Source organism: Pelobates fuscus, chromosome 4 (assembly GCF_036172605.1).
Source record: "Pelobates fuscus isolate aPelFus1 chromosome 4, aPelFus1.pri, whole genome shotgun sequence".
In the NCBI taxonomy this organism is placed as follows: Eukaryota; Metazoa; Chordata; class Amphibia; order Anura; family Pelobatidae; genus Pelobates; species Pelobates fuscus.
The window spans coordinates 90,125,520-90,413,877 of record NC_086320.1 but is presented as its reverse complement, the minus strand read 5'-3'; the positions used below and the strand labels follow the sequence as shown (position 1 = coordinate 90,413,877).

The 288,358-nt window shown below is 40.7% G+C and overlaps 1 protein-coding gene and 1 long non-coding RNA gene across 3 annotated transcripts; both read left to right on the top strand.

Annotated features, from left to right (window-relative positions):
• The first annotated feature begins 113,860 nt into the window (after nucleotides 1-113,860).
• LOC134607846 (uncharacterized) lies at nucleotides 113,861-239,759 on the top strand. 2 transcript variants are annotated; one of them, XR_010090698.1, is made up of 3 exons: nucleotides 113,861-114,063; nucleotides 176,482-176,606; nucleotides 239,679-239,759. It is a non-coding gene; the product is annotated as an uncharacterized LOC134607846 (long non-coding RNA). The 2 variants fall into 2 exon arrangements; XR_010090697.1 differs by having other exon boundaries at nucleotides 113,861-114,077; nucleotides 176,495-176,606.
• Nucleotides 239,760-286,316: 46,557 nt separating this feature from the next.
• On the top strand, nucleotides 286,317-288,225 carry FAM110B (family with sequence similarity 110 member B). The gene has a single exon (XM_063450417.1). The coding sequence runs from the start codon at nucleotides 286,521-286,523 to the stop codon at nucleotides 287,631-287,633; it is 1,113 nt and encodes a 370-aa protein (XP_063306487.1). The 5' UTR covers nucleotides 286,317-286,520; the 3' UTR covers nucleotides 287,634-288,225.
• The last annotated feature ends 133 nt before the right edge of the window (nucleotides 288,226-288,358 follow it).

Sequence of the window (288,358 nt, the reverse complement as noted above, 5' to 3'; positions counted from 1 at the left end):
TTGCGCATGAGCGTCCAATAACGTGGCAAAAAAATTCCCAGCTCCCCAGAGGCTGTCCTAGCACCCCGGACTCAGCCGAGGAGGTTATGGAAGAGGATGGAGTAGGAGGAGTAGAGGAGGTGGCAGCAGGCTTGCCTGTAAGTCATGGCGGTGTCACCAACTCCTCTGCAGTGCCACGCATTCCATGCTTGGCAGCCGTCAGCAGGTTTACCCAATGCGCAGTGTAGGTGATATACCTGCCCTGACCATGCTTTGCAGACCAGGTATCAGTGGTCAGATGGACCCTTGCCCCAACACCGTGTGCCAGACATGCCATTACTTCCTTTTGCACAATCGAGTACAGGTTGGGGATTGCCTTTTGTGCAAATAAATTTCGTCCAGGTACCTTCCACTGCGGTGTCCCAATACCTACAAATTTTTTGAACGCCTCAGACTCCACCAGCTTGTATGGTAAAAGCTAGCGGGCTAATAGTTCAGACAAGCCAGCTGTCAGACGCTGGGCAAGGGGGTGACTTTCTGACATTGGCTTCTTACGCTCAAACATGTCCTTGACAGACACCTGACTGTGGCCAGATGAGCGGGAACTGCTCAAGGTGAGAGACGGAGTGACGGATGGTTGAGAGGGGGCAAGGAGGACAGAAGTGGTTGATGTGGCTGAAGATGCTGGACCAGGAGGAGGATGGCGGCTTTGAGTTTGTGTGCTGCTTGTACTCATGTGTTGATCCCATAGGCGTTTGTGATGTGCGATCATGTGCCTACGCAAAGCAGTTGTACCTAGGTGGGTGTTGGACTTCCCACGACTCAGTTTCTTTTGGCACAGGTTGCAAATGGCATCGCTGTTGTCAGAGGCAGACACACAAAAAAAATTCCACACTGCTGAGCTCTGCAATGACGGCATTCTGGTGGGGGACACAGCATGCGTTGATTGGCGTGCTGTCGGGCTGACCCCGGGTGCCGATGCATGCTGTCTGACTGTGCCACTAGCTCCTTGCGACGACCTCCCCCTGTATCCAACTCGTCTCCTCCTCCTCTCTGTCTCCCCATCTGAACTTTCACCCTGTTCTTCTTCTTGCCGAGCGGACACCCACGTGACATCCATGGACGCATCGTCATCATCAACCGCTTCACTTGTATCTGACAACTCAGCAAAGGAAGCAGCAGTGGGTACATCATCATCATCATCACACGGTACGTCCATGTGTGTAATGCTGCCTGACTGAGACATATCCCTGTTATCTACATCCTCTGGCAATAATGGTTGCACATCACTCATTTCTTTAAACGGATGTGTAAATAACTCCTCTGACAGATAAAGTGAAGGGGCTGTGGTGCTAGTGTTGGTGGTGGCGGCAGGCAGGTGAGTGGTATCTTGAGAGGTGCCCGAAGCTAAGCTGGAGGAGGATGATGCGTCAAGGTTCCGAGCGGAAGCTGTAGAAGATTGGGTGTCCTGTGTTAGCCAGTCAACTATGTCCTCAGAACTTTTCAAGTTCAGGGTAGGTGGCCTCTGAAAACTGGGCATTATTCTAGGACAAAAGGGAATCACAGCACCACGACCACGATGGCCCCTGCGGGGTAGCCTGCCTCTGCCTGTCATTATTTTTTGGATTAGTGGTACTATGCATGCAAGCTACTGTGAGACCAGATATGAGTGACACTGTGCAGTGGCAGAGGTTGGCAGAGTACACGCTGTAGGCCTGACACACCCGCTTGAAGACAACTAACTGCTATTCAATCTATAACAGTGAAAAAAGTTTTGGGGTTTTTAAATGCACGCTATTGTGACACCAGATATGAGTGGTGGCACTGGGCAAGTGGACACAGTATCCACTGTGAGCCTGACAGAGAAGCTGGCAGGCAGGCAACTGCAATTAGATTACACAGGGAAAAAAAGCAGACTGATGTTCTAGCCCTAAAAAGGGCTTTTTGGGGTGCTGTCCTTACAGCAGAGATCAGATGAGTCCTTCAGGACTGTAGTGGACACTGAATACACTTGCCTAGCTATCCATTTCCCTATCAAATGAGCAGCAGCTACACTTTCCCTCCTCTATCTAAGAATGCAGCTTCAGAATGAATCTAAAATGGATGCTGTACAGGAGGTGGGAGGGTCTGGAAGGGAGGGTCTGCTGCTGATTGGCTGGAATGTGTCTGCTGACTGTGAGGCACAGGGTCAAAGTTTACTCAATGATGATGAATAGGAGGCGGATCGAACCGCGCATATGTTCGCCCAGTGTGGCGAACGCGAACACGCTATGTTCACCAGGAACTATTCCCCGGCGAACAGTTCGGTACATCACTACTCAATAGTATAGCTCTGATGATGGCAGAATTTTGTTAGACGAAAAAGAAAAAACAGTGTACTGGAAAATATATACATAATATAAATATTCTGGTACATTCCCGCCATTTGGCTCAAGTGAGAAACATCAACCAGCAGAGGGACAAAGAGGAGCACTAATAAATCTATATTTATATGTTGTATTTTTTTTCCTGCTGCACCTTTTTTCCCTCTGTTGGTCATTTCTTAATTAATTTTTTAAATCCCCTAGCAATCAATCATCTTTTTACACATCAATCATTGATTTATGAGCCTGGAGCTCCTGCTCTGTGACAGGGGACCTGGGGCAGCAAGGGACCCAGCCAGTTGTGAGATCAGCAGATCTCCTAAACCGACCCACAATAATTTTTCAGAGCTAATTATCTGTATAATGCAGCTGGACGAGGTGCATCAGCAATAATTCCCCAGTGTAGCATGACTTCAAATAGTTCCTATGTGAAAGATCTGTGTGGGTGTGGTGGGCATAGGGACATGCCCCATAGCTCCACTCCCACACAAAGAAACCACACCACATGGGAACTAATGAAGAGTCTACTATCAGGACGGGAAGAGGAGGAGAGGCAGCAGGACCATCCTATATGGCAATACTCAGCACAAATTAAAGGCAAGACTAACAAGTGGGAGAGGAGAACAAGAGAGAACTGGGTGAGCGTAGGGGAGAGTCTGTGGGGCTGATAGAGAGGAAGATCAGCCCAGACTTTCTCTGACTGTCCAATCACAGACTTCCCAATGCAGCTAAATTATAAGACTTTCAAGGTAGGTTCTCTGGGCAATTGCTGCCTTGTGAATTTAGCTCCACTGATCTAAATAAATCAGAAAGTAACAGAACCAGTTGCTTGATTGACAGCCAGTTGGGGAGTAACAAGGTTAATTTATAAAAGCGATAATTTCATTTAAAATCTGCACTTTAACACTCTTCACACATAGAGTAATTTACCAAGCTAAAGTGATTTAGGGCTCTAGGGTGTCCCTTTAAGTGTTGTACTAGAAATAATCCATTGAAATGTGGCCACACCAAACTCTTTGAATGTCGGGGGAGTGAGTAATGATTTGTTTTGCAATGTGAGGCAAATTCCTATGGCATTGAAAGGATTAATGAGCAGACGTATTATCCCTATAGCTTATGAATAATATGTTTGAGGTTAGACTACTTACAATGCTACTCCTGATCCAGTAGCAGCTGATAGAGGTAGGTTAGGACATACCAATTAATGGGGAATTTTTACTTTCTGGTGTCCATTTACATCTGTTTCAATGATTCACTAAGCTCATTATATGCAACTGCTCTTCTAAATATGCCAGATGAAATTCTACTAGCATGTTTATACATACTCTAGTATATTGATGGACTAGTAGAACATGGAATTAGTAAAAGCATTACTTCATTATCCATATGAATGCCTATTGGTTCTTATAGAATAAAATGTTTGTGTTGTCCATGGTCCAACTATGTCTATGGAATTCTATGTGTTGTTTACCATATCTTCTTCTACACACAGAGAGAGAGAGAGAGAGACACACAGAAAATAGATCAAGTAAATTATGTATGTATGTATTATTATGTATGTTATTAGTGCAAATATGTGTATATGTATGAACTTTACTAAATGAATTAAACTTTCACGGCCGCTCAGGGGTGGGGGCCAGGGGGAGGACATTAGGTCCCCCCCCAATTTTTATTTAGGGCCCCCACCGCCGCTCAGGGGTGGGGGCCGGTGGGGAGGACAATAGGTCCTCCCCCCTTTTTTTACTTTAGGGCCCCGACCCGTTCAGTGAGGGAAGGACTTTTTTTTTTTTTTTTTTAACAGTGAGCAACCACAGGCTGCTCACTGTTTAATAGACATACCCCTACTCGCAGTATAGCGAGTAGGGGCACAATTTATTAATACTAAGTCATTTTTACTTAATATTAGTAAATTTGGGTGAAAGACCAATTTAGGTCTTTCAGCCTTTTGGTAGATAACTCCCTAATACTGTGGGAATTAGGGAGTTATCTACCAAGTGGCTGCAACAAAAGTCCTGAAATGCCGGAGTTCCGAAGTGCCAAAGTGTCTAAGTTGCCGAAGTTGCCGAAGTTGCCGAAGTTGCCGAAGTTCCGAAGTGTTCAAGTGCCAAAGTTGCCGAAGTTCCGAAGTGTCGAAGTGCCAAATTGCAGAAGTCCCGAATTGATTAAGTCCCGAATTTCGGAATGCCGAACCGAGCCGAATATTTTCACATTTGCACATGCCTAGTGCTCATGCCATTGCACAGAGCACTTCTGAGACCTCACTTGGAGTATTGTATGCAGTACTAAAGAACATATGTCCAGTACTTGATACAGTACGCAATACTGGAGGCTTTATATTGATACTTTGGACAAAGTTTCCGAGAAGAGTTACAAAACTGGTGGTTAATGGATTGCAGGGTAAAATTTACCACAAAAGCTTAAAGGATCTTAACATGTATAGCTTGGAGGAAAGATGAGACAGGGGGGATATGATAGAAACACTAAAATACATAAAGGGAATCAACACAGTAAAGGAGGAGAGTATATTTAAAAAAAGAAAAACTACCATAATAAGTGTACATAAGCTTAAATCATAGGGGCAAAGGTTTAAAAATAATATCAGGAAGTATTACTTTACCAGTAGGGTAGTGGATGCATAGGATAGCCTTCCAGTTGAAATGGTAGAGGTTAACACAGTGAGGGAGTTTAAGCATGCATGGGATAGCTATAAGGCTATCCTAGATAAAAGATAGGGTCAGGGACTAATGAAAGTATTTTAAAATTTGGGCAGTCTAGATGGGCCGAATGGTTCTTATCTGTCGTCACATTCTATGTTTCTAGGTTTTTTTTATCTTCAGAAAATATCGAAAATAGATCATACATTTTTTAATAAATTATTGGATTCTATGATCTCTAAGTGCTCATTAGGGATGTGCATGGGGAAAATATTCGGTTCGGTTCTTCATTCCAAAATTCAGGACTTTGGCACTTCAGAACTTCGGCACTTCAGTTCGGTTCAGCACTTTGGAACTTCTGCACTTGGACACTTCGGAACTTCGGTACTTCGGCACTTCGGTATTTCGGGACTTTGGATGTTCTCTTGCAACCACTTAGTAGATAACTCCCTAATTCCCAAATTACTTAGTATTAGTACCTTCTGCTATACCGCAAGTAGGGGCATGTCTATTAAATGGTAAGCAGCCTGTGGCCTGTGGCTGCTCACTGTAAAAAAAAAAATAGGTCCCCCTTTATTTTACTTCAGAGCCCCCATGTGCCGCTCAGGGGTGGGGGCTGGGGGGGGAACAATACCGCGAGTAGGGGCATGTCTATTAAATAGTGAGCAGCCTGTGGCTGCTCACTGTAAAAAAAAATAATAGGTCCCCCCCTTTTGTTTTACTTTAGGGCCCCCACCCGCTGCTCAGGGGTGAGGACAATAGGTCCAATTTAGGTCTTTCAGCCTTTTGGTAGATAGCTCCCCAATACCGTGGGAATAGGGAGTTATCTACTTACTCATCCCCATCCATTGACTGTAATGGAAGAAACTTACATTTTATATGAATGTGTGTTACTCGATTGTTGTAAGTGTTGCAAATGCTTACAGCTGAATCCTGGCTATGTTTGTATACTTTTTATTTAAATTGGTATACAGTGTAACATTCTTCATTCTTCCACTTCGGCACGTCTCCACTTCGGAACTTCGGCACTTCAGAACTTCAACAATTCGGAACTTCGCCAACTTCGGCACTTCGGAAACCCAGCAATTCAGCTATTCGGACATTCGGAAGTGTACAAATGTCCGAATTGCCCAAAATTCATCCGAATTGACATTCGGAACGAAACAAATTGCACATGTCTAGTGTTCATGCCATTGTACAGAACTGTACTTGTACTTGGAGTATTGTACGCAGTACTGGAGACCCTATCTTCAGAAAGATATTGATACTTTAGAAAGAGTTCAGAGAAGGGCTACTAAACTGGTTCATGGATTAAAGGATAAAACTTACAAGGAAAGGTTAAAGAAAACTTAACATGTATAGCTTGGAGGAAAGACAAGCCAGGAGTGATATGACAGAAACATTTAAATACATAAAGGGAATCAACACAGTGAAGGAAGAGACTATATTTAAAAGAAGAAAAACTACAACAACAAGAGGACATAGTCTTAAATTAGGGGGGAAAATGTTTAAAAATAATTTTAGGAAGTATTACTTTACAGAGAGGGTAGTGGATGCATGGAATAGCCTTCCAGCTGAAATTGTAGAGGTTAACACAGTGAGGGAGTTCAAGCATGCATGGGACTTAACTTAAGATGAGGCCAGGGACTAATGAAATTAATGAAAGTATTTAGAAATTTGGGCAGACTAGATGGGCCGAATGGTTCTTATCTGCCATCACATTTTATGTTTCTATGAAACATGGAAAGTGCCAGTTTCATGAAGGATTCGTGGAGACAAATATTTTTAGTAGATAATCAGACTTTATCATCCAGCTGGTGCTTAACAATGTTTCTCTGCTTATGATTTTTAGGAAGTGGCTTATATGAACAGAATGCAACAACCCAACATTTTTATGGGCAAAACTAAAATTGGTTGCATATAGTTAATGTCTTTATATAATCGTTTACATCTTTCTTCCTGGAAGGCCACCAAAACTGCCTGGTGATGGCTTAACCCGTTAAGGACAAAACTTCTGGAATAAAAGGGAATCATGACATGTCACACATGTCATGTGTCCTTAAGGGGTTATACAAGTGTAAAAAAAAACAAAAAATAGCACTTTTTAGAGTATTCCAGTACATCACAGGTTAAAGGTTACAGACCATGTGAATTGATGCTAACATATGTTTCCAGAAACTATTCATATTCCATATGCATTGCAACTTGTGTGTTTCTTTAAGGCACCTCCTCATGTATTGTATACTTGTATTGCAATGTATTACTAATTAGTTTTTTATCTATGCCCATTTAAATATTCTTTTGCAAAAAATAATATATATATATATATATATATATATATACAGGTGATACTCGTAAAATTAGAATATCGTGCAAAAGTTAATTTATTTCAGTAATGCAACGTAAAAGGGGAAACTAATATCTGAGATAGACGCATTACATGCAAAGCAAGATAATTCAAGCCATGATTTGTCATAAGTGCAATGATTATGGCTTACAGCTCATGAAAACCCCAAATCCACAATCTCAGTAAATTAGAATATTACATGCAATCAATAAAACAAGGAGTGTACATAGAACAATATCGGACCTCTGAAAAGTATAAGCATGCATATGGACTCAGTACTTGGTTTGGGCCCCTTTTGCAGCAATTACTGCCTCAATGCGGTGTGACATGGAAGCTATCAGCCTGTGGCACTGCTGAGGTGCTATGGAAGACCAGGATGCTTCAATAGCGGCCTTCAGCTCTTCTGCATTGTTCGGTCTCATGTCTCTCATCTTTCTCTTGGCAATGCCCTATAGATTCTCTATGAGGTTCATGTCAGGCAAGTTTGTTGGCCATTCAAGCACAGTAATCCCACGGTCATTGAACCAGGCTTTGGTGCTTTTGGCAGTGTGGGCAGGTGCCAAGTCCTGCTGGAAAATGAAGCTCATATGCGGAAGGAAGCATGAAGTGCTCCAAAATCTCCTGGTAGACAGCTGCGTTAACCCTGGACTTAATGAAGTACAGTGGATCAACACCAGCAGATGACATGGCTCCTCAAATCAACACAGACTGTGGAAACTTCACACTGCACTTTAAGCATCTTGCAGTGTGTGCCTCTCCATTCTTCCTCCAGACTCTGGGTCCTTGGTTTCCAAATGAGATGAAAAAGTTGCTCTCATCAGAAAAGAGGACTTTAGACCACTGAGCAACAGGCCAGGTCTGTTTTTCTTTAGCTCTTGATGCACCGACTCCAGCCTCAGTCCACTCCTTGTGAAAGTCCCCAACACTTTTGAATGACCTTTTCCTGACAATCCTCATCCCTGCTGCTTGTGCACCTTTTTCTTCCACACTTTCTCCTTCCACATAACTTTCTATTAATGTGCTTTGATACAGCACTTTGGGAACATCCAACCTCCTTCGCAATTACCTTTTGAAGCTTTCCCTCCTTATGGAGGGTGTCAATGATTGTTTTCTGCACAACTGTCAGGTCAGCAGTCTTCCCCATGATTGTGATTCCTACTGAACCAGACTGAGAGACCATTTAAAGGTTTAGAAACCCTTTGCAGGTGTTATGGCTTACTTAGCTGATTAGAGTGGGACACTGTGACCCTAGAATATTGCACCTTTTCACAATTTTCTAATTTACTGAGATTGTGGATTTGGGATTTACATGAGCTGTAAGCCATAATCATCGCACTTATCGCACTTGCTTTGCATGTAATGCGTCTATCTCATATAATAGTTTCCCCTTTTACGTTGCATTACTGAAATAAATGAACTTTCAAATTTTTCGAGTATCACCTGTAAATAATTTAGCATTCTACTTAAAGTCACACCCATCCCCTCACTTGGTGGAATACTTAATTCATGTTTTTTCTCAAGGTTTCAACACTGGGTTGGTGTCACTTCACGTAGGTACCTTGGAATGTCCCAATCTTCACTCCGCTAGGCAAGAACCACATACAGTAGATGATCTCATTAGGAAGGAAGTGCAAAAGGGTTTCATGATAGACCCCTTTTCTTCCCCCCCACCCCCCCCACTTCCCCCCCCCCACTTCCCCCCCCCACCTTCACCTCCTGGCGCACAAACCCGATCGGGATTGCCACCAGCAAATACTCCAATAAAAAACGTCTGATCATTGATCTGTCTGGTCCTCATTCTTTCAACTAGGAACATGTACTCGGAAAGACCTACAATCATTGCTAGATTCTTTAAACTTTGCCATGCGCATTATTCCTCAGGGGTGATAATTTATTTGTAGACTGTTACGCTTGTTACCAGGTCTGCCCGACAGGGATATTGGTCTCTTAGATCCTCCAGGCAAAGGCAGACCTGGTCATGTGGCAGGAGTTCTTAGAGCACTGCAATGTGATTTGAGTGTTCATCCACCAGTATCTGACCAATCCCCAGTCTTTTGGACAGATGCAGCTGCTAATACAGGGTTTGCAGCAATCTACAAAAACCTCTGGTTAAGAGATTGCTGGCTGGAAGAGACATTCGATCTACCTTCCTTTCGCGAGACATCGGCATTATTCTAAATATACCCGATAGTAGCAGCTGCACTCACATGGGGCAAATCCTGGTCAGGCATGGCAGTCGATGTTATACCGACAATATGGTAGCCTGCGACATAATTAATAAGGGTCGATCATCTTCATTGACCATTATGAGGTTAGTTCGCAGGCTGACCTGGTTGGCTGCCACATTTCAGTTCTTCCTCTACTGCGAATACATCCCAGGCTACTCCAACTCTGCCGCTGATGCGTTGTCCCATTGTAAATTGAAGGAATTCTTCTTTGTTCACCCAACAGCCAACAAATACCCGACCCAGACTCTGGATTTCAACAGTTTAATCCTGGACTAGCCCAGCTTTTGGCGCACGGCAAGGAATTAGCACAAGTAGCCTTATCCGCAAACACTAAGAGAACATACGATAGAGCCATGGCCATTTTTAAGAGGTTCTCCATAGAATTCAACATTCACGATCATTCGATTCAAACCATGGTCGCATTTGCCGCATTTTGCCACCTTCATCTAAAACTTTCATACAACACTATCAAACTCTACCTATCAGGCATACAGCACCACGTTCTGACAGCCATTCCAAACCATGCTCCTTTACTTTCTGCTTACCCGGTAAAGAATATTTTAAAAGGTATAAATAAATTAGATCATCACACTACAAATAAACGTTTACCCATAGATGGGGAAAAATTCCAGGTGTTATCAGACTTACTGGACACATCGCCATTTGAACCCCATACAAACCTGGTCAGAAAAACCTCTATGTACTTAGCCTTCTATGGATTCCTGAGACCTAGAGAGTTCACGGTTACAGCCCAATCACACAGTCAATTATGTCTCATCATAAAAGACTTAAAAAAAGGTGAACAATCACTACCTCCTGTCACTCCGACATTCAAAAACCAAACAATTAGGGCACCCAGTAGAAATACCCTTCTACCCTACCGAGAATCACTGGTGCCCTGTTAAAGTCCTAGACACTTACCTAGTTCAGGTTAAGGATAATCCCAGCCACTCTCCACTTTTTTCACTACTAGGCAGTCCCCTAACTACTTCTAAATTCATGTTCTACATTAGAACTCTGTGCATTAAATTAGGTTGGGATCCTGCCTATTATTCGGGAAATTCAGAATAGGGGCTGTCTCAGCCGCATCCAGTATCAATACTCCAGTGCACATCATTAAAAAATGAGGACGTTGGAAATCCACAATATACAACAGATACATACCGCAACCAGAGAAAGAGTTAAGGCAAGCATTTAAAAATCTTGGAATATAATCCTGTTGACAATAAAGTGTTTTTTTTTTGCATTTCCTTTTGCCCTCTTTTTTTACAGGCCTACCCCTACGTCGGTTTCGGCACACCACACCGACTTAATCCAATCACAAGGTATTTCACGTTCCATATATTAACCGACCACAAGTTTTAAGGCCGCAGGCCTGTATTTGTGGTAGGAGTTAGCGTTCCTATAAAAACTCTACTCCTTCTTACCTTCGCCGTGAATTCCGCTGCTCATCCCACCCACCTCACAATCTCCATACCTATACAATCCCTTCGGGGCCCTCTTTTTTTACAGGCCTACCCCTACGTCGGTTTCGGCACATTACACCGACTTAAAACAATCACAAGGTATTTCACGGTCCATATATTAACCAACCACAAATATATATATATATATATATATATATATACGAAATATACATATGTCCATATTAATAATTTCATAAATAAACAAGTAGACTTCAAATATATAAACATATGTTTATATATTTAAATTCTACATCCATATTTATGTAATATTTTTACATAATTAAGTAATTTTATTGATTGTAATTTGGGGGACCTGCCTGTTAACCCAGGCAGAAAGTCCAGAGAATTTAATTTGCTAGCACTATATTTAACCCTGTAACTTTCCAAACACCCTAAAACCTGTACATGGGGGGTACTGTTTTACTTGGTAGACTTCGTTGAACACAAATATTAGTGTTTCAAAACAGTAAAACATATCACAGCGATTGCATTTTTCACACACAAAGGGCACTTTCACTGATGATATAATTGTTGTGATACATTTTACTGTTTTGAAACACTAATATTTATGTTCAGCAATGTCTCCCAAGTATAACAGTACCTCCTATGTACAGGTTTTATAGAGTTTTTGAAAGTTACAGGGTCAAATATAAGGCTTGATTTTCTGTTTTTTCACATTGAAGTTTGCCAGATTGGTTATGTTGCTTTTGAGATTGTATGGTAGCCCAGGAATGATAATTACCCCCATGATGGCATACCATTTGCAAAAGAAGACAACCCAATATATTGCAAATTGGGTATGTTCAGTCTTTTTTAGTAGCTACTTAGTCACAAACACTGGCCAAAGTTAGCATTCATGATTGTTTTTTGCATTTTTAACACACAAACAAATATAAATGCTAAATTTGGCTAGTGTTTGTGACTAAGTGGCTACCAAAAAAGACTGGACATACCCAGTATTGAATACCCTGGGTTGTCTACTTTAAAAAAAAAATATGTACATGTGAGGTGTGATTCAGAGATTTATGACAATGCCACTATTGATACATTTTAAAAATATATATTTGGAAATTGCAATGTCCTACTTGTACTTATAGCCCTATAACTTGCAAATAAAATAAGTAATAAGTAATAAAAAAATAGAACATGTGAACATTTTTTTATAGTTAATTATATGATAAAATGAAAATAATGGTATCTTTAGAAAGACCATGTAATGGCAAGAAAATTGTATATAATATGTGTGGGTACAGTAAATGAGTAAGAGGAAAATTGCAGCTAAACACAAACACCGCTGAAATGCAAAAACAGCCCTGGTCCTTAACGGTAAGAAAATTGAAAAACACTCTGGTCACTAAGGGGTTAAAGAGACACTATAGTCACCAAAACAACTTAAGTGAAGTAAAACAGCTTTTATGTATGGATCGTGCCTCTGAAGTCTTACTGCTCAATTCTCTCCCATTTAGGAGTTAAATCACTTTTATTTTGTTCGCACAGCACTAGCCACACCTCCCCTGACTGTGACTTACACAGCCTGCATGAAAAGAAAAGTTTAGTTAACTTATTTTAAAGGTTTTTATCTCCTTAACTGTAAATATAACTTTAACCACACCCAGAAGGCTCCTGCAAGGAATAGCAAGCTATTATTAGTGCATAAAAGTAATCATTCTAAAATTAAACAGATTGTGCAATATATGAAGTATAAACATTAGATTTCTCTTTACAGGAAGCGTTTAGGAAGGCTGTGTAAGTCACATGCAGGGAGGTGTGACTGCATAAACAGTTACCTCCTAAATGGCAAAGAATTGAATAGCGAGACTGCAGGAACAGGGTTTGTACACCTAAACTGCTTCATTATGTGAGTGTTGATTTGGTGACTATAGTGTTCCTTTAATTATCAGTGCATCTGTGGTAATAAAAAAATAATAGGCTAAAAAGCCAAGGAAAAGTAATTTGTATCAACTCCACTATTTTTGGCACATTGACAAAGAATCCTCTGGTCAAATAAATGTTGACGTCAAATCAAATTATAGCCCATATAAAATTAGACCTAAAATACAATCTGGATAATTCAGGCAAAATATACTTACAAAGAAAAACACAGACATACTTCACCTCAATAAAAAATAGTGAATGGTGTAATTTGTAGGAGGAAGGAGGGAATTACATTCAAAGTCAAAACTTTATGGGCAACATTTAGTAAGTATACCCCTTTATATAATGTCTATTTCTTTCTAGCAGGCAGGTCTTAGAGAAGCAATAAGATCCTACAAAGGAGGAATTGATACTTTTAGTTCCAGAAATATGGGTGACTGCCTAATTTAATCCAATTTTTTAAGTGAGTTGTAGCCAACTGAAATTACTTTGCTGCTAAAAGCTTTGCAACATATTCAAGACTTATTGTATGGTCCAAATGGATACATATGTGTGTAACTCATAGAAAAGGAGCATATTTAAATGGCACTGTAATAGCCACATCTTTTTTTTTAAAAACATTCTCCCAACTCCTCTACACTTTTTGTCCCCCCCAATCACCCCTAAATGCCACCTAGAAATCATGTTTACCGCATTGCCTTCATCTGCCCACTTGAGTTCACGTGGTCAAATTCCCATGCATGCCGACTTTACAGGATGTTCGGACAGGCCAAAAGAAGGCCACGCAAGAATTGGGCAAAGACAAAACGTGAGGACGTCTAGCGTAGTTAAATCTCAGTCTGGATCAAAGAAGCTCCTCTAGTGGCTGTCTGGGAGACCGCCACTAGAGGCAGTCTTAACCCTGCCATGTAAACATTGCAGTTTCTCTGATGGGCGCTATAGTGTCCCTTTAATGTTTCTGTGTCACTAATGTTTTTGCATTAGGTTACTGCATCAGAGGAGGCTACTGAGTCAGAGGAAGCGGAAACAGAGCCAGGGAAAAGAGTAAAGTGAATAAAGGGTTTTTTACCCTTTCAAAACAGGGGTGGGGGGGTAAGTTTAAAGCAATGGGACACTATGTCATTAGGAATACAGTTTTGTATTTCGAAAATGATAGTGTTCCTTTAATGTCTGTTATTGTTATAGCAAAATTATTATGGCCTTGGTGCTGAAGGTGTTAACCATGTTTATTCCCCATAGAAAATGTTTAGATCAAAGTATTTACAGAATATACATTGCATAGTCCCTAAAAGACTGAAACATAGTTACTGTGATCAAATCTTAATTTTATGTATTAAATATTTAAAATACAATACATTGTTTTAGAAAAAATGGGTGTAAGAATGACACTGTTTACAAACATTCTTCGAATTAGTCAAAGATTCCATTGCATCCAATTTTACGAGGATGCATAATAAGGCTTGATACCCAGCCATACCATTAAAAGTTACAGGAAAGCGTGTTTTATTTCCAACTGGACCAAAAAGCTGTTTCTAAGAATGTAAGCCTTTTGATTTTATCTGTGTCTGTGTGATTTAATTTGTATGTAGCAACATAAAATATCAGTCGTTTGCGAGCTCTCTGTAAGAGTTTTAAAGACCCTTGATGAAAACCATATGCTACTTTTTATTGTATTCCCAAGTGTCTTGGTTCCAGAACAGAGACGGAATACGTGTACGGAAGATTAATATTCCCTAAATAAGGTGACTTCATTTTGCTAACATCAAACAGGATGTGACAGTTTTGTTGTATTTTTTTTTTTTTTCTAACTTTGGATTTTTCTTTTTAGCAAGCTGCATTGAAGCTGGCACAATTTACTGAAATAAAACACAAAAGGAAAAGGAAAACTCATTTAAAACATACAGGAAGCTCATAAAACATACAAAGGAGAAATTGAAACAAAACTGTGTTCTTAAATTTAATTTACAAAAAATAAAATAAAGAGTGTATTGCTGCCACATATTATACCTAAACATATTGTAAAAAATGATTACACTTAAAAGTAAAGAGCTAACATTTAACTATGTTTATTGCTTGGAACGCTTTTTCATCAAAACACATACTGTTACTAAACATACACCATATACATTAAGGTATTGCATGCAAAGACGTACACACAAACATGCACACAGACAAAAATATATATTATTTACATTTCTGTTACTCATCCATCTGCTCATCATTCTCGGCAATAGTAAACACATTCTTAAAATGACCCTGTTTTGCTAACATGGAACAAAAGTTCTCCTGATTTAAGCATCTCTTAGCTGAACCAGCGCAATTCACAGTTAAAATTATTTGAAAATTCAAATTTCACTCAGGATATGCATAGCAGAGTCCCTTTAAGTGTTAATATCCGAATTCTGAATTTTCAGGAGAAACTTCCAAACGACTTTCCAGTTTCCCAGAAGACCATACGATAGTCTATTCATGCCGGAATGATTCAGGGAATTTGCTTGTGGAATATCTTTTACACTAACAGGACATTCAAACCAAGAAGTAGGGATGTGTGCAATATTTATTTATTTTGGTTAGTGCATAGCATAACATACAGGCTTGAGTTGACATTTTTCAAGAATCTGGGCTATTGTAAGGCTTGAGAAACAGAGAGTAAACTGTTAGCAGGGCAATAGCCAGGAGAGAGATGAGCAGGAGCTGTTCCCATGGCACTTGAGATTATTAAAAGAAGGCCCTGAGCGCCTGACCTGCAGTGCCACTGAAGTTGCACACGAGAGTCCATGTGGGCTGAGACCAGGTGACAGCTCAGCAAGGCGGGTATAGCAATTTCACTCTGTGGGCATCCTGGCTCCACCAAAACGCTGCCGCCATCGAGATAGAGGGCAGTTGAGTAGTTGGGCAATGCACAGCCCCCAGCCTGGAGATCCACCACAGCAGTCCTCTGCCTAGAGAATGGAATGTCAGGCCCGTCCGCTGGATGCACATCATCCTGAAACGGGGGACACTGCATCAGCTCCCAGCTGCTCTGTGTGGCAGTCATCGTCGGCTTAGGAGGAACTCCCTCACATTCATCAGCAGGTGAGGAATATTGTGAAGGCAGTGGGTTGCCCTGTTTTCTCTCTGTCATGCATTTTAGGAAGGCTGTACAGATTTTGTTTAGCCATTGGAGTGTAGTTTGAGGCTCAGCCGCTTCAAAAAGCCCGACTTCAGTCACCGCCATGTTAGGGACCGACAGCCTCTGGTGGTGAAGCTGCCACAGAATGGACCGGGATAACCTCCAACGGACCATAGGGGGGAGGACGAAGGCCCCTAAGTGTGTTTCCAGCTTGTTTTGGCGGCGGGAGAGCGACTGCCTCCCCCAAATCAACCATGCTTGAGGGCCACGAGCGCCGGTCAGGTTGGTCCTGCAAAAGTGTCAGTTTATTTGGTATCATCGTGCACCCTGCATTGTCACCTCATCCCAATTTGGCTTAATATGCTGAAATGTATGCAGATTTGGGCGATCAACTGCAGTATTTGCGAAGAAAAGCAGGAGCTGCAGTGACTAGCGTCCACTCTGCTCAGCGGTCAGGCCCCGCCCCCTAAACATGTAAGATTTTGATTTGAAACCAAGAAAGAATTCATACATGACTTCATTTTATTTCAGAGAAATTATCACAATCTCCAAATGGTTTGTTAAAAAATGGATAGAGGGCATCCTTCGACTGCTGGCATTATAACCACTACAATAAGCTGTAGTGGTATGGTACTTGTCAATTAAAATATTAAAATGTCAATTTAAATGTGATATAAATCACAAATGTAATTAATTACATCACAAATTCAGGTAATTCGTATTACATGTACAATAGAACACTTGACATGTGTATTTTAGCTACATGTCCTTTACACTGTTTGTCATATTGATGTAGCTATGCATTTATTATTTTTTTAGCTAAATTTAGGTAATATTGCACTGTTACAGTTATATGTTTGTACCTACTATTTACTATAAAATGTAAAGTGCCACTTCAGTGATTTGAAGTGGTTATTGTGCTAAGTAAGTGCAGCATTTGACTATGCAACGCTGCACATAGAGAGTTTAACTCCTTTACTGCCAGAAGCATTGTCATTGGAGTGCCTTTCACTAGCCCAGAACAAGAGTTCCAGGCTGGCTCTGTTTTCCAATGGCAGCACTGTCCCCCCTCTACCGCAGATATCCTCCCCTCAATCCGTCCTCTCACTGCAGCCCTTCACCTGCAAAGAGGAAAAGTGCCGTCAGCAAACGAGGACTGAGCTGCTCTATGAACTTGGCCTCGACACTGAAACAGAAGTAAGAGGTCTGCCTTGACGTGGCAGGTGGGCATACCCTCTCATGGCCATTGGAGGTAATTAAAAACCTCCATTTGTTTAAAAATACATTGGGATGTGGAAAGAGTGCAGGTAACTTTTTTCTTAAGTATTAACTTTAGTTGTTTAGTTGTTTTTATTAAAGTTTGGGGGGGGGGGGGGCAGAATAGGAATGGTTATTCTAACCATAAACAGTGTTTTATTAAATTGATTGAATAATGATTGTTTTATCAACATTTAATTTTGTAATCTACAAATACTGCCTAAAACCTGTTATCCTCCAACTTTCTTCAAGCAGTGTGTCACGATATGTAGACAGTAATTAGTATAGAGATATAGTGTCTCAAGTGTATATTTACGAAAAAAAATGGCATCCACTGATATGTATATTAAAAACATGTTTTCATTCATTTTGCAATACCTAACAGAAAATATTTAGGGCAGGAAAGTGCTAAAGACGATTGCTAAGTCCCCACCCTCAACTTGGCCTTAATGGGACACTATAGACACCAGAACAACTACAACTTAATGTATTCTTCTGGTTAGTAGTAGTACATTGCCCCCAAGGGACACCTCCAGTGGCCACTTCTCAGATGGCCACTAGAGGTGCTTCCTGGGTCAGTGGTGCACAGTGTGTTGGCATCCCGCCTCCTTCCTCTATGGGAAAGCATTGGATTGGCTGAAATCATTCATTCTAATGATGTCAGCCAAGAAAGCGGGTTGGGTGCAAACAAATTCAAGCTGATCTGTCACCTTTTTTTTCATGAAGGCTGAACTTGATAGACACATGTCTCTTTTTAGCCTATGTAACCAAGTACCAGCAGGTCCACACAGTGCTGGAAATAAGGTAAGTTGTATTACCTTTTAAGGGAATTAAGGGGGGGCAAGCCACCTAAATGGTGGTTTTAACACTATAGGTCAGGAAAACATGTTTGTGTTTCTGACTCTATAGTGTTTCTTTAATATCCTTCCAAAGTGTGCAACATTGTATCCCACATAAATCCAGCCCACACTACATTGGCATCAGTCTTGTCCCCTTACCTAGGTGTCCAGGGGGAACTTGTTTGGCTGTTTTGGCTTTACATTTGAAATTCACTTTAAATTGATAATTCACACTTTAGTAAATAACCCTATATGTCATACTACGTTATAAAATATTAGATCATGCATTGGTTCTCACTTATTATGAGCCCCAAAGATTTTTGATTAATCTTGCTGGTGGTTTCATTTTCCTTTAATTTTGTATTAGAAATCTAAATGTGTTTTGAGTGAGAATGATACCACTTTATGGAATGTGTAGAGTGAGAAGCTCTAGCTGGTTTTCAACTACATGTGTATTTTATGTTCACTTTTGGACAATACTACATTGCTAATTGTTTGTTTTACTAAAACTAACCTTTTTAATATTTGTAATGAATTTCTAGACTTTACTACTACTATATAAATATATCTATAGTACATAGTTACATAGCTGATAAGAGACTTGCGTCCATCAAGTTCAGCCTTCCTCACATGTTTTGCTGTTGATCAAAAAGAAGGCAAAAAACCCAGTCTGAAGCGCTTCCAATTTTGCAACAAACTAGGAAAAAATTCCTTCTTGACCCCAAAATAGCAGTCAGATATCTCCTTGGTTCAAGCAGCTATTACCCCACTAATTAGAAATGATATCACCGTATGTTATGTTTTTGAAAGTATGTATCCAATTGCAGTTTAAACATCTGTATGGACTCTGATAAAACCACCTCTTCAGGCAGAGAATGCCATATCCTTATTGCTCTTACTGTAAAAAAACAACAACTTTTCTTTGCCTTAGATGAAATCTCCTTTCTTCCAGCCTAAATGTGTGACCTTGTGTCCTATGTATAGCCCTGTTTATGAATAGATTTCCAGATAATGGTTTGTACTGGCCTCGAATATATTTGTATAATGTTATCATATCCCCTCTCAGGCGCCGTTTTTACAAACTAAAGAGATTTAAATGTTTTAACCTTTCTTCGTAGCTAAAATGCTTCATTACTTTTATCAATTTTGTAGCTCGTTTCTGCACTTTTTCTAGTGCCAAGATATCTTTCTTTAGAACAGGTGCCTAAAATTGCACAGCATGTTCAAGGTGTGGTCTTACCAGCGATTTATAAGTGGAAAAATCATATTTTCATCCCGAAAATGTATGCCCCTATTTATACATGCCAAAACCTTACTGGCCTTGGCAACTGCAGACTGACATTGCATATTGCTGCCTAATTTGTTGTCTATAACAAATCCCAAATCCTTCTAGTGTGTGGTTATAACTAATTCACTACCATTTAGGGTGTAAGTTGCTAAATTTCATCTGCCATTTTAGTGCCCAGTCCCCCAATCTATCCAAATCCCTCTGCAGCAAAGCAATATCCTGCTCACATTTTATTACTTTACAAAGTTTTGTGTCATCTGAAATCACTGATACATGGCTTTCAATGCCTATTTCAAGATCATTTAAAAATTCTTGATACCCATTAGATACCAAATAAAAAAATTCCTCCCCGTCATCTGACGGGAGGCGTGCACTGACCGCGAGAAGCGGCCACGTAACTCGCCTGGCACTGGGAGCGCGCCTCACATAGCGGGCGCGCTTTTAAAGGGACAGTGGGAGTGGGAGCAAAAAATAAAAATGTCATTCCACATTCCCCATACACTCACATTTTTGGGGCGTGGATAGGACAAGGGCCAATCAAATTAAACTAATAGGTATTTATACTCACCTTTCCCTTAGCTCCTTGCCCTATCGTGGTTTCTGATTCAGTTCCCTTAGGTGCCTGCTTCGTGTAGTAGTGTTTTTTTCGTGCTTGACCTTGGCTTTGTATCTGACTCTGTTTTTCTCTTTATCCCTGATTTGTCTTGTTCACCGGTTTCCTGACTCCTGTGTACCAGTCCTTGGCTAGTTCTTGTTTACGCTGTCTCTCTGTTCCCTTGACCTCGGCTCGTTCTTGACTCTGTCTTTTCCTGCCCACGTCGAGTCCAGCCATTCTAAGGCCCAGTAAGACGTATCTTGTTATCTTGTCTCTCGTTGGACTATTCTTGCGTGTTGGGGTATACAACCGTGACAAACATCTCCTGAGTACAGTGATACCACCCATGTATAGGTGTGTTGGGTTCTGTTGGGGATAAAATAACTTATTTGGAGGGTGCACATTCCAGTTTTCGAACCTGAAATTTTCACAGCTGGTCATCATGCACCTGCCAATGTAATTTATCCCCATGAAACCATATATATTTGAAAAGTAGACACCCTAGGGTATTTCAAATTGTGGTACTTTAACACTTTCCATGCACTAATTCTACCCCCAGTCTTTGTTAAACTTTTAGGTAGTCTTTTTTTGTGTTATATTTTTCTCTCACATTGTACTTTGGGCGTGGATTCTCAGTTCCTGTTATGTGTTACTGACAAAGAATACCCAAATATGTGTTCAGCAATATCTTCTGAGTACAACAGTATCCCCAATGTACAGGTTTTATGTGTTTTTGCAAACTTACTGGGGTCAAATGTAGGGCTTTCCCCTTTTCCTTGTTTGCACATTGAAATTTGCTAGATTGGTTTGCTGGGTCTATGTTGCCTTTTGAAACCATATGGTAGCCCAGGAATGTGAATTAACCGCATCATGGTATACCATTTTCAAATGTAGACAACCCAGGGTATTCAAAATGGGGTATTACCAGTCTTTTGCAGTAGCCACTTAGTCCAAAAGGCTGGCCAAAGTTAACAATCCCCCCCATCTAAAGGTTTTATAGTGTTTTGGTGAGTTACGGGGTTAAATATAAACCTTGCCAATTAAATTCTCTGGACTGTCTGCCTGGGTTGTCAGGCAGGTCTCTCAAATTATAATTAAAAAAATCAAATCATTATGTAGTTAATAGTTAAATATATATGTAGAATGTGTCTGTGTGTGTGTGTATATATATATATATATATATATATATTCCCGGTCTTTTTGTGCTTCGGTGCACAATATCCAACCAAAGTATATAGTCCTAGTAGAGAGCACTCAGGAGTCTTCGTAAAGTATATTCAAACTGCTGCTTTATTGAGTAAAAATTTATCATTATGTACCCCTATATTAAACCTTATTGTCCTTTTATTTCTGTTTTTAGTTTGTCTCTATTCTATTTTTATTACGTATAATATTTGTAAATCCCCCTTTCCCTTAACATAACCAGTATATTGCTTTTGTTTGTCTTGGAGGGATTTGAACTTGCAGCCCTCAGGAGTTGGGCATATTTTGCTGGTGGTACATAAACCCACTGAGCTGTTTTTCCTTACGACATGGGAAACATGTCATGTGACCTCATTTAGGGTCAAAGGTAAATAAGACACCATTTTCAATGTGATGATTGTTTGGACCTTATATAAACCCACATGTGCCAGGCTAACATTATGTACACTTGAAGAAGCTCCTTGTGGCGAAACATGTTGTGTTTTAATCTAAACAAAAGTATATTTGTTCTCACTATCTAGTATTTTGGTTAGTCTCTTTAATTTTAAATACTTTTATATTTATCCTAATTTTTAAATCTATCATATCCTAACATCTGAAGCTTTTATACCATCCAAAGAATCCATGGTGGGGATTGTTCCACCCAGGCGCTTTACACATAGCGGTTTGTCTGCTCTGTAAATTGTAATTACATCTCCTATTTTATCCAGCACTTTTTTTTAATATAGAGAGCACTATGGGCCTTCTCTTGTGTTTTTATTTCATCTGACCTGCACTGCAAATATCGTCAGAGGAATATCCTACATGGGGAGTTTGAAGACCACTGTATGCTGTTTTAACTCAAGCTGGTTATAGCTCCCATAAATGTGAGTTGGCATTTCTTCACCTCAGTGTTGTCTGTTGCCATACTCCTTTAAGTTACTGCACCATTGGTCCCCTCTGTGTGTTTTTTTTTCTTTCATATTTGCTGATGAGCATTTGACCCAAAACGTCTTGAGAATTTCTGATGAGTCTACCTGTGAATTAGAGATTTTAATTTGCCTGTTTCCCTGGTAATTTTTTCTATTATTTATTTTATTTATTCACTTTGTTCTTGACGCACCCTGTACTTGTTGTCTTCTGTTTTTCCAGTCCTTCGAAGGGTTTTGAGGGTTACCCGTCTTTTCAGGTGTGCAGCCTCCCCATCCCCATTGTGATCAGTTTGGATAGCGCTGTTCCATCCCTCTTTTATATATATATATATATATATATATATATATATATACATAGCAGAAATGACCGCACTCCAAGGACTTTAGAGAGATTTTCAAATAAAATGTAACTTTTATTCAATCCATTTAACCCCTTAAGACCGGAGGGCGTACTATTACGCCCTATTTTAAGGGGCTCTAAACGCCGCCGGGTGTAATAGTACGCCCTACGTTTTTTTTTTTTACTTACCCGTCCTCCTGGGGGCCCCCAGGCCATGTGAGAGTGAGGTCATTGCGAGGACCTCACAATCACATGGCCGGGTTAGCTGGCTGAGGCATTGCCAGCAGGGGGACTAACTGTAATGACAGTTAGTCCCACTGCTGGCTGGAAATAAAATAAAAAAATGTTAAAACAGTGTAAAAATAAAAAAATAAAAAAAAAATATATATATATATATACTTAGATCATATATATATATATATATATATATATATATATGATCTAAGTATATATATATACACATATGCATACACACACATACACTGTCTAGGTGTATTTTACTATTAATATATATATATATATATATATATTAATATCAAATTACATGTAGACTGATACTGATTAAATATATATATATATATATATATATATATATATAATTATTGTTATATATATATTTATATATAATATAAAAAAAATATGGATATACGTTAAAAAATAAAATTAAAAAAATAATTAAAAATAAATAATTAAAAAATATATAGATGTGTTTTATTTAATTCTAACTGTATTGTGATATTAATGTATATATATATTTATATCAAAATACACGTAGAACGAAATAATATATATATCTATATACATAAATATATACGTATATATCACTATATAATTTCAAAAAATTATATATATACACATACGTATATATATAATACATATATTAATTCTACATATATATTTATGTAATATTTTTACATAATTAGGTATCTTAATTAATTACAATTAGCGGGATCTGCCTGACAACCCATGCCGAAAGTAAAGGGAATTTAATTTGCTAGCACTATATTTAACCCTATAACTTTCCAAGACACCATAAAACCTGTACATGGGGGGTACTGTTCTACTCGGGAGACTTCGCTGAATACAAATATTAGTGTTTCAAAACAGTAAAACGTATTACAACGATGATATCCCCAGTAAAAGTGAAGTTTTTTGCATTTTTCACGCACAAACAGCACTTACACGGACGATATTATTGCTGCAATACTTTTTACTGTTTTGAAACACAAATATTTGTGTTCAGCGAAGTCTCCACAGTACAACAGTTAAAGCGTCAAATATAAGGCTTGTGTTTCATTTTTTTTCACATTAAAATTTGCCAGATTGGTTACGTTGCCTTTGAGACCCTATGGTAGCCCAAGAATGAAAATTACCCCTATGATGGCATACCATTTGCAATAGTAGACAACCCAAGGTATTGAAAACGGGGTATGTCCAGTCTTTTTTAGTAGCCACTTAGTCACAAACACTGGCCAAAATTGGCGTTTTTTGCATTTTTCACACACAAACAAATACTAACGCTAACTTTGGCCAGTGTTTGTGACCAGCTGGAAATCTGGAAGAGGGGGCCTTCCGAGGGGACATTGCCAGTGACAGAACCTGTGTCACTGATGATGTGTCTAAATTGGTGGGCCAGCCCAGAAAGAAGGTGGGTCTTCCCACTGAAGGGGCGTATGAACTTGGCGTAAAGCATGACAGTTGGGAAGCATGTGACAAGAGCATTGCTCAGCTGTATACGGCTGCATTGCATTTCCATGCAGCTTCTGTTTCTTCTAATTTGTGACTTTAATGTTATTATCACTTATTTTGCACCAACATATTCTGCAATGTTTTACAACTACACAGTGGAAATCTAAAATAAACAATAAATTACCTTTTCTTTTTCAAAATGCTGCATTTTTAAAAGGACTACTTTTCATTATGTATCAACTGAAGGTTGACAAATGATAAAACGTGGAGCTTTAGTCAAGCTTCACGGCTTTTCTCAACTATGTCATTGGCTCTATTCACCTCCTTCCATTATTGCGTCACTTTCGGGAGTGGTGCATCACTGGCAATCTGTGTTGAACCTTGCGTGACCGGGCCAGCCCTAGGAATGGCGGAGCATGGCATTAATGGCACTGCCATCTTAAAAATACAAAGTTGGCAGCAATGCAAGAGAAGACCCGGCGGAACCTGGCACAACGTAGAAAAAGGTAAGTTGCACTTGTCCCTGGGCCTGAATTGGTCAGGGTGGGGGCAGGGTTGGCTATAGGGAGGCCAGGGGCCAGAGCATGAAATATGACACGTCTGCATTAAAGTGAACAGAAAAATGGAATGAATACAGCCTTCCTCAAACAAGTTTACGTTGGAATCATCCAGAAACTGTCATTACTCTAGTTCATGCTCTGGTAGATATTACTGATTTAATTTGAGCATGCTATTTCTTCTCAAAACATAAAGCCATGCTTGTTTTCATTATCTTACATATAAACGGTTTCTTGTAAATGATGATATCTAAAGCGTATTCCAAAATGCACCATATCATAGAACTGCCTTTATAGTCAATTATTTTATTTTAGCTTCACACTCCTACACCTGCCATGCAGCCCCCTCTCCTGTAGGTTGTGTGGCTCTCATTTTATATGAGACTAAACAGCTGTAGAGTTATTTGTACAAAAATAAGTCAAACAGTCCCCATCTCCTCCCGGAGAGACAGACGTACTTAATGATTATTTTATTGCATCACATTCCATTCTCTGCAAGTTTTATTTGGCATCAAATTAAGAAAACTGATTGTAGAATTTAACTCCCAGCCCTTTCCTGTCATCATCGGGTTAGTGAATTTTTAGTGAGTCGGCCACCAAGGGGGAGTTAATTTGGGAAAAGCTATAAGACTGGAATGCATGTTTAAATCCACAAAATGTGTCACCCACATAGTCCTAACACGTTGTCCAGACATACAGAACATCACATGATGCTGAATATAGAACCATCATGCTCCTAAAACATTTCCCATTTCACAGAATGTAAACAAGTACAAATGTTTAGGTCTTTACATTATTATGGTTCCCGACCACTTGACTATCGTGCAGTGCAGGGCATTAATGCCTGTTGACGGCATAGATCGCCATGCAGTTTAAGTACCAGACGGCATAGATCGTCATGCAGTGAAAGTACCAGCATGGTTAAATACCAGAGGGTAAATACCAGAGGGTAAATACCAGAGGGTAAATACCAGAGGGTCCCCTCTGTCAGCTGGAGCCACAGTTAGTGACCTAATGCTGAGATATGAGCTTTGTGAAGCGCTGCTCTTTCTGCGGCTGGTGACTCTTATATGTTCTTTTAAATGTATTTTTTGGTTCTGGGATGTAATTCTGTTATATTATTTATGTGTTATTCCTTTTTCTCTTTTAGTTTCTTGTTTGGTGGTGGTTTGTGTTTTTTTCCTTGTTATACTTCAACATCATATCAGGTGGTATTTTATATGAGGTTCTACCAGCTTGACTTGTAACATTGCTGGCCTATTGTTCTGACTTAGATATATGGCAACTTTGTATTATTGACTCAGCTTTTGCTTATGCAGGAATTGCGTGTTTATAGCTTGTTTCTTTTTGTCCTTTAGCCTCATTTCATAGGTTTAATGCCTCGTTTAGGGTTTGATTTGACCTATTTATAAAAAATGTTTATCTGGATAAAGGTTCCTGATGTGGACTGAAACATTGATTTGCTGATAGTATAAACAAATTAAGAAGACATTTTGTATATTTATAATCCTAATAGTACTCTTCGTCTTTGGATTGTATGCGTGACTGGAGATTGCACTGGGGTAGATTTGTATCCAATTGAAGCTTGGAGTGTGTGGCACTGTGGATATACATATATATCTGGACCTGTACTTGTGGGAGGGACTTAGTTTCCCTATTTAAGGTACGCCACACCACTCCACATTACCGTTGGTAACCACATTACTGGTCTGGCGATTTGCATACCTGGACTTCCGATCGCAGCAAAATTCCCATTACTTACCTCACCACGTGGGAACTCTTACCTGCTTCCACAGAGTCTGCCTGGTCCTATTTCATAAGTTTTCAGCCATCCTAGGCCTCCAGGATACTCGTACCTGTTTCTCCAGGCTCCCCCCAGACTGTCTGAGTAACTTCTGAACCCGAGTCGGCTCTATACCTTATACATCCCTCTCACCTGAAGTCTGTGGATAGTTAATACAATGTTAAACAAAAATCTGCACACCAGTCAAGCCATAAGACTTGCTTTTCCCACAGAAATTGCAAATCTGCAGTGATGTTACAACCACAAAGGATTCTGGGTGGGGATATGCAAATAAGTTTAACAAAGAATCACATTTTTGCCTCATTCCATTTTAAGCATGGATTCCTTTTAATCTGTGTTTGCAGTATACAACTGCTTGGAACACAATTTAGGGAAATATGCAAAACCAGTGAACCACTCATGGACAGCTGTTTCGTTGTTAATGCGAAACAGCTTCAGGTGGAAGGGGTTTTCAATCACATTTTTTTCCCCACCATAACCTATTTGGATTTTGCTTCCCAAGCACTACCAAGTCTCAATAAGCAAACCAGTAACCAACCTCATTCTGATGAGTTGCATTTACAACGAAACAGCTGTCCATGAGTGGTTCACTGGTTTTGCATCTTTTCCTAAATTGTGTTCCAAGCAGTTGTATACTGCAAAAATAGTTTAAAAGTAATCCATGTTTAAAATGGAATGAGGCAAAAATTTAATTCTTTGTTAAACTAATTTGCATATGCCCACTCAGAATTCTTTGCGGTTGTAACATCACTGCAGATTTGGGATTTCTGTGGGAAAAGCAAGTCTTATGGCTTGACTGGTGTGCAGATTTTTGTTTAACATTGTATTAAGTATATATATATACAAGCATGTAGCAATACCCAGTAACTAAAACATCAGGAAGAGGGAGCATGATAAGGTGGAAAAATAGCTAAAAATATATGTAACCAGATGCTACTGTCACCTATGTGGGTCACTCCACCACACATATAAAAGGGAAATACAAACAAATACAAAGTGGTGAGAGCACACAAAAATAAATAATATATTACCACTTAAAACAAATGAAATCCTGCAATGAAAGACAGGAAATAAACACAGGATAATATAGTAATGGTAAAATTTAAAACAGTGGATGATTAGTCTCACTCACATATTACTGAGCCACTTAATGTAAGCTGGCTCAGACTAAAAGCATTGAATAGACTGGTGATGATTGTAACTGGATACAAATACTGCAGACTTCCTCGTTCTCTCCTTTATAACAGAATCCAGGATGCAAGATCTTGCAAAATGATTTATTAAACAAAAATGAAATATAGCAATAAAAATCCAAGTGAATTAAAAACGCAACACCACAGGTACACTGATGCGTTTCGGCTGTAGCCTTTTTCAAAGTGTATGTCTATTCAGGGCTTTTCCTCCTTCAAATATGTCTGATAGTCGTTCCTTTTCTGTGCCGATATTAAACTCCTGTCAGGGTATTTATATCGGCAGACATTTTGTGCTATGATAGAAATTAAAATGTATATGGTCAGAGACACTCTGAACAGAGCAGACTCCATTTTGTTATTTTCAAGCTAACAAAAGACACAAGATTTCTATCCTTTCTGTAACGCTAACTACTGAGCTGGGAGCTTAGGAATGTTTGTATATACAAATCAAGTGATAAGAAATGAGAACGGGGGATGGACAGACTGTCTAAATGCTAATGGAATAGAATAAATTATAAACCCAGACATTTGTGACAGAGAAGATTAAATAATTTAATTTTACTTTCGATATTGTATAAGGTCCCATTATAATTTAGAGGTCATATTTAGTTATAACTGTCATATTAGAAATTATAGCAGAATTTACAAGACACATAGTCTGAAGAAAGCCCAAAGAAACTCTTTGAACTGACAGAAAACTTAAGTTATAGATAACCATAAAGATAAGTTAAATGACGTCAAAATAGCCACTAGGAAAAGTTAACTCTTTCCTGGATAGGAATGTTTAGTGGGACGAGACTGCCCTCTATAGACCAAATACTTAAATTGCTATCTGGAAGGTAACCACACCTCCAGTTTTCTATTGGTCTATCACCTAGTGACGAACAGAGAATTTTTCCCTTTAAAAAAAGTTAAGACAAAGGGGAAGAGGGAAGTGAAGGGAAGCAAAGGAGTGAGCAGTCGGGGGAAAAAATGCAAAAGAAGAAAGACAAGGAGTCAGAAAGAAGCAAGTGAGTCAGAGCGAGAAAGAGACCCATGACAAACATTCCTTGACACTTAGCTACCTGAACATCTGATGAGAACATCTCTTCAACTGGTAATTATACTGGTTTCATTTAATTCATCTAAATTAATTAATTTTTTTCTAAATTTTTTCTAATAGCATGATATATGACTGGATAAATCACGATCAGATTTCGATATTTAGAAATCTTAGTTAACTAAGAAGTATATAGTTAAAACCATTTCATTCTGCAGATGGAATTAGAAAAATTATGTAGTTATGTGATTTATCACATGTTAGCATATCGTGATATTTATCCAGGTGTATTGATTTGCTGTAAAATAAGATAAAATATCTGTTTAGGCAAGTTAAAATTCTGCTTATAGAACATGGTAGATTACTCTTATTGGATGGTTCCAGGAAATGACTAATGAGCTGGTTTAAATGTTATTTTATTTAAAATTACATGAGAATAGGTCTTAATTACCTAGGAGGTCTAACCAGCATTGAAAGGGTTATTCTAACTGTTAGTTAAAGTTTTATGGCCTTATGCTGCAAGCTCTGTGAAACACCGTCATAAATCTTGTCTTGACAATTGAAGCTGTGTTAACCATTGGAATGTGTATTGCCACTGTATTGCATACTCATGTTATACTGAATATTCATTGATTAATATCACGCATGTTACATATTATTATTTAAATTGTCACAATAAATTGTATCTATTTTTATAACAAATTGTGATTTTATTTATATGGAATACATTTCACTTACACGATAACGATCTTTGGGATCTGAGAATTGAAATAGTGGGCAATTCTCAACTGGTTACTATTATTATCCCATAAATATCCCTACACTCCTCCCACTTCCGGTGTCTGGACGTATCCTTCAAAGGGCATCCTTGCATCCTGATGTTCTATCTTAATCTTCTCCTTCCGTATTCGTCATCAATGACGTGGGGTGTTTCATATATTACACGGAACCGTCTATTACAATTTTAAAGTGCTGAATGCCCAAAGACAACATGGCGTCCCAACGTTTCTCATGAGGCAACAGGACATACCATAACAAAAAATATCTTTAATAATAGAACCACTTAAAAAGAGATAAAAAATAAATATGGAAGTAAATAGTTTAAAATAGATGGGACAAGAAAGGAAGGGAGAAAATACATGAGGATATATTGAGCATAAAATATGTAAAAATAATATTTATTAAAAAACATTAAAAATATAGCATTTTAAACCTATCTCCACCTCATCTCTGTTTTACTAAGAAGGTTATTTTTATCCCCTCCTCTCCAGTGGGTCTTAACATGTTCAATTCCTAAAAATTCTAGACCACTGGGATCTCCATTGCGAGAGTCTATAAAATGTTTAGATACACAATGATTTAAAAAGTTTCTTTGTATATTATATATGTGTTCTCTAATTCTTATTTTCAATGGACGTGATGTTTTGTCTATAAAATGCAAGCCACAAGGGCGAGTCAGCATATAGATCACATCAGAGGTGTTACATGTAATAAAAGCATTGATGTCATGTTCTTTCTTTGTGATAAAAGAGGTGAATTTAAAACTTTTTTGTGTGCTTATTTGTCCTTATTTTACAACCCCTACAATCCCAGCAATAATAAAAACCTTTTTGTTATCTTAAATAATGTAATTTGGTTTCTTTCTTTTCCTTATCCAGAAAACTGTTCATTAAAATTTGTCTAAAATGTTTTGCTCCTCTAAATACAAACCTGGGTTTCTCTACTAAATGTATTAAGATATGCCATTTTTGTTAAAAATTTTATGCAAGTTGTAGTTGTTGGAATTGACTCATTTTCCTTATTAATTTGTTTTTAGTTTTATATTCCATCAAGCGCACTCTTTCTTCCTTTGCTACTTGTTCATATACTTTTTCCAAATAAATCTTGTTATAGCCTTTTTCTAAAAAAAATTTCTTTAAAATTTCAGCTTGATTCTTAAATTCTTGTTTATCAGTGCAATTTTGTCTAAGCATTAAAAACTGACCTTTCAGTATATTTAATACTGCTAAAATCAATAAAACTATTAACATCTACAGATTAAAAAAAAACGTTCTGCTTTTGATAAAATGATCCTCCACATATATCTCCAGATCTAAAAAAAGAATACTGAAAGAAATAATATCATATGTTAATTTAATGTTCCACAGATTGTCATTAAGAGAATTAATGAAAGTCTGTAAAGATTCTCTACAACCTCTCCAAACAATAAAAATATCATAGATATAGAACTTATAGAGGACCAGATTTGTCCCAATGTCTTTCCTAGAGAATATAAATTATTCTTCCAAATAGGACATGAATAAATTAACGCAACATGGGACAAACCTGGTCCCCATGGCTATACCTTTGGTTTGAAGATAAAAATGGTCTTCGAACCAAATTCATTTTATTATTTAACCCCTTAAGGACACATGACATGTGCGACATGTCATGATTCCCTTTTATTCCAGAAGTTTGGTCCCTAAGGGGTTAAAATCATTTTAATACCATCTATAATAAACTCAATCTGTGGACCAATAAAATCACCAAACTAGGATAAAAAATGTCTAGTGGCCTCACAACCCACATTGTGTTGAATATTAGTGTAGATGCTACTGATATCACGTGGCCATTGAAAATGAGTCTTCCCATTGAAAGTTGTCTAAAATCATTAAAAGACTGATTGTATCTTTAAGATACATGGGACATTGTTTGACTGGATCTTGTAAAAAAATAGGGAATGTACTGGGAAAGGGGTGATAAGTCTTCCAGGTGGGTTATTTGGATTTTTATGGATTTCAGGTAAAATATAACCAGCTTTCTAGGAAATGTAATATCTAAAAAATCATAGGTGAACAGACACCAAGGACTGAAAGAAGAGCTAGACAGGATGTAGACAGTGAAGGCAGTAGTAGTCCTAGTTGTGATAGCAGCACTTGGGGCTGTTACTCCCAAGTTGGGGGAGTGGCTTCAACAGATTCCAGGTGGGACATCTGAGATCGCTGTCCAGAAGAGTGCAGCTCTAGTAACAGCTAAGATACTGCACAGAACACTCAGACTCCCAGGTCTTCAGTAGGACCCAAGAATTATATATATATATATATATATATATATATATATATATATATATATATATACATATATTCCACCCAGGAGGGGTGATAATTTAAAAAAAAAATCATATATATTGATAGTTTTAACCCTCCATCTGGCATTGTTAATTTTTTTAAAAGAATACTCCAAACACCATAAATACTAAAGCATCATAAAGTGTCAAACTGTTTTTGAATGGTTTGACTTCTTAACTGGGGGGGGGGGGGGGGGGGGGCATGGCATGCTCCCAGCCTGTACTACCATCTCCTGCCAGCATGTTGCAAATCCCACTGTGTTGTTTATGGTGTACTACTCTGGGCACAGTCCCAGAGTAATCTGCCAAACTATTTTAGAACAGTTTGGTCCCCAGGACACTCATACCATATCTCCTGCAGGAGACATCAGATGTCTTTCCTGAAATAAGGTCATATACAAGACTGCACGCACTGGCTGAGAGTCCTAAAAAAAAATATATATTTTTGTATTCACGTTGAAAATATATATAGATTTTTTTAGATTTGTATTTTTTAAGCCTGGGTTCAATTATATCAGACAGACATAAGTGTGTGTGTCTGCCTTGCAGAACTTTGAAATATACCTACAATAAGCAATACAGTTTAACTTTTTTTAAAATAAACACATAATATATAAAGCACAGTAATGACTGATCAAATAAATAACAAATGTGATCAATTATGAATTTCAGGGATTGTATTATCTTAAACATTGTTTTATGCTTCATCTATTGTACTGATCCCAAGAGTCTTTGAATTAAATGCATCATTTATTTGCACAATACATTATTGAAACAAGAGTCATAATTACACAATAACAATCCAACTATACTGTCTTGCAACACTTGCGTCTACATGGAACTCAACATATTTGAATAAAAAAATAATAATATAACAATAATATCAAATAACTTAAATTTTAGGTCTAATTAGAGGAAATGTTATGTAGATTTCAAATCTGACCTTAAGATTTATGACTTAAAAAATATTCTGAGATAAAAATGAAGCGCATGTGTGGAAAACCTTTTTATTGTTTCATATGAGAAATATGTAACATCAGTTTTTACAGACACATTTACACACTGATATAAATACACTTACTGAAACACAATACATGTTAATACCTGATTGTATAGCCCTTATTTTTCAGCATTAGTGTACACCTTTTGGGCATCGGATGAACTAGTTTCTTCACTAAGGTCAACAGAATTCACCCAATGCCATCCTTGAGTTAGATTTTCAGTTAATGCTTGTTTATTTCTTGGCTGCTTCTTTGATATCTCCACATTTAGTTTCCTCCACAAGTGTTCAATAGGGTCCAAGTGATTGATTGGACTGGGAGGCCAGTCCAGATGACGATTACCTGTGGTTCTATACCAGTTCTTTGCATTCACATTGCTCGATGGCATTGGGCATTGTCGTCCTGGAACACAATCACTATGTTGGAATAACTCAGCAGCGCTAGGAATAATTTTATTAGTTAGGACACCAATATATTTACTTGCATTCATTATTCTGTAAACAATGTCATTTCCAGTTACACAAGAATTTTTCAGCAGAATACCTCCTTACATATGAGGTACCATTATTTGCAGAAACGGAATAGGTCTTCTCATCTGACAATAAAACTTTTTCCAAGTAAGCCATTATCCAATGGCGATGTTGCTTAGCCCACATTAGGCTAGCTTTTCACTGGTGTTCTTACAGTAGAGGTTTCCTCCTTCCTTTATGGCTTCTGAGTCCAAAGGAAAGTAGCCGTTATCAGACTTTTGACGTAGAACAGGTCACTGAAGTAGTCTCCGACCATACCATTGCAAGCTCAGTCAATCAACGAATCCTGTTTGAATGTCAAAGTCTCTTAACTTTGTTATCGCATTCCGATGAACATGAGAGGTGTCCACCGTGTTTACGATGAGCATCGGATCCAGTTTCTTTATAAAGTTGGATTATCTTGGACATAGTAGAATGCTGACAATTCACTTTTAAAGCAATTTGTTGCTGAAAAAAAATCATTCCCTATTTAACGTTATGACAAATTATTTATCAATATCTTAACCCCTTAAGACCGCGGAACGTTCTATGCCGCCCTTAAGGAAGCGACTCTAAATGCCGCAAGGTGGCATAGAACGTCCCCGCGATCTTATGTACTTACCTGGTCGCCGGCGATCCCACGCCGGCGATCCCACGCCGGCGATCGCGGTATGAGGACTCACCTGGGAGCCCAGGGAGTCCCCCTCCTTCTTCTTTGGCCCCTCTGGGCCATGTGATTGCGAGGCCCTGTTTCCCCTGAATAAAATTATATATAAAAGGAGTGGGTGCACATAATATGAAAGAGGCGAATTATGCCTGAACAGACATATAGCGCAAATTCCAGTTTTTGTTTACGTTTTGTTTTGATCACAACGTGTACATTTGGCTGCATCCTTAAGGGGTTAAGTGCCAAATTATTGCATTGTGTACAAAGTAAACTTGTTCAGTACCTTAGATAGGTTTAGAGAGGATTTTAGCAAATCACAGTTTAGGAGTCAGAAACATTCTCACAATTCTCAAACTGGTCTTCCTTTTTCAAACTATTGGCGGGGTTTTTTTTGTACAATGAAAAGTTTTTGGAGAATATAAAGTAAACATAATAATGCTGATCTGTTTTCAGATTTGACAAATCTGTAATTTGGTATTTAACATGTTATTTTCAATTATTGTTTATATTTTTTATTTCTATTCAAAGAGAGACTATTCAAAGACGTTTGCATATCTCTGTCAGTGCACTGTTTACAGTACTGAAAGGTGAAAAGAGCATTCCATTTTATTTCAGAACCTTCAGTTAGAACACTCGAGAACGTTTCTTATTTTAGGAAGACTCAGACATTGATAAAATAATTGTTTATCTAATTGCTTTTTTGTAAAGGAGGCAAGGTTCTTTCAAATGTCAAATCTCTAGTGAAAAATGAAACAGTAGGTCATGCAATTTTTGCTGTAGGAAATAAACCACAGTTTGCTGAACATTCACTTTAATTTCTTTTTTTTTTCTCCTGTAGAACGATGGTTATTATTGCAAAATGAGGTTAAGGAGCAGCAATGAAAGAAATGACTTTGTTATTTTTCACAGCTGAGTGCACCATGTCTATATCAAAGTGAGACCAGCTGCAAGAATTTTATCCTAAGCTAAGGAAACCCGACTGTGAGCACTCTGCAAGTTAGCAACATCCACTCTTATTCTTATTTTATCTGTGAAAACATAGTTGAACACGATGTTAGCTTCTTAAGTTAGGAAGCTGTGAGAACAATCTGCAATCAAAAAGAGGCTCTTTGTGTAATTTTATTGAGTATAATCATTAAGCTGATCATATAGATAATAAGGCTTGGTTTCGTAAAACATGATCTGATGGCAGTATAAAGCCAGACTCTAGTGATTGATCCTTTTATTAATAAATTTATTTACAAGAAAGAATCTGTTGTTCCTGTTGTCTTCAGAACGACCCAAGAAAGGACAGGGACGTCCTACTAAGTGTCCCACTGCTACACTCATGGGAGCCTTATGATTTGATTTGGCTCCTGGCTTGTGAGTACATGAGCTTTATCTTCTTCCTTTTTTTATACATAACCAACTGTATTACACTATATATGCTTATGTTTTATTTTAGGAAGCTATAAGAAGTGTGATCCACCACTTGTATGTATTTCTTTTGCTATTATTAGTGGTTTGAGGGGTCCCACTCAGGTGGTTACAACAATCTCGTTGTCACACGATATCACTTTTGCCACTGTATTTGTTTTACTTGTTACTTCTAGTGATTGACTGATCATTAATAAGTGCAGCAATTTCAATTACGGCAGACAATATCATGGTCGAAATATTTATTTTTAATGCAAAATAAATGCTACCGTTGATTCAAGATTGGATATGTAAGTTGTCATAGAAAGACAGTACCAACAGAATATTTTGATTAAAGCATAGACATGTTTTCATGTGCCTACATCACTGTAGGCACAATAACCACTACAGCTCTCTGTAGTGGTTAGGGTGCCAGGAGTGCCGTGGCGCCCTCCCAGAGTAAATAGTCAAACCGTTTAAGAAGAGTTTGATAATTTACCTGGGGCTTGCCAGGGTAGCGGCTGTAGGCCTCTAGTAATGTATGTATTTGTGGTGTAGTATATGTGTATGGGAGGCAGTGAGTGTGTGAGGGATGCAGGGTGGGTATGGGAGGCAGTGTTTGTGATGGGTGCAGTGTGTGTGTGTGTGTGTGTATACAGGAGTCAGTGTGTAGGGCGGTGCAGTGTGTGTATGGGGGGCTGTGGGGGCAGTGTCTGTGTAGTTTGGGGAAGGAGCTGATTAAAACAAATAAGTGTTGTTGTTTTTTTAAATTAAAAAAATAAACTTTATATCCCCCCTCCCATTTTGCCTTTGCCTAGGGAGGGGGGATATCGATTGTGAAGTCCTGGTGGTCTGGTGGAGAATCCCTGGCAGTTCTAGTGGGGAGTGAACTCTAGCCTGCAGCTCCTGGGATAGAGTTCACCCTGTGAGAATGGAACGTTGCTATGGTAACAGCAACAAAGCTCCGTGCTCACTAGAGGAGACCCGGCCGAGCAATGTGCCTGCGGACCTGATCTCCCCTCCATGAAGATGCGGTCCATGAAGGCACCCAGCAGGGCTGGTGCTTGGATAGCACCGGTAGATGATAATGTGTGTCGATGAGTAAACTGGCCATAGAGAATCAGCAGTGCAATAAAGGTACCACGCAAGCCTGAATAACAGACTGGTCTAGAGCAAACGTTTAGGACAGGAAAGACTGGTCAAGAGCAAAAGTTCCAGCACAATGCCCTTTTATGATAAGGTACCTAAGAACACCCGCATTTTAACTTGCAGCATTCTCCATGTCAGATATTTTATGGTCTCTAGTTAGGCTTAGACTCAGTCTAGAGCTAAAAGTGGCTTGTTAACTCTTCTTGTTTGATCACTTTGACAGATGATCGACCTTGAGGGACCAAGTAGACATCATCTACCAGCGTATTTATTGCTGGCCACTCTTTAGAAGTAAATGCTGATATAATCATCCCTACTTAGTGCTGTAAGAGGAATTTGTTTTCCAACAATGTTGATTTAATTTCTATGTAACTCCCATTAGAAAAGACACTGTACTCTAAGGAGAATTAAGGGGGTGGGGAGGAGGGACTGTTACGTCACAGGATTTTTAATAGTATGTTTGGTCATCCTTTTTTTTTTAACAAATATGCATTTGTGAGGTGTGAAGAATAAAATTAAATGTAGAATTTCACACCTGTTTCAACTCTATTTTTGCTCCCTTTCAGTCATTGTTTTCACTACTGCCCTTTGCATCCAGCAGTAAACGTCTACAGGCAGATCATTCTACATCTCTGTCATCTTTATCCTCTGCCGTAGGCAAAATCTTATTTCTTTAATGGATGTCTTTTTTGCAGTCCTTTAAATAAACAGGTTCACATAAGCTGTTTGCTGAGTCTTGTATTTATTTGTATATATCTGAAATGCCTTTTTTCTACGTTAACAAGTTCTAGTTTTCTAGCCTTTCTTCAAATCTGAAATCTTCTCCATTTAATCCCTTTATTTATTTTGTAGCCCACTTCTGCATTTTTCTAGGTCCATATTATGCCTTTAAACTGCACTGCATATTCAAGATGGGGTCTTTTTATTGATTTACAAACAGGCATTTTCATAATATAATTAATGTCAATGTTTAACCCCTTAAGGACCAAACTTCTAGAATAAAAGGGAATCATGACATGTCACACATGTCATGTGTCCTTAAGGGGTTAAACCTTACATTTAAATAGTTTTTCTTTGGAAATTATCAATCAAATATATAATTTACAAAATGCTGTCTATGCAATGTAAGGACAACATTTTACAGAAAAAAATGTCTGTATTTTTTTTTCCTTATAACTAGTATGTTCATTTTTCTATGTAAAAGTGCAAATATTTTTTCTATCACACAGGTGTGTGTATTAGCATCTCAGTGAGTTTAATGGTGCTAGCAATTTATTTATGAGTATACTAGACATGTGCAATTCGTTTCGGTCCGAATATGAATTCGGACGAATTTCTGGCAATTCGGACATTCGGGTACTTCTGAATGTCCGAATTGCTGAAGTTCCGAAGTTACGAAGTTCCGAAGTGCTGAAGTGCCGAAGATGCCGAATTTCCGAAGTGCCGAAGTTCCGAAGTTTTGAAGTGCCGAATTGCCGAAGTCCCGAATTGCGAAAGTTCAGAATTTCGGAATGCCGAACCGAAAATTTTCCCCATGCACATGCCTAGAGTATACCCAGTTCTGACAGATTACAACATCTAATGTTTCTCCTATTATTTTTTATTTTTTTTATTAGTTTTATTTGTTTTTATATCTGAGATTCACAAACTAGGCTTGGCATAGGCAGCTCTAACCAGGTCAGGAGTGGCATCATCACATAGCAAATCTATGTTTTATTTTATATATATATATATATATATATATATATATATATATATTTTTTTTTTATTATTATTATTGCCATTTATATAGCGCCAACAGATTCCGTATCGCTTTACAATATTATGAGAGGGGGGATGTAACAATAAATAGGACAATTACAAGAAAACTTACAGGAACTATAGGTTGAAGAGGACCCTGCTCAAACGAGCTTACAGTCTATTAGAGGTGGGGTATAAGACACGTTAGGACAGGAAATATCAATCAAATAGGGTGGGAGTGAAGCAGAGCTGGAGGAGAGAGTAAAGCACTGTCCTATAGGAGAGAGCAAGAGACAGGTATGTAAGGTAGAGGTTACTATGGGAGGCCATAAGCTTTCCCGAAGAGATGGGTTTTAAGGCCCTTCTTAAATGATTGAAGACTAGGGGAGAGTCTGATGGCGGTAGGCAGGCTTTTCCATAGGAAAGGAGCCGCCCGCGAGAGGTCCTGCAAGCACGAGTTTGCCGTACGGGTGCGAGCAGCGTTCAGGAGGTGGTCATGGGCAGAGCGGAGGGAGCGAGGAGGGGCATACCTATGGATCAGTGAAGAGATATAAGAGGGGCTAGAATTGTTCTGTTTCTTTAAATGTATGGGTTAGCACTTTGAATTGACTCCTATAGGATACAGGGAGCCAATGTAAGGACTGGCAGGGGGTGAGGTGTGAGAGGACCGACTAGAGAGGAAAATCAGCTGCAGCATTCATTACAGACTGTAGCGGGGGAAAACGGCTTTTAGGGAGACCAATCAGGAGAGGGTTATGGTAATCCATGCGGGAAATTACTAGAGCATGGACAAGCTCCTTGGTAGCATCTTGTGTAAGAAACGGGAGGATGCGGGCTATGTTTTTGAGTTGGAACCTACAGGATTTGGCAACAAACTATATATATATATATATATATATATATATATATATATATATGTGTATATATATATATATATGTGTATATATATATATATATATGTGTGTGTATATATATATATATATGTGTGTATATATATTACGTGATGATGGTACTATATGCACTATGATGGCAAGTATATATATATATGTATATATATATATATATATATATATATATATATATATACATATACATTTCTGTGAATGTGAGAGAGAAAGAATGATCAAGGCAGTGATGCCTTTTATGGCATATTTGGTTGTGTACTATAAAAATGTGCAAAGTCCCTTTATATATGTGTTAATGAATAAAAACATTTTTCTCACAGATTGCAGATGGGCCTCCTTGAATGATGCAACAGCTCATTAAGCATCAGTAATGATAAGCAGCCAGTTTTGTTGAGGAATGCAAAACTATCCCTTCTATTCAATTCTAATACTGTGTGAATATAAATGATATTAAAATACAACAGCAATGCATAATCAGTGAGAACAATTTGCACAACCCTGTTTTGTTTTGAAGATTGATTGATCCAGAAAAATAAAGTTGTTGTAGTGGCTTAAAGGACCACTATAGGCACCCAGACCACTTCAGCTCAATGAAGTGGTCTGGGTGCCAGGTCCATCTAGGGTTAACTCTGCAACTTTCAGAAACTGCTATGTTTACATTAGGGTTAATCCAGCCTCTACTGGCTGTCTCATTGACAGCCGCTAGAGGCGCTTCCGCGCTTCTCACTGTGATTTTCACAGTGAGAAGAAGCTGCTGTCCATAGCAAAGCATTGAGAAATGCTTTCCTATGGACTGATTGAATGCGCGCGCGGCTCTTGCCGTGCATGCGCATTCAGCGGATGACATCGAAAGAGGGAGGAGAGTCCCCAGCGCCGAGGGAGCCCGGTGTGTGTGTGCTGCTGCGTCTGTCTGAATTATTGGAGATTGGTCAGATAGCGGGGGAATGAACAAGGAGACTCCATTCCAAACGAAAATGCAATTCCTCCACATGAGCACGTCTGCCCTGGTAGGTGGGTTGATGGTTATAGTACATGTGTCAGGTACCCCGTGTAAGAGACATAGTAGCCTGGAGATTAATGATTCAGCATGATCCGCATGGCAAAGTTAAGGGACCCCAATAAAGATTGGAGTCCTTTCCGTGTGCAGGTATCACTTTGAAGGAACAGATCAATTTCCTCTCTGATGCAGACCAATTTCTCTTCGGGGAGGCTAGCTTGGAAGGAAACTGTGTCCAGTGATACACCCAGAAAAACTAGTTTGGTGGTGGGGCCCAGTGTTTTATCTGGGGATAGGGGAACCCCCAGAGATGTGAAGAGGGTTGTGGTGTTGTGGATGCTTATAGGTGCGTGGGAACCTGTTTCGACCAACAAGAAATCGTCCAAGTAGTGAATAACTGATGGACACCTGACGATGTTCAGGAGCAGCCAGCAGAGTGTTTATGCAAATATGTCAAACAGATTAGGACTGCTCCTACAACCGAACGTGAGTCATGTTGCAAAATAGTATTTACCCCTCCATTTAACCCCATGTATGTGCCATAGTGATGGATGTATAGGCAGGAGTTTAAAAGAGATGTCCGTTTTACTCAGCCATGCTCGACTGCCTACTAGTAAGATGGCTATCGTGGCGTATTGGAGTGAAAACTCTTCAGCGGGTATGAGTGAGTTTATGCTGTGGGTGTGTGATGAATGAGGAGCTGAAACCTCTATTTTAACCTCGGTTAGTCATTTCTTTCTTGCCCAAGAACACTATGGGTCTGCCCAGCTTATCCCTTTGACTGCTTTCTTGCCTCGTGTTGGAGCTCAAGGTATGGTGGGAAGAGGAGGGATCTGCCTCTTTCCACCACACCTTCAGTTATAGTTATAGGAAGGGCCGGATTAACATAGGGGCTGATGGAGCTGCATCTCCAGGCCCAGGCCCAGGCCCAGGCCCATGGAATAGGCCCATTGATTTAAACAAAAAAAATATTTTTTTTTTACACACTACTCTTAGGGTTGTTCCCCTGGCCGGTATTTATTTGAGGCTGCCTGGCCGGTGCCGTTATTGCAGTAATAACGGCAATACAAATGCCGGTATTTTTCTCCGTATAAAGAGAGATTAGTCTGCAATACCATTATCAGCCAGTAGGGGTCGCTGTGTGTGTGGAGAGAGGCAGAGATAGGATGTTACAGCTTATGCCCATGTCTCCTAGTATCTCAGGGTCAATAGTCTCCCAGTGTCCATGTCCCCATGTCTCCCAGTCTCCCAGTGTCCCCATGTCTCCCAGTGTCCCCATGTCTTTCAGTGTCCCCGGGAGACATGAGGTGATCTCACTGTGATCTCAGTGTCCCTAGTCTCCCAGTATCCCTAGTGTCTCAGTGTCCCCATGTCTCCCAGTGTCTGTGTCCCCCAGTGTGTCCCCATGTCTCTCAGTGTCTGTGTCCCCCAGTGTGTCCCCATGTCTCACAGTGTCCCCTAGTGACATGGGGACGCTGGGAAACATGGGGAAACAGACACTAGGGGACACTGGGTGACAGGGAGGCACTGGGAGCAATCCATTTATACAGCAGAATCAAACTAAGTAGTTTTTTGGCGATTTCACAGAATTTTCTATTACTCCTTGTGAGTTACATCATGCAATGTCAAATTAACAGGGCCTGTATTTTTTATCCAAGAAAGGTGGCAACCCTAACTATTCTTCACATACTCTTGCTTAAGTATGGAAACAAAACTTGTGTGGACTAGCTGGACACTGCTGTTAGAGGGCATGGATTTACTTGAAAGATGAAAGCATGAATTAAAAAGAGATTAGCATATTTTAAGAGAATCTGAGTTTTTTTATAGCTGCATCCTATGAGTTTTCCTCCGGCAACATCTCCACCAGATACTAGATAATGCTTGAGAGGTATGACTGTTTTAGTGTTTTTGGTCGATATGATTCTGTACTTAGGCCCCTCATAATTTTTAGCACCAGGCCCACTGGGCTCTTAATCTGGCCCTGCTCCCCTCTACTTACTCTGTTACCTCTTACTTCAAGTTACTTGCTCTGCTCTCTGCTCCCCTCTACTTGCTCTGCTCCCCTCTACTTGCTCTGCTCCCCCATACTTGCTCTGCTCTCTGATTCCCTCTACTTGCTCTGCTCCCCCTTACTTTCTCTGTTATCTGCTCCCTTCTACTTGCTCAGCCCCCCCTTACTTGCCCCCCCCCCCCTCCCCCTATCCCTTCCTCCTTAGCGACACCACTACCTAAAATATTGTGGGTTCATAATTAGAACTACTATAAACTCAGCTAAATAAAACATCTTACATGGTAATAAAAATAAATAAAAATAGGAGCCGTCCGTTAAAATGAGTGAGAGACAAGAGAACCGGTGCACACAATTGACACAAATTACTAATAACACACATGGTTGCAGAAAAGGCAAAAAGTGTCATAATGTCAAAAATTGACATGAAAACATAATGTTTGGAGAGCTAGAAATACATATTCCCCACATTCAGAGATTCTGTATAATCATAGAGAAACATAAGCTCGTAGTAAAATACAGAGACTTTAATTTAGTTTTCAACATTGTTTTGCTTTTTCATATTACAGAACATATTTAATTTATTTAATTTATATTGTGAATTCAATCAAATTTAGCTAAGATTAGCCGATATATTTTTCATTATTGGCCGAGTTTTGCACATCAGTGATCAACTGCAAGTGGCTCATTTGAGATCAATATCCACTGGAAACATTAAATGTAAGGAGTCAACACATTTAATCTTAACCCCTTAAGGACACATGACATGTCTGACACGTCATGATTCCATTTTATTCCAGAAGTTTGGTCCTTAAGGGGTTAAATTGATTCTCTAGTGTTAGGAATACAAAGTTGTTTCCTAACATTATAATGCCCCACCCCTTTTCCCCGTAGCCATAAAGGATTAAAAAAACTTTAGTCACCAACGCCAATGTCCCTCATCCAACGGGGGGACCAAATGCACATTGCCAGCGAGCACTGCAAGCGTATTAGGCCCTCCCTTTAACAAAGCATTAAATCAATGCTTTCCTATGGTTTTTGACGCTGGATGTCCTAGAGCGCAGTAAACTTCCAGAAGCGCATCTACTGGCTGTCTGGAGCCACTAGAGGCTGTCTTAGCACTGCATTGTAAACATTGCAGGAGTAAGGGAAACAGAGACATTGCATTCAGACCACTTCAATGAGCTGAAGTGGTCTGGATTCCTATAGTGTCCCTCTAAAAGGTTGATTTTAATCAGATCAAAGCATCCGTGCATTAGTTGGGATGACCAAAGGTTAGATCCTAAAATTATGTAGAGCTACAGCTCTGATGATGCTTTGCCTACCTTTAGAATAGGAAAGCATCATGTAAGTTGTAGTTTCAGAACATATATACAAATACAGTGGAACTTTGGAACTGGAACGCTCCCTTACCCGAACAATTCGGTATTCAAACATAAAATTCAAGAAAAAAATGTCTTGGAACCTGAACAAAACTATGGAACAAAATCACACGGCATTACCCTCGTTGGTACCTCGTTGGTATGACACATCAACCTCCTAGCACTAGACAAAGCGAACAGAGCTCCATTCTGTCAGCAAACAGAGCTGACAGGTAGAGAGAAGTTACATTTTTCATTTCATTAATAGTGTGTTTATTGTTTTTCTGTATGATTTTATGCATGTAAGGTTTTATTAAACTGTAACATTTGTGTTAAAATGCTGTAATTTTGGGGGTCTGGAATGGATTAATTTAATTTAAATTAATAATTAGGGCAAAAATTTATTCGGTTTTCAAACAAATCGGTTCTCAAACAGCTTAAGTTTGAGTTCTGAGATTCCACTGTATACCTTTTGGGCATCCCTTTACTAGGGTGTAAAAACAGTGGGAAACCAAAGAATAGATGTGTTGTTGTGTGGACATTCTATTTGCCCTGGGCAACATTTTTCAAATTATTTCCCCAACCCTTTCATGGCTTTATCCTGCAATGAATTTCATGCTACTTCCTATTTAAAACTCATTGCAATACTAATTTTTGCTACCCATCATCATTTGGGCCATACTGATTTTTTTTCTTCTTTAAATACTTTGCTATATGACTTCCACATTTCCCCTCCATTGTGAACACATAATCACTACTCATTATGACACCCAGGCCATTTCATCTCGCCAATGTTTTGCAGAAACAGTAATGCTTACCTTGAATGGTTAAACACACCTTCAGTGGCTGTTACATGGATAACTACTAGAGGTTCTTCCTAGCATTGACCGAGTAAAACACGTGATGCGGAAGCCCGATAGGAAAGCATTCATTCAATTATTTCCTTTGGGAAAGCATGAATGCGCACTGTGCATGCACTTAAGGGCCAAAGTGATGAGGAGCATTGGATTGGACCATGCTGCAAGAGGACATGCCTCCTCTTGCAGCATGGTCCAGGAGAGGTAAACCACATACACACAAAGCACAGCTCACACACACAAAAACACAATGCTCACACATACAGCACCCCTCTCACATACACAGCACCCCTCACACATACAGCACCCCTCTCACACACATTGCCCCTCTCACACACAGCACCCCTACACACACAACCAGCACCCCTCTCACACTGCACTCCTCACACGCACACTGCATATCCCACACACACACACCACCCCCCACACACACACTGCACCCTCTCACACTGTGTCTGTTCAAATGTATGTGGGTAAGTGTTTGTATCTGTGTGCCTGCATCTGTTTGAGTGTCATTGTTTGTATCTATGTGTGTGGGGAGCCTGGGGCAGAGGGAAGAGCCAGGAGAGCCTGTGGCAGAGGGAAGAGCAGGGAGAGCCTGTGGCAAAAGGGATAGTATGGAGAGTGGGGAGAGCCTGGGGCAGAGGGGATAGCAGCGAGAGCCTGGAACAGAGGGAAGAGCATGGAGAGCCCGGGGCAGAAGGAAATGCAGCGAGAGCCCGGAACAGAGGAAACAGCAGGGAGAGCCTGGGACAGAAGGAAATGCAGGGTGAGCCTGGGACAGAAGGAAATGCAGGGAGAGCCTGGGGCAGAGGGAAGAGCAGGGAGAGCCTAGAACAGAGGGAAGAGCAAGGAGAGCCTGAGGCAGAGGGAAGTGCAGGGAGAGCATGGGGCAGAGGGAAATGCAGAGAGAGCCTGGAGCCAGGGCCAGTGCAAAGAAGTTTGGGTACATAGGCGAAGATGCATTTTTCCACCCCCCAAAAAACATCTTCACCTGTGTGCCTCTTTACCTTCCTTTTGTGTTTCTTACCCCACCTTTTAAATATCTTACTCCCTTTAGTGTATTTTATCTCCTATTTTTGCCTTTGTGTGTCTCCTATCTCTCCTCTTTTATGACTCTTACATTTTGTGTGTCTTACTCCTCCGAGCCCCTTTGTGTGACTCCTTTTCTCCCAGCTCCTTTGTGTGTTTCTCTTTCCCCCCAGTCCCTCTGTGTGTCTCTTTTTCCCTTTCTCAAGCCCTGCTGTGTGTTTCTTTCACATCCAGCCCCTCTCCCCATCCATTAGTGGTCCCCTCCCTTCCCTGACCCTTACTGTTCCTCTCTCCTCCCTCCTCCTTTCCCCATCCCTCAGTAATCTTTTCCCTTCCCCCCTCCTTTCCCTGTCCCTTAGTGTTCCTCTCCCCTCCCCCCTCTGTTCCCTGTCCCTTAGTATTCCTCTCCCCTCCTTCCTCCTTTTCCTGTCACTTAGGGTATCTCTCCCCTCCTCTCCCTGTCCCTTGGTGCACCACTCACCCTCAAAGTGGTCCCCTCCCCTTCCTGGTGTGCCTCCTACCTTTCTTGTAGCGTGGCTGAGTGGAGTGAATCCCGGTACAGTGAGCTTCTCCTGTCAGTCCGGCCAGGTACAGGAAACATTAGTTCCTGTACCATGGTACGCTCATCTTGGCCACGCTACACTCAGTGACAGTCACACACACACTCAATGACAAACACACAGACATCTCTGACAGCCAGACTCACTTATCTGACACACTCATTCATTGACAGACACACACACGCACAATGACAGACATACACACTGACTGACACACAAACACTGACAGACTCATTGACAAACACACACTGACAGACACACACACTCACATGCACACACACACACTCACTCAGACACACACACAGACACACACACAAACTCACACATGCTAATTATTAATATAAATGTAATTTAAATTTGCTCCCGGCATCAGTAAAAGGCGCGCGAGGGAGCAGAGCAGAGCAGAGAAATCAGAGCTCCCTCGCCGCCTCGGACTCCAATTCAACTGCACGCCACGCCGGGGATCCAGAAGGTGGCCTGGTAGGAGGGAGCACTTCCCTCCTGCCGGTCACTGGAATTCTGCACCCCCAGAGCCGGTGCGCCGTAACGCGCCGGCCCTGTCTGGAGCAGAGGAGAGAGCCTGGGGCAAAGAGAAGAGCAGGGAGAGCCTGGAAAGAAAAGAGCAGGAAGAGCCTGGGCTGGAGGGAAATGCAAAAGCTTGGGTCAGAGGGAAATGCAGGGAGTTCCGGGGGCAAAGGAGAGAGCAGGGAAAGCCTGGGACCCAGGTAAATGCAGGGAGAACCTGGGGCAGAGAGGAGAGCAGGGAGAGGCTGTGGCAGAGGTAAATGCAGGAAGAGCCTATAACAGAGGGGAGAGCCTGGGGCAGAAGAGAAGCAGGAGGAGCCTGGGGCATATGAGAAGCAGGAGGAGCCTGGGGCAGAGTGGAGAACATGTAGAGCCTGTGGCCAAGGGGAGAGCAGTCACACACAGTTACAGGCACACACTCACAAATAGTTACAGGAACACAGTCACACACAGTTACAGGAACACAGTCACACACAGTTACAGGCACACAGTCACACACACAGTCACAAGCAGACAGTCACACATACTCCATTACAAGCAGACAGTCATACACACTGCATTACAGGCATGTAGACACTCACACTCGCTGATAGGCACACACACTCAATTAAAGGCAGATAGTCACACATACAGGATCAGGCACACACAACGGCACAGCTACAGCAACACACAATTGGAGTCACACAAAGGCAGACTGTCACATACAGGCAGATAGTCACACACACAAACAGGCAGACAGACAGTCACACACACAGACAGTCACACACACAGACAGTCTCACACACACACACACACAAATGAAGGCAGTCACACAGATAGACAGTCACAAGCACACACAGCCAGGCAGACAGTCACACAGACAGACAGTCACACACACAGGCAGGCAGTCACAAAACAACACACACACAGGCAAACAGTCACACACAGGCAGTCAGACAGACAGACAGTCACACACATACACACAGGCAGGCATTCACACAGACAGTCACACACACAAGCAGGCAGGCAGACAGTCACACAGACAGACAGTCACACACACACACACACACACACACAAGCAGTCACACACAGGCAGGCAGTCAGACAGACAGTCACACTCAGGCAGGCAGTCACACAGACAGACAGTCTCTCTCACACACACACACACACACACAGGCAGTCACACAAACAGGCAAACAGTCACAGTCACACACACACAGACTTACCTCTTTCCATTATGGCTGGAAGGGGGAGTGGAAGCAGTTGGTTGTTGGGGAAGCATGGACTCCTTCCTACTTCCCTCTTCCTGTGCAGCAGTTTTACCAGGAGCTTCTGGTAGGTATTAGCTCTGCCTCTGTCACACTATAAGCCCCACCCCTGTCACTTGGTAAGACCCGCCCCCACAATTTTTCTTTTTTTTTTATAGACCCGGGTGGAGAATAATGAAATCCTCCACCCGGTGCCTGTTTTAGCTCCCCTGCACTCCTGTCACCCGGCCATGTTTGAGCTGTGGCGTCCCCTAGTCCATGGCGCCCTGTACGGCCGCACATCTTGCACACCCCTAAGGCCGGCCCTGGCAGGGAGAGCCTGTGTCAGAGGGGCATAGGGGAGAGCAGAGAGAGCCGGGGTCAGAGACAAATGTATATATTTGAAATTACAGCAACTATGTTCATTACAAACATATTGCTAATATGAAGGGTACAATTTATGGATATGTTCTGCCAAGGGGTACTCAAATGGAAAAATGTTGGGAACCACTGAACTAGAGGAAGCCTGGCAACCCTTGGCTTGAGGAGGTGATAATATGGTCTTAAATGACATCTAGTATATATGATAAATCTGGATGGGCTTACTTTAGGATTGAACTAATCTCTGGAATATGTTTTGTGTTAAGAAGTCTCTAAATTTCAATAAAAATTACCCATTTCTATGAGAGGCTTTAGTCTTGAGATTTGCCTGTTAGTGAAGGGGTTAATTGATTTTCCTTTAGTGGCAAATAAACAGAAAATGCAACCAATTTGTTTTGTTTTTTTAAGCTGGACATGTCTTAAAACTATGTTTATTTAGTATATTTCATTTTAATGCCAAAACATGAAGTTTATTCTGGCATTCAAATAATCAGCAAGAAGGTAGAATTTAACAGTTACATTGATTGCACTAAGCATATCTACTCTAAATACAGAAATGTGTTTTTTCTGGATTTCCAGGAGTAGGTACTGGTTTTGAAGGGGAACACTGTTTAAAATATTACATATGAGAAAACAAACTGGAAATACAAATCTTTCAAATTGAGTGTACGGTCTTATAATAACAGAAATCACAGTGTATCTATTGTATAAATGAATTGAGCCATGCAATATGCGATGCAATGTTCAGAAGAGTAGACCAGTGTTCTGTTGCTATGGCTACCTATAATATTATGGTTCCATCATTAAAACTACTATAAACTCAGCTAAATAAACTTACATGGTAAAAAAAAAAACAGGAGCCGTCAGTTAAAATGAGTGAGAGACAAGATAACTGGTGCACACAATTGACACAAATTACTTTTAACACACAGGGTTGCAGAAAATGCAAAAAGTGTCAAAATGTCAAAAATTGAGGTGAAAACATAACGTTTGGATAGCTAGAAATACATATTCCCCACATTGAGAGATTCTGTATTTTAGAGAAACATAAGCGCATAGTAAAAACCAGAGACTTTAATAAGTTATTTTTCAACATTATTTTGCTTTTTCATATTACAGAACATATTTAATTTATGGCAGGCAAAAAAAAAAAAAACTAAATATTCACAGCAGTACAATTATATTGTAAATTCAATCAAATTTAGCTAAGATTAGCTGATATATTTTTAATTACTGGCCAAGGTTTGCACGTCGGTGATCAACTGCAAGTGACTCATTTGAGATCAATATTCACTGGAAATATTAAATGTAACTAGTCAACACATTTCATCTTAAAGGGTTTCTCTAAAGTTAGGAATACAAAGTTGTATTCCTAACACTATAGTGCCCTATTTTCCAACACCTTCCTCCACCCCACCCCCCACTCCTACCTTTAGAACATAAAGCGTTAAAATCCCTTTAGTCACTTACTCGATCCCAAAGTCAATGCATCTCGCCTCCTACAATGTCCGAAGGGGGGACCAAATGTGTGTGCGTGGCGAGTACAGCGAGCACATTAGGCCCTCCTCATAGGAAAGCATTAAATCAATGCTTTCCAATGGGATTTACTGATGATGGATGTCCTAAAGTCCAATAAATGTCCGGAAGCACCTCTACTGGTTGTTTGGAGCTACTAGAAGGCTGTCTTAGCACTGCAATGTAAACATTGCAGTTTCTCAAAACTGGCAATATTTTACATGGCAGGAGTAAGGGGAACAAGAGACATTGCACTCAGCCCACTTCAATGAACTGAAGTGGTGTGGGTGCATTCAGTGTTCCTTTAAAAAGGTTGATTTTAATCAGATCAAAGCATCCATACATTAGTTATATTAATGGACCACTATAGTGCCAGGAAAACATTCTCGTTTTCCTGGCACTTTAGTGCCCTGAAGGTGCCCCCACCCTCAGGGACCCCTCCCGCCGGGCTCTGGGGAGAGGAAGGGGTTAAAATCTTACCTTTCTCCAGCGCCGGGCGGGGAGCTCTCCTCCTCCTCTCCGCCTCTTCTCCTCCTCTTCGGCTGAATGCGCATGCGCGTCAGGAGCTGCGTGCGCATTCAGCCAGTCTCATAGGAAAGCATTCATAATGCTTTCCTACGGACGCTGGCGTCTTCTCACTGTGATTTTCACAGTGAGAAGCACGCAAGCGCCTCTAGCGGCTGTCAAGAGACAGCCACTCCAGGCTGGATTAACCCTAAAATAAACATAGCAGTTTCTCTGTTGCGATGCGATGCATACTAAGCAGCACTGCCCCATGAAGCACCTCTAGCAGCCATCTGAGGAGTGGCCCGTGGATGTATTTCTAGGCTGTAATGTAAACACTGCATTTTCTATGACTTTTCTATGACTAACACTGCAAAAAGCCTGAAGGTAATGATTCTACTCACCAGAACAAATCCATTAAGCTGTAGTTGTTCTGGTGACTATAGTGTCCGTTTAATCTTCATCTTCACATCCCACTTGTTTTTATGTTTTGTTATATCATGCAGCCTTTACAACTCTACCTTTTCAACTACTCTGAAATAGGAAACTCTAACCAAAGGCCGGTTACAACCAATCAGATCCACAGGCGGGGTATTTAGGCCCAGTTCTCCTCTTGCTCTGTGCCCTGTCGTGGTTTCCCTTGTGGTTGTCCGAGAGTGCGTTATTGATTCTTATTTTATGGTTATTTGACTTTGGCATTGATATTGCCTTCCCTGTTTTCTAGCATCCCTGACCCCTGGCTTTTCCTTATTGGTGTGTCTCTTTCTGTATCCCTTGACCTTGGCTATTTCTGACTATTCTTTGGTACGTTAGTCCGGCCATTCTAAGGTCCTGTATACGTTACCTATCAGTCCTCTGTGTTACACAATTCTACGTGCTGGATCATACTGTAATCCTGACAATACCATCATTAAAATTCGATTGCTACCCTCAAATTTGGTCCACAACAGTAATAATTGAGGCAGCATCTCATAATCTGACTTTTTGCTTTGTAAATTCAAGGTACGCTGCACACACATTGCAGAATTTGGTTTTATTGCTAAAATCCTTCTCTTTATTATTAACAATAAGTGCCTGAAAATAGATCATAATTTATTTCCCTCTGCTACTTGCTTCTTCTCATTGTGGAGTGGTTACTCAGCAACAAAGAAGTAACAGCTTTGCAAGATACATCTCTCACAAGTGACTGCCAGACAGAGTAAGACATTTTTAGTATAATCAGCTATTTATTTAACATATTAAAGTGCCAGATCCACACACACAGCGGAGAATATCAGGATGTGTGTCTCTGATGGCTGCCGTAGCTGTGAGATCTCACACACATAGCATTAGAATTAATTAAACCACAGAGCTATCAGCATTCTGAAATATCTGTAGCTTTATCAGTGAGTTTGGTTTATAGGGGCAGGGGAGGAAGTACCTGTTTTTGTTGCAATAAAAAAAAAAAAAATCTGTTGGTACTGTAAAGGCTAATAATAAATATAAAAATATATGTGTCTGTCACAATTATTTCTTCAGTTTCCTACCCCGCACTGAGCAACTAATTTTGTCTAGATTTTGTGCCATTTTTGCATGCTTAGTCTGATCTAACAGGGCTTCAGACATAATTAGTTGGATTTGCAGTGCGCCACCCAGTGGTGTATTTAGGATTTGTGCTGCCCTAGGCAGGACAGTGCTCGGGCACCCCCCCCCCCCCCCTCCCCCTTAATTTAAATTTTTCCCACCCCCTCCAGTCAAGGCCGCGCTTTGACTAACAGAGGCACACACTCACTGGTAGATGCATACACTCATTGACAGACACACACTCTCATATACACTGACAAACAATTACAAACACACACACTCACTGATTTGACACACTGATAGACAGACACACACTGACAGATGCACACTCTCACTGACAGACCCACGCACTGACAGACGCACGCACTGACAGACGCACAAACTCACTGACGTACACATTCATTGACCGACAAACACACACATTCACTCCCAGACACACACACACACATTCACTAAGACACACACTTACAGACATACACACTCATAGACACACACATTCACTCACAGACATTCCCTCACAGACACACACACACATTCACTAAGACACACACTTACAGACATACACACATACATACACACTCATAGACACAGCATTCACTCACAGACATTCACTCACAGACACACACACGCATTCACTTACAGACACACATTTACTCACAGACATACACACATTTACTCACAGACATACACACAGACTTTTCCCCCAACCTTCACAAACTATTATTAATTTATTATTATTGTATTTATTTTTTTATTTTAAATCCACCCAGCCTCCCTAGGAGAGCTGGAGTGGATTACTTACCTGTCCGGTAGGGCTGCTGGGTGGGCAGGCAGGGGGCGGACAGTCAGAGTAGGCGGCGATCAAGCTCTAATTTTCCTGCTCAGCTCCTTCGCGCGCCGCTTAGTGATGCTGGGAGCCAGTCTGATGTCATATTCCGGCTCCCGGGTTCATTAAGCGGCGCGGAGGGAGCTGAGCAGGAAGAGCTCAGGTGAGTATGCTCCCTCGCTGCCCGCTGCCCGCTGCCCGCCACCCGCCGCCAGCCTCAGGGGTGCTCAAAAGTTGCCAGCCAGCCAGCTCTTGAGCCCCCCAGGACACGAGGCAAGCAAGGGATATGCCTGGGCATTTGGGGGCGGCTTTTTTTGCCGCCCCCTGCAAAGTGCCGCCCAAGGAAGATGCCTTGTTTGCCTCGTGAAAGATACGTCCCTGGCACCACCAGATCCTAAATGCTCTAGCAGACTGATCTCTGTATCGCCATGTCTTTTTTGGGCTGTCATTGGGTAGCGGCATCAAGAGTTCTAGAAGAGGAGTTGGACTTCTTCAGAGTGGTTGTTGTTTCCTAACACATGTAACTATAGGATTATGGTGAGCAAGGTATGATGTATCCTTTAGTCAGGGCTTGAGTACATGGAGTTAAATGGACAGTGCACAATGAATCAAGAAGCATGTCCACCATCTTTAACCTTCACCAGCCACCACTGGTGGGGATGACAGCAAAGCCCGTCAAATGATTCTTCTCATTAAGTTAACAGAACCCTCCAGGCAGTGGCATACTAAGGGGAGGACAGGGAAGGGCGGTCCCCACCGGGTGCCACAAGGTAGGGGGGTGCCACCAGGGCTGGCCAGGCTTGGCGAGGTGTGAGTTGTGTGGCTGCACAGGGCGCCGGGCTCACACACGCAGGGGTTGGGAGCAGGAGAACTGCACGGAGAGTTGGGGGCGGAGCTAAAGGCCGCCTCCACCCGCTGCTGCTTCTACTGCTGCACACAGAGGGGAAGCAGGAAGGAGTTCCTCCTTCCCCAACACCTACACACCAGGAACTTCACTGACTTCACTCCTCCACTAGTAAGTGAGAGAAAATGTGTTCTGTGTGTGTGTAACTGTGATTGTGACTGTGTGTGTGTGACTGTCTGCCTGTAACTGTGTGTGTGTGTGTGTGTGTGTGAATGTCTGTCTGCGACTGTGTGTATGACTGCCTCCCTCTGCAACTGTTTGCCTGTGCCAGTGTGTGACTATCTGCCTGTGACTGTCTGCCTGACTGTCTGCCTATGACTGTGTTTATGACTGTTTGCCTGTGCGACTGTTGTCTATGCCAGTGTGTGACTATCTGCATGTGACTGTATGTGTGACTGTCTGTCTGCTATTGTGTGTGACTGTATATGACTGTGTGTGTGACTGTCTAAGTGTGACTGTGTGTGTGACTGTCTGTCTGTAACTGTGTGTGACTGTGTATGACTGTCTGCATGCCACTGAGTGTGTGTGACTGTGTGGTGCAGCCTGAAACTGTGTTACAGTCTGCCTGTAATTGTTCATGCTACTGCCTCTAAGTGTGTGTGTGTGTGTGTGTGTAGCCTGAAACTGTGTTACAGTCTGCCTGTAATTGTTCATGCTACTGCCTCTAAGTGTGTGTGTGTGTGTGTGTGTAACTGGCTGCCTGTAACTGTGTGTTTGACTGTGTGCGACTGACTATGTGCCGGGTACTGTGTGCATGGGGCTGTATTTGACGGAATAGGCATCTGACTGTGTCTGACTGTCTTCGCCCTGCAGTGAGCCAGCAGCTGGGACATCATCCCGGCGTCAGCGTCAATACAGTGCACGTGAGGGACCTTTGCAGGACCAAATACCATTCACAGAGTGAGGCCACAGAGAGCGCTGTATTCACCAACAGCCATTTGTAGAGTGAGGTCAAAGAGACTGCTACATTCACCAACTGCCATTTACAGAGTGAGGTCACAGAGAGCGCTGTATTCACCAATTGCCTTCACAGAGTGAGTTCACAAAGAGTGCTGTATTCACCAACTGCCATTTATAGAGTGAGGTCACAGAGAGAGCTGTATTCACCAACAGCCATTTGTAGAGTGAGGTCACAGAGACTGCTGTATTCACCAACTGCCATTTACAGAGTGAGACCACAGAGAGCGCTCTAGTCACCAACTGACATTTATAGAGTGAGGTCAAAGAGACTGCTATATTCACCAACTGCCATTTACAGAGTGAGGTCACAGAGAGCGCTGTATTCACCAATTGCCTTCACAGAGTGAGTTCACAAAGAGTGCTGTATTCACCAACTGCCATTTATAGAGTGAGGTCACAGAGAGAGCTGTATTCACCAACTGTCATTTATAAAGTGAGACCACAGTGAGAGCTGTATTCCTCAACTGCCATTCACAGATTGGGGCTACAGAGAGCGCTGTATTCAACAACTGCCATTTACAGAGTGAGACCACAGAGAACGGTATATTCACCAACTGCCATTCAGAGTGAGACCACAGAGAGCGCACTATTCACCAACTGCCATTCACAGATTGGGGCTACAGAGAGCGCTGTATTCACCAACTGCCATTTACAGAGTGAGACCACAGAGAACGCTAAATTCACCAACTGCCATTCAGAGTGAGACCACAGAGAGCGCTCTATTCACCAACTGCCATTCAAAGAGTGAGACCACAGAGAGCGCTATGTTCACCAACTGCCATTTGTAGAGTGAGGTCACAGAGATTGCTATATTCACCAACTGCCATTTACAGAGTGAGGTCACAGAGAGTGCTGTATTTACCAACTGACATTCACAGAGTCAGACCACAGAGAGCACTGTAGTCACCAACTGCCATTTACAGATTGAGGTCACAGAGATCGCTATATTCACCAACTGCCATTTATAGAGTGAAATCAACTAGAGAGCTCTATTTACAAACTGCCATTCACAGGGTGGGGTCACAGAGACTGCTATATTCACCAACTGTCTTTCACAGAGTTCACAGAGAGCGCTGTATTCACCAACTACCATTTTTAGAGTGAGACTAATGCGAGCGCTGTATTCACCAACTGCCATTTGTAGAGTGAGGTCATAGAGACTGCTATATTCACCAACTGCCATTTATAGAGTGAGACCACAGTGAGAGCTGTATTCACCAACTGTCATTCACAGAGTGAGGTCACAGAGACTGCTATATTCACCAACTGCTATTCACAAAGTGAGGTCACATAGAGCACTGTATTCACCAACTGCCATTTATAGAGTGAGATGACAGAGAGAGCTGTATTCACCAACTGCCATTTATAGAGTGAGGTGAGAGAGAGAGCGCTGTATTCACCAACTGTCATTTACAGAGTGAGACCACAGAGAACGGTATATTCACCAACTGCCATTCAGAGTGAGACCACAGAGAGCGCTGTATTCACCAACTGCCATTCACTGAGTAGGACCACAAAGAGCACTGTATTCACCAACTGCCATTTATAGAGTGAGGTCAAAGACAGCACTGTATTCACCAACTGCCATTCACAAAGTGAGACCACAAAGAGCGCTGTTTTCACCAACTGCCATTCAAAGACTGAGGTCACAGAGAGCACTGCATTCACCAACTGCCATTCACAAAGTGAGACCACAGAGAGCGCTGTATTTACCAACTGCCATTCACAGATTGAAGTCACAGAGAGCGCTGTATTCACCAACTGCCATTCACAGATTGAAGTCACAGAGAGCGCTGTATTCACCAACTGCCATTCACAGATTGAGGTCACAGAAAGCGCTGTATTCACCAACTGCCATTCACAGATTGAAGTCACAGAGAGCGCTGTATTCACCAACTGCCATTTACAGAGTGAGGTCACAGAGAGCGCTGTATTCACCAACTGCCATTTACACAGCGAGGTCACAGAAAACGCTATATTCACCAACTGCCATTCAGAGTGAGACCACAGAGAGCGCTGTATTCACCAACTGTCATTCACAGAGTGAGACCACAGAGAGTGCTATATTTATCAACTGCCTTCACAGATTGAGTTTACAGAGACCGCTGTATTCACCAACTGCCTTCACAGATTGAGGTCACAGAGAGCACTGTATTCACTAACTGCCTGCACAGAGTGAGGTCACAGACACCGTTGTATTCACAGTACAACATCAACTGCCTGAGATTGAGAGTCCCTATATCAATCTAATACCTGGTTGTAAGCACTCATTTGTATATATGTATATGTGAATATATATGTGTGTGTATATACACTGCTCAAAAAAATAAAGGGAACACAAAAATAACATCCTAGATCTGAATGAATTAAATATTCTTCTGAAATACTTTGTTCTTTACATAGTTAAATGTGCTGACAACAAAATCACACAAAAATAAAAAAAAATGGAAATCACATTTTTCAACCCATGGAGGTCTGGATTTGGAGTCACACTCAAAATTAAAGTGGAAAAATACACTACAGGCTGATCCAACTTTGATGTAATGTCCTTAAAACAAGTCAAAATGAGGCTCAGTAGTATGTGTGGGCTCCACGTGCCTGTATGACCTCCCTACAACGCCTGTGCATGCTCCTGATGAGGTGGTGGGTGGTCTCCTGAGGGATCTCCTCCCAGACCTAGACTAAAGCATCTGCCAACTCCTGGACAGTCTGTGGTGCAACATGACGTTGGTGGATGGAGCAAGATATGATGTCCCAGATGTGTTCAATTGGATTCAGGTCTGGGGAACAGGCGGGCCGTCCATAGCATCAATGCCTTCGTCTTGCAGGAACTGCTGACACACTCCAGCTACATGAGTTCTAGCATTGTCTTGCATTAGGAGGAACCCAGGGCCAACCGCACAGGATATGGTCTCACAAGGGGTCTGAGGATCTCATCTTGGTACCTAATGGCAGTCAGGCTACCTTTGGCGAGCACATGGAGGGCTGTGCGGCCCCTCAAAGAAATGCCACCCACACCATTACTGACCTGATGCCAAACCGGTCATGCTGGAGGATGTTGCAGGCAGCAGAATGTCTTCCTCGGCGTCTCCAGACTCTGTCACGTCTGTCACATGTGCTCAGTGTGAACCTGCTTTCATCTGTGAAGAGCACAGGACGCCAGTGGCGAATGTGGACATCGGGCCCTCATACCACCCTCATGGAGTCTGTTTCTGACCGTTTGAGCAGACACATGCACATTTGTGGCCTGCTGGAGGTCCTTCTGCAGGGCTCTGGCAGTGCTCCTCCTGTTCCTCCTTGCACAAAGGCAGAGGTAGCGGTCCTGCTGCTGGGTTGTTGCCCTCCTTCGGCCTCCTCCACGTCTCCTGATGTACTGGCCTGTCTCCTGGTAGTGCCTCCATGCTCTGCACACAATGCTGACAGACACAGCAAACCTTCTTGCCACAGCTCGCATTGATGTGCCATCCTGGATGAGCTGCACTACCTGAGCCACTTGTGTGGGTTGTAGACTCCGTCTCATGCTACCACTAGAGTGAAAGCACCGCCAGCATTCAAAAGTGACCAAAACATCAGCCAGGAAGCATAGGAACTGAGAAGTGGTCTGTGGTCACCACCTGCAGAACCATTCCTTTATTGGGGGTGTCTTGCTAATTGCCTATAATTTCCACCTGTTGTCTATCCCAGTTGCACAACAGCATGTGAAATTGATTGTCACTCAGTGTTGCTTCCTATTGTTACGGTTACTCCCAGGCTAGCTGGAAGCGGCACCGCTTGGATAGTCTGGTTCCCCGGTGTAGAGAGAGAGAAGAGACACTTCAGCCAGTAGACCATAAGAACCCTGTAAATGTAGAATAATCCCACTAGCTATGGTACTGTCAGGATCGGGACAGGGATCCAACACGCAGAGTACAAAGAGTAGAGAGATACGTATACCGGACCTTAGAATGGCCGGACTTAACGTAAGAACTACGTATAGAATGGTCAGAGACAAGCCGAGGTCGAGGGAACGAGAAGACAGGTAAGCGAGAGACAAGCCGAGGTCAAAGGATAACAGAGAAGCAGGAGAGTAATAACAAAGCCGGGTCAGAACCCAAAGACAATCAGGATACAAGAGCACTGTGTGACTAGACTGGCTAGAACCACGACAGGGCAATGAGCAAATGCGGAAAGCTCCATTAAATACCCTGGCTCTAGAGAGTAATCACGCCTCCGACGAGTCCTGATTCGTGTTCCGGACTTGAGTGGCAGGTCGGACTGGATTAGCGTCATGACGTCGGCTATTGAGCGTCGCGTCATAAAAGGAAGTAGCTCCCTCGCGGCCGGCATGTAAACGACCGAGGGAACCGCGAGGAACGGGAGAAACAGACCTTCTGGAAGGAGAAACGTCTAAGTCTCTTCCCCTCTCAGAGGTAGAGACTACAGGTACCCTGACAGTACCCCCCCTCTCAGAAACGCCCACCGGGCGGAAGGAACCGGGACGAGACGGAAAGCGGGAGTGAAAAGCCCTGCGAAGACGAGGAGCATGGACATCCTCCTGAGGTACCCAAGTCCTCTCCTCAGGACCATATCCTTTCCAGTCCACCAGGTATTGAACCCTCCCGCGGGAGATACGAGAATCGATGATGGAGTTGATCTCGTACTCCTCCTGGCCCTCAACCTGAACAGAGTGAGGAGATGAGACCTTGGAGGAGAATCTGTTACAGATTAACGGTTTCAGCAATGAAACATGAAAAGAATTTGGGATACGCAAAGCAGGAGGAAGCGCTAAGCGATACGCAACTGGATTAATTCGAGTCAGAATCCTGTAGGGCCCAATGTAGCGAGGAGCGAATTTCATAGAAGGTACCTTCAAACGAATGTTTCTAGTGCTCAACCATACCCTATCCCCAGGCACAAAACTTGGAGCCGCCCTTCTGCGTTTATCAGCGTGTTTTTTGTACAGTAAGGAATTATGTAGGAGAATTTGTCGAGTCTGATCCCACAATTTCCTCAGATTGGCAACATGAACATCAACCGACGGTAACCCCTGGGAAGAGGGGACCGAAGGAAGAATGGAAGGATGAAAGCCATAATTCATGAAAAAAGGGCTAGAGTGAGTTGAATCGCAAACGAGATTATTATGTGCGAACTCTGCCCAAGGAATCAGACCAACCCAATCGTCCTGGTGTTCAGAAACAAAACAACGCAGATATTGCTCAATTTTTTGATTGGTACGTTCAGCAGCTCCGTTAGACTGAGGATGATAGGCAGAAGAAAAATTCAATTTGATGCCTAGTTGAGAACAGAATGATCTCCAGAAACGTGAAACAAATTGGGAGCCTCTATCAGAAGTAATTTCAGAAGGAATCCCATGTAAGCGAAAAATTTCTCTTGCAAATATTTCCGCCAATTCAGGAGAAGTCGGAAGTTTAGGTAAAGGTACGAAATGTGCCATCTTGGTAAACCTATCAACCACCGTGAGGATAACAGTCTGTCTTTTAGAAGCAGGCAAATCTACAATAAAGTCCATAGCCAAACAGGTCCAAGGTTTGTCTGGAATCTCCAAAGAATGTAAAAGACCATATGGAAGCGAATGAGGTAGTTTGGTCTTAGTACAGACCTCACAAGCTCCGATGAAATCCTTAACATCCCTGCGTAAAGAAGGCCACCAGAAATCCTTAGAGATCAAGGAATATGTTTTGCGAATGCCCGGATGACCAGCTACCTTACTCTCGTGAAGACACTGTAAGAGCTCCAGTTGGAGTTCAGGAGGAACGAAGTGTCTTGACGCAGGAGTCTGTCTAGGTGCCAGATGCTGCAACTTCATGATCTTGGCAAGCAGCGGGGAATGGATTTTGAGAGTTGTGTTAGCGATAATATTACATTTGGGTACTATAGAAGACAAAACCGGCTCCGATACAGCAGAAGGTTCATATTGACGAGACAAGGCATCGGCTTTAGAATTCTTAGAACCAGGTCTATATGTGAGTATGTAATTGAAGTGAGTGAGAAATATAGACCAACGAGCCTGCCTTGAGGATAATCGCTTAGCCTCCCCAATATAGGACAAGTTCTTATGATCCGTTAAGATAGTAACAGGATGCAAGGTCCCTTCCAATAAATGTCTCCACTCCTTTAAGGCCATTATACCCGCAAGAAGTTCCCTGTCACCAATGTCATATCTGCTCTCAGTACCGGACAATTTTTTGGAAAAATACCCACATGGATGTAATGGTTTATCCACACCCAACCTTTGGGACAGGATAGCACCTATCCCCGTCTCAGAAGCGTCAACTTCGAGTAGGAAGGGCAGAGTAGTATCAGGGTGAACTAAAATTGGTGCGGAAGCAAACAGTTCTTTGAGAGTCTTGAAAGCAAGGAGTGCTTCAGTAGACCAATTCTTAGTGTCAGCCCCCTGTCTGGTCATATTGGTGATAGGAGCAATAATTGAAGAGTATCCCTTAATGAAACGTCTATAGTAATTGGAGAAACCAATAAACCTCTGAATGGCCTTGAGACCCTTAGGTAAAGGCCAATCTAAAATGGACTGGAGTTTCTCCGGATCCATCTTAAACCCCTCCCCAGAAATTACGTAACCAAGAAAGTTTGTCTGGGATTGGTCAAAGCTACATTTCTCCAATTTACAGTACAAGCCGTGTTGAAGGAGTTTGCGCAAAACCCTTCTGACCTGTCCGTGGTGAGTCTCAATTTCTCTAGAATGTATAAGTATATAATCGAGGTATACAATAACACAGTCATGTTGAAATTCCCTGAGAACTTCATTAATTTGGTCCTGAAATACTGCCGGTGCATTACAGAGACCAAAGGGCATTACTGTATACTCATAGTGCCCATAACGAGTATTGAACGCAGTCATCCACTCGTGTCCCTGCTGAATTCTGACCAAGTTATATGCCCCTCTGAGATCTAACTTAGTGAAGATCTTGGAACCCTTTAATCGATCAAAGAGCTCAGTGATCAAGGGAATCGGATAGGCGTTTCTAATGGTAATTTTATTCAAACCTCGGTAGTCAATGCAAGGTCTCAAAGTACCATCCTTCTTTTTAACAAAAAAAAAAATCCAGCCCCAGCAGGGGAGGAGGACCTCCTAATGAATCCCTTGTCTAGGTTTTCACGAATATACTCCTCTAGAACTAAATTCTCTTTCGTAGACAAAGGGTATACGTGACCCCTAGGAGGCATAGTACCAGGAAGTAAATTAATCTTACAGTCAAAGGACCTATGTGGAGGTAAAGTATTGGCTTTTCTTTTGTCAAATACCGCCCTTAAGTCCAGGTACAAGGACAGTATTTGTACTTCTGTAGAGTCGGTAGAATTAGTAGGTGTGTTAACTGTGCAAAGCGGTGACACTCTCTTTAAACACTTCTCCTGACAATTCTGGCCCCATGAGACTATCTCTCCTAATTCCCAATCAATAATAGGATTATGTCTCTTAAGCCAGGAGTATCCCAGGACTATGGGAACCGAAGGAGATGAAATGAGTAATAGAGATGTCTCCTCCTCGTGTAGGATACCAGTAGTTATGGTTTCATGAAAAATCACAGGCTCAACTAAAGGTCTACCATCTATGGCCTCAACGGCCAAGGGTGTGTCCCTTAACTGGGATGGGATAGTGTGTTTGGTGACAAAAACTTGGTCGATAAAGCTTTCAGCAGCTCCAGAGTCTATCAATGCCATAGTCTCTAGAGTTCCCTTCTCCCAAGTTAAGGAAACGGGTAATAGAAGCCTGTGATCTTTGTAATTATGAGTAGAGGACAAAATAGAAACACCCAAGGCCTGTCCTCTAGAGAAACTTAGGTGCGAGCGTTTCCCGGGCGAATGGGACAATTCAAACGTAAGTGACCTCTGACTCCACAGTACATACACAATCCCTCCCTTCTCCTGTACTGTCTCTCCTCCTCTGAGAGACGAGTATGGCCTATCTGCATAGGTTCTGGAAAAAGTGGTGTTTTGGCCTCAGGACTTTGAAAAGATGGAGCTAGTCTAAAAGAAGATCTACAGGTTCTATCTCGAGTGTTCTGCCTTTCTCTTAGACGTTCATCAATGCGAGAGATAAACGAAATTAAATCCTCCAAATTCTCAGGAAGCTCTCTAGTAGCTACCTCGTCAAGTATTACATCAGATAGTCCGTTTAGAAACACGTCTATATAAGCCTGTTCATTCCACTTAACCTCTGCCGCCAAAGACCTGAACTCTAGTGCGTAATCCACAAGTGTTCGGTTATCCTGTCTAAGGCGCAACAGTAATCTAGCTGCATTGACCTTTCTGCCAGGAGGGTCAAAAGTTCCTTTAAAAGCAGCTACAAAGGCATTATAATTGTATACTAATGGATTATCATTCTCCCACAACGGATTAGCCCATCTCAGAGCTTTCTCAACGAGTAAGGTGATAATAAATCCCACTTTCGCTCTATCTGTAGGATAGGAGCGGGGTTGTAATTCGAAGTGGATACTTATTTGGTTTAAAAAACCACGACACCTCTCAGGAGATCCAGCATAACGTACAGGTGGGGTAATTCGGGAAGACGCCCCTACAGTAGCTACCTCTAGACCTGAACCCACAGGAGAAATAGAAGTATTACGCATCTCCTCTGGTGGATTATTAGGACGAGATAACAACGCCTGTAGCGCTAGTGCCATCTGATCCATTCTGTGTTCCATGGCGTCAAACCTAGGATCAGAAGAACCAAGCTGAGTACAAAGAGTAGAGAGATACGTATACCGGACCTTAGAATGGCCGGACTTAACGTAAGAACTACGTATAGAATGGTCAGAGACAAGCCGAGGTCGAGGGAAAGAGAAGACAGGTAAGCGAGAGACAAGCCGAGGTCAAAGGATAACAGAGAAGCAGGAGAGTAATAACAAAGCCGGGTCAGAACCCAAAGACAATCAGGATACAAGAGCACTGTGTGACTAGACTGGCTAGAACCACGACAGGGCAATGAGCAAATGCGGAAAGCTCCATTAAATACCCTGGCTCTAGAGAGTAATCACGCCTCCGACGAGTCCTGATTCGTGTTCCGGACTTGAGTGGCAGGTCGGACTGGATTAGCGTCATGACGTCGGCTATTGAGCGTCGCGTCATAAAAGGAAGTAGCTCCCTCGCGGCCGGCGTGTAAACGACCGAGGGAACCGCGAGGAACGGGAGAAACAGACCTTCTGGAAGGAGAAACGTCTAAGTCTCTACCCCTCTCAGAGGTAGAGACTACAGGTACCCTGACAGGTACAGCTAGGATATCCTTTTCCCCACAAAACGAGTCGAGGCTACGATTTGAAGGTCAAGCAAGAACTGGCTTTAATGGCGAACAGGCATCACTATTTATGCAAAATCTCAGGTCCAGGGACAGCCCCCTCTGGACCTGATGGGATACAGGGACAATACAAGTAGTAACCAATAGAAACACAATGTATCTTTTGAAATTGTTACCGCCCAGCTTGGAGATAATGAATCCAACGGTTATGACAATGTAATTATCTCCAAGTGCCCAAAATACCACAATTTCTTGCAACATACAAAACAGGATAAAAATACATAACTTTAACATTTTAATATACAATTTGTGCATTCTACCGTTCATTATGTAGCCCAGGTCTGAGCGCAGCAGATAGTTGAATAGCACGCAGAACTCATGAACGGTATGCTTAGTTTCCTCATTATAAAGTCTGTTCGTGTCTTTTGTCCTGGGCCCAAGATGGCAGGCATGTTTTTAGGTGAGTTAATGGGCAGCGGGACCTCAATCCCAAACTCGTGGAATGAGTAACGGCCAGGGGTTTTCACGAATCCCCGCTCTCCTGATGGTTGTCCCAGCCGTTCGGGAAACGAACAGAGACCGCCGGGAAGGGGCACTAAACCTGCGGTTAACCACAAAACCAACATTCTAATTGAGGCCACACGCCGGGCCGTAGGTGGTCCTTATTCATGAGTCTTTCAGTAGTTTGAGTTGGGGAAATAGGGCCCGAACGAGAATGCCCTGAGACCGTCAATTAGACTGTGGTTAACCGCAGACCGCAACTCCCTGGGCGATTAATTAGGGACACGTTCCGCTCGTAGAGGGGTCGGCCGTTCGGGTATTAGAAAGGTGACCAGGGTTAAGTGGCGGAACACGCCAGGGACCGGGAGGTCCGTTGTTCGTATACACGAATGGGTAACGGGCAATCGATTCGGGAATTGGGTTACACAATTAAAGTACCGAAGCAAGGTTCTGTGTGGAAAATAGAGAAGAGCAACATTGTAACTGTCTGTAGCATTTTTGTAACAATAATCTTCATATCTTCATATCTATAAAACATAACACATATTCACTTAATAATGTCCTGTCTTCTATTTTTCACTTTCATTCTAACTTCTCTCATCATCTCTCTATCCTTCTGCTCACCTGTCCCTGCGGACACCATCTTCATGGATTCCTCTTTACTTCCCTCTCCTCTTTATTCATCCCATGTACTCTACTTATACCTTTCTAGCTTATCTCCACCAGCTCTTTCTAAATCTTCTAAATAGAAACCCTCTCACAAAACCTTTAAATCCTACAAACACCTTCTCTTCCTTTCTATTCATCTGCTCCCAGCAGCTGGTGATGTCTCTCCAAACCTCGGTCCCACCTCAGCAAAACCACCATGTTCTAACTCAAGGAAACACACCAATCTCATATCGTTACTCTTCCTTTAAATCCGCATTCCATACTGCCCTCTGGGATGCACGCTCTGTCTGCAACATTACCAAATCCACTGCTATACACAAACTTTTCATCTCTCATTCCCTAGACTTACACGCCTTAACCGAAACATGGCTCTCCCCCTCTGACACAGCTACCACTGCATCTTTATCCTTTAAAAGGTATTCAATTTACCCACAACCCTAGACACTCTGAAAGTAAAGGTGGTGATGTAGGGTTTCTGCTCTTGCCTCACTACTCCTTCAAACCTCTACCTACCTCACCTTCCCTCTCTTTCTCCTCATTTGAAATTCATTTGATTTGCCTTTTCAAACCCATCTCTGCTAACATTGCTGTTATTTATTGGCCCACTGGTTCCCCTCACCTCTTCCTTGACCACTTTGCTGCCTTGCTTCCCTTCTTCCTCTCCTCTAATATTCCATCGGTAATTCTAGGGGACTTTAACATTCCAATTAACCCACCCTTGACCTCAGTAACCTCAAAACTACTTTCAATTACTTCTTCCCTTGGGTTATCGAAGTGGTCTAATTCTCCCACCCATGTAGCGGAAATACCCTCAATCTTATTTTCTCTTATACATACAGTCTTTAATCTCTGCGACACTCCATTTTCTCTCTCAGATCACCACCTCTTATTATTTGCTCTTGAGAACCCGCTCACCCAACAACCGCAGCCCAACCCCCCTCATCTCAGGAGGAACCTGAGTTCTGTTAACCTCCAGCAGCTGTCAGCTGATATTGATTCCCAACACTTATCGATCCCTACCTTCTCTTGTCAATCATTGGCTATTTCCTCATATCACACATCCCTCACCTCTGCCCTGGATGCTGCAGCCCCGCTCAAAACATGCACCTCATGGAGGACACGCCCCCAACTGTGTCACACTAAAACAACACGCTACTTGCAGAGATGCTCCCGTTCTGCTGCTGGAGAAGTCTTGCACTCAGTCAGACTTTCTCCATTATAAATTCATCTTGCAACTCATCTTTGATACCTTTAACTATCTTCATGGCCCTGCTGTGGCCACCCCCAAACTAACCTTACAGTCGATAGCTTTGAATGCTACTTTACCAACAAGATTGAACAGCTAGGGAAAGAATTCTCCCCACCTTGACCCTCTCTTTTTCTTCCCTTCAGACTTTCTCCCAGGCTACTGAACAAGAAGTGGCTGCACTTCTCCTTTCCTCTCGCCAGACCACTTGCACGTTTGATCCTGTCCGGTCGCACTTTATCAGATCTCTCTCCCCTTGTCTTGTGCCTTCCTTAGCACACATATTCAACTGCTATATCTCTTATGGAATTGCCCTGCTGCCCTTAAACATGCTACTTTAGTACCCATCCTAAAAAATAATCTCTTGACCAGTCCTCCTCTTCTAACAATCGTTTGATATTCCTGCTCTCTTTTTCCTCAAAGCTTTTGAAAAGACTTGTCTTTGCCCATCTGCTTACTTCCTCAATTCCAACTCTCTCTTTGACCCTCTTCCATCTGGCTTCTGCCCCCTCCACTCTACTGAGACTGCTCTTATTAAAGTTACTAATGACCTAATCGCAGCTAAATCCAAAGGCCACTACTCCATATTGGATTCCAATATTGTTGAATGGGTGAGGCAGTGGCTGAGTGACAGGCAACAGAGGATTGTAGTCAATGGAGTATATTTGAAGCTTGGGCTTGTCACCAGTGGGGTACCTCAGGGATCTGTCCTTGGACCCATTCGCTTTAATATTTTTATTAGTGATATTGCAGAAGGTCTTGATGGTAATGATTTAGGTAAACTAGAAAAATGGTCAGAGTTGTGGCAACTGACATTTAATGTGGATAAGTGCAAGATAATGCATCTTGGACATAAACACACAAGGGCAGAGTACAGAATATTTGATTGCGTCCTAACCTCAACATCTGAGGAAAGGGATTTAGGGGTGATTATTTCTGATGACTTAAAGGTGGGCAGACAATGTAATAGAGCAGCAGGAAATGCTAGCAGAATGCTTGGTTGTATAGGGAGAGGTATTAGCAGTAGAAAGAGGGAAGTGCTCATGCCATTGTACAGAACACTGGTGAGACCTCACTTGGAGTACTGTACACAGTACTGGAGACCATATCTTCAGAAGGATATTGATACCTTAGAGAGAGTTCAAAGAAGGGCTACTAAACTGGTTCATGGATTGCAGGATAAAACTTACCAGGAAAGGTTAAAGGATCTTAACATGTATAGCTTGGAGGAAAGACGAGACAGGGGGGATATGATAGAAACATTTAAATACATAAAGGGAATCAACACAGTAAAGGAAGAGACTATATTTAAAAGAAGAAAAACTACTACAACAAGAGGACATAGTCTTAAATTAGAGGGACAAAGGTTTAAAAATAATATCAGGAAGTATTGCTTTACTGAGAGGGTAGTGGATGCATGGAATAGCCTTCCAGCTGAAGTGGTTGAGGTTAACACAGTAAAGGAGTTTAAGTATGCGTGGGATATGCATAAGGCTATCCTAACTATAAGATAAGGCCAGAGACTAATGAAAGTATTTAGAAAATTGGGCAGACTAGATGGGCCGAATGGTTCTTATCTGCCGTCACATTCTATGTTTCTATGTTTCTATTAATTATTTTTTACCTCTTTGCTGTCTTTGACACTGTTGACCATGTTCTCCTTCTCCAAACTCTTCAATCACTCGGTCTCTGTGACACTGTCTTCTCTTGGATTTCTGCCTCTCTCCCAACGCTCATTCAGTGTCTCCTTCTCTAATGATACCTTCTCCCTTTATCCTGTCTAGGTTGGAGTCCCCCAAGGCTCTGTTCTTGGTCCCCTTCTATTTTCTCTTTATACTGCCTCTCTTGGCAAACTTATTACATCTTTTGGATTGCACTACCACCTGTATGCCGATGACATCCAGTGAGATGATATATCTCTCCTCCTTGGTCCTCTCCCCTTCCATCCTGCAACGTGTCACTGCTTGCCTTTCCTCCATCTCTGATTAGATGTCCTCCCACTTTCTGAAACTCGATCTCTCTAAAAATGTGCTTTTTGTCTTTCCTCCTCCTAATACTGATCCTGCTCTTTCGCTCTCCCTTCAAGTTTGTGGCACCCACAACAGCCTATCCTTGCAAGGGAGCTGTCTTGGCGTTAGATTCTGGCCTCACCTTTGAGCCTCACAGATTGTTCATGCTCTAGTAATCTCTTGCATGGATTATTGTAACCCTCTCCTAATTGGTCTTCCCAGAAGCTGTATTGCCACCGGACTGATTTTCCTCTCCCGCCGCTTCTCTCACACCTCCCCTCTGTCAGTCCTTACATTGGCTTCCTGTATCCTATAGGAGTAAAATCAATGTACTAATTCATACCTATAAAGCACTAAACAATTCTAGCCCCATTTATGTATCTTCACTGATCCATAGGTATTCCCCTTCTCTGTCTCTCCGCTCTGCCCATGACCTTCTCCTGTCCACTACTTGCACCCGTACGGTCAACTCACGTTTGCAGGACTTCTCACTGGCAGCTCCGTTCCTTTGGAATAGCCTGTTCATCACCATCAGACTCTCCCCTAGTCTTCAATCATTTAAGAAGTGCCTTAAAACCCATCTCTTTGGGAAAGCTTATGGACTCCCAGAGTAAGCTCTATCTCACATACCTGTCCTTTGCTCTCTCTTAAGGGGCAGGACTCTACTCTCTCCTCCAGCTCTGCTTTACTTTCACCTTGCTTGATTGCTATCTCCTGTGCTACTGTGTTTTATACTCCATCTCCTTTAGACTGTAAGCTCATTTGAACAGGGTCCTTTTCAACCTATTGTTCCTGTAAATGTTTGTAGTTGTCTAATTTATTGTTTAAATGTCTCATTTATTGTTTTATAATATTGTAAAGTGCTACGGAATATGTTGGCATTATGTAAATGCCAATAATAAATGAAAGTAAAATAGGTTTGCATGTTGCATTTCTGTTTACATAGGTAGGTGATTCTCATGTATTTATTAAGTGAATCAGCTAATGATTTTTAACGTCTGACCTCTCTGTGGCTCGGAGCAACAGAATAAGATAAATATTTCTTGTAACTTGCAACTTGATATCCTTTGACAAATCACCATATTAGCTATTCCTACATGTCTAAACAGGGCCGGTGCATGGATTTTTGGCTGCAGAGGTGTTAATACATGGAGGAATAGAAAAAATATTCTCATAGATAAAAAACAAACATGTACACAGGCAGCTGCATCCTCACATTACTAGGAAAACGACAAGTATTCTTGATATGTGGGAAACAGGGAAATTAAGAAACCTGTTAAGACAATGTTAGAAATGGTAAATAATCCAGAGAGATCTAAACTAACCTTGTGAAAAAGACCAATGGAAAGAACAAGAAAGATTATGAAAGGCAATTAAGCTCTTTGGTTGTAAGCAGATGTAGCCCCTTCACCTGTGAATCAAAACGATAACAAATCCATCATACAAATTAGAAAACACTTAGAGTTCCGAGAACGTTTTCGTCCCAGGCAATGCCATAAGGGCTAGGGAAATCATGTATAATCCATACAAAACTAAAGTCAGGAACCAGAGAATTAGGTGGGTGAGAGATATAAAAGCTGTCACAAACAGAAATTTAGAGCACCGATCTGAAAGTAGAGCAATCACTATAGAAAAAAAAAAAAATTGACCTTGATGATCCAAATGGTTTCCATGGTGACTGCTCCATATTTTAAACTTGGCCCCAGTTTTCTATTAATAACCCTAATCTGCACCAACATGGATGTTACATAGTTACATTATGTAATATAGGCTGAAACAGACTTATGTTGCATGTTCGGCTTTTCACACATCTGTGTTTGGTCTTAATTACATATAGCCTTTTATTGGTTTGGATTGACCTAATACACACAATTAAAAGCTCATTGGCAGTAGATACATATCTGATTGAGTATTAATTTCCAGAAGATTGGAAATCAGCGAATGCTGTACCCAGTCACAAGAAAGGTAATAGGGAGGAGTCGGGCAACTATAGGCCAGTAAGCCTTACTTCAGTAGAGAGAAAAGCAAAGAAAACCATGTTAAAGGATAGGATTGCTGAAAATTTAAAATCACATGGATTTCAAGATCAGAGACAACATGGGTTTACTTCAGGGCGATCATGCCAAACTAATCATATTGATTTTTTTGATTGGGTAACTAAAATAATAGATCAGGGTGGTGATCACAGTAGACATTGTTTACCTAGATTTCAGTAAGGCTTTTGAAACTGTTGCACATAGAAGGCTTATCAATAAACTGCAATCTTTAAGTTTGGATTCCAATATTGTAGAATGGGTAAGGCAGTGGCTAAGTGACAGTCAACAGATGATTGTAGTCAGTGGAGTATAATCAAAGCATGGTCTTGTTACCAGTGGAGTACCTCAGGGATCTGTACTTGGACCCATTCTCTTTAATATTTTTATTAGTGATATTGCAGAAGGTCTTGATGGTAAGGTAGGTCTTTTTGCTGATGATACAAAGATTTACAACAAGGTTGATGTTCCAGGAGGGATAAGCCAAATAGCAATTGATTTAGGTAAACTAGAAAACTAAAACAAAAAAAAAAAAACAGCTGTGGCAACTAACATTTAATGTGGATAAGTGCAAGATAATGCATCTTGGGTGTAAAAACCCAAGGGCAGAGTACAGAATATTTGATAGAGTCCTAACCTCAACATCTGAGGAAAGGGATTTAGGGGTGATTATTTCTGATGACCTAAAGGTAGGAAGACAATGTAATAGAGCAGCAGGAAATGGTAGCAGAATGCTTGGTTGTATAGGGAGAGGTATTAGCAGTAGAAAGAAGAAAGTGCTCATGCCATTGTACTGGTGAGACCTCACTTAGAGTAGTGCATGCAGTACTAAAGAACGTATCTCCAGTACTTGATACAGTAGGCAGTACTGGAGACCTGATATTGATACTTTGGAGAGAGTTCGGAGAAGAGCTACAAAATTGGTCAATGGATTGCAGGGTAAATTTTACCACAAAAGTTTAAAGGATCTTAACATGTATAGCTTGGAGGAAAGACGAGACAGGGGGGATATGATAGAAGCATTTAAATACATAAAGGGAATCAACACAGTAAAAGATGAGAGTATATTTAAAAGAAGAAAAACTACCACAATAAGAGGAGTCTTAAATTAGAGGGGCAAAGGTTTAAAAATAATATCAGGTAGTATTACTTGCCATGTTCTGTTACAGTCTGCGTATCATTTCTGGCCATGGCTTCTGGTATCCAGTACTCTTTTTACAATTCTTGCTTAGTTTTTCTTGTTTTCTATGCTATGTCTGGTTTTCTTTATTCTGGGTTTTCTTGGTTCATTCCTTTATTCAGTTCCTGGAATTCCCAGTCTCCTGGATTTCTTTAAATGTTTTTTTTTTTTTTGCCACACCCTTTCCTTTGCCATTTATCCTTTTTGTGTCAGTGTGTACCTGCTAGCAGTGGTTTTATTCCTCTGCTCCTTTCCTTGCAGGTAAGTGCTGTGTGTTTTATTATTGTACTTTTAGTTATGCATAACTAGGCAGTTAGGACCCTCTGTAATTGGAGTACTTTGGCGCAGTGATGAGCTGCATGCATCTTGGCCATTTATGTAGGTCTAAATCTCCAATGTTTATTACATATATAGTACTTAGTTATTTCTCCTCTTGTTTTGCCTTGTATCTCTTGTCTTGTTTTATTTGTCTTGTATTCCCAGTTCATGTATAGTCCTGTCCTGCCCTGTCCATGTCCTGTTCTTGTTTCCCTCATGTCTTGTGTACATGTTCTGGGTTCTGCTTTCTGTCCTGCTCCGGTTCTGGGTTCTTCTAGTCTTGTCTTGTTATCTTGTTTGGTGCCTATTCTAGTCTTGCCTTGTTTCTAGTACTGGATACATATCTGCATATTATCAAGCTCTTGGGATCCGCAGAAGCTGCATCAAGGCCCTGCTATGTGGCTGCACAAACCCTGGTGCTCACCACCAGGAGGCATGTGGTTACCCTGCACCAGACCCTGACAGGAAATTTCCACGCTGTAACTCCTACCATCATCAGACATACAGGTGTCCCGCTCTCCGGACCGCCACCCAGGACATTGCTTTACCGTTAGGGTAGTGGATGCATCGGATAGCCTTCCAGCTGAAGTGGTAGAGGTTAACAAAGCTATCTTAGATATAAGATAATGTCAGGGACTAATGAAAGCATTTAGAAAATTGGGCAGATTAGATGGGCCGAATGGTTCTTATCTCCTGTCAAATTCTATGTTTCTAGGTTTTTTTTTTATCTTAAATATCGAAAATAGATCATACATTTTCTATTAAAATTATCGGATTCTGTGATTCAATAAAGAAATGCATTTTACAACAGTTATTTGCTTTTGTTATTTTCAAGGCCATACATCGGGGAGCATAAACTCTTGTAAAATGCATATTTTTTCATTTTTTTTTTTTTATACTTGCCGCCAGTGGGCAAATAGTTAAAAAATAAAATAAATCTCGTAAGGGTCTATATGACCCTCTCAACAGTCCACCCCGTGCACCCACCAAACAGAAAAAGATGAGTGAACACCTACCTATTGTAAAGGCACTGTGAATAGAGAAGGGCACGTTTATAAAATGTATAAACTTGCCCTAGATTCTCAATTGTGTTAATTGCTGCTGGTGTTTTATTAATTGCACTAACAGACCGTGCTAATAACATCACAAGAAAATAAACTGACACCTGACTTTGCGAATGGATCAGGTGATAATTATACATTCTACTGAGAGAGCTGCTACTATGAAAAAAATAGAATGTTTATGTGCTGTGTGTAGGAGGCGGGTGCACCTAAAATTACAGCACACCTTCAGCACCATAAAAATATCAAGTTTTTTGTATCTGTTTCAAGGTGGTGGCTTAGAAATATGTTTCCAAACTTAGATTGAACTTGCAATTATGAAAATATGACTCATTTAAAATAGCCTGTGTCTGAAAATATGACCCATAATTTGGAATCTAGTAAAAAAAGCTGCTCCATGTTCAGGTCTAATCACCAGACAGACTAAATATGGAATCATCAGTCCAGCGCCAGTATTTTAAAGACAAGCTTTCCTGCCACATATAAAATGTCTCTTAATACTAGTATAATTACATACATGGCTAAGATGCATAAAAGAAAAATATATATATACATAGAAAATGAAAGGAGTTATGTTTAATCAATAGTTTTAAGTGATGTATTTATCCTATGATAAAAAAATTTATAAATGTAAATTTAAAAAAAATTCAGAAAGTCTCTGGAATATGGTTACACAATGCAGTGTGCTGTTTATAGCTGTTTTTACAAATGCAGAATGTTGTGATTTGAATATGTTGTAATTTGAATGAATATAGACAGTCGGATAGATTACTCTTCTAGCAGACTATGTGTGGTTTAAAGGACAACGGTCACCTCAAATCTATTTTTGAATATGTCAATCATTTAATCAAATGTTGAAAGGAAATGGGTTATTTAAAAAAGAGAGAGAGAGAGGGAGAGAGAGGAAAACTCCTCCCTTACTAAAGTATATGACAGGATCCTTCAGCCATCATGCCTGCATCTATCCTCTGTTTGTACCCTCTGATTCTCACCTTCAAGATTTCTCTAGGGCTGCATCATTCCTGCGGCACTCCCTTCCCCGATAGACTTTTTTAACCCAGTCTCCATGCCTTCGAAAAATCGTTGAAAGCTCACTTCTTCAGGAAGGAATATCGATTAAACTGTTAATAATTTTCCCTCTCCGCACCTTTCTTCCTCCCCTGCAACGGTCATCCAAAAAAAAGATAAACGTACTCTCTCATTGAAAATTATTCTAGCAACCTTCTTTTCTACCCTACTCTTACCTTTTGTGTCACTTCAAACCAAACCCCAAATGTAAGATCATTTGAGCAGGGCCCTCAACTCCCTGGTGCAAAACATTCTTGCATTAGGGCCCTCTCTACATTAGTTCCGCCAATGCTGGTGCATGAGCATGTTCTGATGCACGTTCAGATTCTTTGTCAGGTAGAGTTTTTCTTCTCCTCCCTTCCTGCAGCATTTTATTGTGTCTCATGGTCCTTCCTTGTCTTACATCTGGTTTCCCCAGCATTTAGCTTTCCACACTGGTTTTCCCTAGCTGTAGATTTCCCTTGTGGCTTAAGGCTCCACGTTGGATTTCTGGTGGTCATTTTGCTGGAACTGCATCATGGTTCTCCTTGGCTCTGGCAGACATTTTCTTGGAGGTGTGCAGTGTCATGTCCACAGATTCTCATAGAGAATTGTTTCTTAAACGATTACGAATGTAATTGGCGGAGCAGGGCGAGAGCCGCGCATAAGTCTAGGGTTCACAATGTTTCTAAATGAGAAGTATCGGATTGGACTATTTTGGCTAATTTATTTTAGACATTATTTATTAAAAATCAGTCAATCAATAGATATTTGTGACAAAGGATTTTTAAGATTACTTTTTAGTAAAATAACTGTACTTACACAGTATAGTGTTCCTTTAAGCATCCCTCTCCTCCTCCTTCATCTTACCTTACAGATGATTAATGTTTCCATTTACCAGAGTAATGTGTATAATATAGATCATTTATCTGCCTCATTCTTCTAACAACTAACTCAATGGCCCTTCCTATTCCTTTACACATGTGTGCCAGATGAGGAATGAAGCAGGAATTAAAAAATAATTAGTAAGGATCCAAAATAATCTAGTCTACTGTTATGGGGGACAACTAAATGGTTACACTCAACCCTGTCTACTAAGTATTGGGGTTAAATTACAATGATTGGAGGTTCTGTAGACCACTTCCAGCTGAGGAGGAGGTCTCAGACTGGTTGCTCTTTTCACATCCCATTTGTGTCAATTAAAAAAATGAATCAGGGGGCTTGCACGTCCCTTGACATTATGTATATGCAAAGTCCACCCTCTTAGCAATAAAACATGACTGCTTAGATATTACTGAGATAAGAATAAAACTTAAGAAAATGCAGATAATAAAATTATGAGTTTTGCTACCTTAAGTGGCTTTATGACAGTGTGCCACGTTCTACGATTGCACCTTTACTGTCAATTCTATATTTGTATGACACTCTTTAATGTAGCGCCATCGTAGCGCTGCTCTAATGGCGTTCAACATTTTAAATGTAATATTTTTAAAGCAAATCAAAAAAGAAAACACATGAAACACAGACATAAATTATTTACTTATTTGGAGGGTTAAAAACTGCAACATTTTCAGTAAATAGGAATATCACCATAATTTAATAAATGCGTAATTTGATCACTCATCTGCAAACATCTTCAATACTTAATTATAAACAACCACTAAAACTATTTTTTTCTCATACTAGACACTGGCAAGTTAAATTTCAGAGAGCTTTGATATTAACGGTCTTTCATCATCCCATACCCATGGACTATTGGGCATTCCTACTATCTAGGATGTTGTCACCAGAAAAGTGAAGATCTGCCAAGCTGACAGTGGAATATATTTATAGACGAGCTGACGTCCATGGTCAGTAACTTTCCTAAGTGATATAAGGAGCTAAGGAGACTGTGGTTTAAGTACTTGAATTAATGGGGTAATGTAGGTTTATTTATGCTCCTCACAGCCAGTATCACACTTTCTGTCTTTCTCTCTTCTTTTCCTCTCTGTCTGCACCATTTCTTTCTCCCTCAAACCTCTTTTATGTTAGGCTATTGTATAGTGTTTCCATATGTTAAAAATGGCATTGTGTAAATGTCAATTGTCATATTTTGATGTTGTGTGTTTTGTTTATACAATGCTTTTTATACATAGAGAAGTTAAAAACGCATATGTAACATAACAGTCCTCTTTTTTTTCAAAAGTAATATTTATACAAATTATTTAATTTATTTAACTACTTAAGGACCGCGACCGTACTAGGTATGTCTGAAAAAAACGGTCCCTAAGGTTCCTTAGTACTTACCCGATCGCCACTGTTCCGCCGCCGGTGATCAGTGTTGCTTCCGGTCTGAGGGGGACTGCCTGAGAGCCCAGACAGTCCCACCTCAGCAAAATAGGCCCCCGCGGACCATGTGAACGCTCTGAAAGAGCGGTCACGTGACCGCAATAGGCGTCCATAGTGCTGCCTGAACTGATAGGCAGTCTCCCTGTATCTGTAAAATAAATAAATATATATTAGTAAATATAAAAACATATGTGTGTGTGTGTGTGTGTATAGATAGATAGATATAGATACATAGATATGATATATATAATGTCATACTAAGTGTATTTTTCTATTAATATATACAGTATCTCACAAAAGCGAGTACACATTTTTGTAAATATTTTCTTATATCTTTTCATGTGACAACACTGAAGAAATTACACTCTGCTACAATGTAAAGTAGTAAGTGTACAGTGTAAATTTGCTGTCCCCTCAAAATAACGCAACACACAGCCATTAATGTCTAAACCGCTCCCCCGTAGAGACCCCCAGGTATGTGCAGTGGAGTATACTACATTGAGAGCTGAAGGTTACTAAAAAAGTAGGCTTCATGTCTCTGCCAGCCATGTGTCATGGAATCAGTTATCTTTGAGAATGGCTGCAAACCCAGTCTAAAATAACAGGGGAATTGTTGGTCAGTGGGGGAATGAACCTTTGTTGATAAATGACTGAGTCTTCCCTGATATGCTGGACACTGTCTGTCAAGATGTACGCCTAGTAATATTACAGGTATAGGCCTATGGTATCTTGGGGTAGCGGAATAACCAGGATGAAACGGGGCCATGGGCTTGTGGATGCTCTAGAGTATAGCAATAGGTTCCTCAACAGTCAGAAATGTGCCATGATAATGTATCGTTCTACGGCAGTCACAGACAGTCAATAACAGCCATGAGAGGGTTACCACAAATACATTGAATAGTTTAGAGCTGCTATAGCTGGTACTTGAACAGAGTACAATGGACTAGCTGGGGTGGAGGGTCTGGCGGGGTACTTGGGAATGAAATAACCTCTTGTAGTTCAGTGGTGAGAGACATACTATGATAAATAAACAATGAGTAAATGTAATGAGCATCTCGATGAGAGTGTAGCCTTGTAACAACTGTCAGCTTGCTAAGTACCGGATGGTGAAGAAATTAGATTTACAAGGGGAAAGTGAGGCACCCAAGTGTCTCATAGAGGCTCCAGCTGTGATTTTGGCCGAGGGACTGAGGCCACCAAAAGAAGTGGTGCGAATGTTGACCTCTCAGTGACAAGAGATTCAAATGAGTGGCCGTGACAGGTGAGGCCTTATCTAATAACCTGTAGCGGTTGGAGCAAGGCTGTAGCTATGAGTTGGGCCGATGGGTGAATACCTCCGTGTGTGGATGGATGTTGGCCTCACGGGACTGAATTATGAACATAACAGAAAATGGCTTGCACCAAACTCTTTGCAGCAAATTGATATATCCCTAAGGGGGGTCCCTGCAGGGGAATAGAAATGTAATAGATTGATAGAAATTATGTTGGAACATACGTACTTTGCCCAACTAGTGAGGTTGGGCTTGAGAAAGGAATATCATAGAAAGGAACCTAAAGCCACAATGGGAATATGTCCAGGATGATGCAATTGCTAATTGAGATAACGTACCTGTGTCGTGGTTAAGGATTAATACATAACAGGTTGATAAGTAAGGATGGTGGGAACCTAGAAAAATAAGGGAACTTATATACAAGTACATACCTAGGCCAAACAAAATGAGTAAGGGAAAGAGATACCTGATTGAACTGAATCTAGATATAAGTTCCCACTGTGCGTCCTTCTACTAGAAGGGCCTGAAGTATGTGTGTGAAGGAGTAGCCTAAGTAATTAAACACCAAAACATGTATATCACATCTCTAGCTTCCTAGCGTGTAGCGAATTATGAGATCTAGTAAGCTCCTTAGTTGAAGGTGTGGGTTATACTAATCTAAGTAAAATACACAGATCGAAGAGGTCTGAATACCTATAATTGCATAATGAGGGGTTCTTGTTTGGGCCTAGCGAGGCAGTGTGGAATAATGCAATGTGATATGAAAGGGTTGTAGTTTTCCCTCACAAGCAGGAAAATGTTGTATGTAAATGCTCAAATGGGGGGCCGAAATTGGATTGTACTTGTTTGCCCTAAGAGGTCTGTATGTAACTGTATGGAATGAAGACCTAGTGTGGGCCACGTGTAGAGGTATTGTAGCGACAGGCCGAAAGTGCCCAATGTAAGTCCTGAGCTGCAGGATGGAAAAAATAGGGCTGTATGAGGGGTACAGATGTATGGCATGAACAAATGTGGAATAAACATATCAAGGTTGTAAGAGTTATGTAGAGGCCAAGAATGATGCCTTTGTTGTTTGAACCGGTCCATATGTAGTGGTAGGGAGAATTGTCATGAATACCAGGGTGGCAACATTGTACGTAATGGAGGGCCGTCTGAGGCTGTGATCAAAGGATAATGATATAAATAACCAACATGATGAGGAGGGCCATATAGGTTCGGTTGGTGTAGGCCTAGCGAATAATTGAACGAAGTAAGATAAGACATATATAACCAGGGGCGGACTGAGCACTCGGGCAAATCGGTCATGGACCGAGGGCCCGAGGCTCTGGGGGGCCCGCCCCTGCTGCAGTAAGTAATGGCTGAGCTGGGGAGTTAAACAATCTCCCCAGCCAGCCTGCACTCAGCAAGGGGCCCGCACAGCCGTCCACGGGCCCCTGCTGCTAGAAATATTCTCCCTCCGTGCAGGGCACACTGAGGGGCAGCTAAGGGGCCTTCCAAAGACCCCACTAGGCTGCCCCTCAGTGTGCCTGTCTCCAAACACAGCCTCACTGAGCTGCCTGTAACACTGCTCAGGGCAGCTCCGTGGGGCTTGTTTTGCAGGAAGTGACATCACCAGTCACTATGCGGAGCTGACCTGAGCACTGTTACAGGCAGCATGTCAGCATTGTGTGCCCTCAGTGAGGTTCCTTCAGAAGAGGACGACCAGAGAGGTAAGGTTTGGGAGGGAAGGGGAGAGGGGCTTTATTTTTTTTAAATTAAAATGTTTTATTATATAATTATCCCCACTACTGTCCCATCAGAGCCCCTACCCCCCTTGCTCCCACTGCATCCCCTACCCCTTGCAGCCCCTACCCCCTGCTCCCACTGCATCCCCTACCCCTCTGCTGATATTGCATTCTCTACCCCCACTGCATCCCCTGCTCCCACTGCATCCCCTGCTCCCACTGCATCCCCTACCCCCCTGCTCCCACTGCATCCCCTACACCCCTGCTCCCACCGCATCCCCTACCCCCCTGCTCCCACTGCATCCCCTACCCCCCTGCTCCCACTGCATCCCCTACCCCCCTGCTCCCACTGCATCCCCTATCCCCTGCTGCCACTGCAGCCCCTACCCCCTGCTCCCACTGCATCCCCTACCCCCTGCTGATACTGCATTCCCTACCCCCACTGCATCCCCTGCTCCCACTGCATCCCCTACCACCCTGCTCTCACTGCATCCCCTACCCCCTGCTTCCACTGCATCCCCTACCCCCCCTGCTCCCACTGCATCCCCTACCCCCCCCTGCTCCCACTGCATCCCCTACCCCCCCTGCTCCCACTGCATCCCCTACCCCCTGCTCCCTCTGCAGCCCCTACCCCCTGCTCCCTCTGCAGCCCCGACCCCCTGCTCCCACTGCAGCCCCTATCCCCCTGCTCCCACTGCATCCCCTGCTCCCACTGCATCCCCTGCTCCCACTGCATCCCCTACACCCCCCTGCTCCCACTGCATCCCCTACCCCCCCTGCTCCCACTGCATCCCCTACCCCCTGCTCCCTCTGCAGCCCCTACCCCCTGCTCCCTCTGCAGCCCCTACCCCCCTGCTCCCACTGCAGCCCCTATCCCCCTGCTCCCACTGCATCCCCTGCTCCCACTGCATCCCCTGCTCCCACTGCATCCCCTACACCCCTGCTCCCACTGCATCCCCTACCCCCCTGCTCCCACTGCATCCCCTATCCCCTGCTCCCACTGCAGCCCCTACTCCCTGCTCCCACTGCATCCCCTACCCCCTGCTGATACTGCATTCCCTACCCCCACTGCATCCCCTGCTCCAACTACATCCCCTACCACCCTGCTCTCACTGCATCCCCTACCCCCTGCTTCCACTGCATCCCCTACCCCCTGCTTCCACTGCATCCCCTACCCCCCTGCTCCCACTGCATCCCCTACCCCCCTGCTCCCACTGCAGCCCCTACCCCCTGCTCCCTCTGCAGCCCCTACCCCCTGCTCCCTCTGCAGCCCCTACCCCCTGCTCCCACTGCATCCCCTACCCCCTGCTCCCTCTGCAGCCCCTACCCCCTTCTCCCACTGCAGCCCATACCCCCTACAGCGCCTACCTCCCTGCTCCCTCTGCAGCCCCTGCTCCCTCTGCAAACCCTACCCCCTGCTCCCTCTGCAAACCCTACCTCCTGCTCCCTCTGCAACCCCTACCTCCTGCTCCCTCTGCAACCCCTACCTCCTTCTCCCTCTGCAACCCCTACCTCCTGCTCCCTCTGCAACACCTACCTACTGCTCCCTCTGCAACCCCTACCTCCCTGCTCCCACTGCATCCCCTACATCCCTGCTCCCACTGCATCCCCTACCTCCCTGCTCCCACTGCATCCCCTACCTCCCTGCTCCCACTGCATCCCCTACCTCCCTGCTCCCACTGCATCCCCTACCTCCCTGCTCCCACTGCATCCCCTACCCCTCTGCTCCCACTGCAGCCCTTACCTGCTGTTCCCACTGCAGCTCCTACCCCCTGCACTGTCTGCAATGGTAGGGTTTCGCTTTTGGTAGTGGCTAGTGGGCTACCCAACTGCTCCCACTGCAGCTTCTATTACCCTTTGCACCCACTACAGCCTGTCCCTCCTCTGCACCCACTACAGCCTCTATTCCCCCCTGTACCCTCTACAGTCCCTCCCCCCTGTACCCTTTACAGCCCCTTCCACTCGCACCCTTTACAGCCCCTTCCTTTTGGCACCCTCTGCAGTCCCTATCCCTTTGCACGCACAAACATAAAGGGACACTATAGTTACCAGAACAACTACAGCTTAATTTATATTATACAGCTTAATGTATAGTAACAGCTTAATGTATATTATATAGCTTAATGTAGTTGTTCTGGTGAGTATAGTCTACCACTGCAGGGTTTTTGCTGTAAAGACTGCCTTTTCAGAGAAAATGCAGTGGAACACCTAGGTGCTTCCTGTGTCAGTGTTGCAAAATGTGCAGCACTGACATTCAGCATCTCCATGCTCTGCATGTCGACGCTGAACGCTTGTCATAGAGCAGCACTGATTCAATGCATCTCTATCAGGCGATGGTGATTGGCACAGCACAGCGTTTTGCTGTGCGTGCACAATAGCCTTCCAGTGCTTTTCCTGGTAGAGCATTGGGTTGGCTGAGATCATCTAAATTGATTAACTCTGCCAAGGAGTTTGGTCGGTGCTGGGAAACAGGTGAGTAAATCACATTTTTAAGGGGGGAATATACATTTGTATTCCTGACACTATAGTGTTCCTTTAAAGGGACACTCCAGGCACCCAGACCACTTCTGCCCATTTGAGTGGTCTGGGTGCCAACTCCCACTACCCTTAACCCTGCAAGTGTAGTTATTGCAGTTTTTATACCTTGCAGGGTTAACTCCTCCTCTAGGGGCTGTCTACTAGACAGCCACTAGAGGGCACTTCCTGGTCTATAGCACAGGTTTTCTGTGCTATAGCGTCGCTGGACGTCCTCACGCTATGTGAGGACCTCCATCGTCGCTAAAATCCCCATAGGAAAGCATTGAAAAGCATTTTCAATGCTTTCCTATGGAGAGGTCTAATGCGCCTGCGCGGCATTGCCGCGCATGAGCATTAGGTCTCCTCCGCCGGCTGATGTGATGAAGGGGAGGAGCATGAGCGGAGGAAGAAGCAGCGACGTGGGACATGTCGCTGCCTCTGGTAAGTCACTGAAGGGGTTTTCACCCCTTCAGCAACCGGGGATGGAAGATGGGAGGGAGAGGGGACCTGCAGAGTCCCTTTAAGGTGGCTTGTAACATTTAACACTTGGTTTCACAAATACCCCCTTATACATACTGCCATGCTACACAAAAAATACTACCCTATTCACAAAACCAAAAACATGTATTCAAATATACAAATAATCCACATATCCTGACACTACACACAAAGACATACATATATTCACTTACACTAGCGCTCACAGTGAATATACACACAGAAACATGCATTCACTTTACATGTACATACAATCAAATATATGGTACACCTATACCAGCATATATATCGGTCTGCTGGGGGCCCAGGTGCTAATTTTGCCCGGGGCCCAGGCCACTGTCAGTCCGTCCCTGTATATAACCCTTGTGAAGCAGGAAGGTATACTTATTTCAAGCCCAAATGAGGGGCCAAAATTGTGTTGTATTGGGTTGCCCATAGAGGGCCTTGTGAAGCGAATGTAGTGAAGGTCAAGTAAGGACAGTGTTTAAAGGTATTCCATGAATCAAGAGCTGGATAGTATTGATGACACTCAATCGTTTGCAACATGTGAGTATATTTAGGCTGTGTCTTATGTAGATGATGATGATCCCGCCTCATAGCTACTGCTGAACCAGTGTTAGCTACCAGGTAGCACTTAGGTAGTCAGTATGATGGTATAAGTTAGTTAGTCTTCCAGATTGTTTAGGATTTCTAGGTAGGCAGTTTTAGTCCTTTGTGTGGAGCTTTTGGACCTTATATAGGGCTATTTATCCAGGGTTTGTTTAACCCATTTGCCTATAGGACTTATAGCCTGCCTTACGAGAGTAGGGATTTTTCACATTTTTCCTTCAGGTTATCAGCTCCTATTTTAGTTTTTATTTAGGAAGCTGTGGGTGGTATAGGGTGGAGAAGGGATGTCTTTCTGTTTACTCCCTCCCACCCTTTCCATCCCTTTACCCTTTTATACTTCCCTCTCTCTTCCTTTCTTTTTTCCTTTTATTATCTGGTACTATATATGTGCCTTTTTCTGTGCCCAGAGCTACTTCCTTTGGAATCCCCTTGTTTCAAGGGTCTCCTTGCTGTATCTACTTTTGTTTGGGTTACCCCCTATTTTGTAGCTCTGAGGTAGGCTATTATAAGATAGATTCTACAACTTCACATGTTTCTGTGACGTTGTGGCTCTATCTTGTATCTCTTTTTTCACTTTTTGTTATTCAGGTGTTATTGCACCATTTAGCCTACCACTATTGCACCTAGTCTATTTTTGTATTATCTGGTCCCTGTGTATCAATATCTATAATGGCAGGCTTTCTGTCCAATAAAATGGATGCTCAACAGTGGTGTCTGGATGCTGACGTTGTTTTCTCTAACTGCACCTCCCTGCCATCTTTCTTTTCTCCCAATATACACACAAGTTTCAATAAGTTAACCAGGGCTTTTAAAAAACAAATTAAGACCAGTTGGGAAATTTCAACACTTAATACGTATATTACTAAACAAATTATTCCAAGGGGATTAAGAGTTATTGTACCTCCCTCTAGGAATATAGAAATTGAAGGTTTCAATAAGGAATTGGAGGAGGCAGCGTCCAAATGTTCAGTTACATTCATGTCTATTATTTGCAAATATGAGAATTTACTACTTACCAAGATACAGCAGGAACTAGACACTGAGATAGAGGTAGTCCAAAAATGTAATACAGACCCTCTATTCCAGAGTCTTGAAGTTAAGCTTTAAAATAATCTTGATAAATTCTCATACCAAATTAAGACCAAAAAGCATCAGAAATTTTTAAGAGACTCTACTGATTTTGAGACTGGTAGGATATATCATCATTTTAAAAAAAGAGTAAGGACGGACTCTGACCGATTCAGTATTTCAGAGTATGAGTCAACAGATAATGAGGAGCATGATTCCACTACCTCCTCCAGTCAAACTTCCCAACCTCTAGCCCCTAAAAGTATACTACGTAAAGGGGTTGATTTTTTAGGCCTAAGACAGGCCAAGGAACTCAAAGGTCCAAATTCCAGGCAGTCCCAAAAGAGCAGGGGCAAACGGAAGTACCGAAATTAGGTCCTGACGACTTGAAAATGGTAAATATCTCCTCTTTCACTCTATCAGATACAGAAATTTTAGTCCTGCAGAAAGGTCTTACTTTTGTACCTATTCCTCCATTTAACAAATTTATTTGGACTAAGGACTTACATCTTTTTGCCCGGAAATTGGCCCTATTCAAATATCACACTATTAGGAAAGAACAGAAAGCACAACACTTAGGGTTGACTGTTAACGATTTGGATTGCCTAGATATGCTGATCGAGTTATTACAATGTAATGAAAATGTGAGACCAGTTAATGTGCCCCTAACAGATTTAAAGCCTAAGAGCACATTTACTCCTCACTTTAAGGATTACAAATGTGTGGAAGTTTTTTTGGAAATGGTATGTAGGGACATTGAACAAATAAATTCTAATGATCTGGACTTTAAGTCCAATGGAAATCTAACTAACGCCGAAATAAAAGCGCTAAAATCTCTACGTACCAATACGAATATAATCATCAAACCCTCCGATAAGGGAGGAAATATAGTTGTAATGGACCATCCTCACTATATATCTATTGTCAATCGCCTTTTGAGCTATACCAAGACATACCAAACTTTACAGAACAATCCCACCAGTGAATACATTATCAAAGTGAAAAGTTTACTGTCTCAAGCACTTGATAATAAACTCATTACAAAAGACGAGTTCGAATTTATGTTTACAAGGCATCCTATGACATCCACTTTTTACAGTCTCCAGAAAATTCACAAGTCCATGACTGACCCTGCTGGGCGACCGATAGTCTCTGGAACAGGCAATTTAACTCAAAACATGAGCATATATCTTGACAAGATAATGGGCCCACTCGTGTCAGTACTCCCCTCTTTTGTAAGGGATACAAAACAAATGTTACAACTTATGGAGAGCTTCACTGCACCTAAAGAGGCACTATTATGTAGTCCCGATGTGGAAGTTCTCTATAGCTCTATCCCACACAATCTAGCTATTGAGAACCTTAGACTTATTTTACAGCTACAGTCTAAATTTTATCCAGAGTACATAGACTTTGTCTGTACAATTATGAACTTTGTACTTACTAAAAAAATTTTTCTTTTCAATGGCGTGATTTACCATCAGATTATGGGTACGACAATGGGCACCTCTTGTGCCCCCTCATATGCAAATCTATACCTGGGCACATGGGAAAGTAACCTCCAAATTGATGAGCGTATGGCCCAATATTTGACACAAATACACTGTTGGAAACGTTACATCGATGATGTGCTCATAGTATGGCTAGGTTCAGTAGACGACTTTAATGAGTTTGTACGACTGTTGAATCTGAATGAACTGAATCTACATTTTACAAGCAAGGTCGGGGGTAGACATCTAAACTTCCTGGACATTACCCTGTCATTACAGGATGGTCGAATATCTACAACTCTGTACCGTAAAAAAACAGCTACGAATAGCTTTCTTAATTGGCACAGTTACCACCCTTACCCCTCTAAAGCAGGTATCCTGATTGGGCAATATCTGCGGTTGCGCATAAATTGCTCAACCCTTGAAGATTTCAAAACAAAGGCTGTTAGCCTACGGAAGTCTTTCAAAGATAAAGGGTACCCCAATAGAGTGTTAAAAGGGCATATTCTAGGGCACTAAATTTAATTTCCAAGCCACCAGATCCGATGTGTCGAGACATATGATGCAGGTTGGCATACAATGTTGTCAATTCTTGGCAGATATTGGCCAATCCTGACATCAGATGTCCATATTAAGTCAGTGGTTTCATCATTCCCCTCCGTTACAGCATGAAGAGGGAAGAATTTTAAAGATTTACTGGTACCCAGACATTTTGGTCCCCCTAGTATTTCTCCCAAACTGTACCTACCCAAAGTCACATACATGTGTGGCCATTGTAGTGCCTGCCAATATGTAGCCAGGGAAACTAGGACATTCTCTGATAGTTTGAACCAGGATTTTCACTCAGTACAGTTCTTTTTCAACTGCCGCACAGGGAGTAATTTACCTTTTGATATGTTCCTGCGGAATTAAGTATGTCGGAAAGACCTTCCGTCCTTTTAAGTTCCGTATTAGGGAACATGTAAATTCAGTCAGAAGGAAATTGGAAACCCCCATCTCAAGGCATCTCAAAGCACACCATGCCAACTCATCCAGTAGGATACGCTTTATGGGCATAGAACTCATAACCCAAACCCAACGTAAAGGGGATTGGGACCGTAAGTTAAAGCAAAGAGAATCCTACTGGATTTATAAGTTGAAAACACTTTCACCACAGGGACTAAACAAAGGTTTTTCGTTTACATCATTTCTATAGACTTATAGGCTTTTCCATCAACAGAAAATAGGTTTATCCATCTGTCCAACCTTATTTTAATTGCTGTCTGTAAATATGTTTATATGTAAATAATTAAAGTTTTTTTGTTTTTTTACTTAATAACTGCATAAATCCCTATCGGCTCTGACCTGATTATATGGCTGATCTAATTGGCTGCCATTGTTTAAGATCATAATATTAATATTTTTACCTTAACTCTAACAGTGGTCTTTTCTATACTCTTCTATATTTTGTAGAAGCAAACTATTATATTGGAAATGTTCTTTCCCCTTTTTCTGTCTCACTCTGTATAGTGTGAGTCACATATAATCTAGAATTTGGTAATTAATTTAATTTAACACTATACAGGGTCCACTATATAGAAATCCTTTATCTGTATTGGTATAGGAATACTTGCACAGAACAACCTCTGAAAGGTGGAAACTTTAGATTATCTGGCTTCTTACCATCCTAGGCTTATCTTTGGGAAACAGTACTTATAGTGTTTTGACAGTAGAGGGTATTTCCTTTGTAGTATAGAAGACCTTTGATATGATGGGGTTAAAGTGTCTAACCCTTAACTGTCTCATTACCCTAGGTTTTATATTAATTTGATTTATTTTTTGCTTTGGCTACTAATATTTAGCGAGATGATTGTCTTTACAACTCATCTCTGCACTATCCGCGATGTTGAGAGGAGGGGCGTTCGATTGTGCACCCTCCCCCTGCAGTGATTGACTCTGCCGTATCCAAATAGCTAAACACCATAAGCTAGGATGCGGCAAGGGGGCGTGGTGACTTCACGTCACTCACTTACCCCCCTTCCCTCGGATCAACATTGATTGATCTCACTGTAATCCAATGGCCCATACTACAAGCCATGACGTCATTCACTCACGCCCCTCAACATGTCCGATTAGCTGTAGGGACTTTATCCCGTTATGCCGGTTAAATACCTGTTCAATTAGGGAAAGACATGCGAATTTGCTCCTGACGACGGCGACGACGAGCGCCTTTCTTTATATATATTTTTTATTTTCACTTTAGGTAGCACTTAGGTAGTCAGTATGATGGTATAAGTTAGTTAGTCTTCCAGATTGTGGCGAAACCAACCTCGCCACTGGGCCCTGGAGAAGCCTGTTTGCTAGCCTCCTACCTACTGACTATGGCCCCTGGGTTATTTGGGGCATATTGTACTGTATATTGCTGCTACTGGCCCTTTTAACAGCATCTATGGACATATTGGGACTTTTGGGACTACTGTCCCTTTAAGACTGTGCTACATATTCTAGTGTACTGCCTGTAATATTATATGTGTATTTGTGTGTTAAGTTTAACCTGGGATATGTATGCAGCATTCAACTGATTGTTCGGTAGAATCACTCCATTCATTATATTGAGGGAAACTACCGAACAACCAGACCACCCAGGACTAAGTGTGCCTCCAATTACCGTTTGCAACAATGTTGCAAACGGGTAATTGGCAATCAGTGTAATGTATTCTTTGTCCTCTGGGTGGCCGCCATTCGGGAAACAAACACGTGGCGGCGGCCATCTTAAACTACCGAACAGCGGTGTTTTGCCTTCGAGTGTCTGGAACTAAAATCGGACACTTGACTAGGCAAACACCGCTGAGACCTCCATACTTCCAGAAATTCGTATAGAAACTACCGAATAACCCGCCGTTCGGTAGAAAGAACCCCACAAACAAGGGAATTCATTCAAACCCTCTCCAGGCTCTATAACACAGGAAATTCGCCTGTTTTCATTCCCTTGTTTGTGACCAACCGCAGGGCCAAAATGCATGGAACTGTTTTCGGATACTTTACCCATGCGGTCGGTCAAATCTTTGGAACCCCATATCTCACGAACCATTCATCCGAATTACTTGAATTTTGAATATGTTGTCCCCCTGAATAAGGGCTATCCAGCGATGCTGGATTTAAAGGTGTACCCCCGGGTTTTGGGGTACATCCAGAACTTGGCTGAAAAAGTGTACCGGATAATTGAGTTTAATGTTATCTGAGGGGAGGGGATGTGTGGGCTGAACCATGTATGTGATTGGTTATTTTATGCCTTCCCCTGGGTGTGGCCTGTATGTGGATTAGTGTAATAAAAGCCAGGCTGGATGTGCCAGTCCAGAGTTCCTGTTTTACCCTCAAAGTGATGTGTCGTCTCATTATTGGGGGGAAAGGATTTATGGCATGCTGTTCCAGTTGACTGCTAGGAGTACAAGCCTATTCGTATGGTTCCTATTCAATGGTCTACGGCATTCATATGCTTGGGAGAATTTAAAAGGTTTCCCGGATTCGGTGATTGTGGTGTCTGCCAGAGTGCTTGGAGTCCTCAGGAAGCACTAGGAGCATCCATTAACGGAGGTACCCAGTCGGGGTGCCAGGTGATCCGTTACATTGGTGGCAGCGGTGGGATGGCGTCCTAGTGTGAGGTAAAGCAGCTCGGAGACACAGTTCGTTTGGATTTACAAATTGAGGGCAACGCTAGCAGTCGTGCAGCGCCCCTGGGAGCAGACAAGTATGGAAGGTTCTGGCTCTGGAGATGATTGGCTGGCCGAGGTGAGGCAGCGAGTGGCTGAGTATGGGGATGATATACCCATGGAGACACGCCGGGTGATCTGGAACCAGGTCATGGCCGAGCGAAACACAAGGCTGGACCGAGAATTCCGGTTGGCAAAAGAGAGGAAGTATGCTCAGCAGCAGGAGCGTTACAGCAGCCGGGTAGAGGCTGCATCCGAGGAGGTTAGCCGTCTTTCCCTGAGGCGGTGGGAGGAACCCGAAGTGGGGGTCCTCATAGACTGGTCCTGTGAGGAACCACAACAGGCAGGTAGAGATGGGACCAAGGTCACTCCACCGGGATGCTGGGCAGCCGGCCCAGATCCCCAGCAGCAGCCAGAGTTGCCAGGTGGGGAAGCAGGTGGCCCTTACTCACAAATGTTGAGGGGCCTCACGGATTGGTCCTGGGAAGACCCACCGATGGCAGGTGGAGATGGGACTGCGGTCTCTCTACCGGCCCTACAGGGATGCTGGGCAGTCGGCCCAGATCCCCAGCGGCAGTGTGCGTTACAGGGAGCTGAAGGTGCCGTTCTTGCTCCCCAGCGGCAGTCTACGGTGCAGGGAGAGGAGCCTGTTATCCCCTCTCCCCAGCGGTTAAAGGTGTGTAAGGGAGAGGAGTTTGTTATTCCCTCTCCCCAGCGGCAGCACAGCTCACCAAGGGGAGACAGTAAGCCCCTCACCAGCGCAGATGGGACCGTGGTCTCTGCGCCCTGCCTACAGGGAGTACAGAGGGTCAGCCCTGCTCCCCAGCGGCTGAAAGTGTGTAAGGGAGAGGAGTTTGTTACCCCCTCTCCCCAGCGGCAGCTTAGCACACCAAGGGGAGACAGTAAGCCCCACACCAGCGCAGATGGGACCGTGGTCTCTGCGCCCAAGCTACAGGGAGCTGAAGGGGCCGTCCTCCCTCCCCAGCGGCAGTGTGATTTGTTGGGAATTGGGAGCCCAGTCTCCATTCCCCAGCGGCAGGCTGAGTTACAGGGGGCAGAGGTAGTTGGTCCTACCCCCCAGCAGCAGAGTGATATGCCGGGAAGGCAGTGTGAAGTGCAGGGAGAGGAGAGCAGCGTCCTCCCTCCCCAGCGGAAGGCTGAGTTACAGGGGGCAGAGGTAGTTGGTCCTACCCCCCAGCAGCAGCGTGATTTTTTGGGAATAGAGAGCCCAGTCTCTATTCCCCAGCAGCAGGACACTGAATTGGGAGGAGAGACAGTCGGTCTCCCTCCACAAAGACTGAAAGTAGGCATGGGAGAGGAGATTGTTACCTCCTCTCCCCAGCGGCAGATCATCAATGGGCAGAGTGTTCTAATGGGAGAGGAGATTGTTACCACCTCTCCCCAGCGGCAGATCATCAATGGGCAGAGGGTTCTAATGGGAGAGGAGCTGGTTACCACCTCTCCCCAGCGGCAGCTTAATGTACCAGGGGGAGACTGTAAGCCCCACACCTGTGCAGATGGGACCGTGGTCTCTGCACTTCCAGCACAGGGGGTAGGGACGGTCGGTCCTGCCCCCCCACAACAGGGCTGTTTAGCCAAAGGGGAGACAGTCTGTCTCCAGCAGCAGAGCTGTGTAACTAAAGGGGAGACAGTCGGTCTCCAGCAGCAGAGCGGTGTAACTCAAGGGGAGACAGTCGGTCTCCAGCAGCAGAGCTGCGCAGCTAAAGGGGAGACAGTCGGTCTCCAGCAACCAGGCTCCAACCAGACTACTCCTGTAGTAGTGCTGGCACCAGGGCAGAGTACCGCTGGTCTCTGCCCACTCAGCAACCCACCAAAACAGCCTACCAGTCCCCCACACAGCCGGGGTGAGGCACCTGGACCTGGACAAGTTTTTCCATTACTCAGGTGTAGTAACCATTCATTGTGGGTGGACTGTACTGCTGTTTCTGTTTTGTGGGTGGGCTGCTGGACTAACAAGGGCACTGACCGGCAAGAGGTCAGGTACCCTGTTAGTATGTTTGGAAAAGGGGAGAAATGTGGCGAAACCAACCTCGCCACTGGGCCCTGGAGAAGCCTGTTTGCTAGCCTCCTACCTACTGACTATGGCCCCTGGGTTATTTGGGGCATATTGTACTGTATATTGCTGCTACTGGCCCTTTTAACAGCATCTATGGACATATTGGGACTTTTGGGACTACTGTCCCTTTAAGACTGTGCTACATATTCTAGTGTACTGCCTGTAATATTATATGTGTATTTGTGTGTTAAGTTTAACCTGGGATATGTATGCAGCATTCAACTGATTGTTCGGTAGAATCACTCCATTCATTATATTGAGGGAAACTACCGAACAACCAGACCACCCAGGACTAAGTGTGCCTCCAATTACCGTTTGCAACAATGTTGCAAACGGGTAATTGGCAATCAGTGTAATGTATTCTTTGTCCTCTGGGTGGCCGCCATTCGGGAAACAAACACGTGGCGGCGGCCATCTTAAACTACCGAACAGCGGTGTTTTGCCTTCGAGTGTCTGGAACTAAAATCGGACACTTGACTAGGCAAACACCGCTGAGACCTCCATACTTCCAGAAATTCGTATAGAAACTACCGAATGACCCGCCGTTCGGTAGAAAGAACCCCACAAACAAGGGAATTCATTCAAACCCTCTCCAGGCTCTATAACACAGGAAATTCGCCTGTTTTCATTCCCTTGTTTGTGACCGACCGCAGGGCCAAAATGCATGGAACTGTTTTCGGATACTTTACCCATGCGGTCGGTCAAATCTTTGGAACCCCATATCTCACGAACCATTCATCCGAATTACTTGAATTTTGAATATGTTGTCCCCCTGAATAAGGGCTATCCAGCGATGCTGGATTTAAAGGTGTACCCCCGGGTTTTGGGGTACATCCAGAACTTGGCTGAAAAAGTGTACCGGATAATTGAGTTTAATGTTATCTGAGGGGAGGGGATGTGTGGGCTGAACCATGTATGTGATTGGTTATTTTATGCCTTCCCCTGGGTGTGGCCTGTATGTGGATTAGTGTAATAAAAGCCAGGCTGGATGTGCCAGTCCAGAGTTCCTGTTTTACCCTCAAAGTGATGTGTCGTCTCATTATTGGGGGGAAAGGATTTATGGCATGCTGTTCCAGTTGACTGCTAGGAGTACAAGCCTATTCGTATGGTTCCTATTCAATGGTCTACGGCATTCATATGCTTGGGAGAATTTAAAAGGTTTCCCGGATTCGGTGATTGTGGTGTCTGCCAGAGTGCTTGGAGTCCTCAGGAAGCACTAGGAGCATCCATTAACGGAGGTACCCAGTCGGGGTGCCAGGTGATCCGTTACACAGATTGTTTAGGATTTCTAGGTAGGCAGTTTTAGTCCTTTGTGTGGAGCTTTTGGACCTTATATAGGGCTATTTATCCAGGGTTTGTTTAACCCATTTGCCTATAGGACTTATAGCCTGCCTTATGAGAGTAGGGATTTTTCACATTTTTCCTTCAGGTTATCAGCTCCTATTTTAGTTTTTATTTAGGAAGCTGTGGGTGGTATAGGGTGGAGAAGGGATGTCTTTCTGTTTACTCCCTCCCACCCTTTCCATCCCTTTACCCTTTTATATGTTACTTCCCTCTCTCTTCCTTTCTTTTTTCCTTTTATTATCTGGTACTATATCTGTGCCTTTTTCTGTGCCCAGAGCTACTTCCTTTGGGATCCCCTTGTTTCAAGGGTCTCCTTGCTGTATATACATACATACATACATACAAACAGGCACACATACATGCAGACACACACATACACACACACATACATACAAACAAACAAACAAACACACACATATACAAAATGGTCACCCTCCTGTTTCCTACCTTTTAAGTGCAGGAGGATGACTTTCCCTGGGGTCCAGTGGTGGCTCGGGTTGAGAGCTCCTACTCTGACTCACTCCTCTGCTTCCTCGCAGACACTGTGTGATTGCTGGGAGGAGTGACGGGCAGTCACTTCCTCCCAGCTCTGTCTGATGTAATCACTGGGGGCCCAGTCGCGCTGTTAAAAATCCGCAGTGCGGACCGGGCCCCCTGGAAATCCATACCCATTGGGTGGCCCTAACAGCATGGGCCAGCCGATGGACCCCTTAGATGGCGGCCCGGCGGTTTCCTGCACGGGCCGGGGCCGCAAAACATGGCGGTTGGTACCCGGTCGAAGGGGTCCAAAACACCATAACACAAGTACATAGGGGTACTGTTTTACACTTGAGACATCACTGAATGCAAATATGTGTATTTTATTGCAGTAAAAGCAAACAGTAATATGACATTCACAGTTAAAATGTCATGCAGAACTAAAAAAATATATATTTCTTAATTTCTCACTTTTTTACATTTTATTCATATTCAATTATGTTTCACAGCTAAATATTTGATGGTAAATTAAATCTCTATTTCTCCTGAATAAAATGAAATATAATAAGTGTGGGTGCACTTAATATGAAAGAGTTGAATTACAGTTGAACAGACATATAGTCAAATTACATGTTTTATAACAAAGAGAAATAGAATTTGGGGTGGAACAGCGCTACAGTACTGATCACAGAGGTGAAAGGAGCTGCACACCTGAGGGGAAGGGCAACCCTCAAACCCTTCAATAAATATGGGAGCAGGAAACAACAAAAATACAGGGTGCGCTAGGTGGAATGGGAGGTAATAAAAAAGACAAGTCTCTGAAAATACACCAGGGGGTCTTGGGTAGGTCTTCTTAGGTTCTTGATGAGGTCCTCAGTGGTTGATATGAAAAACAAAATTAGACAAAAAGGAAGACCAATAGTGCACAACCGTTAAGGATAGTGTCACGGACAACACAGAAGAGAAAAATGCCAACTCACAATCAGTAGAGCTATGCCCAGCTCTGAGTAAAACAGCATACAGTGGTATTTAAACTCCCCACATGTAGGATATCCTTCTGGTGATCTATGGAGTGAGGATTTATGAAAGACAAAAGCACAAAAGAGGGCCCATAGTGTTCTCAGTGAATAAAATAGTGCAAAAGGTAAAAATGAAACGTACTTACAATAAATAGAGCAGCCACACTGCTCTATGAACCAGGCGTGAGTGGAATAATTCCCACCTAAGGATTTCTTTGTAGTACTGGATCTTTAAAACAGTAAAAAAAAGCCAGGATAAAAGTAGCAAAAAATAAAAATAGAAGGACTGACCATAAGAATATAGGTAGTCTAAAAATACTTGAATAATAACAAATTTGTAAAAACACAACGCGTTTCGCCCAAAATAGGCTTTTTCAAGTGTAGACAGATACTCCTGGCTGGTTACATGTATTTTGGGCGAAACGCGTTGTGTTTTTACAAATTTGTTATTATTAAAGTATTTTTAGACTACCTATATTCTGGGGATTATTCCACTCACGCCTGGTTCATAGAGCAGTGTGGCTGCTCTATTTATTGTAAGTATGTTTCATTTTTACCTTTTGCACTATTTAATTCACTGAGAACACTATGGGCCCTCTTTTGTGCTTTTGTCTTTCGTAAATCCTGCACTCCATACATCACCAGAAGGATATCCTACATGTGGGGAGTTTAAATACCACTGTATGCTGTTTTACTCAGAGCTGGTTATAGCTCTTTTTATTGCTGACACGCATTTGAGTCGTTGTACAAAGTATTGAAGAATCACCTATTGTCCAGCTATATCCTACATGTGGGGAGTTTCAAATACCACTGTATGCTGTTTTACCTAGAGCTGGGCATAGCTCTACTGATTGTGAGTTGGCATTTTTCTCTTCTGTGTTGTCCGTGACACTATCCTTAACGATTGTGCACTATTGGTCTTCCTTTTTGTCTAATTTTGTTTTTCATATCAACCACTGAGGACCTCATCAAGAACCTAAGAAGACCTACCCAAGACCCCCTTATGTATTTTCAGAGACTTGTCTTTTTATTAACTCCCATTCCACCTAGCGCACCCTGTATTTTTGTTGTTTCCTGCTCCCAAATTCCATGTTTTGTTTACGTTTTATTTTTATCAAAACGTGTACATTTGGCTCAGTCCTTAAGGAGTCCTTAAGGGGTTAATATCTCATCGTCTCAAGAGTTGCAGTAGGATTTAGAACATGTACCTATTTAGAACATAGTGAGGAAGCCCACTTGTTCTTAAAAATATGAACTCTTCCATTGTCTATGTCACTATGTAGACATATGAAGCCACAAATCAAATGCTTTACAGCAATATCTACTCCACCTATTGAATTCTGTGAACATATTACCAGCCAGCCTTTCTCCAATGCTCTATATACTACCCTTCATTGCATTTCTTTGTCACGTCAACTCAGATTGCATTAAAATAAAATACAAGTGTTTGATGAGCTGGCAATGAAAATATACATTCAGGGTCGGAGAAATCATGAGGCGACATAGGCAGCTACCTTAGGGAGAACCAGCCCGGGGAGCATTTTTTGGGATGACCGTCAGGAAGGAAGTGCATAGCACAGCACTCCCCTCCTGCCAGCCAGACACTTTGTGTAGTGTGGCCGAGCTGAACAGCTTCCTGTCCGACCTGGTAGAGGATGCAGTAGATCCTCTACCACGTTCCTCTCGTCCATGTTACATGAAGGGTGGGTAGCAGGCACAGGAGGACAGCAGATCACAAAGGAAGGGGGGGCAGGACACACAAAAGAGGCTGTGGGGGAGATATACAAAAGGGACTGTGAGAGGAGAGAGACACACAGAGCATCTGGGGGAAAGAGACACACACAAGGGCAGGTAAAGGGTAGAAATAGACACAAAAGAGGCTGGAGAAGACAGAGACACACAGAGGGGCCAAGGACCAAGATTCAGAAACCAGGACTTGGGAAAGTGAGATACACACAAAGGTTAAAATCAGGGATAAGATACACTAATGAGGGTTGTACGGCACAAAGGAGGGACTAAGAAACACAAAAGGGGTGCGAAATTTAAGAGGGGGGTAAAGAGACGAAAGGTGTATATGAATTTCGGGCCAACAAAATCTATCTTTGCCTGTGTAGCCCAAAACCTTGCACCAGCCCTAGGTACACTTACTGATAAATTCCATTCCACTTTGTATGATTAATTTTATTTCTCTTGTGCCTCTCCTGTTGCTGTCATCTTTCGCTACCTCTTTGTTCTGTACTCTAGTCTGTTGAACAATGAAACAATTGCCATATATCAAGTATTTTCTTGTTATGAGCAATATATCTAAAGGTAAAACATGCTTCCTTCTTGTTGAAATCTGTTCTGTGTGACGTATTTTTTTTTATAATTAATTGATTATTATTATTTTCTTATCATTTTTATGAGTATTCTGCCCTGCTTCACAATTATACAATGGACCAATATTTGGGAACTAGACTTGTACACAAATGCTTTTTAGCTGGGGCGAACAAATCAGATTACTTTTAATCTGCACCCAAATTAATCGCTTCATCCAGGATTTACCTGTGGAGTCTTATTCAATTTGTCCAGGTACAGATTAAAAGGCATTTGATTTGTTCGTCCCAAAGCATTTGTGCACCTATCTACTGGGAACTGTGATCATGAAATACAATATGGAACTAATATATAGGGATTTAAACTGAGCCAGAATTATGTTCTTTTGCAGCAAACTTTAATTATGGATGTTCGTTATTTTGGGCAAACAATGATCTGCCAACCAATTTTCTGAGATTTATATTTAGAGTAGTAGGATGTGCAGGGCATTCTCAGGAGATAGTCATACTCATTCACTGAAAAGAATAAAAACACTTGCAAACAAAAGTTGAAGAGCTTTTAACAATTTGCAACCCAAAATTTATTCAGAATGCAGCAAGCACAGCCCTGACAGTACAATAAATAGTCAATAATTAGTTGCACAAAATGTACTGGACAAAAGACAAATTGGTGCATTTAAATGTGGTTGCTTTTGAAGAAAAAACACTGGCTGAATGCCTTAAAAATAAACTTGATTCAATATAACGTCAACTGAAACTTCGCTAGTCTGTCCTATTGTTGTGTCAATATTTCAAGTTGCATGTGAAATAAGTGAATCATTTGAATTTAAGTTTTCCTTCAGCTCTAAAATAAATGTACATATATATTGCATTATTATATAATATGTAATTTATTTATAAATAGAGATACACTGCATATATATAGGGCTCAACATTTTTACAGAATCTGTCCATTTGATGCTGTGCACTTATTAGTCTGCACTGGATACATAGTAGTGGGCTAGTTGCTAAGAATTATGCAGTGGCTTTGCATTGTTACTTCTGACTTGTTAGTTTGCGGAGATTATTAATTTTAACAGATTACCTTATACCGTCCACTTGGTTTTAATTTATTTTGGTTTGAAATGAAGCTTGTTGTTACCCAGATTCTGCCTATTCTGCCGTCCATATGGAGGATTGATACTTGCTTTCTTTGGATCCAACGATATCCATGGCTTGATCATCCTGGTGCTCAGCTGTTTGAAGGACACGCAGACACTCTTTTTTTGTGAGTGTGTATTTGAAATGATATCTGTTTATTTTTTAGCTTACCAGAAGATTTTGATGAGTGTATAAGTTTATGCTTTATAATATTATTTCCGCATCAGTTAGACATTTTTTGCAGTTTGAAATTTGATTGTTGATGCAAACCAGAATTGGTTGCTGCATGTTGTTGCGAAAACACTTTTTTCTGTAACATAAGAATGATACACTTAAATTGCACTATTTGTATAATTAGCACTTTACATATTTGAGCACATGGCACTTTATAAGATTAAGTGCACTATAAGTCAGTGCCTAATTTTTCACCTTATTTAATACTTATTTACTAAACATTTCAGCATTATTGAGCATTTCAGTACTGAAGATTTCCAAGTGCTCCATAATTCTTAAAGAGAAGAATTTTGGAGCAACCAGTACTCTTCTTAGTACTGGCCACCTAGCTGAACTGATCAATCGGTTCAAAGGGCCATGATTAGAGATGAGCTGAAGAACCAGCTGGTCACTCTGGGTGAGCTTAAAAGATTATGTGTGAGATGGGAAAAAATTTAGGAAGGACAGTATTACTGTAAAACTCCACCAAACTGGCTGTGGCGAAAGTGACCTCGTCACTGTTTTTTTGGAGGGGACTACTTGCCAGCCTTTTACCCTGTGACTATAGCCCCTGCAATAGAACTGGTTAGTACACTTCAAACAGGCTCTGTTCATGCAATTGGGACTATATGGTTAATTTACCAAACAATCGCATGAACAGAGACCACCCTGGAGCTTGTTAACACCTATTAACAACTTGGAACGTTTCTCACCGCAGTGTTCTAATTGTTCGTTTGGGTGGCCGCGATTCCTATGAACAACCACGAGGTGGAGACCATCTTGTTCGCATGAACGCAGGCAGTGGTGTTTGGGCATGAATCTCATGGAACTAAAATCGGATACAGAAACTACCGAACACCGCTGGACTTCCATCATCACCTGTGTTCGTTTCTATTCAGCTTAGAAGGGCACTGTTCGGTGAGATCATTCGTCTGGATGAAGGGAACAAACTCCAGGTAAGACTATTGACTCCATTCGGTAGTTTGTTTGTTTGCAAACTACTAAACTAGACCGGCCGCAAGCCCTGATTCTCTGGAACTGTTTTGGGCATGAAACCATGCGTGTGGTCGGTCAAAAGAGACTTCCAGGAATTTCCTGAACCCCTGCTCTGATCTGGGTGATTTTTGGATATGTTGTTCACCCAAATCAGGGCTATCAGGGGATATGTTATGTTTTGGGGTAGTTATTGGACTTTTTATAAATGTGGTTTTTTTCTGCCTGGGGATAATCAAGTTAGTACATTATATACCTTAATTATAACACAGGCAGAGGGGAGGGATTGTGTGCTGTATGTGGGTGTGTCGGACATTGTTATATTGCTCTTATTGGTCTGTACAGTTTGTAATGCGGTGCTCTATCAGGTCCAGGGGGTGTGCCTCTGGCCTGAGGAATTGTATATAAAGCCAGCCTGTACCATTAAACCTTCAGTTCTACTTCACCCTCAATCTAGAGTCTTGTCTCTTAGTGGGGGGAATTGCTATATCACTACAAGGGATTGCTATGATCATCATACTCCCTTGGATAATCACTAGCTCTTTTAAGAGCTGTTCCTGCTACGCTTTCTGAAGGAAGAGAGGTTCACCCACTGGAACCTGGAGCCTTGTCATAGGTCCAGGGTGGGTAGGAAACGGCGAGACCCCAACCAAGCTGCAGCGGTTCGTGGGGTCTGCAGTATTTATGGTGTCTGGAGAAGTGCCTGGAGCCCTCGGTAGGCACTAGGAGCATCCATCAGTAGAGATACCCAACAAGGGTACAGGAAGCTCCGTTACACTGGCTTTTATAGCAGACTGGTCAGATGGAAGACTCTTTTTACTGCAAGACACATGAAAGCCCACTTGCAGTTTGCAAACGAAAGCACCTAAAGGACTCCCGGACTGTGAAAAACAAGATTCTCTGGTCTGATGCAACAAAGATTGAGCTGTTTGGCCTTAATTCAAAGTATTATGTCTGATGGAAACCACGTACTGCTCATTACATGCACAATACTGTCCTAATGGTGAAGCATAGTGATGGAGCATCATGCTTGGGTGTGTTTTTTTTAGTGGTAGGAACCAGTAGACTAGTCAGGGCCGAGGGGAAGCTGAATGCAGCAAAATACAGATATTGTTAATGAAAATTTGGTCCAGAGCACTCAGGACCTCAGAGCCTTGAACCAAATGTTTACCTTCTAGAAGGACAATGACCTTAAGCACAAAGCCAAGACAATGCAAGTGGAGCTAAGCGATAACTCTGTGAATGTCCTTGAGTGACAGGGGGGTGACAGGGGCTGTAGAGGGGGGGACAGGGGCTGTAAAGGAGGACATGTGCTGCAGAGGAGGGGGCAAAGGCTGCAGGGGGGACAGGGGCTGCAGAGTGGGGCAGGGGTCTCCAGATGGGGGGAACAGAGGCTGTAGAGGGAAGGGACAAGGGCTGTAGAGGGGGGGGGGAAGGGGTCAAGGGCAGTGAGATAAGGAAAGGGCCTGTAGTCGGAGGTGGTAGAGGAGGGAACAGGGGCAATAGAGGGTGACAGGGGCTGTAGAGGGGGAGACAAGGGCAGTGGTCATAGGGCCAGAAGAGAGGGGCACAGGGGCAGGGAAGGCTGACAGGGGCTGCAGAGAGGGAGCAGGGGCTGCAGAGGGGGTCAGGTGCTGCAGAGTGGAGGAGCAAGTGCTTCAGAGGGGGGACAGGACCTGTAGAGGGAAGGGACAGGGGCTGTAGAGGGGTGGCAGGGGCAGTGTGATAAGGAAAGGGCCTGTAGAGGGGGGCATGGGTATGTCTGTATGTGTGTGTGTCACGGCTAGTAATGTGGTCCAGCACGCAGAAACTATGTAAACATATACATAAGTAAGAAAAGGAAAATAACAGGATAGAGCGTAAACCGGACCTTAGAATGGCCGGACTAATACGCTAGAGACAGAGAATGGTCAAAGGGAAAGCCGAGGTCTAGGAAGCCAGAAAATACTCAATACCGATAAAACAAGCCAAGTCAGGGAAACCAGAGATCAGAATAACCAGGGAAACGCCAAGGATCAGGATACCAGGAAATCAGAAACACGAAAATAGCACTCTCAGGAAACCAGGAAACTGAAACCACGACAGGGCAAAGTACTGGGGTGAATTAGAGGTTTAAATACCCCTCTCTAAGCTATGATTGGTCAGAGGGCGACCTCTGACCCCAGAACGTGCGTGTGCGTTGACGTCGTGACGTCACGCACACGTTAGTATAATTCTCGGGGGCGGGGCTATCCATAGACGCGACCACGTGGTCGGCGCCATATTGGATTCAGGCGTGATGCCCGGAAGAACTAAGTGCGCGGTTCCCGGCTCGCCGACGAGCAGGTAAGCTCGTGTAGTCGGTGCGGTTGTGCCGGTCGGGCACGGCCGTGAGGCTCGGCGGGCCGGTGACCGCAACAGTGTGTGTCTGTGTGGTGTGCGTGTATGTATGTATATTATGTATATGTGTGTCACTTTGTATGTATGCATGTATGTATGTATGTCTCAGTAGGTGTGTGTTAGTATGTATGCCTATATATGTGTATGTCAGTATGTGTGTATCTTTCTGTATCTGTGTCCTTTTGTATCAGTGCATGTGTTTGTGTGTGTGTGTATTCCTGTGGGAGTATTTGGAGGCGGTCCCTGTGGGCGTGCTTGGAGGCGGGCCCCTGGGGGCCCAGACCCTGAGCTCAGTTAGGGGCCCCAACATTTCTGATGGCCAGGGACTGTATTCGTGGACATACTAGACTCCTAGCATATTTTATTTAATTTTATCACTGCACATTGCTTGCCTCTTTAAGGTCTTATTTTGGCTCCTTTGTTTACTTTTTTGTCCTTCTGGGGAGATTTTTATTTTTATTCTAGTACTTTTGAGTCAGCAGGCTCATTTGTATAAAGGTGTACCGGTTTCTTAGCTACCTCCAAGCCAGTGGCGTACACACAACCCATGGGGCCCCGGTGCGAAAACTGATCCGTGGGCCCCCCCCCGCGCGCGTGCGCTTACTCTGTGCGGGCTGGGGCCGCAACACATGGCGGCGGGCACCTGGTCGCAGGGCTGCGACCCCTGCGACCACGTTATGTACGCCAGTGCATGCATAAACACATACACTTAAAGGACCACTACAGACACCCAGATCACATCAGCTCAATGAAGTGGTCTGGGTGCCAGGTCTCTCTAGTTTTAACCCTGCAGCTGAAAACATAGCAGTTTCAGAGAAACTGCTATGTTTCACTGAGGGTTAATCCAGCCTCTAGAGGCTGTCTCATTGACAGCCGCTAGAGGATTTTCTGCGTTTCTCACTGTGAAAATCACAGTGAGAAGACGCTGAACGTCCATAGGAAAGCATTGAGTAAGCTGAGCTGAGAGGCGGATCGGGGCGGACAGATCCCCAGCGCCAAGGGAGTCCGGCGCTGGAGAAAGGTAAGTGCTTAAGACACACACGCACACATTAACTGACAGACACACACTCAGTGACAAACATACATACACACTCACTAACAGACACACACTCTAACACTAACACGCACACTCCAACACACACTCTAATACTAACACACACACACACTCTAACACTAAGACAAACACTCTAACACTTACACACACACACTCTAACACACTCACACACACACACACTCACTAACATACACTCACACACTAACACACACTCACTAACATACACTCACTAACATACACTCTCACACACACACACACTAACATACACTCACACACTAACATACACTCACACACTAACATACACTAACACACACTCACACTCACACTAACATACACTCACACTAACACACACACACACTAACACACACACACACTAACGAACATACACTAACACACTCACACACTCACTAACACACACTCACTAACACACACTCACTAACACACACTCACATACACACTAACTAACATACACTAACTAACATACACTCACACAAACATACACTCACTAACATACACTCACTAACATACACTCACTAACATACACTCACTAACATACACTCACACTAACATACACTCACACTAACATACACTCACACTAACATACACTCACACTAACACACACTCACACTAACACACACTCACTAACATACACTCACTAACATACACTCTCACACACACACGTTTTTTTTTCTATTTAATCCCCCCAGCCTCCTTACCTGTGGGAGAGCTGAGGGGATTCCCTGGGGTCCAGTGGTGTCACCCGGCGGGCAGTCAGGCTGGCGGGCGCGCGAGGGAGCACTCTCCCCTGAGTGCTTCCTCTTCAGCTCCCTCGCGCGCCGCGTACTGATGCCGGAGCCGGAAGATGACGTCATCTTCCGGCTCCGGTTTCAGTGCGGTGCGCGAGGGAGCTGAAGAGGAAGCACTCAGGGGAGAGTGCTCCCTCGCGCGCCCGCCAGCCTGACTGCCCGCCGGGTGTAAGCAGGGCCAGCCTTGGGGGGCCCGGAGGTGGCCGGCTCCTGGGCCCCCCAGGAGAAGAGGCTGGCCCAGTGAGTACATACCTGGGTCGCAGGGCGGCCGGGCCCCCTGGTGGGCCGGTCCCGGTCGCAGACGCGACCCCTGCGACCCCGGTATGTACGCCACTGCTCCAAGCAACTTGCATGTTCACCCAGAGCCTTCCATAATAATGTGACTTTATCCATGCACTTATGGGTTTTGGCGCCTATGATCTCCTAGCACGCTGATCATTGGTAAGTTCACTATTTTCTTTTCTAATTAATATAGTACTTGTTCATGTTACATTTGGTCTTGAAAAGGACCTTAGAGGTAGAAACATTGATCAGGGGTTTGTAACACTGAGTTTTTCTTCCACCAATAAATATAAAATTCAGAAGAGCTGTAAACGCACCCCATATCCACATATACACTACACAATTGCCTTTTAACTTGCTAATGAACACAATATGTATTTTTTATGTATGCTTCTGTCCTTGTTGCTTTTACTTACTTGTCAGGCCTAAAGCCTCCCGATGTCTCCTCATGCTTCCGGGTTTGACGGAGCTTAGCCACACCCCCATTGACGCGGTCTGCTATTTAATGCGACCGCACCAGCTGATAGACGCTGGATTATTGAAACGCGTACCGCACCTAACTCACCGGCTCACATACCTCGCTGAGACGACCACATGCTACTGGACCGGGCTGGAGGATTATTCAAGTCCCCAACATCTCTCCTCATCACCGATAAGTGCCTGCACTCTCTGCAACCATACACTGAAGCAACCGCCTCAGTGGAGAGCTGGGGACACAATCCCTCTACTTCTGGAAGCTAAGTATCTTACAGTCTCTGAGATAAGAGCTAACAATGCTAAAGCTTTATTTCAACTTACTAAAGTCTGCTATCAAGTTGTCCAGCAAGCCTGCTACAGCTTTCCACAAATCAAGTATTATTCAAGTTCAGCTGTACCTGTCTTGCTACAGATAGTCTTTATTTTCAACTTACTAAAGTCTGCTATCAAGTTGTCCAGCAAGCCTGTTACAGCTTTCCTCAAATCAAGTATTATTCAAGTTCAGCTGTACCTGTCTTGCTACAGATAGTCTTTATTTTCAACTTACTAAAGTCTGCTATCAAGTTGTCCAGCAAGCCTGCTACAGCATCCCTCAAGACAAGTACTATTTAAGTTCTGCTGCACCTGTCTTGCTACTGATAATTTCAATGTATACAATCTCTTATAATTTGAACTGTTAACAAGAATAACGGACTCTAATGAATTCTGAACCTTGTCATTGCTAACTGAAGCAAACCGTTTATTATTTAAAGAAACAGTACCTGTAATTCTGGAACTGAAGTTTCAGTTCCATCTAAGTGTCTTAATAAAATATCAAAGTCCTAAGAAATCTGCAGTTGTGTTCCACATCATTTACTGTGAACGTGACAGAATAATCCAGCCATTGTAATGGAACCAGCAGATTTCGATTCTAAAGTATTGTTGCTGAATCAACGAGTCGATTCACTTAACCAAGGTGTGCAAGACCTGCAGGTTACAAATGAAAGAATTCTCACTTATGTCAGAGACTTACAAACACATACTCATCATACTGTTCTGCACTCAACTAGCGATCCTGCTGTATGTAACCCTGAAAAATTCTATGGTGATCGTTCCAAATATAGGGAGTTTTTTAATTCCTGCAAATTATTGATTGCTTTAAAACCTAGATCTTATCCCACAGAAAGATCTAAGGTTTTTCAGTTATCTCATTTCTGAGAGGTGAACCTATGTCCTGGGCCCATTCCTTTTTGGACAATGATGACCCCATCTTAGATTCACTGGAGGAATTCTTTAAAGCCATGTCTCTTCTCTATGAAGATCCATACAAACAAAATACTGCTGAATTAACAATTAGAACCTTGCTGCAAAAACATAGACCCGTTGAAGATTATATCGCTGAATTTAAAAGATGGGCAGTAGAAACGCAATGGAATGACATCGCATTGCGCAACCAGTTTCGAATCGGCTTATCTGAAGCTGTAAAGGATGAACTATCCAGAATAGAACTCCCTACTACTTTGAACGCTCTGATTCATCTATCGATCAGCATTGACAGAAGGCTTAGAGAAAGAAAGGCCGAAAAGGCTCTCTCAACTTCAATTGGGAAAACATAATTTCATCCTCCAAAGCCTTCTGACAACTCATCCTTACCAACCGAACCTATGGAAATAGGGGTAATAAGAAGCCCCCTCACTCCTGAAGAGAAAAATCGACGACGTATATTAAACCTCTGCATGTATTGTGCCTCTCAAGTTCATTTGGTCTCTGATTGCCCCTTATTGAAACGGATAAAGGGCAGTAGGCAGACTCATGCCTCTTCCATCCTAAGTGCACTCCCCTCTACAGCAAATACTCAAATGTCCCCTATCATTCTCATATAACAGTGGGACAATGAAAGAATTATGACCAAGGCTGTCATCGATTCCGGTGCAAATGGAGTGTTCATCGACTCAGCCTTTGTAACAAAGAATAAAATTCCTTGTATTCGTAAAAGAACTTCTGTTCCTGTTAGAGTGATTGACGGGTCCCTCATCTCATCGGGACCAATACTTCATGAAACCATCCCTCTAAAAGTAACCACCAATCATACTCATACTGAATTTCTTACATTTAATGTTCTTCCATCACCACTTTATCCAGTTATAATAGGGATCAATTGGTTAAGAAACCACAACCCTCAAATTTCTTGGTCCCCTTTTTCTCTCACCTTTAACTCTGACTATTGTAAGAAAACATGCTTACAACATATTTCAGACTACTAAAGAACCAGCTATACCCTCTTGTTATTCGGACACCGAACTGGACCTCCTCCTCATACAGTCGTTGGGACTTTATCTTCCCTTCTCGACGACATAAAAGGACTCAGTAAAGATACTCTTAATCTTCCTACATCAGTTAAACTATCAAAGAAAGACGGTCTCTACTATTTCAAGGACCGAATTTACGTACCTCCTGCTTTCAGAAATCAAGTGCTCAATTTTATCCATGATTCTACCCTGGCAGATCATCCAGGTATAAAAAAGACCCTTGAATTGTCCAAGAGATATTATTGGTGGCCTCATCAAGACAAAACCGTTGAATCATATGTTAAAACTTGTTCAATCTGCCAAAGATCCAAACATGGACATCAGCACCTAAGTAGTCAATTATTGAACCTACCGATTCTCGGAAAACCTTGGCAATCTATTTCTATGCACTTCTTGGTGGATCTTCCCCCTTCTCAACGGCATACCACCATTCTAGTGGTAGTGGACCGCTTCACGAAAATGTCCCATTTTATCCCTTTAAAGAAGTTACCCTCATCCTCTGAACTTTCAAAATTATTTCTTGACAATATTGTAAAACTTCATGGACTGCCTGACGAAATCATTTCAGACCGAGGGACTCAGTTTACCTCCAAATTCTGGAACGCCTTATGTGCTTCTCTCCATATCCAACGTAAACTGTCATCCGCATATCTTCCCCAAACTGATGGACAAACTGAAAGAGTCAACCAATGCTTAGAGCAATATCTACGATGTTATTGTTCTCACTTACAAGATGATTGGATAACCTGGTTGCCCATGGCAGAATTCGTATACAACAACTCCTATCATACTAATAGCAAAATGACTCAATTTTTCTCCAACTATGGATTTCATCCCTCCTTGTTTCCTGCTCAGACAAGTATTTCGTCTAACTCCTCCGTTTCGAATCAAATCTCTCACATGTCATCTTTATTCAAATTTTTACATGAACTTTTGGAATTTGCATCATCCTCTCAAAGAAAAAAATTTGATATTAAAGAAAGATCTTCCCCCGATTATGGGATTGGGGATCTTGTCTGGCTTTCCTCAAAGGACATTTTCATAAATTGGCCATCTAAGAAGTTAAGTTCCCTTTTTCATGGTCCATTTCCAATTAAGTCAATAATCAACTGTAATGTTGTTGAATTGAAGCTTCCATCTACTTTGAAAATTCATCCAGTTTTCCATGTATCCTTACTTAAAACTCATCATCCTCATCCTTTCCATGGAGCTGTAACTACTTCTCCTGATCCTGTTCTAGTCCAAGGTATAGAAGAATACGAGATTCACAAAATTCTGAATTCAAGGATTCATCGTGGCTCTTTACAATACTTCGTTAGATGGAAGGGATATGGAATTGATGAAGATACTTGGGAAAACTCCTCTGGGATCCATGCTGACAAATTGATTTCCGCTTTTCACAGACACTACCCTTCTAAACCATGTTGAGATAGCACCCTGAGGTTGCTCATTAAGGTGGGGGTACTGTCAGGCCTAAAGCCTCCCGATGTCTCCTCATGCTTCCGGGTTTGACGGAGCTTAGCCACACCCCCATTGACGCGGTCTGCTATTTAATGCGACCGCACCAGCTGATAGACGCTGGATTATTGAAACGCGTACCGCACCTAACTCACCGGCTCACATACCTCGCTGAGACGACCACATGCTACTGGACCGGACTGGAGGATTATTCAAGTCCCCAACATCTCTCCTCATCACCGATAAGTGCCTGCACTCTCTGCAACCACACACTGAAGCAACCGCCTCAGAGGAGAGCTGGGGACACAATCCCTCTACTTCTGGAAGCTAAGTATCTTACAGTCTCTGAGATAAGAGCTAACAATGCTAAAGCTTTATTTCAACTTACTAAAGTCTGCTATCAAGTTGTCCAGCAAGCCTGTTACAGCTTTCCTCAAATCAAGTATTATTCAAGTTCAGCTGTACCTGTCTTGCTACAGATAGTCTTTATTTTCAACTTACTAAAGTCTGCTATCAAGTTGTCCAGCAAGCCTGCTACAGCATCCCTCAAGACAAGTACTATTTAAGTTCTGCTGCACCTGTCTTGCTACTGATAATTTCAATGTATACAATCTCTTATAATTTGAACTGTTAACAAGAATAACGGACTCTAATGAATTCTGAACCTTGTCATTGCTAACTGAAGCAAACCGTTTATTATTTAAAGAAACAGTACCTGTAATTCTGGAACTGAAGTCTCAGTTCCATCTAAGTGTCTTAATAAAATATCAAAGTCCTAAGAAATCTGCAGTTGTGTTCCACATCATTTACTGTGAACGTGACATTACTGTACCCTTATATTTCACTGCCTACAACAATATCCCTGAAATCAGCGGCGTACATACCGTGGTCGCAGGGATCGCAGCTTCCGACCGGGTGCCCGCCGCCATGTGTTGTGGCCCCAGCCGCACACTATAATTGCCGGGGCCGCAGGTGAAGGGGTCCATTGGGTGGTCCATGCTGTTAGGGCCACAAATGAATATCAACATCAGAGTGGGCCCGGTAACAGCGTGATCAGTTTTGCACCAGGGCCCCATGGGTTGTGTGTACGCCACTGCCTGACATAGTTTTAAAACACATTCTTTGTCTTGGAATGTATGACTGTATCTTTGTGTTAAACCCCTTCCATCCTTAGTTTTCAAATTCTTTTTTTTTTTTTTTTTTTTTTTTAAACAGCTGCTGTGGCTGTCTCAGCTAGATTCACCCAAGGCTGTCAAATCATTCTCCTTCTTTGGATTTTCCTGTCTTGGTTTAGCAACAGTTGATACGTGACCCAATGCCAAGGCCATAAATGTTTATTACTGTGCTCTCACTTTCAAGCCAATAATTCAGGTGACAAAATACTGTTGTCTCTAAATAATTTCATATTATCTCAAAATTATTATCTCAAAATCATTTTATATGAACACACCTGAGTCATCATCTATTAAAGAAGAGGTGTGTCTACATATAAAAAGTGATAGGATGCTTTATATTAAGGCAGCGTTGACTGGCATAATTTCTATTTTTGTACACTGATAATTAAGAATAAAACTCCCTTGTAATTGTTATTCATAAGAAAGAAAGCATATTTTCTCCACCCAAATGATTAAAAATATTAAAGTGATGCTGCATGCTGAAGTTGACCCACTGTTTTTGTAAGCATTAAATGATTAACATGATAACAATATGCACACACATTAAATTAGAAATAATAAAGAATTAAAAAGATAAAGATGTTAAAGTTCCTGCATTTGATGTAAATCTCCGGGTCTTGTAGCTTCTACATGCAACTAGGATGCTAACTGTAATTCCCATTAAATAGATGAGCTTAACACATATATTCATGCCCAGCAGGAGTTTATGGGATTTGTAGTTCAGTTTCTAGGTTTCAGAGAATCCTGCTGTGCCTATAAACCTCGGCACTCCGGGGATTAATGGTATATAGTCAACACTTGCATAGAAAGTGATAATATTATGTACAGCCTTCCTGAAACAATAATGAAAACACATCGTGTTAGACAGAAGAGACACCAAGCGTGGTTTTATGAAGCAAAACTATATATTGAATAAATTAAAGTAAATGGAAAAAAATACACATAGCTAACAGTACTCTAACACACTGCTTCCCTACACATTTCCACTTTTGTTCCAAAGGTAACACCGACCAAACCTGGACAATGAATGTGCCTTGAGGAATGAGTTGAGAAGCACTGCTCTAAACTATAGTTTGCAGCTAACATGTATCAAGTGTGCCTATGTAATAGTTGATCAGAATTTCCCCATGTAAACATACAATCCAAACAGTACATGAGTTGGTAACTTATAAACCTTGTATAGGTGCACTGGTTTTATATATAAGCATACAGCCAGCAGAAACCTAATTTCTAACTGATCAAGTCAATTTCAAATCTAAATACTATAAGACAGAATATGATTATTCCCTAAACCTTACAAAAAAACTACATCCACACATAATACAGGATAGTTTATACCTGTGCATCAATATCCAGCCTCCTAAAGTACACAATGGCTGCAATTAGGATTACGATAATCAGACTTATGTACTATGAACCAGTGATCGATTTAAGTATTTTAGCAGTTTCGTATTTTTATTAATTTATTACATGCTATGTATGAAGTTGCATGGCCTGTAGCTGCACAGATTTATTTATAAAAAACAAAATTACTGGTATATGTATGAAAACTCACTATATGAATATACCGCTGTTACTATCAGCATTTATGAAATTCCATATGACGTTTTCTTTGGTCTCTTTTTGGTTTTCTTGATATCTCTTTGTGATATTACCTTGTATCCTCTCTCTTCCCCTTTATGTTTTTACCATGTACTTTCTGACGTTTAAGTCTCTTTGCTCTGTGTACCTGTTGTTTGCCTTCTCTGCCATGTTGTGTTTCCTCTTTCGTCATGTGTTTGCTCCCTCTACAGCCATAGTCACTATTAGGTGCCCAATATGACCCCGTGCCCACAGCCATATACTATAATTCCCATTGCTTAACATCTTAACTCTATTTCCATAAGTACACCATAAACATAAACTCTCCCCATACCTGCATACCCCTCATATACCCCAGTTACTCCCAATGCTCCATGTTCCCATATAGTCATATACACCCCATATAACATTATTCCTGGTGCCTGGCTCTGCGTAAATGTATTGCCTATTATTATATTCTCCGTCTCCAAATGCCATCTTGACTGTACCCCTGCCCAAATCCCCAGCTCAGTCAAATAGAAGTTACATTTACAAATTTTAGACCAAAATGGACAAACTGGGTAAACAACAAGGGTTATTTATACTAAAATAAGAATTAATTGTGAATTCAAAGTGAATTTCAAATGTAAAGATAAAGTGGCTGAACTTAAAGCATAACTATGCCCAGCTTGGCAACAATTACCATAAATTTTAAATTTACTTTAACCCCTTAAATCCGGAGGACGTACTATTACGCCCTGCAGGAACCGGCTCTAAACGCCGGCGGGCGTAATAGTACGTCCTCGCCATAATGGCCGCCCACGTGGCCGGCGCTAATCGCCCGCTGCAGATCGCGGTCGGAGGGGATGCCTGCCCCCCCAGGCAACCCCCCCTGTGGCCGGTGACCGCGATCTGCAGTCTCTGATCGCAGTGACAGGCTGTCACTGCGACCAGTATTAAGCATGTGTCAGCCGATTTCAAATCGGCTGACACATGCGGCCGGCGGCTTTCCCCTTCTGCAGATCGCGGTCGGGGGACTTACCTGGCCCCCCAGGCAGTCCCCCTGGGGTCAGTGACCGCGATCTGCTAAGTCTGAGATCGCAGTGACAGGCTGTCACTGCGATCTCAGAGCTCTCTGATCGCAGTGACAGGCTGTCACTGCGATCTCAGAGCGCTCTGATCGCAGTGACAGCCTGTCACTGCGATCAGTGTTACATGTGTCAGCCTATTGGCTGACACATGTAACTGGCACAGTGATCCCCCTGCAGATTGGAAGGGGGGAGTGCTTGTACCACCCAGGCACTCCCCCCTGTGGTCAATTACCCAATCTGCAGGAGGTGATCACAGTGACAGGCAGTCACTGTGATCACTGATCCTGTGTGTCAGCCAGTGATGTGAAATCACTGGCTGACACTGTCATTGCCCCCTGTCCTGTAATAAAAATAAAATATTAGTTAAAAAAAGAAATAAAAAAATGACAGTTACAAATAAAATATACTTAGATCATATATATTATATATATATGATCTAAGTATATATATATACACATACACACACATTTACACATACACGACGTGTATTTAAATATTAATATATATATATATATATTAATATCAAATTACACGTAGACTGATACTGATTAAATATATATATAATTATTGTTATATATATATTTATAAATAATATAAAAAAAAAAAATATGTAAATACGTAAAAAAATAAAATAAAATAAATAATTAAAAATAAAATATTAAAAAATATATAGATGTGTTTTATTTCGTTCTAACTGTATTGTGATATTAATATATATATATCTATATATATATAAGTAGAACGAAATAATATATATATCTATATACATAAATATATACGTATATATCACTATATATATACCTATATATAAATAAAAATATTAAAAAATATATATATATATATACGTATATATACACATATGTATATATATACATATATTAATTCTACACATATATTTATGTAATAATTTTACATAATTAGGTATCCTAATTAAGTACAATTAGCGGGACCTGCCTGACCACCCATGCCGAAAGTATAGGGAATTTAATTTGCTAGCACTATATTTAACCCTATAACTTTCCAAGACACCATAAAACCTGTACATGGGGGGTACTGTTTTACTCGGGAGACTTCGCTGAACACAAATATTAGTGTTTCAAAACAGTAAAATGTATTACAACCATGATATCGCCAGTAAAAGTGACGTTTTTTGCATTTTTCACGCACAAACAGCACTTACAGGGACGATATTATTGCTGCAATACTTTTTACTGTTTTGAAACACAAATATTTGTGTTCAGCGAAGTCTCCTGAGTACAACAGTACCCCTCATGTACAGGTTTTATGGTGTTTTCAAAAATTACAGCGTCAAATATAAGGCTTGTGTTTAATTTTTTTCACATTAAAATTCGCCAGATTGCTTACGTTGCCTTTATGACCCTATGGTAGCCCAAGAATGAAAATTACCCCTATGATGGCATACCATTTGCAATAGTAGACAACCAAAGGTATTGCAAATGGGGTATGTCCAGTCTTTTTTAGTAGCCACTTAGTCACAAACACTGGCCAAAATTGGCGTTTTTTGCATTTTTCACACACAAACAAATACGAACGCTAACTTTGGCCAGTGTTTGTGACCAAATGGCTACTAAAAAAGACTGGACATCGCTTATTTGCAATACCTTGGGTCGTCTACTATTGCAAATGGTATGCTATTATGGGTGTAAATTTATTTCCTGGGCTACTATACAGTCTCAAAGGCAACGTAACCAATCTGGCGAATTTCAATTTCAAATGTAACACGCTATATTTGACCCTGTAACTTCCCAAAACACCATAAAACCTGTACATAGGGGGTACTGTTTTACACGTGAGACATCGCTGAATACAAATATGTGTATTTTATTGCAGTAAAAGCAAACAGTATTATGACATTGACAGTTAAAATGTCATGTAGAACGAAAAAAATCAAAAAAAATCTTATTTTCTCCCATGTTTTTCATATTAAATTATGTTTCATAGCTAAATATTTGATATTAAATGAAAGCCCTGTTTCCCCTGAATAAAATGATATATAATAAGGGGGGGTGCATTTAATATGAAAGAGGTGAATTACGGTTGGACAGACATATAGCGCAAATGCCAGGTTTTGTTTACGTTTTGTTTCGTTCACAACTTGTACATTTGGCTGCGGTGTTAAGGGGTTAAATTCAGGTTGAATTCGCACTTTAGTAAATAACCACAAAAATGTCCAATTTACAGGGTTATTAACTACAGTTAGAAATCAAAGTGAATTTCAAAATTCAGGCCAGAATATCTGAATTTGAAAAATTCTCAGCTATTTTTCCAGTTTGACTAATTTTGCCTAAAATTTGAAATTCACTTCACTTGGAATTTTCCCTTTAGTGACAGATTGCTTCCAGCATTTCTATTTTGGCATAAAGTTTAAATTCCATTGTCCCTTTTTCTGCTGAGTTCTGTTGTTTTTAAACAATATTTTCTAATGTCCAGAATCAAAGCATTCACTAATATGCGGATCATTATTAACCCCTTAAGGACACATGACATGTGTGACATGTCATGATTCCCTTTTATTTCAGAAGTTTGGTCCTTAAGGGGTTAAACAAATGCATCTGACAGAACTTTTAACTCACTCAGAGTAACTTGGTCACACACTATACTGAAGTAAATTCCGAGTTATATACCTAACCAACAACTAGATGGCGCTAGATGTTTCTTTAGATTACTTAAAAATCCAAAAAAAAAAGCAACAAAAAAAAGAAGCAGTATTATGTGATCCCTCCCCCTCCTCAGGAAGTGGAAAGGGTTGAGTTGTTCCTGCAGGCAAAATAAGGCAGCTTTAATTCACTGTTATTCCTCTCTCTGTGTGAGCTCATCCCCCAGGTTTTTTTTTGTGCTGCATCTTATCACCCGGTTTTGTGTCTGCTGTCTCTCCTCTACCACAGAAACAACTCCTGCAGCTCCCAGCCTGTCCGAGATACATTGTTACTAACACACGGCAAAGCGAATACAGAAGGTAAGCTTCTAATCGTCTGCAATGCACATTTTCTTCTTTCTTTCAACAAAGACAAGGAAGGCTAAAGGCTGCATTTCGGTTTTCCCAGGTAGATGCTCAGTTGGACCAGATGATAAACCAAGGCTGATTAACCCCTTAAACAATGCATGGGAATTTTATACCTTCATTTCACGTTTTCATTGGATTGCTTGCTTTAACCCTTTGACTTCCAGAGGTGCACACATGGTTTGGGCACCCTTCCAGCACTGAAAGGGTTAAAAGTCAAGCAATGTCATTACTAATGCATGTGTTTACATAGATCCATGCCCTGGTACTGAATGGGTTAATATAAATATATATTATTTTTTTTTGTTTCACCTTTCTTGTCATCAGAGGGTTAATTGAAGCAGGGTAGGTTGCCAGCTAGGTTACCCACTGATGTGGGGTCTGGTGATTTGCAGAGGGCAGTATAATTCTCTCCATTGGTTTTGACTTTTTGCATACTGTACTGAATTAACAAGAAATTGCTGAGCAGCTTGGGCACGATCTGTGTTTCAGTGGGAGAGAAAGTCTTGTCTGGGTGATTTGTATGAAAGCAGCCAAGATTGTTCATTGATTGTTTTTCTTTTCAGTTTCCTCTTCCCTTTTTGTTATTCCTCTTGTTTCAATTAGAGCTCAGTATTCAGAGCTGCTCCTTTGTTGCCTCTTTAAAAACGATTGCAGCGGTTTTTGTTCGTGGGACAGTGGCTCATTTAGTCAATTTCCCATTTCTTGGCATAAGTTCTTTTAATGTACGAGCAATTGCGATGCCATCAATGAGCCTTTTGCAATTACAATAGACCAGCACCTGTCACATTATCCTTAACTGCTGTAGGGCCAGGGTTAGACAAGTTACTTGTTAAGGTGACAGTTCATGGACCAAAAGGGTTAAAAGAAATTTGTGTCATGCACAATATGGTAAGGAGTTTATCTGTACCTTGACTTAGCCAAACAGGTACTGGATGTATAGAGCGAAATCTATTGTGATACCTGTGTCACTAGCTCTGTGTTGGAAATTACATTAAAACATGATATTAAACAGTTAATAGCAAACCTTTTATTGTTACAGAAGTCATATAAAAGGCCTTTATCTCTACATTGTCAGACTCACATTCATTCCATGCAGGATACAACTGTCATTACATGCCCTTCATGCATTAGGGATCATGCATTAGGGAAATGCTGTGGACTGTAAATCTCATCATCCTCAGTGAAGCTCCAGTCAGTTAATACATTAAGGATTATACTTTGCTTTATCTTTTAATATGATGTCTGCAAACACCTTAAATGTGACATTTAAAACAATGTTAACCCCTTAAGGACCAAACTTCTGGAATAAAAGGGAAGCATGACATGTCACACATGTCATGTGTCCTTAAGGGGTTAAAGACGATGTGTTCTTTGGAGGACAGTGCCATAATAGTGTCACTCACGTGATGCCTGTTATTTTAAATGTGCAGGGCTGTTTTAAATTCATACCAGTTTTCGGACATTAATGTGTAGAGCTTCCTTACTGTCCTGTCCTTTGCCTCACCTGGCCTCCATTTAAAATGTCATGGAATGTTTTAATTGCAGGACTGTTTTGAAAGGTGGCTGGCTCAGTCGCACACAGTCACAGAATTCTGTGTGTTATGTTGTCAGTCAGTTTTCTGTTCACTAATATGCAGTGTTAGTTAAACTGTATTGTTTTACATGATACAGTCTGAATTAAGCTTTTAGAATGAATGGAGATGAATACATTTTACATATATATATCTGGGGTTTCTGTTTCTGTTGGAATGTGCCATAAGATTTGCTATGTATTAAAGTGTGTGCAACAATCCCTGGTTCACCTACTGTTCTGTATGAAATTAGTTGTAAAAGTAATTTTTTAGTTTTTGCTTTTACTAAGAAAACTATTGATACTCAGAGCAGCCAAACATGCATTGAGGCCGTGTGTTTGGAAGAGGGTTATTGATTTAAAAAAAAAGAAGGAAATATTTATGCTTCTAGTTTGAACTGCCTGCAAGCGCCGTTTTTACATATTTTTTTTAATACCTATTCTGAGGAAAAAGGAACTTGTGAAAACCCTCCAGGGTCCTTTGCGACTTAAAATATTTTAAAGTCCAGCACAAGGCATGCATATCCTTGTTATACCGGATTATTACATAATTTCTTGTTAGTGCCATTTTTTTGTTTGGTAGTAGGACGTTTTTATCTTGTGAATTGTAGTATTTCTGCATTAGTTTTAGCAGCTCTGTCAGGTTTTTGGTCCTTTTGTATATATAGCAAAGACTTCCAAAGTGGACATCTCCACATAGTGTGCCGTGTTAACCGATGCTGTCCCCATGTCCACTGCTATCTTTATCTCTGGGATCTTCTTCTTCTGCTAGGAGCTGCATGACTGCTATACTCACACGCATGCGCGAAAACACAATACTGAGATCCCACAAGAGTGAGGGGGGCCTCCATAAATCACATTTAAAGATGAGTGAGATGATGCCCGATTCCCACAGTCGTTGGTAGCGACGGCTGCTGGGATTTGATAAACGTTGGCAGCAAACTCTGCCTTTAGTCAACCACAAAGCACGCTGGAATAGAGGAAAAGTGAGTAAATCTCTATATTTTACATTGAATACACCACATATCTTGGTGATATATGATTTATTCAATGGATATAGGTGCGGTTTTAGTTAAAGGACCACTGTAGTGACAGGAAAACAAACTCGTTTTTTTTTTAGAAATCAGTCTGTGTAAATTAGATGCATTGCTTTTGATCAAAATAAATTTTTTAATTTTTTGCCCTAAATTGTTAATAGCAATTCACAAAATTATTCAGAACAGACCATCAACACAACTTTTGTCAATTGAAGTTTTGGTCCTCATTCATTTTTTCATGCTCAAATATTTCAGAATTCTTTACTAAAGTAAGAATTAAAAGTGAATTTCAAAATAGACAAACTAGTGATTTTTTTTTTTTGTATGTTAACTGAGCTTTAACTTAACCCCTTAAGGACGCGGGACGGTTCAGGACCGTCATCGGCATTTTCCCATTGCCGACCGACGACGGTCCTGAACCGTCCTTAATTTAAAATGTACTTACCCGATCGCCGTCGTTCCCCCGGCGGCGATCGGCGGTGCTCCCGTTGTGGGGAGACTGCCTGCAGCCCAGACAGTCTCCCCATGGCGAATTAGGACCCCTGTGGCCATGTGATCGCTCAACAGGGCGACCACATGGTCACAATAGGTGTCCTAGTGTCTGCCTGCAGGGGGACTGTCTGTGCTGACAGGCAGTCTCCCTGCTGCTGTAAAATCATTAAAAAAAATTAAAGTTAAAGTCAATGTTAATAAAAAAATTTTTTATTATTATATATGTGTATATATATATATATATATATATATATATGATATATAGACATATATTATACCTATATAATATATGTCTATATATCATATATATAATGTCATGCTAAGTGTATTTTTATATTAATATGTACATATATTAATATAAAAATACACTTATAATTAAATTACACACGTATATATATATATAATATATATAATAACTATATATATTGTATATATATATTATTATAAAATACAAATAATAAGTAAATTAAATTAAATTAAACAAATTAAAAATAATAATAAAAAATAAAAAAAAAATTATATATCTATACGAAATTTTATTCTAACTGTATTTTGATATTAATATATATATATTTATATCAAAATACACTTAGAATGAAATTGTATATATATATCTATGTATATATAAATAAATAAAAAGAATACGAACTATTCATATGTCCATATAAAAAATTACATAAATAATTATATAAATATACACGTAAACTTCAAATATATAAATATGCATATATATTTAAATTCTACGTGCGTATTTATGTAATATTTTTACATAATGAAGTTATTTTATTGATTGCAATTTAAGGGACCTGCCTGCCAACCCAGGCCGAAAGTCCAGAGAATTTAATTTGCTATCACTGTATTTTACCCTGTAACGTTCTACAACACCCTAAAACCTGTACATGGGGGGTACTGTTTTACTCGGGAGACTTCGCTGAACACAAATATTAGTGATTCAAAACAGTAAAACATATCACAGCGATGATATTGTCAGTGAAAGTGACTTTTTTTGCATTTTTCACACACAAACAGCACTTTTACTGATGATATAATTGTTGTGATACATTTTCCAGTTTTGAAACACTAATATTTGTGTTCAGCAAAGTCTCCTGAGTATAACAGTACCCCCCATGTACAGGTTTTATAGCGTTTTTGAAAGTTACAGGGTCAAATATATGGGTCAAATATTTTTACATTGAAAATGGCCAGGTTGGTTACGTGCCTTTGAGAGCGTATGGTAGCCCAGGAATGAGAATTACCCCCATGATGGCATACCATTTGCAAAAGAAGACAACCCAAGGTATTGCAAATGGGGTATGTCCAGTCTTTTTTAGTAACCACTTAGTCACAAACACTGGCCAAAATTAGCGTTCAATTTAGTTTTTTACTTTTTTCACACACAAACAAATATGAACGCTAACTTTGGCCAGTGTTTGCGACTAACTGGCTACTAAAAAAGTCTGGACATACCCCATATTGAATACCCTGGGTTGTCTACTTTAAAAAAAATATGTACATGTGGGGTGTTATTCAGCGATTTATGACAGATAATAGTGTTACAATGTCACTATTGATACATTTTAAAAATGTATGTTTTGAAACCGCAATATCCTACTTGTACTTATAGCCCTATAACATGCAAAAAAATAGCAAAAAGCATGTAAACACTGGGTATTTTTAAACTCAGGACAAAATTTTGAATCTATTTAGCAGTTTTTTTCATTCGCTTTTGTAGACGAATAAAAGATTTTTCACATAAAAGTCAAAAAACATGTATTTTTTTCAATTTTTCATCATATTTTTTAATTTTTTAAAAATTAAATTACATGAGATTATATAAATAATGGTATGTAAAGAAAGCCCCTTTTGTCCTGAAAAAAACAATATATAATTTGTATGGGAACAGTAAATGAGAGAGCGGAAAATTACAGCTAAACACAAACACCACAAAAGTGTAAAAAGATGCCTGGTCGCAAATGAACAACATCGCAAAAAAAGTCCGGTCCTTAAGGGGTTAAAGGAGCACTATAGTGGCAGGAAAACAAAGTTGTTTTCCTGGCACTATAGGGTTATTAGGTCCCCCCCCTCCCGATGGGATGAAGGGGTTAAAACCACTTACCTTAATCCAGCGCCGGGCTCCCTCGGCGCTGGTGACCTCTCCACCCCCTGCCGACGTCAGCTCGGGGGACCTCCTGACACCATAATAAATTTAGATGAAGTTGTAATGGTGCCCAGAGTGTTCCTTTAAGGTATAAATTCACTTTAAATTCTCACTTAAGTAAATAAACCTGTCGTCTGTAGTTTTTGTTTTTTTGCAAAATAAATAAATGTTTTGCAGAGTGCTGCTCCACGAGACTGCCTCCTTAGCCATGCCCCTTCTTTTCAGAAAAAGACTTATCAGACTACTCAGCATTGAATGAGCTTGTTTTCACAATGGAGACACATGGCTAAGGAGGCTGGCGTATGGAGCAGCATTGTGCAAATCATGCATTTTAAAATGTTTTTTATTTTATTTTTTACAGAAGATTTGACCTTTCAAAAAAAAAAAACATGGTATATCAATGAGGTGAATTTTCTTTTTAATGCATTAAAATTGTGTTGGTGCCAGAAGTGTCCCTTTAAATAAGATTCCTTCAAAGGCATGGTTACTTGGCATAAATATATAATATATTGGTGACTTACTCTAAAGAGGCAGCACAATGGAGATGTTTATATAGTAGCTGCTATCTTATGTGAACATGTTGGGTAAAGTACTGTATTTTTACAGAGAGATCGTACAAATACTGCATTCCTGGACAAATGTGATTTGCTATATAGATGGAGCTGCAAGTGATGGCAACGCTCTGTATCTGCTGTAAAGCATTCCATTATTAAATGTGGTGATTTATCGTGATGAATCCACAGCAATTCCAACTTTAATTTATATGTAAGCCCATATTCATTCTTCTTGAATGACCTTCTATGGTCTCATAGTTATGGGTTTATAACAAATAGTGCTGAATAGGGTTTTGCTGTAATACATATTTTGATCATCAGACTTTTTTATAGTCTTTGAAGGAGCACTCTAATATTAGACATTTATTTCTAATGTTCCTGTAGGTTTAGATTTTTGGGCTAACATATAAGCTTAAAGGGACACCCCATTGCTCTATTACAAAAAAAAAAAATGGTACTTTCTGTTTAGCAGCTATAACCTCAATGAAAGCATATCTTTAATTGTTTTGTTTGTTTTTTTGTGGGTATATCTAAAACCAGTTTGCAAATGCTTCAGTTCTCTTGTCTGTAGCTTTTGTCCTCCCCCTCTTCCCCAGCCCAGACTTTCTGTGGCTGTCCAATCACAGACTTCCCAATGCAGCTCAATGAGATGTTTTTGCAAGGCAAATGCTCTTAGCAATTGTATACCTTTTGAGTTGAGCTCCACTGAGCTAAACTACCATGAAGTAACAGGGCTCGTCTGATTGACAGCCTAGCTTAGGATGACTTGACAAGGTTAAGTTATCAAAGTGTCAATTTTTATTGCAATCTGCACTTCTTGTAAAATAAAATAAATAAAAAAGAGAATGTGTCTAAAGTACGTCAGCAAGTGCTTGTCCTTTTAGGGGTTTGATGACCCTTTAAAATGACTTAAGGTTTAGACCTTGCCTAGACGATTACTCCAACCCTGACTGAGATGTCAGTCAAATCAGTGCTTTCCTGTACGGAAGCATTTGGGGATACTAAATTGCGCTGCACCAATAAGCATCTCCTCATAGAAATGCATAAACTCAATTCATCTCTATAAAGAGTGTTCAGAGGCTTCATGCAGTGCGTGAATACCTTGAACGACTGTCCTGCAAAGATTGTCGGACTGCATTAGGAAGTGCCATAGTATCTATCTGAGTGACTACAGATGTCCTTAAAGCTCAATGTAAACCCTGCATTTTCTCTGAAAAATGTGTAAGATTATCTATGGAAAAAAATGAGATTTTAATCTTAAATATACCATTTGTCACTTCCACCATATGTTGCATTGTATTTGTTTTGGAGATTGTTCCCATTTAATCTATAAAATCTGCACTATTTCCTACTTACTTTGCATAATTGAATGCTCATTCTTTTCACTTTATTTTTCATTTTTGGCACCTTGTCCACCCTCCTGTCTGTAATGTGGCGTCCCTGATGGTTCAGTTTTGGGTTCCCTTCTGTCACTCCTTTGTATGACCAAGTGACAAACTAATCACTTCCTTTGGAACTATTTTCCCTCAAATCTCAAATCCCTCTTTAATTCCGCTTTCCTCTTGTGTATTATTTTGGTCTCATCTCAGTCACTAACACTGTGTCTGTGTGTTCCCACTTCCTGAAACTCAATCTCTCTAAAATAAAAAATCTCTTTTCTCTGACCACCAACTATATTCTTTCAGCAAAGCTGAACCCATGAAAAACTTTTCTTTGAGTAAAGAAACCTCCACACTCACAGTAGCATCTGCTACCATTCTCATGCAATAATAGTGACCATCCCTTGAGAAAGGTAGCAGATGGTGCTGAAACGTTGGCTGCTTTTGTGTTACAATGTATCTGCCTGACTGCTAAATGTTTGGAGGTTTTTGTTTGTTTTGTTTTTGCATTTTGATTGTTTTGTGTCATTATATGTTTGCATGTTCCACTATTGTGCATTGCTTGTGTAGCCATTTTTGATGCAATTCATAGACTTCTTGTATAGCAGCAAATGGTCCAATGTGCTATTTTTAATTTTATTAGTATATTATCATCTTATTGTTATTGGGGAGTTTATTCAATGCTGTTGAGGTTCCTACTTATCTAATGTTCAAAATCTGGTAAAAAAAAAATAAAAATAAAAATCTGTCACAACACTGAATAAATGTACTTTCATATACGTCTGGATGAAGGGAACAGCTGTGGTGTTAGAAGAGCACAATTTTGCTGCAATTATAAATGTTACTGCCTTCATTTTACAGTTTTTTTTTTTTATATTATCTAATTCAATATCACATAACCTATAATTTAAATACATACTTTGCAGGGCTGCACTGGGGAGATGAAAGTATTCATACAAAAACACATAATGGCTTTTATGAGCACTTAGCTTTCTGGGTTGGTTTTTTGTCTTAAAAGTAAAGCAAGTTACGGGGGGCGTGGCCTGACCGTTCATGAAGTCGGACGTGTGAGCGATCGGCTCCAGGAGAGAATACCCTAACACAGCGACTATACTAGCGAACAACGAGAAACTTACCTGTCTAATACTGCCTAGACAGACTGGAGCACCGTCTGAACAAAATGACACAACGCTCCACGAAAAAGAATAAGGTAAAAGACACACCTTCACTACAAGTCGCAGCTATGGCCTCACCGCCACGCCGCGCGCAAGATGGCGCCGACGGAACAGTCTCACCAGCTTCAAGTTCCGACAGAAGCGATTACACCTCCATATCCCATAAAGACATCCCAGCAACGGAATCAGCAATACAAAAAATGCTGAATGGCTTACAGACATCTTTGCAAGCAGACTTTGCCAAGCTAGCTCGGGAAATAAGAGCGGATGTTAAAGCATTGGGTGAAAGGACCGATTGCCTCGAAAACAAAACTGAGGAGCTCATTAAGGCGCATAACAACGTGGCTTCGGCCTACAGTGATCTGGAAACCAAGATAGCCTCTATCATCACCAAACTCGCTGATCACGAAGATCGTGACCGCCGGAACAATGTGCGCATACGCGGCATTCCGGAGGATATAGGCCCCGGCGAGCTGGGAAGATACGTTACCACACTTTTCCATCTGCTGGCACCTGACCTCCCGGAATCAGCATTACTGTTGGATAGAACCCACAGACTACCAAGACCCAGACACCTCCCGCCATCAACACCGAGGGACACGATAACGAGAATACATTACTATACCTCCAAGGAAACCATAATGTCAGCTTCCAGGAAACGTCCTAAACTGCCTGATTCATACAATAAAATTCAATTGTATACGGATCTCTCAGCAACGACGCTTAACGCACGTAGAAGCTTTCTACCTATAACTACAGCCTTGAGAGCGGCAGAGGTACCCTATAAATGGGGTTTCCCGACTCGCCTTATCATCAGGAGGAACGGCACCGAAAAACATCTTCTTAGCCCAGAGGAGGGACAAAGGGTTTTGGCGGAATGGAACATTCCTGTACTAGACGCAGCGAACCAAGCTACTTCACGAGAGGCGACGACAGCACCCATGAAAGTAACCCCAGATTGGGAAACGCAAACTACAGACAGGGCCGGCCTTAGGCATTTGGGCGCCCTGTGCAAAAAATCTTCACAGCGCCCCCCCCTCCCCCACTCCTTACCCCTTCCCACACACCCTGTCACACACACACACACAGGCAGACAGCCACACACACACACAGGCAGACAGCCACACACACACAGCCACACACAAACACACAGGCAGACAGCCAAACACACAGAGGCAAACAGCCACACACACACAGACAAACAGTCAAACACACACAGACAAACAGTCAAACACACACTGTCAGACAGCCACACACACACAGTCACACACAGACAGACACACACACACAGGCAGACAGTCACACACACACACACACACGCGTAGACAGTCACACACACACACGCGCAGACAGTCACACACACACACACGCGCAGACAGTCACACACACGCGCAGACAGTCTCACACACACACACACACAAACATAGGCAAACAGTCACACACACACAGGCAGACAGCCACACACACACAGTCAGACACACACACTCACTAACAGACAAACACACTCACAGACACAGACACACACTAACATACACATACACACACACACACACTAACAGACACAGACACACACTAACATACACAGACACACACTAACAGACACACACACACACTAACAGACACAGACACACACTAACATACACACACACACACTAACAGACACACACACTCACCCACATTAACACATTTTTTTAAATTTATTTAGACACCCCCCCAGCCTCCTTACCTTTGGGAATGCTCACACAGGGCCGGCCTTAGGCATTTGGGCGCCCTGTGCAAAAAATCTTCACAGCGCCCCCCCCCCCCCCCCTCCCCCACTCCTTACCCCTTCCCACACACCCTGTCACACACACACGCACACAGGCAGACAGCCACACACACACACAGGCAGACAGCCACACACACACAGCCACACACAAACACACAGGCAGACATCCAAACACACAGAGGCAAACAGCCACACACACACAGACAAACAGTCAAACACACACAGACAAACAGTCAAACACACACTGTCAGACAGCCACACACACAGTCACACACAGACAGACACACACACACGCGCGTAGACAGTCACACACACACACGCGCGTAGACAGTCACACACACACACGCGCAGACAGTCACACACACGCGCAGACAGTCTCACACACACACACACAAACATAGGCAAACAGTCACACACACAGGCATACAGCCACACACACACAGTCAGACACACACACTCACTAACAGACAAACACACTCACAGACACACACTAACAGACTAACAGACACAGACACACACTAACATACACACACACATACACACACACACTAACAGACACAGACACACACTAACATACACAGACACACACTAACAGACACACACACACACACACACACACACACACTAACAGACACACACTAACATACACACACACACACTAACAGACACACACACTCACCCACATTAACACATTTTTTAAAATTTATTTAGACACCCCCCCAGCCTCCTTACCTTTGGGAATGCTGGGGGGGGGTCTCTTCCTCCCTGGTGGTCCAGTGGCTGCTGGGCTGGGCGGTCGGGCGGCGCTGGCGGGCGGCTGGCGAGGGAGCACTTCCTCTGAGCTGTTTGCTCAGCTCCCTCGCGTGCCGCACAGTGAGGCTGGGAGGCGGAGCCGGAATATGACGTCATATTCCGGCTCCCAGTCTCACTCTGCGGCGCGCGAGGGAGCTGAGCAAACAGCTCAGAGGAAGTGCTCCCTCGCCAGCCGCCCGCCAGCGCCGCCCAGCAGCCCGGCATGTCTGTTAGCCGCAAGGCTAACAAGACATTTGCCTTGGGCATTTGGGGGCGGCTTTTTTTGCCGCCCCCTGGAAAATGCCGCCCAAGGCAAATGCCTTGTTAGCATTGCGGCTAACAGACATGCCGTGTGAGCTATGCGGCCGCAGGGCGCCCCCTGCACCATGGCGCCCTGTGCGGCCGCACAGCTCGCACACCCCTAAGGCCGGCCCTGACTACAGATAAGTGACTTTCCCACATAAGACCAGTGGAGCCCATAGTAACTATGCGTATACTCATGACTCACTAAGGAGTAGCGCAGATGTGGTGAATACGTATCCCACACGGTGTTAGATGTTTGTTTTTCTCCATAGTTTTATAGTTTTATAGTTAATTGTTTATTGTGTCTCTAATATGTCGGCTTTTGACTATTGCCCCACAAGAAAGGAGTGAGACATGGGAACATCCCAATATGTTGTAAGGAAGTGCAACAAACAGGTCGGCCTACATAGTAAAAGGCGGGGAGGGGCTTAGTACCGCATATTAGAAATAGCACATACCGCACTTCCACAATATCTAACAGCAATAGACATACGGTCTAGAGTCACAATACCCACCGAGTGTAACTAGCCCACAACACAATGTACTAAACGACAAACCCTGATTACTCAGTAATGTTGCTGTTCCTAAATCTTAAACCAGAATAAGACCGCCAAAACACACTTATGAAGAAGCAGCGGTTGCACTAAAATATGGATACTGCCCCTCGCCTCTCACTCCCCGCACCATGGGCCATGAGCCGATAGGAACACACGGGCTTATTGGGTATCTCACGATTAGAGTCAATAAGGTCCACCGGTTCATATCAGACTTTAAAGAACATAACATGTTTTCATTTTAGTTCCGTTGTCCCCCAGCTCACCATCCCCCTGCACGGTTCCTGTATCAAATGGACAATAGACCCCAACAAGACACTAGGTTCGTGTGACAGGCACTTAAAGGCCACCTCAGACTACCTCAACACATAGGTAGCATACAAAGAGAAAAGAAAAGAAAAAAGAAAAAAGAAAAAAAAAAAAAATCAAAGAACAAAAAACAAAAAAAAAAAATACATAAAAAAAAATAAAAAATAAAAAATAAATAAATAAATAAATAATAAAAAAAAAAAAAAATGAAACTGTTAAATAAATAGATGACAATTTCTATACATCTATAACTCATTAACAATTAAGATACTATTAACAATACCTGGGGATGACCCACGTTCGCCTCAACCCAAGTCAAGGGACTGATGGAAAAACAATACCCTACCTTAGACGACAGGTCTCACCCTAAAGAAAAGGGACTCTCCATCCCCCGAGAGGGCTTCAGTGCCCAACAAACATTAAGACGATGTGGTCTCAAGTTGGAGACCTTCTCTTTGTATATAGTTGGTTATTATTTTTTAGTTCACTCATCCTTCCCTTCCCTCTTCCTCCCATGGCGACGCAACACCACCAAGACATGTTCATGTGCATCTCACCTGCACAGGAGATTGAAATCAAGGGTCAACTATTGGGGATCCAATACTACGTATTACCATTTTATAAAAAATTACCGCCCTGGTTGAAAACAGTAGGGCTAGACCCACTACACCACCTACACAGAGATGATATACCCTCCCAACATACAAATAGCACCAAATCCTTAAGACTCAAATGACGCTGAACATCCTGTCGATCAACGCTAAGGGACTTAATTCGCCCCATAAGCGTCGAATGGCTTTACAAGAAGCGACAAAACATAAGGCTCATATAGCCTTCTATCAGGAAACTCATTTTCAGACCGACAACCACCCAAAATTTTCCTCCAGAGCCTTCCCGTTAGGTTACCATTGCACATACAAAAAAAAGAAAAGAGGAGTCACTACTCTGATAAACAATGCGGTGGCCTTCCAACTAATAAAACAAATAAGTGATAAAAAAGGACGATACCTCCTTATACAGTGCATAATCAACAATGCCCAATATACCTTGGTAAATATATATGGGCCACAAAGTGGTAACCATATATTCCTAGACCATATCCTCACGCTAACTAATGCCCACAAATTTGGAGAAATCATCATTGGTGGCGACACCAATTTTATTTTAGACCCAACCTCAGACACTACTTCTTCATCTAAGATCTTACATGAGACATCAAAACAAAGAATTCGCATGACTACCCGTATGGGAAACATTCTACAAACACATGGGTACACTGACATCTGGAGAGCCCTGCACCCTCTGGATAAAGACTATACGCATCACTCTCTGGTACACAACACATATTCCCGGATTGACCGATTTCTACTCCCATCAAACCGTACAGCGAAAATATCTTGTTCAACTATAGGCAATATCACGTGGTCGGATCACGCTCCGATCACACTATCCCTGACAACTCAACACCCGACCAGCGCGAACCGTACATGGCGATTAAATGACTCCCTTCTAACAGACCACACATTAGTTCAACAAATCAAAACAGAACTAGAAGCGTACTTCTCCCTAAATGACACGGGAAATATTGGCATAGCAACGCTATGGCAAGCCCATAAAGCGGTCCTCCGGGGACAATTTATTAAGCACGCTAGCTATAATAAAAAACAACGCATGGCAGCCTATATAGCTATAAATACTGAGATGATCACACTCACACACACCAATAAACACGCACCCTCGTACGATACCACACAACGTATTCTTGACCTACAAGCCCAATTAAGAGACATGGAAATGGCTAAAACAACATACTTATTAACTAAAATGAAACACAAATTTTTTAAAGAAGGGAATAGAGCAGGGAAGGTCTTGGCGGCGCAACTAAAAGCAAAGGCCGCAGCAACCAAAATAGCCCTTATACATACGAAAGAAGGAGTTAAACTTACTGATCCACAGGAAATAGCAGACGAATTCGGCAAATATTATAGCGATCTTTATAACCTAGCATTGGGCCCAGACTGCCATAAACCAGAGCAAAAAGACATAGATGCATTCTTAACAGACATTCCCCTACCTACTATTACTGCAGAAGAGAGCCGACGGTTGATACAACCATTCACAATACAGGAAATTATCGACATTTTAAAACAACTCCCGAAACACAAATCCCCGGGACCCGATGGGTTTACAAACCTTTACTACTATACCTACAAAGACACACTAGCACCCTACCTAACGACATTGTTCAACCACTGCTTCCAAAAAGGGAACATGCCCACCGAGATGCTACAAGCCCATATCACTACTTTACCGAAACCAGGGAAGCCTCCAACCCATTGCCCCAACTTTCGACCGATCTCCCTATTAAATTGCGATACTAAAATCTATGCTAAACTCTTAGCGAATAGACTAAACCCTATACTAACTCGCATAATCCACAATGACCAAGCGGGATTTATCAAGGGCAGACAGGGCTCCGATAACACCAGAAAGATCCTCAATATATTGGCTCATATAGACACAGAGAGAACAGAAAGCCTCTTATTGGCACTGGATGCTGAAAAAGCATTTGATAGACTTAACTGGGCATACATGACAACGATCCTCGCTAAATATGGGTTCCCGAGGGAAATGATACAAGGAATAATGACACTATATAAAAATCCCACGGCCCGAGTTTATCAGTCAGGGTTTCTCTCAGCACCCTTGAATCTCACCAATGGTACAAGACAAGGATGCCCTCTCTCCCCACTTCTTTTTATACTCGCCTTAGAACCTCTGGCAATAAAAATCAGACAAAATCCATTAATTTCTGGCATACCCATAAGGCAGTCAAATTACAAACTATCAATGTTCGCGGACGATATCCTCCTAACCATCTCCAAACCTGATATATCACTACCATGTCTTATGACCATACTGCAAGAGTATGGGAAAATATCATACTATAAACTAAATGCGGCTAAGACACAGGCGCTACCGCTTCACCTACCCACACAGCGAGCAGATAAATTACGCCAGACTTTTCAATTTGACTGGAGACAGAATTATATAACGTACCTGGGAGTGAAACTTGCTCTACATGCCACCAAGACTGTGAACCTGAACTATGACCCACTGTCACACATGTGCACGTCACTCTTTCAAGGCTGGGACCATGTACACCTATCATGGCTAGGCCGTATCCACACTACAAAGATGATAGTACTACCCAAAATTTTATATGTGTTTCGAATGTTACCCCTTCCAATCCCTTCACGTATACTAAAAACACTGCAGACAACTATATCCAAATTTATCTGGCACAAGAAAAAACCTAGACTGCCGATCCACCTACTCCAACAGACACAATCCACAGGAGGCTTAGGACTACCCAAAATTGCTGCCTACTATGAGGCTGCTATTCTCGAGTCTGCAATAAAGCTCCATGCCCCTAAACACACGTTTCAATGGGTAGACATGGAAGATGACAAAGCATATCCTCACCCCATCTTACATATGATGTGGGCACCGAAAATACACAGACCGCAAAAATTAACATTGTACCCCTCATCTATAGTGACCCTCAAATATTGGGATAAACTTCTGGCTACCTTATCAGAAAAGGGGAAGTACTGCATACACGCTCCTCTAGAAACACTCACAAGGATAACTCCGTGGTTGTCATTACAATCATGGACTAAACATGGAATTCAATATATTAGGGACGTCTGCGACACATCAGGGATTAGACCATTTCCGATTTTGCAAGACCAGTTTAACCTTCCTAATTCCTTCACATTCCAATACCTACAACTCAAAAGCGTTATAAATACACACGTATCCCTTCAAACAAGATCCCCAACGCAAAACATCATACCAACGTTAAATGTTATCTCCAGATGCCACACAGCTCCAGTTAAATCCAAATCACTATCACTATGTTATAAAGCGACACTGAACCAAGTTCAGCCCCACTCTTTTAAATATGTGGAACAATGGGAAAAAGAAGGTATCCCTAAACTTGCAGACGAACAATGGATTAAGGCACTAAATACACTGAAAGGCCTGACATCCTGTTCCTCACACATAGAGGCACATAAAAAAATAATGTACAGATGGTACCTTACACCGCACAGGTTACACCAAATTTACCCCTCCACAACACCTAACTGTTGGAGGTGCGAGTTACAGGAGGGCACCATGACCCACATATGGTGGGAATGCACGGTAATAAAACCATTATGGAAACAAGTTCAGCAAATACTGCTCCAATCTCTGAACTATACATCTACCATTACACCAACATTAGCTCTGCTATTGATCTTCCCGGATCAATGGGACAGAAAATACAAGAAAATAGCTTCTCTGGTTATTCTAGCAGCGCGGAACTTACTGGCTCAATGCTGGAAGAGCACAAAATGCCCTACGCGCAAAGAACTTATAAATAGAATACTACAATACTACAAATACGAGATACTTTCCGCAGAATCGCACACACAAAGGAGAGAGATTGAGCGGATATGGACACCGTGGCTCACTGTGATGGATTCTAACTCTAGAACCACTAGTCGAAATCCTAATCCCTCTAGTTGACCACCTACCCCAAGTTAGGCTAGAGGTTAACAACCGCATTATACTACATGTCCTTGGATGTTATGTGGGGTCTGCTTTCGCTTGGGGTCCAATGATACAAGGTATATACAGTGATGTATTTGGACAATTTATATTTCAATATTAATGCATTTAAAGTTCGCTTCACTTTGTCTTGTATAATCGAAGATGTCATGTATATGTCCTTCTGCGCAAGGAACACCATAAAGGCATGTCGCCTCATATACCCCCCTCCCCCCCCACCCTTCTTCTTTCTTTTTGTATCCCTCCCCATCTTTTGTTTGATACCCACTTTGGGTTTCTATTTCTCTGAAAATAAAAATCTTAAATTTGAAAAAAAGTAAAGCAAGTTACAGGGATGAACTGAATGTGTACAGACACAGGACGAAACATTCAGCGGCACCTGTCAAAGGACTTGGTGTGAATAAACCATTCAATTCAATCTGTACATTCCGCTACCGATATTGCCAGCAAATGTATAGATGAAGAATTATTTAGAATGTTTTTTTTTTGTTTTTTTTTTAACATTCCTAGGATTTACCAATACAGCATTGACATAGCTGTAAGGAATGCATCTCCCCAAAATTAGACTGTCCTATCCCATAACCCTTAGCATTGAGATGCACATTAGGAATGGTGGAATGTGGTTCAAGGCATTTGGGGAAGGCAACTTAATGCACAGCCACTCCATCCAGTCTTGGGTGGCATGTTGTGTGTGGAATCAAAGGCAAAAGGGAATAGTAATTGATAACTAAAAGTTGATTTGCACTAGTACATGGTAATCTATAATAGAGTACAAGTATTCATGTCTTGTGTAAACTGGTACAAATGTAGATGGCGGCAGCTCTGCACATCTTAGTGAGTTATGTGAACATGAGACACTATAGTCACCAAAACAACTTTAGCTTAATGAAGCAGTTTTTGTATATAGGTAATGCCTCTGAATTCTCACTGCTCAATTATCTGCCATTTAGGAGTTAAATCACTCTTGTTTCTGCCTATGCAGCCCTAGCGATACCTGCCTTGGCTGTGACTGACACTGCCTGCATGAAAACAAAATGGTTTAATTTTCAATCCGATTTTGACTTACTTTAAAAAGTTTTTATCTCCTTCTCTGTAAATTGAAATTTAATTACATATATCAGGCGCCTGCATGGTCTATCGTGCTATTAACAGAGCAGGAGATGGAAAATTCGAAACTAAACATAATTTGCAATAAAGGAAGTGTGAACATTAGATGACTCTTTACAGGAAGTGTTTACAAAGGCTGTGTAAGTCACATGCAGGGAGGTGTGCCTAGGGCTGCATAAAAAAGTGATTTAACCCATAAATGGCAGAGAATTGAGCAGTGAAACTTCCCTATCATGATCTATACATCAAAACTGTTTAAGCTAAATTTGTTTTGTTGACTTTATTACTATTTTACTTTAAGGCCAAACAAAAAGGTTCTAGACCAAAATATTGTGTGTGTGTATGTATATATGTAAATATGTATAATTTAAAATAATATATATATATTTGTTCATTATTTTATAAGCATACACTGGTTATTTTAAACTGACCCTCAGAAGAAAGTAGAATGTTCTGGTTTTAATTGTATAATACACAGCCATGATTTACTTAGTTTCCGAGAATATTTATTGGATACCTGACACAGGCTCTTGGTCTTGTGGTATGTGTCATACGGTGTGTGTCTTATGCCAAATAAAATTTTACTTCTGCAATTTGTACAGGACTTTGCCAAGTCATGATAAAGCAGCTGCTCAAATTTCATACTCCTAAAACATATTGGCTGAGTATATAATTAAAATACAATTTTGGTTGGCCTCAATGGTGGTATCTCTCAATGTATGCAAGCAAAGCATGATTGCTGCACTATAATTTAACATCATAGTAGCACAATGTTTATATATAATCTCGAATGTAGTGCTGGAAAAGGTGAAGTCTTAGTTGGAAGAGAAACAAATGAGTCAAGTACATGCTACTTTGCATGAAAAGGACCTACGTTTTAAAAGTTACTCACCTTCTTTCAGCGCTGTGACTCCTCAACTGCCTGCTGACATCTTCTCAATCTCCTCCAATCCATTGCATCTCAAAGAGGCGCAATGGGTTGGAGGTACGCATGCACAGCCATATGCCATGTTCCTCCAATAAAATGCTGCTATTCGCGTTTTACTTGGTCGGAATGGAGGAAGCACCTCTAGTGGCTGTCATGAAGACCGTCATTAGAATTTGACTTATCCCAGCAATGTAAACATTCTAAAATAAAATGCAGTGTTTTACATCGCAGCATTAAAATGACATGACCACTGCATCCAAACCATATCATTGAGATGAAGTAGTCTAGGTAACTATTGTGTTCCTTTTAAAGACTTCAGATGTTGATAGAAAGCTAATTCAGACTCCTACACCCTGCACGTTTAGCGAAGACTCCAGGAGCACATCATTTATTTCAGCCATGTTTATTAGATTGTGGAATCTGTGGAGAAACTAAACAGTCAGAAATCTGTTTTATTTATATTTTAGTTGGGATTTTTTTTGTTTAAAGTGTTGCTTTTCTACATACGTAATGTGTGCCTAGTTTATGTACTTATATTTGTGTATACTATTTTTCTCAAATACTCTGTTCATGCTACAAGACATTCTACTGGCCAATGCTGCCAATGTTGATTTGGTACAAGTAGCTTGGGACCTCCTAATTTCTCTGCCATCACCCCAACCATGGGAGCAGTGGTAAGATTGCCTGTGCCTAGATTATAAAATGCATACACTTTTTCAGATTATCTGGCGTGAGCTTGTAGAATAAGGCATTGTAACCTGTCCATGTTTCTAAAGATATGGAAACAAAGGATCTAAAACCATAAACTGACAATATCAATATTTTCCCTTCAGATTAGAGGCAGTGCTTATACCACAGGGGATATCCAATCTGGAGGGAAAAAACAGGCAGGCAAATCTCCAAACATTTAAACCCTCCCCTAATTACCTCCTTTCCCATAAGTAGCAGCTCCTCCTGATCATACCCAGTTCTTTGCCTGCCTCCGGCAGGGGAGGTTAGACAGGAGGTTCTCCAGGAAGCAGGTGAGAAGGGCTGAGGCTCTGGGGGCACTGCTTCCTTCATGTCCGGGTAAGTAGCCTTTAACACGCCGGACGGCGTGGACCCTCAAGTTTTATGTTGCCGTCTAATGCCGTGCCAGGTGCCGGTCTGACGAAGGACGCAGGCGTGCGTCGGCTGGGAAGTCCTGCGGTGGAACGCACACACAGGTTGCGTTGCGTTCCACTAGGGAGTCGCGGAGCGCTATGCGCATGCGCAATGCGAACCTTGATTCAGGCGCCAAATTTGAACTGGGCGTTCTCTTTGGTTTCAGGACTTATATGAGCATTTACCAGCAGCAACCTCTGTTTGCCAGGAGCTCTCAGATCGGTTGTAAAGAGTGTTATCTCACCTGCCCTCCAACACACTCTCAGGCCATTTAAGGTAAGACTGATTAAGTTTTTAATTAAATGGGTCCTAGCCTGAATCGATAAGGAGAAAAATTTGATTGTTTTCCCTTTTTTGTTTTCTCTTTTCAGTATGTCTAATCCGGAAAATTTGGATAAAGTTGCTGAAAAGGGGAAATGTTCTTCTAAAGCCAAGCATTTAATCTGCTCTGTGTGTAGCCAACCTATGCCAGATGGTTATAAAAAGAAACTTTGCTCAGTGTGTTCTAAAGAAGCTTCAGAGGAAGCAAAAAGAACAGAAATGTCTACTTTCCTCAGCTGGTTGCAACATAGTATGCAGCAAACATTTGTGGATATGCAGTCGGCTGCATTAGTCAGTCCAGGCCTCGGTTGCCCAAGATTCGCAAGTTGTAAAACATGCTAAGAAAAGACTGAGATCTTGGGAAGCTTCTGATACTAGTTCAGTAACTAGTGGTTCTGAGTATGAGGAAATTTCAGGTGGTTATTCTTCAGATGAGGAGTTTGCCTTCCCAGATGAAGCAATTGGGAAATTGATTAAAGAAGTGCAGTGCATTTTTGGAATTGAGGAAACAGGGAAAAAGTCCAAAGTGTTTCCTTTTCTCCCACAGATTAAGGAATTGATTTTAAAAGAGTGGAAATTCCCTAGTCACAAGCCGTTTCTGTCTAGACATTTTAAAACTCTTTTTTCCTTAGCATCGGAACAAGACTGTAAGCTGGATACGGTCCCTGTAGTGGACGTTCCTATTGCTCAAATCTCTAAGAAAACTACTTTACCGATTGGAGACACAAGCGGGCTCAAGGATGTCATGGACAAACGCATTGACTCCTCCTTAAAAAAGTTGTTCATATCTTCTGCAGCCCAAGCTAAAGCTTTGATTACGGGGTCATCTGTTGCCAAGGCCCAAAGACTTTGGTTGGAAGAACTAGAAAAAGTTTATACGGGGGAAACTAAGGAAGACCCGGTAAAGCTATTAAAGAATATCAGGATGGCATCTGATTTTTTGGTAGATGCGTCTGCAGAAAGCCTAAAAATTTCGGCCAAGAGTATAGGTACTTCAACAGTCGCCAGAAGAGCGCTTTGGCTCAAAAATTGGTCAGCAGATACAGCATCTAAGAATTCACTGTGTGACCTATCCTTTGAACCAGGAAGACTTTTTGGTTCAAAACTGGATGAATTGTTAAAACAGATGAAGGAAGGAAGGAAAGCTTTACCAGAATCATTTAAGAAGCAGTTTAGAAGACGTAAAGCGGAGTCGCTTCCCTCATTTAGAAGTTCCTTTCGTAGAAACTATTTCAGGGGTCAGCATAAAAAAGCCTTTGATTATAGGAAGAAGGAAAGATTTTCTGACAGAAGAAATAAAAAGTTATGACGCCAGGCCTGTGGGTGGAAGGCTGAGTCACTTCCTAGAGCACTGGAAAGGAACAACATCAGATCGCTGGGTTCTCACAGTGATAAAACACGGATACGCTCTAGAATTATCACATGCCCCAATGGAAATGTTTCTATGTTCCGAGGTTCATTCTCTAGAGATGGAACTCTCTCTGATGCGAGAAGTATCGACTCTATTACTGAAAAGAGTGGTGGAAGAAGTTCCTCTCAAGGAAAGTTTTCGGGGCACCTATTCAAGACTTTTCTTGGTTCCAAAGCCAGATGGTTCGTTCAGACCCATTTTAGATCTAAAAGCCGTAAACAGGTGGATTATCAAAAAGAAGTTCCTCATGGAAACAATAAAGTCCGCTACTCTGCTTATTCATCCAAAAAGTTGGTTTGCGTCCCTGGATTTAAAAGATGCCTATCTTCATGTGCCCATAGCAGAATCCAGCAAAAGTCTTCTAAGGTTCGCTGTGTGCTGCCGATCAGTAATCAAACATTACCAGTTCAGAGCATTACCTTTCGGCCTGTCATCAGCACCCAGGGTATTCACAAAGCTGCTAGTAGTCGTTTCAGCTTTTCTAAGAGGTATGGGCATCTCTGTCATTCCGTATTTGGACGACTGGCTGTTGATTGCAGAGTCCCAAGGTCAACTACAGCTAGACCTGGGGACAGCGATAGAATCGCTAGAAAAGCATGGCTGGCTAATAAATTTCAACAAATCGGAACTAGTGCCAGTTCAAAGGATCCAGTTCCTGGGTCTGATTTTGGATTCTATCGCAATGAAGATATTCCTGCCAGAAGAGAAGAAGCTAAAAATCAAGCGATTAATTCGGAATCTCAGAAGAAAAATTGTGTTTTCAATCAGAGAAGCCATGGGCTTACTGGGTCTGTTTACAGCCTCAATCCCGGCAGTCGGTTGGGCAAAATCCAGAATGAGACCTCTACAAAGAAACATTCTGCAAGTCTGGAATCGACAGGAACTCGGCCTGGATGGGCTTATGAGGTTCAACAAGCTAACTTTGAGAAGTCTGCAGTGGTGGACATCTTCTCGATTCCTGCACGAGGGTCTGTCATTCCGGATGAAGTCCTTCACTATAATTACGACAGACGCCTCTGCCCTGGGCTGGGGGGCCCATCTGGGAGACATCAAGAAGCAGGGGTCCTGGCAAGAGAAGGATATGAAAAATTCCTCGAACTTCAGGGAATTAAAGGCCGTGTGGATGGCACTCTTGGCATTTCAGATGCTTATCAAAGATCGACATATTCAAATCCGCTCAGACAATCGAACGACAGTGGCATATTTGAACAGACAGGGAGGTACGAGATCAACAAAGTTAGAAAGCCTTTGTTCAATGATCATGCTGTGGTCAGAAGTGCACCTGATGTAAATTTCAGCAGTTCACATTTCAGGGAAATTCAATGTGGTGGCAGATGCCCTGAGCAGGCATCATTTGAAACAAGCAGATTGGTCCCTGTCATGCAGAACTTTCAAGTTCATCACAGACCGCTTCGGTGTTCCGGAGATAGATCTGATGGCTTCCAGAATGAACAGGAAGACAGGACGTTTTGCATCCCTAAATCCAACAGACAGGCCGGATATCATAGATGCCCTGTCAGTTCCATGGAAGTTCAACCTGGCTTATGCCTTTCCGCCAGTAGTGCTTATTCCCAGAATACTTCAAAAAGTAAGACTGGAAAGTGTACGTATTATCCTTATCCTTCCATGGTGGCCAAGAAGAAGTTGGTTCTCGGTTCTCCTGAATTTTCCAGGGGCCACATTTTGGAAGCTCCCGCTTTCAAGAGAAATACTAGAGGACGCCATGGTGCCTCTGCCGACCCTTCGAAGATTCCATTTGACGGCCTGGTTTCTGAACGCCAGATTCTAGAGAGCAACGGTCTGGATACTGAAGTGATAAAGATCCTGTTGGCAACTAACAAGGAATCTACTTCAAAGATCTACGCTAGAATTTGGAAGATATTCTGTCAGTGGTGTTGTAGATTTAAAGTCAACCCTGTTTCCGCATCCATCCAGAAGATTCTAAGTTTCCTTCAGATGGGATTTGCTAAAGGTCTTAAACCTGCTTCATTGAAATTGCAGGTTTCTGCTATCAGTTTCTTCTCCCTCAGATGCTTGGCCTCTAATATTCTGATTTCGAGGTTCTTCAGAGCTCTAACTCGTTTGGTGCCCTATGTTAGGGAAACCTATCCTCCCTGGGATCTTAACTTGGTTCTTTCAGCGCTTTGTGAGCCGCCCTTTGAACCATTGGAGGAAGCTTCCCTGAAGATTATTTCGTTAAAAACTGTCTTTTTGGTGGCTATTACGTCAGCTAAAAGAATTTGTGAGATTCAAGCTCTTCGGGCGAATTTTCCTTTTTTAGTTTTCCATCAGGACAAGGTGGTTCTAAAGCTCGATCCTTCTTTTATACCTAAAGTTTTTTCGGTTTCGAACGTCAACCAGGAAGTGGTCTTACCGACTTTTTGTCAGAATCCATCTAATGCCTTGGAAAGCAAATTTCACTGCCTAGACGTAAAGAGATGTCTTTTACAATACCTAAAATCTACGGAATCCTTCAGGAAGGATAATAGTCTTTTTGTCCTATTCAGAGGCACTAGGAAAGGCATGAAGGTTTCGAAGAGTTCTCTGGCTAGATGGCTGAAGGATTGTATTCTGTTGGCTTATTCCAAGAATGGCATGGAACATCCAGGCCCTATAAAGGCCCACTCTACTAGAGCGGTTTCGACGTCTTGGGCTCTCCGAGCAGCTGCATCTCCCTCTCAGATTTGTTCGGCTGCTACTTGGTCCTCTCTCCATACTTTCTCAAGACACTACAAGTTGGACATACTGGCCTCGGAGGATGCTGCTTTTGGGCGCAAGGTGCTTCAAGCTGTAGTGAAATGAACCCGCCCTCAGGATCTGCTTTATTATATCCCTGTGGTATAAGCACTGCCTCTAATCTGAAGGGAAAAACATAAATTTTACTTACCGTAAATTTCTTTTTCCTGAAGATTAGAGGCAGTGCTACATTCCCGCCCCTTTTTTCTAATAAACTCAGTAATTTTGCAGCTATTTGGCTTATGTATTTTCTGGGTATGATCAGGAGGAGCTGCTACTTATGGGAAAGGAGGTAATTAGGGGAGGGTTTAAATGTTTGGAGATTTGCCTGCCTGTTTTTTCCCTCCAGATTGGATATCCCCTGTGGTATAAGCACTGCCTCTAATCTTCAGGAAAAAGAAATTTACGGTAAGTAAAATTTATGTTTTTTATTTAATTGTGCTCTGTATTCAGATAGTCCGGTTTATATTGGAAAATAGTTTTATTGCTGCCTTGTATATACATTAGGAAATGTATACAGGTGTGTCAATGATAGAGAGAAGTAGGATCACATACCGACATGGACTTCCACAGACGATGAATAATTTCCCTATCACTGCATCTAAGCAGAGCCTGGCAGGGACAGTGTTAGAAACTTGGGTGGGACATGTGGATTTTCTGCCACTGTACTTGGTCTTTGTTACTGTGCCTAATTTTGAGACTGGTGGTGGTGCATCATACAAAACATGTGTTTATTGTAAAATAAAATATTTGTAAAAAAAAAAGTAGTTTTGCTGTAAATGACTGACATTACCCTTCACTTGCAACCTGGGAGCTGTAGGGGAATCAAGTAAAAATAGTGTTTCTAGACTGCCTTGGGGACCACTACACTATCCTGACATCAAATCAATACTTCATTGACTTTGGTAACTCATATCTATGTGAATACATGATAGCTTATGTTTTTGCTTTTCTATGTTTTTATGGATTAATAGAGCCATAGTGATAAATAGTGTAAGCTAAAATGGTATCTGTCGTGTCCTGGAGGTAGGCTTTAATTATTTTAGTTACCATGATTTGTTATAATCAGTGGCCATAGTTATACCTTGGCCTCCTTTCCCCTGTCGGGATCACATTAGCGAGTTCCACCCTCTGTTCCACCACTGATGCTCTCCGATTTGCCCACGCTCCTTCTCCTTCCCCAAGCAGGACAAACTTCCCCAGTGACGTTGACCAACTGGTTTCATTGCCAACATGCCTAGGTTTGAATGAAGTGAAGTCACATCACTCTTTTTCTATACCCCCTAACTGGCGCAAGTGCTGTGGTTAAAATGAGTGGTAAGCAGAAGGACCTCCTCTGAGTGGTCTCTTCTGCTCTTCCTGTCTCTCAGTTTCTTGGCATTCAAAATTGAGAGACAAATGGGAGAATTTTTTTTTTAATGTAGTGATGGGATATAATGCTCTTTTTAACTCCTTAGTGACCAGACCGTTTTTCAATTTTCTTACCGTTAAGGACCAGGGCTCTTTTTTTACATTTTTGCGGTGTTTGTGTTTAGCTGTAATTTTCCTCTTACTCTGTTACTGTACCCACACATACTATATACCGTTTTTCTCGCCATTAGATGGTCTTTCTAAAGATACCATTATTTTCATCATATTCTATCATTTACTATAAATAAATTATAAAATATGATGAACATTTTAAAAAAAAAAACTACACTTTTTCTTACTTTGACCCCCAAAATCTGTTGCTCATCTTCAACCGCCAAAAAACACCCGTGCTAAATAGTTTCTAAATTTTGTCCTGGTTAGACATGCCCAAAGTTAACATGTTCTTAGCCTTTTTGGAAAGTTATAGGGCTATAAGTACAAGTAGGACTTTGCTATTTCCAAACCATTTTATTTCAAAATATACGCAAGTTACATTGTAACACTGATATCTGTCAGGAATCCCTTAATAACCCTTCAAATGTATATATATTTTTAAAAGAAGACAACCTAAGGCAGTGTTCCCCAACCCCCGGGCCGCGGACCGGTACCGGTCCGTGGATCAAACGGTACCGGGCCGCCCAGGGGTGTGCGAGCCTGCCGGCTAATGCAGGGCAGGCATTGCCCAAGTGCCAGCCCTGCAATGTGCCTGCGGACCGGAGGGGAGATCAGAGATCTCCCTCCCCGGTCTGCAGGCACATTGCTGACAGCCTGCAGGGGAGGGAGTGAGAGAGGACCCGGGAGCTCTTACCTGCAGCTCCTCCGGGTCCTCCTCTCGCGAGATTTGGAGCGTTGCCGCGGTAACCACGGCAACGCTCCAAATCTCGCGAGAGTGAACTCTAGCCCTGTAACTGGGCTAGAGTTCATCTCACCACCACTGGGACCACCAGGGAATCCCCACCGGACCACCAGGGACTAAGAAATGTCCCCCCTCCTCCCAGTAAAGGTAAGAAGGGAGGGGGGACATCAATATATTATTTTTAATTAAATAAATTAAAAAAAGCCTCCCTACCCTCCTTACTCCCCATACACACACTGCCCCATACACACACTACACACACAGCCCTACACACACTGCCCCACAAACACTGCCCCATACACACACTACACACACTGCCCCATACACACACTACACACACAGCCCTACACACACTGCCCCACAAACACTGCCCCATACACACACTACACACACAGCCCCACAAACACTGCCCCATACACACACTACACACACAGCCCCACAAACACTGCCCCATACACACACTACACACACTACACACACTGCCCCCATACACACACTACACACACTGCCCCCAAACACTGCCCCATACACACACTACACACACTGCCCCACAAACACTGCCCCATACACACACTACACACACTGCCCCCATACACACACTACACACACTGCCCTCATACACACACTACACACCCAGCCCCACAAACACTGCCCCATACACACACTACACACACTGCCCCACAAACACTGCCCCATACACACACTACACACACTGCCCCGCAAACACTGCCCCCATACACACACTACACACACTGCCCCACAAACACTGCCCCATACACACACTACACACACTGCCCCCAAACACTGCCCCCATACACACACTACACACACTGCACCCATACACACACTGCCCCCAAACACTGCCCCATACACACACTGCAAACACTGCCCCCATACACACACTACACACACTGCCCCACAAACACTGCCCCATACACACACTACACACACTGCCCCCAAACACTGCCCCATACACACACTACACACACTGCCCCGCAAACACTGCCCCCCATACACACATCACCCCAAACACACACACACTGCAACTCACACACACTGCCACCCTCACATACACACTGCACCGCTCACACACACATACACACAATTTTGAGTCTATGTCTTTATGTGACTGTGTTTGTGATTTTCTGACTATGTATGTGTCTGCGTGTTTTTTTAATATATGTGACTGTTTTTTTTTTTTTGTCTTATTAATTCAAAACAAGTGGGCCACGGAAAAATTATCAAATGTTTACCGGTCCGCGGCGATAAAAAGGTTGGGGAGCACTGACCTAAGGTATTAAATTGGGGTATTTTAACTCTTTTCATGCAACTATTTTACCACCAATCTATGCAAAAAATTTAAAATAATAATTGGTGAATTTTTTTGACACACACAGCAATTTAAGAATACATGTACGGAGAACTTTAAGGGTTACTGCCAAAGAACACCCCAATATGTGTTCAGCAACATCTCCTGAGTACAGTGATATCCCCCATTTATAGGTGTGTTGGGTTCTCTGGGGGCTAAAAGACCTTATTTGGAGGGTGCACATTCCAGTTTTCCAACTTGGAATTTTCACAGCTGGTCATCATGCACCCATGTCCTCTTTGGGACATTTTAGAAGCCAGCCATGTAATTTACCCCCATCAAACCATATATTTTTGAAAAGTATACACCCTAGGGTATTTCAAATGGTGGTATTTTACCACTTTCCATGCACTAATTCTACCATTAGTCTTTTTTCAAACTTTTGGGCAGTCATTTTTTTATTTTTCTCTCACATTGTACTTTATGCATGGATTCTCAGTTCCTGTTGTGTTACTGACAAATAACACCCCAAAGTGTGTTCATCAACATCTCCAAAGTACACCAGTGCCCCCAATGTACAGGTTTTATGGGTTTTTGCAAACTTACAGGGGTCAAATGTAGGGCCTTCCTCTTTTCCATGTTTGCACATGGCCAGATTGGTTTGCTGGGCCCATGTTGCCTTTGTGAACATATAGCAGCCCAGGAATGAAAATTAACCCCGTCATGGCATCCCATATGTAACAGTAGACAACCCATGGTATTCAAAATGGGGTATGTCCAGTCTTTTTTAGTAGCCACTTAGCCACAAACGCTTGCCAAAGTTTGCGTTCATTTTTGTTTTTTGCCTTTTTTTTTTAAACTGGTGATTTCATCATTGTGAATAGTTTTACTGTTTTAAACACTCATATTTGTGTTCAGCGAAGTCTCCGGAGTGTAACAATACCCCCCATGTACAGGTTTTATAGTGTTTTGGAAAGTTACAGAGTCAATATAGGGCTTGCCCAATTCAGTTTGCCAGATTGGTTTGCTGGGTCTGTGTTGCCTTTTGAGACCATATGGTAGCCCAGGAATGTGAAATAACCCCATCATGGCATACCATTTTCAAATGTAGACAACCCATGGTATTCAAAATGGGGTATTTCCAGTCTTTTGTAGAAGCCACTTAGACATAAACGCTGGCCAAAGTTAGCATTTTTATTTGTTTGTTTTTTTATAAATGTTTTGTTTTTCTTTTTCAATTTATATTATATAATCTATTTTTTTTTTATATAGATGTGTTCTCCGTGGGCAACCGGCAGTGATGGGGGTATTGCAGCGATGCCTCAACATCGAGGCATCGCTGCAATACCATTAGAGCTGCTGAAAGCGTTCATGATTGCTTCCAGCGCTCTAATTCCCCGCAGACTTATCAGTTACGTCCGCAGTCCTTAAGGAACTTTTTTTGTTGGACGTACCTGATACGTCCACGGTCAAGGGGTTCAAAAACTGAAGTTGTTTAGGGCACCCTTTAAGTAATTTGTTGCCTTCATGTAATCTGTAATTCTATACTGCCATTTGGACATGTAAGTGGGGATTTAATTGAATCAATGCATCTCTATGAGGAAAGTTCTGAGTCTCCATGCAGAGGGTGGAGACACTGAATGTCAGTGCTGCAATCTGAGCACTCCAAGGGAAATAACAGGAGTTGTAATGAAAACCCTCTCTTTATTTATCATCCACAAAAAATGATTAAAACATAAAATGAGGTGTGGCAGATCAGCAGTACAAAATTCACAAATATATGAGTTAGGTTAGACATATAGGGGCAAAGAAACGAAAATATAAAAAAACTTTACCACATGCTTAAAGGAGTTGGATATTTTAAGCATCCATCCATGCTATCCAAAATGTGAGACATAATTTTTTTTTATTTTTTTTTTTAAAGAGAGAGGTTTTGTGTGTGTGTGTCTCACAATTATTATTCCTCCTGAGCAGATGTGGTTGTGACTTGTGTGCTTGTACATTTGAACACCTTGCTAAAGTTTACCCATTTTTCTAGCTTACAACAGAATTTATACTTTTCGTGTGCACACATGGACATTCCAGTGGGATATTTCTTTCTGTAAAGACATTGAGTGGAAAATCTGAATCTGGGTTCTGTCCAACATTGCTATGCATGTTTTCAAACTTGCTGCTTTTCTCTGATTTAACACTTGGCAAAAACTCAATAGAAAGATGCCTTGCTTGCATTTTCATCCTGTGCCACAAGCTCTCTTGGCAGTCTCCACGCTGCTTGGCTAATTTGTATGCCCCTTAGAGTCCCTGTGTACATACAAATATACTCATTAATAGTGTCCTCAAACTCATTGGACAAATTCAAGTATTCAAAAACCACTGGGAACACAGCTGAGGGTATAACCTAAGGTTCACTTCCAGAACCTCACTCTCCATTCCTCTTTACAACAAATCAGCAGGCCGTGCAGCCTTCCTGTACTGAGTACCACGACTGTGGAATAACCACCCAGAAAGCACCACATTGTCCAAAAAACTACAGTCTCTAAAATGGAGATTCCCTCTCTATTAATTATCATCTCCGTCCTGTAACAGCTGCTCATAGTTACTTGAAAACTAGAGAAATCTCTGTGTATTTTGCCTTTCAAACATTTTTATATTTTATAAATAAATAGAAATGGGAACATAACTAATGAGTTCAGGTAGATTTCTTTACATGTGATTCTGGAGCTGTTAATTACTTCCATTGTACACAATGTTAAATATATATATATATTTATTCTTTATTGAAATATAAGTATTACAAACGTAAGAATAAGGAATTGCTCATTTAGCTTAAAAAAAATCAATAATACATCATTTTTTTTGTTATAATCTAGCATACAAACATTCCTATTAATTTTCATACTACATACTTCATTCATTCCGTTGCGTTGGGAGTGGGAGGTGAGGGAAGGAGTGCCATGATTAGGATGCACTTAACCAATACGCTATAATTCATTATTAAGATCTTTCAAGGCTTCCCCTACACTATTGGAAGAAGAGGACGTTTGCCATTTATCCCATAGTTTTGAGTATAGATTTCCTTGATTGTTCTTTAAATAATATCCTTTTTCCATTGAACATTGGTAGTTTATCTGGTTTATTTAGTTCCAGTTTGGATTTCCTTGTTTTTTCCAATTTCTTGCTATGCATAGTTTTACTGCCATCAAGATATGAATTATTAGACAAGAAAGAGGTTTCTCACAGGGAAGATCTAAAATGGAAAATAAATAGTTGTGGGGAAAGAGGGAACTAATTTTCTGCAGTTTCTGTTAAGTCTTTTGAGGTTTATTTTTAAAGCATCTAGCCCTGAACAATCCAATCAAATGTGAAAATGAGACCATTTACCACAAGCATGTCAAACTCAAACTCTAACACGAGCCAAATAAACAAGGATTAAAGGGACAATATCGTCACCTGAACAACTTCAGCTTAATGAAGTTGTTCAGGTGAGAACTATAGCTCCCTGCAGCCTTTCTCATGTAAATACTGTATTTTCTGAGAAGATACAGTGTTTACATTAGAACCTATGTACACCTCCAGTGGCAGTCACTCAGACGGCCACCAGAGGGACTTCCGAGTTCAGGGCTGCCTAACTTACATTCATCACGTTTGACGTCTTCACGCTTGGGTGAATACATCAAACATGATGACAGGAGGCAGGAGGCCCTGTGAACGCGCCTCTTGTGTGCTGTAGTAACCCGGAGCCTGTCGGCAATCAGAGCCGACTCTCAAAAAATGAGTGAGTGTGTGACAATGTGAGTGTGTGTGGAAATAGATAGAAATAGTGTGTGTATGTTTACCAATATTTATTTAAAATGTGTGAATGTGTATATATAGAGTGGTCTGCCGAGCAGCTCGGCACTGGAACGAAGGTAAGTTTTAATGATAAAAAGCATGATTTTTTTTATTTTTATTTATGTCAAACTAATATAAAAGCAAGAAAGAAGGCTAGGGGACCTGTCTTTCTTGCTTTTATATGTTGACTATAGTGGTCCTTTAAGTTTATGTGGGCTGCAAAAAAAAAGTACAGTATATAAAAGAAAAACAATCCAGCACCCCCTCTACTAAATCCCAGTCTCCCCCCCCCCCCCCATATACCAAATCCCAGCTCCCCCCTCTAGCCAACAAGCAGGCAGACTCCACTCACATTGCCGCTGCCAGTATGCGACTCCAGAGTCCTCAAATGGCGCCGTCCGCACCCTGTTTCAAAGCAGATCCTCCTGCTACTTCTTGAAACCCTGTGAAGGTGGAGCACGCTGTAAAGTGATGTGGCGTTGCGTGCCACCGTGCACCTCCAGGTCCTCTCACTCACTGACAGACACACGCACATTTACACATTCTTGCACACACTCACCACATCATTGTATTTATCCCTGGGGTCCAGTGGGGATCTTCTATCTGGAGATCTCCTTCCTGCTCCTCACTGCTCCCTCACGTGCATAGTTTAGTGATGCCAGGTGCCGGAATAGGATGTCATATTCCGGCACCCGACATCGCTACAGACTGCGTGCGAGAGGGGCAGTGAGGAGCAGGAAGACTGAGCTCCTTCAGCGACCTCTCCTCCCGGCTGGGTAAATTTTAGCAGAGTAGGCACCTCCATGCTTCTCTACTCAGGACGGGATCCAAACATACTGAAGCTTGGCAACCATGGTTTGTATATATGACGCGTGATTTATAATGCTCAAATGGAACAGGAGACACTGGGTGGGATCGCAGGAGGGCGGGGGGCTAGGTCTCGGGCTCCTGGGTAAGGGAACTTTCTTTGCTTATTCTTTCTTTGACTACTTCTACACTATTTCTCTCTATGCTGTCCTCTCTCGCAGGCCTTCTCTATACGGTAAATGATGGGCAAGGATTGAATTATACATATTGCACGGGATCACATATAGTAACACAGACATAAGTGACCTTTTAGAGACGGCTTTGCATCTCGCAATAAAAATAATATATTACAATGTGGTTTTGGAGATCTAAACAACGCAAACTTTGAAACTACATATGGGCTTGTACATGATGTATATGTGTGACTTGTTTACATATGTGTCTCTATTGAGGCATGCGTGCCTACAACTGTTTCTCATCTTTAGTATCCGCATTATTATAATATTTTTTTTTTTTTTTTTTAAAAAGCTTTCCAAAAAAAATAAAAAAACATTTTGCCATCCAGGAAGAGGGCAATCCAGTTGACTAATTGATAACACCTGATGGCAATCCTAGTTACAGTAAAAAAGTATTTATTAGATTTGTGCACAAATCCTTTTCAGCTGCAACAAACAAGTCACATTCCTGTTTATCTACAACTGAACAAATCGTTCTGTCTGGGATTTGTGTGGAGTCTTATAATGGATCTTTTTCATTGGAGTATCTATTTTTCTTATAGGGATCTATCTGCGGCTACCCTAATCAATGCCCCAAAGGAAACATTAAAAGTTGGGTTACTTATTTTTTATTTTTTTATTTTGACATTTCTCATGCATTATTTATACAATGCATTAAAAAAACAGTAACCTTTTATAATTGACATCCTGATTGCATTTTCTGTTAAACGTGCAAAAGTAAAAGACAACATGAGATGTGTAAAATTAACTTAATTGAGAAAAATGTCTTTCTGAGATTTAGTTTGCATATGGTTTGATAATATATTATTTCATAGATATATTATTTCTTTCAAAATGTTTTTTTTCTTTATCAGTAATAAAATATTTATTTCAATTTAAATTACCAATAACGCAAGTCTGCTAGTGAGAATGGAGCTATAAATGGTGACCTTTTATATACAGCTGGACTTTAGGTTGACTGGTTTATTTTCAATACTTGCTCAGTGACATTTCTAATTCTGTACAAATATATGGATTTTTTTTTTTTATTCCTCACATTTGGATGGAAGGACACATTAAAAATAGGGATCGTTAAACTACTTTTTCTATTAAATAAAAACTTCTTCCTCCTCTCATCCATGTCCCTACAGCAATTCTGGGAAAAAAAGACTTGCAAAGAAGGGGTCCATGCGCTAATATTTGTGCAAATGCAACATGATGTTTTTTCTTTGCATAAGAGGGTATAATCTGCTGAGGCCTGAAGACCTCTCCCATTCAAATGTGTGGATTGTAATACAAGATACACAATAGAATTTCCCAACAAAGTCTGCAATCCTAGTCACTAGCTCGCTAATCTATGTTCTGAGAATTTTCACCAAACATAGATTCACGGGATTCCATTAGCGAGTAAGCTAATCTGTGTTCACGTCTTATATTTAGAGAAAGATAGAGATAGATATCTATATACAGGTGATACTCGAAAAATTAGAATATCAAGCAAAAGTAAATTTATTTCAGTAATGCAACGTAAAAGGGGAAACTAATATATGAGATAGACGCATTACATGCAAAGCAAGATACTTCAAGCCATGATTTGTCATAAGTGCGATGATTATGGCTTCCAGCCAATGAAAACCCCAAATCCACAATCTCAGTAAATTAGAATATTGTGAAATGGTGCAATATTCTAGCCTCACAGTGTCCCACTCTAATCAGCTAAGTAAGCCATAACACATGCAAAGGGTTTCTGAGCCTTTAAATGGTCTCTGTCTGTTTCAGTAGGAATCACAATCACGGGGAAGACTGCTGACCTGACAGTTGTGCAGAAAACCATCATTGACACCCTCCATAAGGAGGGAAAGCCTCAAAAGGTAATTGCGAAGGAAGTTGGATGTTCCCAAAGTGCTGTATCAAAGCACATTAATAGAAAGTTATGTGGAAAGGAAAAGTGTGGAAGAAAAAGGTGCACAAGCAGCAGGGATGACCACAGCCTGGAGAGGATTGTTGGGAAAAGGTTGGGGACTTTCACAAGGAGTGGACTGAGGCTGGAGTGAGTGCATCAAGACAGTGCACACATGACAGATCCTGGATATGGGCTTCAGATGTCGTATTCCTCTTGTCAAGCCGCTCCTGAGTAACAAACAACATCAAAAGCGTTTTACCTGGGCTAAAGAAAAACAGACCTGGTCTGTTGGGTCCAAAGTCCTCTTTTCTGATGAGAGCAACTTTTGCATCTCATTTGGAAACCAAGGACACAGAGTTTGGAGGAAGAATGGAGAGGCACACACTGCAAGATACTTGAAGTCCAGTGTGTAGTTTCCACAGTCTGTGTTGATTTGGGGAGCCATGCATCTGCTGGTGTTGGTCCGCTGTGCTTCATTAAGTCCAGGGTCAACGCAGCTGTCTACCTGGAGATTTTGGAGCACTTCATGGTTACTTCCGCAGACAAGCTTAATGGGGATGCTGACTTCATTTTCCAGCACGACTTGGCACCTGCCCACACTGCCAAAAGCACTAAAGCCTGGTTCAATGACCGTGGGATTACTGTGCTTGATTGGCCAGCAAACTTGTCTGACCTGAACCCCATAGAGAATATATGGGGCATTGCCAAGAGAAAGATGAGAGACATGAGACCGAACAATGCAGAAGAGCTGAAGGCCGCTATTGAAGCATCCTGGTCTTCCATAACACCTCAGCAGTGCCAGGCTGATAGCTTCCATGCCACGCCGCATTGAGGAAGTAATTGCTGCAAAAGGGGCCCAAACTAAGTACTGAGTCCATATGCATGCTTATACTTTTCAGAGGTCTGATATTGTTCTATGTAGACTCCTTTATTGATTGCATGTAATATTCTAATTTACTGAGATTGTGGATTTGGGGTTTTCATGAGCTGTAAGCCATAATCATCACACTCATGGCAAATCATGGCTTGAGCTATCTTGCTTTGCATGTAACGCGTCTATCTCATATATTTTCCCCTTTTACGTTGTATTACTGAAATAAATGAACTTTTGCACAATATTTAAATTTTTCGAGTATCACCTGTAGATATATATGTAATATATATACCGTATATACTCGAGTATAAGCCGACCCGAATATAAGCCGAGGCCCCTAATTTTATCCCAAAAAACTGGGAAAACTTATTGACTCGAGTATAAGACTAGGGTGGGAAATGCAGCAGCTACTGGTAAATTTCTAAATAAAATTAGATCCTAAAAAAAATATATTAATTGAATATTTATTTACAGTGTGTGTATAATGAATGCAGTGTGTGCGTATGTGTGTGTGTATGAGTGCAGCGTGTGTGTATGAGTGCAGCGTGTGTGTATGAGTGCAGCGTGTGTGTATGAGTGCAGCGTGTGTGTGTATGAGTGCAGCGTGTGTGTGTATGAGTGCAGCGTGTGTGTGTATGAGTGCAGCGTGTGTGTGTATGAGTGCAGCGTGTGTGTGTATGAGTGCAGCGTGTGTGTGCATGAATGCAGCGTGTGTGTGCATGAATGCAGCGTGTGTGTGTATGAATGCAGTGTGTGAATGCAGTGTGTGCAGGGCCGGTGCAAGGATATTTGCCGCCGAAGGCAAAAAAAAATTTGCCGCCCCCTCCCCCCCCATATGTCCTGACTTCCCCTCCTCCTCCCTTAGTGGTCCTTACCTCCCCACCCCCGTGTTCCTTCACCCCCCCCCCCAGTGGTCCTGACTCACCCCTCCCCTAGTGGTCCTTACCCTCCCCTCCCCTAGTGGTCCTTACTTCCCCCTCCCCTCCCATAGTGGTCCTTATCCCACCCCCTCCCTCTCATAGTGGTCCATATACCCCCCCCTCCCTCCCATAGTGGTCCTTATACCCCCCCCCCTCCCTCCCATAGTGGTCCTTATCCCACCCCTCCCTCCCATAGTGGTCCTTATCCCCCCCCTCCCTCCAATAGTGGTCCTTATCCCCCCCCTCCCTCCCATAGTGGTCCTTATCCCCCCCCACCCTCCCATAGTGGTCCTTATCCCCCCCCTCCCTCCCATAGTGGTCCTTATCCCCCCCTCCCTCCAATAGTGGTCCTTATCCCCCCCCTCCCTCCCATAGTGGTCCTTATCCCCCCCTCCCTCCCATAGTGGTCCTTATCCCCCCCTCCCTCCCATAGTGGTCCTTATACCCCCCTCCCTCCCATAGTGGTCCTTATACCCCCCCTCCCTCCCATAGCGGTCCTTATACCCCCCCTCCCTCCCATAGTGGTCCTTATACCCCCCTCCCTCCCATAGTGGTCCTTATCCCCCTTCTCCCTCCCATAGTGTTCCTTATCCCCCCCATCCCTCCCATAGTGGTCCATATACCCCCCCTCCCTCCCATAGTGGTCCTTATACCCCCCCCTCCCTCCCATAGTGGTCCTTATCCCACCCCTCCCTCCCATAGTGGTCCTTATCCCCCCCCTCCCTCCAATAGTGGTCCTTATCCCCCCCCTCCCTCCCATAGTGGTCCTTATCCCCCCCCTCCCTCCCATAGTGGTCCTTATCCCCCCCCTCCCTCCAATAGTGGTCCTTATCCCCCCCCTCCCTCCCATAGTGGTCCTTATCCCCCCCTCCCTCCCATAGTGGTCCTTATACCCCCCTCCCTCCCATAGTGGTCCTTATACCCCCCCTCCCTCCCATAGCGGTCCTTATACCCCCCTCCCTCCCATAGCGGTCCTTATACCCCCCTCCCTCCCATAGTGGTCCTTAACCCACCCCCTCCCTCCCATAGTGGTCCTTATACCCCCCCCCCCTAGTGGTCCTTATACCCCTTTTTTTTTGTATTATTAATTTTTTATTAGTATTATTATTTTTTTATTATTTCTTTTTATTTATATATTTTTTTTTTCGTCCCCCCTCCCTGCTTGATATATGGCAGGGAGGGGGGCTCTCCTTCCCTGGTGGTCCAGTGGCAGTTCAGTGGGGGGGAGAGGGGGGCTGGCAGAGCTGTAACTTACCTGTTCTGCAGCTCCTGTCAGCTCTCTCCTCCTCTGCGCCGTCCGTTCTGCTCTTCTGTCAGCTTACACTGGAAGTCTCGCGAGAGCCGCACATTAAATTGCGCGCGCAGTGCCCCAAATTTGAAGCAGGAAGACCGACCAAGCATCTTTTTCCATCTCCCGCTTCCTAAAATCGATGCCTTATATACACGTCCCCTGATAGGGGACGTAACAGGGATTAAACTGATAGGAATAGAACTACTTAACACACCTTATAATAACGCAGAGAGAGGCAACGCAGAGAGAGGAGTCTGAAGAAGAGGAGTCAGAGGAGGAAGGTGGCTTTAAGGAGGTGGAAGACCAAACACAGCAGGCGTCCCAGGGGGCTTGTTGTCACCTTTCGGGGACCCTTGGTGTTGTACGTGGCTGGGTGGAGGCAGAGACCTTCAATGACATCAGTGAGGACAAGGAACGGGACATGGCTAGCTTGGTATCCAACCTTGGGCAAATGGGGAGTTTGCGGTTGTGCAAATGGACTGTTTGCGGTTGTTTGCGGTGCGTTAAACGGGGAGTTTGGTCTGTCACTGTGAAGCGGGCGTAACCCTTACACTACCTGATCGATACAACATCATACCTGATGTTTTAAAGCAGGTTATTCCAAACAATTTAGGAATGTTAGTTGATTTATGCCCTTTATGGATTAAAACCAGACTCTGCATCAACTATGTAATTTTCCATGGGAGTTTTGCCATGGATCTCCCTCCGGCATGCCACAGTCCAGGTGTTAGTCCCCTTGAAACAACTTTTCCATCACTATTGTGGCCAGAAAGAGTCCCTGTGGGTTTTAAAATTCGCCTGCCCATTAAAGTCTAAGGCGGTTTGCCCGTTCGCGAACATTTGCGTTAGTTCGCCGTTCGCGAACCGAAAATTTTATGTTTGCAACATCACTAAATATATATATCAAACTCTTACCTGCTGCTTATATGTGGTTTGCCCTCTGAACAACCCTATGGCATATGCTGGCACCTTACAGTTTAAACAGTTATTAGTTTAGCAATCTTGTATTGATCTACACTATCAGTCGTCACATGAAAAGAGCACACTTTGCTTTTTTTTTTTTTCCAGTTCTCTAAAAAGAAATATTTTTGTCAAGGAATTAAGAGGTTCTGCCGTACAATTCTCTCTTCAGCTATTTTTTTCCCTTATCTCCTGGTGGCAAGTAATATTTCACAGTGTGGTGTTTACTTCTTGTGATAATAGCATTTTGCTTTACAGGGTCTAATTTAGTCTCGCCTGCAGCTGAACAAAATCTATTTTTCTTTAAGTTGATCATAGAGATCATATAAATTTGTGTCTGCCAGTCATTTGTCAAAGTCAACCATTTCATCAGTTTGTGTGTTGTTGTTGTTTTTTTTTCTTCTCACTAGACACAACTCCAGTCGTTTTGCAAGTAAGCTGAGGTAGATATTTTGAAATCGTTAAATGAAGACTCTGGGAACCATAAGAATATCAAAATGAGGACTTTAACATTTTTATTTATTTTTCTGTTTAGCGCGCCATGTAGAATTCCATGTCAAGGTGCTCGAGAGGTGTGTGAATGGCGGCTAATTCACACAATAGAGCTGTATTTTAGGGTTTCTGCTGGGGAGGATTTGAGAGTGGTTATGGCTGGCTGGTCTTGTTTAGTTAACTGACAAGCAGATGAAATGTAGTATTCCCTGGTGTCACACATGCAGACACACATAAAGAAACACTGACACACATATATACATACATACACACACACACACACACACACACACACACCCCTGCGGATACATAGATTTAAACACTGAAACACATGCAGATACACACTCTGACATACATACAGATACACAGACACAATGATACACAAAAATACAGATAAAAACACTAACATACATACACAGACACACAAAAACATACATACAGATACAAACATTGACACACATACAGATACAGACAGAATAAAACACTGACACACATGCAGATACACAGACACACATATACACACACTGACACATATGCAGGTACACAGATACTGTGAAACACAGATACATACTCTGACACAGGTACCCACACTGAATTGTACCCCTGGGGGTACGCGTACCTCTGTTTGGGAACCCCTGTAATAAGGTGATCCTATTGGGAGCAACTTGAAATTTATGTTAATCAAATAATATATAATTGTTTAGAAAGGAATCTATTAAATGGTGAATATCATTTCTAATTTTCCCAACTCGTAGCCTTACAGTATGTCAGCGGAAATGGTTTTATCTCCTCCACCACTTAAATCATATTCCTCAACCAAAAGCATTATTTGTAGACTGTTTACATGTTGTAGTCTTACCTTGTTTAAATGTAAACTAAGAACAAGTTAAACATTTAAAGAAAAGAAAAAAGAAGAGAAAGTTGCAATATCTGGCGGTTACGCAGAATTCCTGTTTGATTAGTATGAAGAGAACAAAACTCCTTCTTGGATCGCATAATGCTATAGGAATGACTTTTTGTGGGGGTGGATAAAAGTAGTCTCAATAATACTGTTCAACTCATGGTAAAGTTCATTTAGTTCTTTTTGTGCGAGTCTGACTTGCATTTAACAGTACATAATTATGTTTTCTCAAAATGTCACATTAGATACAATGGATTGCATTGTCTAATTTAGTTTTACATATTCTGCATCTGTTTATCTTGTGTAGGTGCCTAAAACGTGTTGTTTCATTTTTATTCATACATTCATTGTGGGAGTGGGTTTTATGATTGGCACATAGACCCCATATATTATACCAAAGTTAATTGTGCAGAATACCCTGCACCCACTCTCAATGCCAAGAGTGGTTTACAAAGGTCTCAAAAGAGCTGTCAATCAGGCAGCCTGGAATTCTATCTTCCAGGCTACCTGAGTAACTTTTTTTTTCTTCAATGTTTTTATGAATGCAGAGTGTGCACTGCTGAACATTTTAAGAGGAGCTCATCCTATCATTGGAATAGCTGCTGAGGAGAAACTACTTATTCAAGCAGAGATTAAATGGACGCTATAGTCACCAGAACTACAGCTGAATGTAGTAGTTCTGGTGTCTATAGCATGTCTCGGCAGGGTCAGCAATGTAAATGCTGACTTTTCAGAGATAAGCAGTGTTGACATTGATGCCTAGGAACACCTCTAGTGCAAGTCACACTCGACATGGAGACTCTAAAGTTCCCCGTAGAAATAGATTGATTCAATGCGATGCATGCGTGATGCTTTCCTATGGGAAAGCATTGGATTGGCTGAGATCATCAGGATTGATGATCTCAGCCGTGGAGGCAGGGGAAGCCATAACAAGATCGCATGGCGTTCGAGAAAAGGTGCATAAAACAACATTTTTACTTAACAGAGAGGGGGACCAGGGACCTAAACTGTAAGTCCAACACTATAGTGTTTCTTTAATGAGATCCGAAGAGATCCCATAGACCAGAATGAAAGGCTTCTGATTGGTAGAGCCTCTTCCTGGAGAGCGGGGTCTGTCTGAAACTGTAATCAGCTCATCAGGGCTGGGCAGTTGCAGTATCCTCTAAGGCAAGTATTCTTTATTAATGTCTTTTTTTGCATTATTTTTCTTTCACAATCTACATTCATTGTGTCTCTTAGAGGAGAACAGATTGGGTGCAGTCCAAACTCCAAAAACTATACATACTGTGCCAAAGGCATAATTTTCCTATTTTAATATATCTAGCCAATTAAACGGCTACTCCAGACACCATGACCACTTCAGTGATTTGTCTGATGTCTGCATGTGCAGCGTTTCAGTATAAAATGCAGCACATAGAGTTTAACTCCATCCAATCACGGTCATGGGCGAATTATAAGCCAGCCCTGAACTAGAGTTGCGCAACGGTTTGCCGTATTACCCGTGAACCGGGCCAGGGTACTGTGGTGGTTCTGATGCTCGGAGTAACCCTTTTAGGTTAAATTCCTATTTCCTTCAAAGAGCAGATTATCACAACAGCGTCTTCATAGATCTGTCTAAAGAAACTACAGTACCAATTCATCCGATTGGAATGTGACAGAATATGCTTATCTAAAGTTTGGTGTATAATCCTTCATCAATCTATTTTTCCTCTACCAGTAATAGCAGTGGGTGTGTTCGCCACCCCTTTTCATATTTTGGCAAGAATTCTATTAAGGATGTTTTGTTGAAGTGTTGCCAGACATTTCCAACTGTCCATAGAGCCAACTATCAAATAGCCTAAAAAAAAACTATATTATGAAAAACTCCTTCTATGGGCATCTGTTTATTTCATTTAGCTAAGAGCATTCATGGTAAAGTGATCTGCTTTTATAGCTTAATGCTTTAAAAGGTGTGTATATATATTTATGATCTCATTCACTTTCCCAGACCTGTGTCATGTATGTGTCTACAGCCATCATGTTCCTTTTGCTAAATTTAAAGGTTTGGGCTGGAAAACTCACAAGATGAAACGTGTACTAGACAAGTGGTGCTTAGCAACACCACACATAAAATGGCCACTGAAGGAAAAAAAAAAATAAGTAATGTCATGCCTTTATATGATCTCGGGAAGATTTGAGAATTTTTGTACACAGCAGGGAGATAGATGTGGGCATTTAGGTAACAAATGCGAGTACAGTAAATTGATGTGTGTAAACAAATGTTTGTTTAAATTGCTGATTAAGATAGAACAAGTGCAGCCAATCAGTAGCTATCACACTATAGCTTCCATAATTATCTGCCAACCAATCTTGGCAAGAGGAGTTTAACAGCTTTAAAACAGACTAACTAGTTTTAATTTAACTCTTTCATGAACTTCGGTTTGGCAAATTCCATTGTGACAGCCTTGATACTGCAAGTGTTAATTTGATAATTTGATTTCAACAATTACAAACCTTTCATACTTGAATTTCGCTTGTATTGTTTGTTTTTTTTTATTTATCTGTAAAACTATTTTAACTTGCAAAAATAAAAATTGTTTTCCGCCATCCATGGCTGTCTAACCATACTTATTTAGACCAGGGGTTCCCAATTAATTTTTCCTGTGGTACCCTTTGACATAGTGTATCAACATCGTGGAACCCTCGTCCCCCTCCCCTTTCCCCCCCCCCCCCAAAAAAAAATAATGAATTGCACAGTGACACATACACAAACCTTGAGACACACACACTCTTTGACAGACACACATACACTCTCACTGGCAGACACACATACACTCTCACTGGCAGACACACATACACTCTCACTGGCAGACACACACATACACTCTCACTGGCAGACACACATATACACTCTCACTGGCAGACACACATATACACTCTCACTGGCAGACACACATATACACTCTCATTGACAAGAACAGATACATTCTTACTGACAAACACATACACTCTCACACACTCACTGATAAGCACACATTCACGCTCACTGACAAACACATACAAAATTATTATTTTTTTACATTTTACTCCACACAGCCCCTCTACGTTTAGGCATGCTGGCATGTAGTCCCTGTGGTCCAGTGGGGCTGCTGGCGAGTGGTCCCTGGGGTCCAGTGGGGCTGCTGAGCGGCTGGCGTGCGGGCGTCGAGGGAGCAGTGATCTCCCTGCTCAACTCCCTCCCATCTTAGTGATGCCGGAGCTGGAGTGATGTCATATTCCGGCTCCAGCATCACTGCTGTGCGCACAAGGGAACTGAGCAGGGAGATCACTGCTCACTGCTCCCTCGCCGCCCGCGGCCATTTTATGTTAAAAATGTTTGGCGGAACCAAAATTAGTGTTCCGCGGAACACCAATTGGGAAACGGTGATATAGATAAAGTCAGCCAAGATTATAGTCTAGATGTTCAGTTTAAGGGAAAAGAAATCCTATATAATTAGTGAAATAAAATATTATATGTAATATTACCACAAGGTGTATGATTTTGCAAGAATACATTTAAGTTATCGTATATACTCGAGTATAAGCCGAGTTTTTCAGCACATTTCTTGTGCTGAAAAACCCCAACTCGGCTTATACTCGAGTCAATAGTCTGTATTATGGCAATTTTCATTGCCATAATACAGACAATGGGGCTGTGGGGGCTGCAGAGATGTTACTTACTTTTCCTGCCGCTCCTGTCAGCTCTCTCCTCCTCCGCCGGTCCGTTCAGCACCTCGGTCAGCTCCCAGTGTAAATCTCGCGAGAGCCGCGGCTCTCGCGAGACTTGCAGTGTGAGCTGATAGAGGGAGCTGACCGGACCGGCGGAGGAGGAGAGAGCTGACAGGAGCTGCAGGAAAAGTAAGTAACATCTCTGCAGCCCCCACAGCCCCCCCACTGAACTACCAACCCCACTGGACCACCAGGGAAGGAGCCCCCCTCCCTGGCCAGCTAGCAAGCAGGGAGGGGGGACGAAACAAAAATAAATTAATGATAAAATAATAATTAAAAAAAAAATAACATTACAAATAATAAATAATAAAAAATATGAACATAATTAAAAAAATAATAAGTAAATAAAAAAAATAATGAAAAAAAATATTAAAATAATGTAAAAAAAATAATCAAATTGCCCCCCCCCAAGACTCTGCAACACACATACACACACACACTGCACTCATACACACACTGCACTCATACACACACACACTGCACTCATACACACACACACTGCACTCATACACACACACACTGCACTCATACACACTGCACTCATACACACTGCACTCATACACACTGCACTCATACACACTGCACTCATACACACTGCACTCATATACACACACACACACACTGCATTCATACATACACTGCATTCATACATACACTGCACTCATACACACACTGCACTCATACACACACACTGCACTCATACACACACACTGCACTCATACACACACACTGCACTCATACACACACACTGCACTCATACACACACACTGCACTCATACACACACACTGCATTCATACACACACTGCACTCATACACACTGCACTCATACACACTGCACTCATACACACTGCACTCATACACACTGCACTCATACACACTGCACTCATACACACTGCACTCATACACACTGCACTCATATACACACACACACACTGCATTCATACACACACTGCACTCATACACACACACTGCACTCATACACACACACTGCACTCATACACACACACTGCATTCATACACACACTGCACTCATACACACACTGCATTCATACACACACTGCATTCATACACACACTGCATTCATACACACACTGCATTCATACACACACTGCATTCATACACACACTGCATTCATACACACTGCATTCATACACACTGCATTCATACACACTGCATTCATACACACACTGCACTCATACACACACTGCACTCATACAAACACACTGCACTCATACAAACACACTGCACTCATATAAACACACTGCATTCATACACACACACACTGCACTCATACACACACACGCTGCACTCATACACACACACGCTGCACTCATACACACACACGCTGCACTCATACACACACACGCTGCACTCATACACACACACGCTGCACTCATACACACACACTGCATTCATTATATACACACACTGGAAATAAATATTCAATTAATTTTTTTTAGGATCTAATTTTATTTCGAAATTTTACCAGTAGCTGCTGCATTTCCCACCCTAGTCTTCTACTCGAGTCAATAAGTTTTCCCAGTTTTTTGGGGTAAAATTAGGGGCCTCGGCTTATATTCGGGTCGGCTTATACTCGAGTATATACGGTAATACTTCCTTTTTACGAAACCTCCTGGATTATCTTTGCTCAGTGGGGGGCAACCATTTAGAAGCTCTCTTCAATCAGATGCACCCCTTATCTGCTAAGCCAATGAACAATCAGATGCCTTAAAACTGCTCCAGTGTACATTTTTTGAGATGTCTGTTTCTTGTAAATTAATTGTGATTTGTGAACCAAAACTAGCATTATCTTTGGTACTTACAGACAATGAGAATTTAATGATGTTTGCTCCCACTGAACAAAGGTCACCCAAGAGAGGCCATGAAATATATTTCAGTATTTAAATATTTATTTATTTACATAGCACGTAATTTCAAATGGAGAAAGAGGGGCATTTTCATATTTAGGGTGAGTGTGTGTCGGGGGAAGAGGTAGTGACCAGGGACAGGGCTGTTCTGAGAAATTGTAGAGGACTTGCTAATGGCAATTTATGCAACTAAAATTTAATATTAAACAAGCACAATGTATCTTATTTCAAAACACGATAATTTTTATGTTTAAAGACCCGTTACTGTGAGTATTATTGATGTGCATCTCTTTTAACCATCTCTCACAAACCAACAATAGGGCACTCCTTGAAAACGGGGACAGAGGGATTTGTGTCCAAAATAGGGACACTTGGGAGGTATGGTTATAAAGTGATATATGCATAAACAATAAAATGTGTAGTATTTTATTTCAAACAACAATTAATGTATGACTGTTTTCCTTTCAAAGAGGAAATTATAGGAAGAAAAAAAATATATAAAATATATACAAATTTTATATATAGTATTTTATTTTTTTGTGTTCATAAGATTCTAAAAACACATGCATATTCTCATGTGTAGGAAAAAAATATATATATTTATATTTTCTGTTCATTAAACTAACTGCAAATGTCTTTTTATTGTGTGCAAAATAAAATACATGTGTTAAACATTTCATAGGGATATTTTAAGTAAAGTGCTGAAACATTTCCATTTAATTTTATTGTTTATCTCCTAACCTCTGACTGAGCAGAAATGCAATCCGGTTGTATTTCTAAATACAGCATCACTGCCAAAAAATGACTTCACATCAGCAAACGAGAGATTCATTTGCAAGTTCTCAGCTTCTTGTAAAGTTTAGGAGTTATTAAGTTGCAGAAAAAATTTGGAGAATATTTTTCTCTGTTTTGACCGGTGCTGGTTGATGTGCAAAAGAAATGTGTGTGCGGTTTTCAATGATTCGAGCGTCTAAAGTGACTTGTTCGGTACGCTGTATGGTTGACATTTAATTACACCGTCAACAGGTAAGCACAATGTTTGAAAGTGTTTGAATGTAAAACCTCTACACAAAAGTGTATTTTTGTAGAAAGTACATCCCCACCTTTTTTTAAGATCATTTTGACACTTCATTTAACTGTTTTGTCCCCAAACTCTGTTAAAGCTACTGGTTATATAAAAAATGTTTTTGTCTTTCACATATATTTTTTTCTGGGGAATTACATAGACCACATGTTTTTCCATATAGTAAGGATCCAATATTGGTATTCTGCTACAATTCTCAAGTAGAATGATACCCGACATGTATAACCTTGCCGGGAGTTTGAGGGTCAGATAACTGTAGGGTCAAATGACAGACATGTGACTTTGAGATGTCGTCTTTTTATTTACGAGTTTGGTAAAGTGACACTATCTGTGTCGGTGTACTGAGGAGCGTCAAACATTGGCACTATTTCAAACCCTAACACCAACCTTAAACCTATTATCCCTAGCCCTACCTCGCAGGAAATCCTTCTGCTGATGTCCGTACTAACAGGATTTCCAAGCTTTGACAGTACAGGCATCTAAAGAGTCGTACACAGCACTCACTTTAAGCTGTGCACAGATTTCATCTGCCAGTTTGTTGTCACTAGTTGTAGCTACAGCTGACAGAGGGGTACCACAGGTATCGCATGATACCTGGGGCTACCTGGGTACCAGCAGGGTTCTAATCTTGCTGGTACCTTAAAGCCATGATGTTAAGGCCATCACCAGATGTTAACGCCTAGCATGTTATGTGGTCCTTACGGATAAAAAAATATTGACAATCCTTGTTAGTACTTTCTGTACTTTCCTTTGCATTGATTATGCCACTTAGCCTTTTCCTTGAGTTTATTTATGGGATTGGCAAACCATTTTGAACGGTTCTAAGACCATCTCTCTAGCCTGGTCCTTGACATATCTCTATTTATGCTTTTTAACTGCCTTCTTCAATTCACACCACTGTTTTGTTGTTGTTGTTTTTTTTTTTTTTTTTTGAAAGCTAGTAACAAGTCCAGAAACTGAGGTGGCCTCTGCAGGATTTTGAGTTATGTGATTCATTTAACCGTTTGTCAATCATTTTGATTTGTCTGACTGGAATGACTTAATATACTGATTGCAAAATGTATGCAGGTGAGTTAGATCGTTTTTCTATCTAACTCAGATTATTGAAGTTGGTGGACTTTTAGGATAACATTTCCCTATTTCCCGATACAATCATGATGGTGTAATTTCATTGAATGTCTATTTGTTCTCATCTAGTGCAAATGTAAGTGAAACAAAACCACTAATAGTCCACCCAGTATACAATGATAAATGCACTCACATGTTCTAGAGCTTATTTTCCAGGGCTCTGTGTTCAATAGCAGTAGTAGAATTCACAAGTAGAACCAAAACTTTAGACTTAAGAGGTCATTCACTAATTTGAGAATTCATTAACCTGGTTTGTAGTTTTACTACTTTTTGATTCCAATTTATGTCAAAGGTTGGTATATCTCCATGTGGAACTCTGTCGACTTTTGTCCTGCTTCAGAGAGGTTCCCCACCAAACAGCAAGTGTTAAAGTTCTTAATTAAATTCTTAATTGTGCTTTTGTTTTAACTGATCCTTGAAGGTTAACAACACCCATACATAATCTTTGCCATGTGTAAGTTACTGCTCAGAGATTTTAAAAATGTTGTATTGCATATTATTATAAGTCAGAAATTAATATCCCTCATTCAACCGTCCCTATTTGTAGTAAAGCTAGACATGGCCGTGTATCCTATTTCTTTCCTACAATAAGTGACTGTATAGCTTATCACAGCCCATAGATTAAAAATATATATATATATATATATATATATATATATATATTGATATACCTTATTGAAACCACCACACCCAACGTAATAGAACCAGTGCTGAGGCTTCCATTGCCTTATGTTTGTAACCTAATGCATGTTTCATGTATCAATGATGTCTCTCTGTAGATGGAGTATGAATCTATTACACCTCTGGGCAGGTTCTGATAAACTGATAGAAATAAAATGGATGACCCAAAGTCAAGAAATGCGTTATCGTTTATCTGAGTTCTTATATGTGACTTCCACATATTGAAGGAATTGTGAAGGCTAGTACTCAAATATATAAAACAATTTCTTTATTAGAGATATTACAAGTATATAATGTGGTTTTATCTGGTTTCTTGATCTTGTGTCATAGTAGATAAATGGAGAACCCGGGGTCATTTTATTTTTTTTACTTGTCTAGTTTGGAATTTTTAGTTATGTCTTTATTGGCATTTGATGGGATCTGACAGTGAGACGATATTTTCTAAATGCCAATTTAGTCGTTTATATGAGTAAGCCCCGGGGTTGTTGAATCACAGAGTAGAAATGGATTGCGGATTCTGATTTCTCTCCAGTGACATTCACGTCCATGAGAAAATGACCGTGATCTTCTGAAAATCCTTTTCATTCCATAACATACTGTGAGAAACATATAGAACCTTTTGCAGGTGCTGTAAAGAGAGCCATTCGTGATAAAAAGGAAATATGAGTTGAAAACCACCCTTATTCTAACTCACATTCTGAGCCAGTGTAGCAAGACTACAGTCTGTGTGTTTACTAGTAAAGGTTTCTGTACAGGTATTTGTGGATTTATTGAATTCTTTGACACCAAACAGCCCTGGACCATGGGGAAATAAGGAACTAATTCATTTCATTTTTTCTAATAATGCTCATTTGACCTTTTGATATGGTTAACTTTATTAATCTGATGTCCATAAGTTGACCGAAGTACAGGAAATGTCTCGGTCACTATGATAGTAACTTGATTTTTTTTGTTATTGATGTATTCCTTGTGTCTTTATATCAACCAAACCAAAACATATGCATTTCTTTACTTACAGTTCCTTAATTTCATGAGCATGCATTGAACAGAAGACATCCTAACATCCTCTTTCTTCAGCTACATTTATTAACTATGGGCAAATACCTTTTTGGATCAAACATCTTTACATGTTAATGCTTGCTTTATATTAGAACACAAATTTCAAATTTCTTTTTTGAGATAAATATCTATAATAATATGTATATACATGTATATGATGTTTATCTTAATGATTAAACTGATAGGATGAAATAACAAAAACTCAAGTAAAGGCGCCACGCAAATTCTAAAATAAATTTCTCAAGGTGAATTGCCCCTACTTTTTGTTTGCATTATAAATAGAATCCATGGAAAAATAAATCAATGTGTGTATGTATACATTCCTGTGAATTCCCTATCTTGTCTTTTGCAAACAGGAGCTAGCTTTTACAGCATGTGCAATAATAATAGATGCTCTATTCTTTGTTCACTTTTGCACTAATAAAGAGGATCACCTTTTATTTAAAGGCTTGAGTTAAACCACGGGTGCCCAAAAGGTAGATCCTCAGATGTTTTAAAACTACAACTTCCATGATGCTTTGTCATTCTAAAGACATGCAAAGGTATGCAACTGACCATGGGAATAGTAGTTCTATAACATCTAAGGATCAACCTTTTGGGCACCCCTGAGCTGTACTGTACTTTTTTCATGTTTATGTACTCTACTGTCTTTTTGTTGGAGCCAAGTCTGTGTACCCATTCCAGTTGGTATTCCACACTTTATTTTGTAAAGATACCTTTAATGGGTTTAGAACAAACTGGAAACAAAGTGTAGCGTAAGCATGGAAGGTACATTGTTGGACTTGCAGGTCCACAATTTAGGGTTTGTGAAAGTCTTCTTTTAAAGGAATCTAGGATGGGTGTGAAACTTTGTGTATACATGTCCTGGTGTCTGGTGGTAAGTCAGATTCCCAGGTCTTTAATCCTTGAGTCTGATTAAGCTCTAGCGAACCGGAAGGGCCTGACTCCTCGGACGGAGACATTCGGTATGAGATTTAGTATAGTTAATTTACATGTTTGATAGGAGACTGTAGGCTTCAAATGGTAAAAACAGGAGGTCATCTGCATACACACCACCACACCCTAATGCTCGAATAGCCTCCAAGGAGAGTTCGAGAGCAAAGCGCAACGGGGAACGAGGGCAACCCTGGTGTGCCATACTTAGTGCCATAGTTAATTTGGCAAATATGCATGTAATTCCCACATTGCTCCATGCTCTTGCCCTTACATTTGCTGCTGTTGTGCTCCTCTCTTCTCTGGAAAAATCAGACAGAAGTTTGGAAATTAGGTGCATGTGGGTTTCACTGCTTCTTGTAATGTTAAATATTTACTTCAACCACCATGACCTCTTCAGTGATATCACCTGGTGGTAGGAGTCATAATGTGCAGTGTTTCAGCTTGAAATGCTGCACATACAAAGTAATCTACAGCTAATTGCACCCCAGCACACGCGACATTGGCAATCTAGAACTCTGTTCCATGTCACTTCTGTGCATAAAATACATGCAAGCAGGGCACTTTCCCCTTCCAGACACTCTGCATTCCCTGCCATCTCCCTCTGTTCCACATTGTTGTAGTGTTTTTTGTTTTTTTTAAAACCCTTCCTTCACCTCACTCCTCTCCTCCCTTCCTCACCTCACTGGCCAGGAGCACTCTGAGCTAGTGAGCTAGCTAGTGGACCCAGTGGCATTAGACAGGGTGCTGGGGGGGGGGGGGGGGGGGGGTGGTGGAGGGAAGTTTTACTAACCTGGAGTCCAACCAGCGCTGTGAGCTTTGCCCAGCGCTGCTTGAATTCCAGGTCAGTAAAACTTTAGTTATTGCAGGTTTTACTGCAGATTGAGAAGGGGGGCCATCTCCACAATGACCAATAGGGCATGTTCACCAGAAAGATCCCCCCTCTCAATTTGTTTTGTTATACATAATGCAGCGTCCAAGAAAATAAACTTGCTGGTTGAGCACGAGGAGGAATTTAGTGCTCAATTTAATATTGTTGAATAAGATGATTTAATATTTTTGGCAATTTAATTTCTATTTAATTTTTCGAAATATTAAAATCTAAAAAACATCTTATCTATTAATATATGCAAATATTAACAAAATTAAATCTTTTTCATTATATATTAATTTAAAAATGTTAAAGTTTATCCAAAAGTACCAAATACATTTTAAAGCATATTCAGAATTAATAAATCGGGCCGTGGTTCACATCATTGCATTAGTAGATGTTGTCCTTGCACCAAAGGTGTCTGGTTTGTCCCTTTCATACCTGCTTCAGGATCCTAATATATGTTTTTATTATCTATAAATATTCTAGCCTCCCCTGGGAATTTCCACTGTATGTTGCCCGTTTCTCCCAAATAACTAGGTTCTTTATTCTTTTATCTCGTTCATTAAACGTTATAATGGTTTGTAGTGCTTTTAATAGCATTCCTTGGCTCACTGTTGATTTTGTGATCTCATGTTATGACTCCTAGTTATTACTGCTTATCTCAGGTTTGGCTCTGCTAATATGCTGCTATTGCAGCACTGGGATACAAAGCATGTATTGTTCCACCGACAAGAGACTAATAAACCAAACAACGTGGAAAATGATCCTCACTCCGTTTGCCTGAAAAGTGAATAAGCAATCTAATTTTCTATTATTTGTAATGATTTCTCTTTGTGTTTGCTAAAATCTGTTCTAGAAAAAACAGAGCGCAGATAGTAAATTGAGGAATCCGTAAACATAATGAAAAAGATGTAGTGTGCATGTGTATATTTCTGTCTGTTGATCACAAAATATATATTTGCGTGTTTGTTATCTGTGTTTATTGTCTGTATTCTCTGAGCTGCATTGCTACTCCATTTTCCATCTTTGTTAATTGTATCCTCACGGAGTCTCTGTCATGGAAAGGTGGGGGTTTTCACTGTATCAGGTGTAGGGTAGTTTGTAATACAACGTGATATGTTATGTGCCATTTTTGTAAGAGTAGTTTTATACTGAGAATACATTGAAAATTAAAATTCATTTCTGGGAGAGGAATACAGAGATTTTAAATGCATCTCCTTTATTTACGAATACTATTTTACTAGCACTAACTTTACGAATCTTAGTTTCTTAGTCATGCAATTAAAATTTTAATTCTTCAAGTGCAGTAGGTAATGGTAAACGGCGTGATCTCATAAGCAATACATCGATTGCATTGCATTAAGTTATGATATAAGGTGTGTTCTTTATATGTGCAGGTTGATTTTTTTTTTCCACACTCGTCAAATAGTCATCTAATAGAATGGCCAGAAAATAATACTATTTACCTTTGAAGAGGTGAGAAGAGAACTCGTAGACAGAATGATTTATTATCAACAGCCAGGTCTAGTTTTTACAATAGAACCTATTCACGAAAATTAATTTTAAATTCTAAATTCTGAGTACATTAATAAGAAGTAGTATACACGAAATATTCTCTGCTGTGAACAAATGGGGTTCTCCGAAAGCTGTGGTAAGGAAGTAGATCTGTATCTGCGCCTGGCCTCATGGTGGTCAGTTTGCGATAGAGTAAGCATGAAATTCATTTGTAGTTCAGCTTTTTTTGCAGTGTGATGGTGGCAAGTTAAGACAGTAATTGGGGTTAAGTCCGAGTGGCATAACTCTCTGAATCTGAGAGGTGATAATTAACCTGGTGTTTTGTTGATAGATCCAAATTAACTTGTTATCTAGCTAACAGACAATAGAATATTGGCCGAAGTGCAAAAAAAAATGTCAAGTCATTTTTCCTAATGTATGCCTCAATTTAATTCTGTCAGCCAATAACAGCTCATAGTTAACTATTTTCAGCTGATACTTTAACATAATTTGGCTCGATTTAATGCTTAACTACTTCAAGCAGCCACACTCTATGAATGGGTTCGCTGACCAAATTCAAACTGCCGATTGAAACCAAACCACTGCGCATTGCTGACAAACCATGGGGGACATACTTAAGTCCTGCCCACATCCATAAAGTTAGGGACCATTATTTAATAAATGGGGAAGCATCCCTCTGTCCCCTCCACCTCTCAGTCATGGGTGCAAATAGGGGCTATATAGAAGGGGGGTGGATATGCCTTTGTACATGCCCCCTCTACCTTTAGACTTTGAGGGGGAGGGGGTCGTAAAGATAAGGGGGGTGGACACATTATTGCCACACCCCAATATTATACAAAATAAATAAAGTCTACCTACCCCCACAAAAGGCCAAATAAAAATCCATAATAACAGATGTGCTTTTAGATACATAAATGAGAAAAGAAAAGTAAAACAAGGATTAGTTAGATTAAAAACAAAAGAAGGAAGGTATGTAGATGAGGATAAAGGTCTAGCTGACTGCCTCAATGAATATTTTTGTTCGGTATTTACAGATGAAAATGAAGGAAAGGGACCTCAGTTAAGAAAAAGGATAAATGAGTCATTTATTACACGTGAGTTTACAGAGGAAGAGGTTCTATTTCAACTGTCAAAAGTAAAGACAAATAAGTCAATGGGACCTGATGAAATCCACCCAAAGCTATTAAAAGAGCTTAGTGGTGTACTAGCAAAACCATTAACAGATTTATTTAACCAATCATTTATAACAGGAGTAGTCCCAGAAGATTGGAAGTTAGCGAATGTTGTGCCCATTCACAAGAAAGGTAATAGGGAGGAGTCGGGCAACTATAGGCCAGTAAGCCTTACTTCAGTAGTGGGGAAAGTGATGGAAACCTTGTTGAACATCTAAAAACACATGGATTTCAAGATCAGAGACAACATGGGTTTACTTCAGCGAGATCATGCCAAACTAATCTTATTGATTTTTTTGATTGGGTAACTAAAATTATAGATCAGGGTGGTGCAGTAGACATTGCTTACCTAGATTTCAGTAAGGCTTTTGACACTGTTGCACATAGAAGGCTTATCAATAAACTACTATCTTTGAGTTTGGATTCCAATATTGTTGAATGGGTAAGGCAGTGGCTGAGTGACAGGCAACAGAGGGTTGTAGTCAATGGAGTATATTCGAAGCTTGGGCTTGTCACCAGTGGGGTACCTCAGGGATCTGTACTTGGACCCATTCTCTTTAATATTTTTATTAGTGATATTGCAGAAGGTCTTGATGGTAAGGTGTGTCTTTTTGTGGATGATACTAAGATATGTAACAGGGTTGATGTTCCAGGAGGGATAAGCCAAATGGAAAATGATTTAGGTAAACTAGAAAAATGGTCAGAGTTGTGGCAACTGACATTTAATGTGGATAAGTGCAAGATAATGCATCTTTGACGTAAAAACCCAAGGGCAGAGTACAGAATATTTGATAGAGTCCTAACCTCAACATCTGAGGAAAGGGATTTAGGGGTGATTATTTCTGATGACTTAAAGGTAGGCAGACAATGTAATAGAGCAGCAGGAAATGCTAGCAGAATGCTTGGTTGTATAGGGAGAGGTATTAGCAGTAGAAAGAGGGAAGTGCTCATGCCATTGTACAGAACACTGGTGAGACCTCACTTGGAGCACTGTACACAGTACTGGAGACCCTATCTTCAGAAGGATATTGATACCTTAAAAAGAGAGTTCAAAGAAGGGCTACTAAACTGGTTCATGGATTGCAGGATAAAACTTACCAGGAAAGGTTAAAGGATCTTAACATGTATAGCTTGGAGGAAAGACGAGACAGGGGGGATATGATAGAAACATTTAAATACATAAAGGGAATCAACACAGTAAAGGAGGAGACTATATTTAAAAGAAGACAAACTACCACAAAAAGAGGACATAGTCTTAAATTAGAGGGACAAAGGTTTAAAAATAATATCAGGAAGTATTACTTTACTGAGAGGGTAGTGGATGCATGGAATAGCCTTCCAGCTGAAGTGGTTGAGGTTAACACAGTAAAGGAGTTTTAGCATGCGTGGGATAGGCATAAGGCTATCCTAACTATAAGATAAGGCCAGAGACTAATGAAAGTATTTAGAAAACTGGGCAGACTAGATGGGCCGAATGGTTCTTATCTGCCGTCACATTCTATGCTTCTATGTTTCTATGCTGTATTGCAAAAATCACAATGAAATCCAAGTGGACTGCGACGGCTCCTCTCCGAATGAGCTTGCAAGGTGGAAAGTCTTTATAAAGAAATTACTATGCTTTCAAAGTTCAAAGCGCCCTGATTGGTTGACTTGTAAGCTGCTTGTGTTGCCAACAGGCTGGTAATAATTAGCATATGTAAAAGTATATATATATTAGTTTCAATATTCAAACCTATAATTAACGGTTTAATCAATCTATTCTATACCAATAAATGGCTTATTGGGAACTGGTTAATCCCAATATTGATGATCAGGTCTAATTTTATTGAAGCCTTGGTTTAGATGCTCACCCAGTCTCTACTCCTTAAAAAATCATTAAAAACCCACTTCTCTTAAAAATTCCTCTCTTGCAACTGTCATTAGTCTAATACTATCCTTACCTTTTGTGTCACTTTACCCCACTCCCTCTAGCTTGTAAGCTCATTGGCCCTCAACCCCTCTGTTCCTGTGTGTCCAACTTGTCTGGTTACAACTATATGTCTGTTCGGCCACCCATTGTAAAGCGCTGCGGAATTTGTTGGCGCTATATAAATAATAACATAATAATACTATGTTGATGAGCCAATCCCGGGTGTACAAGCAGATAAGCTTTAGAGGGGAAGAAAATGTATAAATGCAGCTCATAGCCTATAGTTAACCAAAACATTATTTGGATACACAACAAAGCTTCATCTGACAAGATGGTACTATAATTTCTAGATAATGTTTACAGTACTAATAGATTGTAAGCTTGTTTGAGCAGGGTCTTCTTCATCTCTTGTCTTTGTCAGTATTTTGTGTGTCACATTCATCCATTTTTTTTTTAATTGTAAAGTGCTGAGTAATATGTTGGCACTATATAGCTGCTGCTGCTGCTGATAATCTAGTATATACAATATGCACACATACTTCTTCGTTTTAATACCTTGAATAAAACCTAAATTTGTTTTCCAAATGCAATTTTGACACTGCATTTTTATGTCATTTATTTAACCGAAGTAATATGTACCAAGATACGTTTCTGAATGTCTAATACGGGTAAGTGTTAAGTGTATGTTCATTTGCGATGTTTTTCATTAAACAGTTTGTGGAGAATTGACTAGAGTAGTCGGGGGTGTAGATTAAACTCAGACTAAACCAGCCAAACTGTGACTTTAGCGCAGTTGAGAAATGTTTTCAGATTAGCTACTTTGCCCTTAATTCAATTACCCATACATCAGGGTTTAGTGTACAAACACCTCTGTTTTAGTAAAAATAGCCAAATTGGAAAAACATTCTCTGGAAGGGCTCTGTTTCCATAAAATCTGTACTGTTACAAACTGAAATTCAAATGACAAAATTCAAGCTAAAATAGTCAAACTTCGACTATAGCCGTTGGTGATTTTTTACCGACTGTAGATAAAATCCCTTAGTAATCAGCCCTGTCTCCTTGCAACAAACCACAGCTTTCATTACAAAGTGTATACATTTGTGTTTCCTTGCTATGTGGCAATCATAGCTGGCTGGATATAAATATAGACTTCTGTGTATGCTCATGTAATAAAAAGCCAACATTGTGCAAGACCTAATGTAGCTAATTAGTACATTATGACCTGTCTGATACCCATTATCATTGTAACCACAAAACCTCCAGGGCTTCATTTTTTTTTTTTAGAAGTCTTCCAGTGAATCTTAAAGATTAGTTTTGTGAATTTAGAAAACTCCACCGCAGCATTTGTGGTGTTTTCCCTCTGGCAGTAAACACAAATTATAGCTAATAAGCAACGTTTGACAGCTATAACAACTTTACTCGGTGCTCTTTGATCTTGTGGAAGTGCATGCCAGACCGCTTCCGAACTCTCAAATCCTTTTGTAGAATATATAATTATGCATTAAATAAATTAATTTCATATTAAGGTCTGCAGAGAACATACATTTACATTTGCAATTACAAACCACAAACACCTGCTATTTCTATTAGGTAGTTGGCCTTGTTGTGTTTATTCACTAAATAGCTATAGAGAGCATGCCATCTCCAAACATGTGGCAGACGTGTTCTTTTAGTAAGCTAATGAAAATAGGATTAGCCTACAGACCAAAATTACATGTATAAAGGCTATATAGCAGTTCTATATTTGCTGGTCTTTGAGTTAATTTCCTGTCTTAAAGAGATACTCTAAGCACCAAAACAACTTTAGCTTAATAAAGTAGTTTTAGTATATGGAACATGCCCCTGCAGTTTCACTTCTCGATTCTCTGCCATTATGGAGTTCAATAAATGTTGTTTCTGTTTATGCAGCCCTAGCCACATCTTCCCTAGCTCTGACTCAGACAGCCTACATGATTTTTTTGTTTTTGTTTATTTTAATCAGATGTGGCACCACAGTGTGTTTTCTTTAAAAGTTTTTATCTCCCGCTCTGTTAATTGAAGTTTCATCACACACAGAATGCTACTGCAGGTTACAGTGCAGGAGATAAGAAATTCTATATTAAACAAACTGAGCATTCAGGGAAGTTTAAAAATGTTTTGACATTTTAAAATAGTTATTGCTCCCCAGATTTTTGGAGCCTATACTCACCGTATTGCGCATCATAGATTGTGCGTGTCAGACACATCTGGAGTAATGAAGTAAGCCATCTCCAACCTAGTCTGTTACTTTATGCTCTGACAAATGAAGTTTTTCCATGTAGACTACATTTTTCTCTCCATTTGTTAACACTCACCCCCCAATGGGCAAGTTGCTACTGAGAATCTTTGTAACAATCAATTAAAAGGTTCATATTTTGACTAGTCTTGGGGTCAGCTCATTTGTTAAATACCCAGGTATGTGGATTAGTCACTTGTTTGTAAAGACAAAGCCTGCACATCTGATTTCAATGAAATGGCTCCTCTGATGAAGACACGCTGTGTTCATCCTTACATGTAAGAGTTGTGCAAGACTAACACTCAGCATCTCAACATCTGTTTCTGCTTGTGAAAGCGTAAAAAATAAATAAAAATCTTGCAATGTGTGTAGCTTGGCTGTCTATATCTGTAAATTACCGGTGTGACATAATTTGTGTGGTTTCTTCCCCAAAGTGTTAAAAACATCTAGTTCTTGTAGATATCTTTTGCTTCTCAGTGTATGTTTAGTACATGGAATAAGTGATGCTTGAAATTCCTATTATAATGCAGATAGACTGTTATTTAGCATAAATCACCTTAGTATGAAACTGGAAGATACAGTGAGGGGAAAAAAGTATTTGATCCCCTGCTGATTTTGAACGTTTGCCCACTGACAAAGAAATTATCAGTTTATAATTTTAATGGTAGGTGTATTTTTAACAGTGAGAGACAGAATAACAAAAAAAATCCATAAAAACGCATGTCAAAAAAGTTAATTGATTTGCATGTCAATGAGTGAAATAAGTGTTTGACCCTTTCGACTTAGTACTTGGTGGCAAAACCCTTGTTGGCAATCACAGAGGTCAGACGTTTGTAGTTGGCCACCAGGTTTGCACACATCTCAGGAGGGATTTTGTCCCACTCCTCTTTGCAGATGCTCTCCAAATCATTAAGGTTTGAAGGCTTACATTTGGCAACTCGAACCTTCAGCTCCCTCCAAAGATTTTGTATGGGATTAAGGTCTGGAGACTGGCTAGGCCACTCCAGAACCCTAACGTGCTTCTTCTTGCGCCACTCCTTTGTTGCCTTGGCTGTGTTTTTTGGGTCATTATCATGCTGGACTACCCATCCATGACCCTTTTTCAATGCCCTGGCTCAGGGAAGGAGGTTCTCACCCAAGATTTTACGGTACATGGCCCTATCCATCGTGCCTTTGATGTGGTGCAGTTGTCCTGCCCCCTAAGAAGAAAAAGCATAATGTTTCCACGTCCATGTTTGATGGTGGGGATGGTGTTCTTGGGGTCATAGGCAGCATTCCTCCTCTTCCAAACACAGCGAGTTGAGTTGATGCCAAAGCGCTCTAATTTGGTCTCATCTGACCACAACACTTTCACATCTGAATAATTCAGATGTTCATTGGGAAACTTCAGATGGGCCTGTACATGTGCTTTCTTTAGCAGGGGGACCTTGCGGGCGCTGCAGGATTTTAGTCCATGGCATAGTGTTACCAATTGTTTTCTTGGTGACTATGGTCCCATCTGCCTTGAGATCATTAACGAGATCCTCCTGTGTAGTTCTGGGCTGATTCCTTACCGTTCTCATGATCATTTAACCTCTACGAGGTAAGATCTTGCATGGAGAACCAGACCGAGGGTGACAGTTATTTTGTGTTTCTTCCATTTGCGAATAATCACACCAACTGTTGTCACCTTCTCACCAAGCTGCTTGGCGATGGTCTTGTAGCCCATTCCAGCCTTGTGTTAGGTCTACAATCTTGTCCTCGACATCCTTGGACAGCTCTTTGGTCTTGGCCACGGTTGAGAGTTTGGAATCGTATTGATTCCTTCTGTGGACAGGTGTCTTTTATACAGGTAAGGAACGGAGATTAGATTAGGAGCACTCCTTTTAAGAGAGAGAGTCATCCATTAGCAGAACTCAGCCATGTTTGTTATGACCGTGCCATTTGAACTGAAATGTCAACAAATGTTAGATCAAGCAATATATGTCAAACTACAGTCATGATAAGTATTAAAAAATAACTGCTTGCATGACGTATTATTGGTCCAGTAACTCTGAATTATGCCCTCGCTACTTCATGTTAAGCTGAAGGCTGCTCATCAAAAAAAAAAACTTTTTAAAACCCTTGTAAAACTCTTCCTGATTAATCATTCACAGACTTTTAGTCTCTATGGGAGTAGAGGTGTCATTGAACATATGAAATGTTTCTTTATTGGATAGGTTTTACCTTGAGGGTCATTAGAGCATCTCCTCAAGTGAGGCATTCTACAATATGAGCGACCTGTCTGTGAATTCATGAGCGAATGCATTTTAGGTGGCTATTAACAGTATAGCTAAAACTATCATGTGCTCAGTAGATGACATGGAAATGCTCTAAATCTGAGTTGGCTGAAAGGTAAATCCTCCAGCTGTTGTGGAATGTCTTGTATCAGCTGTAACAGTGAAGCTCAATGACCAAGGGATCTCTTCTTCACAGCACCTTGCAAAATCCACTAATTCTAGAGAAAAGTAGGTAGGCAGGGCTGATGTTTATAATTGGATAAGCATCAAAAGCTAAATCACAGAGTGCATATGTTTTTTTGTTGGTTTTTTTTTCATGAGACGCAAAGCTGTATAGTCTATTTTCTTCCATTTTAAGGCTCCCCTTTGGTTTTGGTTTACAACATTTCATGGTAGTTTTATTTTACATTGGAACTTGTTAGAGCAGGATGTAGTGCACAGACCTGATAGAAGGGTGTCACCAGTGACATGAATTGCGCCACTGGTAATGCCCATAATGGGTGGGCCCTTCTAGGAAAAGCGGTTGCAGGTTACACTTGCTGAAGAACTGAACGGGCCTGACTGGTCGGCCCCCAACCTACAGGATCTTTTAGATAACACCGCTGAAGCCCTTGCTGCAGAGTAATATTGCAGATGTGCTCATGCTGTGCGGCCTGAGGACAGTTGCTTGATGTCTGTACTGTCAAACTGAAATTGGAAGTGTTGGGTTGGCCTTAGATTACACGATTTCTGCCACTTTAACCATGTATAAATTTAGGTACATGTATTGAGCTGCTCTTGTAGACACAATTGACCACTATGTCACAACATTGTCAGGTTTGATCAAGATGTGAGGTATCTTAATGTACTCAATATTATTAATATTATTAATATTATTATTAATATTATTGCCATTTCTATAGCGCCAACAGATTCCGTAGCGCTTTATAATATTATGAGAGGGGGAATTTAACTATAAATAAGACAATTACAAGAAAAAACGATAGGTTGAAGAGTACCCTGCTCAAACGACCTTACATTCTATAGGAGGTGGGGTGTAACAGACATTAGGATATATGCATACTATATCTATTATGTGTATAACTGCCAGCATGATCTGTCAAAGGATACTTTGTTTTTAAATATTTCAAATGTTTTTATCTAAAAATTAAAATACATAAGTCTACATATTAAGGTGAATTCGGTTTGCTGTGTTTCAAGTTTTAAAGCTATTTATGAGTTGTCATGATTGTGTTTTACTGACAATGTATTTGTTTTATGCTCATCCTGAAGATTGTATTTACCTTTGGAGTTCTCTGTTTGTTTTCTAAGAAATGTGTACATTACCAGATATGCGTGCACCAAGTCAATGCACATTCCAATGTAAGTTGGACGCAATCTATGATATATATTTTGATCTATAATTTTGCTAGAAATTTGGCAAGCAATATACAATCTGATTTTGCACTACTTGCAGCAGACATTTGCCATTTTTATAGCTCAGGTTAAATTGTACAGGAAAATTTACCAATGTTCTATTCTGTCCTATCTGAAGGTTTGAGGATGATGGGAGTTTTAGTCAGGCAAGTAGAGAACTAGTGATTATTTGCATAGTCTTTACTAACTTCTTTTATTCACATTAAGCATTTCTTCTTGTAATTGGCTTGTTACGACTTGTGCTGTTGTAACTTGGTTGTGTGTTTCATTTATTGCGAGTTGATATTTTAAACTCTAGTTACATTTGTATATTTTGATGACCGTATGTTTTTTTTTTTTTCTTGCAAGGTATATTTTCCAGTACGTTTGGTCATTTGAAGAAAGAATATTCTAGAATATTGTTTGACTGGCATACATCATGACTCTATATTAATGAGTGAATTTTGTGGAAAACCAATCATTAGAGTTCAGAGGTAAGCCAATCAAAACATCTATAATTGTATTACTACCTTTATTAAATTGCTTCCCTCACTTCTTAACAATGAAATCCTGTAATCTGTGTTTTTGCTCATTGAGTTATCTTCACCCCTGATTCTTGTGTGTCTTTTATTTTTGATTTTTTTTTCCTACTGCTTTGCTTTTATAAAAGGGGAGAGGAAACTGTTCATCACTCTAAAAAACATATACCCCATCAAAACAGTTTCAGTGATTCTCTATGAAGAGCATTCTATAGACGGAGCTAGGCTAATGCAGCCCATGCGCTGTAGGAACACAGTGCTTCTCTATGAGACATATTGGATTGACCAAAGGGATCCTTAAAGGACCACTATAGGCACCCAGACCACTACAGCTCAATGAAGTGGTCTGGGTGCCAGGTCCCTCTAGTTTTAACCCTGCAGCTGAAAACGTAGCAGTTTCAAAGAAACTGCTATGTTTACACTGCAGGGTTAATCCAGCCTCTAGTGGTTGTCTCATTGGCAGCCACTAGAGGCTGCTTCCGCGGTTCTCACTGTGAAATCCGTTAGAAGATGCTGACATCCATAGGAAAGCATTGAGTAATGCTTTCCTATGGGCGTTTTTCATGCGCACGCGGCTCTGACCGCGCATGCGCATTCGGCTCCACTCGGGAGCCAACATCAGAGGGGGAGGAGAGGTCACCAGCGCCGAGGGAGCCCGGCGCTGGAGAAAGCTAAGTGGCTGAAGGGTATTTAACCCCTTCAGCCCAGCGGGAGGGGGGCCATGAGGGTGGGCGGGGACCTAAGGACTATGTAGTGCCAGGAAAACGAGTTTGTTTTCCTGGCACTATAGTGGTCCTTTAAAGGGACACTATGGTCACCAGAACAACTACAGCCTATTGTATTTGTTCTGGTGAGTATAATCATTCGCTTAAGGCTTTTTGAAGTAAACACTGAGAAAATGCATTGTTTACATTACAGCTTAGGAATAACTCCACTGGCCACTCCTCGGATAGGTACTAGCGGTGCTTCCTGGGTCAGTGTGACATTCAGTGTCTCTGCCCTCTGCATGCACTGAACATTTGTCATAGATATGCATTAATGCAATGGAAGTCTATGAGGACATGCTTATTGGCCAGGGCAGCAGATAGCAGGCAGGTCAGGGGCAGAGGCAGCAGCTGCACACTTGAATACAAGTAATAGTTTACTGTATTTAGGGAGGCAAGAGGAGGTCAGGGGGGGGGCCATAGGGCTGTTTTTTCACACTATACTGTCAGGAATGCATGTTTATGTTCCTGAACCTATAGTATTCCTTTAAAAGCGAGGACTTTTCAAGAGCTGAACAAAACTGATGCAAAGAGAACATCTTGCTACAGGATTAGGGTTTTGTTTTTTTTCTAATAATCTATACATACAGAACACTTGTTGGAGTGTTACTTAGGTTAAATTATTTTATTTATTGTAATTTCTTTTAAAGAAAAATAAAACCAGTATTTTTCTATCTAAACTTCAACAGTGTTTTTTTTTCTCTTACTTATTTTTAGTAGATAAAACTTGCTTCAAGCCATAAGTCGGCTGTTCTCTGATGTATTTGTCAAAAAAACATTTCGCAATATCCTAATTACAATGAGAAATGCAGAAGAAAAACATTTTATCCACGTTTGTTTTTAACATGTTCACAGATGTTTGTTTATTCAGTGGACACCTTAATCGTCACCACTTGTTCCTTGTGGTTTGTCGAACCTTCCACCATTAGTCCTGGGAGCAGCCATTGCTTTCATATATTTGCCTGCTGCCAGCAGGGTATTGTTAAGTTTAGATTATCCTTTTTATTTTGTTGTACACATCCTTTCCACGACTGAACAGTAGCAATGACTCCAGCAGGTGCAAGTCTCTGCCTCTTAGTGGTTTCATCTGAATGAAACACCTATAGATGCGAAGGAAATCTTGCTATCTCTGGGGATTGTCTTTTGTCTGAATGTTCGCACTCTATTATCAGTTTATGTTGCTGTTACAAAGCGTATTGACAGTTTGGCAGACCTGCACACTTAAACTGGGAAACAACGATACAGCAGGATCATGGGGAAAACAAAACCTCCCTGAACTAGCATCAAGCCAGTCTCTCTAGAAAATAAAACTAGGTCATGGGGCTGGGGGTTCCACTGAAAGTTCTGATTTAATGCAAGTTTTTTTTTTTACCTTGCTTTTCAATTTCTATGTAAATTTACTTTGGCATTCCTTGTCGTGCTGCCTAGCTAGCATTAGAGGAGTAAATCAAAGTTTAAAAATATCTACCACCGTGTATCCCATTTGAAAGTGGTAGTCTCTCTCTCTCTCTCTCTCTCTCTCTCTCTCTCTCTCTCTCTCTCTCTCTCTCTCTCTCTCTCTCTCTCTCTAAAAATAAATAAATAAATATGTATATATGTGTATATATATGTGTATATTTCTGTTTTAACTTACAAGTATGCAGTCACTGACCTGTATGCTGGAAGCATTTCCTTTGTTGACCTAATTTAATGGATCAGTGACATCATATGAATTTCGTGTACTGGTGACATCAGATGAGTCAGAGTGGAATGCATGCAAGCAGTGTTAACAAGTAGAGATAGTAAGAACTTGCTGTCAGTGCTTTGTTCATCCTAGTGATAAAAATTATTTTGTTTTCTGTCTCTTTCAGACTTCATTATGATATTGCTTTATCAGTTTTGTACACTGAGCAAAATGATAAACGCAACACTTTTGTTTTTGTCCCCATTTTTCTTATCTAAACTCAAATTTCTAAGACTTTTTTTTTCCTATGTACACAAAAGGCCTATTTTTCTCAAATCTGTGTTAGTGAGCACTTCTCCTTTGACGATAATCCATCCACCTCACAGGTGTGGCATTTCAAGATGCTGATTAGACAGCATGATTATTGCACAGGTGTGCCTTAGGCTGGCCAGGCTGGCCACAATAAAAGGACACTCTAAAATGTGCAGTTTTACTGTACAGATTTAGACCGATCAAGACAGATTTGTGAACAATATTTGAGAGAAATAGGCCTTTTGTGTACATAGAAAAAGTCTTAGATCTTTGAGTTCAGCTCATGAAAAATGGGGGCAAAAACAAAACTGTTGTTCAGTGTATTTATGTTAAAACAGAGAAACTCTTACAAAATTCTTCCCTGGGTCTCTTGATTTCCGACACAGATCGTCTGCCACCTGTCTCCAAATAGCACTGATCATTTATTTCTTGTGTATCCGTTCTCATTTCCAATTTAGATTGCAAGCTTTACAAGGAAGGCTGTCTACACCATCTGTCTGTTTTAGTATGTCATAAATATGTGTATCTCTCCGTAGTAGTGCACAAATTATTATACTAACAAGGCTTCATGGGCCACAAGAAATCAATAGACAGCGCTCACTGCTTCTCCTCAGCATTCACAGAGATGCTCACAGTATGAATAGGAAAGTGAATTTGTCTGGTTTCATTATTTTACAAATATACAATGCTGAGGCAACAGGCTGGCCACATGCAAGCAGACACTTTATTTTCTGTGTTGTACATGACACCTGCGCAAGGCATTACATTTTTTTGTCATTTTCTCTTCATAAGAATTAATTTGAAGGAAAATATCACCCCCAAAAAATTCACTGTACTACTTAGAAAAAGTGTTTTTGTTTTGATTTATACAGCTCCATCATATCCCACAGCGCTTTACAATTTTAACGTAGTGGGACTGATACCGGAGAAACTGACGGAAGCCAAGCACAGAGAGATGGACACAGGTTTCTTCAGGAAGGAAGAGATTCTTTATTGGATCACCGATCGGGACTCAGAGGGACTAGCGTCACCAAAATACAGCAAAGTCTGAGTACTGAATACATAGAGTACATTCCTTATATAGCACTGTAGCTCCTCCCACAATTAACTACACCCACACATACCCTTAACCTATTTAATGAATAGAGTCTAAACTCATCCATCCGGTCTAACCACGTGGCTCATCTGATACAAAGGAGAGGGACGCGTAATTCCAGTTCTTACATTCCTGCACCTGGTCAGTACAGTGATGACAGTATCTTAGCTACGTGTAATTAACCAACTGATACTACAAACACATATACATACATATGCCTTGTGGCAATCTTAGCCTGCTAAACTTGTATTTTACTGGAATTACATCACATTCCCCCCTTTGATGCCTCTGATATTTCACAATTACTTGAGGCATCACTTAACCTTGGTTTGCATATACCTCAGGTTACCATGAACCAGACCAGACTTATCTTATGATGTGAATCTTCAACATTCATCTTCTTGCATTGGTTCTCCCTGATCTAGAGCCTTATACTTATATATCGCCATTATCTGTGCAGCAGCCTTCCTCTCTGCTATACTTCCTATCAGGCTTTGCACAGACCTAACTACTAAGGGTATAAGACACGGTAGGAGTAGACACAACAGTAAAATCAGTAGGACTCCACCTACCACTGCCTTAAGCCCTCCAAACCACTCATACCAGCTACCAAACCAACTACTTGGATTGTACCCTTTCCATACCTGAGTAGGCACATGCGCTAGTTTAACCATATGGCTAGTAAGCTCAGCTATTGCTTGCCCTTCGTCATCTATTTGAAGACAGCAATTACTTAGGTTAAACTTCCCACATACACCTCCCTCTACTGCCAAAAGGTAATCCAAGGCTAATCTGTTTTGGTAGACTGCTGTCCTCATCCTGGTGTTATGCTTCGCTAGAAGATTGAGCGCTTGTGATGTCTCATTTGTGATAATCTCAACCACCGCCTGTAATCTTATAATACGGTTGAGCATATAAATAGGGGTTCTATAACCAAAGGTACCATCCTCAGCCCACGTGGCTGGCCCATAATAATCTATGATACGCTGGGGAGGCCATTCATCATCTTCCCAGGCGCCTATCTCTATGGGTCCCCTTTTCTTCCTATGATTCACATCATACACTTTAACACCTAAAGTCTCACCTGTTTCAATCGGTAACAAGAAGAAGGATGGTTTGAGCATACCCAACACACATGCCCCTTCCCAGTCCTGTGGCAGCTCCGAATAGGCTTTCTTACCACAGATCCAGTACAAATTTGCTGGGGCTCTCCAAATAGATGTGATGGATAGATCAAACCACACATCCTTTAAATTGGCATATCTAGCAAACGGGTTAGATGGTTCTGAGACATTTGAAGCCGACCACCAAGTTGTATTCTTTGTATCATCATCATAAGCTTTTTGCCCTAGACAAGTTAATTCTCCTACAGAAGTATTATACATTATTCCTTTCCTTGCTATGCAAACATAACCTATGATGGAGGTCTTTAATCTCCACTCAGATTTACCTCTAACACTCATATGATAATCGGCTTGTGTAGATATTAATTGGTCAACTGCCTCAGAACCGGACATTACCTCCTTTGCTTCCCAAGGCCATTGGTCTCCCATGTTAGTACCTCCACACACATAGCAGTTGGTAACATTAAGACTACCGGCAATACTTTCAGCTAGATCAATGAACAGGTTTTTAGCATTATGGGGGATCTTATTATCTATACTCATCTCTTCGTAAAAGGAATGGTATACTTGATGAGTCTGGGAGGATACCGTATCAGTCTCTATTCCTATAAACAATAATGTCCCAGGATCTAAACCCGTCCCGTATATTTGAAACCCAAATAAATTTCCATACTTATCTAAGAACTTGTCGGGGTTATTAATGAGTATATGGACTGGGTTGCATTCCATAGACTTACAATAAGGGCTAGTCGGCAACTTAGTCACTATCATGTCTTTGTCTACTGTCTGTCCCCAAGTTGCCCACCCCACACAAGACCAATATGGGCAAAAGTTATAATCTCTATTTGGGCATCTAGGACTTACATATTTATTTTTGCTACTGGGACAAATATATTTATCGTTAGACCCATACGTCCTCTCCCATCTAAGATCCCCACATACATTCCACGGCTTTCTACCACTCGATATCGCTTTACACGCATCAAATAGCAGAACACCCGAAGAATGTACGGATTCTAACACCGTTTTATTAATTAGGGTCCCCTGAGGATCTCCATTCCTGAGAGTCAACCAAATTGTACGAGGTTGATACTCCGGACTGAAGCACTTAGGTTCTCCTACTCCTAAATGGCACACACTATAATCTATATTTAAGTATCTACATCTCGATACATCTCCTTTACACTCGTATTGTGAATGCCAAATTAGGGTTTGGGAAATATGGTTACCTGTTCTCGTAGTCTTAATGCATACCTCACAGCTAGGAGTGTCGGTACCTCTACCTTCCTGAATATAAAAACACATATAAATAAACACTATCAAAAGCACATCTTTCGCCGTCATCCTCAGTCTTCGTCCGTGCGATGGCGCCTCAGCTTCCAGGATGTGAGGGGCTGCAGGGAATGGAGTTCTGCTCATCTTCACAGGTGTCCCTTCGAGACTTTCCTGGCTTATACACTATGTGATGGTAAGCGGACAGGCTTTATTATGGCCTTCTCACTCACACCTGTAACAATAAAATTTGTAATCCACAATAATTCCTCGTTACTCCGACTGAGTAGTGCGTTTTAACCGGATCTTGCAGGGATTCTCTGGATCTGCTGTAACTTGCCAAGAATCGACTGCTGCTGGTTTAACCCTGGAGTGATGTATCCACGGAGTCACTTCTGCTACTTTTATTGCTGTAGGGGTAGACAAAAGAACAACATAAGGACCTCTCCACTTGGGCCCTAACGGTACATTATTCCACTCTTTAATCCACACTTGATCTCCTGGATGATAACTATGAACAGGGGGATAAATATTCACAGGTAATCTATCTTGTACCCATTTCTGTACCTCCTCCATAGTCTTACCCAACTCTACAACCTGCTGCCGGGTAATTCCTTCTCCCAACTGACTCAAGTCCCCCCTTAAGTTACCAAGTACGGGAGGTGGTCGCCCATACATGATTTCAAAAGGAGAGAGGCCCATCCTTCTGGTAGGGGTACTGCGGATTCGCAATAAGGCTATAGGTAAGAGAACGTTCCACTTAAGTTGGGTTTCCTGACACATTTTAGCCAACTGGTTCTTTATAGTTCTATTCATTCTCTCTACCTTACCAGAACTCTGGGGTCTATATGCAGTATGAAGCCTCCACTTTATACCAAGCATATGAGTCAGTTGTTGTAGGCACTGGTGAACAAAAGCTGGACCATTGTCCGATCCTATAGAACAGGGTAGTCCATATCGGGGTATTATTTCTCGTAGCAGGAATCTCACAACTTCTCCTGCTTTCTCTGTACGAGTAGGACATGCTTCTACCCAGCCTGAATAGGTGCACACAATTACCAGCAGGTAACGATGTCCACCCGATTTAGGCATCACTGTAAAGTCTATTTGTAGATCGGACATGGGGAGTCCCCCCATAAACTGAACTCCTGGTGGCTTTACTGGTCCTTGTCTTGCATTATTCTTAGCACACGTTACACATCTGCGTACAATGGCCTGAGTCAAGTTGGACAATCTTGGTATGTAGAAATGTTTTCTAAGAGATTCTTCAGTACTGTCTCTCCCAGAATGTGTCCCGTTGTGATAATTTTGGACAATTTCTACCGCTAGCGATGCTGGTATAACTATTCTTCCATCTTCTAGCTGATACCACTTGTTCTCCAGATACTTTCCCGGTTCAGTCTTTAACCACTCCTCTTCTTGAGCTGTATAAACTGGAGTCCATTGGGACAGTGGAGTTGGTATAAGAGCAGCTATATGCCCTACATACTCCTGTCTTCCTGATTCAGCAGCACGCTTAGCTGCACTATCTGCCATCCGATTTCCCTTGGTTACATCACCATCTCCTCTCAGATGCGCTCGACAATGTATGATACCGACTTCTTTCGGCTCCCACACTGCTTCCAATAGTTGTAGGATTTCAGCTGCGTACTTGATTTCTTTGCCTTCTGAATTCAGTAGTCCTCTTTCTTTATACAAAGCTCCGTGGGCATGAGTGGTTAAAAACGCATACTTAGAGTCCGTATAGATATTTACTCTTAAACCTTCAGCCAATTGTAACGCTCGTGTTAGTGCTATTAATTCTGCCTTTTGTGCTGATGTTCCTTTCGCCAGTGGCCGAGCTTCTATCACCTTGTCTATTGTTGTCACTGCATATCCTGCATAGCGGATCCCTTCTTTCACATAACTACTGCCGTCGGTGTAATATTGAACATCGGGGTTCTGGATGGGAAAATCACGAAGATCTGGTCTACTTGAGAATACTTCATCCATTACTTCCAAACAATCATGTTGACTTTCAGTAGGTTGTGGCAAAAGGGTAGCTGGATTTAAGGTGTTTACAGTCTCTAAATGCACTCTTGGGTTTTCACACAACATTGCTTGATACTTGGTCATACGGCTATTACTAAACCAATGATTTCCTTTGTAATCCAACAACGTCTGTACTGCATGTGGGACTCGTACATAAAGTTCTTGACCCAGAGTGAGTTTATCGGCTTCAGCTACTAGCAGGGCGGCTGCAGCTACGGCTCTTAGACAAGGTGGAAGTCCGCTGGCCACTGCATCCAATTGTTTAGACATGTAGGCAACAGGTCTTTGCCATGATCCCAAGTACTGTGTCAATACTCCCACAGCCATTCTTCTTTGCTCGTGTACATACAGGTAGAATGGTCGTGTGTGATCAGGTAGACCTAATGCTGGGGCACTCATCAAAGCCTTCTTCACATCTTCAAATGCCGTTTGCTGTTCTTGGGTCCATAGGAAGGGGTCGTGCTCTGTACCTTTGATAGCTGCGTACAGAGGTTTTGCCAGTATCGCATAGCTGGGAATCCATATCCTACAGAAGCCTGCTGCCCCCAAGAATTCTCGCACTTGTCTTCTATTCTTGGGTATTGGTATTTGGCAGACAGCCTCTTTTCTCTCTGGCCCCATAATTCTTTGACCTTCAGAGATATGGAATCCTAGATACTTGACAGTTGGCAAACACAACTGAGCCTTCTTTCTAGACACCTTGTATCCTGCCTTCCAGAGAATGTGTAGTAGATCGTGCGTTGCTTGCTGACAGATTTCTTTTGTAACTGCTGCTATCAACAAGTCATCTACATATTGTAACAATACACACTCTCCTGGGATGGACTCGAAATCCAATAGATCTTGACTTAGGGCTGAACCAAATAGGGTAGGTGAATTTTTAAACCCTTGGGGCAGTCTTGTCCAAGTCATTTGGCGTTTTGAGCCCGTTACAGCGTTCTCCCATTGGAAAGCGAAAATACATTGACTTTCTGCGGCAATTCGGAGGCAAAAGAAGGCATCTTTGAGGTCTAAAACTGTGAAGTAAGTAGCCCCGCCCGGAATTAAAGCAAGCAGGTTATATGGATTGGGTACAACTGGATGTATGCTAACAACCGCATCATTGACTGCTCTTAAGTCCTGCACAGGTCGATACTCATCTGTGCCGGGCTTTTGAACAGGCAGCAATGGGGTGTTCCAGGGGGAAGTACAGAATTTTAGGATACCATACCGTATGAACTTATCCAGATAGGATTGGATGTTCTTCTTAGCCTTCTGCGGAATGTGATATTGTCTTAGGCTCACTGGATAAACCCCATGTTTCAGTTCAATTTTTATTGGTGGAATATTGCGGGCCAGTCCTGGTGGGTTGTTCTCTGCCCAAACTCCTGGTATGTTAAACAATGTCTCATCACTCCTAGGGTTTTGGCTAGTCAACACTGTATAAAGTCGCCACTCTTCTTCCTTTGGTACGGATAAAGTCATAATACCTGAAGGTCCATTAAACTTTAAAGATGTTGTTCCATCTGGTAGGAACGTAATCTGCGCTTGTAATTTGGATAGCATATCACGTCCCAGCAATTGGACTGGACATTCAGGCATATAAAGGAATTGGTGTTTTACTACGTGGCCTCCCAATGTACAGAGTCGACTTTTAAGAACCGGTCTTTCAGCACTTCTTCCAGTTGCTCCTATCACAGTAATAGTCCTTCCAGATGGAGGAGCAACTAGATTAGTCACCACTGAATGTTCAGCACCAGTGTCGATCATGAACGCACTCCTTTTCCCCCCTATTGATACATCGACCATAGGCTCCGCTCGACCAAGGGGGATGGAGCCCGGTCGGTATCAATAGTCCTCCATGACCGTGTCAGCCAATCCTACAAAGTCCCTACCTTCTCTATCGCGAGACCTTTGCGCTGCTGGAATATACCTGTCTTCCCTAACACTTCCTCTGTTCCCATTACTCCCTCTATAACCATTACTCCCTCCGGGACCTCCTCTACCTCTCGCTCTGCCTCTAAAGTTTCCGTAGCCTGCCCTGGGTTGGTCTCTCTCGTACTGCTCTCTTTGCGGACATTCGTTCCTCCAATGCCCTTCTTCCTTGCAATACGCACACTGATCCCTACTCAAAGGCTCCCTACTCCATCTATTATTGCCTCTATCTGGGCCCCGTTTATCTACGCCTGCGATCGCTACCGCTAGCATATCAGCCTTTTTACGCATCTTGCGCTCCTCCTCTTTCTTGCTTTCTGTTTCCCTATTCATATAGACCTTATTAGCTACCTCCATTAGTTGGGAGATTGACATACCTGCAAACCCTTCTAACTTTTGTAGCTTGCGCTTAATATCTCCGTAAGCTTGGCTGACAAAGGCGGAGTTAACCATTCGGGAATTGTCTGCATCTTCCGGATTAAAGGGGGTGTACAAGCGGTACGCCTCCAATAATCGGTCATAAAAGACACTGGGCGCTTCATCGCTTTTCTGGATCACCTCAACTGTCTTCGACATGTTAATGGCTTTCTTTCCTCCGGCTTTCATGCCAGCAATTATAGCGTCTCTATAGGCTCTGAGTTGAACCATATCAGCACCATTTACGTTCCAATCGGGATCAGTGTTGGGATAATGTGTTGCGGCCCATGCTGCTGGATTAGCTTGGTTCAAAGCACGGGCTCTATCCTCTAATGCTTTAATGGCTGCTTGATTTATTCTTGTCCTTTCCTCATTGTTAAATAAAGTCATTAATAACTGCTGGCAATCAGCCCATGTCGGATTATGTGTCTGTACTATTGAGGTGAACAGATCAGTCATGGCTTGTGGTTTCTCAGTATACGAGGAATTATGGGTCTTCCAGTTTAAAAGGTCGGTAGTGGTGAAAGGGACATATACGAAGACAGGGTCAGCGTGTGCCATTTGACCTGCGGCATCGATATAAGCTGACCCGGGATTTAAGCGAAGAGGCATCTGATAGTGCTTTAATTGTTGGGCACCAGTCAACTGTCGGGTTTGGATGGGGCTACGTAGGGAAGCGTCAGTCATGGGTTCCGGTCGGGGAGATATAGGGTATGGGGATGTGGGAGGTTGGTTTTGGGAAAAGGTAGTGAATAGAACACTTCGGGCCGAGCTAGATGAAGCTTGACCGGAAGTCTGAAGTGGCGCCAAATCAGGATATTCGTTTCTAATGGGGGTGGGTTCTGGTTCCGGAAGGGGAGATTTAGTATGAGGGGGGGTGGATCCTGTACTGGAGGAGGAAGCGGAAGTGGATGAGGGTAATGAGGGAAGGGTTACAGGACTTCCTGTATTTGCGTCACTTCCTCTTACCGGAAAGTAAGGGGGCGGCAAAGGGATCTCGGACTCAGGGGGCGTGTCCAAAATGGGCCTAACACCAGCCCTAGTGGACGAACAAGTCCTAGCTACCATGAGGCGACACTGTTCCTCGTGGCATGTCCGGAGCCATTTTGGCGAGTCATTTACGGCCTGTCTCCAACAATCAATATAAGGAAACTGGCCGTAAAGTTCAGGCCTACCTGATACAGCCACGTGTAAGCGCTGTACCAGAGTTGGATCCAAACTGCCACGTGGCGGCCATGCCGCAACCAAAGTAGGCCACTCCCTAGTGCACAAAGTGACCAAACGTACAGGGGACATCTTAACCCCAAAATCACAAACTTTGAATCCCTTTTTAAAATTCTTAACCATACATCCTAAGGGATCCGGAATCGTTGACTGCGACGCACCCATATTTAACAGTGGAACGTCGTCGACAACGATTACTATACACGCGTACTATTCAACAGTCACACCCGTTTCCTCTGGCAACAGCACCACGTGGTATGGTTACCAAGTGAAACGTACACAATAACAATAAACACTCAGGGAATTCCCATACACACACAGCTGCTACACCAGTCACTATATAATCAATATTATGCCCTTTGGCGTAACTACACAGTCACCCACGCTATAATTCTCTATATACGAATTACCCGTCTATAACACACCCCAGTAACATCGTCTTTTACAAATAGCGGTTACAGTACGGTTAGCATAGGTCAAAGCACAAGTTAAGGTCACAATACAATTATTAGTGGTTATGGTGTTAAACATGCAATGGACGACAATGATTAGTACTTATTATACAGTGTCAGTAAATATACAGGGTTATGGTACCGTGCACTATATTACAGCAACACACTATTAACACTCTCGCTAGACGGCTGAGCTCGCGCTATCTAACAAGATATACACTTTACTAAACAATCATTAACACATTTACAATTCCCAACTAAACTATTGGCCAGTACCTTGAATGGACTACCTAAAACTATATACACCCGTTTTGGTTAGCCACACTGCCCAATCACCACATATACATAGCGAGCTAGAGAACCGAATTTACACAGGCGCCTCTTAGTCGCACTATACAACGAGCTAGAGATCCGAATTTACACAGGCGCCTCTTAGTCGTACTATCAAAAGTCTAGTGGGTTCCAAATTTACACGCCTTCCCACTTAGCCCAGATAGGATGAGAACTAGCGAACCGAATTTACACAGGCGCCGCTTAGTCTCCCGGTCCCTCCGACCTAGCGAACGTAATATACACCCTAGAACGCTAGTCTAGACAAGACACCGGTGTCCGGCTAGGGCTATTTACACCAGGACCCCGCCTGACTAACCAAATCAAACGGTCTGACTAAAGAGCGTTCGATCGAGCGGTGCGCCTTCGCTCCTTCCCTCCGACAGAGGGGGCAGATACAGATTCAAAAACCCCTTTGGGCCTACCGCACAATCGGTATACCCCTAGCGGGTCCTGCCGTCTAAAACAGCAGTTATCTTACCTCCTCGTTCCTGAACCTGAGTTCACACTCATCGACGGGGACACCCCAGCACTTCTCACGTAGAGGCCGATGATCTCCTGGACAACAGACCAGTGGCGCCGAGACGAAGGGAGGTCCACGCAGAAGTTCAGGGGTGCAGCCGTAGAGAACGTGGGCAAAGATAGACCGTCTCACGCCTCTGCCTCTCAGCTACCGTTGAACGATGAGCTTCCCGGCCAATGCACCAAATGATACCGGAGAAACTGACGGAAGCCAAGCACAGAGAGATGGACACAGGTTTCTTCAGGAAGGAAGAGATTCTTTATTGGATCACCGATCGGGACTCAGAGGGACTAGCGTCACCAAAATACAGCAAAGTCTGAGTACTGAATACATAGAGTACATTCCTTATATAGCACTGTAGCTCCTCCCACAATTAACTACACCCACACATACCCTTAACCTATTTAATGAATAGAGTCTAAACTCATCCATCCGGTCTAACCACGTGGCTCATCTGATACAAAGGAGAGGGACGCGTAATTCCAGTTCTTACATTCCTGCACCTGGTCAGTACAGTGATGACAGTATCTTAGCTACGTGTAATTAACCAACTGATACTACAAACACATATACATACATATGCCTTGTGGCAATCTTAGCCTGCTAAACTTGTATTTTACTGGAATTACATCACAGGACGACAACAAATAAGAGACAAACTAATAACAGCAAATAATAGATCAACTGTTGCAAAGGTTAACTACTGAACACACTGCTTGGAGTTTACAATTCAGTATTATTTAATAAATAATACACAGCCTGAGAATTTCAAGCATTACAAATTACATTATTTTGGTATGTATGTTTTTACTTCTTTTCACACAATTTGGCCAGTTAGTAGTGTGTGTGGAACTGCACTCACTCCCATAAATCTGAGCCAGGGTGCTTGCTGAACCGGAATCAAACACCAGATTTCCAAAAATTAATAAAGTAATAGAGGTCCAGGCACTCCTTGGTTCAAGACCGGTACTTTATTAGGAACAGCAACGTTTCAACCCCAAAAGGTCTTTGTCAGGCTTGACAAAGACCTTTTGGGGTCAAAACGTAGCTGTTCCTAATAAAGTACCGGTCTTGAACCAAGGAGTGCCTGGACCTCTATTACTTTAACAATTTGGCTAGTTGTCAAATCCTCCATTTACCCAAATTCCCATTTATGGTTTTGTGTTCATTAAAGGCACACTATAATCACCAGAACAACTATAGCTTAACCCCTTAAGGACTGAGCCAAATGTACAAAACGTAAACAAAACCTGGCATTTGCGCTATATGTCTGTCCAACCGTAATTCACCTCTTTCATATTAAATGCACCCCCCCCCCTTATTATATATCATTTTATTCAGGGGAAACAGGGCTTTCGTTTAATATCAAATATTTAGCTATGAAACATAATTTAATATGACAAAAATGGGAGAAAATAAGATTTTTTTTATTACTGTTTGCTTTTACTGCAATAAAATACACATCTTTGTATTCAGCAAAGTCTCACGTGTATAACAATACCCCCTATGTACAGGTTTTATGGTGTTTTGGGAAGTTACAGGGTCAAATATAGCACGTTACATTTGAAATTGAAATTCGCCATGATTGGTTACGTTGCCTTTGAGACTGTATAGTAGCCCAGGAATTAAACTTACACCCATAATGGCATACCATTTGCAATAGTAGACAACCAAAGGTATTGGAATGGGGTAAGTCCAGTCTTTTTTAGTAGCCATTTGGTCACAAACACTGGCCAAAGTTAGCGTTCATATTTGTTTGTGTGTGAAAAATGCAAAACACGCCAATTTTGGCCAGTGTTTGTGACTAAGTGGCTACTAAAAAAGACTGGACATACCCCGTTTGCAATACCTTGGGTTGTCTACTATTGCAAATGGTATGCCATCATAGGGGTAATTTTCATTCTTGGGCTACCATAGGGTCTCAAAGGCAACGTAACCAATCTGGCGAATTTTAATGTGAAAAAATGAAACACAAGCCTTATATTTGACACTGTAACTTTTGAAAACACCATGAAACCTGTACATGAGGGGTACCGTTGTACTCGGGAGACTTCGCTGAACACAAATATGTGTGTGTCAAAACAGTAAAAAGTATCACAGCAATAATATCGTCCGTGTAAGTGCTGTTTGTGCGTGAAAAATTAAAAAAATGTCGGTTTTACTGGCGATATCATCGTTGTAATACATTTTACTGTTTTGAAACACTAATATATGTGTTCAGCGAAGTCTCCCGAGTAAAATAGTACCCCCCCATGTACAGGTTTTATGGTGTCTTGGAAAGTTATTGGGTTAAATATAGTGCTAGCAAATTAAATTCCCTATACTTTCGGCATGGGTTGGCAGATCTCATAATTAAGATACCTAATTATGTAAAAATATTACATAAATATATATGTAGAATTAATGTGTGTGTGTGTGTGTGTGTATATATATATATATAATTTTTTTTAAATATTTTTATATAAAGGTGTATGTATATATATATATATATATATATAGTGATATATGCATATATATTTATGTATATAGATAAATATATATTATTTCGTTCTATGTGTATTTTGATATAAATATATATATATATTATCACAATACAGTTAGAATGAAATAAAACACATCTATATATTTTTATTATATCTATTTTATTTTTTAACATATTTATATTTTTTTTATATTATATATAAATATATATAACAATAATTATTTATATATAAATATATATATATATATTTAATCAGTATCAGTCTACGTGTAATTTGATATTTATATATATATATATATATATATATATATATATAAATATTAATAGTAAAATACACCTAGACAGTGTGTGTGTGACTAACTGTCATTACAGGCAATGCAGCAGGCAGCTAACCCGGCCATGTGATTGTGAGGTCCTCGCAAGGACCTCACTCTCACATGGCCGGGGGGGGCTGCAAGAGGAAGGATCTGCCGCGGGGACTCCCTGGGAGTCCCCCCAACTGCGATCGCCGGCGACCGGGTAAGTTAAAAAAAAAAAAACGGAGGGCGTACTATTACGCCCTGCGGCTATTAGAGCCGCTTGGAATAGAGCGTAATAATACGCCCTCAGGTTTTAAGGGGTTAATGTATAGTATAGTCAGTCCCTTCATGTTATTTGGACTAAACATGGTCTTTTCAGAGAAAAGGTAGTGTTTACATTACAGACTAGGGACACCTCCAGTGGCAACTCCTCATGTAGCTACTAGAGGTACTTCCTGGGGCAGTGCTGCACAGTGTGCAGCATTAACATTCAGTGTCTCCACCCTCTGCATGGAGACATTGAACTTTCTCCATAGAGATGCATTGATTCAATGCATAAGGAGATGCTGATAGGCCAGACTGGCATTTGGCCATGCCCTGTCTCCTTGATGATATCTGCCAATCCAATGCTTTCCCTATGAGAGAGCATTGTATTGGCTGATATCAGAAATTCTGATGATGTCCGCCAAAGAGGTGGTTTGGGAATCGGGCCAGAACCGACAAATAAAAAAAAAGGTAAGTTTTAACCCTTTCTCAGGGGGCTGGTCATGGAGGAGGGGTGAGGGGGCAAGCCACCTAAATGGTGTTTGTCGTTTGTCTTACCGACCCTATAGTGTTTCTTTTATATTAATGTGTAGTCATCATTGGGTGTCTAGTGTTAAGTAAAACCTGTAGACATCTTGGGGAAGTTTTTTTCATATGTAACCCCTGTATGTCATTAAATTGTACTCCATGCATCTTTGGATAGCAGTTGTGAGTTTGTTAAAGGCAAACTGTCACCTCTCATAATTTTCCATATTGTGTTAATTCCTGTAATTAACAAATGTGATTGTGAGGTGTAAAAAAAGTTAAAGGAAATTAAATGTTTATATCTCTCTTTATCCTGCAACTGGTCATTTCAATGTTGGCTTTCTAACAGGAAACAGGACATCACCTGAAAAAAAAGGTGAACTCCAATTACAAATGATTTTTCACTGTTTTATTCAGTGGCGTAATACACAGAGAAGTAACGATCCACCTTTAGCCGCTCATGATTAGGTTTCAAGCACTGAAATCTGAAGCAGTTTGAAGGTGCCCACATAGAATAACACGCTGCTGTTAATTTTTGTTAATTTTTGGTTGTCGGGTTGTTGTTTTTTTGTTGTTGTTTTTTTAAACATAGGACCTTCTTTGTTACACTATATCAATACTTAGACTGTATTATGTATGTATGTTTAAGTATTTAATATGTCCATAAATTGCCTGTAATAAATTGTTGGCAACTATTGTTGTTAACTTAAAATACCTCAAATTGGAGGTCTGGAGGAACGTGCAGTTATGCAGCCATCCCTGGGGTGCTACAAGCTTGGGGCCTTATAGCGTGACTACCCCATGGGAATCTTTTATTACTTGACCAGTTGGGTGCCGTGGCCATTGAGCAGCACACCAGTCTGGGTCCCTGTCAAATCTGCATTTCCCCTGCGGTGCCACAGTTCCCCTCAGCATACAGTAACTGTGCAGGAGAATAGGAGTGAGAAAGCCTAGGCCAGACTCAGACTCACACCAGCCTACTCCCACTGGAGCCCTGGGGAAGACAAACAGTCTTACACCCAAAAGGTATGGAAACAGGAGAGTAGCTAACACATGTAAAATATAACTTGTGTGTGTGTGTGTATATATATATATATATATATATATGTGTGTGTGTGTGCTCCTCATTTTGTGAATCTGTTTGTGTGTGTGTGTGTGTGTGTGTGTTTGTGGCAATGTGTATGCAGTGTTGTCTTGTAAAGGCATGTATTTATGCACATATACACAAACACCGCCCTACATTCAGACACCAACACTGCACATAAACACACCTTTGCATGCAACCACTTCACATACATACATGCTTACATTCAAACACACACACTGCTTAAAATGTCACCCCCTCCAAGGATGGACAAATTGTAAATATGCAGCTGGGAGTTGTCCCACAGTTGAGAATCTCCCTTTTGGTTGCCCTTATTATGTAGGAGGGACAAAACATATTTTTCTTGCACTGGTGTCCTCTTTTCATTTGTCCTACCACACTTTGGCAGTGTTGCCTACACTTTCTTTACTGATTGTTTCCATGCATGCAATTTATTCCCATAATTTATTCCAGTCGTGCTTTGAATTTCTGTATGTGACGTAACAAGCATGCAGTCTTGCAGGAAGGTATAGTCATCAGAAAAAATTGTTAAAACTACAAATACAGAGATAAAGAGCAGCTTAAATGTGCAGACGCAACATCACCAGGTAACACAAGCCCTGGTGTGTAACTACCTGCAAAAGTCTTAGTTAAAGACGAAATACGTAGACCTCTAGTCCATTCTACCTACTACACATTCAGCACTGATTCTCCAGCGTGAACTCTCCTGCCTGGGTGCAGAAGCTTTCAGCTAAAGTGAGCTTACCCACATACCTTTTTGGCAGGCAGATCGGTGTGCTCCTCTAGCTTGGCGTGAGGTGCGGAGAAAAGGGTAACTCCCAGAGTTTTTCCGACTCTTTCCCGGCCCCCTAGGTAATACTTGCTTATGGTTACGGATAATCTTTTTATTTTTTGATTCACGACATATCCAGTGTAGGGGCCTCACACTGACAAGAACATATGTGTCCTTCTACATTGATTATTTGAGCCTTGCTATTTTACTTTTAGTTTAGTGTTATATGTATTTTATGTATTGGTTTTATACCTGTTATATCTATCTATGTTTGTCATAAGTATATGGCTTTGTATAGATTTATATTTCTTATTGGTTAATAGTCCAAGAGTCTTTTTATATTTAGAAAAATAAGCTTTATTTATTCATTTATATACAGTTGCAAGAAAAAAATATGTGAACCCTTTGGAATGATATGGATTTCTGCACAAATTGGTCATAAAATGTGATCTGATCATCATCTAAGTCACAACAATAGACAATCACAGTCTACTTTAAACTAATAAAACACAAATAATGAAATGTTGCCATGTTTTTATTGAACACACCATGTAAACATTCACAGTGCAGGTGTAAAAAGTATGTGAACCCTTGGATTTAAGAACTGGTTGAACCTCCTTTGGCAGCAATAACTTCAACCAAACGTTTCCTGTAGTTGCAGATCAGACGTGCACAACGGTCAGGAGTAATTCTTGACCTTGTTTCAGTTCAGCAATATTCTTGGGATGTCTGGTGTAAATCGCTTTCTTGAGGTCATGCCACAGCATCTCCATCGGGTTGAGGTCAGGACTCTGACTGGGCCACTTCAGAAGGCGTATTTTTTTCTGTTTAAGCCATTCTGTTGTTGATTTACTTCTATGCTTTGGGTCATTGTCCTGTTGCAACACCCATCTTCTGTTGAGCTTCAGCTGGTAGACAGATGGCCTTAAGTTCTTCTGCAAAATGTCTTGATAAACTTGGTAATTAATTTTTCCTTCGATGATAGCAATCCGTCCAGGCCCTGACGCAGCAAAGCAGACCCAAACCATGATGCCCCCACCACCATACTTCACAGTTGGGATGAGGTTTTGATGTTGGTGTGCTGTGCCTCTTTTTCGCCACACATAGTGTTGTGTGTTTCTTCCAAACAACTCAACTTTGGTTTCATCTGTCCACAGAATTTTTTGGCAGTACTGCTGTGGAACATCCAGGTGCTCTTGTACAAACTGTAAACGTGCAGCAATGTTTTGTTTGGACAGCAGTGGCTTCTTCTGTGGTATCCTCCCATGAAATCCATTCTTGTTTAGTGTTTTACGTATTGTAGATTCGCTAACAAGGATGTTAGCATTTACCAGTGACTTTTGTAAGTCTTGTAAGGCTTGTAAGAGCAGTCTGCACTGTGCTCTTACAGTCATCTTTACAGGACGGCCACTCCTAGGGAGAGTAGCAGCAGTGCTGAACTTTCTCCATTCATAGACAATTTGTCTTACCGTGGACTGATGAACAGCAAGGCTTTTGGAGATACTTTTATAACCCTTTCCAGCTTTATGCAAGTCAACAATTCTTAATCGTAGGTCTTCTGAGAGCTCTTTTGTGCGAGGCATCATTCACATCAGGCAATGCTTCTTGTGAAAAGCAAACCCAGAACTGGTGTGTGTGTGTTTATAGGGCAGAGCAGCTGTAAGCAACACCTCCAATCTCATCTCATTGATTGGACTCCAGTTGGCTGACATCTCACTCCAATTGGCTCTTGGAGATGTCATTAGTCTAGGGGTTCACATACTTTTTCCACCTGCACTGTGAATGTTTACATGGTGTGTTCAATAAAAACATGGCAACATTTCATTCTTTGTGTGTTATTAGTTTAAGCAGACTGTGATTGTCTATTGTTGTTACTTAGATGATGATCAGATCACATTTTATTACCAATTTGTGCAGAAATTCATATCATTCCAAAGGGTTCACATACTTTTTCTTGCAACTGTATTTTATGTTTTTTGTTTTATATTTGAGTTGATCAGTTTTTGATTTATGTTTTGCATGTGTAACTAAATGTTGTCACATTTCAAAGATCTGTTATAGATTGTACCTTTTATATTTGTTTTTTTGTTTTTTTCATTACTGCTGGAGTTTAGTCTGCGACTGGTGGTTATTATTGGAGAGCTCACATATCTACCAAAATCTGCAGGAAATTATGAAAATGTTTCAAGAGGAGGAATCAATCTTTAAATAAATGTATCTGTTATATTACCAATGTATAATTTCTACAAACAAGTAAAGGTATTTTATCTGATGTGGCCCAGGATTTTTGATTTTTAAAGATAGTTTTGTAGCTTTTTTTTTTTTTTTTTAATATATATATATATATATATATATATATATATATATATATACACACTATATATTTCTATACATATATAATAAGATAGCATTTAACTCTATAAATTCAAAAACGTTCTGCTTGTTAACTTAATCAACCTTTGATCTGTGGCTCTTTAGAACGAGCAGGTCACATTTAGTTTTTCTACAATGATTAACATAATGATAGGAATTCTTTCTATTTTTAAGGTGTTTTTTTTTTGTTTTTCTTTTTTGTGAGATTATCCAGGATACACAATGAATAGTTTTTACTTGTACTAAAAGAAAAATAATGGTTAATTCAGGTTTATGTGTGTGTAAAAATTCATTTTTAAACCTAAAATTAGGCTGAGTGCACAGCTTACTTTTAAATGTAATATATATATATATATATATATATATATATATATATATATATATATATATATATATATGTTTGTATTGTGTGGTCATTATTGCATGCGGAGGAGGGGAGTAATGAATAATTTGTATTTCCTAGGTTTGTGAGAACACCAGCAGCAATCTTGACATGGGATTAAGAAATATCCCTGTTTGAACATAGTCGGCTAATCTCTAAATCCTGGACTATTGATGTTTCCTGATCTACTTTTTGTGCATGTGAATTATACAAAGGAAATGGATAATCTCGTTGCACAAACAATATGTTTGTGAAAGTCTTGCACAGTCATTTAGGAGCTTAACCACACCCATCATGATTTTGTTATCCGTCGCACAATTTTGAATGGATTAGCACTGGATTTAGTTATATTTATTGTCAGTAAAACGGTCTTTTTTTTTTTTTTTTTTTTTTTTTTTTTTATGAATTGGTTTTATTATTTTTTGTTGTATTGCTAGCAAGATGGATAAACCCATAAAATACTTACCAGATTATTATTCACTAAACCGTCAATTGACAAATAAAATTTCGGCCAAAACAGCAGTGTTGAGAGTATTTATTAAATTTATCTTACTTAGCACTTAATTTTGTGATTTGTTTTTCAATTCACCACTATTTAGAGAATAACCTTTTTTTTCATCAGTTTAATCTTAATTTTAAACACACTTTGATGATTGAACACGCACCATTTTATTTATTAACTTTTATAAATCGAAGGCCTATAGTCCTATTCTTTTCCCAAAGATGATCAGACGCTATTGTATCTGTCAGATTTTTACCTTTATCTGCAGTAGATTTTTCTTCCCCAGTTAGAAAACTTGCCTGTTAAGTTAGAAATGAATAAGCATGCAATGTATTAGTGTACCCTTGTTGACGTACTGTCCCTTAGAAAATTATGCTAGGTTAGGATTTTTGAATAAGTGTAGTTTGGCATGTGGGATGGTTTCTGACAAATTAATAACACTTTGTGGCTATAGCTGAAGTCTGACACAGGTCAGATATGTAGGATCTTTTTTTAAAATGTATTTTTATTAATTTATTTTGTGTGTGAACATCCAATTACCTTTCAATACCTACATAGACTGTTAATAGAGGCCAAACACTAAATGAAGAACCCCAAATGGAATCCTTGATAAATCTAGCCAAGATAATACCTCTGTCATGTGCGTAATATAGTACACTCTTTGTAACCTGTCTATTCGTAAGCATCCAAACAGTGCCGCTTGTAAAATCTTTACGTTGCGTAGCCTGGAATTACGAACTGAAGTTCTGAATGAACAGAAACATTCATTCAGAACGCAAACAGGGTGCTTAGCAATAATGTAGTGAAACATAAAAATATTTGCTAAACACATGACCTAGAGTGTTAAATTAAATGACAATATACCAGCTACTGTATGTTTTAAGCTTCTACCACTTGCGTAAGCAGTTGGATACAAAGATAAAAGTAATCCACTGAAAATAATTATTTTGTAAGACATGTTTTTATGCTTTTCTCTCTTATTTTCTTTTTATGTGCCGGAGGCAAAATAGTTTAAACGGGATGGTTTTGTTGTTACCGTATATACTCGAGTATAAGCAGAGTTTTTCAGCACATTTTTTTGTGCTGAAAAACCCCAACTCGGCTTATACTCGAGTCAGAGTCTGTATTATGGCAATTTGCATTGCCATAATACAGACTGGGGGGAGAGGGGTGCTGGCAGAGCTGTACTTACCTGTCCTGCAGCTCCTGTCAGCTCTCTCCTCCTCCGCGCCGTCTGTTCAGCACCTCGGTCAGCTCCCAGTGTAAGTCTTGCGAGAGCCGCGGCTCTCGCGAGACTTACACTGGGAGCTGACAGAGGGAGCTGCAAGACCGCGCGGAGGAGGAGAGAGCTGACAGGAGCTACAGGAAAGGTAAGTACAGCTCTGCCAGCACCCCTCTCCCCCCACTGAACTACCAATGACACTGGACCACCAGGGAAGGAGCCCCCCTCCCTGGCCAGCTAGCAAGCAGGGAGGGGGGACGAAAAAAAAAAGATAATTAAAAAAAATAAATAATAATAATAATTAAATAATAAATAATAATAATAAAAAAATAATAATATTAAAAAAAATAATAATAATATATCAAATGCCCACCCCCACCAACACATACACAAACACACACTGCATCACACACTGCATCACACACTCACACTTCATTCATATACACACACACTGCACTCACACACACTGCACTCACACACACTGCACTCACACACACTGCATTCACACACACTGCATTCACACACACTGCATTCACACACACACTGCACTCATACACACACTGCACTCATACACACACTGCACTCACACTGCATTCATACACACACTGCACTCACACTCACACACACTGCCCTCACACTGCATTCATACACACACTGCACTCACACACACACTGCACTCACACACACACTGCACTCACACACACACTGCACTCACACACACTGCACTCATACACACACACTGCACTCATACACACACACTGCACTCATACACACACACTGCACTCATACACACACACTGCACTCATACACACACACTGCACTCATACACACACACACTGCACTCATACACACACACTGCATTCACGCACTGCACTCATACACACTGCACTCATATGCACACTGCACTCATACACGCACTACACTCATACACACACACTGCATTCATTATATACACACACACTGAAAATAAATATTCAATTAATATATACGCACACACACTGCACTCATACGCACACACATTGCACTCATACACACACACACTGCACTCATACACACACACACTGCACGCACTGCACTCATACACGCACTGCACTCATACACGCACTGCACTCATACACGCACTGCACTCATACACGCACTGCACTCATACACGCACTGCACTCATACACGCACTGCACTCATACACGCACTGCACTCATCCGCACACTGCACTCATATGCACACTGCACTCATACACGCACTGCACTCATACACGCACTGCACTCATACACGCACTGCACTCATATGCACACTGCATTCATACGCACACACTGCATTCATACGCACACACTGCATTCATTATATACACACACTGTAAATAAATATTCAATTAATATAATTTTTTGAGGATCTAATTTTATTTAGAAATTTACCAGTAGCTGCTGCATTTCCCACCCTAGTCTTATACTCGAGTCAATACGTTTTCCCAGTTTTTTGGGGTAAAATTAGGGGCCTCGGCTTATATTCGGGTCGGCTTATACTCGAGTATATACGGTAATTGGTTTTTCCTTATTGTGCTTTCTTAACCCCTTAAGGACCAAATTTCTGGAATAAAAGGGAATCATGACGTGCCACACATGTCATGTGTCCTTAAGGGGTTAAAGGCTTTTCTTAAAGGGAAAAAAAAAAAACATCGCTTGTTTACAGTATGCTAGCATTTGTACTATTGTTATCATAAAGATAAATATTTTATCCATTTGGTATCCTTGCTTATGGGTACCATTAGACCAAGATATCTTCTCTGCCTGGCCAACCACCATAGTTTCTATTGTTCTAATCTAGAGGAATAATCTATTTTGCAAAAGAGTATCCCGACCTGGCCATACGATTCCAGTCGCATAGTTTTGGTGGCAAAGGTGTATTGTGCATATCTATTTATCTCAGTAACTCTATTTACTGGCTTGTGGTAAAAAGTGTAGTAATTGCTTAAGAGGACACCTGGAGCTCTGATTAGTCAAGAAAAATATTCCATACACTGGTTGCATTGTTTGATAACCCTCAAACAAGTGGGTTTTTAGATCATCAAGGACTTGGTTACTAGTGGTGGGAACTGCATGGACATGTCTTTCTCTTGAGGGGTCCCTTCAGAACATTAAAGAGTGCTGTAGTCTAACATACTATGGAGGTTTATTCCATTCTTTATATCCAGATTAGTGGGATTGTGGATGTGGTGGCAACATGCCTATGAATGTTATAGGGCTGCTTTTACAAAGCCAAAACAAAGTCAAAGGTTTGCTTTTAAAGGCCGACATGACTAGAGGGGGAAGGAATATGCGTAGCTGCTGAAAAGGGAAACCTAACTAGGTTACTAATTATGATGGCCACCGTGAAACGTACCCGATAAGTGAATTCAAGCAATTCACTTATTAATGCTGACGTGCCATAGGGTTAGTTGTGAAATAAAAATGAAAAACACAGAACACACAGCCCAAAATATATACTGTTTACAGTTTGCATCCCAAGCTACATTGAAAAACGGAGATGTATTATATGTTTGCTACACATTCGAATGCGTGCATGTCTTTTGAGTGAATTATATTTCTAAGTGCGTGTGTATAATAAATTTTCAATCTTAAATGTCCTAGTATGCATTGTCTATACATCATATAAAGGTTATTGTAAAAACATCTCTTACACAAGTTGCAAAATAATGTTTTCATTACATACCCAGTGAGAACATGCAACATTTATCACTCTCTTTTAGAATTGTTTATGTTGATCCATGCTCTTTGCAATTACCTCAATTAATAAAGTTATATTCACACAGCGCATTTCCCACTAGGGTTAGACATTGTGGTTCTGTGCGTAAATACATCACATGCATAGATTACCTCACTTGGAATTACATCTGCTTCTGGAGTGGATTTTTCCCCCCAATCCATTCTAAATGCAGTTTCAAATTACACACCAGATTTGACATTTCCTTTCCAAACCAGCTGCAAAACATTTCCTTACCTTCACATGATTCCTGAGAAAAGAGCAAGACGCATTCTTTGAGCCAGCAGTATCAAGGATACTGCATACCTACCAAGTGTCCCTATGTAGGAAGGATAGTCCCTGTTTTCTGTCCAAATCCTTCAGTCTAATTTTTCTATTCTAATGTCACTCTTTTCTTAAAGATCTCTTTCTTTGGTGTGTGTATAGATAGAAGTTTCAAAGCACTAAATTAAGGGTTAAAACCAACCCCCTAGTTTTTAATACATTATGTAGAAAACTCCCTTCTCACCAATTACTAATACGCAAGTTCCACTTTAGCAATATCAATTTCATGCATATTTGGATGGCATTCATTGGTTGAGTGTGTCAACTGATATGCTCAGCCATCAAATGACATTCAAATCTAGAATGTAAGATCATTGAGCAGGGCCCTCCACCTCTCTGTTCCTGTACGTCGAGTTGTCTGGTTACAATTAAATGTCTGTTAGTCCACCCTTTGTACAGCGCTACGGAATCTGATGGCGCTATATAAATAATAAAATAATAATAATAATAAAGAATGACACTGTTACTGCTGATACAGATATGGAACTGAAATACAGAGAGTGAAGTCCAACTCATGGGTGCCTTGTTTTGGAAAACCAATATATAAAAGGCTTCATAAAAAAGCATTGGAAGTAGACAGGATTTTCTATCCAAGGATTCCCTTTAGATTACTGCCTAATTAATATGCAATTAGATCCTTCCATCATTCGTGTAAAAAAGAAAAAGCTGTCTGCACTACAAAAGCCTATGCAAGTCAGCGGCTTAGTCTTTGAATATATTGTCTAGTAAAAGGTATGCAGTGCTGACAAGAGCTGGTACCCACAAATGGGAACAGATAAGTTGTGTATTAATTGATTTGCTTGATGCGTTTTCAGGAAAGCCTAATGTGCAGTCAGGGTATTGGCCAAATAGAAAGCATTGAAAGTATGGATAAAATTAATATTATAGCCAGTCCACAGGCTTCTTCTTCTTACACAGTGGCATTCGATGAACATATTCTGTTTCAGCCAGAGGAGACCTACTGGAGTTGGTATGGGAACCCGATTTAGGATCTTGACCCAGGGATTAAGAAGCACTCATAAAATATAAAATGGCCCGTAATGTTACTTGGCTTCGATTAGATTATTACACTTCAAAGAAATTATAAGGCAAAACAGATATAGCATGTCTAGTGGAACCTTGGAAGACTAAGTATATGCTTTAATCAGATTCAGGATCACCCTCTGAATTGCATACCTACCGGGCCACAGTCCCAGAGCTAGCCTGATTCCGTGTCCCACCACTTTTTTTTTCTCTTCCTAGGGTTATGCTGCTTATCCATTTTATGCTATCTTGCCTTCCCAATGTGCCTAGCTCCCCTGTATGTTGGTAGGATGCACTTTGCACAATTATCCTGATATTAGTATTTTTTTAAATGCCTTGTAATGAAGGTAAACATATTTACAGTGCAGAGAATTATTGTGACCGTTTTTGTGAATATTCCCTTCTATTACACATATACTGTACTTCGTGTGTTAATGCTGTCTTCTTGATTTCTTCGGAGTCCCATGCGAAGATTACTTCTTTTTTTTTTCCTTTCCCACTGGTGTTAATAAATAGTCACTTCAATCTACTGGATTGGGATATTTCTTGTGGGTATTTAATAGTTTTTTTCCCTGTGGGAATATCTGCTTTACATCCGTGCCCTACAAGTTGACTGAAAACAGAAGGTGGGGGGTGTGATGTCTATACACATCTGTTTTCACATAAAGGCAGCTTGACTTGCTGGCTTTATTAAATGTTGAACATGCTTTTTGTGGAATGTAGTTAGAGTTTCTATTTAATATTTTTCTTTCTTGTTTTGCAGCTATTTTTGTTTGATTTATTTAACCAAGGTAAATGATGTCATGTGAAATGATGTCATTTATTATTTTAACATTTTGTAAGCGGTTTTGTGGCGTGCTAAAATCTACAAATGTCTTCTCTTCTAAAATATTCTATCCTTCTTCTGTTTGTTCAAAATGTTAACTTGCGCTTGCCCTGCCTGCTAATGTTTCAATTGCCTGGAGCAATTTACTTAGTGCAACCTACTAAAAGTTGGTATAACTCAGATATTTCTTCTATTGTAATGTTTTGAGAACTACAATGGCTTTACCTTTGCAGTGTCAAAGGTTTTATTGCTTAGCCTGTTTTAGATTAGTGTGGGCCTTGTGGTGTATCCTATACATGCTAGCAATTAAAGAACCATTAAAGTCACCCAGGCCACTCCATATCATTGATGTTGTCAATTTAACCATTCAAAGTAAACATTGCCTTTATTCAGAAGGTGTAACATTTAACTTGAAAAGTTACACACCTTCAGTAGCTGTTACACTGACAGCCACTAGAGGCGCTGTGCTTCATGATGCAAAAGATCCCATAGGAAAACATTGATTCAGTGCTTTCCTATGGAATATCTTGGATGCACAAGCAGCACTTACACACCTCCGCACTGGAAAAAAAGGTAAGTAAAAACCTTTATTTAATTCATTTTCAAATTTGGCAACTATTATCCCCTTAAGTATATATGATACAAACTCCAAGCTTGCATAATCTGACCTCTACAGATCATTAGCATTTCAAATAATAACAAATGTGATTCTCTTTTAGTTACATGTTAACCGATCTTTAAATGCTTTACGTATATTACAAGTAACGGTCTGTCTGACCATAACATTCAAAATTGCTGGTTTTAATTTTAATCCATTAAATCACGAGAACAAGAGGTTGTTTTTTTGTTTTGTTTTTTGTCTTCCCTCCTTCGTCGTACACCTGTTTTCTTGTCTGCTCCATCTATTATTCAGTGCATGAAATGCAGATAATCCCTGTGATATAGATGCTATATGAAATTGTTTTGTCCTTTAACAATTAATTTTCCTCTGTATGAACCTAAGAATATCGATGGTAAGATGAAGTGGCCTTATGTATCAACAAGATAGGCTGTTGTTTGGGTTCCGTGGGGTCTCACACATTGAGGGTCCACCTGGGATGTATTCCTACTCCTATTTCTTAGCTTTTAGATTAAATTTAATTTGGCCATTGGTGAATTGGCTCTTGTAAGGCAAACCAAAAAAATCCAACAACTGTTACTTTACTGGCTTTGATACATCGATGTACATCTGTTTACCCCAGAGCTCTTCTAGTCCCTTTGTGAAGTGTATTACAAAATCTACTTGGGATCTAATTTCTTCTTAAATAGAATCATGCAAAATTAGTAAATATATATTTAGAAATTAGATTGCTAAAAAATGAATGTGTGTAGTATAACAAAATTTGTAAATATATATTTAGAAATTAGATTGCTAAAAAATGAATATGTGTAGTATAGCAGTTTCATTTGGCAAGTATAACTCCTCAGACACTTGGTACATCAATTAAAAAGATAACGAAACAGTGAAGTTTTTAAAAGATTTTATTTTATTACAATGTATCAAACATTTTTGACTTATCTCTCCCACCTACAGATAATTAACTTGAAGAAAAAAACCAACAAACTATTCTGCCTTTTGTCCCTCTTTACCTATTTTGTCCTAAATTGTTAAGCTTAATTTTGACACACACAGACGGCCATGAGAACTTCTAACACCATTTTGAATCATTGTTATTATTAGTTTATCTTGCATTTCCCTTTGTTGGCCATATGGCTGTACTTCTCAGCAGCCCATCTAATACAGCATTCAACATTACTGCCATGCAGCCCCTGATCCCACAGCGGCACTGTATAACAAAAGGGTTTGTGAACATTGTCGTATTTTGGTAAATATGTAAACAGACATTCTTGCAATGCTTTCTGTTTTTGAGGAGAAATAAGTAAATAGGCCTAGGTACTGGAACAGCAATAGTTAAGGGTTGTGCGATAACGGATATAGTACAATAACTGGTCATGGAATTTAGCAGCAGAAAACAAATGTTCCCCATTTCATAAGTTACAATAAGAAGTGTATGTTTCATGAAGTCCTGATTCAAAATACCACAGATAGTTTATCATAATCTATATTTTTCACATGAGTAGGCCACAATGGCCCTATTGTTGCAGTTTAGCATTCTTCCAATTAACTTTGACTGAGTGATAGTAAATATAAAATGCCAGAGATTATACAGCCAGATGTTCTGTATGCATTCGAGCAGCTGAAAACATTTGATATGCTTGGATTGCAGAACAGTTGAGAAACATGAAATCTATAATGAACCAAAAATGCTTGCGTAAATGGGTTGCGAGTTTGTTACCCATCTTTTTTGACACTCTACTGTTCTTTGATGTGTCCAAATATCTTTCTGCCATAAGCACATTTTAAAAGTAACATTGCATGACCGAGTCCATACCCTCATACTTTATGAACAAACGCTCAAACGTTGTTTTTGCACAAACTAGTCTGTGGGTGTATTATTGCTATATGACAAGATAAGAATGTTCTGACAATCGTACTCCGTTTCTGCTTAACTACCTCTTAAGGTGTTACATATGGCACCATTTAGGAAATAGAAAAGGAGGGCACAGTATACTGTAATGCATTTTAATCACCTTCAGTAGCTACATCTACCTCTTAAGAGTGTAAAACACCCCATGTCATGCATAATGTCACAAAACAAGCTAGAAATGCATACCATACCAGAATATGCAATGTTATGTAAGCCATTTCTAATTAACCAAGTTCTTTAACTGTGTTGAACATAAACTTTTTTGATAGTCCAAAGACTGACCAAGATTCATAGGGCCTTGAAGTTCAGCAGCAGTTAGGAAGTTAATCATGGACTACCCGTTCTATACAATATAATCTAAAAACAAGTTTAAAAATTTGTACAGACTATCTCCAAAATATTATTTAACCCCTTAAGGACACATGACATGTGTGACATGTCATGATTCCCTTTTATTCCAGAAGTTTGGTCCTTAAGGGGTTAAAGGGTAATATGACATTGAACCCAGTCAATTAACAGGGTGTAGTGTTCCCGGTGCAATTAATCTTTGGATGCAAACCCTAAACCGCTAGTTGTTGTTTGTTTTAATACATTTATATTTATACATGTCATACGCTGATGAAACAAGCCATTTATACTTTATATATGGATGGGTAAATGGAGTAATTGAACTGCTACGCTAGGCCAGACATTTATCCAGATGTAGGAACTTAGGATCATATCATTTTAAACACTCTTGTTGCCGTCTTTGACAGGTAACTTTTTCAAATTATGCCAGTAAAAACACAAAAAGTTAAGAATAGAAAAATTATCCCGTACAGCAACCAGTATGTTTTACAACATCAAACTTTTGTAAGTGTCCCGTTTCTACAATTTTTTTGCCAAGTCTGGCGTGCCTGAGCGGTCAACTTAAAGAGATTTGAGATTTGAATCCTGGATCTTACATTCTACTTTGGTCATACCGGGAACCTCTGCCCTTAGTCAAGCTTGACTCAATGCCATACATTTTGCTAGGGAAATCTTGGTAGTAAGCCATTGGTCAGATGATGGAACCCCATCCCAAGGCGTGGACAGCAAGAACATCCAAGGATCCGAGTGCATAGATCTATCCAATACTGATGGCTCCCTGTACCCAAATCCCAAAACGCTTCATCTTATGTGCCATCAGGTTTTTGGTCAAACCATTTTTGAGTGGTATGATGATAACCTAGACTCTCTCCAATACCCAAATCTTGCTCCCTCTGTAGCCACATGGATAACTCAAACATTATGATCTCATGTGTATAAAAAGCCAAATTGAATGTAGTAACAAAGGAGTTTCCCCTTAGTGGCAAATGATTGGGTGTCCCCTTTAGAATTCTACGTATTGGATATTCCCATAAAATATGTTTAAAAGGCAACAAATGCAAATTGAAAGGAAATATATCTTGCCAGCCCCTGGAATCTATTAGGATTTTAAACTGCATCTAGATGGCGTCTTTAGCATAACTCAGCCTGCCCCTCACCACCCATGAAGAGAAGCTCTTAGAGGGTTAAACACCATGACCAATTAAATAATTTGAATAATTTGCCGGGAGTCTGTATATGTAGCATTTTGAAATGAAATGTAACACATACAGAGCCTAATCCTATAACTGGATTGTCATTAGCCAGCCGAGAACAAGAGTCAGGATGGCTAATGTCAATTTTGTCCATAATTCTTTGCACAGAATGTAAATCCTGATGCTCTCAGCCAATGAAAAGTCTGCAGGATCGGCATTAGACTTCTGCAGCTCTGCAAAAGTTGGACGTCATAAGCCAGCAGGAGAGAAGATCTAGCACCTGGTGGGGACCCCGGTAACAGGAAAAAACATTTGTAAAATGGTTTCCCTGTTACCATGGAAATGCACCAGGTTACGCCTACCATCATAACCACTTTAGCGGGCTATAGTGGTTTATGATGGTTGGAGAAAACCTTTAATTTGTCCCTTCCGAGTGGAGCCCTGGTGCCTTGTTAATCTTGAAATTTTGGTTGTTTAAATCTTGGATTCTGCCAAAATGCCAACTCAGATGGATTATCTTATTTCATGGAGCACATTGTCCTAATGGATTATATATAATACGAGTATTTGAAAGATTGAGGTGCTAAATAGATTAAAGCTATTGAAATATAAGCATTAGTTGGTTAAAATGCCATCTGTGCATATTTGTTGATAAAGTGCACAGTTTTCCATCTTGCAGTAATGGATAGTTATACGTTACTCATAACTTTTCCTTGACCCTACAATTTCAAATAAATTAATAAGTTACAGTCCATATATAATTCTAATGTAGCAACCCAGACACACAGAGATGATAATGATGTGTCTATTTTGAGCAATTATCTTCCTGATACCTGTTAGAGTTGGATGTTAACGATCTTAGAATTGTCTGGCGGTGAAACAGCATTTTTGTTCTGATATGGCCCTGAATAACAATGACATGGGAAAAGCAGACTTTTGTATTCTAGATTCCTAACTAACCACCCAGTCACCTTTTCTCATTCTCTGTGCGATACAAGGATGGGCACCCACAGCCATGACGTTTTTCTCAGATAACTCTCAATATGCTCCGCTAATCAACAGAGTTCTATTTCCACATCTCGCCTTTAGATCAGTGTTTCTTATGTATTTATTTTTCCTTTGGACACCATAAATCTGTGCATGCCATTTGCTTGAATACCTGTGTTTCAGTTGTCTAAATTAGCTCAGGGAATCCTCTTCATGAGACTCTTCCCAGTGTCAAATGCTTTACCACTGCACTGTGTGAGACCATGCGTGTATTGTGGCCAGTTGCCTAGTCGTGACGGGTCATTTAAACAGTGCATTTGAATTTTCAGTTTACAGTAAATTTTCACCTACTGCAACTAAAAGAGGATTTTCAGCAACACTCCACTGTTATACATTAATGAATGTATTTATAATGCTGGTGTGTTCCTTAAAAATTCTGCTAGCACGTTTCGTTTCAAGCTAATTTGGCTGTACCATGACAGGCATACTTTAAATGGTGGTGCATCATGGGGAGCAATCTTGTGAGGTAAAACTGGATCAACCCCAGAACCTTCAAACGTTAACCTGTGTATTGCCATATAATTTACTTTCATAGCTCCCAAGTGTCCCTATTAAGGAGATACAGTCCCTATTTGGACCAACATCATGATGTCCCTTTTTTTTTTCTATCCCAATTTTTATTTTCTAGGCGCTCCATATTGTTGGTGTGTGTGTGTGTGTGTAAATTGTTAGTGAGTGTATAACTGAGCTTCGCAACAATAATACTCACAGTAAACTGCAATGCTCACTTTAAACTATGATACATGTTTTTTAGAAATCACTCTGTATAAAGGAGATACACTGTTCTTGCTCTAAATCACATTTAAGTTGCATAAATCATTTGAAAGTCACCTTATATGTTTCAGACCAGCCTCACCCTCGCCCTAGCCACCCCACCCACACCCCTAAAATAAAGTATCCCTCTTTGTCCATATAAAATATTGGAAATAATTACTCTTTATGAATATTCCAAGAGATTTAAGTTGTATTACTTTGGAAAAGTTTAATTTTAGGGTATCTTCTTATTTTGTCTCTTAAGGTACATTGCAAATAGCAAAATAATTTGTCCTACAAAGAAAGCTGTGCATTTTCCTATAGACTTAACACTGCTCTTTTACTCTCTGGTGTGAATTACCGCAGTACTTAACATGGTGCAGGTTCATCTACAAGTTCTCTGAGCCGCTGTTTGATCTAATGGCCAGCCGTGGTGTGCTACCAGTACAGTGCAGTTCTGACATTGATAATTTGTCTGTCTACTACATGAGAAATGTCTATAGTTTTCCATACATTTAACTCTTTAGCTTATCCCATAGTTACATATTCTTAATTTGCTGCTCTTGTATGCTCGTTCAATTTTAGTTATTTATTTTTTAATTTCTCAAATTTATTTAATATTTAGCCAAGTTGGAAATTTTCAGTCTGTTTTCGTTTTGGATATTTCTTTTATATAAAACGTGATTTTTACATTGAATTTCTAACCATTCACAGTGAAATGCACTTTTTATGTCAAGTACGTAACAAAGTTATCAAGTGATTCTGCTTCTAGTTTGCAGTTTGCAAGCAGAAACTTCAGCAGGTTAAAAAAAATCTCTAGTTTGTCTAAAATGGCTGTTACACTGTTCTGCTGTACATTAGCATTGCCTCTCAATTACTTTCCTCAGAGTTACTGCGTGGACTAGTGCAGATTTCTCAGCCTACTTAAAGCTGCAGATTCAGCTCAAAATATGAAATTGTACCAGTTGCTCCACCAATCACCATTTATCTTCATTCCTTCTGAAGGAGGAATGCTATTGACCACAGGAAAATTACCCCCTGTAGTTTCCCACTTTATGCAACCAGTGTATACTAAACAAGTGGTATTCAGCCATGTTTGACACCATGTCCCATGTATGTAGGAATAAAGACGCTGCAAGGACACTTACTGGGAATACATTCACGTTAGATGTTTTACAGGAAATGTAAAGCAGTGTAATATGGAACATTGTTAAACACACACAGTGAAGGCACTCTAATATGGCTTCAATTACTACAATACTCATTTATTTCTATATCGTGTTCAGGATCTGTGCTAAAAAGGGAGAATCTATGCTAGAATTTTAGGTTTTTCTTTTCACTACCAGTAAGACGTTCATAGGAGTTCTCGATATCCCCAAGAGTTTCTCATATCCCCAGTTTTGTTACCCCTTCTTCCCATCTCATATCCTCCATTTCATTGTCCCTTCCTTCCATCTTGTATCCTCCATGTCAGTACCCTTTTCTGCCACATCCCTTTGTTTCATTATCCTTTCCTCCCATGTCCTCCCATTTCATTAACCCTTCCTTTCGTACATGATGTCTGTCTTCATACCTGGCCAAACTATCCCGTTCCCAGGTATTGGATATACAGCTTGGAGGATTGGGGGTACACATAGTAAGATTTGTAAAATATGTTGCTTCTGTTTTCACTCCAAACTCAGTTTTACATTATTTTTATTCGTCTGCACCACATTTTTCCTATCCTAACCGTAAAGTGCTGCACCTCATTTTTTGTCATTTTTAATCAGACAAAAATATTGGCGCTGTTGATTTTATTTAAAAAAAAAAAAAAAAGGGGGTGGGGGGTGGAGGATCAGTGTGTTCTTTTTCCGACAAATATTTCCACTACTGTTGATGTCAAATTTTCTGAAAATAAGCATTTTTACTGGTCTTCCATTCTGTTCAAGGAATAAAAAAAAATTGTGAATGTATCTTTTCTTTTTGGTGTAAATATCATTACTTAGCCTGCCTCCACCTTCAGATGGGTATTCTTGTTGATTTACTAGGTTAGAGCCACAAAAGGACAAATCCTTCCTTTATATTCCTTTGTTCAATGTTCAATGTATTTTATTAGCAAACGAGTGCATTCAGTAGCAAATAGCCCCACTATATTGTGACACAGGATCACTGAGAATACAGCTGCTGGATATAAAATACTCGTCCTAGATCTCTATCTTGTCACTGTAAAACGTGCCTCTAATACTGGCATTTATGTTCGGGTGTTGACATCTGTCCAGCGGAAGATGGTACAAGTCTAGTCATATCATATCTCTCCGACTGTAATGACTAGAAGGCAGCAGCGTCTAGCAGAATTTAGACTAAGCCAACCTAAACATGTGCGCATCATGGTACCCGTCCTTCTAGCTATGTGCTCCACCCTATTGCCTGTCAGAAAGCACTAGCTTTGACAAGAAATGCAAAATGTTCTCTGTAAGAAGAATTCATAGGAATCTGTTTTCCGTGATGCAAACATAGGGATTTAAATGGAACTGTTGCTTACTAGAATTTTTAGTATTATGCTTACTTATCCCTTATATTTAACAAATATGTGTTTCAAAAATGTGAAAAATAAAATCCACACCTCTTTATCTTGCAACTGGACACCTCCATTTCAGCTCTGTGTCGATCATTTTTATAAACTTCTTCTTTTTCACCTGGCATTCGGCATAGAGGGAAAGAAACAAAAAAAGTCCCCTTCATTTGCATTGTCTGCCCTGGCTATGCCTGGTCTAAACTGGATTGTGAAGGAGTTGGCTAAATTACTCAGGACTTAGAATTTCCACTCACCCTTAGAGAGTGAAAATGTAGCCCTGGTGAGTAGAAATTCACCATTGGAAAGTATGCTATGGCTTACAGTGTCATGCAACTTTTAAGGCCTGGCTAGTAGTATAGGACTTCAAATTTTAAGTTTATATATATATATATATATATATATATATATATATATATATATATATATATATATATATATATAATTTTGTATTTATTTTTGTGTACATAAAGAGACATTCGAAATTACATAGACATCTTATTGAGGCTACATATAGTATGAATCAATATGGTCGCAGCATAAAATGTCACATGTTAAAACTGCACATTTTTTAAAGGAAAACAAACTTGTATACTATATAATCCTTGGGTCCCCCCCCCCCCCACCTCCCTCAGGGTCCCCCTCCGGTTTGGTTGAAGGGGTTTAAACCCCTTCAGCCACTTACCTTTATACCTTTATCGAGCGCCGGGCTCCCTCAGCACCTGACCTGACCTCTCCTCCCCTCCGACGTCAGCTCCCGAGTGGAGCTGAATGTGCGGCCAGAGCCACGCGCTCTTTAAAAACCGCCCATAGGAAAGCATTTCTCAATGCTTTCCTATGGACGTTCTGCGTGTCAGTGTGATTTTCGCATTGAGCGTCGGGGAAGCGCCTCTAGCGGCTGTCAGGAAGACAGCCACTAGAGGCTGGAATAACCCTGCAATGTAAACATAGCAGTCTCTCTGAACCTGAAGTAATAAATGAAGTAATTTCTTGTGGCCTTAACTTACTAAGGGGAAATACCGCTCGTTAACCCCTGAGAGCTGGGGGGAGGGTGGACACTTAGTGTACCTTCGCCGTCTAGGTAAGGTAAGCTTGGCTTTTACTAGACCATCATGAGGTCAAACCAACCAAGGAACTTCTCTAAACTTAAAACATCAACTGAAAAAAAAAATAACTGAGATGAAATAGGTCGGACCAGCGTTGGTCTCGAATCAATGTAGAGACATGTTCCTCCACATGGGCTGTGATGTGTGTGACATCCTCCCTGAATATATCGAGGTCAGCGTTTAAAGACGGCACTAATTTTATTCATGAGGGCCTTTATGTCACCCTTTGTGACTGAGGCTGATAGATCTTCTGCAGGTGGTGTGGCTATGGTACCTTTTGTGGAAGGGATTTCATCAGGGGCGTCCAGGACTTCATCTTCGGAGGAGGAATAAGGAGAATCGAGCGGCATCGCCATTTTAGGTTTAGACTGCGGTTGCAGGAGTTCGCTAATGTTGCGGGAACCATCCCCGGTCAGGGCTTTGAGCCATTTAATGCTTTTCCCCATATCGTGCCGGGTTCTTTGGGCTCTGTGTCCGCCGGGATCGAGTGTCTGGTCACCGTGGTGCTTGTATTAGTGCGATATTCAGCTGGAGCTCAGGCGCCATGTGTATTCTCCCTTCTGTGTCCTAGCCACACCCCTTCTAAGTGTATAAATTTAAATAGAAATTGAACACATGAAAATAGATTAAAGTGACCCTTATTTCTAATGGATAAATAGGACAGTTTAATTGTCTTGGTGTGGCTGGGGTTGTGGCCATTCTGATAAATGTTAGGTGCCTTACTAATTACAATGTAATTTAGAGCATTGTATCTTACTTACACTGACTGATTTCAAAACGCATTTATTGTAGTTTAAAGACGCATTACTGTGAGCTTTGTGACTGTGGAGATCTGTTATACACTAAGGCACACCAACAATATGGACCTCATGTAAAAGAGGGACATTATGATAAAACGAGGGACAGAGGGACTTTGGCTCAAAATAGGGACAGTTGAGATGTATGTGATTTTCAATGTTTTATTCAAATATGTCATTTTCAGAGAAGTGTTAGTTCCCTTTTAATTTGCCATTTCTTGAATGCTGTGCATTGGCAGTTTCTGAATCCTAAAAGTGGAAAGATCACTTATGAAGAAGAGACAGTTCCGCATTCTTTGACCCCCAGTAAATGCTGTTGCGTCAGACGTTAGTGTAATAAACACCTCTACATCACTTTCCTGTACAGGGTAATGTTATTTACCCATAAATTGTGCTTGGATCCTTGAGGGTTAAGCTAACTTGCATGATATGATGGGAACTATAGCCAACCCATAGCCAAATGAGCCATTAACTTCTGTACAACTACCTCAAATGTGACAGTTTTGCTTTAAGAAGCTTTATATAATTGATTTGAAAGTAATATATGTGGTTTGTGAATTGTATGTAAATGAAAACTATGTCAGGAATACAAACTTGTACTCCTGACACTTTAGTGCTGGAAAACATATTTAACTCCATGCGCCCTTCTCGGTGGCAATAAAAAAGTAGTTTTTTTTTTTACTTAAAGGAACACTACAGGGTACACAATCATGTATCCCTGGCCCTATAGTGTTAAAAACCGTATTAAGCCCACCTTTATCCCCCTTAAATAAGGAGAAAAACTTACCTTTATTCCAGCGCAGCATGGGTCTGCCAGCACTGGCCCTGCCCCCAATCTGCGTCCTTGGTCAGAATTATCTCAACCAATCCAATGCTTTCCCATAGGAAATGCACTGCATTACGCCATGCTGGCCAATTAGCATCTCCTCATACAGATACATTGACTCAATGCATCTCTACTGGAAAAGTGCAGGGCCTCCACGCTGTGCAGCACTGATCCAGAATGCACCTCTAGCGGCCATCTGAGTGACTGCAACTGGGGGTGTCCCTAGGGAACAATGTAAACACTGTATTTTTTTCTGAAAAGGCAGTGTTTACATGAAAATACCTGCAGGGACATGCTATACTCACTAGAACAACTACATTAAGCTGTAGTTGTTCAGTTCACTATAATGTCCCTTTAACTTTTCTCCATCACTGCTCCGATCTTGCTGCGACTGGCACTGCTTTCATGGCTAAGCTCATCAGGCTTGATGATCTCAGTCAGTCCAATGCTTTTGTATAAGAAATAGCTATTTTACATTTGCAGCAAAATGCAGTGCTCTGCCAGTCATCATCTCCTCATAGAAATGCATTGAATCATGCAGAGTGTGGAGACGCTGAATGCCAGTGCTGCACATTGCACAGCACTAGAGTTGGAAGCACCTTTAGTGGCTGTCTGAGTCACTGTCACTGGAGGTGTTACTGGGCAGTAATGTAAACACTGCCTTTCCCACGAATAGACCATGTTTACATTGAAAAGCCTGCATGGACATGCTATAGACAACAGAACAATTACATTAAGCTGTAGTGGTTCTGGTGACCTATAGTGTCCCTGTAATACCCAGTGTCAATACTCAAATATTTATGATTAGAATAGTAATTATCGGAGTGTGGCTTTCATCATTTACCAAACAAGACACTGACTGAGTGTGATATGAGTTGTAAGTTTACGGATTACCCATCCGAGAGCTAAAGTGGCTGTTTTTGTGTGATTTATAAGAAATGAAGGCGATGTGGGGTTAAAACCACATAGGTCAATGTACTTTATAAAACATAAAGTTGATAAACTGATGCTGAAGGCTGAGCTTAGCATCAAGCAGAAATCTTCATATTATCTAAACTCTAAAGGTTTTTTTTTTTACTTATTAAAATTTAATTTGCTCTTGGGCTTTGCTTCAGTAGTACAGTGCTAGCAAATGGCTATAATTAGATTAGAAGCTTGCTAAGCGCTGGTGACAATATCAGCTACACACAGAGCATGTGCTGCATTCAGACCTCTTCGTTCTGCTATTGGCTGCCTGTGTTGCTGCTAGCTCCATCCATAGGTCTGCACAGTAATATTTATGCTGCATTAGAGACAGAGAAGGAGGTATTGTGTTCTTGCAAATAAAGGTGGAGGTGCCTGGACAAGCAAAGGAAGGAAATTTGCTGATGCGGGATCTCTCTACCTTGAAGGGACAATACCTGTGTTGGTTACCTGACTCTGAGCAGAGGTCATGAGAAAGATTACATCACTTGGTAATTACTTTCAGATCCTTTTCTCATAACACACAGCTCTACATGAAATGAATACTGTTGATCAAGCAAATGTATTTTATTTCTTATAAAGCTGTGTTGCTGGTTCGTTAAATTGATGTATGGATTTTTAGAAACAATCCATATATTTTCCATCCTCTATTCGGATGCATGAAGTGGGAGAGTGTATACGGTTTTGCTAGTATAATTGCAGGGGTGTGTGTTTTGGTGTAAGAAATACCCTTTTAATAAACTGTAACTGTAGTACTTTTTGGCACGTTTTGTAAAGATTCTTTTTAACTTCTGTGCATAGAACAATTGTACGACCGCGTGATTGTGTTTGGAGAGGAACCTAAGAAACATTGTTTAATACAAAATATGAAATGCAAAGTATTCTTTTCATATGAAGTATTAAATACGAAGTATCATTTTTTTTTTTATCACGTGCAGCATGTTAGACTTCACTTGTTCCTAGCATGTTCATGCATGTATTTTTGGATTACATTACATGTGTCCTACATGCTTATTTAGTGTTAAATGGATACAATGTTTCATGTACTGTAAATCCTAAAACATACAAATATTTGATTCCCCGTGGCTGATTTTAATGTCAGACCTGGTTTGTCTTTCTTTTTTTAAATTGAGTGAAATGTTAAAAATATTACAGATTTTTATTTCTGTAAAGAATTATTGGATTTTTCTGAATAGGCCTAAAAAATACTTTGAGAATGGGTTTTGCTGATTAATTCTTAAACAAAAAAAAAAATACTGGTAATTATATGACTATGTGCTGCCTTTTTTTTGTCATTATGGCATGACCTAACTATGTCATCTCAGAGCTGCACTTTATGTGAAACATAAGTCAGAACTTTAAAATTGCCGTCATCATTAATTCTCTTACGAAGAGTCATTACTAAGCACTGTGCATTGCTCACTGCTCTGAACCACTCAGGGTTAAATAGCAGGCATTTATATTGTGTCTTTAAGTCACTGGGTCACGCTATTGGCTTTCTGCCATCATGCGTCTGAGGTAAGGTGACTTGTCTCAATAAAAATAAAATAATGCCATTGTTTGTGTCTGAAAACTGCATATACTCATGCAATGTATGAATAATAGAACTTCTGTGCAATCTTTTCTTTCTTTCTATGTATATATTGTTTGTAAATATACGTATATTTTTTAAAATAAGAATGTTGTGTGCAGTGTGATTTATTATTTCAGACTGGTATTTTGTAGGTGCTATGACCTGTTCATTCTTAGTTACACTTTCTGCATTTTTCTAAATATTCTTTGGAATGTTCCTTAATGAGGGGTTTTACAGTTCAATAATTGTTTTCATTTGGTAATCAATAGCCTACAATTCCACTGGTATTGTAGATTATCCAATACACCCTTTATAACCCACTACAGATACGGTTAGTGCTATGCTCGCAATGCACATAACTCATGCTTGATTCTTTATATGAAAGGGTCCTTGGCACACCCACTTCATCACTTTATGCAACACCAATTATTTTACAGCTAAGTAACAAGTGACATGAAGAGATGTATTGAGAAAATAAGAATTGCAGAATAGGCAGAAACCTAGATAATTGCAAATTGTCATCAATATGAAATAACAGGAGATCTGCATTGTTTTTTTGTTTTTTTTTTAAGGCATATGCAAAACTATTATTTAATAAATAATATGTGAACCGTTTCTTCAGATATAATTTAAAGCCTTTCATAGACAATCAAGCACTCCATGATAAAGTGTGTGTGTGTGTTAATGTTAACCAGACTTCTTATCATTTACAATAAGATTTCAAAACTTACTTCCACTTGCCACCGTATATATTTCATAACCTTACGAAAGCGTAGGTCCATATTTTGCACGAAGCAGTAATTTTAGAAAAAAAAATCCCACTTACTCAATAACCTTGGTAACGTGCTGTGAAAAGTCTATTTCCAAATGCTACTAATTTCTTTCAAGCAAGAGCTGAATCATTTTAATGTTCATGCTGAATAAAAGCAACTTCTTGATATCAAAGATAATACATAAGTAGCATAAATAGTGCGAAATAAAATGGAAGTAACCGAAAAACCTAAACAACTAGGCAGCATGTGCAGTCTGTTGGCTTTGCTGTGGTGATATCTACACATTGTATAGTTAATAAAAAATCAACAGTCTCTTTTGTAACACAGATGTTTATAGAAAAATAATGTCCTTTGTCTCAACAGAGTGCAACCCCTCCCCCCTGTTGTTATCTGAGCTGGGAGGGTTTGGTCTTGCTGTCAGGCCTAACATAACCTGGGAGACCATATATTGCCTAGTACAGTGATGGCTAACCTTGACACCATAAATTGTTTCTGGACTACATTTCCCATGATGCTCAGCTAGCTTTTAGACTCTAAAAGCTAGCTGAGCATCATGTTAAATGTAGTCCAGAAACTATTTATGGTGTCAAGGTTAGCCATCACTGGTCTAGTAATACATTGTGCTCAAAATCCAGCCTAGCCAAACGGGAGATCCTCTACTGTTGTGTAACTAAAGCTCCATTGATGCTGGCAAAGCATTATGAGAATTAGAAGTGCTATCACACGCTTTAGGTGGGTAATATGCTACATCATACTGCGATGTAACTGTCGGTTTAACTCCAGCCTGGCATGTTCTTATTCTGTACCTCCCAAACGTCCAGATACTTTCAGGACATACAGATTTTGGATTTTGTGGCCTAGTGTCATAATTCTGGGAGCATGAGAGTAAAATTACGATGTATCACAAAAGATCAGCGCCCATACACAAGTCCTTTCCCAGTTCTCGTGACATTTGCAGACCAGCTGGCTGTTTATCGGCTCTGCTGAATGATGCCAGCGATGCTTATTACCTTTTGTGCTGTGGTGGCTGGTGACGTTTAAAGATGGTGGGATGTTCTCTCCCTCCCATTGACTGGTTGTGCTCTACCCACATAATCCCCATGAGATGCCATTCCCTGTTCAAAACTAGCTTCCAACTAATGAACTGTGTGTTCCTGTTCAGAGCACTTTTAAGGAACACTCTAACATAAAAAATGCGCATGTGCAGCAATTACCGAAAAAAAGGACAAGATGTAAAACTCTTCATTAAGATCACGTGGTTATGGTGCTCACTGTCCCTTTGACTTTAGTACATGCCAAAATAATTTTTGCTGCAAAATGTATGCTTGCCAAACAAATTAGATTGTTTTCATTTAGTTTCCCATCTTCTGTAGCTTATAGAGAAAGAAAGAGAAGCTGAGAAGGACCTTTTTTCCAGGATCAAAGTGGTTGAAGTAGACGTGTGTCTGCTTTCAACCTTAACATCTTAGCCGAACATAATGTCAGAGTATATCAAGCCTGCATAATGTCTGTTGCCATGTTAATCAAACATGTCAGCAGCAGACTGTCCAGATAATTCTTACATCTCCGCTTTTTAGTTACCAGAAGAAATAAGGACCTTATGCTGGAAAGTAATTTGTTGCATGTGTGAAGATTATTTGAATCATGCACATAGGCCCATCATTTAGAATAGCCTTAAAACAAAATTCACCATGTGGAAAGTCTTCTTGTAAACTTCGAATGTTAATACACTCAGTTGGAAACTCTTTTTGTCCACAATAGACAATTGTAATGTCAATAAAGTTGTATGGAATACTTGCAGCCGTGATAATGCAATAACATGACAATTATGGTGGCAGGTAGCTAAGATGGAGACACTTAATTTAAGGTTAGAATTGTGCGTTCTTGTTTTTTAAGATATCACAGAAACATGTTTGCTAAATATAGGGCATAAGTAAACATAATATAAAAAGAACTGGGAAGTGACAGTCCCTTGTTAATTTTGAAGAATGAAGCATTTTAATGAAACCCTTAACACTGGAAGAGGCCATTATTTGAACTTTAGGAGAAAGGGGTAGCATGGAAAATGCTTAACACAAAGGATAAATAGTATTTCACAGAAAATAAATTACAAATTAAAATGCTGGGATGTTCATAAGGCCATTTTAAAGAAATAATTAACAGCGTCTCCGATTTCACAATAAGCAAACAAAATGGGCCAATTGGTTAGCTTCAGCTGTCACAATCGTTTCTAAAGCATACATCATTAGCAACTATCCTTTAAAATTTGAAATGTCGAATTACAGTCCGCACTATCCATCAAAAAGCTGCAGATTGGCTATCTTTGGAAGGGATTGGCAAACTCTGATCTTAAACAAGGAGCCAACACGAAGGGTTGGGTGCCAGGATTTGTGAGGCAGAGAATTCCTTTTGACCACTTGCTGTCATAAATGACCCAAACAGCAGTTATTTGTTGTAGGCTAGCACATGTGGTCTTTTAAGTGTGAATAATCTCTAGTGATCTATGAACTGCTTGTCTATTTAAGGGAGCTCTTGTACACCTACCTAGTGGAAATGGATAAGCGTAAGTGGCATGCCATTCACTTTCTCTTCGTATAAATCTATCAAGCCCAAGCAGACACAAGGCATGTGCCTTCTAACATTTTGAACAGTCCTTATACTGTATGTCAGGCTGATCTGGCAGATCACTATACTCTTTGCATCAGCTATTGGTTTCAGAACTTGTTGCGCTGGGTAAGCCTCTACCCAGCCTGAGCAAGAGAAAGCCAGTTCTTCCCATGACGTATTGCCTGGTAGATGGGTTTAGGTCAAGTATTTAAAGGACCACTATATTGCCAGGAAAACAAAACTAGAGGGAATTGGCACCCAGATCACTTCATTGAGCTGAAGTGGTCAGGGTGCCTATAGTGGTCCTTTAAGTTGCTTTAGCTACATAACTGTGTTGAAAATTGTGCAACTATCAGCTTCTTCCAACTCAAGACACTATTTACCATTTTGTTTGTTGTAATGGGACTTCTTATGAGTTTGCAAAATGTTATTTTATTAAGGTCAGTGTTTCAGTTTTATTCAGTAATTTTTTATCAGGATATCTAAAGATATAGAAATACCGAAAGACAAGAGCACTCAGAGGACTCATGTAACAAGTGTATTAAATCACAACATATTTCGTCAACGTTTCAGCTTCTAGAGCCTTTCTTGAGACAAATTGCAGTGTAATAAATAAATATGATGTTAAAAATTAACTTCCCAGAATCTGTGTGTGTGAGGGAAGCCCGATCCCTCGGTACAGTGCAAAGTTTTTAAAAGCAAACACAAGGAGTTTAACAGTCATTTACATAAAGAAAACTGCAGGCGTGAGAGTAATTATGACACGGTAAAGCAAAACACCTATAGATGAACTAGAAAAATAATTGTAAAATAAATGCAGTGGAAAAGAGCTATCTATAGAATAAAGATAATACAAAATCAATCTATATATATTTCAATTTAGATATATATTTTAGATAGATAATGTTGCAGAATATGCACAATAGCTGGATTAATTTTGCCAGAGATGATAATTTAATTCATCTTTTACCAAGTAACATTGGCCAACTTTAGTGAAGAGAATTCAATACGGCTACATACCTTTCAGGCTACTAAATTATTCATTTATAATAAGTACACACTGACTGGTTAATTTGAGCCGTCTGCCCGAAATGTTGAATTCTAGGATTTCTGTGAGAGAGAATTAAATCCGTGTTCATTGCTAGATCCAAGCTTGTGCAGTTCTCCAGCCAAATGATGCTTTTTTTTTTTGTATTTGGTTATGTTACCACTTGCTCTATTGAGGCCATGATGTCATCTGCATGTTGCTACACACAATACTTCATTGGAAGGGAAGAAAATGATCAGGACCAGCTGAGGCATTTCAGATCACACATCTTTGGTGTATAGCCCAAAGTAATAACTTGTTAAAACTGTACTTTCTTATTTTAATGTGTCTGTAGTAAGTGACACTTTAGAAAAACAATTATCAAGATTCATAACCTCCATATTCACAGGTGACCTTGCTACATAAAATAATGTATTTCAGAACATGAGCCAAATGTCTAGAGACCATAATGTGAGGGAAAGGGGGAGGTAAATTAAGAGGCCTCTCCACAGGCCATACTCAAGATTTGAATATATAAATATTACATTTATTTATATATTTTGACAATTGTTGTACACATAAACAGAGAATAAATAAAATTATGAATAAATCTGTTTTTTAAATTGGATAAGCCGAACTTGAAAACAAAAGAGTAGCAGGCTTGTATTGCAATTAAATAATGTCAATAATGCCTTTCTTTTTGTTTTTAACCCCTTAAGGACCAAACTTCTGGAATAAAAGGGAATCATGACATGTCACACATGTCATGTGTCCTTAAGGGGTTAAAATGTTCATTCAGTGTGATTAAGATGTACACAATATCTAAATGCACTATAATATAAACTGGGAATATAACTTGTTAAATGAAGTAATCTGAAAACCAGTTGCATCTGTTTTCAACAACATAAACTAAGTAAACCTTTTAAAGAACAGTAAACCAAATAAATAACCACAAGGATGACATGGTCACCTGCAAGTCGATATACACAGGGCTCAGACTTTCCACTTGCCCATTTGCCCACAATGACAATATGGCGAAGGTAGAGTTTTTTGCCACCTCGCACCATATCCATTTATACAAGGGAATGGGGCAGCAATAGACTGAAAGAATCAGCTGTGCAGGCTAAGTCTAACATTTCTCACTACCCCTGGTATGGTGTGGGGTGAAGTGCTACTCCACCTTTGCCATATCATCGAGGGCCCGGCTGGTGGGGACTGAGTGTCACTGCTAAACGATAAGTAAACCACTTAACCTCGATGCGTGACCTGGCACTTGTAGTGGCTATGGTGCTCAGTGTCTCTTTAGTTCCAACAAATGTTTTTTTTTTTTTTAATATATACTTCCAGTTTGTTTGTCTCCTCCATGATCCTAAAGTAGTTGTAATTGCTTCCACCTGCCCCTAAACCGGAACCGTCACATTGCATACTGGGATGAAACACCGGTAGAAATTGGCACAGAAGACCAGAAATGGGTTGGTTAATATGGGTACATTCAAATAGCTTATCATTTAGCTAGCACAATGTTTATAAGGAATTAAAATGGGACATGCTTTTTTGTTTATTACAAGTCAGCCTTTGACCCTTCTTTGGTGAAGGTTAAGCCCATCCTATTGTACTATTAAAGGAACACTATACGATCAGGAACACAAATGTGTTCCTGACACTACAGTGTTAAAACCACCATTTAGGTGGCTTACATCCCCCCTCCCCTTAGCCCCTCTTAGCATCTCTTTGAGGTAAGTTCAACATCTCCATGCAAAGCATGGAGATGGTGAAAGGCAGTGCTGCCTACTGTGTAGCACTGACCCAGGAAGCATTTCCCCCATCATCTGAGGAGTGGCCACTGGAGGTATCCCTAGGGGCAATGTAAACACTGCCTTTTCTCTGAAATGCAGCGTTTGCATGAAAATGCCTGAAGGGAATGATTATACTCACCAGAACAACTACATTAAAGGGCCACTATAGGCACCCAGACCACTTCAGCTCAATGAAGTGGTCTGGGTGCCAGGTCCCCCAGGTTTTAACCCTGCAGCTGTAAACATAGCAGTTTCAGAGAAACTGCTATGTTTACACTAGGGTTAATCCAGCCTCTAGTGGCTGTCTCATTGACAGCCGCTAGAGGCCGCTTCCGTGATTCTCACTGTGTAAATCACAGTGAGAAGACGCTGACGTCCATAGGAAAGCATTGAGTAATGCTTTCCTATGGGCGGTTTGAATGCGCGCGTGTCTCTTGCTGTGCATGCGCATTCGGCGCTGACGTCAGAAGGAGAAGGTAAGCGTTTTAACCCCTCAAGCCATGCAGGTGGAGGGGTCCTAAGGACTACATAGTGCCAGGAAAACGAGTTTGTTTTCCTGGCACTATAGTGGTCTTTTAAGCTTTAGTTCTGATGACTATAGTGTCTCATAGTATAGCAGATATTTCTTTAAGCAAAATATAGTAATATGCTATGGATTCACTAAGTGGTACCAATATAACAATGGGGTTATTTATAAAGCGTAATTGTGGAACAGAATTCGAAAAATGGAAACTCTTTATCTACTTTAAGAGAGTTGCTCACTTTAAATAATTCCCAAACACTAATGAAATAAATGTAAAGATAATCTTTAAAATAAAAGTGGGAAAAAAAATCTAACATTTTAGATGCAAATCTGAAGTTTGCGTTTACGAAACAAATTTGCTCTAGTTATTTCCCAGAATATTTGAGATCAGTTTGTAACAGAGTACAAAAAATAAGTTAATGTATACGAAGATTTAAACACGCAATTTATTTAACTCCTACTTGTATGATTACTAGAACTTTTTTTCCGCTTGCTGACATAAATTGCATTATCTCTTCTCCTGTTACAATGATGAATGAGGGGGTGAAAATGTATTGCCCACTCTTTGTGAGTCACTGAGACTTAAGTAGCTCACCATCATTTCCAATACTGACAAAAAAAATATGTGGGTAAATTCTGCATAATTTGAGAGAAAAGTAAAGGGCACTATAATTTTTTAATTTATGCATTTCATTTTTTGTTTTGCCATTTTGATTCTTCAGTTTTAAGAAGAAGAGAAGATAGCCACGTAATCTCTTTTGTACAAGTTAATAGTCATACAATTGACATATAATCTGGCTGCAGTTCTGGGTCCTTATAATGCTTATTTTGTGAACAAACCCCCCTTTTATCCATTCATTTTTTTGTCAGCATATACTTATCCTGTATACATTGTTACTTCACTTGATTTTTTAGAATGTCATAAAAATAACCCACTCATAAACGTATTCTCTCCCTCCTACATATGTATATGAGAGCAGTGTTCCTAAAATTAATGATCACCATTTAGACAATGCGAAAACCATTTATGCGGATATACATGTTTTCCCTTCAGTGTATTTGCTTGGTTTACTTTGGGCCTCTTGTTTATATAGCTTGATGTGTATAGTCATTAGTGATAATGCTTTCTGTTGACTTGTTTGTTCCTCATCAGTATGTTCACTTCGTTGTAAGAAGACAGAGAAACATATTAATCATAGGTCTTCGTCTGATGCTGCAGCTGATTTAGAAGAACTTTAGCATTTGGAAAATATTTATTTTGCTTATAACTACAAAATGATAGGTTTAAAGGAACACACGAAGTACAAAACAACTTTGGCTTAATGAAGCTGCTTTGCTAAATAGATTATGCCCCTACAGTCTCATTGCTGAATTCCCTGTCACTTAGAATTAAATTGCTTTGATAATTGGTGACTTTTATGACATTTAGGAGTTAAAGGGATACTTAAGGCACGAAAACAACTTTATCCTGGTGAAGCAGTTTTGGTATATAGATTATGCCCCTACAGTTTCACTGCTTAATACTCTGTCATTTAGACATTAAATCACTTTGTTTATACAGCCCTTCTCACACATCCCTGCATGTGACTTAAAGAGCCTTTCTAAACACTTCCGTTAAGAGAGATCTGTTTGAACTTCCTTTATTGCACAGTATGTTTAATTTAGAATTGTATCTCTTACTCTGTTTATAGCATACTAGACCCCGCAGTGGCCTTCGATGTGTAATTACAGTTTAATTTACAGAGCAGATGATACAAAACTTCCAAAGCAGCTGCATAAACAGTGGGGAAAAAAAAAGTTATCTACCTCCTAAATGAAAGATAATTGAGCAGTTAGCCTGCAAAGGCATGATCTATACACCACACCGCTTCATAAAGCTAAAGTTGTTTTCATGCATACAGTATTTCTTTAAATCGCTTCCTAGCCACACCTCCCACAGTTTCCATACATTCTGAAAATATGTTTAAATTTTTTAGCTTCTCTTATTGTATAGTGTGTTTAATTTAGAATCTCTTATCACATGCTCTGTTAATTGTCTCTTTTAGAGCCTAAAGCAGCCTTCTGTGTATGATTACTGTTAACAGAGCAGGATATAGAAACATCTCAAGTAAACACATTATGGTTGTAAGATTGATTGAAAATGAAAATTTTTTCATAAGGTTGTGTGAGCCATAGCCAGGAGACGTATGGCATAGGTTGCATCCCTAAACTATGGTTATTCAGCAGTGAGACCACAGGGGCATGATCTATGCACCAAACTGCTTAAAACAATTCTTAAGGGAAAAACAAATACACAACAGATGGTGAATTGGGAGTAATCTTTTATTCTGGAAAGAAAATACTTGATCCTTATAGCGTATAACTCTGTGTAACTATTCACATTAAATGGATACTTCAGGCACAATAACAAGAAAAAAGATAAGAAGGCATCTTGGAAACCCAGGCTGCATAACCACTTCATTACAGCCATCATATTTTACCAGTTTTATGTTGCACAGAATACTTAAAGGAACACTATATAGTGTCAGGAATACAAACCTGTATTACTGACATTATAGTTCTAAAATAAAATGTTAGCTTCCCTGCCCCCTTTACCCCCACTTAACCCCTTAGTGACCAGACCGTTTTTCAATTTTCTTACCGTAAGGACAGGGCTATTTTGAAATTTCTGCGGTGTTTGTGTTTAGCTGTAATTTTTTTCTTGCTCATTTACTGTAACCACACATTATATACCGTTCTTCTCGCCATTAAATGGTATTTCTAAAGATACCATTATTTTCATCATATCATATAATTTACTATAAAAAATTATAAAATATGATGAAAAAATTTAAATAAACACACTTTTTCTAACTTTGACCCCCAAAATCTGTTACGCATCTACAACCGCCAAAAAAAAACCATGCTAAATAATTTCTAAATTTTGTCCTGAGTTTAGAAATACCCAATGTTAACATGTTCTTAGCTTTTTTTGGAAGGTTATAGAGCTGTAAGTACAAGTAGCACTTTGCTTTTTCCAAACCATTTTTTTTTTTTTTTCAAATTTGAACTCAAGCAATGTATCTCTATGAGGAGATGCTGATTGGCGCAACATGTCATTTTGCAGTGCATGCGCAATAGCCTCCCAATGCTTTTCTATATGAAAGCATGGGATTGGCTGAGATCGCCAAGTTTGATGATCTCAGCCTTGGAGGCTAGACCAGGCCTGGCGAGACCGGTGCGGTGTGGGAAAAATACATGTTTGTTCCTGACACTACAGTGTTTCTTTTAGTGAAACAAAGAACATACTTCATATTACTTGGATTGATGTAATAATGGATTTTGGAGGAATGCCTTCCCTCATTTGAGATTTGCTTGATTTACAGAGATCTGTAACGTGTGGGGTTAGCATGTATGACAAGTTCCAAAGCCAAATTGTATTATTATATTGTATTTAACTTGCTTTCCATTCTGACATTTTAGCAGATTTTGCATGGTTTGTTTATATTGGAGAAAATCAGAAATAAGGAACATTGCATAGCTTTATGGGGATATATTTTTATGGGGATAAGTCCTAAAATAGATCTGTGTACAAAAAAAAAACAACTATTGATGTGTAAAAATTGTATTTTAATGTACAGCTTGTTTACCAGATTACCGTGTAATTATTTCTTCGTCCATATGAGCCACTCATTGACTGACTAACAGGAAACTCATTAGTGATGTCATCGTCTACAATTGTTTTGAACAGAAAATACATTAACATTCCAGGCATGGTTGAGGATAGAACTGGATAATACCGGGAATACAGAAGTCAAAAAATAGGTGTGTGAAAGGAGGCACTAATATGAAACCGAAAGTGCACAATGCCATAATCTATATCATTTTATTCTCAACAGGATTTAATGGTTATGAAATCATATTGCTTCCGTCCTGTTTCCATCTTGTATTCCTTTAGAGTGTTAGCTCCCTTGCTGTCCTGCATATCTGTTTGTAGTAGGTGCTGCAGGCAATAATTAAAGTCCATTGTAAAAGTTCTATACTCCATTTGTGTCAGTGTAATTATATTTCTTTTTGTATTCCCACCTGTTTGCCTTGCTTAATTAGTAATGTGCTCTGCACAGAGTGCGCTAGAGAGCACAATACATGTTAAATAAATTCCACAATTTGCCGGCATTGCTATAAAAATTGAAACTATTGAAATTGCCTTTTTATTATTGCTAGATTATAATATACAAATTTGTTGCAATGGTCTTGATATTTTTGCCAAAAATAGGTGGATTTTAAAGGGTACCTAGTTGGGTAAATCAGGCCCACTGCTATGTTTTTTTGTGTTTGTTTGTTCTTATTTGTTGCAAATCTCATAAAATTATTGCTTAGTGGGAGTAAGACAAAACTAAAATTTGTTAGAATAATTTACCCCCAAAAAAGAGACCACAGTCTCATGTTGCAGGGGCGGGGCCTAACCGTCATGGCGGATAGACACATTTCTCTGGAGCTCCTCCACAACCCTGGCATTAACTGCATTAAAAAGACCCAACACAGTCTGATCTAAGAGACAACTGAAGCCCACCCTGAAGCTAGACCTCGCCGGGACTGGTGGCAGGGACTGGAGACCCGATAGGAGCTGAACGGCCAGCCTGAGACAACATGCGGCCTGGTGCACACCGGGCGGGAGAGGCGGCCGATCTCCCGCTCTGGGGCTACTTGGCTGCTGCTCCTGTGAAGCATGCGCCCTGTTACCCCCCCTGGGACCGTTGGGGGTAATCACGGTCCAACCCGGGAGAGCTGCTCTCGCCTGGAAAGAGGGAGAGGTGATGCCGAGCAAGCCAGCCGACTCACCCAACATGGCAAAAGCCACATGCCTCCCCCGCCATCAGACCGAGCTGCAAGACAAGCTGGAGGCCATCTTTGATGCCTTTTGGCTAAAATTAGAAAGCCGGGCACTCCAGCAAGCCTCACTGCACACAAGCAGCCACTCACCTGACCAGCACCCCTCACACACTGAACACGAGCTGCGGGGAAGGTCCCAAGGAGAAGGCAGAATAGACCACACACCTCAGCCAATGAGGCAGCTCGATGAGGTGCCCACGGCAGGTATCGGCTGACCCCCTTAAAGCCGCAGGACACTGCGATGCCCCTATCTGGCATAGGCTGACACAGGGGCCAGGACCGCATAAAAGAGAACTGTTGCCCTCCTGTGACACATATCTTGTGCACCCTTGACCTCCTGTGACACAAACCTCTAGCATCCTTCCCCTAATCGCGAGTATCACCCCTTGGCACACTCTTTAATACATGCAACCAGCCGGGGGCCTCCCTGGGAAACTTTCCTGTTTAAAATTCATGTTGATATATGCCTGTCTTTACTTTTACCCTTAAAGGACCACTCTAGTGCCAGGAAAACATACTCGTTTTCCTGGCACTAGAGTGCCCTGAGGGTGCCCCCACCCTCAGGGACCCACTCCCGCCGGGCTCTGGGGGGAGGAAGGGGTTAAACTTACCTCTTTCTCCAGCGCCGGGCGGGGAGCTTTCCTCCTCCTCTTATTCCTCGCGACGTCATCGGCTGAATGCGCATGCGCGGCAGGAGCTGCGCTCGCATTCAGTCGGTCGCATAGGAAAGCATTCATAATGCTTTCCTATGGACGCTTGCGTGCTCTCACTGTGATTTTCACAGTGAGAAGCACGCAAGCGCCTCTAGCGGCTGTCAATGAGACAGCCACTAGAGGCTCTGGAGGCTGGCTTAACCCTCAGTATAAACATAGCAGTTTCTCTGAAACTGCTATGTTTATAAAAAAAAAGAGGTAAAAGCTAGCTGGACCTGGCACCCAGACCACTTCATTAAGCTGAAGTGGTCTGGGTGCCTAGAGTGGTCCTTTAAGAATATCTATGCTTTAGCTATACTATCTATCGACCATCTATATATCGTAAATTGCTTAGGCACGCTAGACTTAACTGTATTACTAATCCAAAAAAAAAATTGTGCTAACTTACTCTGATTGCCATGCTACTATCTCACATTGTATGTTACTACCTTGCTTGTTATTTCTGTCGTGGCATCATAAGCATGTTCCTGTTATTCCTGGCACAGTAAAAATAAAGAATTAAAAAAAAAAAAAAGTCTCATGTTGCTGGTACTTTAAAGTGACACTCCACTGCCCAAATACAAAATAAATAGAAATCACTGTTTAGTAACTATACCCCAAATTAAAACATGCGCACATTTAATTATGTATTTTGTCATTGGAGTTATATCTAAAAGAAGCATGCAAAACCTGCAGTTCTCTTGTTTGCTTCCTTTCCAAACCTACCCCTTCTAAGCCTGCCCAGTCTTTCTTTGTTTAATCACAGACTCCCCAGTGCAGCTCAATGGGATGTCTTTTCAAGGCAGGTGCTTTGGGCAGTTTCTGCCTCTTGAGTTCAGTGCAAATAACCTAACCAAGCTTTCTGCTAGAAAGCCAAGGGGTATAACCAGTATAATATATAAAAGTGTAAATTTCTATTGAAACACACTCTTCACAATAAAGCGTCTCAACAAGCTAAAATGCTTTGGAGGTCTGGCGTGTCCCTCTCAGTGAGAAGGTTAACAATCCTCCTAGATCAAGCATGTCAAACTCAAAGTCTAGCAAGGGCCAAACAAACAAGGTTTTAGTTTATGTGGGCCGCAAAAAAAACCCTTAAATTTTCATAGAAACATGCATCCCCCTCTACTAAACCACAGGACCCCCCTTTACTAAAACCTAGTCCCCCTCCCTATACTAAATCCCAGCACCCCCCTTTAGCCAACAAGCAGAGTCTACTCACATTGCCGCTGCCAGTATAAGACTCTGGAGTCCGTCCACACCCTGTGCCAAAGCGGATCCTCCCGCAACTTCTTGAAACCCTGTCAAGGTGGAGCACGTCGACGTCACGTTGGAACGTGAGGTGGCGTTGCGTGCCTCCGTGCACCTCCAGGTCCTCCACTGTCCAGCCGCGGCCATCGCAACACTGACCGACACACACTTACTGAAAGACACGCATGCACAGACACTCACTGACACTCACTGACACAGACACACGCATTTACACATTCTTGCACACACCCACATTATTGTATGTATCCCTGGGGTCCAGTGGGGATCTTCTATCTGGAGCTCAGCCTTCCTGCTCCTCACTCTTCCCTCGCACACCGTTCAGTGATGCCGGTTGCCGGAATATGATGTTATATTCCAGCACCCGGCATCACTACAGAGGGCGCGAGGGTTGCAGTGAGGAGCAGGAACGCTTAGCTACCTCTCTGCATCCACCTTCCTTTCCTCCCCGGCCAGGTAACTTTTAGCAGAGTAGGCACCTGCAATATGTAGAAAGCAGGTGGCTACTCTGCTTGGAACACTAAGCATGTACTCGCGGCTCGCTGGATCGCAAAGATGACCGTTGTGGGCCGCGTACCGCGAGTTTGACATGCTTGTCCTGTACTCTCCTTTTGAGCATCTTCATATCTCTTTTCTAGAATTCTAAAGCGATGCGATATGTTGATATATAAATGCTTTATATATATATATATATATATATATACATACACATGCGTGCACGTGCGCCAGAAGGCAAGACTGTGTTATGTTGTAATATCTTCATAAAGCTCATGCATTACAAGATGCATCATGCAGGCTTTGCAGACCTAAAACCTAATAAATTAAATCATATTCTAAATTTACAGTTTCCAATTTTAATAAATATTGGTGTGTGTGTGTATATGTAAAAAATCTTTATGACTAAGATCTACATTTATTTCGATGTTTAGTTTTAATAGTCGTGTCCTTGATAGTATAGTTTACATTCCACTGGGTATCTGAAATCTGTACCTTAAGTCATAAATAATCTAAAAACTGCAGAGATGATTTATGCATCCTGTTAAGGTTTATGGTACTTTTTTTTTTATGCTTTGCTCCAGGGGCCTCTGCACATAGTGGTTTGCTGTCAGCTAAAATTTTCTTTAATTGGAAAAGCACAGCCTTTGTATGTAAGGTTAGAATGAGCAAGATCCAGAATATGGTGCGTTGGATTCAATGTATAGTACATGTTAAAATTTAAAGAATATTGAGGACATATGTAATATGTAAATGTTCCAGGATACAATGTGTCCCGAGATTGGTTGTAACAACCCATAAACTAGGAGGAAAACATAATTTTTTAAAGAGGACAAAGGTCAAAAGAAGCCTCTTATTTAGCAATAAGTAGAACATTGCTGTTCATGAGAAATACCTGATGGATAATCTTAAAAGATGTTAAATTGATCCTGGAGATTAGGGCAGGCAATGCAGAAATAAAATCAGCAGTAGGAGCTGCATATTTTACAGCCGAAGATTAACAGAACAGGAACGAGGATTGAGCAAAATATAGCAGACAATAAACTAGGTAATATGGGAACAGTTTCTGAATGCCAATTTTTTTTGTCGTAGAAATGACACATGGTCTATCCAGTGTGCATCACTGATACTTTGTGTACTTGGTGGGTACTTCTTGGGCTTATGCATGCATGCAAATATGAAGTTGTACAACTGTGAATATGTGCATTGGCAGAAACATTATTCTGGATGTTCCAAACACCTTGACTAATGAGCAAGTGCGACATGCAGACATAACAAGGAAATCATCAGCTGTTTAAAATGCAGCACTGTCTATTGTCAAATATGCAGCTAGCTAAATGTGTTTGCTATTGTATACAATCCCAACATAATACCCACCATTGGTTCAGATAGTAGATTCTGAATTATCTGATAATGAAATACTCATTGTACACTCCTCTTTATACTACATCATTTATTGTGTGAATTATTTGGAAAACACTTTATTTATTCTGCACATATTTATAAACTAATAAAGCCGTTGAATACAAACATTGCCTTTAAAATGCTGTTAGTAAATATTTTACAGAACACTTTGTGCTTGAAGGTTTGTTTGGTCAGCTCTGTGAGTATCATTTACAGATATATAAATTTAAGTATAGATTTTTTTTTAGACTTATGCATTTCTCAAATAATTCACTAGATGTCATAGCTGGCAGATAACTCTGGGAAATGTAGTCCGATATCAATTGAAATACAAAGGTTATACACCGCTGCCTTACATATAGCCACATCTGCTGAAATGTACCATTTTATTTAAATCCGTGACACGTTGCTTTATTCTGGAATGCAAGTTACGATCTCTATGTTCTTGCTAATAATTCTTCCCAGTTTAAACCCATGTTCTGCTTGTCCTCTGTGTTTAATCAACGGGAATGTAACATTTGTGTAATATCAAATCATATCCCTGACCTTTCCAACAAGTGCTTTATTACCCTAGAAGTCCATTAATATGATATAGCCATGTGTAATAGGCATCAGCATATTTCCTGTGTGACTAAAGTAATCAAATAATGTCTAGCAGTACAGCCTTTAATGATAAAATGCTTTCTAGGAACATTCTACAGCTTTTCATATTCAAAACTGTCTTTCTCTTGCAAACTAAATGAAACATGTGGAATATCCCTTAATCTAGGTATTTTGAAGACTGAACTACAAAGCTCAGATGGAATCAACTCTGGAAAACTAAATGCAAAACACTTTTAAACCCAGAAACGTTGTATGGTGTTCAGTTTAGGATAGGGCAGCATATACAAATAAATCTTGATAAGACTTTATCACTGCAGAGAATCAGTGTCTCACAGTTTTAATAGGATTTTCTCCCGTTTAATCTGTGCTTTAAGATCTGAATATAGAATGGAAATCCAGATTTTACGCTGATCTCTGCTAAACACTCTTTTATGTCCTTTAATATCCCAGGTTTCTTAATTGCTAATTGCTTGCTTAATTGTCCATTGTTTTAGTTAGATTTATTTATTTTTGAATGTTTTAGCCTTTGCTCTCCCAAATAGCATATGTATTTGCAACCCTCTGGGTTTGACCTGTAGACCCTACTTTTTCACTCCAACCTTCTGGCTGCACGGCCTGAAGTGTAGTTTCTCAGATTCTACTCTGATAATTTGTAGGATATACCTCCCTGCTGATGTTTTCCCTAATAGTATGCCATAGTTAAAATTGTTAAGGGTATCTTGTCTGTGAGGACTGAATGAGATCCATATGGTTTTAAACATTGGCAAGTCTCTGGGTCAGATCACCGTAGAACATTCCCATGCATGGCAGTAAATTAACTGTGGTTCCACTGTCTCCAAGAGCTTCACAAGGGAGTGTGTCCAGCTTGGCTGGACTGAGTGAGACAGATGTAAGGTGGAGCGGAGACCTGGAGAGAGAGGCTTTTAGATTTTGAAGAAAGGAGACGTATGTAAAAGGGGTGGCTGAGAGCGATAAAGGAAAAGTAGTAAAGAAACAGATATTACTGAAGGGTCAGAGAACATACAGAGAGGGAAATAGACCTGGGGTGCTGCTGGAGAGATGCGGAAGAGATACTGACATGAAGGGGGTGGCTGAGATACAGGTTATGTGTATTATCACATAGCTAGATGTGAGTGATCAAAAAGAAAGCAGCCACCAGCCCATGCACAAGCCTACAGTACAGGGATAGTAAAGGTCCTGCACATTTTCCACCTGCAGGCTTACTACTGCAGAAGTGTGCCAACAGACATCCGGCTTTAGCCCACAATCCTCTTATCAGCCCTCCCATGCTAGTAGATTGAGGTCAGTCGCCCCCCTTGACAGCACTCCCATATTGTAAAAAGGGGGGGTGGGATGTGAGGAGGCACAGAGGCTAAAGAACAGACAACATAGGGCTGGCTGAGAGAAAGGGGGGAAAGCAGAGGGACAGACAGACAGGAAGGAGAGTAACTAAATTATGGAGAGAGGAAGACATAAGGCATTGGACCAAGGGGCAGATATAAAGGAAGACGTGACAGAGATTTATATAACTGGGTCAGAGAGATAATTACATTACTAAAACCACACTCCCAAAACTGGAATTAAGATAGGGAAACTTGATCTTCTGAGGACACCAAAAATGCTATCAAAATAACAGTAAAACATATGGGAAAATAAGATATTTGATTCTGTCATCATGGGAAGGTACAGTTCCAAATAAAGCATAGAGAATATATGTGACCCTTAGTGCTGTTCATTTTACTTGCCTAAATATGGCTTCAAAACCGCAATTTTGGATTTGAATGTTTTACACAAGGGTTACTGCTTTATAGAAAATGTAATTTACAACTTCGATTAAGCAACCTCTGTTTTTAGCGTCTGAAGCTTTACATTTTGTTTTCAAATGTATGCTTAATTATACCACAAAAAAAAAAGTGTCAAAGCATACACTGTGAAAATTATTATTTTACCTTTAAGACAGAACGAAATGTGGTGTCTTTCCCTTAACAGAACCCTACATCATATAAATATGTAGAAATGTGTAGAAACAGTGATACAATAATAATGAAACACTCGCACTTTCCAGAGTCCTTAAAGAATGGCTCTGAACTATAAGGGCATATCATCCACAATTGGGATAGTTGTAGAGGTGAATCTCTGGAACCTTGAAATTTCCGAGTAGAAGCAGGAACCAAATTGTAGATAGTAAAAGGTATTTATTCCAAAAGATATTAAAATACAGTATAAAAATAGCACAATGCGTTTCAACCATAAATAGGTCTTCCTCAGGTGAAATCTGACTCGCAACTGACCTAACAGGCTTTATATACCCCTGTACCATCAATACATAATAAAAAAACAGCTAATTATTTAAAACGTGCGAAAAACTTCCATATATGGTCCGGACCGGATGTAGCTCGCCTCCTCCAATATGGCAGCCCATCCGGTTTCGGCCATTTACGAAAGGAAAAACATACTTTAATTTGGGTAGGGGATAAAACCTTATTAGAGAAGTTAGAAATCTTTAGTTCATTGTTTTTTTTTCTTTCCTTTTTTCTAAATACAACTCTTCCTCCTCGTATTCCTCTTCTGACTTTCTTAATCTTTTTTGGGGGGTGTTTTCTATATAGTCGGTCATCCTTCTTTTTGGTTCTACATAGTTTGCTCCCTCCCCCTTCTTGGGTCTAAAAAACCTCCTCCTCCCAATGATTGTTTTTCAGACTTTCATATCTGGTTTTGACTGGAATTTGAAAGGGATGCTGGTAGTCCTCTTTCTTTGGAGCCTTATACTCCCTTCTTTACCATCTATTATTAATAGTAGCTTTAGGGCCTTTCCAAACATTTGTGGTTGAAGGAAATCTTTTTCTTGGCTCTCTATCATTTTCTGTTTCTTAACCTTGGGGTGTAGGAGGGTTTGTAGTATTGGGGTTTTCTTTTGTAAGGTTCATACGTCTCTTCTTTCTGACTTATAGATCTCTTATTTATAGATGTATACTGAGAAATATTTTTAGGAATATTTTTTCTTCTCTCTGTCCAAAGTTACCTCTCGGCACTTTTCGCACTCTGTTGTTAGCATAATCCTCTGGATCTCTTTTGAACATCCTCTTTTTGTTTGCTACTTCAGAGTTTTCAATATTTTCCAAATTACCCTTGGCTTTTTCAGAAAGAGATTCGAAATCTTTGGTTCCAAACGACTTCGGAGTTCTTTAATGGATATATCAATTTCGGTTAAATCTTCTCTCCTTTGTGTAATTGATGATCTTCATCATTGTAACTGAGAAGGGACATTTTGAAAATCTGAGGCCCCTTGGAGTGATTTCCTCTCTCAAATATTTTTCAATGGTAAACACCTCCCACTTAATTTTCATTTCCCTAACAAATAGTATCTAGATAGCATCTAGATTATCACTAATGAATATAGGGGATTTCTATTTGGATCTTTTTAAAATTTTTCAAAAGCAGTAACATGCCAGTAGTTTCTTTGATCAAATAGTGTTATTAGGATTCAGTGAAAAAAAGGGAACGTGTAGAAAAAAAATATAAGGGGTATAGGGCGCTCCAAACGAATATTACAAGTGCAGCCTCAAAACACTCCAAGTGTATTGTCACCAAGTACACTTATGTATACATAATTATACCTTGTTTGCTGTCTTAGCAAGGGAAAGAAAAATTAAGCCAACCTTCTCATAATTCATGGTCAGTTATGGCAGTAATAATGGTATTCAAAATAGTTAACACCTATTTCATGTGGTTTTGGAATTAAACCTAGCTTATACAGCTCTAAACTGCCCTAATTTGGTTTTTCTTGCTTTTTATTCAAAATGTGATCTCAGACAGTTTTGGAAGAGAGATTGCGGTTGTGACAGCCCTGAATTTGGTCCGACATTCCATAAAGTAAGCAAGGGAAGGACGAGAATATTAAAGAAACAGATCTATATATTATGTGAAGGTTCTTTTATGGCAAGGTTTTGATTTTGTAAATAAATCAAATGACTGTTCACCTTTTGTAAATGATACATCTAGAAATCATATAGATATAAGAAATATGTATAAAAGTAAAAAAAAAGTCATTGAATTATTGTTTGAAAGTGTGCAGTGTGTTGGCATTGCTTTTCCTAAAACAGAAAACGTAATCTACTTGAACACTGAACTCTAAAGCTATAAAAAATTCATATGTGTATACATAGCTGTCTTCGAAGTTGGTCATAAATAAGGTAGCAGCATAGGATGGGATCATACTTAACCTTTATTGTTTTTCCATGTACTATTGTTTGACATACTTTAAATAACTTTCATATAGCACTTTGAGACTCATTGAGACCCAGTAGAAATATTTCCTGTGTTGTGTATAGTTTATTGAGGTCTGATGCTTGCTGGCAACCTGCACACCATCCATTTATAGGATATATGTATGCAGGCTGTTCATATGCTGTTTTCCCCCCAACAATTCATACTGTCTTACAGAAGTGATGGTAATTAAATTCAATTAATGATTCATGTAAACTTTTCAGAATGATAGTGAAGTTGTAAGTTAGAATCACAATCAGAAACTATTAGTTATTCTGCAAGGTCCATCCTATTTTTGTTTATATTATGCAAAATAATGGCTTCAGTATAAAGTGTTACTCCAAGCCTTTTGGAGGGTGTGTGTATTTACAATGGCGTAATAAGCACTTCTAATTAGGTCCTTTGCATTTTGTAGAAATCCAGCCCTGAGCAAAGTTGCCAACACTACCTTTCACGCTCCTTCCTGATATCATTAAAGATGAGAAGCTTGGGAATGGACAGATTCCCTGGCTGAGTGCATGCACACCTACTGAGGCAGGAAGGGAGGGTGGGGGGATGACGACAAGCAGTATTGGCATTATAGGGAAGTGGGGAGGGCTCACATCATTGAAGGAGGGGGAAAGCTCATACACTTTTTTCATTTTTTAGCTGTTTATTGTTGATTGTGGGCGTTGTCTTGGTTTTGTTTTTAATTTTTTTTATTCAATAAAGATTAATAAAGTTTGACCTTTATTGTTACCATAAATAATAATATCTTATCAGTGGTAATTCTTTTGAGTTCTGACCCCCTTGTTTGGCTAGTCTTTGCTAGTTTCTATTGGACACCCACACTTCCCCTTGCAGACACTGACTGCAGGCCAAAGCTAATTACATTCGTGGTCAGTGTGCTGTGCGAGCTGGTGATGGACCTATATTAACATCTGGTGTAAGTTTGTGCAAGACCCAAGACATGCTTAATTTCTTTCTAGTATACATGTGAACACAATTCTGGTTATGGGCATCTATGTATCTGTTATAACAGAAATGGGTCTGTCTTGCAGGTCCCCAATGCCTTAAGAATAGACTGGACTCGCCTAAATATTTGATCTACACATGAGAAAACACAGAATTCAAAGATCACATTGTTTTTCCAGCTGGTAAGTTAAAAGAAAAGTATGCATGATTTGCCTGACTTTTAAATGAACATTATGATCAAGATAAGTTACTAATGTTTTTTTAAACCACTCTCCCCGGCGCAACTTTCCACTCCCCTTGTGATGTCACAGCAGCTGTGCAAGGTCCAATCAAATGCTTCTCATAAAGCATTTGATTGGACCTTTTTACTGCTTAGAGTGCATGTCTAAACTAATAAGGAGAGGAAAGGAGGGAATAGTAGAAAATAAAAAATTGGATAAAAATGAAGGGTGTGAGGAGGTGGGAAGGGCTTCAATGAAGGAGGGACAGAGGTGAGATGCACACTTGCCTGCAAGTGTAGAAGCTTTGTATATCTGTCGTGCAGATGTATTTTCTGGACAGAAATGATATTAGGTGGCCTGGAACAGAGTTCTAGCCTGCTTAAGTAATGTGTGCCAGGGGTGCAAATAGCACAGAGTCCGACCACCATGACCACTTCTAACATCAGAAGTGGTCATGGTGGTTGGAGTAACCCTTTAAAGTAAATCTATATCACATGTATTTTACATGGTTTCTAAGGGGAAAAAAACACACAATGTAGATTACATGGGCGAAACTCAGACCTAATTCGGGTTATTTTTTCTAGTTATAATGTCTGTCTTTCTCTAATCCACTTTCTATTTCAATCAAAACTTTTATTATGCCCTTTTCAGTTGACATGGTTACATTCTTTTAAAGAAAATAATGTTCTTCTCTTACCATCACACGATTATTTTTGTTTTATGTATATAGTTATTTTGCCTTATTCGGTAGATGTTTTTTAGATAGGAATTTGCTGCTGCTGAAATGTCGGTGCTTGGAAGGAATTGTTCCATTGGTAAAGCTATTTCTATTCGCGTTCCTTGCCTTTTTCAGCCAGAATATTTTGTGTCAAGTTATTTGTGAAACATTCTTCTTTTGCTTTTTTCAGACTTACAAATGTGAAACGTATGGAGAAATGTAGTAGTAAAAAAAAAAAAAAAAAAAAAAAAAAAAAAGCATTGATTTATCGATTTATTGTGGCTGCTCCTTGTAAAAATTGTAGAATATGAAATATATTTAATAATGCTGTCTTTCACCTCCTATTGAAAAATGTTTTCATAGAGAAGGGCTTTAATATATTTGCCATGAGAGATACATCTAAAGAAGAGCTGTACTTTTAGCAATAGTTACAAACTATGGACTCTGTAGCTATACAATTAGTGCATGTCCGTTTACTTGAGGAAAATGTGGCAACATTTAGGGCAAACCTGGCGACATTCGGCACTCCAGCTGTTGTGGACTACATCTTCCCTGATGCTTTGCTAGCATTATGGCTCCAAGAACATTATGTCAGATGCAGTCCTTAACATCTGGAGTGCCGAAGGTTGCCTACCCTTAATAAAGGGTATAAATATAGCCGATGTCAAGCTTATTTTGCAGAGCAGTTCACAAATTAAGCCATGTTCGGTTCTATGTTTATCCATAAAGGTATCTTCAAGTTGATACTTCGGAGAGTCCATTTAACCAAGTTCCCTGTTGAACTAATGCAGACCTGAAGTTATAATTTTTTTTTAGCTATCATCGGGGATCATTATATTGCTGCTTCCACCCCTTGTAGTACAGGTTTTGCCTACTTGCCAGGCATGCTTTATTAACGCCGGGTACAAGGGTCCAGCGTCTACATTGTTAGTGCCTTTTTGAACATTTTTTTTAACGTAACATTTTATTTCATTGTGTGCTGTAATTTGCACTGTATTGAGTGTGTGTGTGTTATCACCATAACTAATTTCTATGATACATCCAGCTAATTTAATAAATTATTCAAATGTGAATTACTTGACGTTCACATTAAAATATTTATGACTTCAACCGTTATACACCTAAGGCCAAAATAGCACTATCTGTCTAGCAAATTAAATGACCTTGGTGACAGTCCACACCGCATTGCACTGCAAGAAGCTGGTAAACAGGATAGTCTCAAAATATAGTTCCTGTGAGTCATGAAGAGAACATAATAGCCATAATTGCACATTGCTGTCTGGACAGTTCCAGTTATGTAAACTTCTGAAAAGGAACATTGACATTTTTAAAGCTTAATCAAAATAAACACATCATTGGAAGGGTGGATCTTTAAATGTTTCGGAAGTGTTATTTTCTGGGATACCTCTTGACTGGGATAAGTCTGTCAGCACAGTTACCATGTGGTATGAGTCTGTCTAATATATTACTATAATGTAGAAGTGCCTCTGGCATTTAACAATTGACACCACCGTGAGAGAGGGGCCATGCCACTGATGCTTCGGATTTTTGGCAAACCTCTGGAAAAAAACAACTTGCTACAGAACTAGGGATTGGTGGACACTCTAATAGCACATAGGGCTGTAGTCGTGCTTATGGTGCTTAGGCTACTTCTTCAAGGACCCGCTACAACAGGGAATGGAAAATGTCATGTTTTATACATGCATGTGTGGCTGTTAAACCAAGAGAGGCCTGCTAGATATATGATTGGATCTCCCCAGCTAGTCCGGAGCATCCATCTGTTGTGCAAGGGAGATCATGGTGGTGTCACATTGGGATGAACGCAAATAATGTATTTGGTCTTAGTTACATTATTGGAGAAATTCCAAAGCTATTATATTAGCTTGGTTACTGGTAATGTTCCTATTACCAATTTAGCACTGACATTGTCTTCTTAACAATCTTTTCTTTTCCAATCAAACGTTCATCAGTCTTATTGGAAAATTCCTAAAAATAAAAAAACTTTAGAGATTCTATCACCTGATAGACTAACTCACTACTTTATCCCTGTAACAACAACAATCTAGTGTTCTCATCTGAATATATTTTCATAGTCTACAGCTGATACTGTCTGTGTAGTTTAATCATTATTATTTTTATTGGTTAAAGGGACACTGTAGAGACCATAACTGCTATATATTAATGAAGTGGTTATAGTGTATAGAGTCCCCTGGTGCCATCCTTCCTGTTCAGTATTGACCGATTTTAAAGCTAAATAAAAGTCCTCAGCAGCCAATCCCCTCTATGCTGCTTGGGCTAATGAAAGTCATCCACTGAGCAGCAATGAGTGGCTGTGATTGGTTGAAAATCAGCTGACCACTTTCAGCCCATCACAGTGACAATTGATGGTATAAATTGGTATGGCTAGGACAAAGTGTGTAATCTCTGCCTATGTCATACCTCCAGTAGGAGCTGGATTATGTGTGTCCAGAAATCCATATTTAGTGTTAAACCGCTTGAACATGAGGACTCCACGCTTAACTTATTTAATGAGATTAAATGGTTGTATGCCTACAGTTTTCCTTTAGTGACCATGGTGAGTCAATGAATTGTGAAGCAAAGCCAGCTTCTGACAGTGGCTTCCTTACGGAACATTTAATGAGATGAGAGAAAAAATTGCTTGCCGTTTGGGTTTCATTTGTAGACACAATGTGGGTAATGATGGTGTTACACTGTCCACTTATGTTCTGATCTGGAAAGCCATAGAACACATGAGAGAACAAACATGTTGGCCTGCGCTGATAGCATAGACATAGATCATGTTGTCCATTAACACATGGCAAGCATGGAAGACCCACCTTACGATGCCAGAAGCATGCCTCCCGAATGTCCCTATTTAGGAGGGACAGAACCCATTTTGGGCCAAATACCTTGGTCCCTCTTTTCTATGAGCTCCATAGTGCTGGTATGTCAGAGTGCATAACAGATCTTCACAGAAATAATATGCACAGTACAATGTTTTTAAACCAGTGTTGCCCAATTAGTGTTCTGCGGAACCCCAGGCTTCCTGGAGAACAAAATTGGGGTTCCGCCGCGATCTGACCATTGGGTGGCCCATACACCTAGGACCACCTGATGGCTAGTATCACTGAACAAGGGCCCGGCCAGGCTCTTAAAGAGCTGCGGACCTGACCGGGCCCTTGTATCGGCGACTGCATAGAGACAGAGGAGAGGCTGGGAGTGAGCTGCTGCTGCATGCTTACTCCCATCAGCCTCAGACACGACCAGACCTCCAAGCAAGCCACCCCCCTGGACACCAAGGGAAGCTCACAGGAGGGTGGCTGCAAATACAAACATTTTGACACGTATGTGTTTATGTATGTCAGATTGTGTGTGTACGTGCCAGAGTGTGTATCTGTGTGTCAGTGTGTGTGTAAATCTGTATGTAGCAGTGTATGTGCATACATCCCAGCAATCAAACTCTAACACAACAGACAAACACACCCCATGCAAACAAACATTACACACAATAAAACCTTGAGTTCAAACACCAATACTACTCACAAACATACATCTATGTTTAAAAGCCAACACTACATCAAAACACACCCCTGCACACAAATGCAAACATGACAGACAAACTGTATTAAGAAGCTAAAATTACATTCAAACTCCTATCTACTAAAATCGGTTTATTATCTGTAGAAATTAGTGTATGTATAGCAGAAAATCTAATTTGCTATAAAAGACACTCTTCTAATTAAAAGGTTTGTGCTATGGCTTGACATTTTCTGGGGGGCTTCTACGATGTTCGTACACTAAGTCAAAGGGTTCCACATGAAAAATGAATTGGGAACCCCTGCTTTAAACCATAGTACATGTGTTTAGAATTCAGTCTGTGTAAATGAGATACTTTGTTCTTGTTCTAAATTACATTTCAATTGCAAAAATTGTTATTGGTAAGTCACCGAACACTTCTCAGAACAGCCCTCCTGTGCACCCCCCTCCCCCCCCCCCCCCACCTCAAAATCCTAAAAGAAAAGGCTGCCAATTTGTATTGTAGGGAGATATCCAAAATTATATAAGTATCTCTAAGCTGTACCCTTATTTTGTTTTGTGTGGGTTTTTTCCTTTTTTTTTTTTAAGGAGAAGGATGGTAATGTTAGAGTGCTTAATACAAATTGCATTAGCAAGTTTCCATGTGTTAGATCCAACAAACCATACAAATACCCTTCTTTTATTTTAATTTATCACAGTCACATACACTCGCTTTTGCAGTTGCCCTAGCCTGGGGTGGGCAGCCTTTGGCACTCAAGATGTTGTGGACTTCATCTCCCCTTAATGTTCTTAAAACCATAATACTGGCAAAGCATCAGGGGAGATGTAGTCCACAACATCTAGAATGCCGAGGGTTGCTTACCCCTGCACCTAGTCTGATGGCAAGATATTTGCCCTGTTTCCTTGTGCAACAAAAAGGAATTCAAATTTTAGGCCAAAATCCTCATTATTTCTGGTTTAGTGAATAAATCACTTTTACATTTTTTTTGTATCCAGTATATTTTATCGCTCAGCATTACTGGATGTTTGTAGGAAGGATTCAACTATTTTCTTCATATGTTGAGTTAAATCATTTATGAACATCGGTGTTAGGCTTATTTTAATATACATTAGTTTGTGTATACACAGCCTTTAAGAAATATTTTCTTTTGGGGTTTATTATACTGTCTAATGTAATCTGGCCCATTGAGCTAGTATTAATATTTCTCACTACAGCAAGTCCCTTAACTCGGGATTGGTTCTGAGATATATGACTGGCCACTGGATGAACCAGCTGCTGTGCAAAGCACAGCTAACAGAGTATTATGATGTGCTCAGCAATTTATACGCTGAGATAGCCAATATGCTCTCATACCACAAAATATGATGTTGCAAAAAAAATAAAAAAGGTCGGTAGTAATTTAAGAAATGGATCCTCTGTTTAATTGGCTTCAATGAGTCACGTGAAATATAAACATACATCAATTGAGTGACTGGGAGTCAATAGAAAATTTGTGACTCACACGCATTTCTGAATCCTTAGGCTGCAATGCTGGTGTTTTGTTGTAAAATATACTGAATATGAAAAAAGGAATATGTTATTCACATATCCAGAGTGTGACTTTTGTTGCATTTCCCCATCACCACTTCTATACAAAAATGTAGACACTTGGGTTAATAAAAAAACATTAACATGAAATATTGAATATATGTAGCAGTTAAAGAATTGTAGAAATGTGAGCATAAGAGAATAAAACATTAACATATGATGATAAATTAATGCTAACCTCCCAACAATTTAAATTCGCTTTGAGGGACCCTTTTGTTTTAGTGAGTGCACTGGTGGTATAATAATCTTTTGCAACATTTTAGACTATTCTGTGGAATACTGTAGCTTAAAACATAATTCTAGCATTAAATTTAAAAACCGTAGTGATCTATTCATGAGTATTTTGGATGTCATCAAAGAGGCTTTATTGGCTGGATTAGGTCTGTTCAGTTCAGATCATAGTAAACTTTATAAATCCTGATTCCTCAAATATGATGCAGTGAATTTGTTCTTCACTGACCTACTCACAGAGTCTACACATCTTACTCAAATTAGAACATATTGCACATTCAGCTTTCTGGTTTTCTTTTTCGCCTTCTTCAATAATGTGATTTAATCAGAGTCCATTCATTGTTGTCGTGGTCTCCTTGCACTTTTGGGGCTCACTGCCAGCAAACCGGCTTTTTTTATTGTTTCCATTTTGTCAAATTCAACCTGGATTCAATTAGCCAAGAGCAGATAATATTTATATATTCCTTACATATTCATAAACCACTTGCCTTAATTAAACGTAAACCAATCTAATATTAATTAGAAAAAAATATGCCACAAGTTGATTTTGGAATAAACCCGAAACACATGTACAATGAGACTTTAATGTTATTTTGTACACAAGTTAATTTCCTTGGAACAAGCCTGGAGGGATTTCAAACCAGTGAGTTTCTATGGTAACTGGCTGCATTAACGAAGTGAACTCATTTCACATATTTGGCATCCAGACAAGTGGACCCTTCCCCCCTTCTTTTTATTGGGGGTGGGGGCAGTGGATAATTGATCGGGGTAAGGCATGTTACAAAAAAATAAAAAATAATAATTCTAAAAAATTACCCGCATAATAGCAATGTAAAAGACTGAGTATAATTATTTGTACCAATGCTAAAAGATTTTCAGGATATATAAATTTGGTCTGAATACCTCTCCCACCTTAGAAAACCTTGTGAAGAACCAACGCATGGCGTCTCTTCGAGTACGTTGTTGAACACTTATTTTTAGTTTGTCTTCTTATGGCCTAAATCTTGACATTCGCTTTGTATTCTTACATATTCACACTTCAATAAGTTAGCCTGAATCTGTCGAACAACCTCAAAGCTGATCACAGTCTGTACTTATTCAGTAAAATTGTGTGACTCTCTCCACTGACTGTCAGGTCCAGCAACAAGTGTCCCTATAATTTTACTTGATTTATGCAAACAAAAATTAGACTTGAAATTACATTGAAATATTGTGAGGACCTATAATTGCATTCATCTTTTATTTCTGATTAATTTTGAATTACAGTGCTTTGTTCAGTGGTTTGATGGTCAAGAGACTTGAGAAGTCTTCAAGAGCATGTGTTGACCTTGGATGTATTGAAAGAAAAAGAGACCGTGTGCACGCCTGAATAAAGTACACAAAGTATATTTTTTTGCAAGAACACAGATAATCTCACTTATAAAGCAAATTTGAAGAGTTGGCTTCAATTTTTTTATGTTTCTTTCCCTGTTCATCTATATTTTATTTCAAGAAAGCTGAACTATGACATTTAGATTTTTGTTTATATTTATGGCTCTTTTGATATTTTTAAAGGGACATTATGGGCACCCAGACCATTTCAACTAGTTGAAGTGGTCTGGGTGCAGTGTCCCTGTCCCCTTAGCCCTGCAATGTAAAAATCTGCAGTTTTAGTAATTTGCTGGCATTCCTGCTTTGTTGCTATAAACTAAACAACTAAAATAATGAGAATGAACAGTATGAATTTTCATTCATATTAATAAAATCAAAGGTTTTGCCCCAAAGACATAACCTTCCATCTTTAATAGAAATATGTTCTGGTACACAAAACATTGTTTAACAGCATCAATGATAGCATTGTTTGATAACTTCTTGTTAACCACTCCAGAGATTAAAGAGTTAATGTTATCTTGAGCTGTGGTTCCTTAGCTTGTGTTGTCATGTAGCTTTTCTAGCACAATGGAAATTTTGTTTTTGAATGACCTCTGCATTAGAGTTGAACGCAAGAAAGGACAGCTATATTTACTCTCACACCCAACTTAACAAGTAGATATTTGTAATAACGTCTGTAAATGTTGAGGGCAAAGGGAAATGCACTTAATAGCAAATCCCTATGTAATCGTCTTGTGAATGCACGTGTTCTTGTGACCCTTGACAGCGTTTAATTAACCATTTACTTTTAACCTAAACATGTTATTTGTACTAAAAGAAGTAGCAATGACAAAATGTACTTAAAAAAATGTTTTGTATATTTTATGGTTTTTGCAATTATTGCTGATCTGTTTGTTGCTATAGGTCATGCTTTTTGGAAAGTTGCCTCTATGTGCTTAAAGGGACACTCCAGTGCCAGGAAAACAATCCGTTTTCCTGGCACTGCAGGTCCCCTCTCCCTCCCACCCCCCATCCCCAGTTGCTGAAGGGGTGAAAACCCCTCAAGTCACTTTCCTGAGACGCCCGCCGATGTCCCTCGGCGGTGGTTTGGGGTTGCCGCCGCTCCTCCCCTTCCTTACGTCAGCCGGTGGGCGAGACTGATCCGCCCGCCGGCTGAGGAGACGCACAAGCGCATTAGAGCTCTCAATAGGAAAGTATTTTCAATGCTTTCCTATGGGGAATTGAGCGACGCCGGAGGTCCTCACACAGCGTGAGGACGTCGAGCGACGCTCTAGCACAGAAAACCTGTGCTATAGACACGGAAGTGCCCTCTAGTGGCTGTCTAGTAGACCACCACTAGAGGAGGAGTTAAACCCTGCAATGTAAATATTGCAGTTAAAAAAAAAAAACTGCAATAATTACACTTTCAGGGTTAAGGGTAGTGGGAGTTGGCACCCAGACCACTCCAATGTGCAGAAGTGGTCTGGGTGCCTGGAGTGTCCCTTTAAATGGATCTTGGAAGTAGAACAACCACTACAGCTACTTGTAGTGGTTATAGTGCAAGTAATCTTTGTATCTTGTCCTCCGTGTTCTGTCAGACTATGTGTGAGTGGTTTGAGGAAAAGCTGGGATGAACCAGCACCCAGGGCACAAACCTGCTGCTGCTGCTCGGAAAACGTACTTGCAAGGTTTTACAACCATGGATGGACAACGCTGAAATGACTCTTCTACATAATTTGAATATCCGCTAAGGGGCAGGCTTTGGTTACTCAGAAAGACCCAGTTTTTGTCAAACTACTAGAAAATGGTTTGAGACAAAATGGAAGAAAGGCATGAAAAATTTCCTTTCACCATACTACTACAATAAGCTTTAGTTGTTACAGTGCTTACTATATCCTTTTAATCATATTTGTCTAGAATTTGCAATATACCATGTAGGTAACCCCCGGGAATACATGGGGTAATTTGCTCAAAAAGCATGTATATTAAATTAACTTTTTTACCATAGACACTTTGAGGAGAACTCTGTCACTTGCAAAGTTTCTGTATTCGAATACACTGACTAGGATTACAGGTCCGCCCCATTGGCCGCACATGGAGGATAAAACTGATTGGAAGCTCTACCTACATCCAGTGCTGTCATTGTCCTTTCAATTGGCGTATCTGAAGATGTTTCTTTCGAAGAACTCATAAGATCATGACATCTTCCAAATATTAGATTTTGCACACACAAACCTATTAGCAACACTTGTGCATCATATGAGAAGATATCTTTTTCATCTGAGGGCAATTCAGCCAGATAATATTTACCATTTTCGAGTCAAATATACATTAACCCCCTAAGGGCACATGACATGCCATGATTCCCTTTTATTCCAGAAGTTTGGTCCTTAAGGAGTTAAGTAGTTTGCACTTTGTCTTATTGATATCTTGTGATTTTATCCAAATTCAAGGGAAATTCCTACACAATATATAGACATACTTTCCTTGAAATGTTTACTTCTTTATTAAAAATAAGTAATAATAATTAAGAAGAAACAGGTACGCTTTAAGTTTTTCCCTGTTTTTGTTAATTATTTAGTAGTGCCGCTTTATAAATAAATAAAAATAAACTGTTACTGTTTATTTTCCTCAAGTAGGAATGTTTAAAATTCCGGGGATTCATACATGTAACTATATTTCCATGAGGAGGTTAATCGCTAAACAACAAATTGTAGCTAATAGAAATCTAAATTGCAAAATATACACAACAACTAGCCTAACTGTAGCTAAATTAGAGAATGTTTCAAGATCAACTATTTTTGTCCAAATCCTTCAATTTCTATTGCAATTTGCTACAAAGTTTAGTAAATAGCTGGGTCTATTGTACTAAATGTGTTTTTGTGTCAAGTCAGTAATCAAACTACTCTAATGTTTTGAATTTCTACAGCATTCTTATAGAGGCAAAGGGGATGAGAGTGCCAGGTAATCGCAGATGTGAACATTAATTTCAGCTTAAATGAATTCTCTAGGTAACCAACCATAGTATTATTTACTTAGAAGACAGATTAAAATAAATTACACAAGAGGGTATACCTTGGCAACTATAATATCCTTCATTAGTTTCCATAAACTCCTCTGTGGTAGGGTACACTGTGTAGGTTGGGCCTAGAGCGACCCAGTAACTGGCCAAGTGTGTGTTACAGTAGGAATTACATTATTGTAACCAACATAAATGTGTGGTTTATTTTTTTTCTAGTTTGTCTCAGTTTTTTCAGTTATATAACTACATTGTTGTGACAACTCTGCACTCCTATATTATAACTATGTTATTATAAGGAGTGACTATAGTATCATGGGAGTTGTAGTCCAAAATGTTTTGGGACCAACCTTTTGAGCACTCCTAGTTTAGAGTCTGGAAGGTTTATCTAACCCCTTAACGGTAGCTAAGCTTTCTGGGTAACTGCTGTAACATCTAGCAAGTATCACTTTGATACAACATCCTTCAACAAAATTATTTGTTTTTACACTTTGGGATTTGGGGATTATTTTTTTTTTATATTTGTTAAGCCATGACCTTTTGCTTGTCATATGCATGAACATAGAGAACATAATGTCACTTGCTATCAAATCAATATACAATACATCACTTACTATTGCTGTTACCGCTAGGTTTGTTACATGTTTCATTTGCCTTGGACTGGTGAAACACTGATGGATCTTTGGATTTATATCTGTGACCTGCAGGTTAGACAATAGATCTCTATAGCAGGAACACTAACCAACTGATCTAACTCACTGGATGAAACCATTTTAAAATCTGTTACATGTGTAGTCCATATAAAAGCCAGTTTAGACAGTTTATTCTGCCATTTTCTAGGATCTCAGCTAGTGAGCTTGAAACATAAATTACAAGTCATTTAAGATTAAATGAATGCTGTATGCACCATGTCCACTACAGTTTATTGTGCAAGAAGTCATTGGGTACATTTACTTCTTTTTGGCATATCAGTCTTAAGTTGTTTGACAATAAATTGAGCTGCCCATGCATCCAAAGCTTGCAGGGTCTAGAAGGCACTAAACAGAGCAGGTGATAAGAAATTCCAAATTAAACAGAATGTGCAAGAAAGGATGTTTAAACATTAGATCTCTCTTTACAGGAAGTGTTTAGGAAGGCTGCAAGTCACATGGAGGGAGGTGTGACTTGGATTGTATAAACAAAGTGATGTAACTCCTAAATAGCAGAGATTCAAGCAGTGAGACTGCAGGGGCATGATCTATAGACCAAAACTGCTTCATTAAACTAAAGTTGTTGTTTTGCTAATAGTGTCCCTTTAAGGGAAAATATGCTTGTATATAGATCATGTGTCAAACCATCCAGTATAAATTACATTATCTGTCTGCTAGTTCATATGCAGACTATGTTATCATATCCTCTATTGTGTGTTTATAATGTGTGTGTGCAATAAAAAAAATAAAAACATTTGCACAATGTGGCTGACTAATTGCATTTCAGAGATCAATAAACTGTGTGTAATATGAAGCATACATGTCTTGGTGGGAGTTAGACTTGGGGGTTGTGCAGTAACTGCTATTTGCGGTTCTCATCATTACTTCAAACCCTTTGAGTCGCTGGGGAGACTGAATCACACCGTTTCCCCATCTTTTCTCACCGTTCGCAATTGGAAAGAGGCCAAATTAATGTCAGCAGCCTCAAATCTCTGCCTGGGAATGTAACTCCTCCAGTCTTATTGTGCCCTGAGATTAAAGAAAAATTTGTCCTAATTCTAATAAAAAAAAAAAAAAATAATTAACATGCAGTATAAAAATACATAAGACTGAACTGTGTGGTAGAGGTAAATGCCATCTCTGTACTTAAACGTCTGTACAGCAGGAGGTTGTGAAATAAGTGGTGTATGCCCCGCAGCAGTTCCACTTATCACACAAGGTGGTTGATCTATAAAGGAATAGCAGTCGTACAATACTGCCGCTTTAAACTCAACCCTGGAGAGTGTCTTCAATCAGGCTGCGTGCAACGATCAGCAGAGCCACCACCTGTGCATATCTAGAGAGAGTGATCAGGCCATGTTGTCCATGCAGCATGCCTCTGTCACATGCACAACATTTACAGAATTAACAAAGGAAGACCAGAAAATAACATGAAACTCCCTGACTGACACGTCTGAAGGGGAAGCTGACAAAGTTTCAGTGATTTTTACAAATTAATCTGTGATAAAATGTACATGGTATTCTCTGCAACACCAGCTTTGCAATTGTGCGTAGTTGTTATGGTGGTTAGAGTAACTGTTTAAAGTAACATTCCTGGCACCAAAGCCTCTATATCGTGCTGTAGTGTTTCTGCTGCCAGGAGAGCTTTGGCGCCCCCAATTTAAGGAGTCAAACAGTTTGGTAATGGCTTGATTTATTACGCAGAGTCCCCCGGTTGCCACCCCATTCCTCCTATCTAGCCAAAGCTGTCAGCTTTGTTAAGAAAGAAAGAGAAAAAAAAAATAACTCGTGGATTAGAGGCTGGCTCTGATTTTTGGAGCCATGAGTCATCTATAAACCACTTGGCCCTCAGTTTTGTGGCTTCAATATCTCCATGACCCATCAATAGCATTATTTAACCACCATTTACTGTTCACTTTTATGTATTCTCCAGCGAAGGGAAAGAGTTGATGTGAAGTTGACATTTAAAGTCTGTGTTTCCAATATTTTCATGAGAAATTTTTTATGTGGACTATTATGGTACTTTATAGGAATTCTTGATCTTTTTGAAATTGTTGCCTGGCTGTAATGGATCCTGTCCTAGTGTCATCTTGAACAAGCATGGTACTTTTATCTCTTGAATCTGCAGCTGTAGATACTTATCCTGTAATATAAACTGGGAAATCATGTCTACCTCTCTAGTATCAGATGTCCGTACTCTCAGAATTTCCCACATCCATGTTGAAGTTATCCCCAAGAAGAAGCATTGTACCATTTCCTTCTTTCTGGCATTGTTTTTAAGTAAACCATTCTCTAGACTTAGAATTGCCGCGGACAAGCCATATGATGCATATATGCATCACTGCTGACATGCAGGAGGTTGAGGCTTACATGCATGCCTATATAACATAACCCCAGCCAACCAATGCTTCGCAGGCACAAAATGATACAGAAGTACTCTGTGCATGATACAAAGACTCTCATGGTGCTGAGATCACGCTGAGCTGAGCCATGTGCTTGTGCTGCAGATTATCTCTATAGTCCATTATAAGTAGGGCACCCGAGGAATAACACCAAATTTTAAAGCAGGAAATATACTTCCACGTACAACAGTAGACACCTGCATCACTATAGCACATTTAATTCTGCCCTGTGACCTAATGCAGGAAGTGTTGATGTAGAAACTATCCTATATTTGCATTTTAAGTCCTTTAAAACATTTTTTTTTTATGTAAAAACAGTTTCCAGGGATACTAAAACAAAGCATATATACACTTCATTTGTGTTCTGTTATTTTATATAACCTACTTACTGGGGTGTTTTTTGGGGGGGAGAGGAGGTTCTTACTTGTATCCGTTTTCTCATTTTTAAAAAAGATATTCCTGTATCTAAAAGATCTATCATTCGTTGTTTTGTGCTGTTTAATAGCACTGGATATACTTTGTTTCAGGGAAAGAGTAGATAAAGTCCTTCAACCCACCGTTAATTGCTTGCAGGGACAAGTTTCCCAAGCTAGATCCAGTTGATTGACATCACATAACTCTTTAACACATGAGCAACTATTGGCAACAGTTAGGAAGAAAGAGAGATAGAGATGGAAGAAAAGCTGGAGGGAGATAACTGTTTCACAGTTCCTGGTTTGATTTCTATGAATACAATTTGGCAGATGGTTGTAGTTTTATTGTAAGCCACCATAAAATGAAAGCAATGTGCAATGCCGTTGAATAAATCGTTATCTTTGGTATTCAATGACACAGTTTTATTGCATTTTCTAAATTACATTTCGGCAGACATCTGCCATAATGATCCTTGTGCGGTTTACGAGATACTTTGTAGGATAATGAAGTAAGATCTTTGTTTTTCTAATGATGATTATCACTAGTTATGTATTTTGTCATAACATTCTACAAATTCAACAGTTGGAAGAAGTGGGTTCTTAAAATGCCCTTTGTTTTTTTGTTGTTAAATTGTTGTTAAATTGCCTCATTAAAAAAAAACGGCCCAAATTTATGAAAAATATAATTGTATGTTTCTGCTTGCTGATGATCTCTTACACTATAATATTGTCCTCCTCCCCCCACCCCACCTATTTTTCTCAACCAGAGAACCAGAGCTATGCCTCTTAAATAATTTTTGTTTGACCATTTAAACCAGTTTTCTTTCTCATGCATGTGGGCTTGGTGTGTGTATATAAAGTAACATGGACAAGTCTAAATCATATATGTTATGAATGCTTGTCTGTGATGTGGATAGAATGGAATGTAGTGGTGGGGCTTTAATAGACAAGTACCAAAATATGTACAATTAAAACCATTTATAGCATTACACCTATTCAACATAAATAGATAGGTGGCCGTTTAATTACTACTAGTTCATTGGAGGCTGGGGCCTTTTACTCCATAACAATGACGTTGGCCATGGTAAAGGTAGGACATAAAATATCCAGCACACTCACTAATGTACTAAACCGCAATTTCTAAGTTCACATATTTTTTTTTATTTTTTTTTAACATCTAACCTAGGCAAAATTAATGGGGGTGTAGTTACATTATATGACCATACATTGCGAGGCCTGCCACAATGTCAATGTACCCCACTCTTGGCAGGTCCTACTCTAGCAGCCTAATGCCTGCTCTTATTAAATTAATCCACTTACTTGGGGAATGTTTCCTCCTGGGGCTCTCTGCAGGGCTGGGTTAAATAGGTGTCAGGGAGTTGGACTGCACTTTCAATCTGTGAGCTTTGACTGTTTAGTGAATGAGTGCACTGGATCTTGTATGTTGTATTAATTGGCACCCTTATAATGCATGCTTGTTTGAGTGAGTGCCGCCCCTTGGTTTCATATGTGTAAAGGTAGATGCACAGGGTTATATACTGAAGAATCTGTATTTAAAGGCTGCATAGTAATAAACCATCTTGAAGAATTTATTCATTTGCTTCTCCGCAGTTTTATATCCACAGTGCTCAGTTCTCTGTCTCCTTCTATTCTATGCCCCTCTCTACACAGTAAGGAATGTGGGAACCATGTTCCCTCCTCAAATATATTAAGGAAGCAGAGTTCCCATCCGTTCAAATTGTTCTAGAACCCTTATGTGTAGGAATGCAAATGAAAAAAAAAAACATTTACTATGTTACATCACTGACGTTATTTCATCTTACTCGTTAAGTGCAGGGTCAGTGGTGGCATTGATAGCACTTGGTAATTGCCTTTGATGAGCACAGAGTTTTCTTTGTGTGTTTCTGGGAACAATGATTTAGAAGGACGACACTTGTGTATATAGCAGTGTCAAAGCTCCTTTTTTGTTTCGAATTAAGTAACCCTGTCATTCACGGTGTGTGTATTGCTATTTATATTCCTGCATTTGAATGTTGGCAGAACTGATCCGAGCAGAAGATTTTAGACAGAATGAAGTAGGCGGTTTGATTGGCTTCTTCAGAGAATCTTCTCCTGTATGTATTAAGTATAGCTCAGTGATTATTTAAATCTGGTATATACATCCTGTAAGGACATATAATAACTGTCTTTGCTAATTTATGTTCATAATTTCGCACTTACAAGACGATCTGGCATTTCTACACTAATGTTTAGTATCATTGGTTTTTAGAGTATACCTGTTTGCAGGAAATGCATGATCTACTGTTTTGATTTGTTTCTTTTTATTCTGTACTTTTCATTTTAATTGGACAAGGGACAATAGTTAGCTTTAGGGGTGTGAGTGGACGCATAGCCAGGGGCAGGCTGTTCTGAGAAATTTGAACTGCCTTACTAATAATTTATTTAGAACAAAAAACGTATTTACACAGGCTGATTTGTAAACGCATTCAATATAGGTTTAAAGACACAGTACTGCTGTTTATTGCTGTGAAGCTCTGATATAAATTCAGACTTGCAAACAATATGGAGCTCCTAGAAACAACGAACATTAGGACAGAAAAGAGGGACAGAGGGATTTAGACCCAAAATAGGGACTGTCCCTTACACGTAGGGACGTTTGAGAGGTATGCTATCCTACTAAGTAACGCCTTAAGGACACATGACATGTGTGACATGTCATGATTTCCTTTTATTCCAGAAGTTTGGTCCTTAAGGGGTTAATGTGTCTAGCACTGTGTGATTTAGACCAGTGGGCTGCAAATATTACTGAATTGTAAAAGTAAGTCATGCTGACTAACTGCACCAGTTACCCCAGAATCCCACTAAGCTTCGTAGATGGAATTGTCAGACAATGATATTTACATGCAGTTTGCTCTGTACAGTACGATTAACTGTCTGAAATGTGCTAGCATTGTCATCATTAATTTAGCAGTGGGAGTGTGTTATTGTAAATAACCAGTTAGGGAAAATTCCTTGTATAAAGGAGCTTTCACTTCAGCGTGACCTTGTCATATACATGATTGGGACCCACCATAGCAGTGTGATCACTTATACAGAAATGCCCCGAATTAAGGCTAGATTGACTGCTTAGCTGTCCTAGTTTGAAGCCTTGATGCGCCAGTACATCCATTGGTTCTCTACAGAATGTTTTCTGTGATGATCTTGACACATAATTGGTCTTCACGGGATTGACTGTAAGTTCAAATGTAAATAAAAACATATTTCTGCATCTATAAAGGAATGCCTACGGATGCATCCTTTTGTGCCTGTGATTTGTTTCATGCCATCTTACCTAGGCGGATTAAATACTTATTTCAAGACTTAGAATTTGTTTTCTCTTTGCCTCTAAGCAATCCAATTGACAAAGTAGATTATGTCTCACAGACAGTTGCTCACATTTAAAGCTACACAAATTGTTCCTGATTTGATGTGATTGCAGGGCTTACACAGGAAGGTGAGCATACGTAAAACGAAACAAAGCAGAAATTATTGGAATGTCACTTGGAATATAGAGAAACATTGGGTAACTTAATTTCATTTCTATATAAATTCTTCATCCCGAGTGTCTGCAAGATGGGACTTTTGTGGACCCTGCTATCGAATTCTCTCCCCCTCCCCCCCTTACCCCCCCCCCCACCTATTATGTGAGTACTACCATGTGTTAAAATAAAAGTTGATTGGTCTCTTAGCCATATTGTGCTAGTATTTTGTGATTTTCAAGTATCTCATGTCTGTCAGTATATCTTTCTGAATAAATATGTGTGGATTGTCTTCCCTTCCATTCTGTCATCTTGACATGCTAGTTGTGGAGTTAGCAGATGGCCATCTACAAGTAAAGGAATTGTGGGTTTATTTTGTGACACAAAATTGACAACAGTCATGTGATGCTTCTCTTTTTATTTTTTCCTTTCTGGATCAACTAAAATTGCCTTGCTTACAGAGTTTAATTTTTGTATAAGAATTTGTCACTGACTATCCTATGATTCATAAATGCTACCATTTACCTGGGACAAAATATGACTAGGTTAACATTTTAGCCCTGTTATGAATATTAAAGCAGATGGGCAGACAATTTGGAAAATAAATTGGGGCTCCCATGGATTCCTTGCTTATCACAGGAGCCTACTGTTGTATCTTGTATCTTGCACCTAGTCCTTCACACCTTGGTAGGCAATGCAAATGTTAATAAAGGCCTTCTACCCATCCATAAGGGTAAATGGGGAACCATTGGACTGTTATTTTTTTAAAATATTTATTTTAAACCTACATGTCTTTTGCAGCCACAGTTAAGCTTTTTTTTTTATTTTACTTCTGTACTGATTTGGAGTAGCTGAGCCCCATCATCTTTGAGAATGATTTGAATGGGCTCCAATGTGAGCAGGGGTTGAATAATTTTAGAGGATAGTAAATGAAAGGGACACTATAGGCACCAAAACAGCTTTAGTTTAATGAAGCAGTTATAGTATATAGACCATGCCCATGCCGTATCACTGCTCACTTTTCTGCCTTAGTTAAATTACTTTTATACTGAACTTGTAAAGCCTCCCTGCATACAACTTACACAACCTTCCTAAACACTTCCTATAAAGAAAGATCTGACGTTTATACTTCCGGTATTGCTCATTCTGTTTAATTTAAAAATTGTCTCCTACTCTGTTAATAGCCTTCTAGAACACTGGTGCCTCCTGTGTGTAATTTAAGTTCAATTTACAGAGAAAAAAAACATTTGATTGATTGTAAGCTCGTTTGAACAGGGCCTTCTTCATCTCCTGTCTCTGTTAGATACTGTATGTTCATTACTTGTCAAATATCTCTATTTTACAGTTTCAAAGCTCTGCGGAATATGTTAGCGCTATATAAATGCTAATGAAAATCTGAAAATGAAACCATTTTTTTTTTTCATGCAGTCTCAGTGAGTCACAACCAGGAGAGGTGTGATTAGGGCTGCATAAACAGAAACAAGCATGATTTAACTCCAAAGTGGCAGTTAATTGAGCACTGAGACTGCAGGAGTATGATTCTATACACTGAAACTTGTTTTAATGCCTATAGTATCCCGTTACGTACGCTCTGAAAGTCTGTCTGAAATATTTATTTTTATTATGCAGCTGAATACATTTGAATGTGTTTCCATTAATGTTCGAAGCTATAATATCAAGCAAGTTATCAATGATCTTTTTTTTCGACTTTTGAAGGTTTATTCACTAAACTTTGAATTATAGCACATTAAAATCTAAAAATAAAAATGTTTACAAAAATAGCTCAGCTGTAACTAGAGAAAGCTGGCAAACTTTTCCAGATCAGTTATTTTGCTTAAATTTAGCCATTCTGATTTCCATTAGTGTTAAGCCTTTCACAGAAATTTACATTTACAAAAGTTAATTATGTCATGAGCATTCATTATCTCTTTAGTAGTTGACTAATTAATAACAGTCCTATGGACCTGGTCCTTTGCTCTGAACAGCCATCGTGTAATCTCCTGAATGTCCATAAAACCCCATGGCTGTGCATTCAAATTCTTTGCATAGGGAGCATTTGTAAGTAGCTTTTAGCAGAAGAATGCCTTAATCACCCTGCACACCCAAATGAGACTCCTAATGTGCACCGTTTTACAGGCCACTCGAATTAGATTTTTTGGTTTTGCAAGCCTTAAGGCAAAACTTTCTAATGTTTTCTGCTCTGCTGTACTGACCTTTTAGTCTCCTGCTCAGTATGACACACACTCATGGCGAGGCTATGAATATATGACGTTCATTCACTTGCCAACATGTCTGTGTATTAAGAGGTTTTCCTTGGGGTAAATCAGAAGCAGCAAGACGTGCTATAATGGAGCAAGCCATGACTAAAACTATTCACTTGAAAATAAGTCGTAGGATTAAGAACACTGAAAATAGCCTCTTATTGCACTTTTCAGGAGTTTGTTCACGAAACGGATATAGCGAGTCCGCCACATAGTTGAAAAATATATTAGATGTTGCCACATTCAGGGAAAAAAAAAAAAAAAACACAAAATTTAACTAGGTCTAAAATGTAATTAATTGAATTTTTTTTTATTTTTTTTTAAATGTTCACATTCTAGGCAACAAGCACACACTTCAGCTGTTGGATTAGAATTCTATGATCCTCTGCTAGTTTTAGGAATTGTGAGAATTGTCCTAAAATCTGTTAATTGTCACAAGACTATTTCATTAAAAAAATTTAGATAATTGTTTCAAGTTAATTATAACATATCAGCGAAGCCATAATATTAAACCGTTTTTTTTTCTTGCCTCTCAATTAGATATATAATGATATAACATAAAAAATATGTTCTTGTCTTGATGTAATGTGGTTTTCGTGGATATAGTCTTGCGACTAGCTATGTATGACAGACTGAAAACACATTTATCATATCCAAGCGAGTGAGTTTCTGCTGTTACCGAAATATATGATCTCTGTAGCATTCTATACAAGCAGCACTAGATTGCCATGTAGACCAATGCAATTAACAGAACCACTCATGCTTGGCTTATCATTCGTTCTTTTAATGTATATGCATACTTCCTAACATATCCACTTTTCTTTAACCCCATAGTGACCAGACCGCTTTTCAATTTTCTTGTCGTTTGGGACCAGGGCTGTTTCTGCATTTCTGCGGTGTTTGTGTTTAGCTGTAATTTTCCTCTTACTCATTTACTGTACCCACACACATTATATACCGTTTTCTCGCCATTAAATGGTCTTTCTAAAGATCCCATTATTTTCATCATATCATATAATTTACTATTAAAAAAATTATAAAACATGATGACAAAATGTGAAACAAAATGTATATATAGTATGACGTGCTATATATATATATATATATATAACCCTACACTCCATATATCCAAATACTTGCCTGGTCCTCATCAAGCACATTTTCACAAAGCTCTGGGAGTGCTATCTGGAATATTTTGTGTGTGTGTATGTGTATATATATATATATATATATATATATATTTTATTATTATTAACATTATTAACATTTTATTATTTATTTTGCCCTGCTGGCAGCACTATGGACACCTATTGTGGCCATGTGACCAGGGCTGGACTGGCCCACCGGGATACCGGGAAATTTCCCGGTGGGCCGTCGGTACCTGGGGCCGGGAAAACATTTGGGTGACCTGCAGCCGCAGGGAGAACTTGGATGGCGGCCACAGGGGGAACTTGGATGGCGGCCGCAGGGGGAGCTGGCTGTTCTGTCTCTGCCCCCCGCGCGCTACTTAATTAGACCGGGGCCAGAATATGACGTCATATTCCGGCCCTGGTCTAATTAAGTAGCGCGCAAGGGTGGGGGAGCAGAGACAGAACAGCCAGCACCCCTTGCGGCCGCCATCCAAGCTCTCCCTGAGGCCGCAGGTCACCCAAAAGCACACCTGTCTGCCCACCCATAGGTAGCAAAAAGTATGTATGTCAGTCTGTCAGTGGGAGTGTATGTGTGTGTCTGTGTCATGGTGGGTGTGTGTCTGTCTTTGTCATGGTGGGTGTGTCTGTGTCATGGTGTGTATGTGTGTCTGTGTCATGGTGTGTGTGTGTTTGTCTGTGTCATGGTGTGTGTGTGTCTGTCTGTTTCATGGTGTGTTTGTGTGTGTGTCTGTCATGGTGTGTGTGTGTGTCTGTGTCTGTGTCATGTAATGTATGTCTGTGTCATGTAATGTATGTCTGTGTCATGGTGTGTGTCTGTCTGTGTCATGGTGTGTGTCTGTCTGTGTCATGGTGTGTGTCTGTCTGTGTCATGGTGTGTGTCTGTCTGTGTCATGGTGTGTGTCTGTCTGTGTCATGGTGTGTGTCTGTCTGTGTCATGGTGTGTGTCTGTCTGTGTCATGGTGGGTGTGTCTGTCTGTGTCTGTCATGGTGTGTTTGTGTGTGTGTGTCTGTCATGGTGTGTTTGTGTGTGTGTGTGTGTGTCTGTCATGGTGTGTTTGTGTGTGTGTGTCTGTCATGGTGTGTTTGTGTGTGTGTGTCTGTCATGGTGTGTTTGTGTGTGTGTGTCTGTCATGGTGTGTTTGTGTGTGTGTGTCTGTCATGGTGTGTTTGTGTGTCTGTCATGGTGTGTTTGTGTGTCTGTCATGGTGTGTTTGTGTGTCTGTCATGGTGTTTTTGTGTGTCTGTCATGGTGTGTTTGTGTGTCTGTCATGGTGTGTGTGTGTGTCTGTCATGGTGTGTGTGTCCGTCATGGTGTGTGTGTGTGTCCGTCATGGTGTGTGTGTGTGTGTCCGTCATGGTGTGTGTGTCTGTCATGGTGTGTGTGTGTGTGTGTGTCTGTCATGGTGTGTGTGTGTGTGTCTGTCTGTCATGGTGTGTGTGTGTCTGTCTGTCTGTCATGGTGTGTGTGTGTGTGTCTGTCTGTCATGGTGTGTGTGTGTGTGTGTCTGTCATGGTGTGTGTGTGTGTGTCTGTCATGGTGTGTGTGTGTGTCTGTCATGGTGTGTGTGTCTGTGTCACGGTGTGTGTGTCTGTGTCTGTCATGGTGTGTGTGTGTCTGTCATGGTGTGTGTGTGTGTCTGTCATGGTGTGTGTGTGTGTGTGTGTCTGTCATGGTGTGTGTGTGTGTCTGTCATGATGTCTGTCATGGTGTCTGTCATGGTGTCTGTCATGGTGTCTGTCATGGTGTGTGTGTGTGTGTGTGTCATGGTGTGTGTGTGTGTGTGTAATGGTGTGTGTGTGTGTGTGTAATGGTGTGTGTGTGTGTCTGTCTGTCATGGTGTGTGTGTGTGTCATGGTGTGTGTGTGTCTGTCATGGTGTGTGTGTGTCTGTCATGGTGTGTGTGTGTCTGTCATGGTGTGTGTGTGTCTGTCATGGTGTGTGTGTGTATGTCATGGTGTGTGTGTGTCTGTCATGGTGTGTGTGTGTCTGTCATGGTGTGTGTGTGTCTGTCATGGTGTGTGTGTGTCTGTCATGGTGTGTGTGTGTCTGTCATGGTGTGTGTGTGTCTGTCATGGTGTGTGTGTGTCTGTCATGGTGTGTGTGTCTGTCATGGTGTGTGTGTCTGTCATGGTGTGTTGTGTCTGTCTGTCATGGTGTGTGTGTGTGTCTGTGTCATGTAATGTGTGTCTGTGTCATGTAATGTGTGTCTGTGTCATGTAATGTGTGTCTGTGTCATGTAATGTGTGTCTGTGTCATGGTGGGTGTGTCTGTCTGTGTCTGTCATGGTGTGTTTGTGTGTGTGTGTGTGTCTGTCATGGTGTGTGTGTGTCTGTCATGGTGGGTGTGTGTGTGTGTGTGTGTCTGTCATGGTGTGTGTGTGTGTGTGTGTGTGTGTGTGTCATGGTGTGTGTGTGTGTGTGTCATGGTGTGTGTGTGTGTGTCTGTCATGGTGTGTGTGTGTGTGTCTGTCATGGTGTGTGTGTGTGTCTGTCATGGTGTGTGTGTGTGTCTGTGTCATGGTGGGTGTGTGTCTGTGTCATGGTGGGTGTGTGTGTCTGTGTCTGTCATGGTGTGTGTGTGTGTGTCTGTGTCTGTCATGGTGTGTGTGTGTGTGTGTGTCTGTGTCTGTCATGGTGTGTGTGTGTCTGTCATGGTGTGTGTGTGTGTGTGTGTCTGTCATGGTGTGTGTGTGTGTGTCTGTCATGGTGTGTGTGTGTGTGTGTCTGTCATGGTGTGTGTGTGTGTGTCTGTCATGGTGTGTGTGTGTGTGTGTGTGTGTTTCTGTCATGGTGTGTGTGTGTCTGTCATGGTGTGTGTGTGTCTGTCATGGTGTGTGTGTGTCTGTCATGGTGTGTGTGTGTCTGTCATGGTGTGTGTGTGTCTGTCACGGTGTGTGTGTGTCTGTCATGGTGTGTGTGTGTCTGTCATGGTGTGTGTGTGTGTCTGTCATGGTGTGTGTGTGTCTGTCATGGTGTGTGTGTGTGTCTGTCATGGTGTGTGTGTGTGTCTGTCATGGTGTGTGTGTGTGTCTGTCATGGTGTGTGTGTGTGTCTGTCATGGTGTGTGTGTGTGTGTGTCTGTCATGGTGTGTGTGTGTGTCTGTCTGTCTGTCATGGTGTGTGTGTGTGTCTGTCTGTCATGGTGTGTGTGTGTGTGTCTGTCTGTCATGGTGTGTGTGTGTGTGTGTGTGTCTGTCATGGTGTGTGTGTGTGTCTGTCATGGTGTGTGGGTGTGTGTCTGTCATGGTGGGTGTGTGTCTGTCATGGTGGGTGTGTGTGTTTTTAAAAATAGTGTTTTACTAACCTTTTTTTTTTTCAACGTCGTGCTGGTCTCCCCTCGACTGGCCCTGCCTCTGAGATCATCAAGCTTGATGATCTCAGCCAATTGGCACTGACACAGGAAGCGCCTCTAGTGACCGTCTGAGTGTCTGTCACTAGAGGTGTCACTAGGAAGCAATGTAAACACTGCCTTTTCTCTGAAAAGTCAGTGTTTACATTCAAAAGCCTGCAGGGACAGGCTATAGACACCAGAACCACTACATTAAGCTGTGTGTGTGTGTGCCTGCTAGTGAGTGAGCTTGTGTTTTTATGTCAATGAGCTTATGTATATCAGTGAGATTGTTTGTCTATGAGGCTGTGTATCAATGAGCTTGTGTGTGTCAGTGAGATTGTCTGTGTCTACATGTGAGTATGCTTACTGTATAATTAAATGTTTTACTCTGAAAGGACCAATATTTTATATCAGAAAAAGCTATATATATATATATATATATATATATATATATATATATATATATATATATATATATATATATATATATATATATAATTACTCAATCATCTGGGGTGGCAAGACATAGCCTTACATATTACATGCGAAAATATATGGCGCAATGACTTATGGGGCTGGCATAGATTTTTTTTTCCCCAGTCCGGCCCTCCATATGACCGTTATTTTAGAGCGGTCACATGGCCCCTGGGGGTCCTAATTTACAGTCCCCCCCCATAAAGGAAGGCCGATAGCCGGCAGGGGAACTGCGTTGATCGGTAAGTACATGGGAGAGGGAGGGAAGGGGTTAATTATTTTTTTTTTAATTATATTTTTAGATTTTTTTTTTAATTTTATTATTATTTATTTTTCAGAGTACCTGGACCCCTCAAGGCACTCAGCACAGGCAGAGCATCGGAAGCCTGTCTGACGGCTTCCGATGCTCTACCCCACTGCCGGGCTCTACGTGGAGCAACCCGGAAGTGATCCCTCCAGGGGGAGCCATCACCTGGTGTTGTCTGGCGGACCAGCAGTAAGGGAATTATTGCACGAGGCATTGCTGCAATACCGTTAGAGCGGCTGGTGGCGATACGTCTGCGGTCGTTACGGACCATTTTTTGTCGGACGTACCTGATACGTCCGGGGTCGGGATGGGGTTTAGTGTGTGTGTATACATACATAAATACATACAGAAAGATGGCAGGATGCAGTAGCTAAAATATTAACCCCTTAAGGACGGAGGACGGTTCAGGACCGTCATTGGCATTTTTGCGTTGCCGACCGGTGACGGTCCTGAACCGTCCTAACCGTCCAATGTACTTACCCGATCGCCGTCGTTCCCCCGGCGGCGATCTGCGGTGCTCCCGGTGTGGGGAGACTGCCTGCAGCCCAGACAGTCTCCCCATGGCGGTTTAGGACCCCTGTGGCCATGTGATCGCCCAACAGGGCGACCACATGGTCACAATAGGTGTCCATGTGTCTGCCTGCAGGGGGACTGTCTGTGCTGACAGGCAGTCTCCCTGCTGCTGTAAAATCATAAAAAAAATTCAAGTGAAAGTTAATAAAAAAATATTATTATATATGTGTATATATATGATATATAGACATATATTATACCTAGAAAAAAGAGAGGAATACTACGGAGTGGATCAAATCCAAACCTGGATTCCTAAGGGGTTACTGAGATATCACGGGGCATGAACCCCAAATTTGGTACAGAGAAAAAGACTGGAGTGAAATAGTGGCACCAATAGAGATGACACAGTTGGGCGACTATTCCACAGATTGATATCTCAAAATTTCAGTTAAAAATAATCATGGGATATACCCTTTAATTAGCCGCTTACGGACAAAACATACATACAGTGAAATAATGGTGAAAACACTCGTGTAAACTAAAGGTGAATTAAAACCTGGGTGGATGCAATTTGGATAGTCCCCTGTAGTAGTGAGGGTGGTAGAGACAAAATATATAACTGAGAAAAAGTATTAATATATATAATACGGTATATAGTATAGTCTATATTTGGTCTACTTGGCACCCAAAACTAGCATGTATAGAGGACTTGGTACAAATCCCGGCTGTTGAACGTGTCAGTTCCTTTCTATAGACTCTAAATTAATTTAGAATAGTGAGAGACAAAATACACACAATCTCTATATCGTGAATGGTCCGTCCGAATAACGGTTGATTAAATAGAGTCTATAGTAGGTTTAGGAAGGTTGTACACTAGAGAGTGTCATTCGAAATGTACAGTATCGTGGTAGTACATACGAAACTGTTCAGTCAGTAGGGGCAGAAGTCAGTATCCATTAATCTATACCCAATTTTAGTGGATAGCAGATAGGGTCGTTTTCACCAGGTGTTGCCAGGTAAATAATGTCTCTGAGTCATAGTCTAGTAGTCTGCATAGAGTAGGGGTAACATCAACCCGACTAGTCTTTATGGTTGATTTGGTCAGGATGTAGTTTATTGTACCCTGCTAGGCAGCTGATGGTACAAGAAATATCTGTGAAACTTGTGCGTGGCGCACCTGTATAGGGAGTCTCCCCAGGAGGTCAACACACAATACCGGATATAAGTGTGTGGATCAACTGGTCCAGTTGCTGTATATATTTAGTAAAGCTTAGATAGAACTGTTACTCTAAGGTAGCCTGCCTTTATATAACACAGGTGACTGAGAGTGTAGATCAGCCGGTCTGGTTCCTAAGTGCACTTATTAGAGCTTAGTTTAGCTGTAAAATCAAGGTAGCCCTCCGTTCTCTAGTGCAGGAGGGTAGTCCAGCTAGCCACAATGGTATCACACTTAGATCTGACTCCTGGGAATATTAAGTAGGTAAAATGCTGCTTCACGGCAGCCTAGCGTAATGTCTGTCCCATAAGCTACCTAGCTGACTCAAAGGATTCAAACTGAATGATAGACTTCCCCCAAATCAAGTAGAGCCTAATGCATCCCCCAGTATTAAAATAAAGTACGGCAACAAACGCTCGACGCGCGTTTCGGCGTGCTCACACGCCTTTGTCAAGAGCTACTGGCACAGCTGAGGAGAGGTGAATATAAACCGAGGGACGTCCCGCCCCTCTCGCTAAGTCTTCCAATCAGCTCGATTGCGGACTAGCCGGGGGCGGGGTTAGACCTCGAAGCACCTCCTCAATACTCATAGGTTCATTGGTTGTAAGGTCACGTGTCTACAGCGCTTCGGTCGCCATGGTGACGTGACTCACATCATGGTGTGCGCGCGCAATGTCTAATAGCTGCACACAGTCCTTAGTTTGGAACTCCAGTGCCGAAATTCAGTCTCCATTAGACGTTACATTTTTAAAGTGGCTATACTGACTAGCAGTAGTTATATAGATTGGTCCACTTATTTAGTTGGAAGGTCTGAACTGGCATTATATCGGTATAGATAAGGGAGTTAGATCGCTATATCAATACCCAGAAAGATTATTATATCGGATAAGGGAGTTAGATCGCTATATCAATACCCAGAAAGGTTCATCTAGGGCTTCCCTGTAGAGAATCATTCACTGTAGTGGGTCACTGATTCATATAGGTATAACTTTGAACTGCTGCTCAACATTATTATTATGTCCTATGAGTAGTATCAAACTCAAGATGCTTTTTCATTTATTTAGTTCTATCAATAAATTACATGTTTTAACTAGTATGGTACATTGTTGACCCAAATGTCCTATTGCATTAGTTCAGTATTAAAGGTCATGTACATAATTCACCTACATGTTCTATATGTTCTATATTCATCATCTTTGTGTATTAGACCTGTGCCAGGTGTAGGGTATATACAGTGCTAAATTATTATAATAAATAAATCAAAAAAATTATAATTGTAGAATGACAATATATACAGGTGGCAACGTATTCACAATGGAATAATGCCATATATTTTGTTATTGGTGTTTGGGTGAGATTTTTGGTGTTTTATATTTTTTTATTTTTACATATTTTTATACATATATATATACTTTATTAGAGTATGGATTTCTAATTATTTTTTATATATTTTTTTTATTAATTAATTTTTATTTTTTGTCTTTATTTATTATTTTTTATTCTGTCTTTTTTGTTTTATTTTTTGTATTTTTTGTATTTTTTGTATATTTATTTTGTATATATGTACATATGTTGCTAGGTCAGAGAGGTGAGTCACGATTGCGAATGGATCGCATACTGATGGTTATATGTAGGGGGAGAAAGAAAAACCTTCATTTAGGCCTTTTGGACTTAAGGTCTTGAGTTTATATATCCACCTACACTCCTTTTGACGTAACAGTTTGTCAAAGTCACCTCGTCTCTGATCTCGTTTCACCCATTCCAGACCACAGAACCTAATCTCACTCGAGACACCCTCATGGAAATTCTTCAGGTGTCTGGAGATTGGGGTTTCCATGCGGTTTTTTGGGGACCTCACGTGCTCTTTGATCCTTTCCTTAAACGGTCTAAAGGTTTTACCCACATACATCATGTTGCAGCTACAGACCAGAAGGTACACCACACCAGCTGTGTTGCAATTGAAGAAATGGGTAATCTCAAAAACCTGTTGTCCATCACTGTCTTGGACTCTCTTTGATTCGCGTAGGATATATTTGCACGCGACACATCTGCCGCAACCTATATAATATATGTCTATATATCATATATATAATGTCATGCTAAGTGTATTTTTATATTATGTACATATATTAATATAAAAATACACTTATAATTAATTTACACACGTATATATATAATATATATAATAACTATATATATTGTATATATATATTATTATAAAATATGAATGATAAGTAATTTAGATTAAATTAAAAAAATTAAAAATAATAATAAAAATTACAAAAAATTATATCTATACGAAATTTTATTCTAACTGTATTTTGATATTAATATATATATTTATATCAAAATACACTTAGAATGAAATTGTATATATATCTATGTATATATAAATAAATAAAAAGAATGCGAACTATTCATATGTCCATATACAAAATTACATAAATAATTATATAAATATACACGTAGACTTCAAATATATAAATATGCATATATATTTAAATTCTACGTGCGTATTTATGTAATATTTTTACATAATTAAGTTATTTTATTGATTGCAATTTAAGGGACCTGCCTGGCAACCCAGGCCGAAAGTCCAGAGAATTTAATTTGCTATCACTGTATATTACCCTGTAACGTTCTACGACACCCTAAAACCCTAACTCCCGACACCCTAAAACCTGTACTCGGGAGACTTCGCTGAACACAAATATTAGTGATTCAAAACAGTAAAACATATCACAGCGATGATATTGTCAGTGAAAGTGACTTTTTTTGCATTTTTCACATACAAACAGCACTTTTACTGATGATATAATTGTTGTGATACATTTTCCAGTTTTGAAACACTAATATTTGTGTTCAGCAAAGTCTCCTGAGTAGAACAGGACCCCCCATGTACAGGTTTTATAGCGTTTTTGAAAGTTACAGGGTCAAATATATGGGTCAAATATTTTTACATTGAAAATGGCCAGGTTGGTTACATTGCCTTTGAGAGCGTATGGTAGCCCAGGAATGAGAATTACCCCATGATAGCATACCATTTGCAAAAGAAGACAACCCAAGGTATTACAAATGGGGTATGTCCAGTCTTTTTTAGTAACCACTTAGTCACAAACACTGGCCAAAATTAGCGTTCAATTTAGTTTTTTACTTTTTTCACACACAAACAAATATGAACGCTAACTTTGGCCAGTGTTTGCGACTAAGTGGCTACTAAAAAAGTCTGGACATACCCCATATTGAATACCCTGGGTTGTCTACTTTTAAAAAAATACGTACATGTGGGGTGTTATTTAGCAATTTATGACAGATAATAGTGTTACAATGTCACTTTTGATACATTTTAAAAATTTATGTTTTGAAACCGCAATATCCAACTTGTACTTATAGCCCTATAACATGCAAAAAAATAGCAAAAAGCATGTAAACACTGGGTATTTTTTAACTCAGGACAACATTTTGAATCTATTTAGCAGTTTTTTTCATTCGCTTTTGTAGATGAGTAAAAGATTTTTCACATAAAATTCAAAAAACGTGTATTTTTTTAAATTTTTCATCATATTTTTTCATTTTTTTTTAATTAAATTACATGAGATTATATAAATAATGGTATGTAAAGAAAGCCCCTTTTTTCCTGAAAAAAACAATATATAATTTGTATGGGAACAGTAAATGAGAGAGCGGAAAATTACAGCTAAACACAAACACCACAAAAGTGTCAAAAAGATGCCTGGTCGCAAATGTACAACATCGCAAAAAAAGTCCGGTCGTTAAGGGGTTAAGCTATTTCCAAAACACAAAAAAATAAACATGCATCACTGTCTTTAAACAATAATGAGCATCAATTGTATTCTCAAATTGGTCTATTAACATTGGTTACTTATACAATATCACGGATAATAATCTGTGTTTGATGCTTAACCCCTTAAGGACCGGCCTGTTTTTGCGATGTTTGTACGTTAAAGGACCACTCTAGGCACCCAGACGACTTCAGCTTAATGAAGTGGTCTGGGTGCCAGGTACCTCTAGGATTAACCCTTTTTTTTATAAACATAGCAGTTTCAGAGAAACTGCTATGTTTATAATGAGGGTTAATCCAGCCTCCAAATCCTCTAGTGGCTGTCTCACTGACAGCCGCTAGAGGCGCTTGCGTGATTCTCACTGTGAAAATCACAGTGAGAGCACGCAAGCGTCCATAGGAAAGCATTGTAAATGCTTTCCTATGCGACCGGCTGAATGCGAGCGCGGCTCCTGCCGCGCATGCGCATTCAGCCAATGACGTCGCGATCAAGATGGAGAGGAGGAGGAAAGCTCCCCGCCCGGCGCTGGAAAAAGAGGTAAGTTTAACCCCTTCCTCTCTCCAGAGCCCGGCGGGAGGGGGTCCCTGAGGGTGGGGGCACCCTCAGGGTACTCTAGTGCCAGGAAAACGAGTATGTTTTCCTGGCACTAGAGTGGTCCTTTAAGGACCAAAGCAGTTTTAACACTTTTGTGGTGTTTGTGTTTAGCTGTAATTTTCCGCGCTCTCATTTACGGTTCCCGTACAAGTTATATATTGTTCTTTTCAAGACAAAAAGGGCTTTCTTTACATACCATAATTTGTATTATGTCATATATTGTATTTAAAATAAATAATAAAATATGGTGAAAATTAAAAAAAAAACCATGTTTTTGGACTTTTACTTGAAAAATCTTTTACTTATCTACAAAAGCTAATGAAAAAAACTGCTAAATAGATTCAAAATTTTGTCTCGAGTTTAAAAACAACCAGTGTTGACATGCTTGATTGCTTTTTTTTGCAAGTTATAGGCCTATAAATACAAGTAGGAAATTGCTGTTTCAATATATATATATTTTAAATTTATCAATAGTGACATTGTAACACCGTTATCGGTCATAAATCCCCGAAACACACCTAACATGTACATATTTTTTTAAAGTAGACAACCCAGGGTATTCAAAATGGGGTATGTCCAGTCTTTTTTTAGTAGCCACCTAGTCACAAACACTGGCCAAAGTTAGCATTTATATTTGTTTGTGTGTTAAAAATGCAAAAAACGCTAACTTTGGCCGGTGTTTGTGACTAAGTGGCTACTAAAAAAGGCTGAACATACCCCATTTGCAATACCTTGGGTTGTCTTCTTTTGCAAATGGTATGCCATCATGGGGCTAATTCTCATTCATTGGCTACCATACGCTCTCAAAGGCAACCTAACCAATCTGACAAATTTCAATAAAAAAAAAAGTAAAATCAAGCCTTATATTTGACCCTGTAACTTTCACAAACACTATAAAACCTCTACATGTGGGGTACTGTTATACTCAGGAGACTTCGCTGAACACAAATATTAGTGTATCAGAACAGTAAAATGTATCACAGCAATAATATCCTCAGTGAAAGTGCTGTTTGTGTGTGAAAAATGCAAAAAAATTCACTTTCACTGACAATATCATCGCTGTGATATGTTTTACTGTTTTGAAACACTAATATTTGTGTTCAGCGAAGTCTCCCGAGTAAAACAGTACCCCCATGTACAGGTTTTAGGGTGTCATAGAAAGTTACAGGGTTAAACACAGTGCTAGCAAATTTAATTATCTGGACTTTCGGCCTGGGTTGGCAGGCAGGTCCCTCAAATTACAATCATTAAAATTACTTAATTAGGTAAAAATATTACATAAATAAGCACATAGAATTTTAATATATATACATATTTACATATTTGACATCTACGTGTATATTTATGAAATTATTTATGTAATTATGTATATGGACATATGTATATTTCGTATTATTTTTATGTATTTATACATAGATATATATATCATTACATTCTAAGTGTATTTTGATATAAATATATATATCAATATCAAAATACTGTTAGAATAAAATTGCATATATATATATATATAATTTTTTTTAATTATTAAAAATTATCTTTATTTTGTTTATTTTTATTAACATATTATTTGTATTTTATAATAATATATATATACCATATATATAGTAATTATATATATTGTATATATTCGTGTGTAATTTAAATATAAGTGTATTTTTATATTAATATACGTATATATAAATATAAAAATACACTTAGTGATACCGGAGAAACTGACGGAAGCCAAGCACAGAGAGATGGACACAGGTTTCTTCAGGAAGGAAGAGATTCTTTATTGGATCACCGATCGGGACTCAGAGGGACTAGCGTCACCAAAATACAGCAAAGTCTGAGTACTGAATACATAGAGTACATTCCTTATATAGCACTGTAGCTCCTCCCACAATTAACTACACCCACACATACCCTTAACCTATTTAATAAATAGAGTCTAAACTCATCCATCCGGTCTAACCACGTGGCTCATCTGATACAAAGGAGAGGGACGCGTAATTCCAGTTCTTACATTCCTGCACCTGGTCAGTACAGTGATAACAGTATCTTAGCTACGTGTAATTAACTAACTGATACTACAAACACATATACATACATATGCCTTGTGGCAATCTTAGCCTGCTAAACTTGTATTTTACTGGAATTACATCACATTCCCCCCTTTGATGCCTCTGATATTTCACAATTACTTGAGGCATCACTTAACCTTGGTTTGCATATACCTCAGGTTACCATGAACCAGACCAGACTTATCTTATGATGTGAATCTTTTAACACTCATCTTCCTGCATTGGTTCTCCTTGATCTAGAGCCTTATACTTATATATCGCCATTATCTGTGCAGCAGCCTTCCTCTCTGCTATACTTCCTATCAGGCTTTGCACAGACCTAACTACTAAGGGTATAAGACACGGTAGGAGTAGACACAACAGTAAAATCAGTAGGACTCCACCTACCACTGCCTTAAGCCCTCCAAACCACTCATACCAGCTACCAAACCAACTACTTGGATTGTACCCTTTCCATACCTGAGTAGGCACATGCACTAGTTTAACCATATGGCTAGTAAGCTCAGCTATTGCTTGCCCTTCGTCATCTATTTGAAGACAGCAATTGCTCAGGTTAAACTTCCCACATACACCTCCCTCTACTGCCAAAAGGTAATCCAAGGCTAATCTATTTTGGTACACTGCTGTCCTCATCCTGGTATTATGCTTCGCTAGAAGATTGAGTGCTTGTGAGGTCTCATTAGTAATAATCTCAACCACCGCCTGTAATCTTATAATACGGTTGAGCATATAAATTGGGGTTCTATAACCAAAGGTACCATCTTCTGCCCACGTGGCTGGCCCATAATAATCTATGATACGCTGGGGAGGCCATTCATTATCTTCCCAGGTGCCTATCTCTAAGGGTCCCCTTTTCTTCCTATGATTCACATCATACACTTTAACACCTAAAGTCTCACCTGTTTCAATCGGTAACAAGAAGAAGGATGGTTTGAGCATACCCAACACACATGCCCCTTCCCAGTCCTGTGGCAACTCCGAATAGGCTTTCTTACCACAGATCCAGTACAAATTTGCTGGGGCTCTCCAGGTAGATGTGATGGATAAATCAAACCACACATCCTTTAAACTGGCATATCTAGCAAACGGGTTAGATGGTTCTGAGACATTTGAAGCCGACCACCAAGTTGTATTTTTAGTATCATCATCATAAGCTTTTTGCCCTAGACAAGTTAATTCTCCTACAGAAGTATTATACATTATTCCTTTCCTTGCTATGCAAACATAACCTATGATGGAGGTCTTTAATCTCCACTCAGATTTACCTCTAACACTCAAATGATAATCGGCTTGTGTAGATATTAGTTGGTCAACTGCCTCAGAACCGGACATTACCTCCTTTGCTTCCCAAGGCCATTGGTCTCCCATGTTAGTACCTCCACACACATAGCAGTTGGTAACATTAAGACTACCGGCAATACTTTCAGCTAGGTCAATGAACAGGTTTTTAGCGTTATGGGGGATCTTATTATCTATACTCATCTCTTCATAAAAGGAATGGTATACTTGATGAGTCTGGGAGGATACCGTATCAGTCTCTATTCCTATAAACAATAATGTCCCAGGATCTAAACCCGTCCCGTATATCTGAAACCCAAATAAATTTCCATACTTATCTAGGAACTTGTCGGGGTTATTAATAAGTATATGGACTGGGTTGCATTCCATAGACTTACAATAAGGGCTAGTCGGCAACTTAGTCACTATCATGTCTTTATCTACTGTCTGTCCCCAAGTCGCCCACCCCACACAAGACCAATATGGACAAAAGTTATAGTCTTTATTTGGGCATCTAGGACTCACATATTTATTTTTACTACTGGGACAAATATATTTATCATTAGACCCATACGTCCTCTCCCATCTAAGATCCCCACATACATTCCACGGTTTTCTACCACTTGATATCGCCTTACATGCATCAAATAGCAGAACACCCGAAGAATGTACGGATTCTAACACCGTCTTATTAATTAGGGTCCCCTGAGGATCTCCATTCCTGAGAGTCAACCAAATTGTACGAGGTTGATACTCTGGACTGAAGCACTTAGGTTCTCCTACTCCTAAATGGCACACACTATAGTCTATATTTAGGTATCTACATCTTGATACCTCTCCTTTACATTCGTATTGTGAATGCCAAATTAGGGTTTGGGAAATATGGTTACCTGTTCTCGTAGTCTTAATGCATACCTCACAGCTAGGAGTGTCGGTACCTCTACCTTCCTGAATATAAAAACACATATAAATAAACACAATCAAAAGCACATCTTTCGCCGTCATCCTCAGTCTTCGTCCGTGCGATGGAACCTCAGCTTCCAGGATGTGAGGGCTGCAGGGAATGGAGTTCTGCTCGTCTTCACAGGTGTCCCTTCGAGACTTTCCTGGCTTATACACTATGTGTTGGTAAGCGGACAGGCTTTATTATGGCCTTCTCACTCACACCTGTAACAATAAAATTTGTAATCCACAATAATTCCTCGTTACTCCGACTGAGTAGTGCGTTTCAACCGGATCTTGCAGGGATTCTCTGGATCTGCTGTAATTTGCCAAGAATCGACTGCTGCTGGTTTAACCCTGGAGTGATGTATCCACGGAGTTACTTCGGCTACTTTTATCGCTGTAGGGGTAGACAAAAGAACAACATAAGGACCTCTCCACTTGGGCCCTAACGGTACATTATTCCACTCTTTAATCCACACTTGGTCTCCTGGATGATAACTATGAACAGGGGGATAAATATTCACAGGTAATCTATCTTGTACCCATTTCTGTACCTCCTCCATAGTCTTACCCAACTCTACAACCTGCTGCCGGGTAATTCCTTCTCCCAACTGACTCAAGTCCCCCCTTAAGTTACCAAGTACGGGAGGTGGTCGCCCATACATGATTTCAAAAGGAGAGAGGCCCATCCTTCTGGTAGGGGTACTGCGGATTCGCAATAAAGCTATGGGTAAGAGAACGTTCCACTTAAGTTGGGTTTCCTGACACATTTTAGCCAACTGGTTCTTTATAGTTCTATTCATTCTCTCTACCTTACCAGAACTCTGGGGTCTATATGCAGTATGAAGCCTCCACTTTATACCAAGCATATGAGTCAGTTGTTGTAGGCACTGATGAACAAAAGCTGGACCATTGTCCGATCCTATAGAACAGGGTAGTCCATATCGGGGTATTATTTCTCGTAGCAGGAATCTTACAACTTCTCCTGCTTTCTCTGTACGAGTAGGACATGCTTCTACCCAGCCTGAATAGGTGCACACAATTACCAACAGGTAACGATGTCCACCCGATTTAGGCATTACTGTAAAGTCTATTTGTAGATCGGACATGGGGAGTCCCCCCATAAACTGGACTCCTGGTGGCTTTACTGGTCCTTGTCTTGCATTATTCTTAGCACACGTTACACATCTGCGTACAATGGCCTGAGTCAAGTTGGACAATCTTGGTATGTAGAAATGTTTCCTGAGAGATTCTTCAGTACTGTCTCTCCCAGAATGTGTCCCGTTGTGATAATTTTGGACAATTTCTACCGCTAGTGATGCTGGTATGACTATTCTTCCATCTTCTAGCTGATACCACTTGTTCTCCAAATACTTTCCCGGTTCAGTCTTTAACCACTCCTCTTCTTGAGCTGTATAAACTGGAGTCCATTGGGACAGTGGAGTTGGTATAAGAGCAGCTATATGCCCCACATACTCCTGTCTTCCTGATTCAGCAGCACGCTTAGCTGCACTATCTGCCATCCGATTTCCCTTGGTTACATCACCATCTCCTCTCAGATGCGCTCGACAATGTATGATACCGACTTCTTTCGGCTCCCACACTGCTTCCAATAGTTGTAGGATTTCAGCTGCGTACTTGATTTCTTTGCCTTCTGAATTCAGTAGTCCTCTTTCTTTATACAAAGCTCCGTGGGCATGAGTGGTTAAAAACGCATACTTAGAGTCCGTATAGATATTTACTCTTAAACCTTCAGCCAATTGTAACGCTCGTGTTAGTGCTATTAATTCTGCCTTTTGTGCTGATGTTCCTTTCGCCAGTGGCCGAGCTTCTATCACCTTGTCTATTGTTGTCACTGCATATCCTGCATAGCGGATCCCTTCTTTCACATAACTACTGCCGTCGGTGTAATATTGAACATCGGGGTTCTGGATGGGAAAATCACGAAGATCTGGTCTACTTGAAAATACTTCATCCATTACTTCCAAACAATCATGTTGACTTTCAGTAGGTTGCGGCAAAAGGGTAGCTGGATTTAAGGTGTTTACAGTCTCTAAATGCACTCTTGGGTTTTCACACAACATTGCTTGATACTTGGTCATACGGCTGTTACTAAACCAATGATTTCCTTTGTAATCCAACAACGTCTGTACTGCATGTGGGACTCGTACATAAAGTTCTTGACCCAGAGTGAGTTTATCGGCTTCAGCTACTAGCAGGGCGGCTGCAGCTACGGCTCTTAGACAAGGTGGAAGTCCGCTGGCCACTGCATCCAGTTGCTTAGACATGTAGGCAACAGGTCTTTGCCATGATCCCAAGTACTGTGTCAATACTCCCACAGCCATTCTTCTTTGCTCGTGTACATATAAGTAGAATGGTCGTGTGTGATCAGGTAGACCTAATGCTGGGGCACTCATCAAAGCCTTCTTCACATCTTCAAATGCCGTTTGCTGTTCTTGGGTCCATAAGAAGGGGTCGTGCTCTGTACCTTTGATGGCTGCGTACAGAGGTTTTGCCAGTATCGCATAGCTGGGAATCCATATCCTACAGAAGCCTGCTGCCCCCAAGAATTCTCGCACTTGTCTTCTATTCTTGGGTATTGGTATTTGGCAGACAGCTTCTTTTCTCTCTGGCCCCATAATCCTTTGACCTTCAGAGATATGGAATCCCAGATACTTGACAGTTGGCAAACACAACTGAGCCTTCTTCCTGGACACCTTGTATCCTGCCTTCCAGAGAATATGTAGTAGATCGTGCGTTGCTTGCTGACATTTTTCTTTTGTAACTGCTGCTATCAACAAGTCATCTACATATTGTAACAATACACATTCTCCTGGGATAGACTCGAAATCCAGTAGATCTTGACTTAGAGCTGAACCAAATAGGGTAGGTGAATTTTTAAACCCTTGGGGCAGTCTTGTCCAAGTCATTTGGCGTTTTGAGCCCGTTACAGCGTTCTCCCATTGGAAAGCGAAAATACATTGGCTTTCTGCGGCAATTCGGAGGCAAAAGAAGGCATCTTTGAGATCTAAGACTGTGAAGTAAGTAGCCCCGCCCGGAATTAAAGCAAGCAGGTTATATGGATTGGGTACAACTGGATGTATGCTAACAACCGCATCATTGACTGCTCTTAAGTCCTGTACAGGTCGATACTCATCTGTACCGGGCTTTTGAACAGGCAGCAATGGGGTGTTCCAGGGGGAAGTACAGAATTTTAGGATACCATACCGTATGAACTTATCCAGATAGGATTGGATGTTCTTCTTAGCCTTCTGCGGAATGTGATATTGTCTTAGGCTCACTGGATAAACCCCATGTTTCAGTTCAATTTTTATTGGTGGAATATTGCGGGCCAGTCCTGGTGGGTTGTTCTCTGCTCAAACTCCTGGTATGTTAAACAATGTCTCATCACTCCTAGGGTTTTGGCTAGTCAACACTGTATAAAGTCGCCACTCTTCTTCCTTTGGTACGGATAAAGTCATAATACCTGAAGGTCCATTAAACTTTAAGGATGTTGTTCCATTTGGTAGGAACGTAATCTGCGCTTGTAATTTTGATAGCATATCACGTCCCAGCAATTGGACTGGACATTCAGGCATATAAAGGAATTGGTGTTTTACTACGTGGCCTCCCAATGTACAGAGTCGACTTTTAAGAACCGGTTTTTCAGCACTTCTTCCAGTTGCTCCTATCACAGTAATAGTCCTTCCAGATGGAGGAGCAACTAGATTAGTCACCACTGAATGTTCAGCACCAGTGTCGATCATGAACGCACTCCTTTTCCCCCCTATTGATACATCGACCATAGGCTCCGCTCGACCAAGGGGGATGGAGCCCGGTCGGTATCAATAGTCCTCCATGACAGTGTCAGCCAATCCTACAAAGTCCCTACCTTCTCTATCGCGGGACCTTTGCGCTGCTGGAATATACCTGTCTTCCCTAACACTTCCTCTGTTCCCATTACTCCCTCTATAACCATTACTCCCTCCGGGGCCTCCTCTACCTCTCGCTCTACCTCTAAAGTTTCCGTAGCCTGCCCTGGGTTGGTCTCTCTCGTACTGCTCTCTTTGCGGACATTCGTTCCTCCAATGCCCTTCTTCCTTGCAATACGCGCATTGATCCCTACTCAAAGGCTCCCTACTCCATCTATTATTGCCTCTATCTGGGCCCCGTTTATCTACGCCTGCGATCGCTACCGCTAGCATATCAGCCTTTTTACGCATCTTGCGCTCTTCCTCTTTCTTACTTTCTGTATCCCTGTTCATATAGACCTTATTTGCTACCTCCATTAGTTGGGTGATGGACATACCTGCAAACCCTTCTAACTTTTGTAGCTTGCGCTTAATATCTCCGTATGCTTGGCTGACAAAGGCGGAGTTAACCATTCGGGAATTGTCTGCGTCTTCCGGATTAAAGGGGGTATACAAGCGGTATGCCTCCAATAATCGGTCATAAAAGACACTGGGCGCTTCATCGCTTTTCTGGATCACCTCAACTGTCTTCGACATGTTAATGGCTTTCTTTCCTCCGGCTTTCATGCCAGCAATTATAGCGTCTCTATAGGCTCTGAGTTGAACCATATCAGCACCATTTACGTTCCAATCGGGATCGGTGTTGGGATAGTGTGTCGCGGCCCATGCTGCTGGATTGGCTTGGTTCAAAGCACGGGCTCTATCCTCTAATGCTTTAATGGCTGCTTGATTTATTCTTGTCCTTTCCTCATTGTTAAATAAAGTCATTAGTAACTGCTGGCAATCAGCCCATGTCGGATTATGCGTCTGTACTATTGAGGTGAACAGATCAGTCATAGCTTGTGGTTTCTCAGTATACGAGGAATTATGGGTCTTCCAGTTTAAAAGATCGGTTGTGGTAAATGGGACATATACGAAGACTGGGTCAGCGTGTGCCATTTGACCTGCGGCATCGATATAAGCTGACCCGGGATTCAGACGAAGAGGCATCTGATAGTGCTTTAATTGTTGGGCACCAGTCAACTGTCGGGTTTGGATGGGGCTACGTAGAGAGGCGTCAGTCATGGGTTCCGGTCGGGGAGAGATAGGGTATGGGGATGTGGGAGGTCGGTTTTGGGAAAAGGTCGTAAATAAAACACTTCGAGCCGAGCTAGATGAAGCTTGACCGGAAGTCTGAAGTGGCGCCAAATCAGGATATTCGTTTCTAATGGGGGTGGATTCTGGTTCCGGAAGGGGAGATTTAGTACGAGGGGGGGTGGATCCTGTACTGGAGGAGGAAGCGGAAGTGGATGAGGGTAATGAGGGGAGGGGTGCAGGACTTCCTGCGTTTGCGTCACTTCTTCTTAACGGAAAGTAAGGGGGCGGCAAAGGGATCTCGGACTCAGGGGGCGTGTCCAAAATGGGCCTAACACCAGTCCTAGTGGACGAGCAAGTCCTAGCTACCATGAGGCGACACTGCTCCTCTTGGCATGTCTGGAGCCATTTTGGCGAGTCATTTACGGCCTGTCTCCAACAGTCAATATAAGGAAACTGGCCGTAAAGTTCAGGCCTACCCGATACAGCCACGTGTAAGCGCTGTACCAGAGTTGGATCCAAACTGCCACGTGGCGGCCATGCCGCAACCAAAGTAGGCCACTCCCTAGTACACAAAGTGACCAAACGTACAGGAGACATCTTTACCCCAAAATCACAAACTTTGAATCCCTTTTTAAAATTCTTAACCATACATCCTAAGGGATCCGGAATCGTTGACTGCGACGCACCCATACTTAACAATGGAACGTCGTCGACAACGAATACTATACACGCGTACTATTCAACAGTCACACCCGTTTCCTCTGGCAACAGCACCACGTGGTACGGTTACCAAGTGAAACGTACACAATAACAATAAACACTCAGGGAATTCCCGTACACACACAGCTGTTACACCAGTCACTATATAATCAATATTATGCCCTTTGGCGTAACTATACAGTCACCCACGCTATAATTCTCTATATACGAATTACCCGTCTATAACACACCCCAGTAACATCGTCTTTTACAAATAGCGGTTACAGTACGGTTAGCATAGGTCAAAGCACAAGTTAAGGTCACAATACAATTATTAGTGGTTATGGTGTTAAACATGCAATGGACGACAATGATTAGTACTTATTATATAATGTCAGTAAATATACAGGGTTATGGTACCGTGCACTATAATACAGCAACACACTATTAACACTCTCGCTAGACGGCTGAGCTCGCGCTATCTAACAAGATATACACTTTACTAAAACAATCGTTAACACATTTACAATTCCCAACTAAACTATTGGCCAGTACCTTGAATGGACTACCTAAAACTATATACACCCGTTTTGGTTAGCCACACTGCCCAATCACCACATATATAGCGAGCTAGAGAACCGAATTTACACAGGCGCCTCTTAGTCGCACTATCAAAAGTCTAGTGGGTTCCAAATTTACACGCCTTCCCACTTAGCCCAGATAGGATGAGAACTAGCGAACCGAATTTACACAGGCGCCGCTTAGTCTCCCGGTCCCTCCGACCTAGCGAACGTAATATACACCCTAGAACGCTAGTCTAGACAAGACACCGGTGTCCGGCTAGGGCTATTTACACCAGGACCCCGCCTGACTAACCAAATCAAACGGTCTGACTAAAGAGCGTTCGATCGAGCGGTGCGCCTTCGCTCCTTCCCTCCGACAGAGGGGGCAGATACACAGATTCAAAACCCCTTTGGGCCTACCGCACAATCGGTATACCCCTAGTGGGTCCTGCCGTCTAAAACAGCAGTTGTCTTACCTCCTCGTTCCTGAACCTGAGTTCACACTCATCGACGGGGACACCCCAGCACTTCTCACGTAGAGGCCGATGATCTCCTGGACAACAGACCAGTGGCGCCGAGACGAAGGGAGGTCCACGCAGAAGTTCAGGGGTGCAGCCGTAGAGAACGTGGGCAAAGATAGACCGTCTCACGCCTCTGCCTCTCAGCTACCGTTGAACGATGAGCTTCCCGGCCAATGCACCAAATGATACCGGAGAAACTGACGGAAGCCAAGCACAGAGAGATGGACACAGGTTTCTTCAGGAAGGAAGAGATTCTTTATTGGATCACCGATCGGGACTCAGAGGGACTAGCGTCACCAAAATACAGCAAAGTCTGAGTACTGAATACATAGAGTACATTCCTTATATAGCACTGTAGCTCCTCCCACAATTAACTACACCCACACATACCCTTAACCTATTTAATAAATAGAGTCTAAACTCATCCATCCGGTCTAACCACGTGGCTCATCTGATACAAAGGAGAGGGACGCGTAATTCCAGTTCTTACATTCCTGCACCTGGTCAGTACAGTGATAACAGTATCTTAGCTACGTGTAATTAACTAACTGATACTACAAACACATATACATACATATGCCTTGTGGCAATCTTAGCCTGCTAAACTTGTATTTTACTGGAATTACATCACATTAGTATGACATTATATATATGATACATATACATATATAGTATATAGATATAATACATGTATATATATCATATATATATATATATATATATATATACATATTATTATTTTTTTACACTGATTGCTTTATTTTGTAACTTTATTTTTTATTTTCCACTTGCAGGGAGACTGCCTGTCAGCACAGACAGTCCCCCTGCAGGCAGATACACAGACACCTATTGCGGTCATGTAATCGAGTGATCACGTGGCCGTGGGGTCTTGATCTGCCGAGGGGAGACTGCCCGGGCAGACAGGCAGTCCCCCTGGACCGCCGTGGGACCGACGGCGATCAGGTAAGTAGCCCCAGACCGTTATGACGGTTCAGGACCGTCAGCGGTCCAAACGCACGTTTTACCTCTGACGGTCCTGAACCGTCAGCGGTCCTGAAGGGGTTAAATGGATACTGTAGTGCCATAAATACAAACCGTTTATTTACTTACCTGATCCCAGTAACAATGTCTCTTGGCGCAGGGTCAAAGCTCCTCCTTCGTCCCGCGACAAGCAATCTCTAATACGCATGAGAGGCAGATTTGATCAATGCTTTCCTATGGGAAAAAATCTGATGCTGGAGGTCCTCATGCAGAGCGTGAGGACGTCCAGCATGAGATACTGGACCAAAGGTCTGTTTCTATTCAGGAAGCCCTCTAGTGGCTTTCAGTTGACAGCCACTGAGGGCAGGCTTAGAGCTGCAATGTAAACATTGCAGTTTCTCTGGAACTGCAATGTTTTACATTGCAGCATTAGTTGCAATAGGGACACAGCACCCAGACCACTTCAATGAGGTAAAGTAGTCTGGGTGCCTATAGTGTCCCTTTAAGATGAGTTTTGAGCAGATCATAAGAAATGGAATGAGTCATTAAAACTATACTCTATTACTCTTGCTGGGATGACAGTTCTTGTTTTGTGGCCACATTTACCATGTGCCTTGTATCATCAGGGTGCACCAGTTTCAGTATCCCAGCTTATTCCATAACAAAGATACCCCATGACTCCTCTTCTCCTTGTGGGTAAGGGCTTACCCACATGTAGAATAGGAGTGGCACACAATTCAGCACGTTTCTGTTCTCCAAGGACCTGCCACCAATGCCTGTTTGAAGTTTTACCTGTGATGAAAGTTGTCAAGTTTCGTCCAGTCACAATCCTATTTTACTTTTTTAAATAAAAATACATTGTTATATCCGTGCACCGCAATGTAATGAAGTATTAAATCCCCAAGCATTTTTAACACCCTAAACGCCTATCATCCCCAGCCACAAGTATGTCAAGGCAAGATCACCAGCAGAACAAAATTAGCAGATCACACACAAGTGGGGTGATGTGGCCAGATTCCATTTGTTGTTTTTTTTTGTTTTTTTTTAAACACCTTGGTATGTGCTCCTTAATAAAACGTGTGGCCCTTTTGTGTAACTTTCATATAAGATATTTAATTTGTTGTGTGAGAGAGACATCTCTTTAAACTGTTCACTTCCTGCTTTGTCTTGTTATGCATCCCTGCTCAGGAAGGGCTCATAAGATTAAGACTTCCTTAAACCTGCTGGTAGAAAGAACATACAGGACCTATCCCCGTAACCTGTGTTATGGTAAAATACTGTCCTTTATAGACAGTCATTGGTTTATTTTGTTTTGTTTTTCTGTTTTTAAGTAGCTCATTTTAATTTACAACCAAAATCTGATGCATCATTGCATATTAATGATCATGTGCCACATTTCTTTACTCATTTCTTTTAATTGTATTTCTTTAAAATAATAACACCTGTGCTCAATTGTTTCTAAACAATATCAAATTATACAAGAACGTTATGAGAAAAAAGAAATGTGTGTGTATATATCAATTGAGAACTTCTAAGCTGCATAGAAGATAATAGAATTGCTACCAAAATGTAATGCACCATTCTAATCTGCAAGAATGTATTATTAGACAAAGTTTACAATGACCAGTGTTACAGCAATTCAAACAATGGAAACAAATTATACATTCACAGATAGCAGGGAATGAATGGAGCTGGCTCTTAAAAGACTTTGCACCACTTGGGTCATGTGATGATATTTGTCAAGGGTTGTGGGGCTTAGAACATAATCTAAATTGATTATCCATACCATCATCTACATGCTGCTGAATATAAATACCCTATTCATTGTTTTTAAAGAGCCCTGTCTATGTACTTCAGTGTGATGATCAGCTGCATAACTCATTCATGCTCATTTAGGGGTTTCTTCTGCCCCAGGGTACTTGTATATATGTGCTTCTCTGTGTTTTTATTTACGGTCAATACAATTGTGTCCTACAGACCTGACGCCAGCATGGAATTCGCTGCTTATTGAGCATAAGGCTGCCGTCATTGCATAAGTAGGACATTCTATTTTGGAATTGGATCCTCAGAGATCAGATAATTGTAAAGGCATAGACTAGCACCCGTCTTTAAGGGGTTACATTATTGCAGTTTACGTTGCGGTTGCATGTATCTTGCAAGTGTTATCTTAAAAATAAACCCATAATATTACAATTTGTGGGAACATTTGCTAAACTGGGAATTATAGAAAAATAACAAAATAACTGCATATTTTATGTCAAAATAACCAAATGGGGAAAGAAAGAAAATAACAATTACATTTCAGAGAAAAGCCAATGTAGTGGCAGTCATTCAGACCGCCACTTGAGGCGTTTCCTATCTCAGTGCTGATGTTCAGTGTCTCCACACTCTGCATGGATACATTGAATGCTCCCCATATAGATGCATTGATTCAGTGGATCTCTGTGAGGAGATGCTGATTGGAGCAAAGCAGTGTTTTGTCGCAAATGCGCAATAACCTCCCTATGCGAAAGCATTGGATTGGCTGAGAATGTCAAGATTGATGATCTCGGTCATGGAGGCAGAGCCAGCCACGGCAAGACCAGAGAGATACCTAGTTCTACTACCTTATATTCCGATACTACCTTATTTCTCCACTCAGAGGGGGGCTGGAGACCCTAATGGGTAGCACAAAGTTATAGTGTAAGGAATATGTAGTGTTCCTTTAAGACGTTTGTTGTAGATACGTATAAATAATAGTCTGAGCTGCTCTATTCATTATTAGCACTATTAGAAATGATATGTCACTTATTTTATCGTTTGTATAAAACACGTTCAAGCCACAATTAAAAACAAGACTACAAAAAATATGTTTGTTTTATAAATAATTATGTTTTTCCCAGCTTTTCCACTGTGTTTAAAGACACTTCAGGTGCAAAAAAAAAAAAAAAAAGGTTGAACTACAAAATAAATGTAAAATTTTATTGAGCACATGAAAATTTGTGCTGCATCTTTGTAAATGGCGTGGATATTTGTTTTAGAGGAATGTTTCTTTAAGCAGTCATGGAAATGAAATGGTTAAAACTAACAGATGCTGTGGAACTACTTGTCTAAATGGTACAATATTGCTCTCTGTTGCTATAGCTGTGATGTCACATGCTGATACTGACATGCGATTGGTCCTTTTGTGTTTCAGATCTCTGCCTGTTGTACAGCACAAAGAAAAGACCAGGCTTCTACATCTTTCAGTGTGAATAAAGGATTCAGCAGAGCAGATTAATACAGACTTCTGCTTGGTGGCCTTTTTTTTTTTTTTAAAGGCTGTCTTTTATTTATTTATTTTTAAGATAAATAAAAGTGTTCTTTAATGAGCTGTGAGATGAGGAGCTGCTGGTAACATATTTCAAGATTCAACTGCTATTTATTGTGTTTGATGCACATGTTTCTGCACAGTGCATTTAGGAAATACAAGAAAAGGATCCAAAACGGCTGCGGGGGAACAATCGGCAAACATGCCTACAGAAACAATACAGACAGGTAGCATGGTGAAACCGGTAAGCCCTGCAGTCACTTTCACATCTGCTGTCCCTCTAAGAATATTGAACAAAGGGCCGGACTATTTTCGCAGGCAGTCTGAGCCTAACCCCAAGAGACTCAGTGCAGTTGAGAGACTGGAAGCTGACAAAGCAAAATACGTTAAGAGCCAAGAGGTTATCAATGCCAAACAGGAGCCTGTAAAGCCAGCAGTCCTTGCAAAACCTCCTGTGTGCCCTGGAGCTAAAAGATCAGTGGGTAGTCCAACTATTAAAATGTTTAACAATAATTCAAAGACTGAAAGCTGTGTACAAAGAGAGAACTTAAAGCTAGAAATTCTTAAAAATATTATCAATAGTTCAGAAGGTTCTAGCACGGGTTCCGTACATAAGCAAAGTTCCCGAAATTGGCCTCCAAGTAGGTCTGACTCAGTTGACCTTAATCGACATTCATTTGCAGAATCCCTAAAGGTTTACCCAACACAAAGTCATGGTAGCCCTCAAGACAGCAACTCCAACATCAGCAGAAGACTTCTGGAAAAGTCAAATGATACTTTTTTACATGTTTCTCACAGTTCATCAGACATTAGAAAAGTAACCAATGTGAAGCAGATCAAAGCAATTCCATGCAGCAGCTCAGCCCCACCACTGCCTCCAAAACCCAAGATGTGTAACCTCACTCCCCTAAAATCACCAGAAAATGATAACATGGAATCTGGATGTGGCGTTAGTCGCAGGCCTTCCCTCCAACGATCGAAGTCAGATTTAAGTGACCGTTATTTTCGTGTTGATGCAGATGTTGAGCGATTCTTTAATTACTGTGGTTTGGATCCTGAAGAGCTTGAAAACCTTGGGATGGAAAACTTTGCAAGGGCTAACTCTGATATTATTTCTCTAAACTTTCGCAGCGCAAGTATGATCAGCTCAGATTGTGAACAGTCTCAGGACAGCAACAGTGACATTAGAAACGATGACAGTGCCAACGATCGTGTGCCGTATGGCATTTCTGCAATAGAAAGGAATGCCAGAATAATAAAGTGGTTGTATAGTATTAAACAAGCTAGAGAGTCACAGAAGGTTTCACATGTCTGAGAAAGCTCCAACTGTACCTTTTTGTCTGTGAATATTCAGTTGTGAAAGGTCGTAAAGTCTACTTGAAGTCTTGTAAACTTTCCAAACTGCTCTGTGTTGCTTGTTCTGCAATGTTTTCAAGTTGCATGCCTGTCAACATGTGAACGGACCTGGCTTTCACTTGAAAAAGAACTACATTAAGCCTTTTCAAATATATTCACAATCTGCCAAAAGTTTAAGACCAACTCAATTTAGTAGCTTTGGTTTAAAGCTCCACTGTTTACATGACAACGAAGGGTAGATTAACTTACATAACATTCTTAACGTTACGTCATATTGTTTTGATATATAAATATGTACTTTTTTTATTTTTGCCTCTATTATCACAAAGAAAAAAAATACACTGTCCAGTATTTCTTTCCACATAATTTTTTTTATTTTATTTGAAACAAAAATGGGAATAGGTCAAATAATGTATTCAAAGCATTATGTTAATTCATCATTTACCCATCAAGAAATTGTCCATTAAAAAGGACTCTGTCTGAAAAATAACTGGTATTACTGTAAGGTGTAGTGTAACAGTATGTTTTTAGGAGCAAAGTGATGTTCGTATGATATTACCAATTAAATTTCTATTTTTATACCCTTTTTTTTCCTTAGTCTTAAACTTTTGACAAGAACGAGATGCAAATTTCTATAAGTTGCCTTTAACTAAGCTATCATAAGAGACCTGTAATAGGTTTTTG

Coding starts and splice junctions, on each gene's coding strand:
- FAM110B (XM_063450417.1), top strand. CDS start 286,521: ATGCCTACAGAAACAATACAGACAGGTAGCATGGTGAAACCGGTAAGC.